At 39.2% G+C, this 288,358-nt stretch overlaps 1 protein-coding gene across 1 annotated transcript; it reads right to left on the bottom strand.

Moving 5' to 3' along the window:
- Positions 1-68,168: 68,168 nt before the first annotated feature.
- On the bottom strand, positions 68,169-74,965 carry LOC127128123 (uncharacterized). The gene is made up of 13 exons (XM_051057371.1): positions 74,429-74,965; positions 71,078-71,362; positions 70,686-70,991; positions 70,478-70,594; positions 70,038-70,342; positions 69,687-69,944; positions 69,526-69,597; positions 69,198-69,445; positions 68,918-69,106; positions 68,717-68,827; positions 68,551-68,632; positions 68,367-68,462; positions 68,169-68,267 (listed from the first exon to the last, which is right to left on the bottom strand). The coding sequence occupies exons 6-13, from the start codon at positions 69,897-69,899 to the stop codon at positions 68,169-68,171; spliced, it is 1,110 nt and encodes a 369-aa protein (XP_050913328.1). The 5' UTR covers positions 69,900-69,944; positions 70,038-70,342; positions 70,478-70,594; positions 70,686-70,991; positions 71,078-71,362; positions 74,429-74,965.
- Positions 74,966-288,358: the final 213,393 nt, after the last annotated feature.

The following is a 288,358-nucleotide window of genomic DNA, read 5'->3' on the forward strand; positions in this document are numbered from 1 at the left end:
AGGTGGAGTGAATCAGGGATCTTGGCCATGCATTTCTGAAGTCGAGGAGGTTGATTCTGGCTTTAGAGGTTAAGTTTTATTAGAGGAAACAATATAGAGTCTCAATGCAAGATTTGTTTGCAAAAGCTTGCTTTATGCAAATGGATGTCAAGCTTTATTCAAAATGTTCCAAAAACGGCATAGTGACATGGATAAAGGCTCAATCCTTTGTGTACTACACCAAAGAGTTGTGTAGACATCTGATTATGGAGAGATTTATACACAAAAGGACCTGAAATCAAGGGATTTGCATAATTAAAATGTTTTTCTTCTAAGAATTCATCATGAACATGACTTGAAATTCATGCTTGGAACCATAACTTCCCATTTTCAAATATCATAGCTCATGCGTGAGAAAAACATGTACTAGTACTTTTTGAAAAGCCCCCGACATACTATACAACTTTCATGTTTTGAGTTTTTCCTGAATTAAAGTGGATCATAATAAAAACAGGCTCCAAAGTTTATTACTTTTTAGGGATCAAAGCTGACATGAAAATTTTCCAAGTGTTCCAACTTGAGACAACCACTTCATGGCCTCACAACTCAAACTCCTTGAACTTTTAGGGAATCAACCCTCTAGGAAAAAGTTGAATTATGGAACAAGATATTTTATTTGTACTTTGGAGAAAAGATAATGGCTGCTTGGATTGGAAGTTATGGCTTTAGGAAGTCTTCCACTTTTGACATGAAATTTGGATACTTAGTGAAATTTTCAATGTCTTCAAAATTGCCCTTTTTAAAAGTAACCTCAATTATCTTGATTTTCATTGATCAAATTCATTAATTAAACATATATTCATGAAATTTAATTTGAGAAGTTCATATTTGATCATAAATCTCAAAAGTCAAAGGTTTGACTTTGTAGTGCATTGGTTGTGTATCAGATGAATTTGAATTTCTTGATCTTCAATGAATTCAAAATCTAGAGCCAATTGAACATCAAGGATGGGCTATAAGGACATACTTGAGTGTGTTGAGTCATATCTCAAGTCTTGAGATCATTTCTTGATCAAAATACTCAGATGAAATCGAATGTTGCTAAGAAACCGTAATTTGTGAGCCAGATGAAAGTGAAGCTTGATGCACTTGTGATTAGGACACAATAAATTTATTTGTTGATGGAGAGAGATATCTTGAGTATATTAGAACTTGATTTATTTATGATCAATCAAAAAATTTGTTCGATCAATCCTTTGAGCTCTTTCAGGGAAACCCTAATTCACATATGAAACAAAACCAAGCAAATCTTAATCTTGAGGTTAGCTATGCATGAATGGTGTCTAGGATGCAAATGATTATGAAATCTAAGGGTAAAATTTTGGGTGAGACAACAAGGAATGTGCCCAAATTTCAGAATGCACGTCTAATGACAAGAATGAAGCATTCTAAAGCGGTTGAAGTCGTTGAAATACGTCGTGATCTTGATGACATGTGTTTGGTGCCAGACCTGGTTATTCCCTCGAAATTCAAAGTACCCAACTTCGAAAAGTACACAAGGGATAGCTGGATAAGGCACTATTCAGTGATGTTCTGTCGAAGAATGACTTCATATACCTACGACGATAAGCTGATGATTCACTATTTTCATTACAGTTTGAGTGGGGCATCATTGAGTTGGTACATAAAACTAGAAAGAAGCCATATTCAGTCATGGGAAAACATAGCCAATGCATTTTTGAAGCATTAAAACTATAAATTAGACATAGCTCCAGATTGGAGGCAGTTGTAGAGCTTATCTCAAAACAGAAATGAATCCTTCAGAGGATATGTGCAACGATGGAGATGATTTGCAACCCAAGTGCAACCATCACTCTTAGAGAAATAATTAGTTGACATGTTTATGGATACCTTACAAAGCTCATACTTCAAAAGAATGGTTGGAATTGTGTCATCAAGCTTATCTGACCTGGTGAAAGTTGGAGAACGCATCGAGAGTAGCCTCAAAAGTGGAAGAATCCAAGACACCTTAAGCAGCCAAGCTAGTGAGACAGAATCCCTCAACAACTCCAAAGAGGAAGAAGATGTAATCAATGAAGTCATGGCAGATGTTGATTATTCTCATGGTTCCCTGTCAAATCCTTATGGTCCTTCATCTTTTCAGCGGTCACCATTTCCAGTACCATGCCATCCTTATAGATAACCAGCAATTCCTAGAGCTTCATACCATCAACCTTGGATCACTCCTTATTCAAATCAGTGAGCCAAAGGCTGAGGAAATTAAAGCCAACATTGACCTTGTAATAACTTGGAAAGAATGAATGTACCTCTTGATCCAATTCCCATGTCATATAGTTATATTCTGCAGCCTCTGATTCAAAGTCGTTGGTGGATCTTAAACCTCTGAAGTCGTTGCCACAACCATACCCACCTGGGTATGGCCCAGATGTGAAATGTGGATATCATGAAGGGTCAATATGGCACTCGACCGAGGACTGCAAAGCCTTCAAAGATAAAATACAATATTTGATTGATAAGAAGTACACAGCCTTTCGAGAAGGAAACCTGGTGGTGAACACCAACCTCTTGCCTTGATAACTGTAAAGACCTCAAGGGGCATCTCCTAAAGTTAGTGGATCATACATGAATTCATCCTCAACATTGGCAGTCATGGGGCATTGTTATCATTTTGCATTTGTATGTTTTTCTTTTGTCCGTTAGATGCCACTTGTTTTTAAATATTGTTATTCTTAATGGTAATATTAATGAAGTATTCATGCATTTTGAACCAATCCATTCGTATTCACTCTTACTATTTCCCCTTCTTTTTATGCAAAAAAAAAACAATATCAAATCTTCTCCCATTCACCTTTTTATCAAACTTATGTTTAAGAAAAGATTGGAAGGAGGAGGATGAAAACCAAACACCCATAATTGTTATAATATGCTTTCGAGTAGAACTTTGCCGATGATGTAAGGCATAATTTCAAATCCCTAAACACTGAAGAGATAAGGAATTAATCCCTAGTCAACCACTTTGAGCCTAGAAGTTGGTGTTTATTTCTAAATCAAAACCCTTGATTTTAACCTGGGGCAGGATAGTTCATTCAGTTAATCTAACTTTGCATTCAAATTACAAGTGAAAACACCTTCCAAAGAGGTTCAACCACATACTCCTCTTCACACACCTCTGAAGTGTTAAATAAGTCGTGGAAAAAACAAGAGAAATTACAATGGTTAATCCTCACCAACCAATAACACGACAGTCACAGTCCTAAAAAAAATTAAAAAAAAAAGAAAAGCCTCATATGTTGAATCGTAAAAAAAAAGCAACTTAGGCAGAAACCAGGGCATCTCGTTGGGCCTAAAGCTTCAAAGAAGCGGTCCAGAAAAATTAAGGATAAAAATCAGTCAAAAGAGGTCACCAAAATACTCAACAAAAACAGAATCAAAATAAGGTGACTGCCATATTCAAGAAAATCTCATCTTGAATCCTCATCTTACACAATCGAGTCCTCTTGGAAGTTGAATGCGTGTGTCAATTAGATGAAACGTAGGAATTAGAGATCATCAAGAAAAATGGGTGGGTTAAAACTAAAATTTGAGCATTATATCCTTTGTTTCAAAAAACTGTGAACCAGAACACGTTATAACCCTTAAAAGACCTAATTGAGGCAGGGTTTGTTCTAAAAGCATACTACATTATGTTAACCTGACTCCAAAAGATCTTTGCTAATCATTTATTTTGATCACATCACCTTGCAAACTTTGAATTACTAGATCAATATTGTATTCTAATCATTGACTCATTCACTGTCTTTCAGATAATTGATTTAATAAATTTTTTATTTTGTGTAAGAACTGTATTAACGTTACCATTCTTGAATGAACTATTTTAATCGCAAGTCAACTTTTAGCATTAAAGGAATCCCAATAATATGCAGCCAGTTGAAGAACTTGATCAAGTGCAAGAAGTCCAGCCAGGGGCAAATCACTTTGAGATTCAGCCAATCTCATGCCAATCACCCCAAGAGTCGGCTAGTCAAGATCAAATCACTTCAAGACTCACACAAGGGTGAGCCACCACAAAGAGTTAAATGAGTCCATCTCTCAAAAGTTGGTCAATCAGAAGCCTCATATTCTAAGATTTGGTTAATTAGGGGCGTACCACTGCTTCATAGATTCAAACATTGGGGCCAGCCACCTCAAGGTAATGGCAAGCTGTTTCCAATCTCCTGTCACGAAAAACCTCTTCAAAGACCCAACATACTAGGGAAAGATAAGCCATAGAGGGGCAACTCATCTCCTTGCCTTCAAGCTGCTCAAGCTTATGCCATACCTCAACAACTGTTAAGTTTAAGACGAGTGTCATGGAATCATACTATCACCCCATAAAATAACCATTTTCCTTTCAAAAGAAGATTTGTTGCAAAAGAGACATTCCATCCATTACCCGCACAAGGGCATTTTGGAAACCTTCGATTCATTGCATAAATAATGTCGCTTTCCTCTAGCGTTAAGCATGCATATCATCTTATTCTTCGAGCAGATGCCTATAGCATGTAAAAATAAACAACAAAGACCAGTTCTCGTCTGGTAGAACATTTGAAAGTCAGTTCTCATCTAATCGTCAATTTTAAAACCAGTTCTCGTCTAGTAGCCTTTTCTTTAAACCAGTTCTCATCTAGTGACTTATTTCTAACTCTAGTTTTGGTCTGGTCGTCAATTTTCTATTCAAAACCAGTTATCGTCTGGTAAACTATTTTAAAGTCAATTCTCGTATGACAGTAAACCATTTTCAAGCCAGCTCTCATTTGACAATAAATCATTAAAAATATCAGTTCTCGCTTGACAATAAATCATAAAAAGTCAGTTCTCGTCTGATAATAAATCATAAAAAAGATCAGTTCTCTTCTGATGATAAATCAGAAAAAGTCAGTTCTCGTCTGAAAAAAACCCAGAAAAAGTCAGTTCTCGTCTGATTTGCTATTTGAAAGTCAATTCTCGTCTGACAAACAAAAACAAAATACAAAACACTAGTTCTCGTATAGTAATCTACCTTTCAAGTCCAGTTCTCGCAGTTCACCTCAAAGTCCGATTTTGTTTGGTGTCCTTAAACCATAGTTCGTTTTTCGCAACCAATCTCTATTATAGTCGGTATTTCTTTTACTAATGCCCTCGGTCAAGTCCAATTGGTATTGGAAAAATCCGTTAAAAGCTGGTTGTAATCCATTGCTTACGGTCAAAGTCCAATTTTTATTGGCAAAATATGTTTAAAGTTGGTTGTAATCCATTGTTTATGGTGAAAGCTCAATTGTTGTTGGCACCTCTCCGTTAAAAGCTGGTTGTAATCCATTGCATACGGTCAAAGTCAAATTGTTATTGGCATGTAAAAAAAGAGTTTAATTACCCTTTCTTTCCTGATGGTTCCGTGAAAGTCATGTATGGCTTATCATCTTAAGGAATTCTGAGAAGCTTGGAGGTTTTTCGTGTTAGAAAACTTCAATGATGTTGGCTTTGTTTTATTTCTTTGTAAAGAATCATCATAGCCTTTTGCATGGACGATATACTTATAAGAAGACTCCCGTTTATCTTTGTTTTGCATAAATTCCCTGTTACGAATTTCCAAAATCTTTGATCGGGTGAATTTCTTGTGAGAAATCTCCAAAATCGTCAGATGTATTCTAAAGTGTCAGGTCATGTATGAACCTGTTGATGAAACTTACTTTGTATGTTTTCCAATATTGTCAGGTCATGTATGAACCTATTGTTCAAGTTTTCTTTGGGTTTTCTAGTTTGTCATGTCACGTTTGAACCTATTAATAAAATTCTTTGGTTTTCTCCAGAATTTTCAGGTCATGCATGAACCTGTGGATATCCTTTCTTTGAATTTTCCAGTGTTTTCAGGTCATGTATGAACCTGTTTATAAAACTCCTTTTGATTTTTCCAAGTACTGTTAGTTTATGTATGAACCTATGGGTGAAACTTTCTTTGAATATACTAATTTTAAGGTCAAATATGAACCTATTGGTGGAACTTTCTTTGATTTTCTAGTATTGTCAAGTCATGTCTGAACATGTTTTTGAAACTCTTTGATTTTTTCGAATGCTATCAGGTCATGTATGAGCCTGTTGGTGGAACTTTCTTTGTATGTTTTCTAGTATTGTCTGGTCATGTTTTAACATGTTGATGGAACCTTTTGATATCCCTCAACATTGTCAGGTCATGTTTGAACCTATTATTGAAACTCTTTGAATATTCCAATGGTCAGGTCATGTATGAACCTATTGATGAAATTCTTTGATTTTTTCCAGTGTTGTCAGGTCATATATGAATCGGTTGACTAAATTTTCCTTGATATTCAAGTTGTCATCAAGTCATGTTTGAACTTGTCGTTCAAATCATCTTTGTATGTTCCCTAATGTTGTCAGGTCATGTTTGAACATGTTAATTGAGCACTCTTTGAATATTCTAGTGTTGTCAGTTCATATTTGAACTAGTTGTTGAAATTTCTTTGAATATTCCGGTGTTGTCAGGTCATGTATGAACTTGTTGTTAATATCTCTTTGCATAGTCCCCGGTTTTCTTTCCTCTGGTAGGATTATCCCTAGTGAATTTCTATCCTTATTTTTTTTTGTTTTCTATGGGCCACCTTTACCATATGTCTCCATCATTCCCCACAAATCTTTGTTTCATTATGCATCCATCATAAAACATTCTACTATGGTTTATCTTATGTTTGATCGTATCTCTACCAGATCAAAATAAAAAAGATAGAGTCTTGCATCCATGCATATCATATCATATCATGTCATAGGCATTCAGGATCAAAATCCAGGTCTTCTTAGTATTTCATATTCTCTAGTCGAAGATGCTTAATTAGGAGCAACTGTCATACCCTAATTGTAACCCCGATTCAATGCATTTATCATGACATTCACATCATCTGCATAGCATAATTTGTATTTCATCTCGCACAATGCCCCAAATGTCAACCAAAATAATTTTCTGGATCTACAGACAGACCGGTCAAACTGATTCTCAATGTACGTCAAATCAACGGGCGAAAAATTTCAAAATCAACCTTGCAGACATCAATTTTATTAATTTATGTTTTGCGTAGTTTAACCTAGTGTGCTCGATTTATTTTTTGACTAATTTTTCGATCACATTTTGATCTATCTAAGCGTTTTAATCGGATATTTTCCATTTCAAAATTTGATCAAAACCTATATGTTTTCGAGAATTAATTGTGGTTTTGTTTCAATTTTATTGTAATTATTTTAAGGTATTTATTTTTTATTTAGATTTAATTATTTTTGTTTCTAAAAATATTAAGGGCATTATTTATATTGTGTAATTTGAAATCCTCTTATATATGTTGTTATGAGAGGAAGAGAAGACACCAATCAGTAGTCAAACGGCGCATGTGCTCTCTCTCAAAAAAATCTCTCTTTTCATTAAAATGAAAAGAAAAGCAACGTTGTTTTCAGTAGCTATTATCTTGCATCAACCTCTTCAAATTCATTCATTTTCTCCCACACAAACCTCCATTTCCATTAAACTTTTCTCTCTGAAGTATATATTTAATTCCCCATTTCTAACACTCATAAAAACAATAACACACAATATTATTTCTCCTCCACTTTTCACACACTAAAACCACCTTCATACACTTTTTTTTTTCTTTCCAAAATCTTACAATCTATATAATTTTAGTTATAATTTTAGTTTTAATTTATATACACTTATTTTTGTTTATGATTATTTTGTTTTGACTTTTTATACATACATACTTTCATAAATTTTATATAGAGATATATACTCTTTTATTTAATTTAGTTTTATTTATATATAAATTTTGTTTACTTTTTTTAAAAGTAAAATATAGTTTTTTCGTCAGTTTTTTATTTAAATTTATATACATATTAACTTTTTTGTTTGAAAAGTTATATATAATTTTTTTCATTAGTTTCTTTTTATAACTTTTCTGTTTTAAGGTTAAATATATACTTTTCGTTGGTTTTTTTATAGTTTAGATATCTATAAACTTTTCAGTTTTATAGTGTGTTAATATTGTTTTCACATTTTATTTTATTTTTAGCTTTATGTCGATTATGTAGTATTGCAGATTTCATTGTAGATATAACGTGCTATTGTGTTTAGCTTTCTCTTTTTCAATTATTTTGAGTTGATATAAAAAAATTGTAACACTACTATAATAATAATACATTTGGTTGCTACTGTTATTTTATTTTGATTTCACTGCGTTGCGATCTCAGAGCTAAAATTCAATTTAACTTTCGAAAATTGTTTGGATGCATAGATTCAGTTGGCTCAACTTCTTATAGAGTGGTTCTTACATGAATCCACTCTAAGTTAACTTAGAACTAAATTCAGTTTGCTCTCGATTTCGGTTGGCATTCAGTCTCGTGGCTTACTCTCGGGCCTTCTTACAATGAGCTAATTTCTTTTTGCATGCCCGCATTTACTTGTCTATATTTCAATTACCCTCAAATCACTTCAAACCATTTTCATAACTAAATTGGAAGGAAAAGACTACTTGGGTGAAAGGTCTAGATGTAATCCCTGATGTTGTGCCCAAGTTGTAAGACCTTGCAAGCCACAGATGTTTGTCTCCCTTCAAAGATGACTTATAATGATTGGGCTTTGAGGTTGCATGGGGAGAATGGAACAGACTTCTCGACATTGAGATCTAGATCTTCTGATGTCCAAGCTGAATCTGGTGCAATTTCTACTAGCTTCTTGCAGGGGATTTCTTGATTGGTCCAAGTCCAAGGGACTGTGTGGCCTTATGGTGTTGGCTCATACCAAGCATGTTAGACTATGATTACCCTTAGATACTTTGAAAGAAAAGTAACTTTTATGTTTTCTTTAGATGATTTGTTTTAGTAAAACTTATTTACCCAAAATTTTCCAATGCAATGTTAATTAAAGAAAATCACACTTCACAAATAAAGTAGGAAAAGTAAAAGTATTTAGCACATTTGGTAAAAGTGATTTTTATTGATAAATGAATGATCCCAAAAGTGGGTAAGTTATACATAATCAATTCCTAAAAGAGGTGATTGCGAAAAGAAATTGAAAAATTATAATGGCAACGAAAAAAGCTCGGATTTCCACCAAGTTTCGATTCTTCAATATTCCTTATGTCTTAGAAGGTCCTCATACCTTTCTTTAGAAGAAGATGATTTGATTGACTCACTAGGTGAGTGTAGAAGATTATTTGCATAATGCAGCCTCTATCTTTTAGGAATCCCTAATTTTTGCATAAGCCTCCCTTTTGGGTTTTCAACTTATCTGGCTCTTTTTTTCTTCATGTGTAGTATTTTTTGACTGCCTCCGCATTCACATGGGATTGAAGATCTTCACTATCCATAGTTGAAAGTATTAAGGCTCCTCCAAAGAAGACCTTTCTTACAAAATATGAGCCTTCATAGATTGGTGTCCATTTGCCCCTCGGGTCAGTGTGAATAAGTAGAATCTTCTTCAACACTAGGTCTTCGGCCTTGAGGCTGCGGGAAAAGACCTTCTTGTCATATGCTCTCTTAATATGCTTTTGGTATAGCTGGCCTTGGAAGATGGCTACCAAGAGCTTCTTATCAATGAGGTTCAATCGGTCAAATCTGGCTTGTACCCACTTAGCTTCGTTAAGCTTGACATCGGTCATAATCCTCAAGGAGGGAATCTCTACTTCAACAGGCAGTACTGCATTCATGCCACACATTAGAGAGAAGGGGGTTTCCTCAGTGGAGGTGCGTACGGAAGTACGGTAGCCATGAAATACAAATGGGAGCATCTCATGCCAATATTTGTAGGTTTCTACCATTTTTTGCATAATTTTCTTGATGTTTATGTTAGCTTCCTCAACAACTCTATTCATCTTCAATCGATATAGAGATGAGTTGTGATGTTCGATCTTGAAGCTCTTACATAGACTTTTCATCCTCTTGTTATTGTGGTTAGATCTGTTATCAGTAATAATCTTATTTGGGACCTGTAACGGGAAATTCATGATCATTAAGCTATTAACAAGCTAAAGATCAATTAACAAGAGTCGCCACCTTGTTTTTATTATTTCCAAGGGAAAAGGGAAAAGTACGAACAAAACCCTATAAGTAAGAAGTTTTCAAATAAAAACTAATAAAAGCCAGAGATCACAGGTAAGGGGGTCGGTTACACAGAGGGAAGGTGTTAGCACCCAAAGTGTCCTAGGTACTCCTAGGGAGCCCTTTTTGTGTGCATATGTATTTTTTTACAAAGTGATGTTTACAAACAAATAGAATGGGGGGATGGGAAAATAATTTATTAATTACATTTTTGTATTTGACAAGACCTTCGGACTTGTGCCTACGAACCAACATAAAAATGAGGGATCAAAACCTCGTAGTTCGTGCTACAAATTTCAAAGTGAGTATGTTGGTTTTAACAAAACTTAAGCTTTAAAGGCACAAAGGCCTAAAATGGTTTGAATGGGTTAGTTCTTTTTGGCTTTTTGAAAGTTTAAGTCAAGTACGATTAAGTTTATTTACAAGTTTGATTTAAGAAAATAAGTTGAAAATGCAATGGCATAACGCCAAAGTTTCTATCTCTCTTGAAAGTGGTCAAAGTTTAGAACAAAAGGAGTTCATACAAAGAAGGTTTTAAAATTGGAGGGATAGATTTTGAATTTAAAGAAATGGGGAAAAGATGAAGAGATTACCTTATGCACAAAATTTAAAAGTTTAAAGTTGAAAAGATCTGACCGAATGGGTAACGATCCAAAAGACACGTATGTTAATAGAAACTCAGAATTCCCTTGGACTTTTATTCAAACAACATACAAATGCACAATTATATCAATCTTGAAGAGAAAAGGCATCAAATAAAGATGGCCTCATCCAAGCTTATCCACTTCATGATCTTCTTCAAAATAACCCTTGCAACAGATGAATTCCACAAGTCACAGGTTCAACATAACAGCTTAACAATGATCAATGTTGTAGATGAACTGGAGAGATCTCAAATGGTGTATAAGATGAATTGAAAATTACAAGCACATGATTCTTCAACAAATTGGCATTGGCCAAGTCCATTAGCAAAGGAATGTTGCCTGAGTTCTAAGTCCAATTGGTCCACAGATCAAGCCAATAGTCCACACAAAAATCTTTTAGGGTTTTTGTTGTTATCATGTACATTAATGGTCAAAGACCAATCTAACAAACAAAGTATATACAAAAAAAACAATATCACACAATATGGTCCAAATGGACAAAATGAAAATTACATTAACATAAACAATTAGAATGATATGTATAATTGAAAATTATATAAAGTACTAAAAGTAAATTGCATTAAAAGTAAAGACTTGAAATTAAAAGTTAATGGTTAATAAGTTAGAAGTTAGTTTTGTTTTGCTTTTGATTTCAAGACATTCTTTGGAGAACACCTAACCCACTTGCCATAAGCATGGATCCTTGAACCAAAACATCTTCCAAAGGAAGGAAAGAAGGCCAAGTTTCCACACAATACCATGGAAGAGGGGAGACTCACAATCTCACTAACTAGAATAATTATGCCTTTTATGTCACAAATTTAGCGCTATGTTAAGCAGTCGTAATTGGACTTATGTAGAAGTCACAACTATTTGAGGTCGGGCAATAGAACTTTGGTGTTAATGCATGTTGGAGACATGGTATTATGAACTATGCTCATTAAACATACCACACAAAAAAAATATGCAAAAGGTGTGGCCTAATCTCATCCATACTCATGTTAATCTTTCAATAAACTAGCATTAGGATTTTGAGATGTCATTGGCCAAATGGAAATGAATGGATGAATAAGGGGAATTAGATGAAGAGGGAAGGGGATGAATAAGATCACAAATTGGTCAAAGGAGGACTTTTACCAAATTAATATCATTCATTAATTTTGGGAGATGGAATGTACATTCCATCAATCCCCTAAATCCAATGATATTAATTTGACAAAGTCAAATCAACCTTTACCAAGGCCCAACAACAAACAATTAAACTCAATTAAATCAATACAAATGGTCAACATAATTAAAATGGCATTTATTCAATTAAAAATATTAAAATAATGCATTAAATTCAAATATGTTTTGTTCAAATCCTAAAATCTCAAAAATACGTGGACCATCAGATCTCCCCATTTAATTGAGGTGGCATATCTGATGATCCAAAATGCACGTTCCACCAATGCCTTAGTCAACCGCGTGGAAAATGAAGTAATCAGCATCAACCCTCCAGATTATAACGTGGGACTAGGATCAAGTGGTTCAAAGGTGAGACACCTCATCGTCGGAGCCAGTGCTCCGGTCATCTTCCCTAGTGAGCTCCGTCGGACTGGTCAAGATGAACCATCACCAAAATAATAAACAGGGACATGATCTTAAAGAAAAAACATCACTGAGCATGAATATGACCTCCAATTCCTCTAATTCCAAATACATTGAGAGATATGTGGAATTTAAAAATGAGGTTCATGATCTGAGTTGCTTCGATTTGGCCTCAAAGCAACTCAATCTTCTTGCCTACATTGGTAGGACTTCAGACAACTCAAGAATCAATGGAATTGAGAAACAATTTAAGAGAATCAAAGAGTTCAAAATTTCTACAAATTACCTTCAATGGAGGTCTGAGCTTGATGGATCTTGATCTGAATTGTGTTTGGCTTCACTTCACTTGCTTGCAGGAGAAGAATGGAAAGGTTTAGAAGCAATGGACTCCTAGAGAATTGAATTCCAAAATTGTGGAGATCCAAGCTCAAACTCAAAAGAATTTTTCAGGGTTATCCTATGAGAGTGAAGGATTTTCAAGGGATATTAAAAGTTGGCGCAATGTGTGTATGATTTCTGAGCAAATGCATCTCTATTTATAGGCAAATCCATATGATATTTGCATACTCTTTTCAACCTTCCAAATTTGGCAAATGATGATAGCATTGTGCATGGGCGCGCGTAGGCCCATGAACTGATAGCTTGAAGTCCAAAGTAAATGTTCAGATGTGTTGAAGTAGGATTGGATTGCAAGGCACATGTACATTGATGCTTGAAGATTGACCCATGCCAAATGATACCAGCCTGTTTAAGCCATGGGCAGCCTATGGATTCCTCATCCAAAATTAATGAATATGAGCTCTTTGGAAAGGTGAGATCAAGAGGAACAACTTTCGTGTTCAACACTTTTTAATTTGGAGCTTGGAACTTGGAGAAATTTGAGGTGGAAGTTTGGAAAATTTTGACATATCAAAACTTTTCTAAGTGTCAAGCCATATGTCTCAATATTCCATCTTGCTTAACTTTTTATGGGAGCTTCAAATGAGAAAAGTGTCTTCATCAAAGTTGTACATCTCTCAAAGGAATTTGAAATGGTCACAAATTTCATCTCATTTGAATTTGAAATGATAGAGTTATGAATTTTTGAAGTTTGGAAAAATCACTTGATCAATGGTATAAGTCAAAAGTGACCTATAATGTAGCCTCATATCACATGCTCAAAAAAGTTGAATTAACTACCACTCGAAACATCAAAATTGAACTAGACATATTGAATTTCATTATGAAACTTGGAAATCTTTCATCTCATCTAAATTGAGCAAGTTATGGCCTTGGGAATTTGACTGTCAAATTAGGGTTTAAACAAAATGACCTATAATGTTTCAACATAGAAAATGATTTTCCAAGCATAACTAGCTCTAGGTCTCAACACGAAAGTTGTTTATAATGGAATTTAGAGTAAGTTTTCTCTTGGAATCATTTTCATATGATGAAAATTATAGGAGATAGGGTTTAGGGAGACCCAGTTTTGATCAGATGAATTCATCTGGCCAACCACCATCAACCAACTTGCTAATTTTCAATTATCTTGACTTTTTTGGCTCATGGTAGATCATATATGCATAATATGATGAATTTTGAACTGTCCCTTGAGAAATTTGATCAATTGGTGAGATAGCTTGTTGGAGAAGTTACTCATGATACCCAGTCAAACTAGAGTTTCCAAGGCAAATCACCATCAAACTCTTAAAGAAAACTTGATCAATATAACATGTAGAGAACATTGGGACTCATATATGATGCTTACAATCGTTCTTGCATAAATTTATGTTGTGTTTTTTGTTCATGAGGGTCTCAAACCCTATATGTGATCAATGAATCCATGAGATCATGCCCAACCTACAAAAGAGTTAGATAGATGCAAAGACATATTTTTGATATTTTGGTTAGTGCAATGGTAAAATATAAGTATGATATAATCACAAATGTGCTTGGTGATCTCTCCCAAAACAAACCCAATGAAAGAGGGGTAAGGAGGATGCCAAGATATGATCCCAATGCTAATGCTTATGATGAAAATGCATGAGGGATCTTAGGGTCAAAATTGGGGTCTTACAGCTGCCCCTTTTTAAGGATATTCTAACTGGGGAGGTGAAGGTTAAAATCTTCGGCTCGAATCAGTAGAATGGGCTTAAATAACAACATAGAAAAAAAAATTTGATCCCTAAGAGACCTCATGATGCATATGATATGAATGCAAAAGGTAATGCTCTGTGGGGAAGTATTGCCACAAAGGAAAAAGAAATCAGAGAGACCGAAAGTCCGCAGAAGCATAATGCATTTCATAAGGAAAACTCGCTGGGGAGACAAAGACTCTGAAGATAAAAAGGTATGCGTAGGCCAGGCTACGACTTAAAACTACTGGGGGACTCGAGGGATTCCACACAAAGTGGAAAGACTTAAGTCGGGGAAATTACAACATCTACAGGGGATAAGAATAAGTCAGGCTAAAAACTGAAGCATTCGACCCATGCAGGGGTGTAGCACCTCAAATTTGCACCCCCCATTTGTACATTCATTTCATTTTTAGGTCGTTAACATTGCATCTTATCAGTCAAAACTGATATCAGGAGAATTCATCTGTGCAAGAAAAGCAAGGTTTTTCCATGAGAAAAAGGCCCTATGGGTGTTCCAATGAGCTTATGTGAACCCAAGGTTCATTTTGAAGCAACTTGACCAAGTGTTAGAGGCTCAAAGTCCACAGTGCAGTTTCAGGTCATCTTGGGCCCATAAAAGTCAACTGCAAGTCAACTGAGGGCTAAGAGGTGGAGAAATGGTTTGAGACACTTCATTCATGTCCCAAAGAGGTTTTTTCAACATATCAAACTCATACCTTGAAGATTTTGAAGCCAGATCAAAAGTTTCCAAAAATGGAAATTGACCTGTAAGTTAAAGTTTCCAAAAATGGCAAGTTTTTGAACCAACTTCAACTCAACTTTCCAACTTCAAAGATGCTTCAAATGAAATATTGTCCAACAAGAAAGTTGGAGATGTTTCTCTCTCATTTCCAAAAAGTCCAAGATCATGAGCATCTGATGAATGGTTGAGAAGATATGATCAAATCATTGCCAAGTGTGCATGGAACTTCCAAAGGCCATAACTTTTGACTCATAACTCCAATATGAGTGCCTCTTTTTGCATATTTCTTCTCATGACATGTAGTTTCCAAAACATTCATCACATTGCATGAAATTTTATCATATAATCATTTGCTTATTCATGTGATGTTTGGAGGGAAAATCATGAATTCAAAATTGGTGCATCATATGGACTTTTTAACCATTCCAACATGTTCATAGGAGGATTTTAAGTGAAATTGCATGGCCATTGTTACTGTTCACGTGGGATTGCATGCATGGGGTGAAAAAACCAAATTTTGCACAACACCTCTTTTCTCATTAAAATTTAATTAGCCAAGCCTAAGCATGATTAGGAAATGGATTAACATGTCATATAAATAGCTAATCATAACAGAATTTTCATTATTCACAATTCTAGATCTAGATTGAAAATTTCCCTCCAAAGTTTCTCTTCTTCCAATGTCAAAAATTCTTCAAAGAACACTTGATTTTTATTGCATATTCTGGATTCTTGATCATCATTTGGTACAGATTAAGCCTTGATTTGCAGAAATTGGTGAAGAATCAAGCAATTCCAATCATGAACATGGACATGGAGTTTTGAAGATCTAGCTAGATCCAAGCCATTCCAAGGGTTGATTTGTGCTTCAGAGGTGTTAACAAGGTTGATAGAAGAGGTTTGGATGCTGCTGGACACTTGAATCTACCACTGCCATTGTTGAAGCTTCAAGAAGGTGCAAATTTCGAATCTCTTAATTATCTTATTTATGCACATAGAGTTGTAGAGTTTTTCATACTGGAAATGCTGATGTAAAAATCTTGAAAAATGGTGCAATATTGATGAAGATACATGAGTTTAAAGTTTGATGTTCATAAATTTTTGGATTCGATTTGCACGATTCTTTGATAGTTAGGATGAAATAATAGTGGATTTGAGTTCCTTAGGTCAAGACGAATCGATTGGTCTACCTACTTGCCAATTCTGCAAAAAAAAATTGCATGCGTGTACTGTTCACCACCGTCTTCATGAGGAAGACGGTGGTTTCCACCGTGCGCCACCATGCTATGCTGCGCTAGGGTTCTTGACTGGTTTCCACTCTGCAGGCGCTGATTGATCCATGTTCCTCCCTTCGATTCCCATGGAATGTGTTTCTGTCTTTTATTTTTAATTTTAATTGCCTGGCCATGAAACGACGTCGTTTCGTCCTAGCGCTGCATACTCACTTCGAATCCTGGCTGGCGCATTTCCACATTTTCCAACTCATTTCATTATTTCTTCATGTTTTGCAATTTTTATTTCATTTTTTCCATGATCTTCAAAAAATCACCAAAAATAGAATAATAATCCAAATAATTCCAGGTTTTTTTCTACATGATCCTTGGAATGTCTAGAATTTTATGGTGTTAATTTTAGGATTTTATCATTTCTGGAAAATAAATTGTGTTGGATTAATTGAACATGTATGCATTTGTACCATGCCTCATTCTTTATATTGTGAAATGCTCAATAATAATCCAATTGCCATGCAATTTTGTGTGCTGATTCTCAACATGTTATGTGATATTTGGGGCTTGGTTGTGCATTTTTAGCCTTTGTCATTTCTGTTTTAGGCACATGCTAATATGGTGTGACAATGTGTGTCAGACAATTTGATATTGATCTTCTCCATTTTCATTGCCTAGCCAATTGAGCTCCTCTGCTTATGATTTTTGACATGATGATTATGTTGGACATGTTGTATGCTCATGAAAATTTCCAGAATTGTTTGAGTCATTTCTGATTTAATATGGAATTTTGGTTCTGGTTGACCAATTGTATGCACCTTTTGTTTACCTTGCCTTCTCGTGAGTGAATCATGGCCTTGCTCAATGCTTTTGACTTGGTCCTATTTAGGACATGTTCTCATTTGGTTGAAGTTGCTTTTTGTGAAATATTGGTTGCTGTTTTGACTTTTTGCCTTACCTTTGACCCTAGCCTTGGTGCTAGTGGTTTGTACTTATATTTTGAGTTGTGCATTTCAGGTTCAAGCTTCTAGCCTTGATGGTTGATGTTGATATCATAAATTGAGATGCAAAATGCCTTTGTCCACTAACCCTTGCTGTTTGTAGGTCATTTGAGATGATGAAAAATTTGAATGCTTGCACATAAAGCTTGCATGTTGTGTATATTGGTTGTCTGATTGTTGTTATCTGTTGGTTGTTTGTCTGAACATAGTACTGATTGTTTAGCTTTTCTTACAGGTACTTTAGCCACTTTAACTCATTATTTGAGTTGCTTTGCTTGTGGTTGGCATACCACTTAGGTAACTTCCTATTCTTCATGTAGTCTGGAAGACCTGTCATGTTATGTTGGCAGGCACCTGTCTGAAGCCCTCCTTAAGAGGCAATGTTTGTGATTGTTTATCTTTGTGCCTTGTACATTCAAAGACCTCCTAAGTGAAGAGGCATTGGCAGATAGAAGGGATGTGCAATCCATCCCCTGCTATTCAGTTGAGTCATTCATCTTGCTCGCACTACGTGCTGATGCATTTGAATAAACACCCAAGATCATTGTATATCGAGTCAGTCATGTGGAGTAGAGTTCCTCATTCTGGACTCCCACACTTTCATTGATTGAAGCTCTCCCAGGCCAGGGATAAGAGCTATGAGGTTTGATCCTCATTTCCCATTTCATCTGCTTCACCCTAACTCTCAATGTTAGGGTTAAGAGCTCAAAACACCCATAACAGTTGGCTTGTTTGTCGAGGTTGATATGACCCCTTAACTAAAGCCCAACCTTGTATGAGCCACTTGTTTGCATATAGTGTGTGTGCTTGCTCTCTTGTGCTTGTGTTTGCATACTTGATTGATGTTTAGGCTAGCTTGCTTCCTGTGCGAGTTAGGTGCTGATTAGAGACCTCAACATAGGGATCGTATGCATGACAACTTCTAGGCTCCAGTCGTAGTCTCCCTAGTAGCCTGTTATCTCCCTAGTCTCTGGTTAGGATAGAAATTCTTTCCCTGTTAAGGGGAACTACGTCGCCCTGATCCTCATACCAGATGAGGTACGTAGGCAGGAGATGAGCTGATCTCTCCGGGCGCCCTTTTTCTTTTTCAACCCTCTTGTGTGTGTGGAGTGTGACGTAAGTCCAGCGATTGGCAGTCGGTTTCCTGTGTGTGTTAGTGTGTGTGGAGTCTGACGTAAGTCCAGCGATTGGCAGTCGGTTTCCTGTGTGTGTTAGTTTGTGCGGAGTCTGACGTAAGTCCAGCGATTGGCAGTCAGTTTCCTGTGTGTGTTTGTTTATTCGGAGTCTGACGTAAGTCCAGCGATTGGCAGTTGGTTTCCTGTTTGTGTTTTGTTTGGCGTGCGTTAGCCGAGCTATGAGTGCTCTGATTCTCTCTCGGGTTAGAGAAGATACGTATGCATAGGATGCGACATCCTAGCGAGCACGTTCCCCCTATCCCCGAACTATGTCGACTCTGATGTTTGTGTCTGACAAACTACGTTGGCCCACGATGCGATATCCTGCCGAGTCATCTTCTTCCGTCTTCTTTCATCTGTGTACTATTCCAGTTTTATGCAGTTTTTGAGTAGTTATTTAGCAACCTTTCTTCTATTCTTTTGAGCGTGGATCCCGTCGAGTACGACGGATGCGTAGGGGTGCTAATACCTTCCCCTCGCATAACCGACTCCCGATCCTTGCATCTCTGGTCGCGAGACCATTCCTTTCCAGGTTTACTTCGAGCGTTTCCTTTCCCTCCCTTGGGATAAATAACGCACGGTGGCGGCTCTGTGTCTTTTCCCGCCGGTTTTTCACGTAATGCGACAGCTGGCGACTCTGCTGGGGACACTAAAGAAGTTGACCTCCTGCTGGTCCATCTTCCTTAAGCGAGTCAATCCTAGCACTCTTTAGGATAGTTTTGGTTGCCTTCGCTACTTTATTTATTGCATTTATGATTGTTGTGCTGTGATTGTGCACATTTGCATATATGTTTGCATGCATCATATTATCATTGTGTTGGACTCTGTACAGGTTGTTTCCTCTGATTTGGGGTGGGTGTTCTGAGTGGGGCCCAATACCCAGGCCCGAGTGTACACCTAGGACTAGCGTGGTCTCATGTCTCTTCACATGTTGTACGACATGATTCGGAGATGTGACATACCGCAGCCGGACGAGGTTCATCTGAGAGAGTCCTTTCGGGTGGAGTTATTCCACTTAGGTTAGGTTATCTCATCTGAGCTATTGACTTCGGTGACCGTTCTTTCCCGGATCTTTGGTTTAGACGATCTTATGAGAGCTACAACGGCACACCCGAAAGGGCAAACCCGTTGAGTATCTTTGCCCGATTGTCGAGACCATTATCCGCCTTAGGATGACCTTATTAGAATTCGCCTGTGAGGGGAGGGTTTGATTCTTGCAAGTACAGGTTCCGTCAGTGATTCTGTGATGGTGATTATGGTTCAGATGGATTTATGGGTCTTTATTTCTGGACGCCGGGGGTTTGACTTGGGTTTATCAAAGGGTTCCGTTTATTTCGGATCCCCGGGTTGAATTTGAGGATACTTGTTCAGAGGATCTTGTGGTCACCCGTTCAGTGGATTTTCCTGTGATGATAGTGATATATCACCCGGTTCCGTTTATTTCGGAACTCCCCAAGTTGGATTTATGGTTACTCGGGCCCTCAGATGATTGTAATCAGTTCAGAGACCGGTCCAGTATAGTTGATCCTCAGATGGCTTGGAGGATGCACAGTGACTTGCCTTCATGCATTTGCATCATTCCCATTTCGCATTCATCTGCATCTAACCTATGTCTATCCGTACTCAGGGTCCATTTTTGGTTGAGATTCTGGTTGAGAGACATCCTGATGTCAGAATGTTATTGTTGAAATATTATCCGTCTTGATGAAGCCAGAATCAAATGACAGAATATTCCTCATACGGATAGCCATTGCATGTGTGAGTCATATTAACCTGTTTGCTGTTTTGTAGGTGTCAGTATCTAACCGGTGCGCATAGCTCTTCCGTTCAGATATCCTGCCAGACTCAACAAACTCAGACTGATGGATCCACCCAACGCCGACATTCTCGAATTGAAAGAGATGATGAGAGAGCTGTTCAAAGTCGTGCAAGGGCTCGCCTTGGGACAGAAAGCAATTGCTGAGAGGGTGGAGAGGATTGAAAAATGGCTGATAACGGAGAAAATTCAGGGAAATGCTCCGTCGTCTGGAGTCAAGAAGCCCTCTGGCAATGGTCGGCTCAAGAAGGAGGTTGAATCAAGTGGTGTGCAGGCCAAAAAGGGGCACGGTAAGGATCGTTACCACCCTTATGTTGCCACTGTAACCACTCCTGTTGGTAATCCACCTGCACAACAGCAACAACCGCCACCTCAACAGAAAGCACAGAAAGCTGGGTGCCAAGTGAAGAAGGGGACGATGGATCGTCAGTTTGATAAGCCACCCGTGACTTATACCCTTCTGTTCAAGAGGTTGAGGGATCTTGGGTTAGTACGGCCGAGGATATTGGTTCCTGTAGAACTACATCGGAGGCCTGCAAACTACGATGAGAACGCCAAGTGCGAGTTCCATTCTGGGGCACCCGGACACAACATTGAGGGTTGTAGAGCTTTTAAGCATGCCGTCCAAGATATGGTGGATTCTAAGGCCATCAGTTTGGCACTGACACTGAATGTTAATGTTAACCCCGTATCGATGCATGGTCCTGTGGGGTGAGCGTGATGTCAAAGGACAAGAGAAAAATGGAGGAAACGAATGGGGATCAGTTAAAAACTCCCATGGCTGCAGTCCAGAGGCATCTGATGAAGAGTGGAGCTTTCCCTGGTGGTGATAATTGTTGTGCGGCGGTCGCTACAAATGGGTGTGTAATGGTGAGGGAAACAACTCAGAGTATGATGAATGTGGAAATGGACGGTGTAATATGTGAAACACCATGTCTGGCGGTTGAAACCGTCAAGGTGGAGAAGGCCATCTGTACTGAGAAAGAGAAGAAGCTGTCCATTTCTTCTTACAAACAGGCCATGGAAGTGGTGAAGAGCGGAGAAGCCCTAGGCTGGGGAAAGATCATAGACATTGTGGTAAAAGCAGATATGTTCGGGGTTGGCTATCAGCCAGACCAAGACTCGTCTGGACAGAACAGAGGACGTCGTCAACCGTTCACATTCGTCAGTGCTGGAATGTTGGATCCAGATCACGCATGTGCGGTGGGTGGAGAGATTGACGATGACTGCGAGCTTGATTCATGGATAAAATCGTGCGTACCAGGGAACTAGAAGGCCTCAAAGATCATCACTGTCACTCATCATGAAGAGTAGTATTTCTGTCTTTCAATTCTGTTTGCATGAAAGCCATAGTTTTGCCCGAAACGTATTGGTCCATTATAAGGGCCACCTCATGTGTTTCATTTTGCAACATTTTGCATCATTAATAAATGGATGTTTTTTGTAATAAAAGCGGTGTTCCTTGTTTTTCATTTATTTTTGCAGTTTAAATAAATAAAAAATGGCAATGTTTGTTTTCATTTTTCTTTCCTTTTGATTTGTCTTGTTCTAACCTCAAAAGTGACTATTCTCCGGATCTCATTGATAACAATTCGGTTACACCTCTGTATGACTTCGACAATCCGATCTATCATGCTGAAGAAGAAGGTGAAGAAGATTGTGATCTGCTGGAATTAGCCAGGTTGTTGAAACAAGAGGAGAAGGTGATTCAACCGCACGAGTTGAGATTGTTAATAAAGTGAAAGTTAGGGCCGCTTCAGAGGTAAATGTTGAGAGCAGAATGGTAGCCCTGTTGAAAGAGTATGACGAGATCTCCGCCCGGTCTTATCAAAATATGCCAGGGTGGAATACCGATGTTGTTGCGTACAAGCTACCATTGAGAGAAGACTGTCCTCCAGCGAAGCAAAAGCCGGTGCTGAAAAAGGATGAGAAGGTGAGAATGTGTGTGGACTACCGAGATTTGAACAAGAGGTAGCCCGAAGGATGATTTCTTATTACTTCACATTGATGTATCGGTTGATAATACAGCTCAGTTCTCGGTGTTTTCATTCATGGATGGTTTGCTGGCTGTGACCAGATTAAACTGTCGCCAGATGATATGGAGAAAACAATGTTCATCACACCATAGGGCACTCTTTGTTATAAGGGATGTCGTTCAGTCTCAAGAATGCCGGTGCCACGTATCAAAGAGTTATGGTGACTATGATTCATCATGAGGTCGAATGCTATGTTGATGACATGATAGCAAATTCCCAAACAAAAGAGGGGCATTTGGTAGACTTGACCAAGTTGTTTGGCCGTTTGAGACAATTCAGACTGAGGTTGAATCCGAATCAGTGCACTTGTGGAGTGCCGTCCGGTAAACCGCTGAGGCTTATTGTGAGCGGATAAGAGGAATCGAGGTCGATCCTGCTAAAAAAAAGAGAGAAGAAAAAAGGAAAAAAGAAAAAAGAAAAAGCAATACAAGAAATGCCTGAACCGAAAACAGAAAAAGAGGTTCGTGGTCTTTTAGGCAGATTGAACTACATTTCATGGTTCACATCTCATCTAACGGCCACGTGTGAACCCATCCAAGCTGTTGAAAAAAAAAAGAAGGGTCAAACGGTCAGGTGGAATGATGATTGCCAAGTGGCATGTAAAAAAGTAAAAGGATATTGGAAGGAATTGGACCTGTGGAGGGACGACCATTAATTCTGTACTTGACGGCCCTCGAGGGGTCTATGGGGTGTGTACTGGGGCAGTATGACGAGTCTGGTCGAAAAGAGCATGCAATTTACCTTAGAAAAAAGTTTACCGACTGTGAAACAAAATATTCACTGCTCGAGAAAACTTGTTGTACTTTGGCATAGGCTGCTCGCCGACCGAGACAGTGTATGCTGGTTCATACCACTTTGTGGATTTCCAAGATGGGTTTGATCAAGTAGATTTTGAGAAGCCAGCATTGACCGGATGGGTTGCGAGATGGAAAATGATTTTAACTGAATACGATATTCAGTATACCTCTCAGAAAGCAATAAAAGGGGAGTGTGTTGTCTGATTACCTCGCCCAGCAGCCCATTGATCATTATCAATCGAGGAAGTCTGAATTCCCTGATGAGGACATCGAGGTTCTCAAATCGAAAGATTGTGAGGAACCGATCCTGGAGGAGGGGCCTGACCCTAAATCCGAACGGATTCTGATGTCTGATGGGGCTGTCGACGTGAATAGAAACGGAGTTCGTGTTGCTTTGGTTACGCCAAAGGGATCCCACATTCCTTTTGTTGACCGGATAACAGTTGAATGCACCAACGATGGTGGCTGAGTACGAAGCCTGTATCCTGGGTATCGACCTTCGATGCATACGTCTACTGGGGCAACTCCTTCCTGGCTCGTGTATGGGATAGAAATGGTGTTACCTGCTGAGGTCTAGATCCCGTTGTGGAGAGTCTTGAGGGACATGAGATTGAAAGAGGCTGAGTGGATAAGGACTCGGTATGAAGGGAGCCCGATTGAGGAAAAAAGGCTGGCAGTTATTTGTCATGGGCAGTTGTACCCAGTGAATGAAACGTGCTTATGGCTGAAAAGTGCAACTTCGTGCGTATCATATTGGAGACGTGGTGTTGAAAAGGATCCTTCCTCCTCAACGAACGCAGGGGCAAGTGGATACACAGTTATGAATGTCCATTCATGGTCAAGAAGGTTTCCTCTAGTAGAGCCTTGTTGTTGAGGACCACGGATGACGAGGATTTTCCATCCCCTATGAATGCGAACACAGTTAAAAGATACTTCGTAAAATTGACCCGCTAGACAAAAAGAATAAAAGAGTCCAGGCAAAAATGGGCATCCCGGCGAACCAAGAAAAAAGAAAAGGTTCGGGCAAAAATTAGGGATAAGAAGAAAAAAGAAAAACTGTACACCCAGCAAGTCGAAAACCCCACAAGGGCGGCTTGGGCAAAAAAGGGTATCCCGGTGGACTGAAGAACCGAAAGGGCGGTCCAGGCAAAAGAGGGATTGAAACGAACAACCGCGTCCAGCATGATCGTTTGTACTTTGGTTAAGACATCATAGATAATCCCCGACAGAGATCGTTCGGAAGCGTCTTGTTCAGAAGACAGAAAGTGCGGAAAGTCTTGAGGACATATGGGGTGTAACCGAGTTGGAACTCGATGAGATCACGGTTTCACATTGCCATTAGGATAGATTTTTCCTTTTGTGCGCAATCACCTCTTTTCAGGGATTGCTTCCTGTGTTGCCTGGTTCTGAGCCACCTTTTGTTCAGTCAATAAAATGCATGTTCAGTCAAACAATTTTTGTTTTTGTTTTCATTACCGCTTTGATTGCAAAAACATCCGTTTGTTTTGATGAAGAATCTTTTCATTTTGAGACATAGAGATCCTTTCCAATGCATGTTTATAAGATTGAAAGCCTGAAATCTTATTCGGAAGGTTGAGTGACCTAGGTGTTGAAATTTTGGCACGCCTGGGGCACGCTTTTATCTAACGATCTTTTTACAGGTGCTGGTAGCTATGTTCACTCACTTGCAGGTTGTGATGTGAAGCACTTTGACAAGAGATCCCCGCAAAGTCCAATCAGGGGCAAGGGATAGAAGAACGGTGAAAAATACGGTGAAAGAATTGCGACGACGATCCTAGAGGGTAATCAAGAAGACTCTTCAAAGTCTGAAGATTAGGGAGTTAGCCCGGATCTGAGGAGATCAATTGTCTCGAAGCAAAGAAAAGATGAGAATACTAGGTGATGAATCAGAAAAGACCGGATGAGTCTGGGGACTCCCAAAAGTGGAAAGTTGACACTGCGGTTAGGCGGGAAATGCCAGGGTTAGACGAATCGATGGGCGTTCCATGTCAAATAGGCCGTATCTCCCCAGCGGGTTTGAGGTTGTTATCTCCCCAGTGGATTCGAGATCAGTGTTCCCTCAGCGGTGAGCCTGAAGGTGGCCTCTTCCCCAACAAGTCTGAGGACTGTTAGTCCCCACTGGGTCTGAAGGTTGCTATTTCCCCAGCGGAGGTGTCTGTGGGTAGCTTGTTTCTTGGCAGCCAGGTTTGAAGTGCTGCAATCCCCCAGCAGGGTTATGAATGCCTTTCCCCAGCAGGGTTGAGAATGTTTTCCCCAACACGTCTGAAGTGGGTAGTCTTCCCAACGGAAGTTTGTGTTGATGGTTTTCCCTAGCGAAATCCCCAAGCGGATCAGGTTCGGTGAAAATTATCCCCGGTAGAGTTAATCCTGCCCGTGGGTTGGTAGTTATCCCCAGTGGAGGTGAGCATTGATTGCTTCTCCCAACGGAGTCCCTAGGTGGATCGAGTTCGGTGGAGATCATCCCCGGTGAGGATTATCCTTTCCCTAGCAGCAGTGCTATTCCCCAGCAGGGAGGAAATTAGAGTGGTACCCAGCTCCTCAGCACCTCGAGCTCCCCAGTGTTGTCCCCAGAGGGGACATGTTTTTATGCATTCATCATTTAGATAAGCATAGCATATTGCATCATAAATGCATAGCATTTCCATGATTATGGAGCATTGCGCTGAAAAAAACTCATGCATCAGCATTGCAAGCATTAACTAGCCATGAGCCGTGGATACCATCCGAGAATGGGTTTATCGGAAGTGTTTAGCATCACGACATTGGGTCAATTTCAGAATTGGGTTCCCCAGCATGGTTGAAAGGTTGGTGTTTTCCCGACAGGTGACTCCCTAGTTGAGTGGGTATCCCCAGCAGTGCTATTCCCCACGGAGTTGAGAGATCGAATCAGAGATGGTGTGCTCAGCAAAATGATCACTTGCTTTCCCAGCAGGAGTTTTCCTCCCTTAGCATCTTGCAAGCTTGGATCAGTTCCCCAGCAGAGGTGGACCATTGTTCAACATCTGTATGGCACATTTGCGGTGGTTGCTCTTGGCAATATTCAAGATTGGTAATCCCCATAGAGATTTATTTCCTCACCAATCAGTGGAAGGAAAGCTTGACCCAGAGTAGTCCCCGGCAAGTGTCTGGCCTTGTCTTGACATATGTAGGTGTCATCCTTGCGATACCAGTGGGTGTCGTGTTGATCCCCGTGTGGGTCCTGTCTTTTGGTGTCTGTAGACATCATATTTTGATGTCTGTAACATCAGCCTCTCTTTCTCCCATTCATCCGTTGATGTCTGGTTGAGCCTTCCTATTCGTCCGTTGGCGTCTAGTCGTGGTTTCCCTTCCCATTCATCATCTTTTGATGACTGGTCGTGGTTTCTTTCTCCCATTCATCCGTTGATGTCTGGTTGAGTTCTTCCTATTCGTCCGTTGGCGTCTAGTCGTGGTTTCTTTCTCCCATTCATCCGTTGATGTCTGGTTAAGTTCTTCCTATTCGTCCGTTGGCGTCTAGTCGTGGTTTCTTTCTCCCATTCATCCGTTGATGTCAGGTTGAGTCCTTCCTATTCGTCCATTGGCGTCTAGTCGTGGTTTCTTTCTCCCATTCATCCGTTGATATCTGGTTGAGTCCTTCTTATTCGTCCGTTAGCGTCTAGTCGTGGTTTCTTTCTCCCATTCATCCGTTGCTGTCTGGTTGAGTCCTTCCTATTCGTCCGTTGGCGTCTAGTCGTGGTTTCTTTCTCCCATTCACCCGTTGATGTCTGGTTGAGTCCTTCCTATTCGTCCGTTGGCGTCTAGTTGTGGTTTCTTTCTCCCATTCATCCGTTGATGTCTGGTTGATTCCTTCCTATTCGTCCGTTGGCGTCTAGTCGTGGTTTCTTTCTCCCATTCATCCGTTGATGTCTGGTTGAGTCCTTCCTATTCGTCCGTTGGCGTCTAGTCGTGGTTTCTTTCTCCCATTCATCCGTTGATGTCTGGTTGAGTGCTTCCTATTCGTCCGTTGGCGTCTAGTCGTGGTTTCTTTCTCCCATTCATCCGTTGATCTCTGGTTGAGTCCTTCCTATTCGTCTGTTAGCGTCTAGTCGTGGTTTCTTTCTCCCATTCATCCGTTGATGTCTGATTGAGTCCTTCCTATTCGTCCGTTGGCGTCTAGTTGTGGTTTCTTTCTCCCATTCATCCGTTGATGTCTGGTTGATTCCTTCCTATTCGTCCGTTGGCGTCAAGTCGTGGTTTCTTTCTCCCATTCATCCGTTGATGTCTGGTTGAGTCCTTTCTATTCGTCCGTTGGCGTCTAGTCGTGGTTTCTTTCTCCCATTCATCCGTTGATGTCTGGTTGAGTGCTTCCTATTCGTCCGTTGGCGTCTAGTCGTGGTTTCTTTCTCCCATTCATCCGTTGATCTCTGGTTGAGTCCTTCCTATTCGTCCGTTAGCGTCTAGTTGTGGTTTCTTTCTCCAATTCATCCGTTGATGTCTGATTGAGTCCTTCCTATTCGTCCGTTGGCGTCTAGTCGTGGTTTCTTTCTCCCATTCATCCGTTGATGTCTGGTTGAGTGCTTCATATTCGTCTGTTGGCGTCTAGTCGTGGTTTCTTTCTCCCATTCATCCGTTGATCTCTGGTTGAGTCCTTCCTATTCGTCCGTTAGCGTCTAGTCGTGGTTTCTTTCTCCCATTCATCCGTTGATGTCTGATTGAGTCCTTCCTATTCGTCCGTTGGCGTCTAGTCGTGGTTTCTTTCTCCCATTCATCCGTTGATGTCTGGTTGAGTCCTTCCTATTCGTCCGTTGGCGTCTAGTCGTGGTTTCTTTTTCCCATTCATCCGTTGATGTCTGGTTGAGTCCTTCCTATTCGTCCGTTGGCGTCTAGTCGTGGTTTCTTTCTCCCATTCATCCGTTGATGTCTTGTTGAGTCCTTCCTATTCGTCCGTTGGCGTCTAGTCGTGGTTTCTTTCTCCCATTCATCAGTTGATGTCTGGTTGAGTCCTTCCTATTCGTCCGTTGGCGTCTAGTCGTGGTTTCTTTCTCCCATTCATCCGTTGATGTCTGGTTGAGTCCTTCATATTCGTCCGTTGGCGTCTAGTCGTGGTTTCTTTCTCCCATTCATCTGTGGATGTCTGGTTGAGTCCTTCATATTCGTCCGTTGGCGTCTAGTCATGGTTTCTCTTCCCATTCATCATCTTTCGATGACTGGTCGTGGTTTCTTTCTCCCATTCATCCGTTGATGTCTGGTTGAGTTTTTTCTTCCCATTCGTCCGTCGATGTTTGGTCGTGGTTCCTTTTTTCGATAAAAAATCAAAATCCCCAGTAGAGTCGTCGGTAAACGTCTTGTCTGGTCTAGTGGTTCATATCAAATCCCCAGTGGTAGTTGCCATTGTTGAACATTCTTTTGTTTGATCATCCCCCGCAGAGTGCAAATTTCTACGGTTCTGTTGGTATTCAATCCCTGTGTACCTTGAAGGTCTCACAGCTATTGCTCTTATCCGTTCAGGTTCCCAGCTGATTGAATAGGGGCAGTTATAGCACCTCGAATTTGCACCCCCCATTTGTACATTCATTTCATTTTTAGGTCATTAACATTGCATTAACATTGCATTAACATTGCATCTTATCAGTCAAAACTGGTATCAGGAGAATTCATCTGTGCAAGAAAAGCAAGGTTTTTCCATGAGAAAAAGGCCCTATGGGTGTTCCAATGAGCTTATGTGAACCCAAGGTTCATTTTGAAGCAACTTGACCAAGTGTTAGAGGCTCAAAGTCCACAGTGCAGTTTCAGGTCATCTAGGGCCCACAAAAGTCAACTGCCAGTCAACTGCAAGTCAACTGAGGGCTAGGAGGTGGAGAAATGGTTTGAGACACTTCATTCATGTCCCAAAGAGGTTTTTTCAACATGTCAAACCCATACCTTGAAGATTTTGAAGCCAGATCAAAAGTTTCCAAAAATGGAAAGTGACTTGTAAGTTAAAGTTTCCAAAAATGGCATGTTTTTGGACCAAATTCAACTCAACTTTCCAACATCAAATAAGCTTCAAATGAAATTTTGTCCAACATGAAAGTTGGATATATTTCTCTCCCATTTCCAAAACGTCCAAGATCATGAGCATCTGATGAATGGTTGAGAAGATATGATCAAATAATTGCCAAGTGTGCATGGAACTTCCAAAGCCCATAACTTTTGACTCATAACTCCAAAATGAGTGCCTCTTTTTGCATATTTCTTCTCATGACATGTAGTTTCCAAAACATTCATCACATTGCATGAAATTTTATCATATAATCATTTGGTTATTCATGTGATTTTTGGAGGGAAAATCATGAATTCAAAATTGGTGCATCATATGCACTTTTTAACCATTCCAACATGTTCATAGGAGGATTTTAAGTGAAATTGCATGGCCATTGTTACTGTTCACGTGGGATTGCATGCATGGGGTGAAAAAACCAAATTTTGCACAACACCTCTTTTCTCATTAAAATTTAATTAGCCAAGCCTAAGCATGATTAGGAAATGGATTAACATGTCATATAAATAGCTAATCATAACAGAATTTTCAATATTCACAATTCTAGATCTAGATTGAAAATTTCCCTCCAAAATTTCCCTTCTTCCAAATTCAAAAATTCTTCAAAGAACACTTGATTTTTATTGCATATTCTGGATTCTTGATCATCATTTGGTACAAATCAAGCCTTGATTTGCAGAAATTGGTGAAGAATCAAGCAATTCCAATCATGAACATGGACATGGAGTTTTGAAGATCTAGCTAGATCCAAGCCATTCCAAGGGTTGATTTGTGCTTCAGAGGTGTTAACAAGGTTGATAGAAGAGGTTTGGATGCTGCTGGACACTTGAATCTACCACTGCCATTGTTGAAGCTTCAAGAAGGTGCAAATTTCGAATCTCTTAATTATCTCTTTTATGCACATAGAGTTGTAGAGTTTTTCATACTGGAAATGCTGATGTAAAAATCTTGAAAAATGGTGCAATATTGATTAAGATACATGAGTTTAAAGTTTGATGTTCATAAATGTTTGGATTCGATTTGCATGATTCTTTGATAGTTAGGATGAAATAATAGTGGATTTGAGTTCCTTAGGTCAAGACGAATCGATTGGTGTACCTACTTGCCAATTCTGCAAAAAAAAATTGCATGCGTGTATTGTTCACCATCGTCTTCATGAGGAAGACAGTGGTTTCCACCGTGCGCCACCATGATGTGCTGCGCTAGGGTTCTTGACTGGTTTCCACTCTGCAGGCGCTGATTGATCCATGTTCCTCCCTTCGATTCCCATGGGATGTGTTTCTGTCTTTTATTTTTCATTTTAATTGCCTGGCCATGAAACGAAGTTGTTTCGTCCTAGCGCTGCATACTCACTTCGAATCCTGGCTGGCGCATTTCCACATTTTCCAATTCATTTCATTATTTCTTCATGTTTTGCAAATTTTTATTTCATTTTTTTCCATGATCTTCAAAATATCACCAAAAATAGAATAATAATCCAAATAATTCCAGGTTTTTTTCTACATGATCCTTGGAATGTCTAGAATTTTATGGTGTTAATTTTAGGATTTTATCATTTCTGGAAAATAAATTGTGTTGGATTGATTGAACATGTATGCATTTGTACCATGCCTCATTCTTTCTATTGTGAAATGCTCAATAATAATCCAATTGCCATGAAATATTGTGTGCTGATTCTCAACATGTTGTGTGATTTTTGGGGCTTGGTTGTGCATTTTTAGCCTTTGTCATTTCTGTTTTAGGCATATGCTAATATGGTGTGACAATGTGTCTCACACAATTTGATATTGATCTTCTCCATTTTCATTGCCTAGCCAATTGAGCTCCTCTGCTTATGATTTTTGACATGATGATTATGTTGGACATGTTGTATGGTCATGAAAATTTCCAGAATTGTTTGAGTCATTTCTGATTTAATATGGAATTTTGGTTCTGGTTGACCAATTGTATGCACCTTTTGTTTGCCTTGCCTTCTCGTGAGTGAATCATGGCCTTGCTCAATGCTTTTGACTTGTTCCTCTTTAGGACATGTTCTCATTTGGTTGAAGTTCCTTTTTGTGAAATATTGGTTGCTGTTTTGACATTTTGCCTTACCTTTGACCCTAGCCTTGGTGCTAGTGGTTTGTACTCATCTTTTGAGTTGTGCATTTCAGGTTCAAGCTTCTAGCCTTGATGGTTGATGTTGATATCATAAATTGAGATGCAAAATGCCTTTGTCCACTAACCCTTGCTGTTTGTAGGTCATTTGAGATGATGAAACAATTTGAATGCTTGCACATAAAGCTTGCATGTTGTGTATATTGGTTGTCTGATTGTTGTTATCTGTTGGTTATTTGTCTGAACATAGTACTGATTGTTTAGCTTTTCTTACAGGTACTTTAGCCGCTTTAACTCATTATTTGAGTTGCTTTGGTTGTGGTTGGCATACCACTTAGGTAACTTCCTATTCTTCATGTAGTCTGGAAGACCTGTCATGTTATGTTGGCATGCACCTGTCTGAAGCCCTCCTTAAGAGGCAATGTTTGTGCTTGTTTATCTTTGTGCCTTGTACATTTAAAGACCTCCTAAGTGAAGAGGCATTGGCAGATAGAAGGGATGTGCAATCCATCCCCTGCTATTCAGTTGAGTCATTCATCTTGCTCGCACTACGTGCTGATGCATTTGAATAAACACCCAAGATCATTGTATATCGAGTCAGTCATGTGGAGTAGAGTTCCTCATTCTGGACTCCCACACTTTCATTTATTGAAGCTCTCCCAGGCCAGGGATAAGAGCTATGAGGTTTGATCCTCATTTCCCATTTCATCTGCTTCACCCTAACTCTCAATGTTGGGGTTAAGAGCTCAAAACACCCATAACAGTTGGCTTGTTTGTCGAGGTTGATATGACCCCTTGACTAAAGCCCAACCTTGTATGAGTCACTTGTTTGCATATAGTGTGTGTGCTTGCTCTATTGTGCTTGTGTTTGCTTACTTGATTGATGTTTAGGCTAGCTTGCTTCCTGTACGAGTTAGGTGCTGATTAGAGACCTCAACATAGGGATCGTATGCATGACAACTTCTAGGCTCGAGTCGTAGTCTCCTTAGTAGCCTGTTATCTCCCTAGTCTTTGGTTAGGATAGAAATTCTTTCCCTGTTAAGGGGAACTACGTCGCCCTGATCCTCATACCATATGAGGTACATAGGCAGGAGATGAGCTGATCTCTCCGGGCGCCCTTTTTCTTTTTCAACCCTCTTGTGTGTGTGGAGTCTGACGTAAGTCCAGCGATTGGCAGTCGGTTTCCTGTGTGTGTTAGTGTGTGTGGAGTCTGACGTAAGTCCAGCGATTGGCAGTCGATTTCCTGTGTGTGTTAGTTTGTGCGGAGTCTGACGTAAGTCCAACGATTGGCAGTCGGTTTCCTGTGTGTGTTTGTTTGTTCGGAGTCTGACGTAAGTCCAGCGATTGGCAGTTGGTTTCCTGTTTGTGTTTTGTTTGGCGTGCGTTAGCCGAGCTACGAGTGCTCTGATTCTCTCTCGGGTTAGAGAAGATACGTATGCATAGGATGCGACATCCTAGTGAGCACGTTCCCCCTATCCCCGAACTACGTCGACTCTGATGTTTGTGTCTGACAAACTACGTAAGCCCAGGATGCGATATCCTGCCGAGTCATCTTCTTCCGTCTTCTTTCATCTGTGTTCTATTCCAGTTTTGTGCAGTTTTTGAGCAGTTATTTAGCAACCTTTCTTCTATTCTTTTGAGCGTGGATCCCGTCGAGTACGACGGATGCGTAGGGGTGCAAATACCTTCCCTTCGCATAACCGACTCCCGATCCTTGCATCTCTGGTCGCGAGACCATTCCTTTCCAAGTTTACTTCAAGCGTTTCCTTTCCCTCCCATGGGATAAATAACGCACGGTGGCGGCTCTGTGTCTTTTCCCGCCGGTTTTTCGCGTAATGCGACAAGGGGGAATCAATTTCACTAAGGAAATGCGCACTCAACTCAACTGGGTAGAAATAAACTTCAACACAGGAGGAGCAGAAATCTATTATTTACTCCCTGTTACTAGGTAAGCAAATAATAAAGATCTGACAGAGAGACCATCCATCATCGGTTAGGATGAACATATCAAGGATGACTCGCTGGGAACCGCTAGGAAAGAAAATTCATTACCGGTTACTGGGTAAGAATAGCCTTTATGGGGAAAACTGCATAAAATAGGATTTACAACTACCAGTTACTGGGCAGAAGACCAAAAGGGGGGGAATATCTGACATCGGTTAGGATGAACATATCAAGGATAAACTCGTTAAGGAAGAAAATCTGTCATCAGTTAAGATGAACATATCAAGGATAAACATGCCTGGGAATGTTCAGGAGGATACCCGTCATTGGTTAGGATGAACATATCAAGGATATATCAACTGAACAAAAGGGGAATTACATCTATTGAAAACTGGATAGAACACCGTCGGAGAGAGAATCCGTCATCGGTTAGGATGAACATATCAAGGATTAAACTCTACGAGGGGACAAAGTAGGATTTACAACTACCGATTATTGGGCAGAAGACCAAATCAAAGAGAAAATCCATCACTGATTAAAGTGAACATATCAAGGATAAACTCTGAAAAGGGGAGGAAATAGGGATTACATCTATCTATTACTGGATAGAATACCAAAGAAGAGAAAATCTGTCACCGGTTAAGATGAACATATCAAGGATAAACTCTAATGAGGAGATAAAAAAGGAATTATATCTATCAGTTACTGGATAGAATACCAAAGAAGAGAAAATATGTCACCGGTTAAGATGAACATATCAAGGATTAACTCCGCTCAAGGGGAACAATAGGGTTTACAACTACCGGTTACTGGGTAGAAAACCAACAAGGAGAAGAAAACACGTCATCGGCTAAGATGAACATATCAAGGATTAACTGTCTGAGGAACAAAATAGGGATTACAATTATCGGTTACTCGGTAGAAGACCAACAAGGAGAAGAAAACCCGCCATCGGCTAAGATGAACATATCAAAATAGGATTAACTTTTATGTTTTCCTTAAATGATTTGTTTTAGTAAAACTTATTTACCCAATACTTTCCAATGCAATATTAATTAAAGAAATTCACACTTCACAAATAAAGTAGGAAAAGTAAAAGTATTTAGCACATTTGGTAAAAGTGATTTTTATTGACAAATGAATGATCCCAAAAGTGGGTAAGTTATACTTAAGCAATTCCTAAAATAGGTGATTGCGAAAAGAAATTGAAAAATTATAATGGCAACGAAAATAGCTCCGATTTCCACCAAGTTTCGATTCTTCTATATTCCTTATGTCTTAGAAGGTCCTCATACCTTTCTTTAGAAGAAGATGATTGGATTGACTCGCTAGGTGAGTGTAGAAGATTATTTACAGGATGCAGCCTCTATCTTTTAGGAATCCCTAATTTTTGCATAAGCCGCCCTTTTGGGTTTTCAACTTATCTGACTTTTTTTTTTCATGTGTAGTATTTTTTGACTGCCTCCGCATTCACATGGGATTGAAGATCTTCACTATCCATAGTTGAAAGTATTAAGGATCCTCCAAAGAAGACCTTTCTTACAACATATGAGCCTTCATAGATTGGCGTCCATTTGCCCCTCGGGTCAATGTGAATCAGTAGAATCTTCTTCAACACTAGGTCTTCGGCCTTACGGCTGCGGGAAAACACCTTCATGTCATATGCTCTCTTGATATGCTTTTGGTATAGCTGGACATGGAGGATGGCTGCCAAGAGCTTCTTACCAATGAGGTTCAATCGGTCAAATCTGGCTTGTACCCACTCAGCTTCGTTAAGCTTGACATCGGTCATAATCCTCAAGGAGGGAATCTCTACTTCAACAGGCAGTACTGCATTCATGCCACACATTAGAGAGAAGGGAGTTTCCTCAGTGGAGGTGCGTACGGAAGTACGGTAGCCATGAAATACAAATGGGAGCATCTGATGCCAATATTTGTAGGTTTCTACCATTTTTTGCACATTTTTCATGATGTTTTTGTTGGCTTCCTCAACAACTCTATTCATCTTCGGTCGATATAGAGATAAGTTGTAATGTTCGATCTTGAAGCTCTTGCATAGATTTTTCATCCTCTTGTTATTGAGGTTAGATCTGTTATCAGTAATAATCTTATTTGGGACCTGTAGCGGGAAATTCATGATCATTAAGCTATTGACAAGCTAAAGATCAATTAAAAAGAGTCGCCACTGTGTTTTTATTATTTCCAAGGGAAAAGGGAAAAGTACGAACAAAACCTAATAAGTAAGAAGTTTTCAAATAAAAACTAATAAAAGTCAGAGATCACAGGTAAGGGGGTTGGTTACACAGAGGGAAGGTGTTAGCACTCAAAGTGTCCTAGGTACTCCTAGGGAGCCCTTTTTGTGTGCATATGTATTTTTTACAAAGTGATGTTTACAAACAAATAGAATGGAGGGATGGGAAAATAATTTATCAATTACATTTTTGTGTTTGACAAGACCTTCGGACTTGTGCCTACGTACCAACATAAAAATGAGGGATCAAAACCTCGTAGTTCGTGCTACAAATTTCAAAGTGAGTATGTTGGTTTTAACAAAAGTTAAGCTTTAAAGGCACAAAGGCCTAAAATGGTTTGAACGGGTTAGTTCTTTTTGGATTTATGAAAGTTTAAGTCAAGTATGATTAAGTTTATTTACAAGTTTGATTTAAGAAAATAAGTTTGAAAATGCAATGGCATAAGGCCAAAGTTTCTATCTCTTTTGAAAGTGGTCAAAGTTTAGAACAAAAGGAGTTCACACAAAGAAGGTTTTAAAATTGGAGGGAGAGATTTTGAATTTAAAGAAATGGGGAGAAGATGAAGAGACTACCCTATGCACAAAATTTAAAAGTTTAAAGATGAAAAGATCTGACCGAATGGGTAGCGATCCAAAAGACACGTATGTCAATAGAAACCCAGAATTCCCTTGGACTTTTATTCAAACAACACACAAATGCACAATTATATCAATCTTGAAGAGCAAAGACATCAAATAAATATGGCTTCATCCAAGCTTATCCACTTCATGATCTTCTTCAAAATAGCCTTTGCAACAAATGAATTCCACAAGTCACAGGTTCAACATAACAGCTTAACAATGATCAATGTTGTAGATGAACTGGAGAGATCTTAAATGGTGTATAAGATGAATTGAAAATTACAAGCACATGATTATTCAACAAATTGGCATTGGCCAAGTCTATTAGCAAAGGAATGTTGCCTAAGTTCTAAGTCCAATTGGGCCACATGTCAAGCCAACAGTCCACTCAAAAAACTTTTAGGGTTTTTGTTGTTATTATGTACATTAATGGTTAAAGACCAATCAAACAAACAAAGTATATAAAAACAAAACAATATCACACAATATGGTCCAAATGGACAAAGTGAAAATTACATTACCATAAACAATTAGAATGATATGTATAATGGAAAATGATATAAAGTACTAAAAGTAAATTTCATTAAAAGTAGAGACTTGAAATTAAAAGTTAATGGTTAATAAGTTAGAAGTTAGTTTTGTTTTGCTTTTGATTTCAAGACATTCTTCGGAGAACACTCAACCCACTTGCCACAAGTATGGATCCTTGAACCAAAACATCTTCCAAAGGAAGGAAAGACGGCCAAATTTCCATTCAAAACCATGGAAGAGGGCAGACTTACAATCTCACTAACTAGAATGCTTATTCCTTTTATGTCACAAATTTAGCGCTATGTTAAGCAATCGTAATTGGACTTATGTAGAAGTCACAACTATTTGAGTTCGGGCAATAGAATTTTGGTGTTAATGCATGTTGGAGACATAGTATTATGAACTATGCTCATTAAACATACCACACACAAAAAATATGCAAAAGGTGTGGCCTAATCTCATCCATACTCATGTTAATCTTTCAATCAACTAGCATTAGGATTTTGAGATGTCATTGGCCAAATGGAAATGAATGGATGAATAAGGGGAATTAGATGAAGAGGGAAGGGGATGAATGAGATCACAAATTGGTCAAAGGAGGACTTTTACCAAATTAATATCATTCATTCATTTTGGGAGATAGAATGTACATTCCATCAATCCCCTAAATCCAATGATATTAATTTGAAAAAGTAAAATCAACCTTGACCAAGGCCCAACAACAAACAATTAAACTCTATTAAGTCAATACAAATGTTCAACATAATTAAAATGGCATTTATTCAATTAAAAATATTAAAATAATGCATTAAATTCAAATATGATTTGTCCAAATCCTAAAATCTCATCAAAACACCAAATAAATGGCCATGAGTTTTATCATAGGTGAAATAAGGTCAAAGGACCTTGGATAAAAAATTTCATAATTTTTGGAAACTTAAAAATATTTTTAAACAATTAAAAACAAATGTAAAATCACTTAATTCATGAAAAATATTAATAATGATCCAAAAAATAATTTTAATTCAAAATATGGAAGAGAAAAATATTTGGAAATTTTTGGTGAAAGTCCCATATTTTTTGGATCAATATTGAATTTAATATGAGTTATTGAATAAAATGCAATCAAAACAAAATATTAAAAATTCAAAAATACGTGGACCATCAGATCTCCCTCATTAATTGAGGTGGCATATCTGATGATCTAAAACGCATGTTCCACCTATGCCTTAGTCAACCGCGTGGCAAATGAAGTAATCAACATCAACGCTCCAGATTATAACGTGGAACTTGGATCAAGTGGTTCTAGAGGTGAGACACCTCATCGCCGGAGCCAGAGCTCCAGTCATCTTCCCCGGTGAGCTCCACCGAACTGGTCAAGATGAACCATCACCAAAATAATAAACAGGGACATGATCTTAAAGGAAAAACATCACTGAGCACGAATATGACCTCCAATTCCTCTAATTCCAAATATATTGAGAGATATGTGGAATTGAAAAATGAGGTTCATGATCTGAGTTGCTTCGATTTTGCCTCAAAGCAACTTAATCTTCTTGCCTACATTGGTAGGACTTCAGACAACTCAAGAATCAATGGAATTGAGCAACAATTTAAGAGAATCGAAGAGTTCAAAATTTCTACAACTTACCTTCAATGGAGGTCTGAGCTTGATGAATCTTTATTTGAATTGTGCTTGGCTTCACTTCACTTGCTTGCAGGAGAGGAATGGAAAGGTTTATAAGCAATGGACTCCTGGAGAATTGAATTCCAAAACTGTGGAGATTCAAGCTCAAATTTAAAATAATTTTTCAGGGTTATCCTATGAGAGTGAAGGATTTTCAAGGGAGATTCAAAGCTAGCGCAGTGTGTGTATGATTTCTAAGCAAATGCATCTCTATTTATAGGCAAATCCATGTGATATTTGCATACTCTTTTCAACCTTCCAAATTTGGCAAATGATGATAGCATGGTGCATGGGCACGCATAGGCCCATGAAATTATAACTTGAAGTCCAAAATGAATGTTCAGATGTGTTGAAGTAGGCTTGGATTGCAAGGCACGTGTACATTGATGCTTGTAGATTAACCCATGCCAAACGATACCATCCTGTTTAAGCCATGCGTAACCTATGCATTTCTCATCCAAAATGAATGAATTTGAGCTCTTTGGAAAGGTGAGATCAAGAGGAACAACTTTGGTGTTCAACAATTTTTAATTTGGAGCTTGGAACTTGGAGAAATTTGAGGTGGAAGTTTGAAAAAATTTGACATATCAAAACTTTTCTATGTGTCAAGCCATATGTCTCAATATTCCACCATGCTTACCTTTTTATGGGAGCTTCAAATTAGAAAAGTGTCTTCATCAAATTTGTAGATATCTCAAAGGAATTCAAAATGGTCACCAATTTCATGTTATTTGAATTTTAAATGATAGAGTTATGAATTTTTGAAGTTTGGAAAAATCACTTAATCAATGGTATAGGTCAAAAGTGACCTATAATGTAGCCTCATATCACATGCTCAAAAAAGTTGAATTAACTCCAACTCCAAACATAAAAGTTGAATTAACATATTGAATTTGATTGTGAAACTTGGAAATCTTTCATCTCATCTAAATTGAGCATGTTATGGCCTTGGGAAGTTGACTTTCAAATTAGGGTTTAGACAAAATGACCTATAATGTTTCAACATAGAAAATGATTTTCCATGCAAAACTAGCTCTAGGTCTCAACACGAAAGTTGTTTAAAATGTCATTTAAAGTAAGTTTTATCTTGGAATCATTTTCATATGGTTAAAATTGTTGGATTAGGGTCTAGGGAGACCTAGTTTTGATCAGATGAATCCATCTGGCCAACCACCATCAATCAACTTGCTAATTTCCAATTCTCTTGACTTTCTTGGCTCATGGTAGATCATATATGCATAAGATGATGAATTTTTAAGTGTCCCTTGAAAAATTTGATCAATTGGTGAGATAGCTTGTTGGAGAAGTTACTAAAGATACCCAGTCATACTAGGGTTTTCAAGGCAAATCACCCTCAAACTCTTGAAGCAAACTTGATCAATATAACATGTAGAGAACATTGGGACTCATATATGATGCTTACTGTAATACCCCAAAATTTACCTTTCATTTTTCTTGGAAGCATGGGATTGTGTTTCACATTGCATTAGCATCATACTAGGTCATACTCATTGCATAGTGCATCAGTGACTTGGGAAATCAGGGTTTTATTGATCACTCCTTAACAGGAGGAGCCTACACAGAGCAAGACTGAAAATTGAATTTCATTCTCCAAATATACATGTCACAAGGCTGTCAAGGGGTTCCATATGTCTTATTATGGTCCTCAGTTCATCAGTGGAAAATTCAGAGCTCTCAGAGTGTGCATATGGATTTAATATAAAAAAATCAGGGTTTCATGGCTACCCGCAACAGGAAAGGTTTAGTTGGAAGTATAAGGGCTCATTCATGTCATGAAAGAGAAGAACCTAGGCCTATGAAGATCCCCAATTATCTCACAAAGATCCATTGGCAATCAGTGTAATCACTTCCTAGTCATTTTGGCCCTAAAACCAGGGTTCGGTATAAAATCGGTTTATTTTTGATTCCTTGAGTGAAACTCATTTCCATGGCCCTCCACATGTCCACAAGGATCTACATGCAAAAAATCAGCTCTTTATTTGAGCTAGAGGTGCCTCAATTGATCAATGGAATCGGGAATCAGACGGTTTGGGAAAAGTCAACTGTGGGGCCAGAAAAGTCAACTCCTGATATTTTGAAGGTGGAATCTCAAAATTCATGCCTAAGGAAGCCTACATGTGAAATTTGATCAAGGTTGGATCATGGATTCATCATTTAATCAGGAGTTGGAAAAGTTACTAAATTTGGAAATAGTTGACTTTCCATTTAAGGCAAGTTTTTATGGTTTTTGCACCCACTTTAAGCCTATATTCCATCAAGATGAAAACTCCATTTGAAAATTTCTCCAACATGAAATTTATTCCCCTTGTTCCAAGCTTTCTATAGATATAAAGTTTGTTTCATTTGGATTAAAATTGAGAAAGTTAGGCTTGGTCAAAGTAAGACATTATTTTAGAACACTTAGAAATTTTTCTAAGTCCAAAATTTGCAAAATTTGTCAAGACTTATGGGCCAGATTTCTTGAACTTCAAGGCATCTTTTGAAAACACTTTCTTCATGACAGTTGTACCTTGATATGTCCTCTTTAACACCTTTTTGGAATCACCCCTTTTGGATCATTGGTTTGGAAGATATACTCATCTAAAGTTGGTATCATAGGCTGAATTGTTTTGACAGCATTTAGGCCAAACTGGCCCAACCATTTTGCAGCCATGAAACCTGAACTTTATGGCCATTTCCCACCTCTTTCCACTCACCATTTCAAGATGTGTTCAACATGAAAAACGTTAAGTTCCATGCCCTCTTTCTACTGTTTGCATTGCTTTGCCATTTGGACATGTATTCATCAAGATACAAGGTCTTAAAGTCACCCTGTTAGGCCATTTTTGTGTTGCACTAGAAAACCAAGTCTAACCAAAAACGACCCACACACCACTCTTTACCTCATTTGGCCATTTGCTTTTGGTTCACTCACTTAAGCTTTGCCACAATTAGATCTTCTAATACACCTCACCTTTTGGCACCACTTTTTGCATCATTTTGTCATAATCCAAACCAACATTCCAAGCCCATTAAGACACATTAGACCTACATATTTAAAGCTTCTAAAACCTTAATCTGAAAAGGGTTGGCTGCTACTTTCAAAGGAGGCAAGGCAAGCAAGAGATCCATTCCTCATTTTCCATTTCACAAGTTCTCAAAGCACAAAGTAGCATCTCTTCTCTTTCCATTTTCTCCACACCAAGGGGCGGTGGACCTTGCATCCACTAGGTAAACGTTTCACTCATTCTCTTCCATGGCCATCATGCTTGCTCATTAATATTTCATGCTCATACCATGCTTTTAACTATGCTTATGCTTGCTACTTTTTTTTTCCATGCCATACCATGCTTGTTCCATGATTATTTTCCATGTAAATAATATGCTATGCATGCTTACAAAGCCCTCAACATGACGCATTGCTTTTAACTTTAATTTTTGTAACATTATTTTTTGTCAAATCCGGGTGCATGAAGCCCCCTTGCTGTTCGCTTTTCTACATGCTAAAGCCATTATTTTTCATGAAACAAAGCACCATTGTGTTCTACATGTTCCATACTTGAACTTTAATTTTTACATCACCTCATTTGGAGCTCTGTAGCATTAGTTATGTTGGTTTGAAAATGGAGGAAATGGGCTGCGTTTTTCATGTGTGCTGAATTTGGGGAGCATGAAGCCCCCTTGTTGTTCACTTTTCTACATGCTAGGGCCACTATTTTTCATGAAACAAAGCATCATTGTATTCTACATGTTCCAAACTCAAACTTTGATTTTCACATCATCCCATTTGGAGCACCATAGAGAGAGATATGTTAGTTGGAAGTTTAAAAAAAAAACTGCATCTCACGTGTATGCGTGCATGGCTTTCTTTTTCATTTGCATGGAAAATAAAATATATCTGTATCAGACAAGGTTCGAACACGCGGGCACCCATAAAATCTCAGTCGTTTGCCCCTTGTTTTATCCGCTAGGACATAAGTGGAAGTTGCCAAATTAATGTTGTTCATTTTTTTTATTTTGGTCATGCTGGTAATTTCGTGGACTTCGACCTGGGCCTGCGCTCCACTGCTACCAGCACCCCCACGTTCAGGCCCACTCACATTATCCATTCATTTTATTTTTTATTTTGTTATTCTTATTTTATTTTGTAGTTTTCGTTTTTAATTAATAAAAATCTTTTATTTATTCATAAAAACACCAAAAAATATTTTTTATATTCTTTAATGTTTTATTTAATTTATTTAATTTTTATTTTCATATTTTATTTAATATTAATATTTTATTTCAATTATTTATTTCAAATGGTTCTTTTGAGCATACTTTGTTTCATTTATTTTATTTTCATGACTTAGAATTATTTTGAATTTCCGATTTTTGGGATGAGGGTTGACCAATGTCTCATGGTCAACCTGACCCTTTATTGGAATTTTATTTCCCATTTTCAATTTATTTTGGATTTATTTTTGACCTAGTTTGCTTGGTTGACTTTTCATTTGACTTCTGTTTTATTTCAATTAATTTATACCCCAATTCAGATTATTTTTTAAATCTTTTTTGGGGATGATGATGTCCTGACCCCACCTAACTTAATTTAATTTTTTCATAATTTTTGTGATTAATTTACTATTTATTTGACATTTTTTTAAGTTGACTTGACTTTTCGGTTGACTTTTCTATGATTGATGTTTGACATAGGGATTGCTTAGGGCAATTGAAGAGATCTTTTGATCCTCCCTTGTTCATCTCATGTGCCACATATTAGAGGCATTCCTTCTTGATTTTATTTGATCCTTGCATCATTTCCCGATTAAATTATTCATTGGTTCTTTGTGTGCATAGTTTCACTTGTCTGGTTTCATCTGATATTTTTTACACTTGTTTCTTTCATCCATGCTTCTATTGATTGATTGTTTAACATGTTTATACTTGTCATACATTGTTTAATGTCTTATTATTTCATTCTTTGATTATTTGACTTGATCATATACTTGTTTATATATCTTATCTGTCTGATTAATAATTGTTGCCTACTTGTATGATGTATGAGGCATATATTATTATTGTTTGTTTGCCATGAACAATCCCCATTCATAACAAATGTATCCCTCTCATATGAAATGTATAATATTTATTCTTTCATTCTTTATTCATCTGTTAATACAAGAATTAAAATGAACATTCGATAACCATTTCAAAACAAGATCAAAACAAGATCAAAACCTCGATCCAACGTCGAGTAATCATTTTTCAAAACCTAACAGAACCAGCACGTATTCATCCACCCTTTTGTAAGTCGATTGCTTTATGCATCGCCATCAACCTTGTAAGTCGATTGCTTTATGCATCGCCATCAACCTTGTAAGTCGATTGCTTCATGCATCGCCATCTACCCTTATCCCTAGCACCTCTCCTTGCTCCACTCGTCAATTCTTGTTCTGATTAGGTAGCACCCATTAGATAGAACCCTTTGTATGATAACATAGGTAGGATTCCCATATCCTTTTGTATGATAACATAGGTAGGATTCCCTTATTCTTTTGTATGATAACATAGGTAGAATTCCCATATTCTTTGCATGCTAACATTAGGTAGATATTCCCATTTGTAAATCCTAACACTTAAGTACATATGGCATGACAACTCTAGGGCAGAGCTTCCCCATTTCTAGTCCTTCCATGCGTCTCCGATCCTGTGGCATGTCAATCCGTCCTATTACAAAGAGGTAATTGCCCAAGACTCGATTCACCAAGCTGCGACACCTGCTGCTAGGACGTGAACATATTGCCCACTCTCCTTTGACACAACTGGTGTCCTCCTTTGTAAGTCCATGTTCAGATGGCAATCCCTATGTAGCCGAACTATGAAAACTCTGATTCTCATGTTCAGATGAGATACGTAGGCACAAGATGCGATGTCTTGCCGAGTTTGACTAACGACTAACAACTAATCCTTGTTTGCTTTCGCCCTTGTTGCGATCCTTTCTCTCGCCCTCGTTGCGACTGAGACATTCCCTTTCTCTTGCCCTAGTTGCAATCGAGACCCTTATTCCTGTAGTTAGCTGAACTACATTATGCTCTGATTCTCATTCCAGATGAGATATGTAGGCATAAGACACAATGTCTTAGCGAGCACGCATCTCTTTAACCCATAGGTACCCGAGCTACGAAGACTCTGATTCTCATATTCAGATGAGATACGTATGCAATGGATGCGACATCCGTGCGAGTCATTTTCTTTTGACCTCTCTTTTAGTAAATAGTACATTAGATAAACCCACACCCTTTAAACAAGAACAACAAGAGTGGATCCCGTAGAGTACTACGGATGCGTAGGGGTGTTAATACCTTCCCTTCGCATAATCGACTCCCGAACCCAAGATTTGGTTGCGACAGCTGGCGACTCTGCTGGGGACCCGGTTTCCCTAAGCGAGTCCCTCCTAGATTTTGTAGGTTTCTGGTTTGTTGGGTGTTTATTCTTTTGTACAGTTATTTATTTACTTGCTTTACCTTATTGCATTCATGTACATATGTCTGCTGTATCTGTGGGTTCGGTGGGTTGGTTGTTTGTTGGGTTGGGATGTTCTATGAGAGATAAGCCCACTACCCAGGCTTGAGCATACACAGGTTTTAGAGTGGATAGTCATGAGGCTTGCGTAGTATGTTGCTTCGTTAAGTCGTTCATGAGACCCACATTCCAGACGAGGTTTCTGTTGGATATATTTAGTCCTATGGGTGTTCCATAATGACATGTACTCCTTTAGAAACCGTCGACTCTGGGGACCATTTCCCGAGAACTCGGTCGAGGCCTCTCATCCGAGACGCGTTTATGTTAGCTCTGGTGGGCGCATTCTCGCTGCTCAATTCGAGGACCCCGAGAATGGGAACTTGCTTTAGGATATCCTGTTGAGGGGAGTCAGTGGAGGTCTTTTATCCCGTAATAATGCCAAACCTTCAGTGGTAAACGTATTATTCTCGACTGAAGGGCTGAAGCTGACAAACTTTTGTTCTTAGAACCTACCAGTGAGGGGCGGGCTAAATTCAGGGAACGTTAACCTCCAACCAACCCGGTTTTCTGGAGCAGAGTTTTGATCTTGAATTATATTCCTCAGTGGGTTTCTCTACAGACAATGCAACCCGACAGATGTTCAAGCAGATACAGCAATCTTGATTTCCATGTCACTGCATTGCATCACATCATTCTGCATTCATATCATTTAACACATGTTTATCCTTTTCTAGGGGGTTTACATCTTCTTCTTGATTCCGATCGGGGTTTTTCTTGTTCTCTTAAGATGGATATTGGCAGAAAGAGACATGTCGCCTACAAGTTTCCGGTGGTCTGTCTGGAGCCTATTCAACAGTTGATGAAGTTAATGGACAGTGGTTCTCTGGAAGGATTCCAGAAGGAGTACGGTTTGATTCTAAGTTTCGTCACGGTTCTTTCCAAGGATCAACATGATGCTCTCTTCACACTGTTGCAGTTCTATGACCCTCCCTTGAGGTGTTTCACATTCCCGGATTATATTTTGGTCCCTACTTTGGAGGAGATTGCCAGTTTTCTCAGAGTTCCTATCAAGCCGTAGTTGATATTCTACAGTTCTGAGTTTCTGCCCGATCTCAGCATGGTTGCTTCGGCCACATATTTGGGGAAATCAGTCTTGAAGGCTAATATGTGTTAGAAGGGAGGAGTCAGTGGCTTTCATTTAAGTTTCTTACTAGGAGAAGTAAAGAAGAAGCTTAAAGATGGTGACCAGAGGGGTTTCAATGCTATGTTGACTCTTTGTGTGTATGGGATTGTCATGTTCCCTAATGTTGCAAAATTTGTGGACATGGACGCAATACGCCTCTTCGTATTGGGAAATCCAGTGCCGACCTTGCTAGGAGATTTCTTTCATTCGGTGCACCACAGGAATGAGAATAGAAAAGGAGGATTGTTGAATTGTTGTGCGCCTTTGTTTTATAAGTGGTTCAGTTCTCACCTACCCAAATCAGGAGCGTTCATTGAGGTCGAGGACTCGTTGAGTTGGTCGAAGACATTGATGGGGTTGAGAGCTGAAGATATTTCTTGGTGGTCTGACCAGAGCTTGCTTCGGGCGGATATTATTCACAGTTGTGGGAACTTCCTGAATGTATCGTTGGTAGGAAGAAGAGGAGGAATTAACTATAATCCTTCTCTAGCAGTTAGACAGTTTGGATATGCTTTAAGAACTCCGCCTTTGGAAAAGGATGTGGAAGAATCTTTGTTTTTCCATTCTTCGCCTGATTTGACTTTATCCCGTAAGGCAGCTGAGGCCTGGCTCAAGGTGATCAAGAGAGGAAGATCTGTGCTTGGAAAAGGAGATTGTAGAACTTACCCTCAGTATGGAGAGTGGCTTCAAGGAAGAGTCAAAGAGTTTGGTCTGCCGTTTCCTATTGAAGAACCTTTGTATCCACCTACTCCTGAGCAGTCAACAATGGTGAGCCGAGAGGAGTATGACAAATTGAAGAATGCCATGGAGGGGCTTCAAACTGAAACTCGGAGTTAAGTGTGAAGTTGCAAGACTGTATGCATCAATTCCATGAGGCAGAATATCAGAAGGGGGAAGCCGTCAGATGGCAAGAGGAAGTAGAGAGGAAATTGGCCGTAGAGGTGGACTTCTTCAGGAAGACAGACAAAGCCTTGGGGTCATCCAGTTCTGAGTTGAGATGAGTCAAGCAGCAGTTAATGGACGCTCATGGCAAGTTAGTTGGGTGGCAAGAGCAATGGGATGCATTTTCAGCTTCTCGGAAAGCAAAAGAGGAGGAGATGGTAGCTCAACTGACTGGTCAGATGGAGAAATTGAAGATTCTGCTGAAGGAGAAGAACAATGAACTTCTGTGCACCCGTTCAAGCAATGGTTACATCATAGATCAACTCAACGAGGCTCAAGAACAGATTGAAGAACTCAAAGTGCTGGCGGGTTTAAAGAAGTCTAAACTTGAAGAGGTATTCGGAGAAGACGATGGGAATTACTACAGAGAGCACATCAACAAGTTGGATGGAGTTATTCATAAAAGGAATTTACTTATCCGGCGTTTGATAGAATCTCCCGATCATCCCGACACGATGGCATTACTAGATGAAGTGAGAAGCAGTCCTTATGGGTTGTATACAGGAAGCTGATTCTTGATTTTTGTTCCTCTCTTTACTTATTGTCTTGTTGCTATGTAGTGATGATCCACAGGCTTGTTGTGGAGATCCTCTTTTGATGTACTGTTGGCTAAGGCCCTTTTCCTTGAACTCATTTGTATGATGGTTTCCCTTTATTGCATCTTGATCTCAGAAGTTTATCCGTGACTCGGTCTTCTTGCACTTTCACCTGATGTGAGACTGGAATCAAGGGGTTAGAATACCCCTTTGGAATCGATAAACATGTCATTACATTAACATATTCATTTGCATATCTTGCATAATAGGTGTCGCTGCGGTGTTCTCATATTATTTGGTGTTCCACTAGCAGGATAGCTGATTCAGGAATTCACCGGTACGGTACCCGCAAAAACCAGCAGAGAGAAATGGAAAGCCTACAAGCAGAGCTCACCGAGATGAGGATCCGCATGACCCAATTCATGGATGTGGTTCAAGGGGTGGCTCAGGGGCAGCAAGAGCTCAGGAAGATGATGCAGAGGAATCCTGCCACTACTCAACCAGAGACGTTGACTGATCCTCCAGCTGGAGAGGTTAACGGACCCAGTGGACCGGGGCCTACCCCGATCCCGCATGTCAACTCCGATCAACAGCCCGTCCATGATGATCAGGACGATCAGTTCACCCAGATGCAGGAAGACTTTGGCATGGGCCATGGCATGAACCCCATGTTCAGGAGATTAGAGGAGAGGCTGAAGGCGGTGGAAGGACAAAACCCTCTGGGGGTAGATGTTTCTGACTTGGGGTTGGTCCCAGGCGTGAGGGTGCCACCAAAATTCAAAGTCCCAGTCTTTGACAAATACAATGGCAGCTCTTGCCCCAAAACTCACGTGCAAGCCTATTTCCGTAAAATGGTTGCATACTCTGATGACGAGAAGCTACTTATGTACTTCTTCCAAGACAACCTAGCTGGGGCATCCTTGGAATGGTACATGAGGCTAGATAGAGCCCACATCTGTTGCTGGAGGGATTTGGCAGAGGCTTTCGTGAAGCCGTACCAGTATAATGCAGACATGGCTCCGGACAGAACTCAACTTTAGAATCTGTCTCTTAAAAGCAATGAGTGCTTTAGGGAATACGCTCAACGCTGGAGGGAGACAGCTTCCCGTGTTCAGCCTCCTATGTTGGAAAAGGAAATGGCCAACATGTTCATGAATACGCTGCCTGGACCTTTCCTGGAGCGTCTGGTGGGGTGCAATGCCTCCAACTTTGCTGATGTGGTCTCTACCAGAGAGAGGGTGGAGAATTACCTGAAGACCTGCAAGATCTAAAATGGAGTTGGATCTTCATCAGGGGTAAAGAAGTCGTTCATTGGAGGGCATAAGCAGAGAGAGGGGGGAGTGAATTCTTTGACTTCATATCAGAGCAGAGGTGTCCGAAGGAACAGTTTTCAGACTTACCATCAACAACCGTATGTTGCGGCTGTGACCATTCCAGCTGCAGCACCACTACAACAACAACAACCACAACATCAACCAGCTCAGTACCAACAACCGCAACAACCGGGTAACAGACCCGCCTATCAACAAAGGCAAAGGATGATGGACCGGCGTTTCGACACTCTTCCAATGTCATACGCTCAGTTGCTTTCTAGTCTTCAACAACTACAACTTGTGCAGTTACGCACTCTGGCTCCTCCTGTTGGTAGGCTTCCGGTGGGTTACGACGCCAACGCTAGGTGTAGCTTCCACTCTGGGGCACCTGGCCACAATATTGAGAACTGCAAAGCTTTTAAGCACGTAGTTCAAGACCTCATAGATTCGAAGGCCATCAACCTTGCACCGGCTCCTAATGTCGTCAAAAATCCCATGCCACTGCATGGTGGTGCAAACATTAATATGCTGGAAGGAGAAGCCAAGTCCATTAAGGATGTGTTGAAGTTGAAGACTCCGCTGTTGGAGATTAAAGAATGCTTGCTGAAGGCCGATGATTTCCCCGGTTGTGGGAAGGATTGTTTGGATTGTTCTACACAGGGCAAGGGTTGCTTGAAGCTGCAGCAGGGTATCCAGGTCTTGCTTGACAATGGTATCCTCCAAGTTGAAGACTTGTCTGTCAAAGAGTTTGCTGAAGGGGTAGCTGAAGAGGTGTTTGAAGATGTTGTTGAAGAATTCACAGATGTTGTTCCTGTTGATTCTGTAACTCGTAATGATGTATTTAGTTTTTCTAATGTTGTTGCTAATATCCCAAACTATGTGGTTGATGCTGATGTAATTGAACTTGATTCCGATGTTTCGGATGTTTATGCTTCAATGAATGAGATTTATGAGTACGACTGTGATGTTGCTACTATCACTATTTTCTACCGAACTAATCAGATCAGTGTGCTAGAAGCGCAACCCGTGCCACCAGTGCGACAATCTACTATGACCATCACAACCCCTGGTCCTTTACCTTTCACCAGTGAAAGGGCCATTTCGTGGCATTATGGGGGGAGTGTATACATGCACGATCATAGGGTGGAACGGCCACTAAAAGTAGAAGAGGGTCAGAGGTCTGAACTTGAAGTTGAAGGTCCCGCAGTGGACAATGTTGGTGGAATCGGGCGATTCACCAGGAGTGGTAGATTGTTCTCACCACCGGTTAGCCAAGCTGATAGTGCTGATGCCGCGGCTAAGGCCAAAGGCAAGCAAGTCTTGAATGAGGGTACCTCTACACCCCAAGCTGGTTTTGAGCCCACTTTTGCGAAGGATGTGGACGAGCTTCTGAGAATCATAAAGAAAAGTGATTACAAGGTAGTCGATCAATTGATTCAGACTCCGTCCAAGATATCCATTCTCTCACTCCTGTTGTGTTCGGAGGCACACAGGAAGGCACTTCTGAAGGTTCTTAATGTTGCATATGTGCCTCAAGAAATATCGGTAAACCAACTAGAAGGGATCGTTGCCAATGTTCATGCAAGCAACGGGTTGGGTTTTATCGATTCTGACTTAACACCAGCCGGACGCAATCATAACAAGGCTCTGCATATCTCGATGGAATGCAAAGACACCGTGTTATCACATGTTCTGGTGGATATAAGTTCCTCTCTCAATGTGCTACCCAAGAGAGCCCTGTCAAGGTTAGAAGTAGAGGGTTTGGTCTTGAAGCCTTCAGATCTTATTGTGAGAGCCTTCGATGGTTCTAAGAGGTCGGTGTTTGGAGAGGTAGAATTGCCAATTCTGATTGGATCACAAACCTTCAACACTATCTTCTATGTGATGGATATCAGTCCCTCGTACAGTTGTCTGCTGGGTCATCCTTGGATCCACAATGCTGGGGCAGTCTCTTCAACTCTGCATCAGAAGATCAAGTTCCCAGTCAATGGAAGAATTATCACCGTCTGTGGTGAGGAGGACATCCTGGTAAGTAACCTGTCTACTTTCAAGTACATAGAGGTAGAAGGTGAAATTCATGAGACTCTCTGTCAGGCCTTTGAGTCAGTTCAGATCAAGGATGCAGCTCCGGTGGAAGAGGTTAAAGCGGGTGCCTCTATATCATCCTTTAAGCAGGCACAAGCCTTGGTGGATTCAGGTGTTGCTCTCGGTTGGGGACGTCTGTTGGAGTTACCAATGAAAGACGACAAGTTCGGGATTGGGTATCAACCATCGCTGACTTCTACAACTTCAGCACTTCAGACTCGTCAGGGGCCGATTACTTTCTCCAGTGCTGGCGTCATCCAATATGGCCAGATCTATGCGAACAACGATGAAAATGGGGATAGTGATTGCGACATCGACAACTAGGTGCGTCCGAGGATCCCGGGTGAAGTCATCAAGAATTGGTCTTCCGAGGAAATTGTCCAAGTCACTCTTCTAGAGGAGTAATTTTTCTTTGTTTATTCATGCATGTCCAAGTCTTACGTTCCGCCCAGGGCGTAATGACTCATTGTAGGGCTCATCTATGTGAATACCTGCATTGTTTATCATAAATGAAGGACGTCTTTTGCATTCAAATATTTTGTTCACTGTCTTTCTATTTTTGCAGTTTTCAAAATTTCAAAAGAATAAAAATATTTGGCAATGTTTAGTTTAGTTTTCACTCACTGTTCACACTCATAAGCACATACCATCACTCATGCAGAAGCACATCACCGGATCCTATTGATAACGGTTCTGCTATGGCTCGCTTCGACTTCGAAAATCCAATCTTCCAAGCTGAAGAAGAGGGTGATGAAGACTGTGAACTCCCTGAAGAACTTGCCAGGCTGTTAAAGCAAGAGGAAAGGGTCATTCAACCGCATCAAGAGTCTACTGAAGTGATTAATCTCGGCACCGAGGACGCCAAGAGAGAAATCAAGATAGGGGCTGCTTTGGAAGATGATGTAAAGAAGGGATTGATTGAATTGCTGCAAGAGTATGTTGACGTCTTCGCTTGGTCTTATCAGGACATGCCAGGGCTTGACACAGACATTGTGGTACACCGTTTTCCTCTCAAAGAGGATTGTCCCCCGGTCAAGCAGAAGCTCAGAAGAACAAGACCAGAGATGGCTGTCAAGATAAAGGAAGAAGTGCAAAAGCAGTTGGATGCGGGGTTTCTAGCAGTTACCAATTATCCGCCATGGGTTGCAAATATCATCCCAGTACCTAAGAAGGATGGGAAGGTACGAATGTGTGTTGACTACCGGGATCTGAACAAAGCCAGTCCTAAAGATGATTTCCCATTACCTCACATCGACGTTTTGGTGGATAACATGGCTCAGTTCTCGGTATTCTCCTTCATGGATGGCTTTTCTGGCTATAATCAAATTAAGATGGCACCAGAGGACATGGAGAAGACAATGTTCATAACCCCATGGGGCACCTTCTGCTACAAGGTGATGCCGTTTGGTCTGAAGAATGCTGGAGCAACATATCAACGAGCTATGGTAACTCTTTTACATGATATGATTAATCATGAAATCGAGGTTTATGTTGATGATATGATTGCTAAATCTCAGACAGAAGAAGAACATTTGGTGAATCTGCAGAAATTGTTCGAGCGATTGAGGAAATTCAAGTTGAGGCTTAATCCGAACAAGTGTACTTTCGGAGTGAGATCTGGAAAACTACTGGGTTTCATTGTTAGCGAAAAAGGGATTGAGGTGGATCCTGACAAAGTGAAGGCGATACAGGAAATGCCTGAGCCAAGAACAGAGAAGCAAGTCCGTGGTTTCTTAGGGAGGTTGAACTACATTGCAAGGTTCATCTTTCACCTAACAGCCACGTGTGAGCCAATTTTCAAATTGCTGAGGAAAGATCAAGCTATCAGGTGGAATGACGATTGTCAAAGGGCTTTTGAAAAGATAAAAGAGTATTTACAGAATCCCCCTATCCTCATGCCTCCAGTCCCAGGGAGACCGCTGATTATGTACTTGACAGTCCTAGACAATTCCATGGGTTGTGCTCTCGGTCAACACGACGAGACAGGTAGGAAAGAGCATGCCATCTACTACCTAAGTAAGAAATTCACAGACTGCGAGTCAAGATACTTAATGCTTGAGAAGACATGTTGTGCACTTGCATGGGCCGCTAAGCGATTGAGACAATACATGCTGACTCACACAACCTTACTGATCTCCAAGATGGATCCAGTCAAGTACATATTTGAGAAGCCAGCTCTCACCGGAAGGGTTGCTCGTTGGCAAATGGTACTGACAGAGTATGACATCCAGTATACATCCCAGAAAGCCATCAATGGGAGTATTCTGTCAGACTATCTTGCTCAACAACCGATTGAAGACTATGAGCCGATGAAGTTTGATTTTCCAGATGAAGACATCATGTTCCTCAAGATGAAAGATTGCGAAGAGCCAGTTGTTGAGGAGGGACCTGATCTAGACGAAAAGTGGACTTTGTTGTTTGATGGGGCCGTCAATGCCAGAGGAAGTGGAATTGGTGTTGTCATTACCACTCCGAAAGGTGCCCACATGCCTTTCACCGCTCGTCTGACCTTCGAGTGCACCAATAATGAAGCTGAGTATGAGTCCTGTATCTTGGGTATTGAGCAAGCCATTGATTTGAGAATCAAGACTTTGGACATCTTCGGAGATTCAGCTTTGGTGATCAATCAAGTGAATGGTGATTGGAATACTCTCCAGCCTACTCTGGTCCCCTACAGAGATTACACGAGAAGACTGTTGACCTTCTTCACAACAGTAAAGCTACATCATATACCTCGTGACGAAAACTAGATGGCAGATGCTCTTGTTACTCTATCCTCCATGATCAAGGTGATTCGGTGGAACCATGCTCCCATGATCGATGTTATGCGCCTTGATAGGGCCGCGTATGTATTTGCTGCTGAACTAGTAGTGGATGACAAGCCCTTGTATCACGACATCAAGTGCTTTCTGAAGAATCAAGAGTACCCTGCAGGGGCATCCAACAATGACAGAAAGACTTTGAGAAGATTGGCAGGCAGTTTCTTCTTGAACAAAGACGATGTGCTATATAAGAGGAACTTCGACATGGTTTTGCTCAGATGCGTGGATAGACGCGAAGCAGACATGTTAATGCAAGAAGTTCATGAAGGCTCCTTCGGTACTCACGCCGGCGGACATGCAATGGCTAAGAAATTGTTAAGAGCGGGTTATTACTGGATGACCATGGAATCTGATTGTTTCAAATATGCTCGGAAGTGTCATAAATGCCAGATTTATGATGATAAGGTGCATGTGCCACCGAATCCTCTGAATGTGATGTCTTCGCCGTGGCCATTTTCTATGTGGGGCATTGATATGATTGGAAAGATTGAGCCGACGGCTTCCAATGGGCATCGCTTCATCCTTGTTGCCATCGACTATTTCACCAAGTGGGTCGAAGCAGCGTCATTTGCAAATGTCACCAGACATGTGGTTTCCCGATTCATCAAGAAAGAAATCATTTGTCGTTATGGGGTTCCCGAAAGGATCATTACTGATAATGGTTCTAACCTCAATAACAAAATGATGAAGGAGTTGTGCCAGAACTTCAACATTCAGCATCACAATTCTTCCCCTTATCGCCCTAAGATGAACGGTGTTGTTGAGGCAGCAAATAAGAACATAAAGAAGATTGTGCAGAAGATGGTCGTTACGTACAGGGATTGGCATGAGATGCTACCCTTCGCCTTACATGGGTACCGTACTTCAGTACGTACATCGACCGGGGAAACCCCTTACTCCCTTGTGTATGGTATGGAAGCAGTCCTACCTATTGAAGTGGAGATTCCTTCTCTAAGAGTCCTGCTGGATGTCAAGTTAGATGAAGCTGAATGGATTCGGACAAGGTTCAACGAGTTAAGTCTTATCAAAGAGAAGCGAATGGCAGCTATTTGTCATGGGCAGTTGTATCAGAGTCGGATGAAGAGGGCCTTTGATCGGAAAGTGCGTCCTCGGTGTTTCCAAGTTGGAGATTTGGTGTTGAAAATGATCCTTCCTCCTCAGACAGATCACAGGGGCAAGTGAACTCCTAACTATGATGGACCGTATATTGTCACCAAGGTTTTTGATGGTGGAGCCTTAATGCTTGCAACTATGGATGGTGAAGACTTCACTTCCCCTGTGAACTCAGACGCAGTTAAAAAATACTTCGCATAAAATAGGCCCGCTGGACAATAAAAAGAACAGTCCAGGCAAAAAATGGGCATCCCGACGAACCAAGAAAATGAAAAGGTTCGGGCAAAAATTAGGGATTAAAGATGAAAAGGTTGTACACCCGGTAAGTTGAAAACCTGAAAAGGCAACTTAGGCAAAAATGGGTATCCCGGTGGATTGAAAACCCGAAAAGGGCGATCCAGGCAAAAGTTAGGGATTAAGTGAATGACTGCGTTCTGAGTAGTTCTGAATCTCACCTCGTTTCAATAACTGGAAACTTTCAAAGGATAAGAAACAGTCCAATCACCCTTTCTCAGAAGGTTGATCATCTGGAGGATCTTGAAGACGAGCGAGTCATAGCAGAATTGGAACCCGATAGAAATCCATTTCACATTGCCATTAAATTAATTTCTGTTTTTTATCTTTTGTGCAATTACCTCTTTCCAGGGATTGCTTCCTGATGTAAATGCCTATTCAGAGGCCATCCAATCAATAAAATCATGTTATTCAGTACATCTCTGTGTTCATTTTCATTTTATCGTTTTGTTTGCAAAAATGACGTCTGAATTTTTGATAAACATTGCATCATGAAACATAAGAGCTTTACAGGTACATGCTCAATAAAAATTTATAATTGCTGTAAATTTTAAGTACTTTGAATCGTCTATTCAGAACAGGTACACTCGGGGCAGCTCCTTAAGGTTCCCAGCAGACGATTGCGGATGTTTTGCTTCAACAGTTGGAGTTTGGTATCTTATCCCTGCAGAGTTGGTCCAAGCATCAGATTCTTCAATCCCCAGTAGGTTCTCACTGATGTACTTCCCCAAGCAGGTGTTTTAGACTATACACTCCCTAGTAGAGTTGACAGTGTCAGACTGTACATCCCCAGCGGAGTTGACAGTGCCAGACCGTATCTTCCCAGCAGAAGTAGCTGCTCCTCAGAGCTCGATGCCAGATCGATGATCCCGACACCAGATCCATGGTCTCTTTCCTTGAAGCAGAATCTCGATACCGTATCGGTGTTTGCTTCCCCTGCTGAGCCATTTCTCTCGCATATTTTGGTTGCCAGAACCGTTGTCATTTTCCTCAGCAACAAGCTTTCAGTGCCGGTCTCTCCCCTGTCAGAGTCTCGGTATTTTGTTACTATCAGAACACCGCGTGGCCGGTCATTTCCCCATAGAGTTCATTGTGTTGTGTATCACCAACAGCATTGCCAGGGTCCAGAAGATTGTGATCATTTCCCCAACAGACTTCCTTGTCTCGACTTGGCATTCTGCCCAGCATTTTACATCCTTGCATGTAGAATCATATTACATTGCATCCTCCCAAATCGCGTAGCATTTTCATTTTCATGGAGCATTACGCCATTGAAAAATTCAAACATATGCATGTAAAGCATAAGACATTCTCGGTATCCCAAGTGATAAACCAGAAGTTGTTTCCAGTGCTCAAACTGAAGGTTGTTCATGACTCATTATCCCCAACTCAGGTCGTTGGCCCACGTGCCACCTCAATTATCACTTTCCTTATTTCTGCCGACACTGACAGGCATGAAAGTTTCCGGTATTCAGACTGAAGTGGCATTCAGGCCAATTTTCCAATGTTTAGATCGAAGAAGTTTCCGACATTCAGGTCGATGCAACTTGCGGCGTTCAGGCCAATTTTCTGATGTTCAGATCGAAGAAGTTTCCGACATTCAGGTCGATGCAACTTGTGGAATTCAGGCCAGTTTCCGGTATTCAGACCGAAGTGGCATTCAGGCCAGTTTCCGGTATTCAGACCGATGTGGCGTTCAGGCCAGTTTTCCGATGTTCAGATCCAAGAGGTTTTCGACATTCAGGTCGATGCAACTTGTGGCATTCAGGCCAGTTTTCCGGTATTCAGACCAAAGTGGCATTCAGGCCAGTTTCCCGGTGTTCAGACCGATTGTTGATAATCTTGTATCTCCCGATGCTCAAATCGAAGTCATTTCCAGTATTCAGACTGACGAGCGGCATTCAGGCCATGGTTATTCATGTGTTACCATTTATTTTGGTATTCAGGCTAACATTCTCTTTTTTCGGTGTTCAGACCGACTCTTTCTGTACCAGACGGATTTCTTTGTTGATGCTCAGATCAAGATTCCTGTGTTACCATTTGTTTTGGTACACAGACTACCATTCTTTTTCGGTGTTCAGACCGATTCTCACCGTACCAGACGGATTCTTGTTCAAAACCACCTCTTTGCCGATTCTGACAGGCATTGTTGCTTCACTTCACTTCAGTGTAAATTTCCGGGTTTTTATTGTAGTCAATCCCTTGATACCTCGAAAGTGCGAAAGTCGCTGCTATCTTCCTTTCGGGTCTCCAGTTGATTGAATAGGGGCAGCTGTAATACCCCAAAATTTACCTTTCATTTTTCTTGGAAGCATGGGATTGTGTTTCACATTGCATTAGCATCATACTAGGTCATACTCATTGCATACTGCATTAGTGACTTGGGAAATCGGGGTTTTATTGATCACTCCTTAACAGAAGGAGCCTACACAGAGCAAGACTGAAAATTGAATTTCATTCTCCAAATATACAAGTCACAAGGGTCTCAAGGGGTTCCATATATCTTATTATGGTCCTCAGTTCATCAGTGGAAGATTCAGAGCTCTCAGAGTGTGCATATGGATTTAATAAAAAAAATCAGGGTTTCATGGCTACCCGCAACAGGCAAGGTTTAGTTGGAAGTATAAGGGCTCATTCATGTCATGAAAGATAAGAACCTAGGCCTATGAATATCCCCAATTATCTCACAAAGATCCATTGGCAATCAGTGTAATCACTTCCTAGTCATTTTGGCCCTAAAACCAGGGTTCGGTATAAAATCGGTTTATTTATGATTCCTTGAGTGAAACTCATTTCCATGGCCCTCCACATGTCCACAAGGATCTACATGCAAAAAATCAGCTCTTTATTTGAGCCAGAGGTGCCTCAATTGATCAATGGAATCGGGAATCAGACGGTTTGGGAAAAGTCAACTGTGGGGCCAGAAAAGTCAACTCCTGATATTTTGAAGGTGGAATCTCAAAATTCATGCCTAAGGAAGCCTACATGTGAAATTTGATCAAGGTTGGATCATGGATTCATCATTTAATCAGGAGTTGGAAAAGTTACTAAATTTGGAAATAGTTGACTTTCCATTTAAGGCAAGTTTTTATGGTTTTTGCACCCACTTTAAGCCTATATTCCATCAAGATGAAAGCTCCATTTGAAAATTTCTCCAACATGAAAGTTATTCCCCTTGTTCCAAGCTTTCTATAGATATAAAGTTTGTTTCATTTGGATTAAAATTGAGAAAGTTAGGCTTGATCAAAGTAGGACATTATTTTAGAACACTTAGAAATTTTTCTAAGTCCAAAATTTGCAAAATTTGTCAAGACTTATGGGCCAAATTTCTTGAACTTCAAGGAAACTTTTGAAAACACTTTCTTCATGACAGTTGTACCTTGATATGTCCTCTTTCACACCTTTTTGGAATCACCCCTTTTGGATCATTGGTTTGGAAGATACACTCATCTAAAGTTGGTATCATAGGCTGAATTTTTTTGACAGCATTTAGGCCAAACTGGCCCAACCATTTTGCAGCCATGAAACCTGAACTTTATGGCTATTTTCCACCCCTTTCCACTCACCATTTCAAGATGTGTTCAACATGAAAAATGTTAAGTTCCATGCCCTCTTTCTACTGTTTCCATTGCTTTGCCATTTGGACATGTATTCATCAAGATACAAGGTCTTAAAGTCACCCTGTTGTGCCATTTTTATGCTGCACTAGAAAATCAATTCTAACCAAAAACGACCCACACACCACTCTTTACCTCATTTGGCCATTTGCTTTTGGTTCACTCACTTAAGCTTTGCCACAATTAGATCTTCTAATACACCTCACCTTTTGGCACCACTTTTTGCATCATTTTGTCATAATCCAAACCAACATTCCAAGCCCATTAAGACACATTAGACCTACATATTTAAAGCTTCTAAAACCCTAATCTGAAAAGGGTTGGCTGCTACTTTCAAAGGAGACAAGACAAGCAAGAGATTCATTCCTCATTTTCCATTTCACAAGTTCCCAAAGCACAAAGTAGCATCTCTTCTCTTTCCATTTTCTCCACACCAAGGGGCGGTGGACCTTGCATCCACTAGGTAAACGTTTCACTCATTCTCTTCCATGGCCATCATGCTTGCTCATTAATATTTCATGCTCATACCATGCTTTTAACTATGCTTATGCTTGCTACTTTTTTCTTTTTCCATGCGTTACCATGTTTGTTCCATGATTATTTTCCATGTAAATAATATGCTATGCATGCTTACAAAGCCCTCAACATGAGGCATTGCTTTTAACTTTAATTTTTGTAACATTATTTTTTGTCAAATCCGGGTGCATGAAGCCCCCTTGCTGTTCGCTTTTCTACATGCTAAAGCCATTATTTTTCATGAAACAAAGCACCATTGTGTTCTACATGTTCCATACTTGAACTTTAATTTTTACATCACCTCATTTGGAGCTCTGTAGCATTAGTTATGTTGGTTTGAAAATGGAGGAAATGGGCTGCGTTTTTCATGTGTGCTGAATTTGGGGAGCATGAAGCCCCCTTGTTGTTCACTTTTCTACATGCTAGGGCCACTATTTTTCATAAAACAAAGCATCATTGTATTCTACATGTTCCAAACTCAAACTTTGATTTTTACATCATCTCATTTGGAGCACCATAGAGAGAGATATGTTAGTTGGAAGTTTTAAAAAAAAATTGCATTTCACGTGTATGCATGCATGGTTTTCTTTTTCATTTGCGTGGAAAATAAAATATATCTGCATCAGACAAGGTTCGAACCCGCACGCACCCACAAAATCTCAGTCATCCGCCCCTTGTTTAATCCGCTAGGACATAAGTGGAAGTTGCCAAATTAATGCTGTTCATTTTTTTTATTTTGGTCATGCTGGTAATTTCGTGGACTTGGACCTGGGCCTGCGCTCCACTGCTACCAGCACCCCCACGTTCAGGCCCACTCACATTATCCATTCATTTTCTTTTTTATTTTGTTGTTCTTATTTTATTTTGCAGTTTTCGTTTTTAATATATAATTTTTTTTTTAATTTATTCATAAAAACACCAAAAAATATTTTTTTATATTCTTTAATGTTTTATTTAATTTATTTAATTTTTATTTTCATATTTTATTTAATGTTAATATTTTATTTCAATTATTTATTTCAAATGGTTCTTTTGAGCATACTTTGTTTCATTTATTTTATTTTCATGACTTAGAATTATTTTTAATTTCCAATTTTTGGGATGAGGGTTGACCAATGTCTCATGGTCAACCTGACCTTTTATTGGAATTTTATTTCCTATTTTCAATTTATTTTGGATTTATTTTTGACCTAGTTTGCTTGGTTGACTTTTCATTTGACTTCTGTTTTATTTCAATTAATTTATACACCAATTCGCATTATTTTTTAAATCTTTTTGGGGGATGACGATGTCCTGACCCCATCTAACTTAATTTAATTTTTTCATAATTTTTGTGATTAATTTACTATTTATTTGACATTTTTTTAAGTTGACTTGACTTTTCGGTTGACTTTTCTATGATTGATGTTTGACATAGGGATTGCTTAGGGCAATTGAAGAGATCTTTTGATCCTCCCTTGTTCATCTCATGTGCCACATATTAGAGGCATTCCATCTTGATTTTATTTGATCCTTGCATCATTTCCCGATTAAATTATTCATTGGTTCTTTGTGTGCATAGTTTCACTTGTCTGGTTTCATCTGATATTTTTTACACTTGTTTCTTTCATCCATGCTTCTATTGATTGATTGTTTAACATGTTTATACTTGTCATACATTGTTTAATGTCTTATTATTTCATTCTTTGATTATTTGACTTGATCATATACTTGTTTATATATCTTATCTGTCTGATTAATAACTGATGCCTACTTGTATGATGTATGAGGCATATATTATTATTGTTTGTTTGCCATGAACAATCTCCATTCATAACAAATGTATCCCTCTCCTATGAAATGTATAATATTTATTCTTTCATTCTTTATTCATCTGTTAATACAAGAATTAAAATGAACATTCGATAACCATTTCAAAACAAGATCAAAACCTCGATCCAACGTCGAGTAATCATTTTTCAAAACCTAACAGAACCAGCACGTATTCATCCACCCTTTTGTATGTCGATTACTTTATGCATCGCCATCAACCTTGTAAGTCGATTGCTTTATGCATCGCCATCAACCTTGTAAGTCGATTGCTTCATGCATCGCCATCTACCCTTATCCCTAGCACCTCTCCTTGCTCCACTCGTCAATTCTTGTTCCGATTAGGTAGCACCCATTAGATAGAACCCTTTGTATGATAACATAGGTAGGATTCCTATATCCTTTTGTATGATAACATAGGTAGGATTCCCTTATTCTTTTGTATGATAACATAGGTAGAATTCCCATATTCTTTGCATGCTAACATTAGGTAGATATTCCCATTTGTAAATCCTAACACTTAAGTACATATCGCATGACAACTCTAGGGCAAAGTTTCCCCATTTTTAGACCTTCTGTGCATCTCCGATCCTGTGGCATGTCAATCCGTCCTATTGCAAAGAGGTAATTTCCTAAGACTCGATTCAGCGAGCTGCGACACCTGCTGCTAGGACGTGAACATATTGCCCATTCTCCTTTGACACAACTAGTGTCCTCCTTTGTAAGTCCATGTTCAGATGGCAATCCCTATGTAGCCGAACTACGACAACTCTGATTCTCATGTTCACATGAGATACGTAGGCACAAGAGGCGATGTCTTGCCGAGTTTGACTAACGACTAACAACTAATCCTTGTTTGCTTTCGCCCTTGTTGCGATCCTTTCTCTCGCCCTCGTTGTGATCGAGACATTCCCTTTCTCTTGCCCTAGTTGCAATCGAGACCCTTATTCCCGTAGTTAGTTGAACTACATTATGCTCTGATTCTCATTCCAGATGAGATATGTAGGCATAAGACGCGATGTCTTAGCGAGCACGCATCTCTTTAACCCATAGGTACCCGAGCTACGATGACTCTGATTCTCATATTCAGATGAGATACGTATGCAATGGATGCGACATCCGTGCGAGTCATTTTCTTTTGACCCCTCTTTTAGTAAATAGTACATTAGATAAACCCACATCCTTTAAACAAGAACAACAAGAGTGGATCCCGTAGAGTACTACGGATGCGTAGGGGTGCTAATACCTTCCCTTCGTATAATCGACTCCCGAACCCAAGATTTGGTTGCGAGACCTTGTCTTTTCCTTTGCTTTTTCCAGGTTTACTTCGAGCGTTTCCTTTCCTTCCTTTAGGATAAATAACGCACGGTGGCGACTCTTCTGTCATTTTCTTTCGCCGGTTGTTTTTTCGCACACTATATTTTTTAGGCTGCGACACTTACAACCGTTCTTTCATCAATTCTTGGTTGTGTTTTTTGTTCATGAGGGTCTCAAACCCTAGATGTGATCAATGAATCCATGGGATCATGCCCTACCTACAAAAGAGTTAGACAGATGCAAAGACATATTTTTGATATTTTGGTTAGTGAAATGATAAAATATAAGTATGATATAATCACAAAAGTGCTTGGTGATCTCTCCCAAAACAAACCCAATGAAAGAGGGGTAAGGAGGATGCCAAGATATGATCCCAATGCTAATGCTTATGATGAAAATGCATGAGGGATCTTAGGGTCAAAATTGGGGTCTTACAGCTGCCCCTATTTAAGTACATTCTAACTGAGGAGGTGAAGGTTAAAATCTTCGGCTCGACTCAGTAGAATGGGCTTAAATAACAACATAGAGAAACAAATTTTGGTCCCTAAGATACCTCATGATGCATATGATATGAATTCAAAAGGTAATGCTCTGTGGGGAAATATTGCCACAAAGGAAAAAGAAATCAGAGAGACCGAAAGTCTGCAGGAGCGTAATGTGTAACACCCTTCTAAAATACCCCAATAATTAATTAAAACAACAAAATATAAATCAGAGTAGATATGCAATTTCAGGGTGTCACACTTGACACTTCACACCAATCACCAAATAACTTGTCATGCTCATTTATTAATCAAAATAAAACATTGCACAATTCGCAGCGGATAGAAATCTAACAACATTCGAACCATGTAACACCTTACATGTAAAATTGTTCAACAACCAACAATGAAAACAAAGTAAAACATCCCGTCCCGATGTTACATATACCAGAGCATGACTCACTAAGGAACTACACTAGACTCCAAGCACTAGCTTCTACTCAATCACTGCTCTTTACCTGAAACATAGTTGTAAGGGTGAGTTCCTCAATCGATATAATAAGCATTATAAGATATCATGTAATGTTAAGTAAATTAACACATTCATCACCCCAATCATATCACACATTCAGCAATGGCAACATCAACTCATAATCATACTCAACACAACCACAAACACAAAACACACGTATAATATTGGAATACATCCATTCATATTATACGCCATACATACATTATGAAATGAGACTCCATGCATGCGGTACCGACTATTCGTGAACACATAGTTCAACCTCACCGATCAAACCCAGATACGGCTACCAAGCTCACTAGTCCCACTCATTTGAGACCTAGTGACTCACTCACTAATTCCTCACCATGGGAATTAGCTACCACCATAAAGGCTATGCTATGCACGCTAAATCACCTAGCATGCAAACATCAACAACAATCCACAATGGACATATGCTCACACTCTAAGCCATAAACAACTCACTAATTCTTCACCATGGGAATTAGCTACCACCATAAAGGCCATGTTATACACGCTAAATCACCTAGCATGCACACATCAACAACAATTCACAATGGACATACATAATAGATATATTCACAGCATATGCATACCCTCATACATCATCAGCATATTTATCACAGAATCATATCATGTCATGCCAAATAATAAATCACAGTATTAGCACACTCTACTAATACTTATACTGCTCAAAACCACGGGAAATGATCCCTACTATATCATACATCAGCTAAATTACATCACTCAGCTGAAACGACCACAACTGCACACAACATCTCAGAAAAATCAAACTTCTGCCCATACAATATGGACACAATATTTAAATATCAATTTTTCACTTTTCGAACAGCGTTAACCCGTTAACGCATTTGGTTAACCTGTTAACGCAAGACAGAATACAATTTTTCAGTTTTTCAACACTGTTAACCGGTTAACGCCCTGGGTTAACCTGTTAACGCAAGACAAAATGCATTTCTAACAGTATTTCAACAGTGTTAACCGGTTAACGCCCTGGGTTAACCTGTTAACGCAAGACAGAATGCATTTCTAACAGTATTTCAACAGCGTTAACCTGTTAACGCCCTTGGTTAACCCGTTAACGAAAAACATAAATTAATTTTTTTAATTATCATAACAGTGTTAACCGGTTAACACCCTGGGTTAACCGGTTAACGCAAGACAGAAAGCTATCCCTGCGTTAACAACGAATAGAATGCAGAATCACCCGCATTTTTCGCCGTTGGAGGACTTCCGGACCTCCGATTTCGATTCCGTAAAAAGCTACAACACCAGAAAATTACAACTCATCCAAATACAGATCCATTCACGGTTTTTAACATAATCTTATTCATCACAATTTGCAGCATTCATCATCCTGATTAGGGTCAATACAATGGCTTATCACTACCCATTACATGTTAACCCATAATACCCATTAAACGACGATAAACCCCCCTTACCTGAGTTAATACGGCAATTGATTCTTCGACCTTCAACAATCGTGAATTCTCCTCTTGAGCCCTAGCCTCTTCTTCTCCCTTTCTCCACTTTCCAGTCGCTTCTCTGTTTTCACGTGAAAAACCCTTTTCTAAATGGGACTCTTTTCTGATTTCCAACAATGTTCCAATTCCAACTTTATAATTCCAATAATAATAATCCAATAATATCCCAATTATTTAATTAAATTAATAAATATACTAATAATAATATATATGAATGGTTTATCTCCTCTCATTCATATTATCATCATAATATACTATTAAACTTAAATTAAATAATTATTATATTTTATCGGGGTGTTACAACTCTCCCCCACTAAAAGAGTTTTCGTCCTCGAAAACATACCTCAAACGAATAACTCTGGATAAGACTCCTTCATCTGACTCTCAAGTTCCCAAGTCACATTGCCACCTGCTGGTCCTCCCCAAGCTACCTTTACCAAAGCAATCTCTTTATCCCGCAACTGCTTCAACTCTCGATCCTCGATCCTCATAGGTGATGTTTCAACAGTCAGGTTATCTCTCACCTGTACATCATCTACTTGGACCACATGCGACGGATCAGGAATGTACCTCCTCAACTGAGACACATGAAAAACCTCATGCAAATTCGCAAGTGACGGCGGTAAAGCGACACGATAGGCTACCTCCCCTATCCTCTCCGAAATCTGATAAGGACCAATAAATCGAGGTGTCAACTTCTTCGACTTCAAAGCTCGACCAACCCCAGTTATCGGAGTAACACGAAGAAACACATGATCTCCCTCTTGAAACTCAAGTGACTTCCTCCTCTTGTCGTGATAACTCTTCTGACGACTCTGAGCAATCCTCATCTTCTCCTGAATCATCTTAATCTTTTCCGTAGTTTGTTGAACAATCTCCGGTCCAACCACATCACTCTCACCGGACTCATACCAACATAAAGGTGTCCGACATCTCCTACCATACAAAGCTTCAAACGGTGCCATACCAATGCTCGAATGAAAACTATTGTTGTAGGTAAACTCAATCAAAGGTAAATAACAATCCCAAGCACCTCCCTTTTCCAAAACACAAGCCCTCAAAAGATCCTCCAGTGACTGAATCGTCCTCTCAGTCTGACCATCAGTCTGAGGATGATATGCAGAACCCACTCTCAATTTAGTTCCCAAAGCCCTCTGCAAACCTTCCCAGAACTTCGATGTAAATCTAGGATCTCTGTCCGAAACAATACTCGACGGAATACCATGCAAACTTACAATTTTCTCAATATACAACTCAGCTAATCTCTCTAACGGATAATCCATTCTGATCGGAATGAAATGAGCCGATTTTGTGAATCTGTCAACAATCACCCAAATAGCTTCAAAATTCTTAATTGTCCTCGGTAAACCAGAAACAAAATCCATACTGATACTATCCCACTTCCACTCTGGAATAGCCAACGGTTGCATTAGCCCAGACGGCTTCTGATGCTCAATCTTTGACTTCTGACAAGTCAAACAAGAATAAACAAAACTCGCAATTTCTCTTTTCATTCCCGGCTACCAAAATAACTTTTTCAAATCATGATACATCTTCGTAGCCCCAGGATGAATACTCAGGCCACTACGATGTCCTTCCTCAAGAATACTGTTCTTAAGTTCGGTAACATAAGGAATACACACCCGATTACCAAATTTCAAAACACCATTCTCATCAACTCTGAATTCACCACCTTGACCTTGATTCACTAGAGTCAACTTATCAACCAAAAGCACATCGGATTTCTGACCCTCTCTAATCTCATCCAGAATACCACTCGTTAACTTCAACATTCCCAATTTAACACTATTGTGAGTACTCTCACACACCAAACTCAAGTCTCTAAACTGCTCAATTAAATCCAATTCCTTAACCATTAACATAGACATATGCAATGATTTCCGACTCAATGCATCAGCCACTACGTTTGCTTTACCCGGATGGTAATTCAAACCAAAGTCATAATCCTTCAGAAACTCTAACCATCTCCTCTGTCTCATATTCAGCTCTTTCTGATCAAACAAATACTTTAAACTTTTATGGTCACTGAAAACCTCAAATCTTGACCCGTACAAGTAATGCCTCCATAACTTCAGAACAAATACCACAGCTGCCAACTCTAAATCGTGTGTCGGATAGTTCCTCTCATGAACCTTCAGTTGTCTCGAAGCATAAGCTACAACCTGCTTAAACTATGCCAAACAAGGGATTAGACAGCGCTTTTTTTGACATTAGACAGCGCTTAAAAGCGCTGGCTATACTGGCGCTGGTATAGGTCTTAGACAGCGCTTAATTTACTAAAAAAGCGCTGGCATAGGGGGGGTTTAGACAGCGCTTTTTCAATAAAAGCGCTGTCTAAAACCCCCCTATGCCAGCGCTTTTTTAGTTAATTTCATGTTGAAATTAACTAAAAAAGCGCTGGCATAGGGGGGGTTTAGATTGCGCTTTTACTGAAAAAGCGCTGTCTAAACCCCCCCTATGCCAGCGCTTTTATTAAAAAAGCGCTGGCATAGGTGGTTAATTCAACAAAATATAGTGTAAAAAAGCGCTGGCATAGGGTGGGCTATACCAGCGCTTTTACAGAAAAAGCGCTGGTATAGCCACCCTATGCCAGCGCTTTTTTACACTATATTTTGTTGAATTAACCACCTATGCCAGCGCTTTTTTAATAAAAGCGCTGTCTAAGGTCAAAATTAAAATGCCTTTACCAGCGCTTTTTGCCTAGAAGCGCTGTCTAAGACTCCAAATTTTGGAGGATCTTTTTATACGTTTTCACCACATTATTTAGCACCTGTAAATTGCAAATTTCAGCAGATTTTCATAAATTGGAGCTTGAATCCAATCTATATGCACCTTATAGTTCAACACATTGTAGTTCTATCTTCTGAATATGCACATATACTTGAAAATCTATATGCATTATAAACACATTATAGTTCAACACAATATACTTCTAATTTCAGCAGTTTTTTGAGTATTTATATATATACTTGAAAATGTTTGCCTTTACAAAAAATCTACACATTTCTAATAACCTGCAAAAATGCTAATCAAAATGTATTTCAACACATTCTAGTTCTATCTTCTAAATATGCTATATAACCTGAAACAACACCAAATAAAGATTGTAGTAAGCAAATGGAATTCACTCAAAGTTATTCAGATCACATTCAAAATTAAAGTAAGAGTTCAATACCTCACAAAACCTGTAGCTCGATAATGAATTGACACAATTCCTCTTTAATTTCATCCAACTGATCTTTTGAGTAATAAGCACATCTATATTCATCAAAGTACTACATAATAATATAACATAGTATGATTTAGTTAAATCTATTTAATTATGAGAAATATGTGTTAAATATGAAAATAACTCATAAGTTAGAAATCCATACATCAGATGGAATATCTGTTCGATCCATAAGAAGAGTTTCTTTCATAAACCTCAACGTGTAATATCCACAATCTATATTATTACGCTGTCGAGGACACTACACATGGAAAAACAATATGGATAAATATCCTAAGTTTTATCATGTGTCATCACTAATATAATCAAAATTGTGATAATTAATATACCTCCACTCTATTCCATGTAATGTTATTGGCTTTTCTCTTTGGTACTTGAATTTTTCTTTGTGCTCGAACAGTTTGTATAATGCTATAATGAAATATAAACGAATATTTAGAACAATTCACATAAATAAATAAGTATACACACGAATATTGGGTTATTTGCACTTACGTGTCAACTATCGTCTTCATAGCAGGGTATGTTGTCCAATCCTTGTGTAAAGAATCCAAATAATACACAATTTCTTTAAAAGGATTTATCGCGACCAACAACCAATGTCCACTGTAATAAAACAAATGTTAGATGGAAACTTTCTACACGACGTCAAAATATGAAAAATTATAACAGATGAATTTAGATTGAAGAACTAACCCGTCGCCGGTATTAAACGGTAAAAAGAACAACTTTTCTCTATCTGTGTCGGCCATAAAGCGCTCGACTACATACGTCCTGACTTCATCTGGTTTTCTTATCATTTCGGTTAAGTTCGTTTTCATGGGATTTAAGAATGAGAATCTTTGCTCCAACCCACGCGGACCCATCAATTTGTCATATAAATACCTTATATAAAAACATCATTAACATTTAGACTATTCATATGAAACGAGTAAATAACTTGTTCAAGAATTTAAACAAAGTAGATCGGATATACCTCATGTATGTGTTGATAACACCAACGCTTAATTGCGTATGATACAAAATTTGATCAAAATCCTCTTTACCCAATGGCTCGGCATACTCAAAACCAAAAATAGCTCCATCCATAGGTATTAAACGAACACATCCATCCGAAATATCTGTCGTTTCTAAATATGTATGGAGGCACGCTCTATACTTGGAAGGATTTTTCTTTTTAGCCCCGGTCCTCTTGGAAATTTCAGTCTTCTTAGCAACAGGAATCTAAATATCATATAATTAGTAAGGTGAAGTGTAAGATGACGAATTAACAGGAATCTAAATAGCATATAATTGTGATGTACCTCTTTTTGCGATGCAACTGACTCGATTTCCCGCGCAATCCCCTTATCTTTTGCTTTGGATTTTGTGGGAGTCTAATTAACATTAACATGTAAAAAATGTGTACGTAAAATGCGCGTAAAAAATTTGAATACCTAAAGGTTCATAATGGTTTTAAGCATACCTCATATCCTACGATAATGAGGTCTGTCGGCCATGCAACAAATGAACCTATGGCATCTCCCAATAAAGTTGCATCCGAAACATCGTCAGGATGTGGTAATAACGCATCCTTCTCCAAAGCAATATCAACCGAGACTTTCAAAGATCCAGTAGGGAGCGGTTTAGTGTGAAGTAATTCACCCAAATTGTTATGAACTTTCCCCTTGCCAACCATCCGATAAGTCGGTCTCGCTAAGTAGAGGTGACAAGGTGAAATGCCCTAAAACCAATAATAAATATGACATTTTAATGTGTATATATGACAATTAAATAAATTAAGCTAATTTAATTTCATAATAAGATATATAATTACCTCTGGAATAGTCGGTTGAAAATTACAATTGATACTATCTTTGTCACTAGTATCTTTAAAACCCGCTGCTCGATCTCTTTCTCTTTCCTTTCTTAATTCAAGAACTTCAGCTTTTAATGCTTCCAAAGTTTGCTGCAGTTCTTTATTGCTAGGAGTCTTTGTTTTTTAATATTCAAGGATTTTTGAGTGATCCCAAATCCCTTGCCCCTCACCCGACCAGAATACTCGGGAACATCTAATGCTCGACTCAGTATGCTCCTGCAATCAGTGTCTTCATATGGAACTATAGATTGAGATAGAGTCTCCTGAAAATCATATGAACATACACACAATAGTAATGTTATTGTCTTAAGTAAGTGTCAAAGTCAAAGTGTTCGAAATTGGACGATTCAAAAGTGTCAAAGTCAAAGTGTTATTGTCTTAAATAATGCTATACTTACACATTTCTCAAATATTTGTTGAACGTCTTCTTTAATCTTTCCATCCTTACCGACACGGGCTTCCTTCCACAAAACATGTGCCGGAAGAGATGTTTCAGAACTATTCTCCTTTGTTAACTACACATTAAGCATAATATGATCAAATATAACTCATGACAAAATATGATCAAATATAACAAGTATATCAATGCAATTTATAGATACTTACTATAGACTGCTCTAAGCGTCCATATCCAACACGCCCTTTTCTATAGGGATACGCCGGACTTGATGCTCTTTGCCGGTTTGTTTCACTTACACTCTTAAATTCTTGGGTTTTTCGTTTGGATTTAAACGTTTCCCATTCTTTAGGTGAAATCAAACTTGCATATTTAGATGGAAGCTCTGCATCAACAAAAGTACCTTCCGTATCCCTAAGAAAGGTGGTTGATAAAAAGGTTCTAAACCCTCTTAGTAACTTTCCGGCCAATTTGAGACAATGATCTCTTCTGTTTTCTTCGATGTCGAAACACCTCTACGAAAAACATACACACATTGCGTTAGTACAATTAATTTAAAGACATAATCGTCATTAAAAACAAATAACATCACATATGGTACCTTTATCTCACTCCATATTTTGTCTTTAGCTTCGTTCAATTGTTTATTTCTCCAATTATCACAAGTAATTGGAACTTCATTCCTTACCAATGCACCAATAAAACTTGTCAATGTTGAACCGTTAGGCTCAATTAGTTGTCCACCTTCGTTCCAATGCACTTTTATTAAAACGCCTCGATCTCTATCTCGAATAACTTTCTTCATAACCGTTATTCCACGTTTAATTTCCCTTTCCGCACCACCAACGGTCTCATCACCATGTGGGTGATCCTCGTTACTAGCCATCTGTAATAAAGAAAAACATAAACACAATATTAAGCAAATATGAATACAAATCAAGTAAGTGTCAAAGTCAAAGTGTATTGAATTGGACGAAAATTACATGGTAGCCTACAAACGGGCCAAAGGACTCAAAAATGAACTCGATTCGTCCAAATTCCGAGTGGAAGCATGTTTACCTAAGTCACTAACATCTCTTTCTTTTCTTTGTTGGAATATTAATCACTTGTTTCTTAGCAATGCGTACGGATGAATTGATCCAAATTCCCTCATTATGATCGTTTCTTATATATGACTCATCCGGTATAAGATCATCAACTTCATCATTTCTATTCAACTCATTCCGTCTAATGCATGACTCATTCTCAACATCAATATCACATTGATCGACACCGCTATCATCAGTGACTTTGTTAGAGAAAAGCACTATAGACCATTTTGTACTCTTCGGGTCATTCACATAGAACACTTATTTTCATATACCGTTCAGCAGGGTACATCCATCTCATATAAGCTGGTCCACACAACTGTGTCTCTTTCACAAGATGAACAACTAAATGAACCATTATGTCAAAAAAAGACGGAGGAAAATACATTTCAAGCTCACACAAGGTAATTACAATCTCTTTTTGTAGTGTTGGTAAGATCTCGGGATCGATCACCTTACTACAAATTGACCTAAAGAAAAAACACAATTTAGTTATGGCACTTCTTACTTTTTCTGGCAAAATAGAACGTATACCTATCGGTAGAAAATGTTCCATTATAACATGGCAATCATGTGTCTTCAAATTCTTCAACTTGAGGTCTTTCATAGAAACAAGTCTTCTGATATCAGATGAGTAACCTTCTGGAACCTTAACTTCACTCAGAGACTTACACAAATTTTTTTTCTCCTTTCTAGATAAAGTAAAAGCGGCAGGTGGTAGATATGTTCGTCTTCCTTTCTTTACGGGTGCTAATTCAGTTCTCATTCCCATTTTTAACATGTCCTGCCTTGCTTTAAGGCCATCCTTAGACTTGCCTTTTATATTGAGTAATGTACCGATAACACTTTCAAATACGTTTTTTTCAATATGCATAACATCGAGAAAATGTCTCACGTACAAAGACTTCCAATATGGCAATTCAAAAAATATCGACCTTTTCTTCCACCCACCTTTCACAATCTTATGTGCAAAAGGCTTGCCAAACTCAGTACGCACATCTTTCACCTTTTCAAAAACTTGTTCACCTGACAATGCGGGTGGAGCTCTACGATGTTCGGTGTCTCCATTGAATGCTTTTCTCCACCCACGGTAGTGATGTTTAGAATGTAAGAATCTACGATGACCGAGAAACACATTCTTCTGGCAAAGTTCCAATCGAATCGTATCGGTTCCGTCTTCACAAACAGGACACGCACGTTGACCTTTAATGCTATACCCAGATAGATTCCCGTATGCTGGAAAATCATTAATTGTGCCAAACAACATCGCCCTCAAATTGAAACTTTCTTTCCTATATCCATCATAAACCTCCACACCGTTCTCCCACAAAATCTTTAAATCTTCGATCAGAGGTGTCAAGTATACGTCTATGTCATTCCCTGGTTGTTTAGGCCCAGAGATTAACATAGATAACATCATGTACTTACGCTTCATACATAGCCACGGAGGTAGGTTATAAATCATAAGAATCACAGGCCATGTGGTATGTGAGATACTTTGAAGACCATGTGGGTTCATTCCATCAGTAGATAATGCCAATCGAAGGTTTCTTGCTTCTGATCCAAACTCAGGATAATCATTATCAATCTTCGACCACTGTGGTGAATCAGCCGGATGCCGATACTTTCCATCAATAATTCTTTCATCTGCATGCCAAGTAAGATGTCTTGCATCGGTTTCACTACGAAACATGCGCCTAAATCTCGGAATTATCGGAAAATACCATAAGACTTTTGCGGGAGATAATCTTTTCTTATATCGAGACAAACCGCATTTAGGGCACTCAGTTAACATTGCATATTCGTTACGAAACAAAATGCAATCGTTAGGACAAGCATGTATCTTATCATAGCTCATGCCAATAGAGCACAACATTTTTTTTGCCTCATAGGTTCGATTAGGAAGAACATTATCATCCGGTAGCATTTCTCTCATAAGGGCCAACAACTCTGTGAAACTTTTATCCGACCATCCATTGCCCGCCTTTAAGTTGTACAACTTTAATACCGCAGAAAGTCTTGAGAATTTAGTGCAACCTTTGTACAACGGTTTCTCTGCATCGCTTACCATCCTCTCAAACATTTCAGGACAATCATGAAGATCTTCATCCAGTGCTTCTACAATCTCTTCAACTCGATCACAATCGTATGTTTCCGTGTCTTTGTCGTATGAAGCATAGGTCGTATTACTTTTCTCCCTCTGTTCAACATTCTCGTTAATTTTCTCACCATGAAATATCCAACACGTATAACTTCGATCAATTCCACGCATCAGTAAATGCGATTTCAATCCATCTGCGTCAACCCGACCCATATAACAACAACCCAAGCAAGGACATTTCATTCGACTGGGGTCTTTGACATGTTCAACAGCAAACTTAACGAATTCCAATACCCCATTCTCGTACTCTTTCGACAATCGATCGGCAGACATCCATTTTTTATCCATGGTTTTCCTAAATTATTCACGCAACTATTTCAAAACAACATAAAAGAAGAATTTCCTAAGATAAACACTTTCGCGTCACAAAAAGAAGATTATTACAAACTAATAAATATATATATATATATATATATATATATATATATATATATATATATATATATATATATATATATATATATATATATATATCTATTCTTCTACTAACTATGAAGTGAAGTAACTATAACTATGTTGTAGTTATGCTATTAAAATCATGACAATTTGGATATTTATTATGATTGAATGTCAAATGATTGGAAATAATTTAGAGGACTAACACCCTATATGAATAAACAACTTATTTCCGCGTTTATCATATAATTGCTTATATTATAAGTCATTTCTATGAAAAAAAGAAGAAGAGGCAATAAGTTACTACCTTTTAATTGTGGATGTCAACAAAGCTTGTTAGCAATAGTCCTCAATTGAGTCCTAAGGAAATGAACACCCTATAAAATAAACAACAGCTTATTAGACATTAAACAGATCAAGCAATGTATCAATCAGTCAGTAAAGTAATCAACTAAAGTACAAGCAATTCAAGTAGGGTAATATGTCAATCCAAAACTAGTTCAGCATTGTCAAAAACCAATTTAATACCAATCCAACTTAGCAAAATATTTTCCAAACCAGTCCAACACATTCAAGCAAATAACAAGTGTAGTTCAAATGTGCAATATAGTTCAGCAGTCCAACATAATTCAAGTTTAATCAGTTCAGTTTCATGGCATCAGAAAAAAAACAATTCAACAAGGTAAAATCACAAGCCAAGTCAATGCAGTTCCATTCAATTAACTTTGACTCACATCATTCCCATTCTAACAAGCTAGCCTTTCTTTAACTGTCTAACAGCTGACCTGCATTTTCTAAACTTGCATTTCAGTTTTTCATTCTAACACTAACCACACTAATTAACTATTTCATTAACACTAACACCATCTCCCTTTAACAGTTCTATCTAATCCTATCCAACTTACACGCCAATGCTAACAATCACATTTAACACTTGCTACAATTCATCATCAGTATAATAGAAACCTAATGGAAGCTAACACAAACCATCTCCCTTTGACATGGTGATTAATATCAAAAATATATACATTTGTTAACATACCACAAAAGAATCAACTGCCCTAACACACAAAAGAATCAACTGCCCTAACACAAGAGAATCAACTGCCCTAACACATGAACCACAAAAGAATCAACCCAGAAGCAAACCTTTATCACTAATAAACTGCCCTAAATAAAGAAAGATGAAACGAACAGAAAATGCACTTACAAAAATGTAAACGGTGATGAACGAAGTGAGTGATGAACGCAGGAATCAAGAATGGAGGTTTTGGGAGAAGCAGTGATGATGAACGCAACGAGTATGAACGCAGTGAGAAGAAGGTTGTGGGAGCGAGGGAAACAAAATGGGTCTTAACGTACTGAATGAATTCATATATTATAATTTACTAAAAAAAAAATTTGGTAAATAAGGCCTTAGACAGCGCTTTTATGAAAAGCGCTGGCTAAGCTCACAAATTAAAATGGCCTTAGACAGCGCTTTGAAGGAAAGCGCTGGCACAGGAGGGGTCAATAGCAGCGCTTCTAAAAGCGCTGTATAAGGTAGGCCTTATACAGCGCTTTTTTTAAAAATTTAAAAGGCCTTAGACAGCGCTTTTGGGAGAAGCGTTGTATAAGGTGACCTTGTCAAAAGCGCTGTATAAGGTAGGCCTTATACAGCGCTTTTGTTGTGATTAATTTAAATAATTTTAAGGCCTTAGACAACGCTTTTGGGAGAAGCGCTGTATAAGGTGGACCTTCTCAAAAGCGCTGTCTAAGGTAGGCCATTTAGCAGCGCTTTTAAAAAGCGCTGTCTAAGACCATCCATTTAGCAGCGCTTTAAGCCATCTACGTATTCAGTTTCCTTATTTTTATTTTTTTTTACCGTGTAGCAGCGCTTTTGGAGAAAAGCGCTGTCTAAGGGGCGCTGCCAAAAACCTGTTTTGGCGTAGTGTTATTCTGCATCAAAACACCACCCAAACCCAACAATGAAGCATCACAGTAAACCTCAAATGGTTCCGACGGACTTGGTAATATCAGAATAGGAGCAGTAGTTAACCTTCTCTCTAACTCTTGGAAACCTTCTTCACATTTTGAGTCCCAAACAAACGCTTGCCCCTTTCTAGTCAACATCGTCAACGGTAACGCCAACTTAGAAAATCCCTCAATGAATTTCCTATAATAACCTGCAAGTCCAAGAAAACTCCTTATCTTAGAAACTGACTTCGGAGCTTCCCACTTAGCTACCGCTTCTATCTTAGAAGGATCAACAGCAACACCACCTCTTGAAACCACATGACCAAGAAAACTAACCTCTTCTAACCAAAATTCACACTTGGACAGTTTAGCAATTAACTTCTTTTCTCGTAGAACTCCTAAAACCACTCTCAAATGTTCAGCATGCTCTTCTTCAGATTTCGAATACACCAAAATATCATCAATAAACACCACAACAAACTTGTCTAGGTACGAATGGAAAATCCTATTCATATACTCCATAAATACCCCAGGCGCATTAGTCACACCAAAAGGCATTACAGAATACTCATAATGTCCATACCTTGTTCTGAAAGCAGTCTTCTGAATATCCTCAGTTTTCACACGTATCTGATGATACCCCGATCTCAAATCTATTTTGCTGAACACACTCGCACCAACCAACTGATCCATCAAATCATCAATCCTCGGCAAAGGATACCGATTCTTGATCGTCACTTTATTCAGTTGCCTGTAGTCCACACACAACCTCATAGTACCTTCTTTCTTCTTAACCAATAACACTGGTGCGCCCCACGGTGACACACTCGGACGAATAAATTTCTTATCCAACAGATCTTCCAACTGACTCTTCAATTTAGTTAACTCAACAGCAGACATACGGTACGGAGCCATCGATATCGGCCTAGTACCAGGTACCAAATCAATCGAGAACTCAACTTCACGCTCTGGCGGTAATTCATTCACTTCTTCAGGAAACACATCAGGAAAATCACACACCACGGCTAGATCGCAAATCACCAGTTTATCTTTAGCCTCCAAGGTCGCTAACAGCATAAACAACTCTGCCTCATCTGCTACTGCCTCATCATAGGGAGTGTAATACTTCGACAGCTCTGTGAACTTAGCAGCATACTCAGTAATAGACCGGTTGCCCTGCTTCAATTCTAAGAACTCTATCTCTTTCTTTCCTCTGACATCCTCTGGAAAGTACTTCCTCAGGAATCTCTCTCTGAACACCGCCCAAGTGATCTCAACACTCCCAGCAGCTTCCAACTCAGTGCGGGCAGCAACCCACCAATCATCTGCTTCCTCTGACAGCATATGCGTACCGAACCTGACCTTCTGGTTATCGGCACACTCAGTCACTCGTAAGATCCTCTCGATCTCCTTCAACCACTTCTGAGCACCATCTGGATCGTATGCTCCCTTGAACATTGGAGGATTGTTCTTCTGGAACTCACTCAATTGACGAGCAGCTCCCAATCCCACAACATTCGGATTCCCTCCAAGTACTCCAGCTAGCATACCCAGAGCCTCAGCAATCGCAGCATCGTCTCTACCTCTTCCAGCCATCTCTATTCTGAGTTAATCCAACAAGCTAAAACAATAAGTACTGATAGGGTTACACAACACCTATCACATACAGGGAAACAGAATAATTACGACTCGACTCGACCGACTATGCTCTGATACCACTAATGTAACACCCTTCTAAATTACCCCAATAATTAATTAAAACAACAAAATATAAATCAGAGTAGATATGCAATTTCAGGGTGTCACACTTGACACTTCACACCAATCACCAAATAACTTGTCATGCTAATTTATTAATCAAAATAAAACATTGCACAATTCGCAGCGGATAGAAATCTAACAACATTCGAACCATGTAACACATTACATGTAAAATTGTTCAACAACCAACAATGAAAACAAAGTAAAACATCCCGTCCCGATGTTACATATACCAGAGCATGACTCACTAAGGAACTACACTAGACTCCAAGCACTAGCTTCTACTCAATCACTGCTCTTTACCTGAAACATAATCATACTCAACACAACCACAAACACAAAACACACGTATAATATTGGAATACATCCATTCATATTATACGCCATACATACATTATGAAATGAGACTCCATGCATGCGGTACCGACTATTCGTGAACACATAGTTCAACCTCACCGATCAAACCCAGATACGGCTACCATGCTCACTAGTCCCACTCATTTGAGACCTAGTGACTCACTCACTAATTCCTCACCATGGGAATTAGCTACCACCATAAAGGCTATGCTATGCACGCTAAATCACCTAGCATGCAAACATCAACAACAATCCACAATGGACATATGCTCACACTCTAAGCCATAAACAACTCACTAATTCCTCACCATGGGAATTAGCTACCACCATAAAGGCCATGTTATACACGCTAAATCACCTAGCACGCACACATCAACAACAATTCACAATGGACATACATAATAGATATATTCACAGCATTATGCATACCCTCATACATCATCAGCATATTTATCACAGAATCATATCATGTCATGCCAAATAATAAATCACAGTATTAGCACACTCTACTAATACTTATACTGCTCAAAACCACGGGAAATGATCCCTACTATATCATACATCAGCTAAATTACATCACTCAGCTGAAACGACCACAACTGCACACAACATCTCAGAAAAATCAAACTTCTGCCCATACAATATGGACACAATATTTAAATATCAATTTTTCACTTTTCGAACAGCGTTAACCCGTTAACGCATTTGGTTAACCTGTTAACGCAAGACAGAATACAATTTTTCAGTTTTTCAACACTGTTAACCGGTTAACGCCCTGGGTTAACCTATTAACGCAAGACAGAATGCATTTCTAACAGTATTTCAACAGTGTTAACCGGTTAACGCCCTGGGTTAACCTGTTAACGCAAGACAGAATGCATTTCTAACAGTATTTCAACAGCGTTAACCTGTTAACGCCCTTGGTTAACCCGTTAACGAAAAACATAAATTAATTTTTTTAATTATCATAACAGTGTTAACCGGTTAACACCCTGGGTTAACCGGTTAACGCAAGACAGAAAGCTGTCCCATGCGTTAACAACAAACAGAATGCAGAATCACCCGCATTTTTCGCCGTTGGAGGACTTCCAGACCTCCGATTTCGATTCCGTAAAAAGCTACAACACCAAAAAATTACAACTCATCCAAATACAGATCCATTCACGGTTTTTAACGTAATCTTATTCATCACAATTTGCTGCATTCATCATCCTGATTAGGGTCAATACAATGGCTTATCACTACCCATTACATGTTAACCCATAATACCCATTAAACGACGATAAACCCCCCTTACCTGAGTTAATACGGCAATTGATTCTTCGACCTTCAACAATCGTGAATTCTCCTCTTGAGCCCTAGCCTCTTCTTCTCCCTTTCTCCACTTTCCAGTCGCTTCTCTGTTTTCACGTGAAAAACCCTTTTCTAAATGGGACTCTTTTCTGATTTCCAACAATGTTCCAATTCCAACTTTATAATTCCAATAATAATAATCCAATAATATCCCAATTATTTAATTAAATTAATAAATATACTAATAATAATATATATGAATGGTTTATCTCCTCTCATTCATATTATCATCATAATATACTATTAAACTTAAATTAAATAATTATTATATTTTATCGGGGTGTTACATAATGCATTTCATAAGAAAAACTCGCTGGGGAGACAGAGATTCTAGGGGATAAAAAGGTATACGTAGGCCAGTCTACGACTTAAAACTACTGGGGGACTCGAGGTATTCCACACAAAGTGTAAAGATTCAGTCGGGGAAATAACAACATCTACAGGGGACACGAGTAAGTCAGGATAAAAACTGAAGCATTCGACTCATGCAGGGGGAAGCAATTTCACTAAGGAAATGCGCACTCAACTCAACTGGGGAGAAATAAACTTCAACATAGGAGGAGAAGAAATCTATTATCTACTCCCTGTTATTGGGTAAGGATATAATAAAGATCTGACAGAGAGACCATCCATCATTGGTTAGGATGAAGATATCAAGGATGACTTGCTAGGAACCGCCAGGAAAGAAAATTCATTACCGGTTACTGGGTAAGAATAGCCTGGCTGGGGAAAAGTGTAGAAAATTGGATTTACAACTACCGGATACTGGGCAGAAGACCAAAGGGTGAGAATATCTGTCATCGCTTAGGATGAACATATCAAGGATAAACTCGTCAAGGAAGAAAATTTGTTATCGGTTAAGATGAAAATATCAAGGATAAACTTGCCTGGGAATGTTCAGGAGGATACCCGTCATTGGTTAGGATGAACATATCAAGGATATACCAACTGAACAAAAGGGGAATTACATCTATCGAAAACTGGATAGAACACCGTGGGAGAGAGAATCTGTCACCGGTTAGGATGAACATATCAAGGATTAAACTCTACGAGGGGACAAAGTAGGATTTACAACTACAGGTTACTGCGCAGAAGACCAAATCAAAGAGAAAATCTGTCACTTGTTAAAGTGAACATATCAAGGATAGACTCTAAAAAGGGGAGGAAATAGGGATTACATCTATCTATTACTGGATAGAATACCAAAGAAGAGAAAATCCGTCACCGGTTAAGATGAACATATCAAGGATAAACTCTGATGAGCAGATAAAACAGGAATTACATCTATCAGTTACTGGATATAATACCAAAGAAGAGAAAATCCGTCACCGGTTAAGATGAACATATCAAGGATAAACTCTGATGAGGAGATAAAATAGGAATTATATCTATCAGTTACTGGATAGAATACCAATAAAGAGAAAATCTGTCACCGGTTAAGATGAACATATCAAGGATTAACTCCACTCAAGGGGAACAATAGGGTTTACAACTACCAGTTACTGGGTAGAAAACCAACAAGGAGAAGAAAACCCGTCATCGACTAAGATGAACATATCAAGGATTAACTCTCTGAGGAACAAAATAGGGATTACAATTACCGGTTACTCGGTAGAAGACCAACAAGGAGAAGAAAACCCACCATCGGCTAAGATGAAAATATCAAGGATTAACTCTCTGATGAACAAAATAGGGATTACAACTATCGGTTACTGGGTAGAAGACCAAAGATGAGAATATTCGTAACTGGTTAAAGTGAACATATCAAGGATAGACTCCACGGGGGAAGAAAAGATATCCGTCACCGGTGAGGATGAACATATCAAGGATATACTTTTTGAGGAATAGATCCAATGGGGATTCTGCTGAGGAGAAAAAGGGTACTTTTGTCGGGTATTGGGCAAGAAGTAACAAACTGCAAACTAAGAAGAATATTACCGGTTACTGGGTAATAGGCTCTTAGGGGACCAAGATATCTATCTAGGTAAGAGCTAGAAAGAAAACAGTCAATCAAGACTCAACCCATTGAGGACATAACTCAAGGGGAGTAATTCCATCCACAAAATCTACTAGAGAGGAAATTGAAATAACAACCATCCACGAGGAAATAAACTCAGTGGGGAAACGGAGAAAGGTTAAAGTCTTTCTTCTTAAAGGGCTGACACTCTACAATTGAAGGAGGACAGACACCATGTTTGGTATAGGGATTAAGTACTGCCATAATAGAGAATGAAAATCTCAAACAAATCAAATATGAAGATGCAGGGTATGCAAATCATGAATTTATATGAGTGTATATGTATATGTATATGTATATATGATGATTATGCTGACAAAACGATCACGAAGGATACAGAGGTGTCGCAAAGAAATTGAACCACCGGTACAATCCTCGGTCAATCCACCAATCATGGAGACAAACTACAGGAGAACAGAGAGATCATCATCCCAAAACTCAATCCTGGCTGGGGAAAGACGTGGGAGATCTGCTGAGTATAGAATCATCCAAATCTGAAGGGAATTTTAGGTCAACACCATAAAAATAGGAGACAACCCTACTGGGGAAGAAATCAAAAGCTGCTCAGACACCAGGAGGAAACTCTGACTGGGGAGTAAAGATAAACGATTGGTGGGGACACCAAAGTGATCTACTCGGGAAGATCAAAACATCTCCTGATGATAATCCACTTGTTGAGGAAATACAAACTCCACTGAGGAAGGCCGAAACTCTGTTGGAGACAAGGACACGCCGCAACCAACTCATCCGGGAAAAAGAATGAAGCTCCACTGGGGATCGAACACTCAGCCGAGGAACTGAATCAACACAAACTTCTAGGGATACCCAAAGAATTATCTGCTTGGGGAAACTCAGATGCTTCGCACTTAAGGACTTTCTTTTTACCGAAATGTTGTAGATATCACTGTTACTTGCTTTGGAAAAGTTCTTAATTTTATATATTAAAGAAAATTGATTTTGATTTTAAAAATTCAATTTTAAAATGATCATAATAAAATTTAAAACTATTGGTTGAAGTAAAATAAGAGTACAAAACAATTTGGATAAAGGCTCAACTTTATTTAATAGGATGGTAGTCTGTAAATGACAAGACTCCATAGATTTTACAAAGTTGAAAATGGTAATTTGCATGGAAAAGGGTTATATTGAATACAAATGATCCTTAATCCTTCTACCAACTCTTGATATCCACCGTGCTCTTGACCGCTGCTGGAGATGAACTGATGTCAACTCTTGTGCTCAAACAAGTGTTCAAAATCACTGAAGATCGGCAAAATGAAGTTACTTGCCATAATCCCTAATTTTTGCACAAGTTTCCCCAAGGTGAGGTACTCAACTTATCGGGAAATTCTTTATGTTTTTAGTCTCTAACTTTTGTCTAGATCTCCCTTTCAGGTTTTCAATCCACCGAGACGCTCATTTTTTCCTAAGGCGCCCTTTCGGGTTTTCAACTTAGTGAGCTGTTCTTTTTCTTTTTAGGCGAAGTATTTCTTGACTGCATCTGCGTTCACTAGACGAGTGAACTCTTCACCATCCATAGTTGTAAGAATTAAGGCACCGCCTGAAAAATCTCTCTCAACAACATATGGGCCTTCATAATTGGGAGTCCATTTTCCTCTAGAATCTGGCATGAACGTCAAAATCTTCTTGAGCACAAGGTCTCCTTCTCTGAACACTCGAGGTTTGACCTTCTTATCAAAAGCTTTCTTCATTCTCTGCTGATATAACTGACCATGACACATGACAGTCAATCACTTCCCTTCTATCAAATTCAACTGATCAAACCTAGTCTGACACCATTCAACTTCAGTCAACTTGGCTTCCATGAGCACACGCAATGAAGGAATCTCAACCTCTACGGGGAGCACTACTTCCATACCATAAACAAGAGAGAAAGGGGTTGCCCATGTTGAAGTGCGGACAGATGTACGATACCCATGTAAAGCAACTGGGATCATCCCATGCCAATCCTTGTATGTGACAACCATCTTTTGGATAATCTTCTTGACGTTCTTATTCGTAGCTTCAATAGCCCTGTTCATCTTGGGTCTGTAGGGAGAAGAATTATGATGTGCAATCTTGAAGTCTTTACAAAGAGCTTCCACCATGTTGTTATTCAAGTTCGATCCGTTATCAGTAATGATCTTGCTTGGCACACCATAACGGCATATAATCTGATTCTTGATAAACCTCACAATAACTTGCTTGGTTACATTTGCATACGATGCCGCTTCAACCCATTTTGTGAAGTTGTCAATTGCCACCAAAATGAAATGATGTTCGTTCGAAGCTTTGGGCTCAATCATCCCAATCATATCAATTCCCCACATAGAGAAGGGCCATGGAGAAGAGATAACATTCAATAGTGTTGGAGGAACATGAATCTTATCAGCATAAATTTGAAACTTGTGGCATTTCTTCATAAATTTGCAACAGTCAGACTCCATTGTCAGCCAATAGTAACCTGCTCGCAACATCTTCTTCGCCATTGCATGTCCATTGGAATGAGTACCAAAGGAACCTTCATGCACTTCGGTCATCAACAAGTTTGCTTCGTGTCTATCCATGCATCTGAGCAAAACCATGTTGAAGTTTCTCTTGTACAGTATATCACCATTCAAGTAGAAATTACCGGCTAATCTTCTCAAAGTCTTCTTATCTTTCAAAGATGCCCCAGGCGGGTAAATCTGACTTTGGAGGAAACATTTGATGTCGTAATACCATGGTTTCTCATCTTTGATTTCTTCAACAGCAAAGACATGAGTTGTCCTATCAAGACGCATCACAGACAAATTGGGAACTTCATTCCAATACTTCACTATAATCATTGATGCCAACGTTGCAAGAGTATCTGCCATCCGGTTTTCGTCTTGAGGGATATGATGAAACTCAACCTTTGTAAAGAAAGTTGAAATCTTCCTCGCATAATCTCTATATGGTATCAAACCGGGTCGATTCGTCTCCCATTATCCTTTTATCTGATTCACAACCAAAGTCGAATCACCGAAGACATCCAAATACTTGATTATGAGATTCATGGCCTCTTCCAGCCCCATAATGCAGGCTTCATATTCTGCCATGTTGTTTGTACACTTGAAAGTCAATCTAGCTGTAAATGGTAAATGCGTGCCTTGAGGAGTAATGATCACTGTCCCCAATGCCATTTCCATATTGATTAACAGCTCCATCAAATACCATGCCCCAACGGGAACCAGGTTCTGGACCTTCTTCTAGCAATGGTTCATCACAATCTTTCATTTTCAAGTACAAAATCTCTTCATCAGGAAATTCATATTGTACTGACTGATAATCTTCAATTGGTTGGTGAGCCAAATGGTCAGCCAAGATACTACCTTTGATCGCTTTCTGAGATCGGTATTCAATATCATACTCTGATAACAATATCTGCCAACGGGAAATCCTCTCAGTTAAAGCAGGATTCTCAAATATATACTTGATTGGATCCATTTTGGATATCAACCAAGTGGTATGATTCAACATATACTGACAGAGACGCTTAGCAACCCAAGCCAATGCGCAACAAGTCTTCTCAAGCATTGAATACCGAGTCTCGCAATCGGTGAACTTCTTACTGAGGTAGTAAATTGAAAATTCTTTCTTCCCAGTCTCATCTTGCTGACCAAGAGCACAACCCATACTATCTTCGAGTACAGTCAAATACATGATCAACGGTCTTCCTTCAACAGGTGGAGACAAAATTGGAGGTTCAAGCAGATACTCCTTGATACTATCAAATGCTGTTTGGCAATCTTCAGTCCAATCGCAAGAGTGATCTTTCCGAAGAAGCTTGAATATAGGAGAACATGTGGCAGTCATGTGGGAAATAAATCTAAAAATATAATTCAAGTGGCCGAGAAAACCTCTGACTTGCTTCTCAGTTTTGGGCCCAGGCATCTCTTGTATTGCTTTGACCTTGGCAGGATTAACTTCAGTACCCTTCTCGCTGACAATAAAGCCCAACAACTTACCAGAACGAACACCAAAAGTACACTTATTGGGATTCAAGCGGAGTTTATACTTCCTCAAACGCTGGAATAGTTTCAACAAATGCTCACAATGTTCCTCTTCATCAATTGATTTAGCAATCATGTCATCGCCATAAACTTCAATCTCTTTATGCATCATATCATGAAAAAGAGTAGTCACTGCTCTCTGGTAAGTTGCACCAGCATTCTTTAGACCGAAAGGCAGCACTCTATAACAAAATATTCCCCAAGGTGTAATGAATATGGTCTTCTCCATATCCTCAGGTGCCATCTTGATTTGATTATATCTTGAAAATCCATCCATAAACGAAAAGACTTTAAATTTAGCAGTATTGTCTACCAACATATCAATGTGTGGTAGAGGGAAATCATCTTTCAATTTGGCTTTATTCAAATATCTATAATCAACACACATCCGGACTTTTCCATCTTTCTTCGGGACATGCACGATATTGGTAACCCATTGCGGATACTCAGCAGTCACAAGGAAACTGGCATCAATCTGCTTCTGAACTTTCTCCTTGATCTTCACAACCATATCAGGATGCGTTCTTCTCAATTTCTGCTTAACTGGCGAGCATTCTGGCTTCAACGACAATCTATGCTCCACAATATCAGAATCCAACCCAGGCATGTCTTGATAGGACCAAGCAAACACATCTGAATACTCTCAAAGAAGATCAATCAAACCCTTCTTAGCATCTGGACACAATCGAGACCCAATCTTGACTTCCTTCACATCATCTTTGGAACCCAAGTTGACTAGCTCAATTTGTTCTTCAAATGGCTGAATAATCTTTTCATCTTGCTCAAGAAGACGAGACAATTCATCACTCACCTCTACATCACTTTCCTCCTCGGCCTCAAACACAGGGAATTCAAAATTCGGAGAAGGAGAAGGATCATTGTATTCAATGGGGTTAGGAACCAACCTGCATAATGATTTGATATTTTGATTTTAGAGAAGTGAATTTTGACCAAATATTATGCAGATGGGCAATTATATTGTTTATTTATGTTTTTTGTGATTACCATTTTCAGAATAAAAGCAAAAAGTAAAAATAAACATCAAAGATGTGGATGAATAGAATTAATTTTATTAATGATCAATTTAAAATGCCCAAACAATGTTCACTTCTCCCTTAGGCGTAGGAGAAGGATTTTAAAATATAAAAGCAATTACTTAGATCGATGCAAAATAACAGGAATATCAACAGCAGTCCAATTGTTGCATGTCCCTCCATGCGTTACAAAGTTGGTGCAGTCTTCCTCTTCACTATCCTCTAGCACGACAGCTAAGTGTTGTTCATTCCCATGAATGAAACCTCCGCAACGGAAGCTGAGTTGCATCTCTTCAGATCTAACGGTTGACGAGCCCTTCTAGAACCCCAAACCAGTTCATCCCTTGTTCTCGGAGACCTCAACCACACGCCCCAACTGATCAACAGGACCTTCTTCAACAATCTTCTGAGCATCTTTCAGAGAGGACATAGGTGCCCCAACTCTCTTCTCAGTAGTAATAGATAAGGCTTGGAAAGGAGTTCCAACCTCATCCTCAACTTCTACATACGAGAAAGATGACAGATGGCTAACCAACAATGCTTTCTCTCCTCCCACAATCATCAGCTTTCCATTCTTGACAAATTTAAGCTTCTGTTGCTGAGTGGAAGTAACAGCCCCTGCCTTATAAATCCATGGCCTTCCCAATAAACAGTTGTAGGCCGGGTGGATACCCATTACTTGGAAAGTAATCTGAAAATCACTCGGACCTATCTTGACTGGAAGGTTCACTTCTCCAATGACTGTCTTGCGCAAGCCATCAAAGGCCTTGACAATCACCCCACTATATCTCATGGGAGCTCCTTGGTACGATAACTTTGACTATGTTGACTTCGGAAGCACATTGAGTGACGAACCAGTGTTAACTAGCACATTTGACAAAGCATCTTCTTTGCAATTCATTGAAATATGCAAAGCCAGATTGTGATTTCTTCCCTCCTCAAGGAGTTCTTCATCGCAAAGCTCAAATTATTGGATGAAGTGATGTTAGCCACGATGTGATCAAATTGATCCACAGTAACATCCTGCTCCATGTAGGCCTGTTCAAGAACTCTTTGGAGTGCTTCTCTATGAGCTTCTGAATTCAAAAGCAGAGACAACACGGAAATCTTCGAGGGAGTCTGGAGCAACTGCTCAACCACATTAAACTCACTCCTCTTGATCAGTCGGAGCACCTCATCATCATCAATTACTTTCAAATTTTTGGATTCACCAGAATTATCCTTTGAACAACCAACAGGATCTATATTAGGCAACTCCACCTTCTTACCAATAACTGTTTCTTCTTTATTCTTCGGGAACACCGGTCCAAAAACTCGACCATTGCGGGTCACCTTCGTAACATCTGCAATGCTTACTACTGAACTGGTCGTAGGCAACAGGACCTCTTGACCATTCTCCATCATCATAGCATTATATTGATAAGGTACAACCTTATCAGATGCATACGGCACTGGGCCCGCTAACCGTATTACCAACAGAGAAATTGATCTATTGCCGACGCTCTTGTTACTGCTGCTATCATATTGAATCACCAACCGCTCTGGTTACTTGAAAATGGGCACTATGACATTGACATCGTCATCTACATGACGGGATTGAACAATCTGGATCATGCATTCGTCCATCAAACACTGGATGTCCCTTTTCACTATAACACACCCTCTTGGGTTCACGCTACAAATATCACAACCTTTCTGATCATGTTCACAATCACTCACCAAACAAATTACTTTGTGCATCTACACCAAAGATCTTCAGATAAACCGGACATCAAAAACTTTGAATTCACCGGGACAGCCGTCCACCATGTTCATTGAAGAATTCCCATGAGCGGGCAAAGGATTAGCTTTCACATTAGGCGCGCGGTCTTCAAAAGACACCATGCCACTCTTCATAAGCTTTTTCACCTCATACTTCAACAGATAACAGTTTTCAATATCGTGCCTAGGTGCACCCTAGTGAAAAGCACATCGAAGCTCGGGTTTATACTACCAAGGAAGTGGTTCTGGGATCAGCGGTGGATTCCTCGGTTGAATCATATTTTTTAGGACTAGGGATGGGTACAATTCTGCATATGACATAGGAATCGGGTCAAAAGAGACCTTCTTCCTCTCAAAATTCTGTTGTGGGTGATGATTGTTGGTGGAATTGTTGTTGTTGTAGGTGTTTGTTCTTTGTTGCGGTTGTTGTTGTTGACGTTGATTTGGATATTGATGTTGTTGTTGTTGAATTGATGTTGTTTGCTGATTTGAAAACACTGGAATAATTGATGATACTTGATGATGATAATGTTTACGGGGTGGTGGATTTCTTCTTGCTTGAGGCCTCCTCTGCCTCCCACTGGAAATTGAATTTGTCTCATTATCTTTCCTCGACTCCTCATCTTTTGAAAAACATCCTTCACGGACCCCTTCTTCAAGTCTCATCCCCATGTTTACCATTTCGGTAAAATCACTGGGGGCACTAGCGATCATGCGTTCATAGTAAAATGAACTCAGGGTTTTCAGAAAGATTTTTGTCCTCTCTTTCTCCTCCAAAGGAGGAGTGATCTGGGCAGCCAAATCCCTCCAACGCTGGGTATACTCCTTGAATGTCTCCTTATCTTTCTGAGACATGGACCTCAACTGGTCCCTATCCGGCGCCATATCCACGTTATACTTATACTGCTTCACAAAAGCCTCTCCTAGATCATTGAAAGTGCGGATGCTTGCACTATCTAACCCCATATACCAACGGAGTGCAGCACCTGTCAGGCTATCCTGGAAATAGTGAATCAGCAGTTGATCATTATCTGTTTGAGTTGACATCTTGCGGGCATACATCACAAGATGACTGAGCGGACACGAGTTCCCTTTATACTTCTCAAAGTCAGGCACTTTGGATTTTATTGGGATTTTCACATTGGGCACTAAGCACAATTCAACAACACTCTTCCCAAACAGATCTTTGCCTTTCAGCATCTTCAATTCTTGCGCAGCTCAAGAAATTGATCCTTCATTTCGTCCATCTTCTCATAGACATTTGGGCCCTCATATGGCTTATATATGGTAGATGGTATCCTCTACGCGAGGCAAAATATGCACAACTAGAGGTGGCACAGACATGACCGGGCTAGATGCCTGCATGGAAGAAAAAGTAGGAGCGAAACCATCTGGCACAAAATTCGGAGGCATTCCCCATGGGAATCCAGCAGGCAAGTTCGGAGCGAAGTGGGCGGTGGCATCAGGCACAGTAGAGGGAACCACTTCAGAAATGACAGTCCTCGCGGGAGGAGTTACATGCGTTGGAGAAGCTTGGCTCTAGGCAGCAAGAACTGACTCCATCATGGTAGTCAGCCGGGCAATCTCCTCTTTCAAATATCAGTTCTCTTGCTCAAGGTATTCCATGATTCTCTGCTGATTGGCTCTGGTGTTGTACCGGTGAGTCAGCTTGGCTAAAGCACAGAAGAACATCAATGAGACACCTGTAAAAAACCTGCTTATGCAAATGATGCATGAAATGCAATGCTTGATTATTTTTATTTTCAAGGAACTTACTATATCATTTGCAAATATATATATTAAATGGCAATTGTAACAATTTGATATGACAAAAAAATCTTTTTATTTATATAAATTAGAAGGATTACACTAAGTACAATTTCAGAAACCAAAATAAAATACAAGAGAAAAGGAGACTAGTCATCCTAAGGATCCCTAACAACGGTGTCAGAAGATCTGGCTGAAGGCGCGTACTTCCTTCGAATGCGACGAATCTCGGTCTCAAAAGAAGCCTTCATTTGGGTCTTCTCGAGGACAAGCTGGTCAACAATCTTCTTCCAAGCAACAGAAGGCTGAGGCATGCGAGAAGATGAAACCTCTGGCTCTCTCTGTGTCTTCGTCACTCGGTCTTTAAGTAGCTCAATCAGTACATCTTTGTCTTTAGACTCCAATTGCAACTCTTCGTGCTTCTTCCTCAAAGCACGGAAACTCTCTTCCTACATATCCTTCTCTTGCTTCATCTTGATGAGCGCATCTTCCAACTCCTCTACATCTTGGTTAGGGAGATTTAATGGCTCAACCATAACCATAGACATAGGTCTTTCACAAGGATAAGGCATCTCCAACTCCAAATCTCTCTTCGTCATCCAAAGAGTGTAGGCTTCCAAAGCTACACAATTGCACGGACCAAGCTCGGATCTTCCTTTCCTATGTACATTATGCCAAGCATGCACAATCTTCTACTTCAAATGTTGGGGATCTTTACCCTCTTGATAGAAAAAACCTTCTAACGACATGTTATTAGGTTTGTCTCTCAAGGGGAATCCAAGTTGACGATGAGCCAATGCAGGGTTGTAGTTAATTCCTTCTTGTGTACCAATGAGAGGCACATTAGAGACTTCACCACAACTATCAATAATCTCCAAACTGCTTAAAGATGGGTCATACCAAACTATATCATCACTAGTGAGAGACATAAGTCTCTGAGACCACCTTAGACATTGTTTGTTTTCCACAAAAGTAGGTGTCTGAGGCAAGTGCGAAATAAACCACTTGTACAAAAGAGGAATGCAACAGACAATAGTTCCACCACCTTTAGAATTCCTTAAATGCAAAGAGAAATACATATCACCCAACAAAGTAAGCACAAGATTCCCAATCAAGAAAAGTCTAATGGCGTTAACATCAACAAAACTGTCAATGTTAGGGAACAAAGCTAATCCATAGATGAGCAACACAAAGATAGCTTCAAAAGCGTTCATCCTACTAGCTTGAGCAAAAGTGGTAGCTTCCTTGATGAGGAAAACAGATGGCAACCCAAATAACCCTCCTTTCTTCACCCAATGAGCCTCTATCTCAGTCTTCTTCAAGTGAAGAGCTTCAGCAATAATACTAGACCTGGGAATCTCCTCCAATCCACTAAAAGGTACTCTACTAGAAACAAGTATCCCCAAAAGATGAGAATACTCCACCAAGGTAGGGACAAGCTGAAAATCTGGGAAAGTGAAACAATGGTAGAGATGATCATAGAACTGCACCAATACACTCAACAATCCTTCAACTACATTAGCAGACAAGATGGATAGAAGCTTCCCATGATGTTTTTTGAAGTCCAAGGGATCTAATACAAAAGATGCTAGCTTCCTTAGCTCTTTCAAGTCGGGACATCTGAAACTGTACTTCTTAGTGTTCCTTCGTCCCTAATCCATGGTCTGAAAATATTTGCAAATGATACCTTAGTTCCTTGAAATTTTGTGTGATGAATGTTATCATGCGCATGAATGCATGAATGCAACAAGCACAAGTAAGGGATCATACACAAAGCAAACAAAGGTCAAGGGATGAACCAAGTCATTGTCAAGATCAATCATCCATTTTGGTGGATTATGGTTTACACCTTATCAACACCCAAGTTCCATTGATATTGATAAGACTTGATTGGATCAACCAAGAATCAAGGGTTTATTGTAAATCACGAGCATGGATTATGGGTAAGAACCACCCCAAAGGAGTGAACTAAGAATAAATACCTGTAGATCATGTTCTAAAAAGTTTCCATAGTCTTAATTCCATCTATCGGATATTACAGGTTAAGATGATTGACTCATCGACCCATAATATTCTCAAGAGAAGCTCGTCTAAGTGTAGTATCGCGTAACAACTGTTATCAAGTCTACACCTGAACAGTTTCCGCACTACGTCCTAAATAGGCCAAGATGGGTTAGGTGTTCTAAGGTCCTCAGCTTCTCAGACCCAATTAGAAAGAGTAATGCCTAACCATAAATACTTGTGTGACATTCCCAAATCCAAAGGAGTCTCCACTAAGCAGATGGATCTCAAGCCAACTTGTTAAGGACTACTCCACACAAGTCGAACATGACTATACCATCCTCCTATCTTAATTGCACTCAAGTTCGGGTTAGAACTTATCTCACCACTCAGAGATCACCAAGCACAACAAGTAGATTATATCACACATACATATATATAAACATCACATATATACAAATATATTCACACAAAAAGTAGGCTAAACCCACTGGAGATTACTCCCCCGAAGAGTCGCCACTTAATTTCTGTAGCAGGAAATTCATGATCATTATGCTATTGACAAGCAAAAGATCAATTAACAAGAGTCGCCACCGCGCTTTTATTATTTCCAAGGGAAAAGGGAAAAGTACGAACAAAAGCCAATAAGTAAGAAGTTTTCAAATAAAAACTAATAAAAGTCAGAGATCACAAGTAAGGGGGTTGGTTACACAGAGGGAAGGTGTTAGCACCCAAAGTGTCCTAGGTACTCCTAGGGAGCCCTTTTTGTGTGCATATGTATTTTTTACAAAGTGATGTTTACAAACAAATAGAATGGGGGGATGGGAAAAGAATTTATTAATTACATTTTTGTGTTTGACAAGACCTTCGGACTTGTGCCTACGGCACAAAGGCCTAAAATGGTTTGAATGGGTTAGTTCTTTTTGGATTTATGAAAGTTTAAGTCAAGTATGATTAAGTTTATTTACAAGTTTGATTTAAGAAAATAAGTTTGAAAATGCAATGGCATAAGGCCAAAGTTTCTATCTCTTTTGAAAGTGGTCAAAGTTTAGAACAAAAGGAGTTCACACAAAGAAGGTTTTAAAATTGGAGGGAGAGATTTTGAGTTTAAAGAAATGGGGAGAAGATGAAGAGACTATCCTATGCATAAAATTTAAAATTTTAAAGTTGAAAAGATCTGACCGAATGGGCAGCGATCTAATAGACAAGTATGTCAATAGAAACCCAGAATTCCCTTGGACTTTTATTCAAACAACACACAAATGCACAATTATATCAATCTTGAAGAGCAAAGGCATCAAATAAAGATGGCCTTATCCAAGCTTATCTACTTCATGATCTTCTTCAAAATAGCCCTTGCAACAGATGAATTTAATAAGTCACAGGTTCAACATAACAGCTTAACAATGATTAATGTTGTAGATGAAATGGAGAGATCTCAAATGGTGTATCAGATGAATTGCAAATTACAAGCACTTGATTCTTTAACAAATTGGCATTGGCCAAGTCCATTAGCAAAGGAATGTTGCCTAAGTTCTAAGTCCAATTGGGCCATAAATCAAGCCAACAGTCCACTCAAAAATCTTTTAGGGTTTTTGTTGTTATTATGTACATTAATGGTCAAAGACCAATGAAACAAACAAAGTATATACAAACAAAACAATATCACACAATATGGTCCAAACGGACAAAGTGAAAATTACATTAACATAAACAATTAGAATGATATGTATAATGGCAAATGATATAAATTACTAAAAGTAAATTGCATTAAAAGTAAAGACTTTAAATTAAAAGTTAATGGTTAATAAGTTAGAAGTTAGTTTTGTTTTGCTTTTGATTTCAAGACATTCTTTGGAGAACACTCAACCCACTTGCCACAAGCATGGATCCTTGAAGCAAAACATCTTCCAAAGGAAGGAAAGAAGGCCAAGTTTCCACACAATACCATGGAAGAGGGGAGACTTACAATCTCACTAACTAGAATGCTTATGCCTTTTATGTCACAAATTTAGTTCTATGTTAAGCAATCGTAATTGGACTTATGTAGAAGTCACAACTATTTGAGGTCGGGCAATAGAATTTTGGTGTTAATGCATGTTGGAGACATAGTATTATGAACTATGCTCATTAAACATACCACACACAAAAAATATGCAAAAGGTGTGGCCTAATCTCATCCATACTCATGTTAATCTTTCAATCAACTAGCATTAGGATTTTGAGATGTCATAGGCCAAATGGAAATGAATGGATGAAGAAGGGGAATTAGTTGAAGAGGGAAGGGGATGAATGAGATCACAAATTGGTCAAAGAAGGACTTTTACCAAATTAATAACATTCATTCATTTTGGGAGATGGAATATACATTCCATCAATCCCCTAAATCCAATGATATTAATTTGACAAACTCAAATCAACCTTGACCAAGGCCTAACAACAAACAATTAAACTCAATTAAGTCAATACAAATGGTCAACATATTAAAATGGCATTTATTCAATTATAAATATTAAAATAATGCATTAAATTCAAATATGTTTTGTCCAAATCCTAAAATCTCATCAAAACACCAAATAAATTACCATGAGATTTATCATAGGTCAAACAAGGTCAAAGGACCTTGGATAAAAAAATTCATAATTTTTGGACACTTAAAAATATTTTTAAACAATTAAAAAAATGCAAAATCAATTAATTCATGAAAAATATTAATAATGATCCAAAAAATAATTTTAATTCGGAATATGGAAGAGAAAAATATTTGGAAATTTTTGGTGAAAGTCCCATATTTTTTGGATCAATATTGAATTTAATATGAATTATTGAATAAAATGCAATTAAAACAAAATATTAAAAATTCAAAAATACGTGGACCATCAGGTATCCCTCATTAATTGAGGTGGCAGATTTGATGATCCAAAACGCGCGTTCCACCAATGCCTTGGTCAACCGCGTGGCAAATGAAGTAATCAACATCAACGCTCCAGATTATAACGTGGGACTTGGATCAAGTGGTTCAGAGGTGAGACACCTCATCGCCGGAGCCAAAGCTCCGGTCATCTTCCCCGGTGAGCTCCACCTGATTGGTCAAGATGAACCATCACCAAAATAATAAACAGGGACATGATCTTAAAGTAAAATCATCACTGAGCACGAATATGACCTCCAATTCCTCCTATTCTAAATATATTGAGAGATATGTGAAATTGAAAAATGAGGTTCATGATCTGAGTTGCTTCGGTTTTTCCTCAAAGCAACTCAATCTACTTGCCTACAATGGGTAGGACTTTACACAACTCAAGAATCAATGGAATTGAGCAACAATTTAAGAGAATCGAAGAGTTCAAAATTTCTGCAAATTACCTTCAATGGAGGTCTGAGCTTGATGGATCTTGATCTGAATTGTGCTTGGCTTCACTTCACTTGCTTGCAGGAGAGAAATGGAAAGGTTTAGAAGCAATGGACTCCTGGAGAATTGAATTCCAAAACAGTGGAGATTCAAGCTCAAATTTAAAAGAACTTTTCAGGGTTATCCTATGAGAGTGAAGGATTTTCAAGGGAGATTCAAAGCTGGCGCAATGTGTGTACGATTTCTGGGCAAATGCAGCTCTATTTATAGCCAAATCCATGTGATATTTGCCCACTCTTTTCAACCTTCCAAATTTGGAAAATGATGATAGCATGGTGCATGGGAGCGCATAGGCCCTTGAAATGATAGCTTGAAGTCCAAAATGAATGTTCAGATATGTTGAAGTAGGCTTGGATCGCAAGGCACATATACATTGATGCTTGAAGATTGATCCATGCCAAATGATACCAACCTGTTTAAGCCATGCGTAACCTATGCATTTCTCATCCAAAATGAATGAATTTGAGATCTTTGGAAAGGTGAGATCAAGAGGAAAAACTTTGGTGTTCAATACTTTTTAACTTGGAGCTTGGAACTTGGATAAATTTGAGGTGGAAGTTTGGAAAAATTTGACATATCAAAATTTTTCTAAGTGTCAAGCCAAATGTCTCAATATTCCCCCTTGCTTAACTTTTTATGGGAGCTTCAAATGAGAAAAAGTGTCTTCATTAAAGTTGTATCTCTCTCAAAGACCTTAAAAATGGTCACCAATTTCATGTCATTTGAATTTTAAATGATACAGTTATGCATTTTTGAAGTTTGGAAAAATCACTTGATCAATGGTATAGGTCAAAAGTGACCTATAATGTAGCCTCATATCACATGCTCAAAAAAGTTGAATTAGATCCCAATCCAAACATCAAAGTTTAAGTAGACACATTGAGTTCAATTGTGCAACTTGGAAACCTTTCATCTCATAAAAATATAGCAAGTTATGGCCTTGGGAAGTTGACTTTCAAATTAGGTTTTAGACAAAATGACCTATAATGTTTCAACATAGAAAATGATTTTCCAAGCAAAACTAGCTCTATGTCTCAACATGGAAGTTGTTTATAATGTCATTCAGAGTAAGTTTTCTCTTGGAATCATTTTCATATGGTGAAAATTATAGGAGATAGGGTCTAGGGAGAACCAGTTTTGATTAGATGAATCCATCTGGCCAACCACCATCAACCAACTTTCTAATTTCCAATTCTCTTGACTTTCTTGGATCATGGTAGATCATATATGCATAAAATGATGAATTTTGAAGTGTCCCTTGAGAAATTTGATCAATTGGTGAGATAGCTTGTTGGAGAAGTTACTCAAGATACCTAGTCAAACTAGGGTTTCCAAGGCAAGTCACCCTCAAACTCTTGAGGCAAACTTGATCAACATAACATGTAGAGAACATTAGGACTCATATATGATGCTTATAACCGTTCTTGCGTCAGTTCTTGGTTGTGTTTTTTGTTCATGAGGGTCTCAAACCCTAGATGTGATCAATGAATCCATGAGATCATGCCCTACCTACAAAAGAGTTAGATAGATGAAAAGACATATTTTTGATATTTTGGTTAGTGAAATGATAAAATACAAGTATGATATAATCACAAAAGTGCTTGGTGATCTCTCCCAAAACAAACCCAATGAAAGAGGGGTAAGGAGGATGGCAAGGTATGATCCCAATGCTAATGCGTATGATGAAAATGCATGAGGGATCTTAGGGTCAAAATTGGGGTCTTACAGGACCCCATAACGACATATGATTTCTATCTTTAAGAAAAGAGCCACTACTTGTCTTGTGACATTTGCATACGAGACTGCTTCCACCCATTTAGTGAAATAGTCTATAGCTACTAATATAAAGTGATGTTCATTCGAGGCAGTGGGCTCGATGCACCCAATCACGTCAATGAACCACAAGGAGAAAGGCTAAGTTGATGTTAAGACATTGAGTGGAACTGGTGGCACATGTATCTTATCGGCATAAATCAGGCATTTATGGCATGTTTACACATGATGGTAGAAGTCAACCTCCATGGTCATCAAATAGCAGTCCGCCCTTAGGATTTTCTTAACCATCGTGTGTCGATTGTCATATGTCCCAAAGGATCCTTCATGTATTTCCATTATAAATTGGTTTCCTTATTGCTTGTTCACACATCTAAGAAAGACTGAATCATAATTTCTTTTGTATAATACCCCTCCACTCAAGAAGAACTAGGCTTATAGTTTCTGAAGGTACTTATTATTCGTGATGATGCGTTCTTGATATATTCTTGGCTTTCTAAGTATCCCATGATGTCATAGAACTAGGGATGGCCATCAGACTCGTCTTCAGCTGCCAGGAAGTAAGTTGGTTTTTCCAAGTAGTCAATGTGGATAGATGGTGCTTCATTTTTCCATTTGACATTAAACATGGATGAAAGAGTTGTTAAGGCATCGGCCAACTGATTTTCCTCTCGAGGAATATGATGGAAATTGATCTTATAAAAGTATGCAATTAGATTCAAGACATGCTCCTTGTACATGATCAGCTTGTAATCACGGGCTTCCCATTCTCCTTTCACTTGGCCAATGAATAAGGCTGAATCTCCATATACTTCAAGAACTTTTGATCCTTAGGTCAATGGAAACTTCAATGCCAAAGATACACGCCTTGTACTCTGCCATAGTGTTTGTACAAGTAAAGCACAACCTTATGGTGAAGGTTTTTACACAGTGGTATCAGAGAAGGTTCGTTCGTCCGGCTAGGTTGTTTAGTTATGGTTGTTCCCTAGTATGCGACATGTGTGTAAAAATACTATCGATGCTTGTTTTGTTTTCTATTTGCAGGTTGGGAATGAAACATGTGGGGGAGAAGCGTATGTTTCTCTTGGATGTTCCAACTGTAGAGAGCTTGGACATCATGTTGCTGAATGCGAGGGTGCAATGTTGGCTAGTTTAACTATTTTGTGAATATTTTGTTTTTCCGTAACTCGAAGAGAGGTCGGATTTGAGGATGAAGTCGATTAGAAAAATGGTTTGATCCTTGAAGGAAGACAGTTAGGTGCTCTCGTAGTTCTCTTCCTTATGAAAGGGAAGGCAATGTTTTGGCTAGAGATGAGCCAATCGTGTGTTGAATATTCTGACGTGTTTCTTAAGGATATGTATAATTTGTAGTTAGTTGGAACAAGTTGATGTTATTCTTAGAATGAATTGGTTGGAGCTAAACCAAGTGTTTACCAATTGTTTTGATAAGTCGGTGAAATTTCTTGAATCAAAAGAGGATGTGGATTCTAGATTTCTGGCTGCTGGTCAGTCAGGATGTCTTTGAGGGAGAACGCTCAGGTATTGTTGAGATTTTCTTCTCGGAGAGTGAGAAGAATGTGACGGTTAGTGATATGCAAGTGGTGTGTGATTCCTGATGTTTTACTGAAGATATTTGTGACTTGTCTCTAAAGCGTGAATATGAGTTTAATGTAGGTAAAGAGTTGATGTTTATATATGCTAAGAAAGTGAGAAAGACCATGAAGGATGGGGCGCAATTGTTTGTGATGTTAGCTTTGTTGGAAGCCAAAAGGCAAGGAACTAGTTTGTGATCTTCCTACAGTGTGTGAATTTCTAGAAGTGTTTCCTAAAGACATCATTGATTTACCACCAGAGCGAGAGACTGAGTTTACTATGGACTTGGTACCCGATACTAGTCTTGTTTTTATGGCTCTATACAAAATGTTTGCTTCTGAGTTAAGAGAGTAGAAGAAACAAATGGAAGAGTAACTTGAGAAGAGATTTGTTCGACCAAGTGTTTCTCCTTGGAGTGCGCTGGTATTGTTAGTAAAGAAGAAGGATGGTAGCATGAGGTTGTGTGTTGACTATCAACAGCTGAACAAGGTGACGATTAATAATAAATATCCTCTTCCGAGAATTGATGGTTTAATAGATCTGTTAGCCGATGCTCGTGTTTTCAGTAAAATTGATTTGTGATCGGGTTACCATCAAATTCGAGTGAAACTAGAAGATATTTTGAAGATTGTGTTTAGAATGAGATATGATCACTATGAGTATTTTGTGATGTCATTTGGTGTGACCAATACGCCAGGTGTGCTTATGGAATATATGAATATGACTTTTCATCAGTATTTGGATAAGTTCATGGTGGTATTTATTGACGACATTGTAATTTATTCAAAGACTGATGAAGAGCTATTGAGCATCTGAGAATTGTGTTGGAGTTATTGAAAGACAAGAAATTATATGCAAGTTATCTAAGTGTGAGTTTTGGTTAAGAGAAGTGAGTTTTCTTGGCCACGTAATCTTTAGTGGTGGTATTATGGTCGATCCTTTGAAGGTTGATAATGTGTTGTAGTGGGAGACTCTAGAGTCTGTTATGGAGATTAGAAGTTTCCTTGGGTTAACTGGTTATTAACACAGATTCATAGAAGGTTTTTTGAACTTGGAAGTGCCTTTGACTCAGTTGACTCGAAAGGGTCAAGCATATGTGTGGGATGTGGCTTGTGAAAGGAGACGACTGCTCCAGTTTTGATCCTTTTGAGTACAAGTAAACCTTTCGTTGTGTATTATGATGCTTCCAAGATGGGTCAAGGTGGTGTACTGATACAGAATGGGCAAGTTGTGGTTGCCCTTGTGTTCGCACTTAAAATTTGGAGACATTATCTATTTGGCTCTAGATTTGAAGTGTTAAGTGATCATAAGAGCTTGAAGTACCTATTTGATCATAATGAGTTAAATATAAGGCAGAGGAGGTGGATTGAATTGTTGAATTACCATCCTTGTAAAGAAAATGTAGTGGCTGACGCACTAAGCCGGAAGACGTTGCATATGTCGACATTGATGGCTAGGGAGTTAGAGTTAATAGAATAATTTAGAGATTGGAGTTTGGTTTGTGAAGTCACGTCGTAGATTATGAAGTTAGGTATGTTAAAGCTTACTAGTGGTGTTTTAGAAGGGATTAGAGAAAGTCAAAGGATTGATTTAGAATTGGTGGATCGTTTAGCTTTAACCAATCAAGGTCGAGGTGGTGATTTCAAGATTGATGATAATGGTGTTATAAAACTTCGTGACAAAATATGTGTTCCTGATGTGCCTGAAGTTAAGATGAGCATTCTTGAAGAAGGTCACCGAAGTGGTATGAGTATTCATATGGGTGCTACATATATGTATTAGGATTTGAGAAAGATGTTTTAGTGGCGTGGGATGAAGAAAGAGATTGAAAAGTTTGTGTATGCGTGTCTGGCTTGCTAAGAGTCAAAGATTAAGTATCAAAAGTAATTGGGTTTGATGCAACTGCTATCTATTCCTGAATGGTAATGGGACATCATTTCGATGGATTTTGTGTCTAGATTACTGAGCACTATGAAGAATTGTGATACTACCTAGGTAATTGTGGATAGGTTGACGAAGTCCGCTCATTTTATTCTAATGAGACTATATTATCCATTGGAGAGATTGGCGAAGCTGTATATCGAGAGGATTGTCAATTTGCACGGTATTCCATCCAGTATTGTATCTGATAGAGATCTGAAGTTTATGTCGAGGTTCTAGGAGAATTTGCAGATGGTTTTGGGTACGCAGTTGCATTTGAGTTCTGCTTATCATTCGTATACAAACGGTCAGACTGAGAGGACTATTGAGTCACTAGAGGACTTGTTGAGGTCTTGTGTACTTGAACAAGGAGGTGCTTAGGATAGCTTTTTACCGTTTATTGAGTTTACAGACAACAACAGTTTCCATTCGAGTATTAGAATGAAACTTCTTGTGGCATTGTATCGTAGAAGGTGTATGACACATTTGTGTTGGTATGATTTAGGAGAGGGTGTTGTGCTTGGACCTGAGATTGTCCAATAGACCACAGAAAAGATCAAAGTGATTCAGGAGAAGATGATAGTTTCTTAGAGTCTCCAAAATAGTTATCATGATAGACGAAGGAAAGAACTTAATTTCCAAGAGGGAGATCATGTGTTTCTGAGGGTTACTCCGGTAACTGGTGTTGGTTAAGATTTGAAGTCACGAAAGCTCACTCCGCATTTTACCGGTCCTTACTATATTTTGAAAAGAATAGGAGAAGTGACCTATCAGATTGATTTGACAATGTCGCTTGCTAATCTTCATGATGTGTTTTATGTATGTCAGTTGAGGAGGTACATTCCATATCTATCTCATGTGATCCAAGTGGATGATGTGTAGGTGAGAGATAACCTGATTATTGAGGTATATATCACCCATATAGAAGATAGAGGATCGAGAAGTGAAACAATTTTGTGGTAAAGAGATTACCTTGGTGAAGGTAGCTTGGGGAGGACCAACTGGTCGAAACGTAACTTCGGAGCTTGAGAGCCAGATGAGGGATTTGTATCTAAGTCTGTTCACTTGAGGTGATTTTCAAGGGAGAAAATTCTTTATGTGGGGAGACTTTTAACACCCTATTTTTCTAGAAATTATTTATATTAATTAATTATAATTTTATGTGTGTATCTACTTATTATTTGTGTGATAATTGAGATGTGTTAGGGTAACATGGGTGGATTCCCCTTAGGTAGAGAGTGTGAAGAGTAATTAGAGGTTGATAGATTTATTTAGAATTATTTAATCAATTAAACTAATATTTTAGTGTTAGTATTTAAATGAAATAATAAAAGGAAATGAAATAATGAGTTTGGGGTGGCAAGTGCAAATTGTGGAGAATTAAAATAAATAATATAACTTAGTAATAAGTTGGGCCTAAGTGGAATATTAGAAAGATAGAAATTAGGTTTTTAATTTATGAGGATAAAAGTGAGGTGAAACGTTTGGAATTGGAGAAAAAAAGGCAAGAGTACAAAAAAGCAAGGAAAACCTAAGGAGAGCTCTATGGAAGGGAATCCATAGCCAAAAGCTTAGATTTTTCTAGAATTACAAGGTAATGGTGGAAATTTGGTTCAATAATAGGGATATGAATGGAATAGTAGAGGAAGGTTTTATTATATTTGGATTGATGATGAATGTTGATATTTGTTGAATGAAACTTATATTCTAAAGTGTTCATGTATGTTCAGCGTTGATGATGTTTAAAGTTTTTAGGGATTGATATCGTATATAGATTCATTATTATATGAATATAACTAGTGTTTGATATATGTTTATTTATGACTGAATTTAAAATAATAAAATAGTTTTGGTGATGATTTCATGGATGTTTTTGGGGTAAGAGAAGATGAAAGTCGTGCTGGAAATTTCAGAAAAATATTAACTTTTTAGTAACGCATCTTGCACGGTTTTTATCATAATTTTCAACTCATAAATCATTTTGGGATGGGATTTGAAGCGTTGGGTAGCTTAAACATAGGACTGTAACTTTGTTAAAAGGGTAAAATAGTTTTTGTGATGATTTCGTGGATGTTTTTGGGTAAGAGAAGATGAAAATCGTAATGGAAATTTCAGAAAAACATCAACTTTTTAGTAACGCATTCGTGCATGATTTTGCTCATAATTTTCAACTCTTAAATCATTTTGGGAGAGAATTAGAAGTGTTAGGTATCTGAAGCAGAGGACAGTAACTTTGTTTCAGGGGTAAAATATTTTTGGTGATGATTTCATGGTTGTTTTGGGGGTTGGAGAAGATGAAATTCTTGCTGGAAATTTCAAAAAATTGACATTGTTTTGGTAATGACTTTGTGCACGGTTTTGATCATAACTTTCAACTCGTAAATCATTTTTGGATGGAGTTTGAAGCGTTGGGTAGCGTAAACGGAGTGCTATAACTTTGTTTCAGAAATAAAATATTTTTAACGATTTTATCATAGGTTGTTAGTAGGTGAAAAAGAAGTGTATGATGTGATGAATATGGACAAGGTCTGTATTAACAAATTATTTGATATGTTATGAATGATTGGGGTGGTGTGTTTGATTGTATTGGTGGTAGTTCAAAAGGGTGGATTACGTTACACATGGTTGGAATTGTGTGATCGATTGTGGTTCACTAAATATTATTATAATTGTTGTGTTAATTGCATTATTACAATGCCATACATTCATTGTTATTATGTTGATGGAGATAAGTCATAGGTCTAAAGGGGGATGAAAGACTTATTCGGAACTCAGAAGGGGGAGTTCAGGATTCTCAAGGGGGAATTAGGTTCGTAAGAAGAACCAAATGTTGAATTGCTATCATATGCATATAAGTCGTTGTCGTTGTCGTGAGTCGCATAACATGAATTAAATATATGTGTGAAATATGACTATGAGTGATGATGGTGTTGTTACATGGGATGCTGATAATAATTTGGGCGTGAGAATTTGACATGTTGTTATGCATGACTATGTAGATGTTGTACTCTATTTTTCATTTTATGTTATTATTATTAAAATGAATTATCACCCCTTCTTTTTGAATGTTGTCTTTACATGGGCATCATGCAGATACTCAAGAGTAGAGACGTTGTTGTGAGTGGAAGTGAGCTCCTGGAGCTATTTATTTTAGTTTATCCATGTTAGCTTTGGTTATGCTCTGATATGTAACACTAGGGAGCGAATTATTTATTTTGTGTTGAAATTTCCTTAGAGACAATGCATGCTCTCGTATTTGTTTTATGTTCTGGTGTGATAGCACTTGGAGAACACTCACGAGTCGGTGCTTTGGATTTTGTTTTGAAACTATTATGAGATTTTAAATTGGTATGTTTTTTTATTATGATTCCGCTGCGAAGATATTCATATGAGTTGTATGTTGTGTAAACATCCTAAGTGCAAATGTCTGCAGTAAAATGTTTTTTTGTAACTCGTGTTACAGAGCAGGCTATGATTGTTGTGAGTGACACCCTAAGTGATTTTCTCTTATCAATTAAATTCTTTGATAATTACATGCGGGTTTTTAGGGTGTTACATGCGTATTCATCCCAGAACTACTAAAATGTATCAAGATCTTAAGAAGAAGTTGTGGTGGCCATGCATGAAGAAAGAAGTTGTTAAGTTTATGTAGTCTTGTTTGACTTGTCAAAAGTTAAAGATCGAACATCTGAAGCTGTCGGGATTGATGCAACCGTTGAGTATTCTTGAGTGGATGTGGGATAATATTTCTATGGATTTTGTGATGAGTTTTTCTAAGACTAATAGAGAAAGTGATTAGATTTGGGTTGTGGTGGACAAACTGACTAAGTCGGCTCATTTTATTGCGATAAAGATAACATATCCTTTGTAGAAGCCAATTGAGGATTACATTAAGAAGATTGTCACTTTGCATGGTATTCCTTCGATAATTGTTCAGATAGAAAACTGAGGTTCACATCATGGTTCTGGGAGAGTTTTCACGAAGCCTTGGGAACCAAGTTGAGGTTGGGTTCTACTTATCATTGGTAGACAGGCGGTAAGACAAAGAGGATTATCCAATCTTTAGAGGATTTTTTGAGAGCTTGTGTTTTGGAACAAGGAGGTAATTAGGACATTTACTTGTCATTTATCGAATTTACTTATAACAACAATTTCCATTCTAGTATTGGAATGACTCCTTTTGAATCTTTTTATGGTAGAAGGTGTAGAACACCTTCGTGTTGGTGTGAATTTGGTGAAAGTGGTGTGCTCGAGCCAAAGATAGTTCAGCAAACTATTGAGAAAACTAAGATGATTCAAGAGAAGATGAAAGCGGAGGAAAACACTTGAATTTTGAGAGGGGGATCATGTGTTCTTGCAAGTCACTCATGTGTCTAAAGTTGGTCGTGCATTGAAATCTCGAAATCTCATGCCTCATTTTATTGCTCCTTATCAGATTTTGAAGAGGGTAAGAGAAGTGGCATATAGAGTTGTGTTACCACCATCTCTTTCGAATCTTCATAGTTTATTTTACGTGTCTCAACTTCGGAAGTATGTTCCTGATCTGTCTCATGTGATTCAAATGGATGATGAGCAAGTGAGGGATAAGTTGACTATGAAGGCATCACCATTGAGAATTGATGATTGAGAAGTGAAATACTTGAGAGGTAAATAGACCGTCCTGGTGAAGGTAGTGTGGGGAGAACGTGCTGGAGGAAGCATGACGTGCGAGTTGGAGAGTCAAATGAGAAAATCTTATCAGAAGTTGTTTTGTTCAAGTAATTTTCGAAGATGAAAATTCTATAAGAGGGGGTGATTTGTAACGCCAAAGATTTTTAATTAATTATTTGATTGAATTTTAATTTCTTTTATCTATTTATTTTTTAGTGTTGGTGAAATTATATGATTTATTTGATAATTATGGAATTTATTTGGATTTATTATATTTTATTTAATAAAATAATAGAAAATAAAGAATTAGGAGTTTGGGGATGAAAATTGAATTAATAAAAAAATTAGATTGTAAGGGTGGAATAAGGAAAAGTTAAGGGGAAGGTGTAGAATTATTATAATTAAAATAAGGTTAAATAAACAGAAATGTGAAGAGAGTGTGGAGTTTTGGGTCTGATACGTGAAAAGTTGGACAAAGGAGAAAGATGCAAGGAACCCTAAAGAGAGCTCTATGAAGGAGGGGTCATAACCAAAACTTGGATTCTTTGCTAAAAAGTTAAGGTAGGGATATTACTCTAATATTTGTATCTAATGCATGAAGGATGGAGAGAGATCCTCACCCTCCTCTAGATTTTTCTCCTACTTTCACCGTTATTGATATTTATGTGTTCTTTTAGAAAGATTTATGTAAACCATATTGTAATTGATGTGAATAACATGAAATTCGTGCATTATTTTATTAACTAAGTTTCATATGCCTCTGTATGTGATAATTGATTGAGTTGTTCTTCCTGTGTATGTTTTTGGCATTATGAAGATAACCTTATATTCATGATAAGATATGGATTAGTTGTTTAATCAGTGAATATATGATGTATTAATCATGGTATAATATACACATGTTGTCTTCTATTCAAATTGGGCAATTGGGGGTCAAAATCGGAGCTTTGATAGGGCTCTAATGGTGGAATCGTATTTCTGTTTTTTTATTGTTTTGGGCATCCATGCTCGGTGAGGATGAATCCTTGCTTAGCAAGCCTTCGCTTAGTGAAGGAGAGTCTCTCTTAGCGAGAAGCAACATTGCAGAGTGTTGTTTTTTATTTGAATCGTCGGGCTATCTCTGATTCTAGTGGTTGTTTGTTGTTGTTTTGTGGTGTTTGGTGAGATGGTGACTAGAATTGATAGGACTTAAGTGTTATGCGGATACTTTATTTGATGTTTGAGGATATGTTGTTGAAATGTAGGTATAATTAAAATATGAGTTGTAATTATAGGTTGTAGATGTTGAGATGTGTAGTTCAGAGTGAGAACTATTATGATTATCTTATATGTTGTTGTATATGGTTCGAAGTGGAACTAGTGGTGTCGTTGCACCTGTATGTTGGTGTTATATGTCATGCATCATGTGTGTTGAGTTGAGAAGTGACGAGTTATTGGTTCATAAGAAGGTATTAGTGATGATTTTCGGTTTAAAGAGGAACTGATTTCAAAGAAGAACTGTAGAGAGTGGATGAAAATCAGTAACATAACTATGATGTCCACAAAAATGTTACCACATGCATTAAGTCGAGGCGTTAGCCGTATTGCATACATAAAGGAATTATGAATCATTTGGTTGATGTGAATGAACTGTGTGTTTATTGATTGTGTAAATATACACTTGCTATGTTTTGCATCGCTAATATATTTAAGCGTATTCCCACCCATCTTTTGTTTTCTTTATGGTGTTCTAGACATTGTGATACATATACTCAGGTGGAGAAATAAATGATGTAAGTTGAAAGATGGAATTGGTGTTTTTCTTTATTTATTTATCATTTTCTGTTATTTAGTTACCGACAACTCGAACCGGTAACACTAAGAATTAGTCGTTATCGTTGTTTGTTTTGGAGTTTTTTCAATTAAATCAAAGTACTTAATTTGCATAGATAATTTAAAGTATATGTTTATGTTGAGTTTCGCTGCACGTTTTTAATTAACTTGAAAAAGTGTGCATGTTGTGAATGTGTAACACCTTTTTGAGAATAATATTGTTTATCTTTTTAAACTAAAGAGTCGAGGTTTTTAGGGTGTTTCACCCAATATCGAGACAGGTGAGGTATATTCAATGGAATTCGTCCCCAATTCAAACTAAATGTCGCCTATACTACAATACATGCAGTTTAGCAAACTCCCACCTGACGCGGGAGAAGTGAGAAATATCATAACAAAAGCTTCCAAATACACCCTACTCTCAGGAAAAATTTACAGAATGGGGAAGGTCGCTCACATGTTAAGGTGCCTTGAGGAAAGCAACATCGTCTTAGTTCTCACGAGAGTCCATAAAGGGGCCTGCAGCAGCCATATCGGAGGTAAAGATCTCTCCCATAAGCTATTAAGAGCAAGTTATTATTGGCCCACATTAATGAAAGATAACATTTCCTACCTTAAGAAACGTGATCAATGCCAAAGACATGGTGACCTTCACCATACCCCGTCAGAATTCCTCCTATCGATGACCTCACCCTGGACATTCTACCAGTAGGGTGTGGATATCCTAGGCATGTTCCCTCTAGCGCCAGGACAATTGAAATTGTTGATATTATGAGTGGACTACTTTACTAAATGGATATAGGCGGAGGCGGTGGAAAAAATCACAATAGAAAGAGTCAAGCACTTCTACTGGAAAATAATCATTTTCCAATATGGTCTCCCTGATGCCATTGTTTTGGATAATGGAACCCAATTCGCCAATATCGTGGTTACTAACTTCTGCAAAAATCTGGGGATGCATAAAAAGTTTTTATTCGTGGTACATCGTCAAGCCAATGGACAAGCCTAATCTATGAACAAGGTTATCCTCAAAGGATTCGAGAAGAAGTTGGATGACGCCAATGGTCTGTGGGAGGAGTTGCTACACGAGCTATTATGGTCGTACCACACCATACCATAATTCACTACTAAGGAAACCTCGTTTTCCATGGTTTATAGGGAAGACGCAATGCATCTCACAGAAGTCGAGTTATCGTCATGGCGACGAGCCCAATTTTATGAAGAAGTAAACTAGATAGGATTGAATTGTGCGACATATTTGGCCAACAACTACGAAAGGCCATCGACGTCCTAGAGTTTGCTTCCAAACATAGAGCTTATAGGAGATATAACTCCAAGGTAAAACCGAGGGAGACACAAGAGGGTGTTCTCGTATTAAAGGAAGTGTTCATAGCAGCACAACGAGGGAAGCTACAACCTAATTGGGAAGGGTCATATTTCATATACCAAAAGTTGCCTAACGGAGCATACAAAATTGCAAGAACTTAAAGGACCACTCATACCCCATACTTGGAACACACTCCATCTCCGATATTACTATATTTAAAATTATTTCTAACATTCTAGTAAACATTATGCCCATGTAATTTTGACAATAATTTCAATGCTTTGTTTCGCTAGGGACCTCCTTCTTTAAAGTATGTTACATGTTGGACCTTCATGGAAAGATCCTTGTCGCCCCTCGAGGAAATTGTATGTTGGACCTTCATGGAAGGATCCTTGTCGCCCCTCGAGGAAATTGTATGTTAGACCTTCATGGAAGGACCCTTTCCAACCCTCAAGGCAATTGTATGTTAACTCTTCATGGAAGGATCCTTTCCGCCTCTCAAGGAAACCATACGTTGGACTTCTACGTGAAGATCCTTTCAGTTTCTAGACGAAATCACGCGACTAAGCTCCGCTAGGGAGATTCTACCCTCCCTCACGGGTCGTACTTGATTGGATAAAAAAACAGGCTTTCGCCTGAGGGACTCAATATCTCCTTGGGAAAGATAGCTTCCGAACTCATGCCTAAAGGAAGCTACTTGTATCAAGCCCCAAGGACTTAGTGTCAAGTCTTACTAGAAGGCTCGATATAAGTCATGCTTGAAAGGTTAAGATGACTCGCATGAGGGACCCAACATTCCACCAATCGGGCTACGTGATATAATATGTGAGGTACTTAGAATTTCCATAGCAAACAATTTTTTTCCCAAAGGACTCATTATCTCCTAGGGCAAGATAGCTTCTAAAGTCATGCCTAGGGGGATTGACCATTATGAAGCCCCAAAGAGTTAGTATCAAGTATTGGTAGAGGGTTTAATATAAGTCTCGCATGAAAGGTTAAAACAACCCACCTGAGGGACTCAATGTTCCCCTAAATGGGCTACATGATATAATATATAAGGGACTCAGAATTTCCAGAGCAAGGAAAAGCTTTTGCCTAAGGGGCCCAGTATCTCCTCTGGTAAGATAGCTTTCAAACTCATGTCTAAGGGGCGCAACCTGTATGAAGCCTTGGAGACTTAGTGTCAACTCTTCCTAGAGGGATTGATAGAAGTCCCTCCTGAAAGGTTAAAACAACTCTCTTGGGGGACTTGGCGCCCCCCAACCAGGCTACACAATATAATATCTAAGGAGCTCAATGCCTCATTAGCTAAGCGGTATGGATATAGGTCAATAGAAACCTAAATTCCTAAGGGTAGCCAAAGACCTCACAAAGGAAAATGTCAATCCTCGAAATACTCTCATTATCCGAGAGTGAAAAACACTTCGCCCTATGCCTAAGGACTCATGTCTAAGGGATTATGTAGTGTTATATATGCAAATATCCATGCCTATGGAGACAACTTAGGGCCATCCTAGGAAAGGGGCGACGAAGCAAGGTCGCCCAAAGGAAGGTACCGCACTGCCCCTACGTTTTACTTGCCTCTAGGAAGAAGAAACGTGGGATAAGACAAGTCTTGCATAATAGGAAATTCAAGTTAGTTATTGACCCACATATTCCTTGGAAATAGGAATTCAATAGTCCACCCTTTGACTGGGCAGGCGTTAACCTTTCACAATAAGGCCCTGAGGATCAGGAATCCCTATAAATAGCCCATCCCTTAAAGAGAGAGAGAGATTAAGTTATATTAATTCAGTACCACCAAATACATCTCATAGGATATTTTTGTCCCATCAATCCTAACACTCGTAGCTTAAACGTCAGTCGGCAACCCAACAGCGCCATCCGCTGACAGGGCCTCCACCTCACATGAGTTGGTCCCGTAAACAACCTTAAAAACTATGACACATGGCTACTCTCCGTCGTGAGCTAGTCCTCAACCATTCGTGTAATATACTACTAGAGTCTCCCTACCCTTGTAGGGGAAACACACACATAGGTTGTATTTTTTTGGATAGTGATATATATATATATATATATATATATATTAGTCGCTCTAAGGCTAGCACCTGATAGTCTAACGAGGGAAAAAGTGTAACACCTTAAATCTTCTCTCAGACATAATTTAAATCATGCGGAATAAAATAATATTAAGGGTGCCAAATTTTTCAGCATAACATCTTCAAATCTTAATACTAGCGAAAAATAAACTTCAACGCAACTCCAATTGTCTCATAATTAGAAAATCAACTTCAATTAATCATAAAATAGTTCATTTACATCTCGCAAAAAACAAAATAAAGTATTCTCAACCCAGTGTTACACTATCAGAGAAACATGCGGAAAAATAAACAACTCAAAAAGAAAAATGACGAAGAAAACCAACTATGACATTCTCTATTACAACTCCTTAGTTTCTACCTAAGCATTTGGATCACATGCGTAAAGAACAACACTGAAACAGACAAAAAAGGGTGAGAAATGCATTTCATATATTAGTGGTGTATAAATAGTAAGGGTAATATATTATATAGTTAAACTAATCATACAATCCATCCACAACAATAATAATTCACAAATGCAATTATGTATGCAATTTATTCATCTCCTCTAATCCAATGCATTTGGTATCGAAACTCATATATTCAGAGGTGTGTTACTGAATCATCCAACTTGTCACTAGACCGGATTCCTAACTCGTCACTGGATTGAAGTCGTACTCATTGTTGGATCGAAGTCCTAACTCGTTTCTGGACCAAAGTCCTACCTATATCTGATATACATGATGCATGAGTGCAACAAACAATACAAATCATTTTCCACAATCCTACAACTCTAATCCTCGTCACTGGACATAAGTCCTACACGTCACTTTTTCCTCTTGAACCTAAAACTCAGCATAATCATTGTCAATACAAGCCACATCAATGGTTCCACTTAAACGAAACATCTCAACATAAACTCAACATTTTTCCTCTTCATGAGACATTCATCAGAACCTTAACATGATAGTTATAAATATTTAATTCTTCATTAATGCTCATCAAACAACACCAAACAACCATCAGAAACGAAACTTGTGTAAGACCCTAATTTTGACCCTAAGATCCCTCATGGCATCATATCATTGCTCATTGCATTGCCTTAAGGATCATAGCACGTGTGGCTCCTTAACCCTAGGGGTGGGATTTGTGTGAGTGGTTTGAGACCACCAAGCATGATTGTATTATATATTATTGATTTTCTTATTTTTTTACTAACCAAAAGCACAAAAATATGTCACTAACTCTTTTTGTTTTGAAGCTTGAGTGATCATGTGCTCCCATACTCCTAGGAGGCTCCTAAGCTCAATGAAGTGGCTAGATGAAGAGGAAAGCAAGCATGAAAATGGTTCACAAAGCTCCTAATCATCATATATGTCTCCCAAGTATCTCAATTTACCAATTTGATCAAGATAAACCAAAGGGCTTGAGGATTGTTTCCCAAGGAAACCCTAATTCAACTGTGCTTTGACTGTGCCTTACTCATGAAGCAACCTCAACCTATGATCAAATTTAATCAAGGGAAGTTATTTAATTCATTATTTTATGAATATATGAGCCTATGCGAGGATCCTCAATCATTCATTCATCAAATTTGAAATTTGGCCTTGAGAAGTTGACGAGTCAAGTCATCTGACTAAACTGAAGATCACTGAGATACAATTTCTAATGTGTTTGTCAAATGAATACTACCCCAAGAGAAAAAGTGTTCTTAAGAACCATATAAACAACTTTCATGTTCATCAAAAATCTATTTGAAACTTTTAAGGTCATCATTCATTTCAAAACATTATAGGTCATTTTGACTGAAACCCTAATTTTGGGTCAACTTCCCAAAGACCCAACTTCCTTAATTTTTATTATTTTGAGGTGATACAAATTTAATTGGAAATATTAATATGTCTACTTAAAATGTTATGTTTGAAAAAATTTCATAATCCTAAAAGAAATACATGTGATAATACAAAACATTATAGGTCACTTTGGACCTAAGTCATTGAACTTGAAACATTCCCAACTTCAAGTACCCATAACTTTCTCATGAAAAATACAAATGATGCAACATTTAAGTCTAAATTGATCATCTTGAAAATATTTACAACTTTGATGTTGGAGATATTTCCATTTGAAGCTTACATTATTGAAATAGATGGGCTTAAAGATGCTTGATTTTGGTGAAAAAATTCAAAGGGGAACTAGACATGTTTTCTACCCAAATCTCCACAGCCAGTTTTCATAAATTTCAAATTTCCAAATGAATTTTTTCCCAACATGACTTTTGTTCCTTATTTCAAGGGCTTTCCATCCATTACTCACGTTAATTATTTGGACTTTCCATGAGGGAGTTTCGAAGAGCTTTATGTTTATGTTCATTTTTGCATTTCACTTTGTAACTTCCTGTGCAAGCAAATGCCAAGCCAATTGCACGTCCAGTTCACTTCTATTTGATATCAACATGGATTTCCATTCATTCTTGGGCCTCACATGCGCCTGTACAGGCCCATGCAAGGAGATTTCAAACTTCATGCACACGAGCCAAGCATTGCCTTGCATCACATTTCAGCTATAAATAGAAGTGAATTCTCATTCAAATGGCAACCAAGTGGAGATCTGAAGTGCTGCTGAATTTCAACATCATTAGTTGATCTTCAAAGCTCAATTCCTTAACCTAGCATCATCATTACACTTCCAGAGCAAAATTGGATCAAGAGCTTGGAGAATTCGTGATGTTCAGATCTTCATTCAGAGGTAGAACCTCAATTCTCTTTCATTCAGATCTTGCAATATAATGTGAATTGCTTTGGTTTGTGCTATTTTCTGAAGTCATCATGCATGAGGCAGGCCAGTGGTGGTCTTAATTTTGCAAATCGTGCCATTTTAGTTCATGTACCATGATCTTCAAGCTCATGTTTCTCTCTAAATAGGAACTGTAAGGATGATCCATGGTTACAGGGGTGATGTACATCACCTCAGCTTCATTTTGATACCTTCATTTTTCATTTTCATTAAAATTTGATTTCCTGCGCGTGGTGGCTGGATCTGGTTAGATCGCCGGAGAAGATGGTGGTTTCCACCACCATCCCCATGTTGGAGCTTCAGGGCCCTTGGATCACACTGAAACGTTTTAATCTTGGCCATTGCATGTATTGACTTATTTTAAATCCATGTGTTGCGCGTTTGACCAAGGCATACCATGTGACCGCGCCTCTGAGCCCTATTGTAACACCTCAAAATTTGCCCCCCTCTTCTTGGGACTAGTTTAGCATATTGCATTTCATGTTTTAGGACATTAGGCATTTGCATATTGCATATCTTATGGAAATCAGAAGTCATCCTCCAATGTCTTTTTCAGAAGATGGAGGTGGTATATGGTTCAAGCCTGAGGGTTTCCATGGATTGATCATCGACCATTTGAGGGTTTGTGCTTCAATTAGGGTTTTCTTGGTTCTTCAATGGTTTTGAGCATTATCTTATTGGCAAGGATATATCACCATCATCATGGTTATGTCATCCTCAAGGGCTTCATGATTCATGCTCAGGTTCCTCTAGATTAGGGTTTTGACCTCTGGTCAACCCTAATCAGTTGCATTCTTCCAACTAGGGTTTATCCAGGAGGTGAGGTATTCTATTTAGATGGAGGCCACATGATTACTCTAAAGATCTTATTTGAGCTAGGGTTTCATTTTGAGCCAATTCCTCAAGTGGTTGAGGTGCAAGCTGATCAGAGCATGTCAAGGTCATCTGAGGGCCTATACAGTCGACTGTGCAAGAGCTAAGGTATTTGAGGTGGAGAAATGGTTTGAGACACTTCATTCATGTCCAAAAGAGGCCTACTCATCATGTCAAACATCTATCTTGAAGATTTTGAAGCCAGATCAAAAGTGTCCAAAAATGGAAAGTGACCTGTAATTGAAGGTTTCCAAAAATGGCAAGTTTTTGGACCACATTCAACTTGACTTTCCAACATCAAAGAAGCTTCAAATGAAATTTTATCCAACATAAAAGTTGAATATCTTTCTCTCCCATTTCCAAAAAGTCCAAGATCACGAGCATCTGATGAATGGTTGAGGAGTTATGGCCAAATGATTGCCAAGTGTACATGAAACTTCGAAGTGCCATAACTTTTGATCCAAAACTCCAAATGAAGTCACTCTTTTTGAAAATTGCATATCATGACCAATATTTTCCAAATCTATCATTGCATTGCATGAAAAAATCTCACATGACCATTGGTGCATACATGAGCTTTTTGGAGGGAAAATGAAGAATTTAAATTTGGTGCATCATACATGCTTAATTCCAATCCAATTGTGTTCATGAGATGATTTTAAGTGTATTTGAACCATGCATGTGTACTGTTCACGTCCATAGGGCCATGAATAAGGTGAATTTTGAAATTTGGTCATACACCTCATTTCTCATTAACTTTTCATTAGCCAAGCCCAATTATCATTAGCAAAGTAATTAACATGTCATATATAAGCTTAATTGTAACAGAATTGCTCAGTTTTCACATTCTAGATCTAGAAATTGGTTTTCCCTCCAAAAATTCACTCAATAGAAACTTGAATTTTCTTCACATAACTCATCAATATTATTGCATATTCTGGTTTATCTTGTGTGATTGATGAAGAATCAAGGCTTGGATTGAAGAAATTGATCAAGATTCGTGCACCTTCAACACATGAACATGAACATGGAAGTTTGAATTTCAGCTAGATCCAGATCAATTCAAGTGTCAATTCATATCCAAAGCTTCATAACAAGAGTGGAGAATGAGATATGGAGCTGGAGAAGGCTTAACCACAAGGATTTGGTCACTGCAAGTTCAGGTTGGTGAAAATTCGAATCTCATAATTTGCCATTCTATTGCCATGATCTTATAGATCTTTCATCACTGAGAATTCTGATATAAATATTGTTGAATTTGGATGAAAATTGAGTGAAATATAGTGATTTAAAGTTTAGATCTAGAAACTTCTTTGCTTCTATCCAGAAAATATAGGAGGAATTAGGCTTAGATAATATGATATTTTAATTCTACACTGAAAGACCTTTCCAACGGTATATAGTTTGTAAAATTCTGGAAAAAAAAGTTACAGCTCCGCCGTGTACACGGTCGGAGAAGACGACCGGAACTACTGTTCCGGCGTCTGGTGTGGCGGCTAGGGTTATGCAGCAAAACGCTGCGTTTCGTGTTGTGTCAAGACATTTAGGCCGAGCGGGTTCGAGTCCTGGCGCGTGCATTTGGGATTTTATTTTTCAAGCGTTATTTGGGACCTTAGGCGTGCAGGTTCGAATCCTGGTGAAGACACTTTCCTGATTTTCCATCAATTTTCAGTGAGCGCGCCTTGTGACCTTCCTTACCCCTGTTCGAATCCTTCGCGTGACATTTGTTTTTGTAATTTCATTTTGAGCGCCCATAACCTCATGAACCTGGGTTCAACACTTTTTGATGTTGTTTCCATTTCATTTCCATTAACATTTTCCAATTGATTTTCATTATTCAATTATTATTTTCATCAACTTGCAAAAATTATAAAAAATAGCACATAAATCCAAATTGAATGCAATTTTTTCCCACATGATTGTATGGATGTCTACTATTTTGTGAGGTTAATTTTCTGATTTTAGAATTTTTGTATTTTTAATTGTGAACTGTTATTTAAACATGATGCAAATGTGACATGTTGTGCTAATTGACTTGTGAAATACTCATACTTTCTCCAATTGCCTTGAAATTTAACATGCTTGATCCTAACATGTTGCTTGATTTTTGAGAATTGGTTTGGCATTTTTAGCATATTTCATCTCTGTTTTAGACACATGAATGGATGGTGTGACAACGTGTGTCACACATGTGGATGTTGATCTTGTTCATTTTTATTGAACATGCCATTTGATATCTTCTGATTCCAATTTTTGGCATGATGCTTGTGTTTAACATGTTGTGTGCACATAAAAAATTTCATGGTCATTTGATTCATTTCTGTTTTAATATGGAATTTCTACTCTTGATGTCCAATTGTGTGCTTTGTAATTGCCTTTGCCTTATCTTGTTCATTAGATGGCTTTGCGTATTGATTTGGGTTTGATCCTTTTTAGGACATGTTCTTATTTGATTAAAGGTGCTTCATGTTGAATATTGGCTTCTGTTTTGACCTTTTGCTTTGCCTTTGACCCTAGTCTTTGCACTATTGGTTTGTACTCACTTTTTGAGCTTTGTATTTCAGGTTCAAGCAATTAGCTCTAGTGGTTGATCAGATCTCACTACTTGAGATGCAAATTACTTTGTACACTAACCTTTGTTGTGTTGTAGGATATTTGGTGGTGAACTCACTTGATTGATTTCCTTTTAGGATTTGCTTTGTGTACATATGGGAATGTCTTACTGTTATTGAATGTTGGTTTGTCTGAATACAATACTGACTGGTTAGCTTTTGTAAAGGTACATTAGCCGCTTCTAGCTTGCTTTTGCTTTGCTTTGGAGTGTGGTTATGACACCACTGAGGTAGTTTAGCCTTCTAACTCCATATAGTCTAGAAGCCCTGTCGTTTCTGTTTGGCTGAAGTCCTCCTTAAGAGGCAATGATTGTGATTGTTTATATTTGTGTTGTTGCTTGTTAAGTCCTCCTAAGTGAAGAGGCAATTGACAGATAGAAGGGACTAGCAGTCAGTCCCCTGTTAATTGTTGAGTCGTCCATTAAGCTCGCACTACGTGCTGAAGCTCTTGGACACGTCCCCCAGATCTTGTATAGAGTCGGTCAAGTGGAATAGGGTCCCTCATTCTGGACCCCCACGTTTTCATTGTTTCAAGCTCACCCAGGCCCGGGTTAAGAGCTATGAGGTCCAACCCGCATTACCTTTCATCTGCTCACCCTGACGGTCAATGTTAGTGGTTAAGAGCTTTATCATACCCTTCCAGTGTTGGCTTGTTTGTCAAGGTTGATATGACCCCTTGACTAAAGCCCAACCTTGTATGAGTCGCTTATTTGCATATAGAGTGTGATGATTGCTTGTGTGTTTGCTTTTCATACCTGTTGACTTGCTGTTTAGGCTAGCTTGCTTCCTGTACGAGTTAGGTTTTGTTTAGATACCTCAACCTAGGGCCATTGTGAATTGCATGACAACTATTAGGCTCGAGTCAGTCTCCCTTTTAGTTAGTCTCCCTAGTCTCTGGTTAGGAGAGAGTTTCTCCCCTGTTCAGGGGAACTACGTCGCCCTGATCCTCATACCAGATGAGGTACGTAGGCAGGAGATCGTGCGAGACCTCTCCGGACACCCTTTTCTTTTTCTGTGTGTGTTTGCTTGACAGCTATTAGGTCCGAGTTCCAGACTCCCTTTTAGTCTGTGTGTTCAACCTCTTTGTTTCTTTTGACGTCTCAGCGTCTGCTTGGTGTTTTGCTTGACAACTTCTAGGCTCGAGTTCCAGACTCCCTTTTATTTTGTCAATTTGCTTTCTACCTTTGGTGTTCGCTGGTTAGCGATTGCTTGTGTGTATGGAGTCGGATGTAAGACCAGCTATTGGCATTCTGTTTCCTTGTTTGCCTTTGTTTGGAGTCGGATGTAAGCCCAGCTATTGGCATTCCATTTCCTTGTTGAGTTTCTTTTGACGTCTCAGCGTCTCTGTGTTGTGTTTTGTTTCGGCGTGCGTTAGCCGAACTACGATAGCTCTAATTCTCATTCCAGATGAGATACGTAGGCATAGGATACGATATCCTAGCGAGCCTGTTCCCCATTCCCCCGAACTACGTTGACTCTGATGTTTGTTTCTGAAAAACTACGTAGGCCCAGGATGCGACATCCTGCCGAGTCCCCTTCCTCCATCTTCTTTCACCTGTGTTTTATTCCAGTGTGTGCATTCTTTGAGCAGTTAACCTTATTATATTCTTTTGAGCGTGGATCCCGTCGATTACGACGGACGTGAGGGGTGCTAATACCTTCTCCTTGCGTAACTGACTCCCGTACCTTGCAATCTCTGGTTGTAAGACCATTCCTTTCCCTTTTTCAGGTTTACTTCGAGCGTTTCCTTTCCCTACTTTGGGATAAATAACGCACGGTGGCGGCTCTGTGTGTTTTTCCCGCCGGTTGTTTTTCGCGTTGCGACACCTATGATCATTGCCACGTCAATTAATGAGATGATCCAGTGGGTGCACATTTTTTGTTATTTTCTTATTTTCTGTTAATTTTATTTAATTCCTTTTATTTTCAAAAATTCATAAATATTTTATTTGAAGTCACAAAAATATGAGACCAATGCCAAAGTTTTTCTTGAAAAATTTAGTTTCATATTTTGATTTTTAATTATTTTTGTGATTGCATTTAATATTTTTGGTGAATTATTTGGTTTTTCATAGTTTTAATTCATTTTAAAATACTTTTTGATATTTGAAAAATCCAAAAATATTTTCCTAACACCTATGGATGATGATAAGTCAATGAAAAATAGTCTCATCAATTTCTTTTTTGATTTGAGATTTATTTGAAATTTTAATTCATATTGTGTTATTTTTCATTGTTTTTAATTGTTTTTAAATAGTTTCTAATTTCAAAAATTGTTGAAAAAATTTGTCAAAGCTTGTTTGACCATGTTAGACCTATGAGAATTTAATTGGACTTGTTGAAGTTAATTTGAATTGAATTTGAGGTTTGACCATATTTTATTTATTTTATTTTATATTTTATTTTAATTCAAAAAATACCAAAAAAATATGTTTGACTTGTTGACTTGTAATCTTCATTTGTCTTCTGTTTAGCATTGGTTGATGATGACTTGGTTCACATTTGATCAATTTAGTTTGATACTTTGTTTCTCTTTCCATTCATTTCATCTTCATCCCATTTCTTTTTATTTTTGGCCAATGAGTTAATGTCTTATGGTTGGTCTTGACAAATGAGAGGTTTAACCTTCTTTGATCCAAACCAAACTCAACTTTATCCAAGATCAAGTGAGTTGTTTTGTGTCCAAGATAGGTTGCTTCTTGGTCAAGCAAAAAACCTAAAGTCCATACAAGGCCTCTCCTCTTTTCTTTTGGCATGGTAAGTTTGTGGAGCTTGACTAACTAGTCATGATCTCTAACTTGTGTTTATTTGCCTATAGTTTTATTGACCGGCCTCAGATAGGTGTGACTACTATATTAGTCCACTTATGATTGCTTAACATAGCGCTATATTGTCTTATGACAAACTAACATAACCATACTAATTACTAACTTTAATTTGAGCATTTAATTTCTTGCAATTTACTTTAATGCACTTTATTTCTTGCTCATTTATTCATATTGCTTTTTTATTTTGCTCACTTGAGCCCATATTATATGTTTATGTCATTTTCCTTTTTGCTCATTTGAGCTCATTATTGTATATAAATATATTGTTGTCTTGTGTTTGTTTTGTCTTTGTTTTGTGTGAACCTAATGCAAAAAGGAGAAAGGACTTAGAATTAGGACATACCTATGCTTAAAGGAGTTCAAGAGCAAGTAGGCCTCATGCCTTTAGAATGCTAAATTTGTTGAAGAGCAACTAGGCCTCATGCCTTTAGAATGCTAAATCTCAAAGTTGACTTAAAGGACTTTTAATCTAAACTTTTTCTTTGTCCATTCCCCTTATTGTGTTGTGAACTTTTTGATGTTTGCTCTTGTGTGATAGGGATTCCATCTTGAGATAGTAAGAAAGACCATTGTCATGAGTAGACAAGTTAAGAGAGACAAGCCAAATGGAGATCCTAGGAGCTTAAATATTTGTTTGATTGCTTGTTTGTTTGCTAAGTCCAAAGGAAATGAACATCTTGAATCATCTCTATAATTTCAAGAAAAGGAACTCCAAGGGTTTTATCTTTCTCTCTTATTCTTGTATGCTTTAGGGTTAGCCCTTCTCTTCTTCTCCTCACTCTAACCCAAGCCAAAAGTATTTTCTTTCAAACTTTGACTTTGTTTCAAATTAGAAACCTAGGCCTTATGCCTTTGACTTTTCAAACTCTTTTCATTAATACTCATTGTGAATAAATCTTAATCCAACTTTGACTTCATTTTGTAAATAAATCTAACTTATAAATATAACTCACTTCAAGTGGTTTTGTGGTTCCAATGGTGACCTTTATTAAAACCTTTTCATAAACATTAGTCATAGGTTTGAGTTATCATAGTGGTTGATGTAAATCTCAGCTCATCCTTAGTGATTGAACTATAAGTCTTCCATACTTATTATAGGGTTAACCCCTCACTAGAATGTTTGAAGCTCTCCTCACATGGTGGATTGTTAGTTTAGGTTGAGTTTTCTCCCTTTGATAACAAAAGACCTTAAGGCTTTTGATCAAATCAATTCACCAATCTTTTGAGATTTTTACCCCGAACTACAAGGTTTTGATCCTACCTTTGTGATGGTACGTAGGCAATGGGTTCATCCACTCAAACAACAAAACTTGTAAGTATAACTTATTCTCTTCTCATCCCTCCAATATTTTGCACAAATATTTTCACAAATACCGACCTACAACATGTGTTTTCAAAAAGAGGTTCCCTTAGAGTACTAAGGATGTTTTGGGTGCGTAAAACCTTCCCATTTCATAACCAACCCCCTTACCCAGATCTCTGACATTTTTATTAGTTTTTGATTTGATAAAACTTCTTACTTGGCTTTTGTTCGCTTTTTAGCCTTTCCTTTGGACAAATAAAAGTGCGGTGGCGACTCGAATTGTTTGTTTACTTTTGGTTTAGTCAATAAACCTGAAGGTAACGAAAACCCCGCTACAACTTGTATTTAACTCTAACAACTTTTATTCGTGATATAAGGGTTACAAGCATTTCCTTTAAGATCTCATGAATAACCCCGATTAAACTCAATTACTTACCAAACTCAACTCTAAAATTATATATAACTTAAATCCCAATTATTTATAAATATATTTAAAATCCTTAAATTACTCTATAGGCTCCAAAATCATGCTTCCTGCTAGTCATACATCAGATTCAAATAATTATTTAAAATATCAAACGGAGTCGGAATCAAGCAAAAGAATATGTTTCGGAAAGCTTAGAGAGTCTATTTACTACTTTGATTTTTTATTTTAGGACTTAAGATTCTAACCGGTATAGTTTAATTAAACAATACGAACTAGTACAGACACCATGCATAATATTTTTTCGGACTTGTAACTAGTATTTATCCTACTAAACTTAGAGGAATGAGATTATTATTAAGCATAACATCTACGAAATTTTGTCTATTTTCTTATGATATAAGTTTTAATATTAAATTACTTGTGTCGAGTGAGTTGTGTTCAAATAACTAATAGCATGTCAAAAAGTTTTGTCGTAGAGTTTTCAAAATATTAACTGAACTTGAAATTTAGTTTTCTAGCCTTTGCCACGATGGAATTGATCCAGATTGAAGTATATTGTGTGTTGAATCTTGTCTAGTTTCTAACGGTCTCAGCTTCATTCTTAAAAGATCTAGGTAACTAACTTTATAGGTAAAAGACTAACCGGGTATACTAACTGCAAGTTGTAGACATTAATCGACATATGGCAACAACATTACTTAAACATCTCTTATCACGGTCAATCATCCTATACCTTTGGTTAAACATTTAATTTCTAAAATCAAGTACACTTGAAATTCTAGTTATCAGACTTTGGATGTCACACTGGTTGTTATGACATCCAATTCTGCATAGACAGGGATTATGCAGAACTTAACAGTAAGTGCAGTAAATAACACAAGTAATTGTTCACCCAGTTCAGTCCAACATGACCTATGTCTGGGGGCTACCAAGCCAGGGAGGAAATCCACTATTAGTAGTATCAATTCAAAGCTAAACTCACCCATTTACAACTTATCACTTAATCCCTACCCAATGCAATTTCAATCTTAACCTAAGATCAGAGTTCCTACTCACTCCCCCCTCAATCACCTCAGTGATTACTATCTTTGACAATATTAAAGACAAGTTGAAGTCACACTTCAAACAACTCTTGATTGTGCTTCACAGCTTTAATCAAGATACACAGCACTCACGCTTAAAAGCTTTGAGTGACACAACACTTACAACTCAATGAACACCCTATGCCAAAGCTATCATCTACTTGATAATGACTTGGCTTACAAGATACGTCTAATACAAGACTCACAAAAATACAGCAGTGAAGTATGATGGACACACAAAATCTTCATGCCTCAAAATCCCTGAAACTGAATGAAGGAACGCCTTCCTTTTATATTGCAGTATCCTGGGCTTTTGCACCTGTATTCTCCTGAATTTAAGGTCACACAAGTTCCCATAAATTCAACATTTAGGTTACTAACAAATAGGCTATTTGTTAGGTTCATTGAATGTAGATTGGTTGTTGATTTCCTGGTTTTTCTCTAAGCTGTTGACTTCCTGAAGAATAGCCTGAGAAAAAGCTGAAACAGAAAACTGAACAACCTACAATATAGCATATGCTGTCAGGCATGAATGTCACGACATTCAGCTTGACATCAAGGTCCATATGCTGAGTCTGTTTTTCCAGAAAACAGACTGTACAATTTTGCTGACCTGTACATGATCAAAATGACCATACTACAGTGAAAGCTTACATTAATAAATGTCAAAGTGTCCAACTTAACATTTACACAATTGGCCTTAAGTTAGTTATGTTATTCTCTTGAAGAACAAACTAAGTTACATGCTGAAGTATAGCAGATCACCACTCTGTCTAATGTTCAGTAGCTGCTGTCAATGATGAATGTCATAACATCCAGTTTGACATTCAGTCAGTAGGCCTTATGCCAGGTCTGGTCTTTCCTTGATAACCAGACTGGAAATAAATACTAAGTTCTAACAGAACTCATGCTGTTCTATTCCTTAGTATCTGTTGACAGGTATGAATGTCACATCATCCAGTTTGACATTCAATAAAACCTGTGTTAGCTAGTCCTGCAGTAACTACAATGTAGTCACACATACATGTCATGACATCAGTCAAGACATTAGTACCCATCTAGTGTTTTACCATATAATGCAGCCAATTAAACACCTACAAACTCCCCCTTTGGCAAATTTTTGGCTAAAACACTTTGATCCCCATAACAGAGTTCATGGCAGCGGAAACACACATCTAGCAGGAAATAATACTAGCTAATACACACAGAGTGGCAGCACACTCACACACATACAGAAGTTAAATAAACTTCACACATAATTGCTGCAGGGGAGGAATCTGTCGTCCTGAGAGTCTGTTGTAGAGACCCATGAGTGTCTGTTGTAGAGACACCCACTCTGTTTGTTCAGGGGTTACTCCCCCTTTTTGTCAAAAATGTTGCCAAAGCCAACAACATAACCAGAGAATAACGACAGAGTTACAGACTTGGTTTTACTTCACAGTTTCAACCAAGTTACCATCCACTTGATCTTGCTTCACAACTTTGATCAAGTAATCACCCACTTTTGCTTTACAGTAGGTACCACCATATCAGATGCCATGATGTTGTTTCTGACATCCAGAACCACTCCTGCATGAACAACATCCTTGAACTCCTGCAGATACATTGGCCTTCTCACAGTAGGGTGTCTCCTTACCCTCCTGTAACCACCCTTGTTGCAGGTAGCATAGCTATGATCTGGTGACCAATCATAGCCTAGTACAAATTGTTTAATAGGCAGAGATATTAAACAATCTATCCCAAACATCAGTGGTTGCTATAAGGTCTCAGAGAGACATATTCCCAATTTGCTCCTTAAGTTTTCAAACTGAGTAGCATCCAGAGCCTTTGTAAATATGTCAGCCAGTTGAAGATCCGTGGCTACATGTTCCAAAGTGATCACCTTGTCTTCCACCAGATCTCTGATGAAGTGGTGCCTAATGTCAATATGTTTGGTCCTGCTGTGTTGGATGGGATTCTTGGAGATATTGATGGCACTGAGATTATCACAGAACAATGTCATGACATTTTGAGTGACATTGTACTCAGTGAGCATCTGTTTCATCCAAACCAGTTGGGAACAACTGCTTCCAGCCGCTATGTATTCAGCCTCTGCAGTGGACAAAGAGACACAGTTCTGCTTCTTGTTGAACCAAGATATGAGGTTGTCTCCTAAGAAGAAGCATCCACCTGATGTGCTTTTTCTGTCATCAGCACTCCCAGCCCAGTCTCCATCACAATACCCAGATAGGACAGGCTCAGACCCATGTGAGTACAGCATCCCATAGTCACATGTCCCATTGATGTACTTGAGAATCCGTTTGACTTGATTCAAGTGGCTCACCTTAGGCTTTGCTTGATATCTGGCACAAACTCCAACTGCATAAGAAATGTCAGGTCTACTTGTAGTTAGGTACAACAGGCTACCTATCATGCTTCTATACAGGCATTGATCAACACTAGGCCCTCCATCATCTTTGGTTAACTTCAGATGAGTGGGAGCAGGAGTCCTCTTGTGCCTAGCATTATCCATACCAAACTTCTTAACTATGTTCTTGGCATACTTGCTTTGGGAGAGAAACATAGAGTCCTCCATTTGGTTTACTTGCATTCCAAGGAAATAGGTCAGTTCTCCCACTAGACTCATTTCAAACTCAGACTGCATCTGGTGAACAAATTTTTTAACCATTTGTTCTGACATTCCACCAAAGACTATATCATCAACATAGATTTGAGCTATCATGATTTTGCCTTCTTCATCCTTCACAAACAAGGTTTTATCTATGCCACCCTTTCTGTATCCATTTGAGGTCAGAAATTCGGTTAACCTTTCATACCAAGCTCTAGGTGCTTGTTTCAACCCATACAAGGCTTTCCTCAACTTGTATACATGCTCAGGTTGGTTAGGATCACAGAACCCTTTAGGTTGTTCCACATAGACTTCTTCATTCAGGTAGCCATTCAAGAATGCACTCTTCACATCCATTTGTAATAGCTTAAACTTCAGGATGCATGCTACCCCCAACAGCAATCTGATGGACTTAAGCCTAGCCACAGGAGCAAATGTCTCATCAAAATCTACCCCTTCAACTTGAGTGTATCCTTGAGCTACTAGTCTTGCTTTATTCCTAGTAATTACTCCTTTCTCATCAGATTTGTTTTTGTAGATCCATTTGGTACCAATGATGTTGGTCCCTTCAGGTCTTGGAACTAGCTCCCAGACTTCATTCCTTTTGAACTGCTCAAGTTCCTCTTGCATGGCAGTGATCCAGTATTCATCAGTCAGGGCTTCCTTCACATTCTTTGGTTCAACCTTGGATACAAAGCAGGAATTTGAGTTTATTCCTCTTGACCTGGTAGTTACACCACTGGTGGGATCCCCTATGATAAGATCCTTAGGGTGGTCTTTCTGAATTCTGATAGATGGCACTTTGGTAGTTGCATCTACTTCACATTCAGGAGGAGGTTCCTGTACTTCTTCAGACTTGACTGGACTGTCAGTTGAACTGTCAAGGAATGTTTCAACATCTTCCATGACATCGGTTCCTTCCTCTTTATCGTCCACAATGACATTTATGGATTCCATCAGGACATTGGTCCTGTAGTTGAACACTCTGTAGGCTTTGCTGTTTGTGGAGTATCCCAAAAATATACCTTCATCACTTTTGGGATCTAGCTTCCTTCTCTGTTCACGATCTGTGAGAATGTAGCATTTACTTCCAAAGATATGAAAGTACTTCACAGTGGGTTTTCTGCCTTTCCATATTTCATATAGAGTGGAGGAGGTTCCTTTTCTCAAGGTGACTCTATTGTGAACATAGCATGCGATGTTCATTGCTTCAGCCCAGAAGTGCATGGGGAGCTTCTTTGCATGAATCATTGCTCTGGCAGATTCTTGAATAGTTCTATTTTTTCTTTCAACTATTCCATTCTGCTGAGGAGTTATAGGTGAGGAGAACTCATGACTTATTCCTTCAGACGAGCAAAACTCATCAAACTTGGAATTCTTGAACTCCGTACCATGATCACTTCTAATTCGGACCACACAACTGTCCTTTTCCCTTTGAAGTCTTATGCACAGGTCTTTGAAGACATCAAATGTATCTGACTTCTCTCTGATGAAGCTTATCCACGTGTATCTGGAATGGTCATCCACCACCACGTATGCATATTTCTTCCCACCAAGACTTTCAACCTGCATAGGTCCCATTAGGTCCATGTGCAACAGTTCCAGAACTCTGGAGGTTGTGGGACGTCCCAGCTTTGGATGTGACATCTTGGTTTGCTTTCCCACCTGGCATTCTCCACAGACTCTTCCTTCATCAATCAGGAGCTTTGGAATTCCTCTGACAGCTTCCTTGGATATTATCTTCTTCATTCCCTGTAAGTGGAGATGTCCAAGACGTCTATGCCACAACTTCACATCCTGTTCTTCCTTCGCTGAGGAGCATGTTGTGGAAAAGTTTGAGACTTCAGGTTCCCACAGGTAGCAGTTATCTTTGGACCTGGTTCCTCTCATAACTTCATGATTGTCACCATTTGTCACAATGCATAGCTCCTTAGTAAACTGAACATGAAACCCTTGATCACACAGCTGACTTATGCTGATGAGGTTTGCAGTTAGTCCTCTTACTAACAGCACATTATTCAGTTTTGGCACTCCAGAACAGTCCAGTTTGCCCACACCTTTTATTTTTCCTTTGGCACCATCACCAAAGGTCACATAGCTGGTAGTGTGAGGTTGAATATCTACCAGTAGATTTTCCATACCAGTCATGTGTCTTGAGCATCCACTGTCAAAGTACCAGTCTTCTCTGGAAGAAGCCCTTAGAGCAGTGTGTGTTATCCTAGCATACCATTGTTGCTTCTTAATGGAAACATAGCGCTTATGTGTTTTATGCTTAGGCTTAACATGCAAGGCTTGGTTAGGGAAACCATGAATCCAGTAGCAGAAGGCTTTTATATGACCAAGCCTACCACAGTGGTGACACCTCCACTCCTGGTATTTCCTCTTCTGATGATCATTCATCCTAGTTCCTCGATGTTGAGACATTGGCTTTGACTTCCGCTTGAACTTCTGAACTTTAGCCTTTGGGCGTTTGTGTTCAGTTGAGGATCTTTTCCCAAATCCAAGACCAGATTTGGTTCCAGACTGCTGTCCCACCTTTAGAATCTCCTCCAAGGTGTCAGTTCCCTTATTCATCATTCTGATGGATTTAGTCATCTGATTCAGCTTGGAGGTCAGCAGGGTTATCTCACCATTTAGTCCCTCTATGACAGACAGTTGCATCTGTCTCTCATCTTCCAGTTCCTTGATGAGTTTCTTTTGCTTTTCTCCTTGTGCACACACTTCTGCACTGGTGGAACACAACTTCTTATAGGCTGCAGCAAGTTCATCAAAGGTCAGTTCATCTGCACTTGAGTCATCTTCAGAGGCACAAACACTGGTTAGTGCAGTGACATGTTTGGCAGATTCTCCTTCAGATTCACTTTCAGAGTCTCCTTCAGACAATGTGATAGCTAACCCCTTATTTTGCAATTTGAGGTAAGTAGGGCATTCAGCTCTGACGTGTCCATACCCTTCACAACCATGACGCTGGATTCCCTTGCCGTGATTGAACTTCTCATCAGAAGTTGATCTTTTCTTAATGTCAGACGGGATGTTCTTGACATTGGGTCTACCTCTTTGATCAATCTTCTTCACGAACTTGTTGAACTGTCTCCCAAGCATGGCTAAGGCTTCTGATATACTTTCATCACCTCCAGTATATCCTGCTTCTGACTCCTCTTCAGCATTAGATACAAAAGCTATGCTTTTGTTCTTCTTCTCAGCATACTCACCCAAGCCCATTTCAAAGGTTTGGAGGGAACCAATGAGTTCATCCACCTTCATGTTGCAGATGTCCTGCGCCTCCTCTATGGCTGTGACCTTCATAGCAAATCTCTTAGGCAAGGACCTGAGAATCTTTCTTACAAGTTTCTCTTCAGCCATTTTCTCACCTAGTCCACCAGAGGTGTTTGCAATTTCAAGAATATTCATGTGAAAGTCATGAATAGTCTCATCCTCTTTCATCCTCAGATTTTCAAACTTGGTGGTCAGCATCTGAAGTTTGGACATCTTCACCTTGGAAGTACCTTCATGAGTTACCTTGAGGGTATCCCAAACTTCCTTAGCTAGTTCACAGTGGTGTACCAGCCTGAAGATGTTCTTGCTGATTCCATTGAACAATGCATTCAAGGCCTTGGAATTTCCAAGAGCTAATGCCTCTTGCTCCTTGTCCCACTCTTCTTCAGGAATCTGCACACTGACTCCATCTTCACCTGTCCTCATTGGATGTTCCCATCCTTTGTTGACAGCTCTCCAGACTTTGCTGTCTAGAGACCTTAAGAAGGCTATCATACGAGGCTTCCAGTCATCATAATTAGAGCCATCCAACATGGGTGGTCTGTTTGAGTGTCCTAAATCCTTGTCCATGGTACTAGAAAGTAACTTCCCTAGATCTCACCCAGAAATTCACAGGCAGGGTGCCTGCTCTGATGCCAATTGAAATTCTAGTTATCAGACTTTGGATGTCACACTGGTTGTTATGACATCCAATTCTGCACAGACAGGGATTATGCAGAACTTAACAGTAAGTGCAGTAAATAACACAAGTAATTGTTCACCCAGTTCAGTCCAACATGACATACGTCTGGGGGCTACCAAGCCAGGGAGGAAATCCACTATTAGTAGTATCAATTCAAAGCTAAACTCACCCGTTTACAACTTATCACTTAATCCCTACCCAATGCAATTTCAATCTTAACCTAAGATCAGAGTTCCTACTCACTCCCCCTCAATCACCTCAGTGATTACTATCTTTAAACAATATTAAAGACAAGTTGAAGTCACACTTCAAACAACTCTTGATTGTGCTTCACAGCTTTAATCAAGATACACAGCACTCACGCTTAAAAGCTTTGAGTGACACAACACTTACAACTCAATGAACACCCTATGCCAAAGTTATCATCTACTTGATAATGACTTGGCTTACAAGATACGTCTAATACAAGACTCACAAAAATACAGCAGTGTGTCGCATCTCGAAAAATACGATCCCTCGCGATGGTCGCGGAAAAATGTTGTTCGAACAGAGTCGCCACCGAACTTTATTTATCCCAACAAAGGGATAGGAAAATACCGATAAAACCTTTAGGAAATAGAATAATGGTCGTCGCAACCATATTCGGGTTCGGGAGTGGATTACGCAAGAGGAAGGTATTAGCACCTCTTGCGTCCGTTGTACTCAACGGGAACCTTTTAGTTCTAATGTGCATTTCGAGTGTTAATTTATGTTTGTTTGTTATCTTTGGATTATAAAACATTGAAAAATAGAAATGGATGAGAACCTCAGAAAGGGAAAGGGGAGGTTTTTTATTAGTGTGCTCGCGAAGATACAGTAATCTCATGCCTACGTATCCTTATAGTGTAATAAGGAAATCAGAGCATTCGTAGTTCGGGGAACTACGGTTTGTCGGTGTCTTTTAATGAACAACTGTTTAGATCGCATCCTAAAGGCTAAACGTTGGCTTGTCTACTCTCGGCGGAGGCTTAAGCATTAATTTGTTGTGCGCATTAGAAAGGATTAAATAGTGTTCTTTTTGAAAAGAGTTTTGATCACACGAGGGTGACAAGTTGAATTAATATGTTGGATGTTTTGATTGGTCGAGATGTTTTTGGTCGGATGATGATTACTCGGATAGTCGAGTAAGACAACTCGTATCCTAATAGTCGGGAAAGGGAATAGAAGACTCTAGACCACTTTCTTTTTCATCTTTAATTATAGAAAGGATTTGATAATAATTAAGGTGTTTTAAATGGATGACGAATACTCGGATAATCGAGTAAGACAACTCGTATCCTAATAATCGGGAAAAGGAATAGAAAACTCTAGACCACTTTCTTTTTCATCTGAGTGATTATGAAAATAGGTTTATGTATGATCGATGTATTTTAGAATGAACGGCAAGTACTTGAATGGCTGAGTAAGACTACTCATATCCAAGCATTTGAGAAGAGGAGTTGAAAGCTCAAAACCATCTCCTTTTCGTATAGTTTGTTAAAAATGATTTGATTAAATTGTATGTTTGTGGAAAAAAATGACAATTGTTCGACTGACCGAGTAAGAGAACTCGTATTCAAGCAATTGAGGAGAGAAATTGAAAACTCAAAGTCATATCCCTTTTCATTTAGCTTATTATGAAAATAATTTGATTTAATCGGGTTTAGAAGTTTGTGGAGGAACGACAATTATTTGACTAACCAAGTAAGAGAACTTGTATTCAAATAGTCGAGGAGAAAAATTGAAAACTCAAAGTCATCTCCCTTTTCGTTTTGTTATTATGAAATAGTTTGATTTGTTTGTGCTTAGGTGGATGGAAATAACGACTATTTGACTAACCGAGTAAGAGAACTCGTATTCAAATAATCGAGGAGAGGAATTGAAAACTCAAAGCCACTCCCCTTTTCATTTCCAAATGAAATGGTGTTTGATTGTGATTGGGTATTTTAATTTGATTTGGATAGAAATACTCGACATTGGATCGAGGTTTTAAATTTGTGTTTTGAATGAAGTGGATTTTATTTTAGTGTGTTGTTCTTCTACTCGATAAAAATCGAATAGGTCTCATTGTAAGAAAGCCCAAGAGTAAGCTATGTGAGGTTGATGGCGATGCTTTAAAAACAAAGACTTATAAGGGTGTTTGAAAATGGACTCGATATTAAATCAAGAATTGTGTGATTTTAGTTTTCAATTTGGGTTTGTATCATGAAGTGGTAGCGGAAAATGATCGTGAAATTCAGTTAAAATTTCAATTTAAAAATAATCAATTAAAATTCAATTAAGTCGTCTAATTAAGGTAATTAAAATTAATTATCAAATTTATTCGATTAAAAATTAATATAATCAAATAATTAAGTTAATTAAAATTAGTTAGCAAAATTATCTAATTAATCGACATTTTAATTAATTAGTTGACTTAAAAAGAAATAAATGACAATATCGAATATTAACTAATCGAATTGAATCGACCGCCATGTACTAATAAACCGGTTTATACATAACGACAGTCGAAACGCGGTGAAAATGCATGATCAATATATTGAAAATTTAGTAGCCTAACGGTATAACGTTGCCAATTCCGTGAATTTCAACTTCAACAAAACAACAAAAAAATGCAATAAGCTTACACCAACACCACTCAATGTACTATCTACATGATATTTAAGTCTAAAAAAATCCAATTATTTTCAATATGTACATCATGCTACCATGTTAAAAGGAAATCCAAACTACCACGGTTTACATCATGCATGCTACCATTTTAAAGGCAAATCCAAGCTACCACGGTTTACATCATGCATTTGAATAATTACCGTAAATGACGATAATAATCCAACAATCATACCTTAATAAAATCCTAGAGCAGCCATACCATTAACATATGCAGCAAAAACAAAAGTGCAGAATTTTAATGAAAGAAAACTTAAGTTTCAAAGCAAAAACAGCAAAAACAAAGGTGCAGAATTTTAATGAAAGAAAACTTAAGTTTCAAAGCAAAAACAGCAAAAATAAAGGTGCAGAATTTTGATGAAAGAAAACTTAAGTTTCAAAGCAAAAACAGCAAAAACAAAGGTGCAGAATAAAACTTAAATTTCAAAGCAAAAATAGCAAAAACAAAGATGAAGAATTTTAATGAAAGAAAACTTAAGTTTCAAAGCAAAAACAAGGGTGTAGAATTTAAATGAAATGAACTTAAGTTTCAAACCAAGTGTGCTGTCAAATTTCAACATTTGTCAAAATTATGGATAACATTACAAGCATAAAAGAATATTTTGTAAATTATACACTGAGTTCAGCATATAAGTTAAACAATTGGCAAAGCAAAAATAGAACATGTTATGATTATTTACAGGATTACTAAAATCCCAACATAAATCCAACATGCAACCCAAAACAAAACTTCGACATACAAGCGGACATAATCGAAACGCACAATGTAGCTAACACCCAAAACGATCGACTTGGAACCAGAAAAGTAACAATATCGGGACAGCAAACATAACACGAATCAAAACTTTAAACAAATTCATATTAGTTTGAAATGTTGTCGAATGCGGAACTGTAAATGTTATGGCCTTGTTGTTATCGAATAATATTTACCTGTGGAAATAGAGGTGGACCGACCAATCTTTGTATCAATAGCGTGACCTGAAGCGAAATGTGATATTGACCAACCGCTAGCTCCTAAAAGACCGTCCCAAGTAGCGGATCTTCATGCTTTTTGATTCAGGATGGAAAACCATTTCTCCTTCAATATGAATGCAGCCAAGAGCATTGAGTATGCCGTCTTTCGAAACGAAGTATTGAGTCGACGAATCTCCGGTGCTATTGGAGCAAACCCGACGATGATTTGAACTTTGTGGTGGGGCGATTTTAAGGTCGGATCTTGCATGACGCGTCCATGAAACAGAGATTTGAATCGAGTGTTATGGTTGACATTTTTACGAACACTTGGCATGCTTCATTCCTCTCTTGCATCAAGAATGCGACACTAAAACCATCTTATCAATTCAATAATTTGTAACAAACTGTAGAAGATGATGTACGCGAAAAAAATGATGTGCGGTGTTCACACGGTTACGGAGGTTAGTAAGTGGTTATTGGTGGTTTGGAGTTGTTGCTCAACCGGCAGTGAGGGTGGTTCGCTCTTATACGGTTGTTGTAGAGAGAAACATTTGTGTTGTTGTTAACGGCGCTAACGTAGGTTGCAGGTCTGAAATACGGTGTTGAATACGATGAAACTTGAAGGTTGGAAGGAAGGCGATGGCTATGGATTTGTTGTGGTGGTTGGCCGGAAGACGAAAATGGGAGGTAATCCGGTGATGGAAGCAAGGTTGTTTTGGTGAGACGGTGAAGATGACGGTGTTGTCGGAAGTTGTGATTTTGAGAGTCTGTGAGGGAAGAAAGGCGGATTTCTTCAATTTATTTTCTTTTTCTTTTACTGAGAGAGACTGATGGAGTGGATAGGTGGTGATGGAAATGAGGGTAACGTGTGAGAGAGAGGATGCGTGAGGGAGAAAGGAAACGTGAGGTGAATATTAATTTTATTTTCCTTTTCCTTTTTTATTAACAATTCTTATTATCTATTATTTAAAGAAAGAATATTTATTAAAAATTCCTAAACAATAATTTTATTTAATTAATAATAATAATAAAACAGTCTCTAATTTGGATACTAGATCAAAGAAATAAAAGGACCGATTATAAATAGAAGTCGGACGAAAATTTGTTTGAAAAATTAAATCAGACACACTAAAATGATCAGCACAAAATATACTTATTGAAAAAATACAGCGTTTCTTCAAATTCTGAAATAAGTTTGCACCGGTTAAAAGGCTCAGGCGGGTCAAAACGCAACTGAAACAACTTCTGAAAATTACAACGAGGACACCAGGTTAAACTACATGAACGGTAGATTAATAATACTAGTGTCGGTAATTTTAATTTTGAAACTTTTTACCCGCTGATTTGTGCATGTTCTTGAGAAACGATTTAACCAATTTGTCTGTATTTTTAATAAATTTATTCTGAACGATATTTTTGGTTTTATTCATGATGAAATGCATGTCATGCTATGCATATGATGAAAATTAAAAATGAAATCAGATTTACGAAAATTTAAATATGGTCGGACAAAATTGGGGTATGACAGTTGCCCCTATTTAATTAACTTGAACTAGAAGGTAAGAATGACAGCAGTCTTCATACATTCATAGTGGAAGGTAATTAAATACGAAAAGACCCAAATTTTGTCCTTTGAAATGCAAGGAAGAAATGAAAAAAATAGAAAATGCAGTGAGACATACAGTAAGAAAAATTACAAAAAAGATAAAATGAAACAGTCGAGACTCTCTGGGAATCGTCAGAATAGTATCTTGGATGTCATAATCGAGATATTCCGGTAATGGAATGATAACTCAACTAAATCTCAAGACTTTTCCAGGATGCTAGAGCAGTATCTATAAAAGGTCTGGCATGAGACTCTTCATATTGATGAAGCAGCATCTCAACAGTAAAAGTGAGATTCTCTGTATCGGGTCGAAATAACATCTTATATGATAGAATTAAGATATTCCAGCAAGGGAAAAATACCTTAATTGAATCTAAGATTCTCCAATGATATTATAGTAGTATCTCTAAAAGAAATTTGAAATGAGACTCTTCATATTGATGAAGCAGTATCTCAAACAGTAAAAATGAGATTCTCTGTATCAAGTCGAAGCAGCATCTTATATGATAGAATTAAGATATTCCGAACAAGGGAATGATACCTTAATTGAATCTAAGACTCTCCGATGATACTTAGAGCAGTACCTCTAAGAAATCTGAAATGAGACTCTTCATATTGATGAAGCAGCATCTCAAACAGTAAAAGTGAGATTCTCTGTATCGAGTCGAAGCAGCATCTTATATGATAGAATTAAGATATTCCAGCAAGGGAAAAATACCTTAATTGAATCTAAGATTCTCCGATGATATTAGAGCAGTATCTCTAAAAGAAATTTGAAATGAGACTCTTCATATTGATGAAGCAGTATCTCAAACAGTAAAAATGAGATTCTCTGTATCAAGTCGAAGCAGCATCTTATATGATAGAATTAAGATATTCCGAACAAGGGAATGATACCTTAATTGAATCTAAGACTCTCCGAGGATACTTAGAGCAATACCTCTAAAAAATTTGAAATGAGACTCTTCATATTGATGAAGCAGCATCTCAAACAGTAAAAGTGAGATTCTCTGTATCGAGTCGAAGCAGCATTTTATATGATAGAATTAAGATATTCCAGCAGGGAAAGATACCTTAATTGAATCTAAGACTCTCCGAGGATATTAGAGCAGTATCTCTAAAAAAATCTGAAATGAGACTCTTCATATTCATGAAGCAGTATCTCAAACAGTAAAGATGAGATTCTCTGTATCGAGTCGAAGCAGCATCTTATCTGATAGAATTAAGATGTTCCAGCAAGGAAAAAATACCTTAATTGAATCTAAGACTCTCCGAGGATATTAGAGCAGTATCTCTAAAAACAAAAATGAGATTCTTCAAATGAATGAAGCAGTATCTCAAACAGAGAAATGAGATTCTTCAGATAAATGAAGCAGTATCTCGAATATTCGTCTGTTGGGGGAATTTTTAAGAAAAGACTCCTTTTGAGGGAGATTTACTAGAAATGTTTTGCAGGGGAAAAAGCTCATAAGAGACTTTTTAGGGTAACCTCTGCTTAGGGAGCAATGACTGTAAAGAAAAATGCTGGGAACATCATTATTAATCATAAAGTTGAAAAATGAGTTGCTGAGAAACAATCGCACGAGCATATGCAGGGTAATAACTACATGTGGAAATGAGGAATGTCCAAGATATGTAGGAATGACCTTGGATCCTGATACTTTATGTTTGATTTTTGTATGATGTCCCACTTTAGGTGGGAATACCATGCATGGGATGGTGCATGAGATGCATGCAAGTATGCAATTGCTGGGGATATTTGGCTGTAGGAATGCGAACGATTTTATTTTGTTGAAATTCCCATTTTGTGGGAGTGTTATGCATGAGTATGCTGATGATTGATATGACTGTGTTTTTTTTTGAATTTTCTGTTTGGTAGGAAAACCATGTATGGATGATTCGTGTGATGAATGTGGGAATGCAACATGGTAATTGGATATTTTTGTAGGGTTTAATTCTTGATTGCCAACGAGGTTGGACTTTAAATGGGAACTGCCAGATGAGAACTGGTGAAGGAGATTGAACTTCCAGATGAGGACATCACTTGAAGAATATGTTACGAGACGCGAACTGGTGAAAATAATTGAAATGTCAGACGGGACTGAATTTGTTTTTGTTTGTCAGACAGGAACTGATTTTTAAAGTAGGCTACCAGACAAGAACTAGTGAAAATAATTGACTACCAGATGAGAACTGGTATCGAAATAAGTGACCTACCAGACGAGAACTGGTATTAAGATATAATTTACCAGACGAGAACTAGTATTTGGCAAATGATTTGTCATGCAAGAACTGATTTTTGATATAGTTCGCCATACGAGAACTGGACTTTGGAAATAAATCGCCAGACGGGAACTGGGCTTTGAAATGAATTGCCAGACGGGAACTGGGTTTTGAAACAAATTGCCAGACGGGAACTGGGCTTTGAAATAAATTGCCAGACGGGAACTGGGTTTTGAAATAATTTGCCAGACGGGAACTGGGCTTTTGAAAAAGGTTTTGGGTTTCAAGGCTTTTTGATGTCAGGTTCATGTTATGGGTTATGCCTGATAAATGATATGATATGCATGGCTTTATGCTAGAGCAAAGCGACATGACTAATGCATGATGATGATTTATGTAATGATTGGAAGGTTTCCAAAATGCCCCTGCGCGGGTATTGGAAGAGAAGTTTTTTTTTGCAGAAAGGCTTTTGTCTGTCAAAAGGTTATTTTATGGGGTGATAGCGTGATTCCCCGACACTCATCTTGAACTCTTCATTTGCTGACTTGTCAAAAAGCTTTTTCTTGACCAGCTTGAAGTCAGGGAGATGACTTGCTCATGTATGGCTCATCTTGCCCCAATGTGATGGGTCTATTTAAAATGTTTACCTCGAAAGGATTTTGAAAACAATTGTACCATAATTTGGAGATGGATTACCCCAGAATTTTGATCCATGAAAGGATTTATCCTTAGTTAACTGACTCTTGGAGTGGTTGACTTTTCTGTGCTCTTGAGGTAGCTTGCCCCGGTATGAGCATTGAAGCGACTTAACTCACCCTAACTGAACATTGAAGGGGTCTGCCCCTGGCCAACAGAACCTCTAGGTGATCTTCCCCTAGTTAATAGAGTCCTAAGATGATTTTCTCTGGATCAATTGATTCTTGAAATGATTTGCACATTTATTAACAGATGTTGAAGACTGTTTAAGATTGACTAATTCTTGGAGTAATTTTCCTATGATCAACTGCTGTTTTTGGGTGTCATGCCCCTGATTCCTGGATTATGAGGTAGTGTTGATTCGGGTCAACACCAATGAATGTCCAAGTTCCTCTGATTGTTCCTTATTGTTGGAATTTCCCTGACGTCAAGTACTGACTTGCAGTTAAAATTGTTTGTTCAGAAATGGTAATTTTAATGCGATACTCATGCAAGTTTTGAAAAGAATTTATTTGAATGATGTGATAATGTGAAACGAGTGGACCATGAGTCCAAATGTAATGCTGATTTAGCAATTTAAAGTGTGAAAGACACAGTGAGAATAATGACATTGATGTTGAATATTAGCAAATCTTTAGGAGTCAGTTTACGCAACTTTGCTGTAATATGCTTTCGAAATAAACCCTACCTCAATTAGGTCTTTTGAGGGTTGTAACGTGGCTTGGTTCATGGTTATTGAAACAAAAGGATATAAGGCTCAAACTTTATTTTAACCCACCCCTTCTTCATGATGATCTCCAATCCTACGCTCAATTAATTCACACACATTTACTCTTACGAGATTTCAGCAGTGTAAGATCTTTTTGAAATGACAGTCACTTATTTCGCTCTTTATGGATGTTGGTGACCTTTTGATTTGGATATGGTGGTCATTGAATCTCGTTTTGTTTTGCTGAGGGTTTTTCGTGACCTCTTTTGATTTTTTTTTGTCTTAATCCCTAACTTTTGCATGGACCGCTTTTTGAAGCTTTAGTCCATCGGGATTGCCCCGGTTTTTGCCTAAGTCTCCTTTTGGGGTATCGACTTAGCGGGCTTTTTATTGTTTCCCTTTTTTAGAATGTGACTGCCAAGTCATTGGTTATTGAAGAACAACCGGCATAACTTTTTGATTTTTCAAGGTTCCTTCGACACTTTAGGATGTGTGCGAAGAATGTCATGTAGTTGATCCACATACTGGATATTTCATCTTGTGATTTGAATGCATAGTCAGATTAACTGAACACTACCCTGTCCCAGGTTTAATGTAAGGTTTTTTTAAATCCGAAAGAAACTCCTACTTCTAGGCTCGAAGTGGTTGACTAGGGATTAACTCCTTATCTCTCCAGTGTTTGGGGATTTAAAACAATGCCTGTACATCATCAGTAGGATTTTATCCGAAAGCATACAGTCAACAATTATGGGTATTTTATTTTCGTCATCCTCCCTTAAATCTTTGCTAAAACAAAAGTTATGATAAAGAAAAGTGAATGGGAGAAACACTGATGTATTTTTTGTTTTTGATATAAGAGAAGAAAAATGAGCGAATGCGAGATGATTAATTCAAAACATGCATCATTACTTCATCAATATTACCATTAAAAACAATTAATGTTTAAACACAAGCAGCTTTTAACAACAAAGAAACTACAAATGCAAAAATAGAAACAAATTAGTCCAATGATTGCCAGTGTTGAGGATGTCTTCCTGTATGAACTATTGGCATTAGGAGATACTCTATGAAATCTTTGAACTCATTCTGACGAGAGGTTTACGTGCACCAACAGGCTTCCTTCTGAAAAGGATATGTACCTTTTGTCGATCAAATGTTGCACTTTAGCCTTGAAAGCATTGCAGTCTTCAGTTGAATGCCCTATTGTTTTGGCATGATATCCACATTGCACATCAGGATCATATCCAAGTGGGTAGAGGTTGGGTAGGACCATTTACTGGAGCTGGAATATCATTCTCTACGACTGCAGTCTGTTGAATGTTGTCCTCCCTCTTTTCTAAAGCTATCATAGCCTCCACAAGTTGGTCTATCTGATTTTTCATCAAGTCAACATCTCCTCTTAATGCAATGTGATTTCGCTCCAATGGATCCATGGTTTTTCAAGAACTACTTTAAGTCTGATATAAGTGTCGGGAAATCAACTACAAGTGGATGAGTTTTTTTGTACATATTTTGTGTGAAAGGTGATATGCAATGCTTGATGAATGCAGATGCCATAATATGTGTATGAGTGTAGTGACATGTTCAGGATCACAGGTTCAAAGTGTTTTTAGATAGATCAGAATAACGGGTGAACGACGGGTATCTCTGAATAATGGAAACCCATGGGTAGGCTCTACAGTTGGTAGGTTCCTAGAGTCACAGATATTTCTTGAGAACGTCACTGCCGTGACGAAGACTCGTTGGACAATAATATCCTTAAGAAGATCTTGTCTAGGTGAGGTCTTCGTATTATCCAAACAAGGAAAACTCCATGAGGATTCTACTACACGACTCTCGAGTCCAGGGTTCTAACAAGGTTCTCAGAGTCATAGATCGAGGTTGGAAATATTACTGTAAGGTAATAGTACGTCCAAGGGATCTCATCTGATTGGGGCTTTCGTATTAACCCAATAAGTCTGGGAATTTTCAGGTAAATACTACATAACCACCGGATATAGTGGGTTAAAAGGTCCCTAGAGTCATTGATCCAACTTGAGAATACTATCGTCGTGACGAAAACTCGTCGGGCAACAATATCTCAAGAGAATCTCCTCTAGGCGGGGTCTTCGTATCTTCCCAACAAGGAAGACTCCTTGTGGGCGTCCACTACGCAACCACCAACTTAATCTTATGGTTTTTCTCAGACTCGGGTAGAGAGCCTATCTCACAAAGCATCCCTAACAGAGAGCCCCAAATAAGACACAATCAATAAATCACAATACAATAATTATGATAGCATAATAATAGTAGAATAAAAAATAACAGATAAACAAACAAGATTAACACACAATACAGAAACTTAACTAAATTAGGCTTCACTATCTTTTGCTTGGAGCTAATTCCCCAGCAGAGTCGCCATCTGTCGCATCTCGAAAAATACGATCCCTCGCGATGGTCGCGGAAAAATGTTGTTCGAACAGAGTCGCCACCGAACTTTATTTATCCCAACAAAGGGATAGGAAAATACCGATAAAACCTTTAGGAAATAGAATAATGGTCGTCGCAACCATATTCGGGTTCGGGAGTGGATTACGCAAGAGGAAGGTATTAGCACCTCTTGCGTCCGTTGTACTCAACGGGAACCTTTTAGTTCTAATGTGCATTTCGAGTGTTAATTTATGTTTGTTTGTTATCTTTGGATTATAAAACATTGAAAAATAGAAATGGATGAGAACCTCAGAAAGGGAAAGGGGAGGTTTTTTATTAGTGTGCTCGCGAAGATACAGTAATCTCATGCCTACGTATCCTTATAGTGTAATAAGGAAATCAGAGCATTCGTAGTTCGGGGAACTACGGTTTGTCGGTGTCTTTTAATGAACAACTGTTTAGATCGCATCCTAAAGGCTAAACGTTGGCTTGTCTACTCTCGGCGGAGGCTTAAGCATTAATTTGTTGTGCGCATTAGAAAGGATTAAATAGTGTTCTTTTTGAAAAGAGTTTTGATCACACGAGGGTGACAAGTTGAATTAATATGTTGGATGTTTTGATTGGTCGAGATGTTTTTGGTCGGATGATGATTACTCGGATAGTCGAGTAAGACAACTCGTATCCTAATAGTCGGGAAAGGGAATAGAAGACTCTAGACCACTTTCTTTTTCATCTTTAATTATAGAAAGGATTTGATAATAATTAAGGTGTTTTAAATGGATGACGAATACTCGGATAATCGAGTAAGACAACTCGTATCCTAATAATCGGGAAAAGGAATAGAAAACTCTAGACCACTTTCTTTTTCATCTGAGTGATTATGAAAATAGGTTTATGTATGATCGATGTATTTTAGAATGAACGGCAAGTACTTGAATGGCTGAGTAAGACTACTCATATCCAAGCATTTGAGAAGAGGAGTTGAAAGCTCAAAACCATCTCCTTTTCGTATAGTTTGTTAAAAATGATTTGATTAAATTGTATGTTTGTGGAAAAAAATGACAATTGTTCGACTGACCGAGTAAGAGAACTCGTATTCAAGCAATTGAGGAGAGAAATTGAAAACTCAAAGTCATATCCCTTTTCATTTAGCTTATTATGAAAATAATTTGATTTAATCGGGTTTAGAAGTTTGTGGAGGAACGACAATTATTTGACTAACCAAGTAAGAGAACTTGTATTCAAATAGTCGAGGAGAAAAATTGAAAACTCAAAGTCATCTCCCTTTTCGTTTTGTTATTATGAAATAGTTTGATTTGTTTGTGCTTAGGTGGATGGAAATAACGACTATTTGACTAACCGAGTAAGAGAACTCGTATTCAAATAATCGAGGAGAGGAATTGAAAACTCAAAGCCACTCCCCTTTTCATTTCCAAATGAAATGGTGTTTGATTGTGATTGGGTATTTTAATTTGATTTGGATAGAAATACTCGACATTGGATCGAGGTTTTAAATTTGTGTTTTGAATGAAGTGGATTTTATTTTAGTGTGTTGTTCTTCTACTCGATAAAAATCGAATAGGTCTCATTGTAAGAAAGCCCAAGAGTAAGCTATGTGAGGTTGATGGCGATGCTTTAAAAACAAAGACTTATAAGGGTGTTTGAAAATGGACTCGATATTAAATCAAGAATTGTGTGATTTTAGTTTTCAATTTGGGTTTGTATCATGAAGTGGTAGCGGAAAATGATCGTGAAATTCAGTTAAAATTTCAATTTAAAAATAATCAATTAAAATTCAATTAAGTCGTCTAATTAAGGTAATTAAAATTAATTATCAAATTTATTCGATTAAAAATTAATATAATCAAATAATTAAGTTAATTAAAATTAGTTAGCAAAATTATCTAATTAATCGACATTTTAATTAATTAGTTGACTTAAAAAGAAATAAATGACAATATCGAATGTTAACTAATCGAATTGAATCGGCCGCCATGTACTAATAAACCTGTTTATACATAACGACAGTCGAAACGCGGTGAAAATGCACGATCAATATATTGAAAATTTAGTAGCCTAACGGTATAACGTTGCCAATTCCGTGAATTTCAACTTCAACAAAACAACAAAAAAATGCAATAAGCTTACACCAACACCACTCAATGTACTATCTACATGATATTTAAATCTAAAAAAATCCAATTATTTTCAATATGTACATCATGCTACCATGTTAAAAGGAAATCCAAACTACCACGGTTTACATCATGCATGCTACCATTTTAAAGGCAAATCCAAGCTACCACGGTTTACATCATGCATTTGAATAATTACCGTAAATGACGATAATAATCCAACAATCATACCTTAATAAAATCCTAGAGCAGCCATACCATTAACATATGCAGCAAAAACAAAAGTGCAGAATTTTAATGAAAGAAAACTTAAGTTTCAAAGCAAAAACAGCAAAAACAAAGGTGCAGAATTTTAATGAAAGAAAACTTAAGTTTCAAAGCAAAAACAACAAAAATAAAGGTGCAGAATTTTGATGAAAGAAAACTTAAGTTTCAAAGCAAAAACAGCAAAAACAAAGGTGCAGAATAAAACTTAAATTTCAAAGCAAAAACAGCAAAAACAAAGGTGAAGAATTTTAATGAAAGAAAACTTAAGTTTCAAAGCAAAAACAAGGGTGTGGAATTTAAATGAAATGAACTTAAGTTTCAAACCAAGTGTGCTGTCAAATTTCAACATTTGTCAAAATTATGGATAACATTACAAGCATAAAAGAATATTTTGTAAATTATACACTTAGTTCAGCATATAAGTTAAACAATTGGCAAAGCAAAAATAGAACAAGTTAAGATTATTTACAGGATTACTAAAATCCCAACATAAATCCAACATACAACCCAAAACAAAACTTCGACATACAAGCGGACATAATCGAAACGCACAATGTAGCTAACACCCAAAACGATCGACTTGGAACCAGAAAAGTAACAATATCGGGACAGCAAGCATAACACGAATCAAAACTTTAAACAAATTCATATCAGTTTGAAATGTTGTCGAATGCGGAACTGTAAATGTTATGGCCTTGTTGTTATCGAATAATATTTACCTGTGGAAATAGAGGTGGACCGACCAATCTTTGTATCAATAGCGTGACCTGATGCGAAATGTGATATTGACCAACCGCTAGCTCCTAAAAGACCGTCCCAAGTAGCGGATCTTCATGCTTTTTGATTCAGGATGGAAAACCATTTCTCCTTCAATATGAATGCAGCCAAGAGCATTGAGTATGCCGTCTTTCGAAACGAAGTATTGAGTCGACGAATCTCCGGTGCTATTGGAGCAAACCCGACGATGATTTGAACTTTGTGGTGGGGCGATTTTAAGGTCGGATCTTGCATGACGCGTCCATGAAACAGAGATTTGAATCGAGTGTTATGGTTGACATTTTTACGAACACTTGGCATGCTTCATTCCTCTCTTGCATCAAGAATGCGACACTAAAACCATCTTATCAATTCAATAATTTGTAACAAACTGCAGAAGATGATGTACGCGAAAAAAATGATGTGCGGTGTTCACACGGTTACGGAGGTTAGTAAGTGGTTATTGGTGGTTTGGAGTTGTTTCTCAACCGGCAGTGAGGGTGGTTCGCTCTTATACGGTTGTTGCAGAGAGAAACATTTGTGTTGTTGTTAACGGCGCTAACGTAGGTTGCAGGTCTGAAATACGGTGTTGAATACGATGAAACTTGAAGGTTGGAAGGAAGGCGATGGCTATGGATTTGTTGTGGTGGTTGGCCGGAAGACGAAAATGGGAGGTAATCCGGTGATGGAAGCAAGGTTGTTTTGGTGAGACGGTGAAGATGACGGTGTTGTCGGAAGTTGTGATTTTGAGAGTCTGTGAGGGAAGAGAGACGGATTTCTTTAATTTATTTTCTTTTTCTTTTACTGAGAGAGACTGATGGAGTGGATAGGTGGTGATGGAAATGAGGGTAACGTGTGAGAGAGAGGATGCGTGAGGGAGAAAGGAAACGTGAGGTGAATATTAATTTTATTTTCCTTTTCCTTTTTTATTAACAATTCTTATTATCTATTATTTAAAGAAAGAATATTTATTAAAAATTCCTAAACAATAATTTTATTTAATTAATAATAATAATAAAACAGTCTCTAATTTGGATACTAGATCAAAGAAATAAAAGGACTGATTATAAATAGAAGTCGGACGAAAATTTGTTTGAAAAATTAAATCAGACACACTAAAATGATCAGCACAAAATATACTTATTGAAAAAATACAGCGTTTCTTCAAATTCTGAAATAAGTTTGCACCGGTTAAAAGGCTCAGGCGGGTCAAAACGCAACTGAAACAACTTCTGAAAATTACAACGAGGACACCAGGTTAAACTACATGAACGGTAGATTAATAATACTAGTGTCGGTAATTTTAATTTTGAAACTTTTTACCCGCTGATTTGTGCATGTTCTTGAGAAACGATTTAACCAATTTGTCTGTATTTTTAATAAATTTATTCTGAACGATATTTTTGGTTTTATTCATGATGAAATGCATTTCATGCTATGCATATGATGAAAATTAAAAATGAAATCAGATTTACGAAAATTTAAATATGGTCGGACAAAATTGGGGTATGACACAGTGAAGTATGATGGACACACAAAATCTTCACGCCTCAAAATCCCTGAAACTGAATGAAGGAACGCCTTCCTTTTATATTGCAGTATCCTGGGCTTTTGCACCTGTATTCTCCTGAATTTAAGGTCACACAAGTTCCCATAAATTCAACATTTAGGTTACTAACAAATAGGCTATTTGTTAGGTTCATTGAATGTAGATTGGTTGTTGATTTCCTGGTTTTTCTCTAAGCTGTTGACTTCCTGAAGAATAGCCTGAGAAAAAGCTGAAACAGAAAACTGAACAACCTACAATATAGCATATGCTGTCAGGCATGAATGTCACGACATTCAGCTTGACATCAAGGTCCATATGCTGAGTCTGTTTTTCCAGAAAACAGACTGTACAATTTTGCTGACCTGTACATGATCAAAATGACCATACTACAGTGAAAGCTTACATTAATAAATGTCAAAGTGTCCAACTTAACATTTACACAATTGGCCTTAAGTTAGTTCTGTTATTCTCTTGAAGAACAAACTAAGTTACATGCTGAAGTATAGCAGATCACCACTCTGTCTAATGTTCAGTAGCTGCTGTCAATGATGAATGTCATAACATCCAGTTTGACATTCAGTCAGTAGGCCTTATGTAACACCCCGATAATAATATGGTAATTATTTAAATTAAGTTAATAATATATTTATTAATTTAATTAGATAATTGGATTATTATTATTATTATTTTGGAATTATTGAATTATTATTATTATTGGAATAATAATTATTTGAATATATATATATATAAGCTGGAATAAGTAAAAAGAGTTCATTTTGGAAAATAAGGTTTTCACGTGAAACTCAGAGAAGCGGCTGAAAAAGGCAGAGCAAGAGGAAGAACCAGAGAGCAAAGGTTGGAGAAGAGAAGAGCTTGGAGCTCAAAGATTTGCCGGATTAACCAGGTAAGGGGGGTTTATCGTCGTTTAATGGGGATTATGGGTTAGCATGTAATGGGTAGTGATAAACCGTTGAATTGACCCTAATTGGGATTTGTTGAATGCTGAATAATTGTGTTGGATAAGTTGTGTTGAAAACTGAAATTAAACCCGTAATTGTGTGAGTCGTGTTTTCCCGAACGTATAGTTTCCTACGGAATTGGAATCGGAGGTCCGGAAGTCCTCTAACGGCGGAAAATGCGGAGAATTCTGCATTCTGCTTTGTGTTAGCGCAGGAACTGCTGTTTTGTCTGCGTTAACCGGTTAACCCAGGGTGTTAACCGGTTAACACTGTTACGAATTGAGAATTAGTGATGTTTTGCCTGCGTTAACCGGTTAACCCAGGGCGTTAACCGGTTAACGCTGATAAGTTTTGGGCAGTAAGCGTGTTTTGCCTGCGTTAACCGGTTAACCCAGGGCGTTAACCGGTTAACACTGTTGCAGTATGGAAAAATTGTTAATTTAAATGTTGTGTGCCTAATTGGTGGTTGCCTATATCAGTGTGTGAGATGGTAGGGATTATTTCCCGCTGTTTTGAGCAGTATAGGTATTAGTAGAGTGTGCTAATACTGTGTTCAATTATTTGAGATGATATGATGTTTTGACAAATGTGTTGATGATGTATGATGATATGCATAATGTTGTGAATGTATATATTATGCATGTATTTGTGAATGGGCTGTTGTATGGCTTAGAGTGTGAGCATGTGTCCATTATGGATTGTTGTTGACGTTGCATTGCTAGATGATTAGCGTGCATAGCATAGCCTTGGGGCTGTAGCTAATTCCCATGGTGAGGAATTAGTGAGTGAATCATTGTGGATTTGTTGTTGATGTTTGCATGCTAGATGATTAGTGTGCATAGCATAGCCTTTGGGGCTGTAGCTAATTCCCATGGTGAGGAATTAGTGAGTGAGTCACTAGGTCTCAAATGAGTGGGACTAGTGAGCTTAGTAGCCGTATCTGGATTTGATCGGTGAGCTTGAACTATATGTTCAAGAATAGTCGGTACCGCATGTGTGGAGTCTCATTGCATAATGTATGTATGGCATATAATATGAATGGATGTATTCCAATATTATACGTGTGGTTGTGTTGACATTGAGTATGAGTATGATTGAGTTGATATTGCCGTTGCTGAATGTGTAATCTGATTTGGGTGATGAAATGTGTTATTTACTTAACATGACATGATAATTTATAATGCTTATTATATCGATTGAGGAACTCACCCTTACAACTATTTTTCAGGTAACGAGCAATGAGTTGAGTAGAAGCTAATGCTTGGAGTCTAGTGTAGTCTCCTTAGTGGGTCGTGCTCTGATAGATGTAACATCGGGATGGGATGTTTTAACTTGTTTTAAATGTTTTATTGTTGGTTATGAACTATGTTACATGTAATGTTTTACATGATTGATGAGATTTCTATCCGCTGCGTTTTATGCAAATGCTTATGTTTTGAATTAATAAAAGAGCATGACCGTTATATTGGTGAATGGTGTGAAGTAACTGTGTGACACCCTTGATTGCATATTACTCTGATTGACACATTGTTATTTTAATTAAATAATTGGGGTATTTAGAAGGGTGTTACATTAGTGGTATCAGAGCATAGTCGGTCGAGTCGAGTCGTAATTATTCTGTTTCCCCTGTACGGGATAGGTGTTGTGTAACCCTATCAGTACTTATTGTTTTAGCTTGTTGGGTTTTCAGAATAGAGATGGCTGGAAGAGGTAGAGATGATGCTGCGATTGCTGAGGCTCTGGGTATGCTAGCTGGAGTACTTGGAGGGAATCCGAATGTGGTGGGAATGGGAGCTGCTCGTCAACTGAGTGAGTTCCAGAAGAACAATCCTCCAATGTTCAAGGGAGCATACGATCCAGATGGCGCTCAGAAGTGGTGGAAGGAGATAGAGAGAATCTTCCGAGTGACTGAGTGTGCCGATAACCAGAAGGTCAGGTTCGGTACGCATATGCTGTCAGAAGAAGCTGATGATTGGTGGGTTGCTACCCGCACAGAGTTGGAAACTGCTGGGAATGCTGAAATCACTTGGGCTGTGTTCAGAGAGAGATTCCTGAGGAAGTACTTTCCAGAAGATGTCAGAGGAAAGAAAGAGATAGAGTTCTTAGAGTTGAAGCAGGGTAACAAGTCTGTTACGGAGTATGCTGCTAAGTTCACAGAGCTGTCGAAGTATTACACTCCCTATAATGAGGCTGCTGGAGAATTTTCGAAATGTGTGAAGTTTGAGAACGGGTTACGTCCCGAGATCAAGCAGGCTATTGGATACCAACGGATCAGAGTGTTTTCTGACTTGGTTGACTGTTGCAGGATTTTTGAACAGGATTCCAAAGCCAGAGCAGAGAGCTATCAGCAAAGGGTTGATAGGAAAGGCAAGAATCAGAATGATCGTGGAAAACCGTATGCAGCTGGCAAAGGTTTTCAGAGACAGAGTGGGATGAAGAGGCCTAGTGGGGGAGACTCTAGTGCCCCTGCTAAGTGTTATAGATGTGGTCGGGCTGGACATCGTGTCCATGAGTGTACCAGTGCTGAGATGAAGTGTTTCAAGTGTGGAAAAGGTGGTCATTTGGCTGCAGAGTGCCGGTTGAAGACTGTAACTTGTTTCAACTGTGGAGAGGTGGGTCATATCAGTCCACAGTGTCCTAAGCCGAAGAAAGAGAATCAGTCAGGAGGCAAGGTCTTTGCCTTATCGGGTTCTGAGACTTCTGCAGATGATCGTTTGATCAGAGGTACGTGTTATATAAATGGTTTTCCTCTTGTAGCTATTATTGACACCGGTGCTACTCATTCCTTTATATCTTTGGATTGTGTTGTGAAACTTAAGTTAGAGATATCTGAGATGTATGGTAGTATGGTGATTGATACTCCTGCAAAGGGTTCAGTGACTACTACTTCAGTTTGCTTGAGTTGTCCTTTGAGTATTTTTGGTAGAGATTTTGGGATAGACCTTGTGTGTCTTCCACTAGTGCAGATTGACGTTATCTTGGGTATGAACTGGTTGGTGTTTAACCGGGTTTCCATCAACTGTTTTGATAAGACTGTAATATTTCCTGAGGTTGAGGTAGGAGAGAGTGTGGTTCTATCAGCGAGGCAGGTGAATGAGGCAGTAGCGGATGGGGCAGAGTTGTTTATGCTGTTAGCGACTTTAGAGGCTAAAGATAAACTGGCAATTTGTGATCTAGCCGTGGTGTGTGATTTTCCTGATGTGTTTCCAGAAGAAGTGAATGAATTACCGCCAGAGCGTGAAGTTGAGTTCTCGATTGATTTGGTACCTGGTACTAGACCGATATCGATGGCTCCGTATCGTATGTCTGCTGTTGAGTTAGCTGAATTGAAGAGTCAGCTGGAAGATCTGTTGGATAAGAAGTTTATTCGTCCGAGTGTGTCACCGTGGGGTGCACCAGTGTTATTGGTTAAGAAGAAAGAAGGTACTATGAGGTTGTGTGTGGACTACAGGCAACTGAATAAAGTGACGATCAAGAATTGGTATCCTTTGCCGAGGATCGATGATTTGATGGACCAGTTGGTTGGTGCGAGTGTGTTCAGCAAAATAGATTTGAGATCGGGATATCATCAGATACGTGTGAAAGCTGAGGATATTCAGAAGACTGCTTTCAGAACGAGGTATGGACATTATGAGTATTCTGTAATGCCTTTTGGTGTGACTAATGCGCCTGGAGTATTTATGGAGTACATGAATAGGATTTTCCATCCGTTCCTAGATAAGTTTGTTGTTGTGTTTATTGATGACATTTTGGTGTATTCGAAATCTGAAGAAGAGCATGCTGAGCATTTGAGAGTGGTTTTAGAAGTTCTACGAGAAAAGAAGTTATTTGCTAAACTATCCAAGTGTGAATTTTGGTTAGAAGAGGTTAGTTTTCTTGGTCATGTGATTTCAAGAGGTGGTGTTGCTGTTGATCCTTCTAAGATAGAAGCGGTGTCTAAGTGGGAAGCTCCGAAGTCTGTTGCTGAGATTCGCAGTTTCCTGGGATTGGCTGGTTACTATAGGAAATTCATTGAGGGATTTTCTAAGTTGGCGTTACCGTTGACGATGTTGACTAGAAAGGGGCAAGCATTTGTTTGGGACTCAAAATGTGAAGAAGGTTTCCAAGAGTTAAAGAGAAGGTTGACTACTGCTCCTATTCTGATATTACCGAGTCCGTCGGAACCATTTAAGGTTTACTGTGATGCTTCATTGTTGGGTTTGGGTGGTGTGTTGATGCAGAATAAGCAGGTTATAGCTTATGCTTCGAGACAACTGAGGGTTCATGAGAGGAACTATCCGACACATGATTTAGAGTTGGCAGCTGTGGTATTTGTTCTGAAATTATGGAGGCATTACTTGTATGGGTCAAGATTTGAGGTTTTCAGCGACCATAAAAGTTTAAAGTATTTGTTTGATCAGAAAGAGCTGAATATGAGACAGAGGAGATGGTTAGAATTTCTGAAGGATTATGACTTTGGTTTGAATTACCATCCGGGTAAAGCAAACGTAGTGGCTGATGCATTGAGTCGGAAATCATTGCATATGTCTATGTTAATGGTTAGAGAATGGGATTTAATTGAGCAGTTTAGAGACTTGAGTTTGGTGTGTGAGAGTACTCACAATAGTGTTAAATTGGGAATGTTGAAGTTAACGAGTGGTATTATGGATGAGATTAGAGAGGGTCAGAAATCCGATGTGCTTTTGGTTGATAAGTTGACTCTAGTGAATCAAGGTCAAGGTGGTGAATTCAGAGTTGATGAGAATGATGTTTTGAAATTTGGTAATCGGGTGTGTATTCCGGATGTTATCGAACTTAAGAAGAGTATTCTTGAAGAAGGACATCGTAGTGGCCTGAGTATTCATCCTGGAGCTACGAAGATGTATCATGATTTGAAAAAGTTATTTTGGTGGCCGGGAATGAAGAAAGAAATTGCGAGTTTTGTTTATTCCTGTTTGACTTGTCAGAAGTCAAAGATTGAGCATCAGAAGCCGTCTGGGCTAATGCAACCGTTGGCTATTCCAGAGTGGAAGTGGGATAGTATCAGTATGGATTTTGTTTCTGGTTTACCGAGGACAAGTAAGAATTGTGAAGCTATTTGGGTGATTGTTGACAGATTGACAAAGTCGGCTCATTTCATTCCGATCAGAATGGATTATCCGTTAGAGAGATTAGCCGAGTTGTATATTGAGAAGATTGTAAGTTTGCATGGTATTCCGTCGAGTATTGTTTCAGACAGAGATCCTAGATTTACATCGAAGTTCTGGGAAGGTTTGCAGAGGGCTTTGGGAACTAAGCTGAGATTGAGTTCTGCATATCATCCGCAGACTGATGGTCAGACTGAGAGGACGATTCAGTCACTGGAGGATCTTTTGAGGGCTTGTGTTTTGGAAAAGGGAGGTGCTTGGGATTGTTATTTGCCTTTGATTGAGTTTACCTACAACAATAGTTTTCATTCGAGCATTGGTATGGCACCGTTTGAAGCTTTGTATGGTAGGAGATGTCGGACACGTTTATGTTGGTATGAGTCCGGTGAGAGTGTTGTGGTTGGACCGGAGATTGTTCAACAAACTACGGAAAAGATTAAGATGATTCAGGAGAAGATGAGAATTGCTCAGAGTCGTCAGAAGAGTTATCATGAAAAGAGGAGGAAGTCACTTGAGTTTCAAGAGGGAGATCATGTGTTTCTTCGTGTTACTCCGATAACTGGTGTTGGGCGAGCTTTGAAGTCGAAAAAGTTGACACCTCGATTTATTGGTCCTTATCAGATTTTGGAGAGGATAGGGGAGGTAGCCTATCGTATCGCTTTACCGCCGTCGCTTGCGAATTTGCATGAGGTTTTTCATGTGTCTCAGCTGAGGAGGTACATTCATGATCCGTCGCATGTAGTCCAAATAGATGATGTACAGGTGAGAGATAACCTGACTGTTGAAACATCACCTATGAGGATTGAGGATCGAGAGTTGAAGCAATTGCGGGGTAAAGAGATTGCCTTGGTGAAGGTAGCTTGGGGAGGACCAGCAGGTGGCAATGTGACTTGGGAACTGGAGAGTAAGATGAAGGAGTCTTACCCAGAGTTGTTCGCTTGAGGTATGTTTTCGAGGACGAAAACTCTTTTAGTGGGGGAGAGTTGTAACACCCCGATAATAATATGGTAATTATTTAAATTAAGTTAATAATATATTTATTAATTTAATTAGATAATTGGATTATTATTATTATTATTTTGGAATTATTGAATTATTATTATTATTGGAATAATAATTATTTGAATATATATATAACCTGGAATAAGTAAAAAGAGTTCATTTTGGAAAATAAGGTTTTCACGTGAAACTCAGAGAAGCGGCTGAAAGAGGCAGAGCAAGAGGAAGAACCAGAGAGAAAAGGTTGGAGAAGAGAAGAGCTTGGAGCTCAAAGATTTTCCGGATTAACCAGGTAAGGGGGGTTTATCGTCGTTTAATGGGGATTATGGGTTAGCATGTAATGGGTAGTGATAAACCGTTGAATTGACCCTAATTGGGATTTGTTGAATGCTGAATAATTGTGTTGGATAAGTTGTGTTGAAAACTGAAATTAAACCCGTAATTGTGTGAGTCGTGTTTTCCCGAACGTATAGTTTCCTACGGAATTGGAATCGGAGGTCCGGAAGTCCTCTAACGGCGGAAAATGCGGAGAATTCTGCATTCTGCTTTGTGTTAGCGCAGGAACTGCTGTTTTGTCTGCGTTAACCGGTTAACCCAGGGTGTTAACCGGTTAACACTGTTACGAATTGAGAATTAGTGATGTTTTGCCTGCGTTAACCGGTTAACCCAGGGCGTTAACCGGTTAACGCTGATAAGTTTTGGGCAGTAAGCGTGTTTTGCCTGCGTTAACCGGTTAACCCAGGGCGTTAACCGGTTAACACTGTTGCAGTATGGAAAAATTGTTAATTTAAATGTTGTGTGCCTAATTGGTGGTTGCCTATATCAGTGTGTGAGATGGTAGGGATTATTTCCCGCTGTTTTGAGCAGTATAGGTATTAGTAGAGTGTGCTAATACTGTGTTCAATTATTTGAGATGATATGATGTTTTGACAAATGTGTTGATGATGTATGATGATATGCATAATGTTGTGAATGTATATATTATGCATGTATTTGTGAATGGGCTGTTGTATGGCTTAGAGTGTGAGCATGTGTCCATTATGGATTGTTGTTGACGTTGCATTGCTAGATGATTAGCGTGCATAGCATAGCCTTGGGGCTGTAGCTAATTCCCATGGTGAGGAATTAGTGAGTGAATCATTGTGGATTTGTTGTTGATGTTTGCATGCTAGATGATTAGTGTGCATAGCATAGCCTTTGGGGCTGTAGCTAATTCCCATGGTGAGGAATTAGTGAGTGAGTCACTAGGTCTCAAATGAGTGGGACTAGTGAGCTTAGTAGCCGTATCTGGATTTGATCGGTGAGCTTGAACTATATGTTCAAGAATAGTCGGTACCGCATGTGTGGAGTCTCATTGCATAATGTATGTATGGCGTATAATATGAATGGATGTATTCCAATATTATACGTGTGGTTGTGTTGACATTGAGTATGAGTATGATTGAGTTGATATTGCCGTTGCTGAATGTGTAATCTGATTTGGGTGATGAAATGTGTTATTTACTTAACATGACATGATAATTTATAATGCTTATTATATCGATTGAGGAACTCACCCTTACAACTATTTTTCAGGTAACGAGCAATGAGTTGAGTAGAAGCTAATGCTTGGAGTCTAGTGTAGTCTCCTTAGTGGGTCGTGCTCTGATAGATGTAACATCGGGATGGGATGTTTTAACTTGTTTTAAATGTTTTATTGTTGGTTATGAACTATGTTACATGTAATGTTTTACATGATTGATGAGATTTCTATCCGCTGCGTTTTATGCAAATGCTTATGTTTTGAATTAATAAAAGAGCATGACCGTTATATTGGTGAATGGTGTGAAGTAACTGTGTGACACCCTTGATTGCATATTACTCTAATTGACACATTGTTATTTTAATTAAATAATTGGGGTATTTAGAAGGGTGTTACACCTTATGCCAGGTCTGGTCTTTCCTTGATAACCAGACTGGAAATAAATACTAAGTTCTAACAGAACTCCTGCTGTTCTATTCCTTAGTATCTGTTGACAGGTATGAATGTCACAGCATCCAGTTTGACATTCAATAAAACCTGTGTTAGCTAGTCCTGCAGTAACTACAATGTAGTCACACATACATGTCATGACATCAGTCAAGACATTAGTACCCATCTAGTGTTTTACCATATAATGCAGCCAATTAAACACCTACAACACTTATGTTTAATTTCAACATTAACTCGCGTCATGTACATAATTACTACTTTCCAAGATGTTATTCATATAAACCCCGTAAGAATATATCATATTCACAACATCATTCACACGTATAAAAATCACGAGAAAATACCATAATCATGACATTGTCCACACACTTAAACCTCATGAATTCATTATCCTAAGATCCATGTCTTAACTTTCCAACATAATTGACTGCACCTCAAATGAACTTACGAAACTCAAGTTATACGTGAAACAAGATGAGCAATACTCATGTGTTTTCTGCGATTTATTCGGCTTATTTCGACTTATTGCGACTTATTTAGACTTATTCCACTTATTTCTCAATGTAAGAGTTCTGAACTTTTATACTTTCATTCTCATAGTGGTTCAAACTGAGAAATCAACATTTTCTCATCAACAACAACATTTTCTCATCAAAACTCATAACTCTCTTCTTAATCCTTATTTCGCAAAACCTCTACATACTCTTTTATTTTTTCTATTCTCCCTTCTACTTAAATAGAAAATCCTATATATTTTTATTTCATTAATCACACTAATTTTATTAATTCCTCATAATTCTACCCACTTACTTATTTTATTTAAAATTCTATTTCACTACTCACTCACAAGTTCTCTCAATTTCTACCAATTAACTTATTAAATTAATTAAATAAATCATAACAATTCTCCTTAATTTTTATTTAATTTCTAATTTAATACTAAAACCAATATTCCCTACTTCGACATTAATTTAATTATTAAAAATATAAATAAATTATTCCCAACAACTCCTTAACCCATATAATCTTTATTAATCACTCAAAGACATTCTAAAATTAAATAAAAATTATTATAATAATTAATAAAATATTATAATAAAAATTGGGGTGTTACAAAAAGCCCAAAGAAGCGGCAGGAGTCGTCACCCGAGGCTAGCATTTGCTAGCGCTAAGAACAAGTCGAAGTTGCTGTTAGGGCTAGTATCCAATAGCCCAAAGAAGGGGGATCCACCCCAAAAGCTAGCACCTGGTAGCCCAACGACGGGATAAGCCCCCTTGTTTGACTTTGATTAAGATACCTACTTCAAAGTGACAGTTAAAGGGGCTACCACTTCCTCCTTGATCCTGGAAAGAATAGCTCTTTCCTTACCACTTTATTGGTCATAGAGATAGGGCATAACCACCCGTTAACTTTGCAGTCCAGACCCAAAAGAGTCTTTATAAATACGCCACCCCTAACAGATGAGAAGACATATCACAAGTTACCACGCATAACACATAAAAACATAGCTTTTCATTTCACATTAACTGGTCCTCTTACTGCCATAAACATCACCAAACATTTTCAGTCACCACCGTAAATAAACCATAATCACCCTTAATTATAAAGCCATCTAGTTATCCCCTAGTTGCGTAAGGATACCATACACATGTACTTATTGACAAGTACATTGGGGTTAGGTAAAACAAACCTAGTTATCCACATACATTTTTTTATAATATCCGATTCAAGGTTATTAACCATGGTGGTTACGGTTCTAGGTTTCCATGACCCTCTACACACAACTTCCATTTCACCCTCATAGTTTGAAAGATGCACTATTGTCGCAACCTGCGAAAAAAGAAAATGACAGAAGAGTCGCCACCGTGCGTTATTTATCCCAAAGGAGGGAAAGGAAACGTTCGAAGTAAACCTGGAGAAAGGAAAGGAAAATACAAGGTCTCACAACCAAATCTTGGGTTCGGGAGTCGATTATGCGAAGGGAAGGTATTAGCACCCCTACGCATCCGTAGTACTCTACGGGATCCACTCTTGTTGTTCTTGTCTAAAGGGTGTGTGTTTATCTAATGTACTATTTACTAAAAGAGAAAGGTCAAAAGAAAACGACTCGCACGGATGTCGCATCCACTGCATACGTATCTCATCTGAACATGAGAATCAGAGTCTTCGTAGCTCGGCTACCTATGGGTTAAGGAGAAGTGTGCTCGGTAAGACATCGCGTCTTATGCCTACGTATCTCATCTGGAATGAGAATCAGAGCAAAATGTAGTTCAGCTAACTAGGGGAATAAGGGTCTCGATTGCAACTAGGGCAAGAGAAAGGGAAGGTCTCGATCGCAACGAGGGCGAGATAAAAGAATCGCAACTAGGGCGAAAGCAAACAAGGATTATTTGTTAGTTGTCAGTCAAACTCGGCAAGACATCTTGTCTCGTGCCTACGTATCTCATCTGAACATGAGAATCAGAGTTGTCGTAGTTCGGCTAACTAGGGGTTAAGGATTGCCATCTCAACATGGACTTACAAAGCAGGACACCAATTGTGTCAAAGCAGAGTGGGAAATGTGTTCACGTCCTAGCAGCAGGTTTTGCAACTCGCTGAATCGAGTCTTAGGCAGTTACCTCTTTGCAATAGGACGGAGTGACATGCCACAGGATCGAAGACGCACGGAAGGTCTAAAAGGTGGGGAAGCTCTGCCCTAGAGTTGTCATGCAATGTGGACCTAAGTGTTAGGATTTACAAATGGGAACATGTACCTAATGTTAGCATGGAAAGAATAAGGGAATTCTACCTATGTTATCATACAAAGGAATAAGGGAATTCTACCTATGTTATCATACAAAAGAATATGAGAATTCTACCTATGTTATCATACAAAAGAATAAGGGAATCCTACCTATGTTATCATACAAAGGGATATGGGAATTCTACCTATGTTATTATACAAAAGAATAAGGGAATCCTACCTATGTTATCATACAAAGGGTTCTACCTAATGGGTGCTACCTAAACGGAACAAGAATCGACGGATGGAACAAGAAGAGGAGTGGGGTAAAGGGTAGATGGCGATGCATGAAGCAATTGACTTACAGGTAGATGGCGATGCATGAAGCAATCGACTTACAAGAGAAATGGCGATGCATGAAGCAATCGACTTACAAAGGGATAGATGAATACGTGCTGGTTCTGTTAAGTTTTGAAAATGATTACTCGACGTTGGATCGAGGTTTTGATCTTGTTTTGAAATGATTATCGAATGTTCGTTTTCATTCTTGTATTAACAAATGAATAAATAATGAAAGAATAAATATATACACTTCATGGGAGAGGGGTACAATTTTTATGAATGGGGATTGCTCATGGCAATCAAACAATAGTAATATGTGCCTCATACAACATACAAGTAGGCAACAGTTATCAATCAATAAGATAAATAAACAGGTATATGATCAAACCAAATAATCAAAGAATGAAATGAATAAGCATTAGACAATGCATGAGAAGTATAAACATGTTAAACAATCAAAGAATAGAAGCATGGATGAAAGAAACAAGTATAAAAAATATCAGATGAATCACACAGATGAAACTATGCACACAAAGGATCACTGAATAATTTAATCGGGAAATGATGCAAGGATCAAATAAAATCAAGATGAGAGGCCTCTAAAACATGTCATATGATATGAACAAGGTAGGTTCAAAAGATCTCTTCAATTTCCCTAAGCAATCCCTTAAGTCAAACATCAATCATAGGAAAGTCACTGTAAAATCAAGTCAACTTAAAAAGTATCAAATAAATAGTAAATTAATCAAGAAAACTATGAAAAATGAAACTAACTAAGGCGGGGTCAGGACATCATCATCCCCTAAAAAGATTTTAAAATAATATGAATTAGTGTATAAATTAATTGAAATAAAACAGAAGTCAAATGAAAAGTCAACCAAGCAAGCTAGGTCAAAAATAAATCCAAAATAAATTAAAAAAGGGAAATAAAATTCCAATAAAAGGTCAAGTTGACCATGAGACAATGGTCAACCCTCATCCCAAAAATCAGAAGTTAAAAACAAATTTAAGCTATGAAAATAAAATTAGTAAAAACAAGTGTGTCAAAATGAACCATTTAGAATAAACAATTAAAATGAAATATTAACATTAAATAGATATGAAAAGAAAAATTAAAATAAATTAAATAAAACATTAAGAAATGTGAAAAATATTTTTTGGTATTTTTATAAATGAATAAAATATTTCTATTAATTAAAATGAAAACAAAAATTAAATGTGGAATTAAAAAAGAAATGAAAATAAAAGTGTACAATAGTTGATGGGCTTTGAGTGTGAGGGGCGGATAGCAGTAGCGCATAGGCCCATTGATCCAAACGGTAACTGCCAGGTGTGTGATATTTAAATGAATGAAATAATTAAATAAACTATGTGACACTCATCAATCGGTCCAGCTAACTTAAAACCACAAAAGGACAAAACCAGAACGGATGGGTGGGATTAGAAACCATGCGCGCGATCGGATGGTTGTGAGAGAGACACGTCGCGTCTTCTTCATGCAAACCCTAAACTCATGCAAATGCAGAAAAAAAACGCAAAAACGCAGCACATTCTTTCAATCTTCCAACCAACATTTCTCATGCTATGGTGCTCCAAATGAGATGAATTAAAAAACAAAATTCTAGTATGGAACGAGTAGAACACAATTGTGCTTTATTTTGAAGGAAATGGTAACTTAAATATGGGGAAAAATGAACAACAAGGGACCCTCATGAACACGGATACAACAAAAATCAATGTCACAAAACTCCAACTTAAAGATAATGCCTCATGGTGAGGGCTTCATAAACAAGCATGGTATATTGTTAAACATCATAAAGTAAGCATGGCATGGCATGGTAATAACATGAAGAAAAAACAGTAGCAAGCATAAGCATAGTAAGTATTGATGGTGAGCTTGAATATATGGCCATGGAAATGGAGAAGTAAAGGTTTACCTAGTGGATGCAAGGTCCACTGCCTCTTGGTGTTGGAGGAATGGAAGAAAGAAAGTGCTCTTTTGATGCTTGTGCTTGAGAAACTTGTGAAAATGGAAATGGATCTTTTGCTTGCCTTGCCTCCTTTGAAAATAGAAGCCACCACCACTTCAGATTAGGGTTTAGAAGCTTTAAATATGTAGGGTTAAAGTGTTTTAAATGGGCTTGAAGTGTTTGGTTTTGATTCATGAACAAAGTGTGCAAAAGTGAGGTGGTATTAGGAAATATAATTGTGGAAAAACTTAAGTTAGTGGACATAAATCAAATGGCCAAATGAGGAAAAGAAAGGGCTGGTCGATCTTGTGGTCTGACTGGTTTGACTTGTGCAGCACAAAAACAGTCCAACAGAGTGACTTTGAGGCTATATATCTTGATGATTATGTAATCAAATGGCAAGGCAATGCAAAGAGTAGGAAGAGTGCATGGAGCTTAACATCTTTCATGTTGAACACAAGTTGAAATGATGAGTGGAAATAGGTGAAAAATGTCCATAAAGTTCAGGTTCCATAACAGCAAAATGGTTGGGCCAGTTTGGCCTAAATGCTGCCTAAAAATTCAGTTCATGATGCCAACTTTAGATGAGTGCATCTTTCAAACCAATGATCCAAATGAGATGATTCCAAAAGGATGTGAAAGGGGACATGGCAAGGTGAAATTGTTATGAAGAAAGTGTTTTCAAAAGATGCCTTGAATTGCAAGAAATCTGGCCCATAAGTCTTGACAAATCTTGAAGATTTTGGACTTAGAAATTTTTTAAGTGTCCTAAAATAATGTCTCAGTTTCACCAAGCATAACTTTCTCAATTTTAATCCAAATGAAACAAACTTTATATCTCTAGAAAGCTTGCAACAAGAGGAAAAACTTTCATGTTGGAGAAAGTTTCAAATGGTGCTTGCATATGGATGAAAAATGGGCTTAAAGTGGGTGAAACAACCATAAAAACTTGCCTTAAATGGAAAGTTAACTATTTCTAAATTTAGTAACTTTTCCAACTTCTGATTAAATGATGAATCCATGATCCAACCTTGATCAAATTTCACATGTAGGCTCCCTTAGGAATGAATTTTGAGATTCCACTTTCAAAATGTCAGGAGTTGACTTTTTTGGCCCCACAGTTGACTTTTCCCAAACTGTCTGATTCCCGATTCCATTGATCAATTGAAGCACCTCCGACTCAAATAAAGAGCTTATTTTTTGTATGTAAACCCTTGTGGACATATAGAGGGCCATGGAAAAGAGTTTCACCCAAGGAATCAGAAATAAACTGATTTTGTACCAAACCCTAGTTTTAGGGCAACCATGATCAGGAACTGATTGCACTGATTGCCAATGGATCTTTCAGAGATAATTGTGAATATTCCTAGACCAAGATGCCTCTCCAATCATGACATGGATAAGCTCCTTCACTTCCAACCAAACCTTGCCTGTTGCAGATAGCTATGAAACCCTGATTTCTGATTAAATCCAAATGCACATTCTAGAGAGCTCTGAATCTTCCACTGATGAACTGAGGACCATAATAAGACATATGGAACCCCTTGAGAACCTTGAGACTTGTATACATAGGAAATGAAGTCCAATTCTCAGTCTTGCTTTGTGTGGGCTCCTTCTGTTAAGGAGTGAGCAATCAAACCCTGATTTCCAAGTCACTAATGCAATATGCAATGAGTATGACCTAGTATGATGCTAATGCAATGTGAAACAATCCCATGCTTCCCAGAAAAAATGAAGGGTAAATTTTGGGGTATTACAGCTGCCCCTATTCAATCAACTAGAGACCGAGAGGAAGACAACAACGGCTTTCGCACTTTCGAGGTATCAAGTGATTGAATACAATAAAAACCCGGAAATTTACACTGAAGTAGGAAAGTGAAAAATGATGCCTATCAGAATCGGCAAAGAGGTAGTCTTGATCTGAATATCAACAAAGAATTTGTCTGGTACGGTGAGAGTCGGTCTGAGCACCGAAAAAGAATGGTAGTCTGAATACCAAAATAAATGGTCACAGAGAAATAACCCATGGCCTGAATGACGCTCATCAGTTTGAATACTGGAGATGACTCCGATCTGAACATCGGAAGATACTGGATTATCAAACATCGGTCTGAACACCGGGAAACTGGATTGAATGCCACTTTGGTCTAAATATCGGAAAACTGGCCTGAATGCCACTTCGGTCTGAATACCGGAAACTGGCCTGAATGCCACTTCGGTCTGAATACCGGAAACTGGCCTGAATGCCACTTTCTAGATCTAGTTTCTCTCTCCCTCCAAAATTTTCTTCAAACCAAATTTCAAAATCCTTCAACATAACACCTTGTTTTTGTTGAAGATTCATGATCAATGAGTTGATTAGAGTGTGAATCAAGTATTGGTTTGTTGAATTCGTGCAAGAACCAAGCAGTTGAAGTTCAAGAACTCAAATATGGAAGTTCAAAATTAAGCTAGATCTACAAGTTTCCAAGCTTCCAATTCATCATCAAACATCATATCAAGTATTCTGGAGTGGATTAGAAGCATCTGGAGCTTTGAATCGCGCAAAACAAGGAACTGTTCTTCAAGAGGTGAGTTTTTCGAGCTTCATAATTTCACAATCCATGTAGATATTCTTGTAGATCTTGCTTTGCTGATCGTTTTGATATAAATTTTGTGCGATTTGGATAAAAATTGAGAGAGATATGCTTGATTGAAGTTTCACATGTCAAACTTTATTTGATTCGTTTTACATAATTAATGATGAATTAGCATGAAATGATAATGGATCTACAACATACATTGCATGAGAATTTGATTGATATAATTTTTTTTGGATTCTGAGCATTTCTGGAAATCTGGAAAAAATCTGGAAAAACTCCATTGAAGTTCATGCGTGTTCATCATTTTCTGCATGAAGAAGATGAAGATTCATCATTGTGTCGGTTTTTGTGACGGTTTTGACCGTCGCTATTTTCCCTAGGGCTTTTCAGCCAAAACGTCGCCGTTTCCTTAAGAGGCGCGCGTTTCATTTCAAATCTCAACCTGGTTCAATTCCCAGCGCTGCACAATATTCAAATTGCTTCATATGTTTATGCTTTCCCTCCATTTGCCATGCCATGCTTCATATGATTTTTTTCATTTTTTCACCAACTTAGAAAATGCATAACAAATTGAAAATTGATCCAAAAAATACCTGGTTTTTTGCTAATTGGTCCTTGAGATGTCTAGTTTTTAATGATGATTTTTTCTGAAGTTGCGCATGGCTGGAATTTTATTTGCTCTAGACTCTTTGATCATATGTGTGTTTATGACATTGCCTTGCTTTTTCTATCATGAAATGCTTGATTTTAATCCAATGGATATGAAATTTTACATGCTGATTTTAGACACATTGATGGATGTTTTAGGCTTGGTTTGGTATTTTTCTCATGTACCAATTCTGCTTTATGCTTGTGTTTGCATGGTGTGACAATTTGTGTCACACATTTGATTGTCTTGATTGTGCAATTTGATTTCCACGCCAAATAACCTTTAATGCTTCTGATTTTCTGCATGATGGATTTTTTGGATGTGTTGAATGTTCATGATTTTTTCCAGAATTATTTGAATCATTTCTGTTTTGATTGGGAATTTTCATTCTTATTATTCATTTGGATGCCTTGAATTGGTCTTTGATTTCTCTTGCACATAAAATGAACTTGCTTGATGATTATGATTTGGTCCTTTTTAGGACTTATTCTTGATTGGTTAAATATGATCTATGTTGAATATCAAGTTCTGTTTTGGATTTTTGATTCACTTTTGACCCTAGGCTTTGACCTAGTGGTTTGTTACTTACATTTGAGTTGTGAATTTCAGGTTCAAGTGTGCATCTCCTTGGTTGATGTTGCTCCTTCATTTGAGCTTGATCATTTGTTGTTGTTGGCTAACACTTGCTTGTTTTGTAGGCTTTGAGAATAACTCACTTGTGTTTGCTCATTGTGCACATTGGATTTGTCTGTCTGTTTGAATATTGACTGTTGATTGTTTGTCTGGATTTTGTACTGATTGGTTTAGCTGTTTCCACAGGTACCTAAGTTGCTTTAAGTTCATTTGAACTTTGCTTTGCTTGCTTGTGGTTGGAATACCAATGAGGTATAATCCCTTGATCTTCATGTAGTCTGGAAGACCTGCCATGTTACTTTGGCAGGCACCTGTCTGAAGCCCTCCTTAAGAGGCAATGTTTGTGGATGTTTAATTTTGTGCCAACCAGGTAAAGTCCTCTTAAGAGGAAATTGGCAGATAAAAGGGATGTGTAATCCATCCCCTGCTATTCAGTTGTGTCATTCACTTTGCTCACACACCATGTGTTGATGCATCTTGAATAAGAACCCAAGATCTTGTTGTGTCAGTCATGTGGAGAAGAGTTCCTACATTCTGAACTCCCACACTTTCTATTTGAGTCAAGCTCTCCCAGGCCAGGGATAAGAGCTATGAGGCATAACCCTCATCTCCATTTCATCTGCTTCACCCTAACTCTCAATGTTAGGGTTAAGAGCTAAAAACACCCCATTCCAGTTGGCTTGTTTCTACAGCCTAGCCTTGTATGAGCCAATTGTTTGCATATAGTGTGTGTGCTTGCTTTATTGTGCTTGTATTTGTTTGATTGTGCTGTTTAGGCTAGCTTGCTTCCTGTGCAAGTTAGGATAGAGACCTCAACATAGGGATCATATGCATGACAACTTCTAGGCTCGAGTCCTAGTCTCCCTAGTAGCTTGTTATCTCCCTGGTCTCTTGTTAGGTTAGAAGTTCTTTCCCTGTTAAGGGGAACTACGTTGCCCTGATCCTCATACCAGATGAGGTACGTAGGTAGGAGATGAGTTGATCTCTCCGGGCGCCCTTTTTCTTTTTCAATCCTCTTGTGTGTGTTTGGAGTCTGACGTAAGTCCAACGATTGGCAGTTGGTTTCCTGTGTCTTGTTTCTTTGTTTGGAGTTTGACGTAAGTCCAGCGATTGGCAGTTGGTTTCCTGCGTGGGCGTGTGTCTGTTGGTTCTGAGTCTGATGTAAGTCCAGCGATTGGCATTCGGTTTCCAGGTTTGCCCGTTTGTGTGGAGTCTAACGTAAGTCCAGCGATTGGCAGTCGGTTTCCTGTTTGTGTTTTGTTTGGCGTGCGTTAGCCGAGCTACGGGTGCTCTGATTCTTCTCTGGTCCGAGAAGATACGTATGCATAGGATGCGACATCCTAGCGAGCATGTTTCCCCTTTCCCCGAACTACGTCGACTCTGATGTCTGTGTCTGACAGACTACGTAGGCCCAGGATGCGATATCCTGCCGAGTCCCGTTTCTTCCGTCTTTCATCTGTGTTTGATTCCAGCGTGTGTGCAGTTTGTGAGCAGTGTTTAGCAACCTTTCTTCTATTCTATCTGAGCGTGGATCCTGTCGAGTACGACGGATGCGTAGGGGTGCTAATACCTTCCCTTCGCATAACCGACTCCCGTACCCATCCATCTCTGGTCGCGAGACCATGTCTTTTCCAGGTTTACTTCGAGCTTTTCCTTTCCCGCCTTGGGGATAAATAACGCACGGTGGCGGCTCTGTTGTTTCTTTTTCCTGCCGGTTTTTCGCGTAATGCGACAGAAATCAAGCAAAGCTAGAAGAGCATACATTGCATGGGAGAGCGATAGTGAGTCCTCAAGCGATGAAAACTCAAGTGATGAAGAATAAAATGTCAATCTTTGTCTTACGGCTCATCAAAAGAAGAAAAAGAATGTAAGTCATTCTAAATATGATCATGTTGATAAAATTTCCTATTTTAATTTATAAAATGCCTTTAGTACTCTACAGAATGAGGCCAAGGAAGCTTTTAAACGCTTAGCCTCAAATAAGAAAATTTTCTATTATTTAGAAAAGAAGATTTCTGATTCCGAAAAGGAATTAGAAACTCTTAAGAAATCTATGATAGAGGCTACTAAAGGAAAAACTGAAAATGATAAGGGATTTTGGTTTAGATGGTCTGGATATGAAACTTGTCATATTTGCCCAAGAGAGGCTAGAACTCTTCAACCTAAGTTAGACAAGGCTTTACAACCTAAAGTTACCTTTGCTATTGATCAATCACATTTTAGAAGTAACATGAATAATCCTTATCAAAAGCACATTTATATGGTAAAGGATCAAGTTAGCAAAATCAACTCTCATCAGAACATAAATTGTCTATATTGTTGCAAAAGGGAAAATACTATTGTTAAATGCTGATTTAGGATATTTTTGGTTTCTAAAGGCATTTTTCAATGGTTGCCCAAATGCAACCAAAGTTTCACTCACCCAATGAAAATTGGGTACCTCATTCCCTTGTTTAAATTTGTAGGTGGAATGTCTTGAGGATACGGAGAGAACACGGGTTCTTGATAGTGGATGCTCAAGACACATGACGGGTGACATTTACTTGTTCTTTGACTTTGTGGCTAAAAAGAAAGGGTTTGTAACATACGGTGATAATAACAAGGGAGTTATACTCGGAAAAGGTAGTGTAGGTGTTCCATCCTCTACTACTATCTCAGACGTCCTTTTAGTTAAAGGTGTTAAGCAAAATCTCATTAGTATTAACCAATTATGTGACAAAGGATATAAAGTATCGTTTTCAAAAGATTATTGCATGATTGAACATAATGATAAAAAGAATGATGTGCTTAAGGGCTGGAGGGTAAATAATGTATACATTCTTGACTTGAATGAAGTATCTTTGACTAGCGCTAAATGTATCATCTCCATGAGTGAAGACTATTGGCTTTGGCATAGGAGATTAGCGCATGTCAACTTTGACTTGCTAAATAAAGTTATAGCAAAAGATCTAGTAGTTGGTCTTCCCAAAATCAGTTTTTCAAAAGATCACTTATGTGGTGCATGCCGGGAAAGCAAACAAGGATCTTTTTTAAATCTAAAAATATTGTTTCCACAACGAGACCCCTTGAACTTCTCTAAATGGACCTTTTTGGGCCATCTAGAATTAAAAGTCTAGGTGGAAACTACTATGGTTTTGTTATAGTAGATGACTACACTAGATTTTGTTAAACCATCTTCTTAGCAAGTAAAAGTGACACTTTTTCTGCTTTTGAAAATTTTGCCAAGAATTCTCAAAACAAATTGAACACTAGCATATTTACTATTCAAAGTGATCACGAAGATGAATTTAAAAACCACCTCTTTGAAGAATTTTGTGAAACAAACGACATTGATCATAATTTTTCTGCTCCATGAACTCCATAACAAAATGGAGTAGTGGAACATAAAAACTAAATTTTAGAAGAGCTTGGAAGGACTATGATCAATGAAAACAACCTTCATAAATATTTTTGGGCCGATGCTATAAATACGGCTTGTTATGTATTAAATAGGATACTCATTCGTCCTATTCTAAACAAAACTCCTTATGAATTTCTAAAAGGAAGGAAGCCAAATGTTTCACATCTTCATGTCTTCGGATGCAAATTCTTTGTATTAAATAATGGTAAAGAAAACCTTGGTAAATTTGACTCAAAAGCCGATGAAGGTATCTTTCTCGGATACTCACAATCTAGTAAAGCATATAGAGTATACAATAAAAGGTTACTTATTGTTGAAGAATCCGTGCATGTTTCCTTTGATGAATTTTATCTGAAAATTGTCGGAGAAGGTATTATTGTTGATGGTGCAGGTGTTCCTTCAGACGACATAATAAAAGATCAAGAAGAAAAGCGTGTTGAACCCTATTCGGAAAAAGCTGAGGAAGAGTCAGATCAAATATTTGAAAATAAAGAGGAGGATCATTCGATTAATAACAATGATCTTCCTTTGGAATGAAAATCTTCTAAGGATCATCCCATCGATAATATTCTAGGAGATATCTTAAAGGGAGTTACCACACGGTCAAAGATAAGTAACTTTTGTTATCATTTCATTTTCGTCTCTCAAATTGAGCAGAAAAACTCCAAAGGGGCATTACTCGATGAACATTGGTTTTAGTAATGCAAGAGGAACTTAATTAGTTCAAAAGAAATGAGGTATGGAATCTTGTTCCCCCTCTGCGAGACCATCGAGTAATCGGTACTAAATGGGTGTTTAGGAACAAGTTAGATGAAAACAGAGTTACAACTCACAACAAAGATCGCCTTGTTGCTCAAAGGTATAACCAAGAGGAAGGCATCGACTATAAGGAAGCTTATGCTTCGGTTGCCCGACTCGAGGCTATACACCTTTTGCCTGCCTATGCTTATTCTCAAGATTTCAAATTATTTCAAATGGATGTTAAGAGCGCTTTCCTAAACGGTTACATTAATGAAGAGGTCTATGTATCTCACCCTCCCGACTTTGAAAACTATGAGCATCCTAACTATGTTTATAAGCTTAAGCGTGCTTTGTACGGTCTCAAACAAGCCCCTAGGGCATGGTATGAGCGTCTTAGCAAATTTCTACTAGAACAAGGATTCTCAAGAGGGAAGGTTGATACAACCCTTTTTATTAGGCGTCAAGGAAAACACTCTATTTTAGTTCAAATATATGTAGATGACATTATTTTTGGATCTACTAACATAAATTTGGTCAAGGAATTCTCTAAGTTGATGCAAGAAGAATTTGAAATGAGCATGATGGGGGAGCTAAATTACTTCCTCGGACTTCAAATCAATGAACTTGAAGAAGGAACTTTTGTGAGCCAAACGAAGTATTGTAATGAGCTACTCAAGCGCTTCGATATGACAAATTCCAAAGTAATCGACACTCCAATGCCTACTGTGGTTAATATGGATCGTGATGAAAATGGTAAGGCCGTAGATATAAAAAGGTATAGAGGTATGATCGGATCTTTCCTCTATCTTATTGCATCTCAACCAGACATTATGTTTAGTGTATGTATTTGTGCTAGGTATCAATCATGTCCCAAAGAGTCACACTTAAAGGTCGTCAAGCGCATACTTAGATACCTCTATGGTACTTCAAAGTATGGGCTTTGGTTTTCTAAGGGAAGTGATTTCTCTTTGGTTGGCTATTTCAATTCCGACTTTGTCGGTTGCAAATAGGATAGGAAAAGCACTAGTGGAACTTGTCCTTTTTATTCAAATTCCTTAGTGAGTTGGCACAGCAAAAATCAAGTTTCAGTTGCTTTGTCAACGGCCGAGGCAGAATACGTTGTTGCCGGTAATTGTTGTGCTCAAATTTTGTGGCTCAAAGAATAATTACTCGACTTCAATGTTCAACTTAAATGTATTTCCATTTTTTATGACAACGCAAACGCCATCAATTTAACCAAAAATCCTATACTATATTCGCGCACTAAACGTATTGAAATTCGGCATCACTTCCTTAGGGATCATGTTGAGAAAGGTGATGTTGTCTTCGAGCATGTTGATAGCAAAAATCAACTTGCCGATATTTTCACAAAACCACTTGCGAGAGAGCCTTTCTTCCACATCCGAAGGGAACTTGGTGTTCTCTATATCTCAGATCGCGTTTAAATCTATATATGATGCTTGCTCTATATCTATGCATGTCTATTCCTTGATTTATAAGTCTGGGCTATGTGAGGGCACTCATCGTCTATCATCATTAGAGGTAATATTGTTCCTATCTATTTGAACTATCCCGATCAATTATGTATGTATATACGTGTTCTATGTAATGCAATTCTTGATGTTCATTTTTTTATCTAAGCTTGATCAATTTCTATGTTTGAATTATGCTTGAACTTGCTTAGGTATCATATTTAACATGCATGTTACTGTATTTAGTTATTTGTCTTAAAGTTTATGCTAAACAAATGTGGCAATATTATTTTCGTATTTTCTTTTGCTTCGTGTAATATTTATGCCTATAATTCTTACATTGACTTCATTTTATGTGCATGGTTATTAATGTCTATCTATTGCAAAGTAGTTGACTAAGTGCTTATGAATATCTTTGTTTTCCGTTGACCGTATCATTGTTTCTTTTTGATGTTGTAAAAGGGGGAGAAGTAATGGAAACACAATAGCAGATTTATAATAGCAGAATTTCTGAAAGCATGCATAAAATCAGCGGGAGGATGTCCGTCATGTACACGATTGTGCCAAGATTTGCCATCATAAAAAAGGGGGAGTATGTGAGGGCAAAGATCCCTTGTCCTTATTTTAATGATGTCAAACCTTTTTAGTTGCTCATAATGTGTGCTTTGGACGGTGTAATCATATCATAGAATGCATTCATCCTCAAACATGCTCAAAGTATAAGTGAAATGAGTCCATGCATATAGGAGAATTTCATACATGTGAATAATGCACTTGATCATCATTGGTACCTTAGGTTCATAAGAGAATGGTTTGAAAATATCAAAATCTCATTTTTGACAATTTAATAATTTTGAGTTGAATCATGACTTGGAGCATAACTCTCGGGTCTGAACAAGTCGAGTCATGAGTCGACTCATGACTTGGAGCAGTAGAACCGTGAGTCAACCCATGACCTGGAGCGTAAATCTCGAGTCTGAACAGGTCGAGTCATGAGTCGACTCAACTCTGGAAAAACCTATCTATGTTGACTTATCTCCTGTTTGAGTCGAATCATTGGCTGTTTCATTTGAACCATGTTGCCATGGGTAGGAACAGGTCGAGTCATGAGTCGACTCAACTCTGGAAAAACCCTGTTTCAGTCGACTCATCGCCTACTTCATTTGAGTAGTTTTTGCCTCGGGTATGAACAGGTCAAGAGACCTATGTGAATAGGTCAATTGGTCGTTGTTGGCACTAAATTTTTTGTTGTGTATTTTTGAAAAATTATTATGTTATGCCTATTACTTTGTCCATGCATCATATAAATATTCTAGAGTCTCTTCTTCAACAAATAACAAGAAAAGTGAAAGATATATCAAGGATTATAGTAATTAATCGATTGATTTAGATAATGGTTGATTATCTCTATCTTAGTTATTCCATTCGGTTTGACGCATATCCGATCTTTCCATTAACAGACCGTTTAGACGATTCTGGTCTAGGGAGATTTCACAATCTTTGAAAACATTTTGAAAAAGCGCTAAATTTAAATACTGATCTATTCAACCCCCCTTCTAGATCGGTACTATCGTCTAATAGCATACTTGTTGAATTATCCAAGTTAGAGCCCTTCTCATGGAAGATGTCTTGGTTTAAGGATTCATAGTTGTGAATGAATGGTTGAGTGTTCTCCAAAGAATGACTTAATCAATTAAAAATCACCATTAACACATGACTAACTTTTGACTAACATTTGATTAACTCTTGTTAATATTGCTTTGCTTTCAAGTCATTTACTATTATGCAATTTAAATTTCAGTCATTTATCATTCATTGCCATTTACATTTTCATATAACTTGTTTATGATTATGTCATTTTCACTTTGCTCATTTGAGTCATATCTTGTGATTGTATATATTTGTTTGTGTGCTTTGATTTTGTTTGTGGTCTTAAGACCTTAAAATACCTAATAACAATAAAAAAACCCTAAAAAACATATGATGGACTATTGAACTTGATCTGAACTTTTAGGACTTAGGATTAGACAACATCCCTTGTGCAAAAGGACTTGGCAAATGCCAACATTTTGAGACTGAGCTATTTTGAACTGTGCCTTCATCTGATGCAAGCCTTGAGAATTTTTTGGGTTCATCTGCTACTTTGTCTCTATGCTTAATTGTTATTTTGATCTTATGCCTGGTGCTTTGTGTAACACCTCAAAATTTGCCCTCCTCTTCTTGGGACTAGTTTAACATATTGCATTTCATTTTTTAGGACATTAGGTATTGGCATATTTCATATCATGTGAAAATAAACAAGTCATCCTCCTAAGTCTTTCTCAGAAGATAGAGAGCTTAAGAGATTCAAGTCTGAGGGTCTCATGGATTGATTACCAACCATCTGAGGGTTTGTGCTTCAATTAGGGTTTTCTTGATTCTTCAAAAGGTGGAGCATTATCTTGTTTGCAAGAGTACATCATCATCATCATGGTTATGTAATCCTCTAGGGGGCTCATTGTTCATGCTCAGGTTCCTTGGGATTAGGGTTTTGACCTCTGGTCAACCCTAATCAGTTGCATTCTTCCAATCAGTGATTTTCAAGGAGCTGAGGTATTCTATGGAGATGGGGATCAAATGATCATAGTAATGAGCTTATTTGAGCTAGGGATTCATTTTGGAGCCAATTCCTCAAGTGGTTGAGGCTCAAGCTGATCAGAGCATGTTCAAGTCATTTGAGGACCTAGAAAGTCAACAGAAAGTCAACTATGGGTTTTGAACTGGGAAATTGATTTTTTTTTATCCCATTCATGTTCCAACAATGTTTATTCATCATGTCAAATACATATCTTGAAGAACTTGAGGTCATATCAAAAGTTTCCAAAAATGGAAAGTGACATGTAATTGAAAGTTTCCAAAAATGGAAAGTTTTGGTTCAAATTCAACTTGATCTTACATCATCAAAGAAGCCTCAAATGAATTTTTGTCCAACATAAAATTTGAATATCTTTCTCTCCCATTTCCAAAAAGTCCAAGATCATGAATTTATGATGAATGGTTGAAGAGATATGATCAAATCATTGCCAAGTGTGCTTGAAACTTCAAAAGGCCATAACTTTTGATTCATAACTCCAATATTAGTGCCTCTTCTTGAATTTTGCTTGTCATGACATGAACTTTCCAAATCATTCATTACATTGCTTTAAATTGAATCATATGATCATTTTTTCTTTCATGCTTATTTTGGAGGGAAAATGCTAAATTCAAAATTGGTGTATTACATGAATTAATTTCCATTGCCATTGTGTTGATAAAATGATTTTGAGTGAATTTAACCATGCACATGGTACTGTTCACATTTGGATTTGCCATGCACCACACAAATTGTCATTTTGCTCATGCACCTTATTTTTGCTAATTTCAAATTAACCAAGCTTAATTAACATTTTCAGTAGGATTAACATGTCATATAAATACATAATCCTAACAGAATTTGTGAGGTTTTTCACCATTTCTAGATCTAAACTTTTTTCCCTCCAAATTCTTCTCTCCATTGAAATTCAAAATTCTTCCACATAGCACTGAGTTTTTATTCCATATTCTTGTTTTGTGACCTTGATTTAGTGTAGATCAAGCATTGGATCATTGAAGTCGGGCAGAAATCAAGCATACCAAGCTCATGAAGGTGAAGATGGAAGTTCAAATTTGAGCAAGATCTAAGCAGTTCCAAGCCTCAATTCATTCATCAAGCTTCATAATAAGTGCTCAGGAGTGGATTTGCACACGTGCCAAGCTTTGAATCACCAGATTTCATTGTTTTTCTCTTCAAGAGGTAAGAACTCGAGTCTCTTAATTCTTCGAATAAGTGCCATAAAGTTGTAGATCTATGCTTGCTGATTATGCTGATGAAAATTTCGTGTGAAATGGATGAGAAATGGCTGAGATATGCTTGATTAAAGTTTTGAATGCCAAACTTATTTTGCTTGATTCTCATGATTCGTGATGAATTAGAATTAGTTAATGGTTGATCTGTGATCTACATGTTATGAGCGTTTGAATGATGTAAATTTTATGAAAATCTGGAAAAAAAATATGTTGACGTTGCTGTTGCTCCGCCGTCTTCCCGAAGAAGACGGTTGTTTCCGCCTTGGCCGCCGCCGTCTGGTTCAGGCTGAGATGTCTAGGGTTTTTGCCATGTGTGCGTGCCTGTTGGCCAATTGATTGGCCCAGGCTTCGTTGACTTGTCCACGCGTATGCTTGACCGGTGACGTAGCGCCACATCATTTTAATGAAACTCAGCGTTTCATCCTTGCATCCCTTTGATCCTTGGCGCTAGCAATTTCTGGATTATTTCTTCATGCGCTTCATTTTAAAATGTGACACGCTTCGATTCCGGCCTGAGCCACTTTTTTCAAATTAACCACCATTTCCACTTTTCCCTCCATTTATCATGTTTGGTTCAATATTTTTGCCAACTTCAAAAGTTCATATAAAATAGTAAACATATCCAATTAATTCCAGGTTTTTTGCTACATGATCTTTGATGTGTCTACTATTTTTTGGTTGTGACTTTGTGATTTTACCATTTCTGGATTTTGAATTGTGGCTGATTATGTGAACATGTATGCTTTTGTGACATTGCTCCATTCTTTCTATTGTGAAATGCTCAATAATGATCCAATTGCCATGAAATCTTGTGTGTTGATTCTTAACATGATGATTGATTTGTGAGATTTTATTTGGCATGTTTTGCTATTTCCTTCCCTGTTTGGGATACATGATTGTATGGTGTGACAATTTGTGTCACACAATTTGATGACATACTTGTGCATTTTTATATCCATGTCAATTGAGCTCCTCTGTTTCTAATTTTTGGCATGATGATTATATTTGACATGTTGTATACTCATGAAAATTTCCATAATTATTTGAGTCATTTCTGATTTAATATGGAATTTTGATTCTTCATGTCCAAGTGTGATCACCTTGTGTACCTTTTGCCTTATCTTGTGCAATTGATGAGTTTGCTTGATGATTTTGACTTGGTCTTTTTTAGGACATGTTCTTGATTGAATGTAGTTACTTCATGTTGAATATCAAGTTCTGTTTTGACTTTTTGATCCTCCTTTGACCCTAGGCTTTGCCCTAGGGGTTTGTACTCACATTTGAGCTTTGAATTTCAGGTTCAAGCATTCATCTCCATGATTGATGTTGCCTCATCATTTGAGCTTGGCTATTTGCTATGTTTGCTAACCTTTGGTTCTTTTGTAGGTCCTTTGGTGAATCACTTGAGTGTTTGCCTTATGGCTTACCTGTTGTGTCTATTGGAACCACTGTCTGTTTGTCTGTTAATAGTTTGTCTGAATACCATACTGATTGATTGGTTGTTTACACAGGTACTTTAGTAGCTTTAACTCATTGCTTGAGTTGCTTTGCTTTGCTTGTGGTTGGCATACCACTTAGGTAACTTCCTTAACTCCATGTAGTCTGGAAGACCTGTCATGTTATTTTGGCGGGCACCTGTCTGAAGCCCTCCTTAAGAGGCAATGTTTGTGCTTGTTTATCTTTGTGCCTTGTACATGTAAAGACCTCCTAAGTGAAGAGGCATTGGCAGATAGAAGGGATGTGCAATCCATCCCCTGCTATTCAGTTGAGTCTTTCATCTTGCTTGCACTACGTGCTGATGCATTTTGAATAAACACCCAAGATCATTGTATATCGAGTCGGTCAAGTGGAGTAGAGTCCCACATTCTGGACTCCCACGTTTTCATTGATTGAAGCTCACCCAGGCCCGGGTTAAGAGCTATGAGGTCTTACCCTCATTACCTTTTCATCTGCTTCACCCTAACTCTCAATGTTAGGGTTAAGAGCTCAAAACACCCATAACAGAACCAGCTTGTTTGTCGAGGTTGATTTGACCCCTTGACTAAAGCCCAGCCTTGTATGAGCCACTTGTTTGCATATAGTGTGCGTGCTTGCTCTCCTGTGCTTGTGTTTGCTTACTTGATGTTTAGGCTAGCTTGCTTCCTGTGCGAGTTAGGTTATGTTAGAAACCTCAACCTAGGACTATTGTGGATTGCATGACAGCTTTTAGGCTCGAGTCAGTCTCCCTATTAGTTTGTTTTTTGCCGGTCTCTGGTTAGGAGAAAGTTTCTCCCCTGTTAAGGCGAACTACGTTGCCCTGATCCTCATACCAGATGAGGTACGTAGGCAGGAGATCGAGCGAGATCTCTCCGGGCACCCTTTTCTTTTTTGCGTGTGTTTTGCTTGATAGCTACTAGGTTCGAGTTCCCGACTCCCTATTAGTCTGTGTGTTCACCCTTCTTCTCTTTCAACCCTTCTGCTTTGTGTGTGTGTTTGGAGTCTGATGTAAGCCCAACGATTGGCATTCGGTTTCCCGGTGTTGTGTGTGTTTGGAGTCTTATGTAAGCCCAGCGATTGGCATTCGGTTTCCTGTTTGTGTTTGTGTGTTCGGAGTTGGACGTAAGACCAGCCATTGGCAGTCTGTTTCCATTTGCGAGTTTCTTTAGACGTCTCAGCGTCTTTACCTGTGTTTGTTTCGGCGTGCGTTAGCCGAACTACGGTAGCTCTGATTCTCATTCCAGATGAGATACGTAGGCATGGGATGCGATATCCTAGCGAGCCCGTTTCCCATTTCCCCGAACTACGTCGACTCTGATGTTTGTTTCTGACAAACTACGTAGGCTCAGGATGCGACATCCTGCCGAGTCCGCTTCCGTCTTCTTCCATCTGTGTTTTATTCCAGTGTGTGTGAATTCTTTGAGCAGTTATTCAGCAACCTTCTTCTATTCTTTTGAGCGTGGATCCCGTCGAGTACGACGGATGTGAGGGGTGCTAATACCTTCCCCTTGCATAACCGACTCCCGATCCTTGCAATCTTCGGTCGCAAGACTATTTCCTTTCCAGGTTTACTTCGAGCGTTTCCTTTCTCTTCTTGGGGATAAATAACGCACGGTGGCGGCTCTGTTTGTTTGTTTTTTCCCGCCGGTTGTTTTTCGCGTTGCGACAGTTGGCGACTCTGCTGGGGACATAGAGAAGTTGACCTCTTACTGGTCCATCTTCCCTAAGCAAGTCAATCCTAGCGCTCTTTAGGATAGTGTTGGTTGCTTTTACTGCTTTATTTATTGCATTTATGATTATTATATTGTGATTGTATATATTTGCATATGTGTTTGCAGACATCATATTATCATTGTGCTGGATTCTGTACAGGTTGGTTCCTCTGATTTGGGGTGTGTGTTCTGAGTGGGGCTAAAACCCAGGCCCGAGTATACACCTAGGATTAGCGTGGTCTCATGTTGCCTCTCATGTTAGGTCAACATGTTTTGGGTGACATGACATACCACAAGCCGGACGAGGTTCTTTTGAGGGAGCTCTTCCTTTGTGGAGTATCCACTTTGGTTAAGTCACTTCATCTGAGCTGGTGACTTCGGTGACCGTTCTTTCCCGGATCTTTGGTTTAGACGATCTTATGAGAGCTGCAGCGGCACTTCCGAAAGGGCAAACCCGTTGAGTATCTTTGCCTTGTCGAGACCATTATCCGCCTTAGGATGATCTGATTAGAATTCACCTGTGAGGGGAGGTTTGATTTCTACAGATGCATGTTCTGATGGTGACTCTTTGTTGGTGGCTATTGGGTCCTATTTATGAGTCGGATTTATGGATTTATTTCTGAGACGCCGGAGTTCTGTCCGTGATATTTATCAGTGGGGATCCGTTTATTTCAGGATTCCCTGGGTTGATTCAAATGATTTTGTGGTTGTCAGATCAGTGATTTTCTGATGATGATGGTGATGTATTCTTCAGTTCCGTTTATTTCGGAACCCTAAGTCGGAATTATGGTTACTCAGTACCTCAGATGGTTGTGATCAGTTCAGAGACCGGAATCCAGTGCAATGGGTGATCAGATGACTTGGAGGATGGCACAGTGCATTGCATTCATGCATCAGCATCATTCTCATTTTGCATTTATTCGCGTCTAACACATGTTTATCCATATGCAGGGGACATTCTTGATTGAATTCCTGGTTGAGAGACTTCTTTGTTCCAGACATGAGGACCGTCCTGAAAGACGATGTTGTCTACAGTTTCTTCGACCCAGAGATTGGTGTGCTGAGAGATATGATAGCATTGATTACACCTGACCGTGTGGGGATGTTCCGTGAGACTTATGGGGGTATTCTGAAGTTGGTTTTCAGGCTCACAGATACAGATAGGAGTGTCATCCATACTCTTCTCCAGTTCTATGACCCGGGTTTGAGGTGCTTTATTTTCCCGGATTACTTGTTGGGACCTTTGATGGAGGACTATGCCAGCATCCTGGGTATTCAGATCAGAGACCAGATTCCATTCTATGTCGCTAAGGGGGAACCTGATGTTGTTGAGATCTCTCGTGCTCTTTATTTGAGCCTAGAGGTGACTAAGGGGGGTTTGAAGGAGAAGGGAAAGTTGCCCAGTTTTCATCTGAGTTTCTTGGAGGCTAAAGCTAAGGAGCATGCTGTTGTGGGTAATTGGAGGACCGTTTTTGCTTTGCTTCCTGTAAGCATTTATGGAATCATCCTGTTTCCTAATCAGAAGAACTTTGTGGACATTAATGCCATCAGGTTGTTTATGCAGAGGAATCCCATTCCTACCCTGGTTGGAGATGTCTATTACTCGGTCCATAATCGGAACGAGAAGCGGCGAGGGGGGATTGATCAGGTGTTGTGCTCAACTGTTGTACAAATGGTTCATGGGATATTTGCCTTCCAGAGGTACTTTTGTCTTTCTTGATCCTACTGTCAAATGGTCAATCAGGTTGATGGGTTTGCGAGCCAAGGACATAGCTTGGACTCACAATGGTATGGCTGGACGAGATTTCATTTACAGTTGTGGGAGTCTTCCCAATGTGCCTCTTATAGGAGTTCAAGGTTGCATTAATTACAACGTGGTGCTTCTTAGGAGACAAATGGGATTTGTTGTGGAGGGTCCACCCCTTGGGCGCGAGATTCAGGAGTCTTTCTATTTCCCAATTGAGGGTAATCAGCCAAAGTTGAGGCAAGTGTCTGATGAGTGGCGTGACATTCAAAGGAAGGGCAAGGTTCCTTTTGGCAAGGTTAATAACAAGTCTTTTCCTCTGTTTGATGATTGGCTTAGGAAGAGGATTAAGCTCACACATCTACCATTTCCTGGGGGTGATCCTTGGTGCCCATTGATTGAGGGGCCATGTTCTTCTGTCAGCATGGAAGAGTTCCTTGCGATGAAGAAGGCCAGAGATCAGCTGCAGGCAGAGAAGACTGAGTTGGAAATGAGTGTTGCTAGAATCCAGATGGCTAATCAAGAAATCAAAGGGAAAATAGAAGACCAGGATAAGAGACATGATATGGAGGTGAAGCGCTTTGAGATAGACACCGCTTATTACCGCAAGGTCAGCCAAGTTTTGGAGTCATCTACAAAGGAGCACGACATTACCAAGGAGAAGTTGGCTAGAGCTTTAAAGGTCATTGAGGATGAGAAGAGGAGGCAGATCCTTGTGAAGAATCAGAGGGAAGCCAGAGTCAAAGTCCTTATCGCAGAATGGGAAGCAAAGCTGAAGATTAAGGAAGCAGAGAACGTGAAGATCATTACTGAGAGAGATCATTATATTGCCGAGAGAGATCATTATCTTGCTGAGAGGGATCATTACTTCCGACAGATGAAGATTCACCAGAAGGAGGTGGGGAGACTGCAGCAGGAGAACACTGAGCTCAGGTTTGCCGTGAAGTTTACCAAGATGGTTGATGATGCAGAGCCGTCTGTGGGACCTTCTTCAGTGTAGACTTTTGTTGTTATTGTGTTGGATTACCGTCAGGCCTGTTGACGGAATTCACTTGCTTGTATTTTTTTTCTAATTCTGGAGAATTGTATTTGATTTGTATCAGCCTGATGTATGACTTTTGCACGTGGGGTGCACTTTTGATATACAATGGTTATTTTCATTCAGTGATCGATCTTCAAGCTTTATTTGCTTTCCTATATGCACTCACATAGCACACACGTGGTCGGGTGATATCTTTGCTAAATCATAATTCTCTGCTCTGTATGGCAAAACCAGATGATCGATGTCAGAATGTTGTTGTCAAATTATTATCTGTCTCGATGAAACCAGGATCGAAAGACAGAGTGTTCCTCATATGGATAGACATTGCATTCATGCATTAATCATAATAACTTGTCTTCTATTTTGCAGGTGTCAGTTTCTAACATGCTTGATTGTTTCAGGAATCATTGCTCGCGCACGTAGAATCATTCCCTTGCACGTAGCACGTCCACACAGATACCCTACCAGGCGCAACAAATCCAAGCTGATGGATCTACCCAACGCATATATTCTCGAGTTGAAGGAGAAAATGGGTGAGCTGATAAACGTCATGCAAGGGTTGGCCTTGGGGCAGAAAGCACTTGTTGATAAGGTGGAAAAGCTTGAGCGGGCTTCGGCTGCCAATAGTGGTAACAATCAGGAAGGTGTTTCCAACAATGGTCTGGGTGGTTCTAGAGATGGAGGAGATCTCAGAAAGAAGACTATTGTTGGGGTGGTGATCAATAACGGTGGTGGTTTTGGTGCTGCTACAGTCGGTGGACCAGGTTCGGTGGGCAACAACCTGAAGGATAGTCTGTTTCCTCCTTTCTTTGGAGTCGAGGAGGATAGAGAGGAAGACCAGTTCTCCGTGCTGAATGAGCAGTTTGGCCAATACGGTGTCCAACCACCAAACAAAGAGATTCAGGTGCTGGCTGAGAAGATAAGGGCTTTGGAAAGCTATGCTACTCCGGGGGTTGTCAACATGTCAAACATGGGGCTAGTTGAGGGGATTGTGATCCCGCAAAAGTTCAAAGCGCCTGCGTTTGACAAGTATAATGGGAGTTCTTGCCCGGAAACTCATCTCCAGGCTTTTGTCCGAAAGATTTCTGCTTCTACAATGGACCATAAGCTTTGGATGTACTTCTTCCAAGACAGTCTGTCTGGTGGGTGTTTGGAGTGGTACACCAAATTGAGGTCATCTGATGTCAAAAGCTGGCAAGATCTCGGAGATGCGTTCTTTAAACAATACCAATTCAATGCTGACATGGCTCCTAACCGTACCCAATTGCAGGGTATGTCTCAGAAGCCTAATGAGGGGTTTAAAGAATACGCGCAGAGATGGAGGGAGTTGGCTGCCCGAGTCCAACCTCCGTTGGTAGATAGAGAGATGTCTGATCTGTTTATGGGTACCCTTCAGAGGACGTTTGCTGAAAGAATGGTAGGATGCCCGGTTACCAACTTTGTTGATATTGTAGTGGCTGGGGAAAGAATTGAGAGTTGGTCGAAGTTGGGGAAGATACAGGGTAACGCTTCGTCGTCTGGATCGAAGAAACCCTTTGGTAATGGCCAGAGAAAGAAGGAGGGTGATACAAGTGCTGTGTATACCCAGAGGGGACAAGGTAGGGATCGTTACTACCAACACACTGCTGCAGTAACAATTCCTGCTGATAATGCTCAACAACCGCAACAACAACAACCGCAACAGCAACGACAACCATTTCAACAGAGACCGCAAAGAGTCGGGTATCAGGTGAGAGGGCGAATGAATGATCGTCAGTTTGATAGGCCACCTGTGACCTACTCATTCTTGCTGAAGAAGTTGAAAGATTTGGGGTTGGTCCAACTGAGGACGTTGGCTCCGTTGAGACCGGATCAGAGGCCGGCCAGTTTTGATGAGAACGCCAAATGTGAATTCCACTCTGGTGCCCCTGGACACAATGTGGAGAATTGTAATGCTTTTAAGCATGTTGTCAAGGACCTGGTGGATTCTAAGGCTATCAATTTTGCTCCATCTCCAAATGTTAACGCTAATCCCATGCCGGCGCATGGTCAGATGGGGGTGAATGCAATTTCTGAGGATAGGAGAATAATTGGGTTGACGAATATAGATCAGTTGAAGACTCCATTGGCTGAGGTCAAGAGACAACTGTTGAAGAATGGGGTTTTTCCGGGTGGTGATGATTGTTGTGTTGCGTGCACCGTTGCTACCGATGGGTGTGTTTTATTGAGGGAGGCTGTCCAGAAGATGATGGATGAGGGAAGCCTCAGATTTGAGAAGGTTGGTTTGGAAAGGGAGGATGTCTCCACCATAACCATCTACTTTGATCCGGTCGATTTGTCAATGCTGGCAGATGCGGCTCCAGTTACCATCACGGTACCTGGGCCAATTCCTTATGACAACGATGATGCTGTACCATGGGATTATGGTGGAGAGGTATACTGTAATGGGGAGAAGCAGGAAGATCAGGCTGCAGGTGAAACCCCCGTTCCAAAGGTGGATAATGCCGGACCCAGTGGTTTCACTCGCAGTGGAAGGTTGTTCGCACCTGACGCTTTCAGGAGTGGGGAAGGAGTAAAAGAAAAGAAAGATAAGGTCGAGGCTTTAGCCAGGGCAAGCGGGAAGCAGGTGGTAAGCGAGGGTACTCCTGTGGTGACATCGGCGCCCGTAGGGTCGGAAAGATAACTTGATGATGAAGCTGAGGAATTTATGAGGATCATCAAGAAGTCTGAGTATAAGCTTGTTGACCATCTGCAGCAAACTCCGTCTAAGATCTCAATCTTATTTTTGCTATTGAGCTCAGAGGGGCATAGAGAGGCTTTGTTGAAAATACTGAAGAGAGCCTATGTTCCTCAAGAGATCACGATCAATCAGCTAGAGACAGTGGTGTCCAACGTCAATGCCAGCCATGGGCTGGGTTTCACTGATCTGGATTTGAGTGTGGATGGGCGTAATCATAATAGGGTATTACACATTGCGATGGAGTGCAAAGGAGCAGTGCTTTCGCACGTGTTGGTGGATACTGGCTCGTCGCTCAATGTGTTGCCGAAAAAGGCCCTGGCGAAGCTGGACCGTGAAGGGTTGATCTTGAGGCCCACGGACCTAATAGTTAGAGCCTTTGATGGTTCTAAAAGGGTTGTGTTTGGGGAAGTGGAGCTCCCTGTAAAGATCGGGCCCGAGGTGTTTAAGTATGTATTTCTTGTCATGGATATCCAACCGGCATACAATTGCTTGTTGGGTCGGCCATGGATACACGCTGCTGGGGCAGTGACTTCGACTTTGCACCAGAAACTGAAGTACATCTGGGACGGGCAGGTCGTCACCGTTTGTGGGGAGGAAGATATCTTCGTCAGCCACCTGTCATCGTTCAAGTACATGGATATGGACGGTGAAATATGGGAAACACCAAGTCAAGCATTTGAAACTGTCAAGGTGGAGAATGCCACTTTTGTCAAAGAAGAGAAGAAGTCGTCCATTTCTTCGTATAAGCAGGCCGCTGAGGTGGTGAAGAGTGGAGAAGCCCCAGGTTGGGGAAAGATGATTGACATTGCCGCAAAAGAAGACAGATTTGAAGTTGGTTATCAGTCGGGCTGAGGCTCGTCTGGGCAAGGCAGAGGTCGTCGTCAGCCTTTCACGTTCACCAGTGCTGGAATGCTGGATCCAGATCGCATCTGTGCGGTGGGTGAAGAGGTCGACAGTGATTGTGAGCTAGATCAATGGATAAAACTGTGCATACCAAAGATGGAGATCCAAAACTGGAAGGCCGAAAAGATCATCACTGTCACTCTACGTGAAGAGTAATATTTCCTGTTTTTCAATTCTGTCTGGATGAAAGCCATACGTTTTGCCCGAAACGTAATGGTTCATTGTAAGGGCCACCTCATATGCTTCATTTTGCAAAATTTGCATCATAAATAAAAGGATGTTTTTTTCATTAAAAGCGGCGTTCCCTGTTTTTCATTTATTTTTGCAGTTTAAAAAAATAAATAAAAATGGCAATGTTTGTTTTCATTTTCCTTTTAATTTGCTTTGCTCCAGTTCTAAAGCAATGCATGAATCAACATTCATGCAGATGCGATCTTTCTCCGGATCTCATTGATAACAATCCTGTTACACCCCCATATGACTTCGACAATCCGATCTATCATGCCGAAGAAGAAGGCGAAGAGGATTGTGAACTGTCGGAGGAATTAGCCAGGTTGTTGAAACAAGAGGAGAAGGTGATTCAACCGCACGAGGAGCAGGTTGAGCTTGTGAATCTGGGTACCGAGGAGGTCAGAAAGGAAATGAAAGTCGGGGCCGCTTTGGAGGCGAGTGTTAAGAGCAGAATGGTAGCGCTGTTGAAAGAGTATGTTGATATCTTCGCCTGGTCTTATCAGGATATGCCAGGGTTGGATACTGATATTGTTGTGCACAAGTTACCATTAAGAGCAGATTGTCCTCCAGTGAAGCAGAAGTTGCGCAGAACTCGATCTGAGATGGCCATGAAAATTAAAGAGAAAGTGCAGAAGCAGTTGGATGCTGGCTTCCTAGCTGTCACTAATTATCCGCCTTGGGTCGCGAATATTGTGCCGGTGCCGAAGAAGGATGGAAAAGTGAGAATGTGTGTGGACTACCGGGATTTGAACAGAGCTAGCCCGAAGGATGATTTCCCATTACCTCACATCGATGTGTTGGTAGATAATACAACTCAATTCTCGGTGTTTTCCTTCATGGATGGCTTTTCTAGCTATAATCAAATTAAAATGACGCCAGATGATATGGAGAAAACAACGTTCATCACACCGTGGGGCACTTTCTGCTATAAGGTGATGCCATTCGGTCTCAAGAATGCGGGTGCTACTTATCAGAGGGCCATGGTGATTTTGTTTCATGATATGATTCATCATGAAATTGAATGCTATGTTGATGACATGATAGCAAAGTCCCAAACAGAAGAGGGGCATCTGGTAGATCTGGCCAAGCTGTTTGACCGGCTGAGACAATTCAGACTGAGGTTGAATCCGAACAAGTGTACTTTCGGAGTGTGGTCCGGTAAATTGCTGGGGTTTATTGTGAGTGAAAGAGGAATCGAGGTTGATCCTGCTAAAGTAAAAGCAATACGAGAAATGCCTGAACCGAGAACAGAAAAAGAGGTTCGTGGTTTCTTAGGTAGATTGAACTACATTTCACGGTTCATATCTCATCTAACTGCCACGTGTGAACCTATATTCAAGTTGTTAAGAAAAGATCAAACGGTCAGGTGGAATAATGGTTGCCAAGCGGCATTTGAAAAGATAAAAGAATATTTGCATGAGCCTCCGATTCTGATGCCTCCTGGAGGGACGACCGTTAATTCTGTACTTGATAGTCCTCGAGGGGTCTATGGGGTGTGTACTGGGGCAGCATGACGAGTCTGGTCGAAAAGAGCATGCGATTTACTACGTTAGCAAAAAGTTTACCGACTGTGAAACAAGATATTCACTGCTCGAGAAAACTTGTTGTGCTTTGGTATGGGCTGCTCGCCGACTGAGACAGTATATGCTGGTTCATACCACTTTATTGATTTCCAAGATGGATCCAATCAAGTATATTTTTGAAAAGCCAGCATTGACCGGAAGGGCTGCGAGGTGGCAAATGATTTTAACTGAATACGATATCCAGTATACCTCTCAGAAAGCAATCAAGGGGAGCATATTGTCTGATTACCTCGCCCAGCAACCCATTGAGGATTATCAATCGATGAAGTTTGAGTTCCCTGATGAGGACATCATGTTTCTCATATCGAAAGATTGTGAGGAACCAATCCCGGAGGAGGGGCCTGACCCTGAATCCGAATGGATTTTGATGTTTGATGGGGCCGTTAACGTGAATGGTAGCGGAGTTGGTGTTATTTTGGTTACGCCGAAAGGATCCCACATTCCTTTTACTGCCCGGCTAACATTTGAATGCACCAACAACGTGGCTGAATACGAAGCTTGTATCTTGGGTATTGAAGAAGCGATTGATTTGCGGATCAAAAACGTCGTTATCTATGGAGATTCAGCTTTGGTTGTGAATCAGGTTAACAGAAAATGGTATACGCATCAATCTCATTTAATTCCATACCGGGATTATACGAGGAGATTGTTGACGTTCTTCACCAAGGTGAAATTGCACCATGTGCCAAGAGAAGAGAATCCTTTGGCAGATGCTTTGGCTACTCTGGCCGCCTTGAATAAGGTGTAGTGGTGGAATCAGTTCCCAAGTGTTGAGGTGGGACGTATGGATAGACCGGCTTATGTGTTTGCTGTTGACACGGCGCCTGATGATGAGAAACCGTGGTATTTTAATATTAAACGCTATCTGGAGACCCAAGAGTATCCTGAGGGAGCATCCAAGAAGGACCGAAAGACTCTGAGGAGGTTGGCCATGGTGTTCTATCTGAACAAGGATGGGGTTTTGTACAAACGGAATTTCGATTGGGTTTTGCTCAGATGTGTTGATGATAAAGAAGCAAGCCAGTTGATGAAAGAAGTACACGAGGGGTCGTTTGGTACCCATGCCAGTGGGAATGCAATGGTGAAAAAGTTGTTACGGGCTGGTTATTATTGGATGACAATGGAGGCCCAGTGTTTCAATTTTGTGCGGAAATGTCATAAATGCCAGATTTATGCTGACAAGGTGCACGTTCCTCCAAATCCGTTGAGCTTAATGTCGTCTCCATGGCCGTTTGCTATGTGGGGCATTGATATGATCGGAAAGATCGAGCCTACGGCTTCAAATAGGCACCGGTTCATATTAGTGGCTATTGATTACTTCACTAAGTGGGTCGAAGCAGCCTCTTATGCGAACGTGACGAAGCAGGTCGTTTCCAGATTCCCCAAGAGGGACATCATTTGCAGATATGGGGTTCCCGAAAGAATCATTACTCATAATGATTCTAATCTCAACAACAAAATGATGGCAGAACTGTGCTGGGAATTCAAGATCGAGCATCACAACTCTTCTCCTTATCGTCCGAAGATGAATGGGGCGGTTGAGGCGGCTAATAAGAATATCAAGAAGATTGTGCAGAAGATGGTTGTGACCTATAAGGATTGGCACGAGATGTTGCCGTTTGCATTGCATGGGTATCGAACCTCGGTGCGTACTTCTATTGGGGCAACGCCATTCTCGCTTGTGTATGGAATGGAAGTCGTGTTACCGGTTGAGGTCCAGATTCCGTCGTTGAGAGTCCTGATGGACGTGAAATTGCAAGAGGCTAAATGGGTAAGGACTCGGTACGAAGAGTTGAGCCTAATTGAGGAAAAGAGGTTGGCGGCCATTTGTCATGGGCAGTTATACCAACAGCACATGAAGCGTGCTTTTGACCGAAAGGTACGACCTCGGGTATATCATGTGGGAGATTTGGTGTTGAAAAGGATCCTTCCTCCTCAGAACGATCGTAGGGGCAAGTGGACACCCAATTATGAAGGTTCGTTCGTGGTCAAGAAGGTTTTCTCTGGCGGAGCCTTGTTGTTGACGACCATGGATGGCGAGGATTTCCCATCCCTTGTGAATGCGGACGCAGTTAAAAATTACTTCGTATAAGAGACCTGCTGGACGAAAAGAATAAAATAGTCCAGGCAAAAATGGGCATCCCGGCGAACCAGAAAAAAATGAAAAAAGGTTCGGGCGAAAATTAGGGATAAGAAGAGAAAAAACTGTACACCCGGCAAGTCGAAAACCCCACAAGGGCGGCTTAGGCAAAAAAAGGGTATCCCGGTGGACTGAAAACCCGAAAGGGCGGTCCAGGCAAAAGAGGGATTGAAACGAACAACTGCTTCTAGCATGATCGTTTGTGCTTTGGTTAAGACACATGGATAATCCCCAGCAGGGATCAGTCGGAATCGTCTTGTTCAGAAGGCTGAAAGCACGGAGAGTCTTGAGGACATATGGGGTGTAACCGAGTTGGAACTCGATGAGATCACGGATTCCCATTGCCATTAGGATAGATTTTCATTTTGTGTGCAATTACCTCTTTTCAGGAATTGCTTCCTTTGTATTGCTCAGTTTGAGCCACCTTTTTCAATCAATAAAATGCATATTCAGTCAAATAATTGTGTTTTTTGTTTTCATTACCGTTTTGATTGCAAAAACATCAGTTTATTTTGATAAAGAATCTTTGCATTATAAGATATGGAGATCCCTTCCAATGCATGTTTATAAGATTGAAAACTTGAAATCTTATTCGGAAGTTTGAGTGACCTAGGTGTTGAAATCTTGGCACGCCTGGGGCACGTTTTTATCTAACAATCTCTTTTGCAGGTGCTGTTTGATGTTTTCACTCACTTGCAGGTTGTGATGTGAAGTTTTGACAAAAGATCCCCGTGGAGTCCAGTCAGGGACAAGGGAAATAGAAGAATGGTGAAAATACAGCGAGAAACGTGCGACGATCCTGGAGGATTAATCAAGAAGACTCTTCAAAGTCTGAGGACTGGAAAGTTTGTACATATCCAAGGAGTTTGATCTCCGTTGAGTACGAAGAAGTCGAGAATACAAGGTGATGAATCAGAAAAGTCAAGGCGAGTCTGGGAGCTCTCAAAAGTGGAAAGCTGACACTGGAGTTGGATTGTGAATACCAGGGTTCGACGAGTCGACGGGTGTGCCGTGCCGGATATTCCTTAATTCCCCTAGCAGGGTCGAAATTGTTATCTCCCCAGCGGGTTCAAGATCGGTGTTTCCTTGATAGCCAGGAGTGAAGGTGGCAGTTTCCCCAAGCAGTTTCGGGATTGTTATATCCCCAGCTAGTCTGAAAGATTGTTGTTTTCCACGCAGAGTGCGTTGGTGGTTTCTTCCCCAGCGAGGTTCCCAAGCGGATCGGGTTCAGTGGAGGTCATCCCTAGCGAGGGTTGTCTTTTTTCCAGCAGTAGTGCTATTCCCCAGCAGGGTGGAGATTGGAGTGGTATCGAGTTCCTCAGCAGAGTGCCTCGAGCTCCCCAGAAGAGTCCCTTGAGGGGATACTTTTTATGCATTCATCATTTAGATGAGCATAGCATATTGCATAGCCAATTGCGTAGCATTTCCATGATTATGGAGCATTGCGCTAAAAAAAATCATGCATCATCATTGCAAGCATAAACTAGTCTTGAGCCGTGGTTACCGTTTGAGAGTTGGTTTCGCCGGATGGTGAAGATGTTACTCTGAGGAGATTGGCATCATGATTCTAAATCAACAGTATTCCCAAGTAGTGCGATATTGGAGGAAGAATTTCTGTCGGGCGGAGATGGAAATGATAATCAAAGTTTTGGGGTTCAAGAAAAAAAAAAGAGGAGAAAGAGAATAATCCCCAGCTGAGCGCAATTTGTTCGTTCACAATGGATTAGGCAGGGATGGTATGCTCATAACTTGTTATCCCCAGCATAGGTCGTTGGCCCGTGTGCCGCCTCATTCATCACTTTACCTTATTTCTGCCGACGCTGCCAGGCATGAAGTTGTTTCGGTATTCAAACCGATGTGGCATTCAGGCCAGTTTCCGATGTTCAGATCGAAGAAGTTTCCGACGATCAGGTCGAAGTACTTGTGGCACTCAGGCCAGTTTCCGATATTCAGATCGAAGAAGTTTTCGACGATCAGGTCGAAGTACTTGTGGCACTCAGGCCAGTTTCCGATATTCAGATTGAAGAAGTTTCCGACGATCAGGTCGAAGTGCTTGTGGCACTCAGGCTAGTTTCCGATGTTCAGATCGAAGAAGTTTCCGACAATCAGGTCGAAGCACTTGTGGCATTCAGGCCAGTTTCCGATGTTCAGATCGAAGAAGTTTCCGACGATCAGGTCGAAGTACTTGTGGCACTCAGGCCAGTTTCCGATATTCAGATCGAAGAAGTTTCCGACGATCAGGTCAAAGTGCTTGTGGCACTCAGGCTAGTTTCCGATGTTCAGATCGAAGAAGTTTCCGACGATCAGGTCGAAGCACTTGTGGCACTCAGGCCAGTTTCCGATATTCAAATCGAAGAAGTTTCCGACTATCAGGTCGAAGTACTTGTGGCATTCAGGCCAGTTTCCGATGTTCAAATCGAAGAAGTTTCCGATGTTCAGGTCGACACACTTGTGGCATTCAGGCCAGTTTTCCGGTATTCAGACCGAAGTGGTATCCATACCAGTTTTCCGGTATTCAGATCGAAGTGGTATTCAGACCGATGTGGTATTCAGACCTTGGCCGCCGCCGTCTGGTTCAGGCTGAGATGTCTAGGGTTTTTTCCATGTGTGCGTGCCTGTTGGCCAATTGATTGGCCCAGGCTTCGTTGACTTGTCCACGCGTATGCTTGACCGGTGACGTAGCGCCACATCATTTTAATGAAACTCAGCGTTTCATCCTTGCATCCCTTTGATCCTTGGCGCTAGCAATTTCTGGATTATTTCTTCATGCGCTTCATTTTAAAATGTGACACGCTTCGATTCCGGCCTGAGCCACTTTTTTCAAATTAACCACCATTTCCACTTTTCCCTCCATTTATCATGTTTGGTTCAATATTAATTCAATATTTTTGCCAACTTCAAAAGTTCATATAAAATAGTAAACATATCCAATTAATTCCAGGTTTTTTGCTACATGATCTTTGATGTGTCTACTATTTTTTGGTTGTGACTTTGTGATTTTACCATTTCTGGATTTTGAATTGTGGCTGATTATGTGAACATGTATGCTTTTGTGACATTGCTCCATTCTTTCTATTGTGAAATGCTCAATAATGATCCAATTGCCATGAAATTTTGTGTGCTGATTCTTAACATGATGATTGATTTGTGAGATTTTATTTGGCATGTTTTGCTATTTCCTTCCCTGTTTGGGATACATGATTGTATGGTGTGACAATTTGTGTCACACAATTTGATGACATACTTGTGCATTTTTATATCCATGTCAATTGAGCTCCTCTGTTTCTAATTTTTGGCATGATAATTATATTTGACATGTTATATACTCATGAAAATTTCCAGAATTGTTTGAGTCATTTCTGATTTAATATGGAATTTTGATTCTTCATGTCCAAGTGTGATCACCTTGTGTACCTTTTGCCTTATCTTGTGCAATTGATGACTTTGCTTGATGATTTTGACTTGGTCCTTTTTAGGACATGTTCTTGATTGAATGTAGTTGCTTCATGTTGAATATCAAGTTCTGTTTTGACTTTTTGATCCTCCTTTGACCCTAGGCTTTGCCCTAGGGGTTTGTACTCACATTTGAGCTTTGAATTTCAGGTTCAAGCATTCATCTCCATGATTGATGTTGCCTCATCATTTGAGCTTGGCTATTTGCTATGTTTGCTAACCTTTGGTTCTTTTGTAGGTCTTTTGGTGAATCACTTGAGTGTTTGCCTTATGGCTTGCATGTTGTGTCTATTGGAACCACTGTCTGTTTGTCTGTTAATAGTTTGTCTGAATACCATACTGATTGATTGGTTGTTTACACAGGTAATTTAGTAGCTTTAACTTATTGCTTGAGTTGCTTTGCTTTGCTTGTGGTTGGCATACCACTTAGGTAACTTCCTTAACTCCATGTAGTCTGGAAGACCTGTCATGTTATTTTGGCGGGCACCTGTCTGAAGCCCTCCTTAAGAGGCAATGTTTGTGCTTGTTTATCTTTGTGCCTTGTACATGTAAAGACCTCCTAAGTGAAGAGTCATTGGCAGATAGAAGGGATGTGCAATCCATCCCCTGCTATTCAGTTGAGTCTTTCATCTTGCTCGCACTACGTGCTGATGCATTTTGAATAAACACCTAAGATCATTGTATATATAGTCGGTCAAGTGGAGTAGAGTCCCACATTCTAGACTCCCACGTTTTCATTGATTGAAGCTCACCCAGGCCCGGGCTAAGAGCTATGAGGTCTTACCCTCATTACCTTTTCATCTGCTTCACCCTAACTCTCAATGTTAGGGTTAAGAGCTCAAAACACCCATAACAGAACCAACTTGTTTGTCGAGGTTGATTTGACCCCTTGACTAAAGTCCAGCCTTGTATGAGACACTTGTTTGCATATAGTGTGTGTGCTTGCTCTCCTGTGCTTGTGTTTGCTTACTTGATGTTTAGGCTAGCTTGCTTCCTGTGCGAGTTAGGTTATGTTAGAAACCTCAACCTAGGACTATTGTGGATTGCATGACAGCTTTTAGGCTCGAGTCAGTCTCCCTATTAGTTTGTTTTTTGCCGGTCTCTGGTTAGGAGAAAGTTTCTCCCCTGTTAAGGCGAACTACGTCGCCCTGATCCTCATACCAGATGAGGTACGTAGGTAGGAGATCGAGCGAGATCTCTCCGGGCACCCTTTTCTTTTTTGCGTGTGTTTTGCTTGACACCTACTAGGTTCGAGTTCCCGACTCCCTGTTAGTCTGTGTGTTCACCCTTCTTCTCTTTCAACCCTTCTGCTTTGTGTGTGTGTTTGGAGTCTGATGTAAGCCCAGCGATTGGCATTCGGTTTCCCGGTGTTGTGTGTGTGTTTGGAGTCTGATGTAAGCCCAGCGATTGGCATTCGGTTTCCTGTTTGTGTTTGTGTGTTCGGAGTTGGACGTAAGACCAGCCATTGGCAATCTGTTTCCATTTGCGAGTTTCTTTTGACGTCTCAGCGTCTTTGCGTGTGTTTGTTCCGGCGTGCGTTAGTGTAGCGGTGTATTCATCACTTTATGATTTATTGACTAAACCAATAGCAAAGAATACAAAGATAAAGTCGCCACCGCACTTTTATTTATCCAAAGGAATGGCTAAAAAGCGTACAAAAGCCTAAGAAGTTTTACACATAGAAAACTAATGAAAAGATCAGAGATCTGGGTAAGGGGTTAATTACGCAATGGGAAGGTGTTAGGCACCCAAAACGTCCTAGGTACTCCTAGGGAGCCCTTTTCACAACTTGTTGTACGAAATGTTATTTGTTTATGAAATAATTATTGTGCAAACATGGATTGTAGGGATGAGAGAAGAATATACAGGTTATTATTTTTGTGTTTGAACGGATGAACCCGTTGCCTACGTACCTTTCCATGGAAGGTAAGGATCAAAACGCCGTAGTTCGGCTAAAAGATTTCCAAAAGTAAGTGAATTGATTTTAAAACAAAAGCCCTAAGGTCTTTTGGTATCCACGGGAGAAAACTCAACCTATACAAACACAAGTCCACCATGTGAGAAAAGCTTCAACTTGCTAGTGAGGTTAACCCTATAATAAGCAAGGAAGTCTTACAATTCAATCACTAAGGACAAAGGTGAGATTAACATCAACCAACTAGGATAAATCAAACCTATGGCTAATGTATGAAAACTTATCAAGAATGGACAAAGCCATAAAACAATTGAATGAGTGAAATTAACCAATTAGGATTATTCACAAAAGTGGTCAAGATATGATTAAAATTCAATTCATAAGAAGTATTATGAAAATGAAGTTTGAAAAATCAGAGGCTTAAGGCCTAGGTTTCTAATTCGAAAACAAATGAAGATGTTTGCACAATATTTTTCAGGTTTTGGGTTAACATGCAAATGGAGGTTTAAAGAAACAAAAGGTTGGAATGTGAGGAAGTAAAACTTCTTAGATGTTCACCTCTTGAGATCATATGTAGATGATTCAAGTGATTCCTTTGGAATAAGGCAACAATGCAATAAGCAAATAACAAGATGGATAAAGTAAATGGATACCGGATGCCAATCAATAGACTCATTCGAATCTCACAAAACAAAATGGATACCGGATTCCAATCAATGGACTTATACCAATCTCCTAAAACAAAATGGAACATGGATACCAGATGCCAAACAATGGACTTATACTAGTCTCCTAAAACAAAGAAATAATGATACCAGATGCCAATCAATGGACTTACACTAGTCTCACAAAGCAATGATCATAGGAAACAAATGCCAATGGCTGGACTTACAATTGACTCCTCACAAGAAACAAATAACAAATGCAATAAGCAATAGGAAACAAGTTGCCAATAAATGGTCTTACACTCGACTCCAAGGAAAGGAATGCCAATGAATCATCTTAGTTCCAAATCCCACCAAATCATAGGAAACAACTGCCAATAAATGGGCTTACAATTGACTCCTCAATGGACAAACAAAGTATCACAAAGATATGAACTATGATTATGAAATGATATACAAGTAATGATGATAAATGCACAAAGGCACACTCAAGAAAATATGCACAGATGAATCAAGTAAGCAATCAAACAAGTCAATTAGCACAGACTATATACAATCAATTAGGCTCAAGCAAGGTTAGGCTTTACAGCCAACTGGAATGGGGTATTTTGTGCTCTTAACCCTAACATTGAGAGTTAGGGTGAAGCAGATGAAATGGAGATGAGGGGTGTGCCTCATAGCTCTTATCCCTGGTCAGGGAGAGCTTTGATCAATGGAAAGTGTGGGAGTACAAAAAGTTGGAACTCTTCTCCACAAATGGACTCTAGAAGATCTTGGGTTATTATCCACAATGCATCGACACATTGTGTGAGCAAAGTGAATGACACACTGAGTAGCAGGAGATGGATTACACATCTCTTTTATCTGCCAATTGCCTCATAAAAGGGCTTTTCCTGCTTGGCACAAATTTAAACAATCACAAGCATTGCCTCTTAAGGAGGACTTCAGGCAGGTGCCTACCAATAACAATAGGTCTTCCAGACTACATGAGGATTAGAGATTATACCTAAGTGGTTAAGCAACCAAGCAAAGCAAAGTTCACAATGAACTTAAAGCAACTTAAGTACCTGTGGAAACACTAAACAAATCAGTACAATACTGAGACGATCAGACAACAGTCAATAAGCAACAGACAATCCCAATGTACAAAATATGTAAGCCAAAAGCAAAACTCAAATGAGTGAGCATCAACCTACAAAACACACAATGTTAGTAATTAAAAGCAAACAACAATACTCAAATGATGGAGCATCATCAATTATGCAACTTGGATGTTCAACCTGAAATCAAAGCTCAAATGTAAGCCACAAACCACTAGGTCAAAGCCTAGGGTCAAAGATGGAGTAAAAACTAAAAACAGGAGCTGAAATTTAACATGAATCAAAATCAATCACCAAAAGCATTTCATGATCAAAAGAAGTTCAAGGCAATTTTAAAGCTCAAATGTGATCAACATGAATGAAAAATCTCAATTAAAACAGAAATGATTCAAATAATTCCAACAAAATTCATGAGCAATCAAGACATTCACGTCATGCATCACACAAAAAATCAGAAGCATTGGACATCATTTGGCATGGCAAACTCATCATACAAGTTCAACATCAAAAGGTGTGACACAAATTATCACACCAAGTTAGCACAATCATAAAACAGCAATGGATCATAGGAAAAATACCAAACCAACACCAAAATGTCAAGCAATGTGTCTAGTTTCATCATGCAAAATTTCAGAGCCATTGGATAAGAAACAAGCATTTCACAAAGGTATAAGCAAGGCAAGGTCAAACAAGCATATGTACTCAAACATCCTAGCACAAATCAATTTTTCAGCCAGGCACAACTTTGGAAATTATGATGATAAAAACGTAGATAGAACAAGGATCACAATGCAAAAAATTGGAGTTAATTTGGATGAGTTTTCAATTTTATATGATTTTTCTAAGTTGATGGAAAAATTGAAAATGAAAAATGAGCATAGCATAAAAAAATGGGAGGGAAAATGTAAAATGGCATGGCATTTGAAAATATTCACTCGGCCAGGATCGAACCATTGCCAAATTCAAATGTGCGCGCCTCAAACAAAACGACGTCGTATAGCACCTAAACCCTAGCGCGCCAAAAGTTCGTAACTGATTTTGAATTTTCGTAGCTAAATGGCAGCAGTTTCATGGCTGGTTCTGGAAATGAAGAACATTCAAGGTTGAAGATGAAGATCATCATGATCTTCATCTGGATTTTCCAGATTTTTCAAAACACGTCCAAAAATTTAAATCAAGCACAACATCATGCAGTATTTTCCACGTACATCAAAGATCCACAAGCAATCCATGCAAAAACATCAAGATAAGCTCGGATCGAAGAAAAGAAAATTCATCATCAAAACTTTAATCAAGCAGAACTTCATGTACAATGCATTATTTCACACGATTCAAAGCTCAAATTCATCAGCATACTTAGATCTACAATAATATGGCCATGGATTTCAAAGATAAGAGGTTCGAATTGTAACCTCTTGAAGTGCAGAACCTCTAATTTCACACGATCTGCAGCTTGCAATGGTTCAAATCTACTCCACAGTGCTGGAAATGAAGATTGGTGAAGTAATCGAGGCTTGAATTGATCTAGATCTTGCTCAAAACAGAAATTCCATTTGCACCTTCATGAACATGAGTTGTACTTTTCTTTCACGAATTCAGCACAACAAACCTTGATCTCTACCAAATCCAAGCTCAGGAACAAGAATATGAAGTTAAAATGCCATGATATTTGGAAGAAAATTGAGTTATGGGTGAGAGAAAAATTTCAAGTGAGAGAGAATTGTAGATCTAAAATGTGAAAAAATGATTAATTCCCCCCAATTCTGTTAGGGTTTAAGTATTTATATGCTATGCTAATCACTTGGTTAATCCTTAATTAGCTTGGTTAAGTGAAAGAAGGCAATTTACAAAATTTCGAAATTTGCATGTGCATGCATTATTGGCACGTGAACAGTGTTCTCTTCCTCATCAAAGTCTCTTAAAATCTTCTTTTAAATCCAATGGCAATGATAAAAATCTCATACAATGCACAAATTTTGAATTTTGTAATTTGCCTCCAAAAAAACCATGGATTAACAAATGATTATGTGATGATAATTCATGTAATGTGATGCATGATTTGGAAATTAGAGGTCAAGAGGAGAACATTGCAAAAAGAACCACTTGTTTTGGAGCTTTGGTTGAAAAGTTATGGCCATTTGAAGTCCCATGCACACTTTGCCATGATTTGATCATATCTCCTTAACCACACATGAAAATTCATGATCTTGGACATTTTGGAAATGGGAGAGAATGATCTACAACTTTCATGTTCCATAAAATTTCATTTGAAGCTTTCTTGATGATGTAATCTTGAGTTGAAGTTGGTTCAAAATCTTTCCATTTTTGGAAAGTTCAAATTATAGGTCACTTGCTATTTTTGGAAATTTTGTACTGGACTTCAAATCCTTCAATGTGAGTGTTTGAAATGTCAAATGAGACTTGTTTGAACATGAATGAAGTATTTCTAGTCACTTCCCACTTCCAAATCCACAGTTGACTTTGTAGTTGACTTTCTAGGCCTTCAGATGACTTGGGAATGTTCTAATAAAGTTCAAGCCTCTACCACTTGGGATTTTGCTTCAACATGACATCATAGCTCATATGAACTCTTGTGAATGATTGTGGGGTCCAAATCTCAAGAAATACCACCATCTATTTCTCAATGAATGCCTTTGATTGTCTTGACCTGTTATTGCTTCATCTGCAAGACAAATGTTAGATAACATATTTTTGTACTTTTGGTTAGTGATTAAAAGAAAAGCAATGACATACAAATGCAAGGAATGCTTTGTGACCAAGAACCACTCTCAAAAATATGACCCACCCACAGGGAAGGAAACAAGGTGTCCAATGATCCTTGAGGCAATTCAATGTTATGATATGATACCATGAGGGATCTTGGGGACAAAATTGGGGTCTTACAGATGCCCCTATTTAAGGTCATTCTAGCCGGAGAAGTGAAGGTTAAATTCTTCATCTCAACGCGGTAGAATGGGCTTAAATAACAGCAATGAGACAAATTTTGGTCCCTAAGAGACATCATGATGCAAATGTATGCATGTAAAAGAAACAACCTCTGTGGGGAATACTGGTCCACAAAGAAAAGATGATCCATCGGAGTAATACACTCACCAGGAACAGAGACTCTAACAGGACTCTCATGGGGGTAGTAAAAAGAAAAGAATGCGTGAGCAGGACACGACTCTGAATTAGGGGAAACTGACACGGCGTGAGCAGGACACGACTAGACGGGAGACCTCACTGGGGAGTAAAGGACTCAAACTGGGGGGAAAAAAGAATTCCAAAGGAAGACACATCCATTGGAAAGACTCAAGCTGACTCAAACTATCCACGAAGGATACTTCGGATGAAAATCTGGACTCGGACTGGGGAAAAAGATTCAAACAGAACCTCCCGGCCGGGGAAAACTGCATATATTGGGGAACACCAATATAGCACAAGGGTAAAATCACAACGGAAACTCCACTAGGGAATGTCTAACAAAGAGACTCTCCTGGAGAAAAAACTGCAAGATGAGGTGTTACCGGCTACTGGGTAACAAACTCAAAGAGACATGTGATCTAAACACCGGCTACTGGGTGAAAGAACAACAAGCTCAGGAAGAAAGAATATCTGAGACTGGTATAAGGGTGAGAGATATCAATCAACCAAACATCTGAGAAAGACCTGAAAAAGGTACATCAACTCAGGAAAATCTGACTCCACAGGGGACCAAGGTCATAATAGGGAGCAGAAAGGAAGGAAACACCAAGGATACCGGTTACTGGGTATATAATAGGTGACCGACCAAAGCGTGAATTGGTATATATGCCAAAACACTCATCATCCGAAAGGAGGGCTTGAAAAAGCAAATCGACTTACAGGATGGACATTCAACTCCGCAAAGGGAAAACGAATCTTACTCAGCTGGGAAGAAACCAAAAGAGCGCATGAGATAAAATATCCATTACCGTCAGAACGTGGATAGTATACTCGCATGAGATATATTATCTATTACCGTCAGAACGTAGACAATATACTCGCATGGAAGGAACACCAGGGATACCGGTTACTGGGTATATAATAGGTGGCCAACCGAAAAGAGAGACAATCGATACCAACACCAACAGGGTAAACGAAAGATAACTCACAGGGGATAGATTGCAAGCATCCGGCAATCATCCAGGAGACATATCAAATATTTGATTCCACAAAGGAATATGAATCTTACTCGACTGGGGAAACACAACAGGCTTCGACTGAAGAGTGCATGAGATATATTATCCATTACCGTCAGAACGTGGATAACATACTCGCATGGAAGATTATCCACAACTGGTTACTGGGTTAATAAAGGATAAATCAACCGAAAAGAAAGGCATCGGGATACCAAAACTAGGTATATAAAGATGATCGATCAAAGGGAGCAACAATCATTACCAACAAAAGGGTAAATGAAAGAGACTCACTAGGGATACATTGATAAACATCAATGACCCGAGGGACAAATCACTGGCAAATGGTGAAAGGACCCACTAAGGATAAAATTGCTAGCATCCGGCAATTATCCACAAGGAAAAATCTACTAGGGATACAATTGCTAGCATACGGCAATTACCCAGAAGAAAGAGGAAGTATCAACATCGAATACTGGATGAAGATAACCACAAAGAGTAACCATCATCGGTTAGGATGAACAAAAAGGTTAATTCTGCAAAGGAGAGAAATTAGGATTTACAACTACCGAATACGGGGTAGAAGACCAAAAACCCTGGCTGAGGATAAAATTGCTAGCATACGGCAATTATCCACAAGCAAGCACAGACTCCGACAGGGAGACAACAACAACATAGGATTTACAACTACCGAATACTGGGTAGAAGACCGCAAAATCCACCATCAACCAGAATGAACCACAACGGTTACCTCTGCTAGGGGATAAAAGTAGGGTTTATAACTATCGAATACGTGGTAAGAAAACCAACAACTCTCTGCGTGGGGAATGAAAGAATCACAACTCTACACGGGAAACAAAATAGGGTTTATAACAAACCACCAACTGCTGAGGAGCAAGAAAAATAATAGGGTTTACAACTACCGAATACTGGGTAGAAAACCAACGACTCTTGCTGAGGAACAACGAATGTTCACAAACACCTATTCCACAAAAGGGAAAAAAGGTATACGTGATTTACAACTACCGGATACTAGGTAGAAAACAAACAACTCTCCTGAGGAAATAAAAGGTATATAACCACAAAATCTGCCAGGAAAAGGGGACATAGGACTTACAACTACCGGTTACTAGGTAGAGGCCCAAAAGATTCCGCTGGGGATAAGATGAACTATTGCCGATTACTGGGCAATTCATTCATTTATTCCACAGGGAAGTACAAGAGACAGTTGAAAAATGCCAATTCAGGATCAAACCAAAAAGGTAAACTGAATCAAGACTCGTCCTAATGAGGATATAACTCAATAGGAAGATCCATCCCAATATATGTGTTGGGAGGAAACGGAAAAAACCCGTCATCCACGAGGACATATCTCAGTGGGGAATTGCAGAAGGAATGACAGACACTTTCTGCTTACGGGGCTGACTCTATATTGAGAGATTAGACACCCGACATCTGCTTGGGAAGATCTACTGGAGAGATCTACATCACCATTAGCAGGAGACAACAAACAAAAGATATATGGCAAAAATGCAATCATGAACATCTAAATGTTGAAAGTATGCATGAATATGCGTAATTTATGTTTGATGAATGCTGAAAAAACAGACATATCTAACACAAACAGGCCCAGGAATCAAACGCCCGGTACTACACTTCCAGAGCAAAATCCAACTGGAAAGCCAATCTGTTGGAGATCTGAATGCTAAAAAGCAAAGATCTGCGGGGAAGCAAGTGTTCAGAGATATCAAAGAAATCACAAAATTTCTGAGTGATGGATCATCAATCAACCCAACTAGGGAACAGAAGTTCACAACAAGCAGAAACTGCCACAAAGACAAATCTGTTGGGGAAATGGAGAAATCCCGAGATTTCTGTAGGGGGATCCTCAGTATCAACTGGGAAACAAGAGTTTACTGCACAGGCAAGAACTGCTGAAGAGAACAGAACACACAAGTAGAATATGGCCACACAAGCAACTCTACTGGGGAATACTGTCAGCCACTCCATTGGGGATAAACCCACTGAGGGAAAATAGATCACACAAGTAGATTCTGCCACAAGCCACTCTACTGGGGATCAAAAACATCAGGAAATCAACCAAATCTATGGATGATAGATCTCAAACCAACCTAACTAGGGAACCGAAGTCCACAATAGGCAGAAACTGCCACCAAAGCAACTCTGTTGAGGATACCAACTCTGTTGGGGATACTGCAGGGAAATCACACAACTTCTGCAGGGAAACATCACAGATACAATCCACTATACCACAAATCTAATGGGGAATCATCTGAGGAAGAGAAGGAGAACTGGTGATCAACCACCCAATACTGAACCTTCTAAGAGGAAACCAACAACTGCTGAGGAGGAAATAATCACTGCTCTGCTGAAGGGATAAGAGGTGAAAACCTCAACAAGCACTCTGATGGGGAGATATAGCATAAATGAAGTACATCATACCAACAACTCCGCTGGCGACTATACTGAGGAAACAACTGAAGTACCGGGATCTCAACCCAACTGTCGAATCTTCCAAAAGGAACGCACCCATGCTGGGGGAGAAAATTGTTGGAGATGACTGTGGAGTTCTCAACAAACACTCTGGTTGGGGAACAAAGTCTCAACAGAAGCTCTGCTTAGGGAACAACCCTAACAACAATCTGGAGAAAGAGGATACAACCAATGCCAGGAATATGAACAAATGTCTTACCCTATTGGAGATCATGCCACCCTTGGGAGAGCACTAAGAAATTCTTAAGTATCCTTTCATCATTGTGAATGTTCACTTTGTTTAAAACAACAATTTGAAAAAAAATTATTTGTTTAAACAATGACATTTTATCAATTAAAACATGCAAAACATTTGTTGAATTGAAACAAATAAAAGTGCAAACAATTGGATAAAAGCTCAAATTGATTTGATAGAATGGTAGCCTGCAAATGGCAAGACTCCATAGATCTGTACAAATTTGAAATCAGTGATATATGTTGGAAGAGGGCTACATTGAACATAATGATCCTTCCTCTACCAATTGAATCCGATGTATTCGAAGCTTCAGTCGGCGACGAATCGAGAATCTCCGATGAAAAGACAACTGTGGAACAGAAAGTCTTGTCAGGATGCAGTTACTTGCCAAATCCCTAATTTTTGCCTAGATTGCCCCAGGGTGAGGTACTCAATCTAGCAGGATGCAAATATTCTTTTTTTTCAAGTCTCTAATTTTTGCCTGGATCGCCCCTTCGGGTTCTCCGCCGAGACGCTCATCTTTGCCTAAGCCGCCCTTTCGGGTTTTCAACTTAGCGAGCTATTCTATTTTTCTTATACCTTTTTTTTTAGGCAAAGTATTTCTTGACTGCATCTGAATTCACAGGACGAGTGAAATCCTCCCCATCCATTGTTGTAAGCATCAAAGCACCGCCTGAAAAGGCTCTGTTAACAACATATGGACCCTCATAGTTTGGAGTCCACTTGCCCCTGGAATCGGGCGCGAAAGACAAGACTTTCTTGAGCACGAGGTCACCTTCTCGGAACACACGGGGCTTGACCTTCTTATCGAATGCTTTCTTCATTCTCTGCTGATACAACTGACCATGGCACATGGCAGTCAATCGCTTCTCTTCAATCAAATTCAACTGGTCATAACGACTCTGAATCCATTCAGCATCAGTCAACTTGGCTTCCATCAAGACTCTCATTGATGGGATCTCCACCTCTACTGGAAGAACAGCCTCCATGCCGTAAACAAGAGAAAAAGGGGTTGCCCCTGTTGAAGTGCGGACAGATGTAAGATATCCATGCAAAGCAAATGGCAGCATCTCATGCCAATCTTTGTACGTGACTGTCATCTTCTGGATAATCTTCTTGATATTCTTATTAGCAGCTTCAACAACCCCATTCATCTTTGGTCTATAAGGAGAGGAGTTATGGTGTGCAATCTTGAATTCAGCGCACAACTCTTCCATCATCTTATTATTCAGATTAGATCCATTATCAGTAATGATCTTATCTGGCACACGATAACGGCAAATAAGCTGATTCTTGATAAACCTCACGACCACTTGCCTGGTCACATTCGCATCCGAAGCGGCTTCAACCCATTTGGTGAAGTAGTCAATTGCTACGAGAATAAACCTGTGTCCGTTAGACGCTTTCGGTTCAATCATGCCGATCATGTCAATTCCCCACATAGAGAAAGGCCATGGTGATGAAATCACATTTAGAAGTGTCGGAGGAATATGAATCTTATCCGCGTAAATCTGACACTTGTGGCATTCCTTCACATATTTGCAGCAGTCAGACTCCATTGTCAGCCAATAGTAGCCTGCTCTCAACATCTTTCTTGCCATGGCATGTCCATTGGAATGAGTACCAAATGAACCCTCATGGACCTCAGTCATCAACAGGTTTGCTTCGTGTCTATCCACACATCTGAGCAAAACCATGTCAAAATTTCTCTTATACAGCACTTCACCACTGAGGTAGAAACTGCCTGACAACCTTCTTAAAGTTTTCCTGTCTTTCACATATGCCCCAGGCGGGTAGACCTGGTTCTGAAGGAAATTCTTGATATCAAAATACCAAGGCTTGTCATCATTCACTTCTTCAACTACAAACACGTGAGCTGGTCTATCCAAACGCATCACGGTAATATTGGGAACTTCATTCCAATACTTCATTACAATCATCAAAGCAAGCGTAGCAAGCGCATCTGCCATCCGATTATCCTCTCGAGGAATATGATGAAAGTCAACTTCAGTAAAGAACGTTGAAATCCTTCTCGCATAATCTTTGTACGGAATGAGACCAGGCTGATTCGTCTCCCATTCTCCCTTGATCTGATTGACAACCAGGGCCGAATCACCATACACATCAAGATGCTTGATTCTTAGATCAATGCATTCTTCCAATCCCATAATACAGGCTTCGTACTCAGCCATATTATTCGTGCATTTGAAAGTTAGCCTTGCTATAAACGGAATATGCGTGCCCTGAGGAGTAATGAAAACTGCCCCAATTCCATTTCCATACTGATTCACAGCGCCATCAAACACCATCGTCCATCTAGAACCAGGTTCTGGACCTTCATCAAGTGTAGGCTCATCACAATCTTTCATTTTCAAATACAGAATCTCCTCATCTGGGAAGTCGTACTGAACAGACTGATGATCTTCAATCGGCTGATGCGCTAAATGGTCAGCCAAGATACTACCTTTGATAGCCTTCTGAGCTCGATACTCGATATCATGCTCAGACAACAACATCTGCCAACGGGAAATCCTCCCAGTTAAAGCAGGCTTCTCGAAAATAAACTTAATTGGCTCCATTCTGGATATCAACCAAGTTGTATGATTTATCATGTACTGGCGCAAACGCTTAGCAGCCCAAGCCAAAGCACAGCACGTCTTCTCAAGCATAGAGTATCGAGACTCATAATCAGTAAACTTCTTACTGAGGTAGTATATAAAAGATTCTTTCTTTCCTGATTCATCTTGTTGACCGAGTACACAACCCATCGAGTCTTCAAGAACAGTCAAATACATGATCAGAGGTCTTCCTTCCATAGGCGGAGACAAGATCGGAGGTTCAGACAGATACTCTTTGATACTGTCAAAAGCTTTTTGGAAATCCTCGGTCCAATCATGAGATTGATCTTTCCGGAGGAGCTTGAATATCGGCGCACATGTGGCAGTCATGTGGGATATAAATCTGGAAATGTAATTCAAGTGGCCAAGAAAACCTCGGACTTGCTTCTCAGTTTTGGGCGCAGGCATCTCTTATATTGCTTTGACCTTTACAGGATCAACCTCAATACCTCTCTCGCTGACAACAAAACCCAACAACTTTCCAGAACGAACTCCAAATGTACATTTGTTCGGATTCAGACGAAGCTTGTACTTCCTCAAACGCTGAAAAAGCTTCAACAAATGTTCACCATGTTCAACTTCCGTTCGGGATTTAGCAATCATATCATCGACATAGACCTCTATCTCCTTGTGCATCATATCATGAAACAAGGTAGTCATAGCTCGTTGATACGTGGCTCCGGCGTTCTTCAAACCGAAGGGCATCACTCGATAACAAAATGTTCCCCAAGGTGTGATGAATGTTGTCTTTTCCATATATTCGGGTGCCATCTTGATTTGATTATAACCGGAAAATCCGTCCATAAACGAAAAGACTTTGAATTTAGCTGTATTGTCTACCAACATGTCAATGTGTGGTAGAGGAAAATCATCTTTCGGACTAGCTTTATTCAAATCTCTGTAATCAACACACATACGGACTTTTCCGTCTTTCTTAGGCACAGGCACAATATTGGCCCCCCATATAGGATATGTAGAAGTCACCAGAAACCCCGCATCAATTTGCTTCTGAACTTCCTCTTTGATCTTCACTGCCATATCTGGATGAGTTCTTCTGAGCTTCTGCTTCACAGGCACGCACTCAGGCTTCAAAGGCAGGAAATGTTGCACAATATCTGTATCTAGACCTGGCATGTCTTCATATGACCAAGCAAAGATATCAGAATATTCTCGTAGCAAACTGATCAACCCCTTCTTGACAGACTCTTCAAGAAGTGCCCGAATCTTCACCATACGAACACAATCTTCAGACCCCAAGTTGACTGTTTCCAGATCTTCGAGATGCGGCTGAATGATCTTCTTCTCGTGCTCAAGGAGACGGGTAATCTCATCAGGAATCTCTTCAACATCATCTTCCTCTGCCTCGAATACAGGGAATTCAAAATTGGGAGATGGTGTTGGATCATTATGTTCAATGGGTTTTAGAATCAACCTGCATAATGATTTTGGATAATAAAAACTTTAGAAATTAAACAAGCAAACCATTATGCAGATGAAAAGATTGCTTTTATTCTTGTTTTTAGGGTTTTTTGTGATCACCGATTTCATGCAAAAAGCAAAAAGTGAAAACAAATGGAAAAACAAATGTTTAACAATGCATTAATTGAATGAAATATCATTGTATAAATGCTGCCAACAATGTCATCACTTCTCCTTTTGGCGTGGGAGAAGGGTTTTTGAACAAAGTGAACAAATTACGCTGACTTATGAATGACCGTAGGAACATCCACAGCGACCCAATTGTGGCAGATCCCGCCAGGGATAACAAAGTTGCTCAAATCCTCTGCATCCTCTTCCAGAATAGCAGCAACTTCCTCAGCTTGATCAGCATGGATGAAACCTCCACTCTTGAACAGTCCTTGCTTATTGAATGCCCCAGAAGAATAGCCACTGCCAGCCCGGGACTTATTGTCTTCAAGCTCAATCATTTTCCCTAAACCAGCAACTGCACCACATTCAATGGCCAGTTTCGCGTCACGATAGGAAGCAAATGAAAGAGACTTCTTCTCAATCGATTCAGCAATAGACAAAGCATGGAAAGGAGTTCCAACTTCATCCTCAGCATCAATATATGAGAAAGAAGACAAGTGGCTAACAAGGAGAGCCTTTTCTCCCCCTACCACAACCAGTTTCTTATTCTTGACGAATTTCAGCTTTTGGTGTAGGGTGGATGTCACAGCGCCAGCCTCGTGAATCCATGGTCTACCAAGGAGACAGCTATAAGATGGGTGGATATCCATAACCTGAAAGGTAACTTGGAAATCACTTGGTCCAATCTTGATTGGGAGATCAACTTCCCCAATCACGGTCTTACGCGACCCATCAAAAGCTTTCACAACAACACCACTCTGCCTCATGGGAGGCCCCTGATATGACAATCTCGAAAGAGTGGTCTTCGGCAATACATTTAAAGATGACCCAGTGTCCACCAGCACGTTGGACATGGCATCGGTCTTGCAGTTCATAGAAATATGTAAAGCCATGTTGTGGTCTCTTCCCTCCTCAGGGAGATCAGCGTCACAGAAACTCAAAGTGTTGCAAGCAGTGATGTTTGCAACAATACTGTCAAACTATTCAATCGTGACGTTATGATCAACATAAGCCACGTCCAATACTTTCTGCAGAGCCTCCCTATGGGGTTCTGAATTCAAAAGCAAAGATAGCACGGAGATCTTGGACGGCGTTTGTAGAAGTTGGTCTACAACATTGTACTCACTCTTCTTGATGAGCCTCAGCATCTCATCACAATCTTCATTCACAATGCCACTCGGGCCAACAGAAGAAACAAGAGTCTTTTGTACAGAGGAGGGTTTGGCAACAGGTGCCGGATTTGGAACATTCACCGCAGTCCCAACCGGACGCTCAGCAGAATCAGAACCAATATGAGGCTTCGGGGGTGCAGAAAACACTCGACCACTACATGTAACCCGCTCACATCAGCAATATTAACAATAGAGGATGAAGGCAACGACACTTCTTTCCCATCTTCAACAGCAACAACACTGTAACGAAAGGGAATCGCTTTATCAGAAGAATAAGGCACAGGGCCTGCAGGCTTAATCACCAAAGAAGGAGAGACCTTCGGCTTGCTACCATCATAACGGATGACAACAGGTTCAGGAATCTTTAACACAGGAGAAATCACATTCACTTCTGGTTCGTCTTCATCAACATTTCTATTTTGAAGAATCTCAATGGTACCCTCATCCAACAACTCTTGAAGCTCTCTGCGCACTTGGCGACAACCCAATCTGTTGACAGAGCAGATGCGGCATTTGTCATGGTCGTGCTCCATATGACTGTAATCACACAGCAGACGATGCAACTCGACCAATGACTGTTGAATATGGCTTACATATTTGACCTTATATTTGCCAGGGCAACCCTGGACCATGTTAACCGACTTCCCATGCTCGGGCAATGGGTTCTTCGTAACATTGGGGCCTGAGTCCTCAAAGCTCAGAATGCCGCATCTCATAAGGTCTTGAACCTTAGTCTTCAATGGATAGCAGTTCTCTATATTATGACCGGGAGCACCGGAATGATAAACACAATGCTGGTCGGGCTTGTACCACCACTGCGGGTTAGCAGGTACAGCCGGAGGATCCCTCGGGGTAATCAGTTTCCGCTCTAGTAAAGAGGGATATAGCTCAGCGTATGACATAGGAATGGGATCGAAAGTGATCTTTTTCCTATCATAATTCAAATTAGCCTGATTACTGTTGCCACGAGGCTGGTAAGCCTGTTGCTGTGGGCGATGTTGCTGTTGATACTGAGGTTGCTGCTGATTATGCTGATTATTGTCTCTGAAGACAGGTGCTATATGAGACACCTGATGCTGGCTACTGGCATGACGCACAGGCTTCCTCTTGGCAGAGGGTATTCTGGGTTTAGCATGGGATTGTACAGCATGCGCCTCCCCATCTTTCTTCTTAAACGCCCCATATCGTTTAGAAGAGCCTTCATCTTTAGTCAAACGTCCTTCCCGGACTCCTTCCTCCAATCGCATCCCCATGTTCACCATCTCGGTGAAATCAGAGGGAGCACTCGCAACCATCCGCTCATAATAAAATGAACTAAGAGTTTTCAAAAAGATCTTAGTCATCTCCTTCTCTTCCAGCGGAGGAGTAATCTGAGTTGCCAGCTCTCGCCACCTCTGGGCGTACTCTTTGAATGTCTCTTTGTCCTTCTGGGACATGGCTCTGAGTTGATCACGGTCAGGAGCCATATCAACATTGTACTTGTATTGCTTGACGAAGGCTTCGCCAAGATCGTTGAAGGAACAGATGTTTGCACTATCAAGGCTCATATACCAACGAAGAGCTGCACCAGACAAACTATCCTGAAAATAATTAATCAGCAACTGATCATTATCTGTTTGAGTAGATATTTTCCTGGCATACATAACCAGGTGACTGAGAGGGCAGGTGTTCCCCTTATACTTCTCAAAGTCAGGGACTTTGAATTTGACAGGAATCTTCACACCGGGAACTAACCACAATTCAGCAGCAGACTTGCCGAACAAATCTTTCCCTCTAAGGGTCTTCAATTCCTTGCGGAGCTCAAGGAATTGGTCATTCATAGCATCCATCTTTTCATTAACATCTGGGCCCTCAGACGGCTCAGAATGATAGATGGTGTCGTCTACCCTGGGAATGGTATGCACGACAGGAGGAGGCATTGCAAGGACCGGGCTAGATGCCGGCATGGAAGCAAATGTAGGAGCTGGAATATCTTGCATAAAACCTGGAGGAATACCCCACGGAAACCCGGCTGGCATGAAGTGGGCACTGGAAGCTGGCACAGTTGGCACAACTACTTCAGATATAACAGTCCTCTGGGGAGGAGTTGCAGGAGGTGGAGATGGTTGATTCTGAGCAGCTAGAAACTGCTCCATCAGAGCGCTCAATCTGGCGACCTCTTCCTTCAGCTCACGGTTCTCTTGTTCAAGTTGATCCATCACTCTTGCAGAATTGGCTCGGGTGTAGTACCGATGAGTCAGCTTGTCTTCAAAATAAATGAAGAGTACAGAGTTAGGCCACAAACAAGAACACCAGGACAGTACCTGCTTATGCAAATGATGCATGCAATGCTCGTGCATATGCTTTGTTTTTATTTCAAGGAACTTTTAGGGTTCTAATTGCAAATTTTTAGAGTTAAAGCATTTAATCGCATATGGGAAAATATCTTATCGAATTTATTCAAGACAAAGAAATAAAGCATTGTTGATTATTACAAGAGAGAAGGAAAATAAACATCCTATGGATCCCTAGAAGCTCGAGATGCTGGAAGACGAGATACACAAAGCTTCTTGATCTCTCTCTCATATGCTGCTTCCATATTCGCCTTCTCTTTAGCAAGTCTATCATATTTCCTCTCCCAAAACTTGGAAGACTGAGGAAGCAGAGAAGTCCAGGTATCATTCGGATCATCTATCACCTGATGCTCGAGGAATTCAATCAGAGCGTCCTTCTCCTTAATTTGCTGAAGCAACTCTTCTCTTTCACGGATCCAGGCACGTGAAAGGTCTTCGTCTCTCAACTCCTCTACGCCTTAGTTAGGGAGGGTTGAAGGCCCAGCCACAACCAACGGTGTAGGTCTCGGATAATCATATGGCATAAGATACTCAGAAGCTCTCTGTCTGACCCAAGAAGTATACGGCTCCAAAGCAATGCAGTTCTTCGGACTTAACTCATTTCTACCCTTCTTGTGAATCTTGCGCCAAGCGCGAACTATCCTGGCTTTCAGGCCTTGGGGATCTTTACCCTCCTGAAAGAACACACCTTCTAACAGAACGTTATGAGGTTTATCCTTTAGGGGGAACCCAAGCTGACGACGTGCTAAGATAGGGTTGTAGCTGATCCCACCACATGTACCAAGAAGAGGCACATTAGGGAATTCACCATAATAATCAATGATCTGAACTGTATCATACATGCGATCATACCAAGAGATATCGTCATTAGTGAGAGACATAAGTCTCGTAGACCACCGTAGACATCCCTTGTTCTCCTTGAAAGCGACCGTCTGCGGTAAGTGAGAAATAAACCACTTATACAACAGAGGCAAACAGCACACAAGAGCTCCTCCACCTTTTGCATTCCTCAGATGCAAAGAGAAATAGGTATCACCCAACAGAGTAGGAACGGGATTAAGAACAGAAAAGATCCTAATGGCGTTCACATCCACAAATTTGTCGATGTTGGGGAACAATACCAAACCATAGATGAGCAGTACGAATATGGCCTCAAAGGCATCCTCACTCATGTTCTTTCCATAAACGGTAGCTTGAGCGATGAGGAAATCAGAAGGAAGACCTTGAATTCCACCTTTGGTGGTCATATGCGCTTCAATCAAGGACTCATCTATGTGCAACAAATCTGCAATCTCTCGAGAAGTCGGAATACTCTCTAAGCCACTGAACGGCACCTGATCCAGAATAGGAATACCCACAAGATGAGCATACTCCTCGAGCGTAGGCAACAACTAAAAGTCCGGAAAAGAGAAACAGTGATATAGAGGATCATAGAACTGCGCCAAAGTACTCATCAGCCCTTCATCAACCTGAGTAGTCAACAGAGGCAGAAGCTTCCCATAACGAGCTTTGAAACCCAAGGGATCTAATACATAGGATGTCAGATTCCTTAACTCTTTCACATCGGGCTGTCTAAAGTTGTACTTCTTTGTATGCCTTTTTGGTCTTTCCATGTCTGAAAATTTTGCAAATAAACCCTTTAAGTTCCTTGAAATTTTTTCTGATTTTTCTGATGACATGAATGCAGATGAATGCATGAATGCATGAATGCAGCAATCACACTTAAGGATCAAGCAAAACACACCAGACAAAGGTCATGGGAAAGCTCATAGTATCCTTAATATCAATCATCCATTTTGGTGGATTATGGTTTTCACCTTATCGACACCCAAGTTCCATTGATATTAACAATATATGAACCGGCTCATTCATCCTTAATATCAATCATCCATTTTGGTGGATTATGGTTTTCACCTTATCGACACCCAAGTTCCATTGATATTAAGGATGTCTGAACGACTCAACCATGAATCACGGGTTTGTTGTGAGTCACGAGCATGGAGTCTCGGTTAAGAACCACCCAAAGGGAGTGTACTAGGGTTTAAACCTGCCGAACGTGTTCTACTAGAGGTTCCCATAGTCATCATCCCATCTTTCGAATATTATCGGAGGAACGAATACTCGTATTCCAAAAATATTCTCAAGAGAGACTCTTATGAGTGTAGTATCGCGTAACAATCGCATCAGATCTTACATCTGAACGACTTCCGCACTACGTCCTAAAAATAGGCCAAGATGGGCTTGGTAAACTAAGGTCCTTGGCTTCTAAGGCACATGATTGAAAGAATAATGCCTAACCACAAATGACTTGTGTGACATTATTAATCCAACATGACCTCCACCAAGTGAATGGACTCACAAGTCAACTTGCTAAGGGATACTCCACACAAGTCGACAAGACTATGCCATTCTCCTATCCTAAGGTGCACTCGAGTTCGGGTATAGAACTCATCTCACAGAGATCACCAAGAAAACAAGCAATTGTATATCAAGCAATTCAATCCTTACAATCAATATAGTAATCCCAAATTGTACAAAAATATGTCATATAACAAATAATCAATATCATACAACAAGGGTGAAAAGTAGGCAAAACCACCAAGGAGAGTTCCCCAGTGGAGTCGCCACTTTTCTGTAGCGGTGTATTCATCACTTTATGATTTATTGACTAAACCAAAAGCAAAGCATACAAAGATAGAGTCGCCACCGCACTTTTATTATCCAAAGGAATGGCTAAAAAGCGAACAAAAGCCTAAGAAGTTTTACACATAGAAAACTAATGAAAAGATCAGAGATCTGGGTAAGGGGTTAATTACGCAATGGGAAGGTGTTAGGCACCCAAAACGTCCTAGGTACTCCTAGGGAGCCCTTTTCGCAACTTGTTATACGAAATGTTATTTGTTTATGAAATATTTATTGTGCAAACATGGATTGTAGGGATGAGAGAAGAATATACAGGTTATTATTTTTGTGTTTGAACGGATGAACCCGTTGCCTACGTACCTTTCAATGGAAGGTAAGGATCAAAACACCGTAGTTTGGCTAAAAGATTTCCAAAAGTAAGTGAATTGATTTTAAAACAAAAGCCCTAAGGTCTTTCGTTATCCACGGGAGAAAACTCAACCTATACAAACACAAGTCCACCATGTGAGAAAAGCTTCAACTTGCTAGTGAGGGGTTAACCCTATAATAAGCAAGGAAGTCTTACAATTCAATCACTAAGGACAAAGGTGAGATTAACATCAACCAACTAGGATAAATCAAACCTATGGCTAATGTATGAAAACTTATCAAGAATGGACAAAGCCATAAAACAATTGAATGAGTGAAATTAACCAATTAGGATTATTCACAAAAGTGGTCAAGATATGATTAGAATTCAATTCAAAAGAAGTATTATGAAAATGAAGTTTGAAAAATCAGAGGCTTAAGGCCTAGGTTTCTAATTTGAAAACAAATGAAGATGTTTGCACAATAGTTTTCAGGTTTTGGGTTAACATGCAAATGGAGGTTTAAAGAAACAAAAGGTGGGAATGTGAGGAAGTAAAACTTCTTAGATGTTCACCTCTTGAGATCATATGTAGATGATTCAAGTGATTCCTTTGGAATAAGGCAACAATGCAATAAGCAAATAACAAGATGGATAAAGTAAATGGATACCGGATGCCAATCAATAGACTTATTCCAATCTCACAAAACAAAATGGATACCGGATGCCAATCAATGGACTTATACCAATCTCCTAAAACAAAATGGAACATGGATACCAGATGCCAATCAATGGACTTATACTAGTCTCCTAAAACAAAGAAACAATGATACCAGATGCCAATCAATGGACTTACACTAGTCTCACAAAGCAATGATCATAGGAAACAAATGCCAATGGCTGGACTTACAATTGACTCCTCACAAGAAACAAATAACAAAAGCAATAAGAAATAGGAAACAAGTTGCCAATAAATGGTCTTACACTCGACTCCAAGGAAAGGAATGCCAATGAATGGTCTTAGTTCCAAATCCCACCAAATCATAGGAAATAACTGCCAATAAATGGGCTTACAATTGACTACTCAATGGACAAACAAAGTATCACAAAGATTTGTACTATGATTATGAAATGATATACAAGTAATGATGATAAATGCACAAAGGCACACTCAAGCAAATATGCACAGATGAATCAAGTAAGCAATCAAACAAGTCAATTAGCACACACTATATACAATCAATTAAGCTCAAGCAAGGTTAGGCTTTACAGCCAACTGGAATGGGGTATTTTGTGCTCTTAACCCTAACATTGAGAGTTAGGGTGAAGCAGATGAAATGGAGATGAGGGGTGTGCCTCATGGCTCTTATCCCTGGTCAGGGAGAGCTTTGATCAATGGAAAGTGTGGGAGTTCAGAAAGTTGGAACTCTTCTCCACAAATGGACTCTAGAAGATCTTGGGTTATTATCCACAATGCATCAACACATTGTGTGAGCAAAGTGAATGACACACTGAGTAGCAGGAGATGGATTACACATCTCTTTTATCTGCCAATTGCCTCATAAGAGGGCTTTTTCTGCTTGGCACAAATTTAAACAATCACAAGCATTGCCTCTTAAGGATGACTTCAGGCAGGTGCCTACCAATAACAGTAGGTCTTCCAGACTACATGAGGATTAGAGATTATACCTAAGTGGTTAAGCAACCAAGCAAAGAAAAGTTCACAATGAACTTAAATCAACTTAAGTACCTGTGGAAACACTAAACAAATCAGTACAATACTCAGACGATCAGACAACACTCAATAAGCAACAGACAATCCCAATGTACAAAATATGTAAGCCAAAAGCAAAACTCAAATGAGTGAGCATCCACCTACAAAACACACAATGTTAGTAATCAAAAGCAAACAACAATACTCAAATGATGGAGCATCATCAATTATGCAACTTGAATGTTCAACCTGAAATCAAAGCTCAAATGTAAGCCACAAACCACTAGGTCAAAGCCTAGGGTCAAAGATGGAGAAAAAATTTAAAACAGGAGCTGAAATTTAACATGAATCAACTTCAATCACATCTTGACACATTCCAAACGGTCTCATATCAAAATCAATAACCAAAAGCATTTCATGATCAAAAGAAGTTCAAGGCAACTTTAAAGCTCAAATGTGATCAACATGAATGAAAAATCTCAATTAAAACAGAAATGATTCAAATAATTCCAACAAAATTCATGAGCAATCAAGACATTCACATCATGTATCACACAAAAAATCAGAAGCATTGGACATCATTTGGCATGGCAAACTCATCATACAAGTTGAACATCAAAAGGTGTGACACAAATTGTCACACCAAGTTAGCACAATCATAAAACAGCAATGGATCATTGGAAAAATACCAAACCAACACCAAAATGTCAAGCAATGTGTCTAGTTTCACCATGCAAAAGTTCAAAGCCATTGGATAAGAAACAAGCATTTCACAAAGGTATAAGCAAGGCAAGGTCAAACAAGCATATGTATTCAAACATCCTAGCACAAATCAATTTTTCAGCCAGGCACAACTTTGGAAATTATGATGATAAAAAAGTAGACAAAACAAGGATCACAATGCAAAAAATTGGAGTTAATTTGGATGAGTTTTCAATTTTATATGATTTTTCTAAGTTGATGGAAAAATTGAAAATGAAAAATGAGCATAGCATAAAAAAATGGGAGGGAAAATGTAAAATGGCATGGCATTTGAAAATATTCACTCGGCCAGGATCGAACCATTGCCGGATTCAAATGTGCGCGCCTCAAACAAAACGACGTCGTATAACACCTAAACCCTAGCGCGCCAAAAGTTCGTAGTTGATTTTGAATTTTCGTAGCTAAATGGCAGCAGTTTCGTGGCTGGTTCTGGAAATGAAGAACATTCAAGGTTGAAGATGAAGATCATCATGATCTTAATCTGGATTTTCCAGATTTTTCAAAACACGTCCAAAAATTTAAATCAAGCACAGCATCATGCAGTATTTTCCACGTACATTAAAGATCCACAAGCAATCCATGCAAAAACATCAAGATAAGCTCGGATCGAAGAAAAGAAAATTCATCATCAAAACTTTAATCAAGCAGAACTTCATGTACAATGCATTATTTCACACGATTCAAAGCTCAAATTCATCAGCATACTTAGATCTACAATAATATGGCCATGGATTTCAAAGATAAGAGGTTCGAATTGTAACCTCTTGAAGTGCAGAACCTCTAATTTCACACGATCTGCAGCTTGCAATGGTTCAAATCTACTCCACAATGCTGGAAATGAAGATTGGTGAAGTAATCGAGGCTTGAATGGATCTAGATCTTACTCAAAACAGAAATTCCATTTGCGCCTTCATGAACATGAGCTGTACTTTTCTTCCACGAATTCAGCACAACAAACCTTGATCTCTACCAAATCCAAGCTCAGGAACAAGAATATGAAGTTAAAATGCCATGATATTTGGAAGAAAATTGAGTTATGAGTGAGAGAAAAATTTCATGTGAGAGAGAATTCTAGATCTAAAATGTGAAAAAATGATTAATTCCCCCCAACTCTGTTAGGGTTTAAGTATTTATATGCTATGCTAATCACTTGGTTAATCCCTAATTAGCTTGGTTAAGTGAAATAAGGCAATTTATAAAATTTCAACATTTGCATGTGCATGCATTACTGGCACGTGAACAGTGCTCTCTTCCTCATCAAAGTCTCTTAAAATCTTCTTTTAAATCCAATGGCAATGATAAAAATCTCATACAATGCACAAATTTTGAATTTTGTAATTTCCCTCCAAAAAAAACCATGGATTAACAAATGATTATGTGATAATAATTCATGTAATGTGATGCATGATTTGGAAATTAGAGGTCAAGAGGAGAACATTGCAAAAAGAACCACTTATTTTGGAGCTTTGGTTGAAAAGTTATGGCCATTTGAAGTCCCATGCACACTTTGCCATGATTTGATCATATCTCCTTAACCACACATGAGAAATTCATGATCTTGGACATTTTGGAAATGGGAGAGAAAGATATACAACTTTCATGTTCAACAAAATTTCATTTAAATCTTGCTTGATGACGTAATCTTGAGTTGAAGTTGGTCCAAAATCTTTTCATTTTTGGAATGTTCAAATTATAGATCACTTGCTATTTTTGGAATTTTTTTACTAGACTTCAAATCCTTCAATGTGAGTGTTTGAAATGTTAAATGAGACTTGTTTGAACATGAATGAAGTGTTTCTAGTCACTTCCCACTTCCAAATCCACAGTTGACTTTGCAGTTGACTTTCTAGGCCTTCAGATGACTTGGGAATGTTCTGATGAAGTTCAAGCCTCTACCACTTGGGATTTTGCTTCAACATGACATCATAGCTCATATGAACTCTTGTGAATGATTTTGGGGTCCAAATCTCAAGAAATACCACCATCTATTGCTCAATGAATGCCTTTGATTGTCTTGACCTGTTATTGCTTCATCTGCAAGACAAAGGTTAGATAACATATTTTTGTACTTTTGGTTAGTGATTAAAAGAAAAGCAATGACATACAAATGCAAGGAATGCTTGGTGACCAAGAACCACTCTCAAAAAGATGACCCACCCACAGGGAAGGAAACAAGGTGTCCAATGATCCTTGAGGCAATGCAATGTTATGATATGATGCCATGAGGGATATTAGGGACAAAATTGGGGTCTTACAGTTAGCCGAACTACGGTAGCTCTGATTCTCATTCCAGATGAGATACGCAGGCATGGGATGCGATATCCTAGCGAGCCCGTTTCCCATTTCCCTGAACTACGTCGACTCAGATGTTTGTTTCTGACAAACTACGTAGGCCCAGGATGCGACATCCTGCCGAGTCCGCTTCCGTCTTCTTCCATCTGTGTTTTATTCCAGTGTGTGTGCATTCTTTGAGAAGTTATTCAGCAACCTTCTTCTATTCTTTTGAGCGTGGATCCCGTTGAGTACGACGGACGTGAGGGGTGCTAATACCTTCCCCTTGCGTAACCGACTCCCGATCCTTGCAATCTCCGGTCGCAAGACCATTTCCTTTCAAGGTTTATGTCGAGCGTTTCCTTTCCCTTCTTTGGGATAAATAACGCACGGTGGCGGCTCTGTTTGTTTGTTTTTTCCCGCCGGTTGTTTTTCGCGTTGCGACACTTTGTCTTGAGTTGATCACGGAATATTTCATCTAATACATGGGAAGACAATGAAGATTGCTAGCTATTGGAGTTGCTTGCTTGGATATGGCTATCTTTATTTGATTCCTTGATCTTCATGATGTTTGTATATTGCTCATTGCTTATTGATTATTGCTTGATTAAAAGTCCAAAGGAAAGTGGGTTTCTATATGACATTCTTGTCTGTTGGATTGCATCCCATTGGTCAGATCTTTTCAACTCTTAACTTTTAATTTTTGCTTAGGATAGCCTCTTCATCTCCTCCCACTTCTTAAATTTCAAAATCTCTCCCTCTTTTCAAAAACCTTCTTTGCTTGTAATTTCAAACTTAGACTTTGTCTTAATAATTAGAAACTTTGGCCTTATTCCATTGAATTTTCAAACTCTTTTCTTAAATCAAATCTGTAAATAAACTTAATCATATTGACTTAAAATTTCAAAAAACAAAAATAACTAATAGCTTAATTCAAACTTTTGGCACGTTGTGCCTTTTCTTATTAATCTTTTGTTAAAAGAAATTCACTAACTTATTTGAAATTTTTACCACGAACTACGAGGTTTTAATCCCTCATTTTTATGTTGGTACGTAGGCACAAGACCGAAGGTCTTGTCAAACACAAATATATACTCAATGAATTCTTTCTCTCATCCTCATACTCTATATTTTATCAAACATCTTTTATACCAAAAACATATGCACACATAAAAAAGGGCTCCCTAGGAGTACCAAGGACACTTTGGGGGCTAACACCTTCCCTCTATGTAACCAACCCCCTTACCTGTAATCTCTGGCATTTTATTAGTTTTGATTTGAAAACTTCTTATCTTTAGGTTTTGTTCCTACTTTTCCCCTTTCCCTTGGAAACAATAAAAGCACGACGGCGACCCTAGTTTTATTGACGTTAAGCTTATCCATAACTTGATGGTCATGAATTTACCGCTACAGGAATTAAGTGGCGACTATGCTGGGAGTAGTCCTAAGTGGGTTTAGCCTACTTATATATATATATATATATATATATATATATATATATATATATATATATATATATATATATATATATATGTATATATGTATATATGTATATATATATATATGTATACATATATATATATATATGTATACATATATATATATATATATATGTATACATATATATATGTATACATATATACATATATATATGTATATATATATATATATATGTATACATATATATATGTATATATATATACATATATATATGTATATATGTATACATATATATATATATATATATGTACATATATATATATATATATATATATATATATATATATATATATATATATATCTATATATATATATATATATATATATATATATATATATATATATATATATATATATATATATATATATATATATATATATATATATATATATATATATATATATATATATATATATATATATATATATATAATATATATATATATATATATATATATATATATATATATATATATATATATATATATATATATATATATATATATATATATATATATATATATATATATATATATATATATATATATATATATATATATATATATATATATATATATATATATATATATATATATATATATATATATATATATATATATATATATATATATATATATATATATATATATATATATATATTATATATTTGATGTTTGTATATATTGTTTGTGTGATATAATTTGTTTGCTGTGCTTGGTGATCTCTGCATGGTGAGATAAGTTCTAACCCTAACTTGAATGCAATTAAGATAGGAGGATGGTATATTCATGTTCAACTTGTGTGGAGTAGTCCTTAACAAGTTGGCTTGAGACCCATCTACTCAGTGGAGACCTCTTTGGACTTACTGATGTCACACAAGTTATATGTGGATAGGCATTACTTTATCTGATTTGGGGTCTAAAAAGCAAAGGACCGTAGAACATTTAACCCAACATGGCCTATTTAGGACGTATTGTGGAGATTGTTCAGGTGTAGACTTGATAACAGTTGTTACATGATAATACACTCAGACGAGTTTCTCTTGAGAATATTATGGGTTGATGAGTTAGTCATCCTAACATATAATATCTGATAGATGGAATCAAGACTCTGGGAACTTTTTAGAACATGATCTACAAGTTTTTATCCTTATTACACTCCTTTGGGATGGTTCATAACCTGACTCCTAGCTCGTGACTCACAACAAACCCTTTGATTCTCGGTTGATCCTATCAAGTCTCATTAATATCAATGGAACTTGGGTGTTTATAAGGTGAAAACCATAATCCAGAAAAATGGATGATTTATCTTGATGATGATTTGATCCATCCCTTGACCATTGTTTGTGTTTGCCTTGTGTGTGATCCCTTGTGTGTGATTGTTGCATTCATGCACACATATGCATCATAACATTCATCACATAAAAATAAATTTCAAGGAAATTAAGGTCTCATTTGCAAATATTTTCAGACCATGGATTATGGAAGAAGGAACACTAAGAAGTATAGTTTCAGATGTCCTGATTTGAAAGAGCTAAGGAAGTTGTCATCCTTTGTATTAGATCCCTTAGACTTCAAGCAACATCATGGGAAGCTTTTGTCTGTATTGTCTGTTGATGTCGTTGAAGGACTTCTGAGTGTTTTGGTTCAATTCTATGATCTTCTCTACCAATATTTCACTTTTCTCGATTATCAGGTTGTACCTACGTTAGAGGAGTATGCCCATCTCTTGGGAATACCTGTATCTGACCAAATACCTTTTAGTGGATTGGAGGAGATTCCCATATCTAATGTTATAACTGAAGCTCTTCATCTAAAGAAATCTAAGATTGAGGCTCATTTGGTGAAGAAGGGAGGTATTCCTGGGTTAACTTTTGAGTTCCTCATGGGAAAAGCTATTGTCTTTGCTCAAGCCGGTAGTATGGACGCTTTTGAAGCCATATTTGTATTGCTCATCTATGGTTTAACTTTGTTCCCTAAACATTGAAAGTTTTGTTGATGTTAACGCCATTAGAATCGTATTGATTGGGAATCTTGTTCCTACTCTGTTGGGTGACATGTATTTCTTTTTGCATTTGAGGAATTCTAAAGGTGGTGGAACTATTGTGTGTTGCATTCCTCTTATGTACAAGTGGTTTATTTCGCACTTGCCTCAGACGCTTGCTTTTTTGGAGAACAAGTAATGTCTACGGTGGTCTCAGAGACTTATGTCTCTCACTAATGATGGTATTGTTTGGTATGATTTTGCATTGAGTAGCTTGGACATTATTGACAGTTGTGGTGAATTCTCTAATGTTCCTCTCATTGGTACACAAGGAGGAATCAACTACAACCCTGCTATAGCTCGTCGTTAACATGGGTTCCCCTTGAGAGATAAACCTAATAACACTCAGTTAGAAGGTCTTTTTTATCAAGAGGGTGAAGATCCTCAACATTTGAAGAAAAGGATGATACATGCTTGGTATAATATGCATAGGAAAGGAAGATCCGAGCTTGGTCCGTGCAACTGTGTAACTTTGGAAGCTTACACTATTTGGGTGAAAAGAGAGAGCTTTGGAGCTCAAGATGCCATACGCTTGTGAAAGCCTATGTATGTGGTTGTGGTTGAGCCATCAACTCTCCTTAACCAAGAGGTAGAGGAGTTGGAAGATGCACTCACCAAGATGAAGCAAGCGAAAGATATGTGAGAAGAACAGTTCCATGCTTTAAGCCGAAAGCATGAAAAGTTGCAACTTGAGTCAAAAGACAAGGATGCGCTTATTGAGATTCTTGAAGACCGAGCAGTGAAGAGACAGAGAGAGCCAGAAGGTTTATCTTCCTCTAGCATCCCTCAACCTTTCGGAGCTTGGAAGAAGATTGTTGATCAACTAGCTCTTAAGAAGGCTCGGATGAAGACGTCATTTTAGTCCGAGACTCGACGCATCCGATGGAAGTATGCACCCATAGCCAGATCATCTGATGTAGTTGCTAGGGATCCTTAGGATGACAGTTTCCTTTTCTCTTTTATTTGTATTTTCCTTTTCTCTGCCGACATCTAGCCCGGTCATGTTAGTACCACCTCCAATTGTTCATTCTCTTCCTCGTGTTGAGGATATTATCTATCATTCTGAACCGTCTGAAGGTCTAGATGTATATGAGAAGATGGATGAGATGAAAGATCAATTCCTCGAGCTGCGCAAAGAGTTGAAAACTCTGAGAGGGAAATACTTGTTTGGGAAGAGTTTAGTTGAACTCTGCTTGGTCCCCAATGTTAAGATCCATGTGAAATTCAATGTCCCAGACTTGAAAAGTACAAAGGGAATACCTGTCCGTTGAGCCATCTTGCTATGTATGCCAGAAAAATGTCTACTCAAACTGATAATGATCAGTTGTTGATTCACTATTTCCAACACAGTTTAACTGGAGCTACCTTAAGGTGGTACATGGGTCTGGACAATGCAAGCATCCGTACTTTCAATGACTTAGGTGAGGCATTTGTCAAGCAGTATAAGTACAATGTGGATATGGTGCCTGATAGAGACCAATTAAGGTCTATGTCTCAGAAGGATTAGGAGACATTCAAAGAATATGTCCAAAGATGGAGAGAACTGGCTGCCTAGATAATTCAACCTCTTGAAGAGAAAGAAATGATGAAGATCTTCTTGAAGACGCTGAGTTCATTTTATTACGAACGTGTGATTACAAGTGCCTCTAATGACTTTACCGAAATGGTAAACATGGGGATGAGTCTAGAAGAAGGAGTCCGTGAAGGACGTTTGTCTAAAGAAGAAGCATCAACCAGTAAGAAGTATGGTGGGAATTTCTCCAAGAGGAAGGAAGGAGAAGCTAATTTAGTGTCAGTGGGAAGGCAGAGGAGGCCTCATGTCAGAAAGAGTTATCAACCCTGTCAACATCAACATCAAGTTTCTTCAGTAATTCCACTTTTTTCCAACAGTTCCAACAATCAATCAGTTCCAGTTCAATAATAACAACATCGACAACCGCAACAAAGAACCAACTATAACAACAAAAATAATCACCAACAAAATTTTGAGAGGAATAAGGTCTCCTTTGAACCTATTCATGTGACTTATGCATAGTTATACCCTTCATTGGTCCTCAAAAATCTGATCCAGCCTAGAAATTCTCCGTAAATTCATGAGCCACTTCCATGGTGGTTCAAGCCTGATCTTCATTGTGCTTTTCACCAAGGAGCCCCTGGTCATGATACAGAGAACTGCTATCCACTAAAATATGAAGTTCAGAATCTTGTGAAAAGTGGTATGGTGTCCTTTGAGGACAGAGCGCCTAATGTCAAAGCGAATTTGTTTCCTCCTTATGGTAACGCATCTGTGAACATGGTGGACGATTATCCTGGTGAGTTAAAGGTTTATGATCTCCGCCATATAATACAATCTTTAGTGGTAATTTATAAGGAAATTTGTTTGGTTAGTGAATATGAGCATTGTAGCACCTCAAATTTGCACCCCCCATTTGTACATTCATTTCATTTTTTAGGTCATTAACATTGCATTAACAATGCATAGTACCTTGCATTTCATCAGTCAAGACTGGTATTAGGAGAATTCATCTGTGCAAAGGAGCCAAGAATTTCCATGAGATAAAGGCCCTATGGTTATTCTGGATAGATTATGTGAACTCAAGGTTCATTTTGAAGCAATTTGACCAAATGCTAGAGGCTCAAAGTCCACAGTGCAGTTTCAGGTCATCTGGGGCCCATAAAAGTCAACTGCAAGTCAACTGAGGGCTAGGAGGTGGAGAAATGGCTTGAGACACTTCATTCATGGCCCAAAGAGGTTTATTCAACATGACAAGTGTCTACCTTGAAGATTTTGAAGCCAGATCAAAAGTTTCCCAAAATGGAAAGTGACCTGTAATTTCAAGTTTCCAAAAATGGCAAGTTTTTAGACCAACTTCAACTTGACTTTCCAACATCAAATAAGCTTCAAATGAAATTTTGTCCAACATGAAAGTTGAATATCTTTCTCTACCATTTCAAAAAAGTCCAAGATCATGAGAATCTGATGAATGGTTGAGAAGATATGACCCAATCATTGCCAAGTGTGCATGGAACTTCCAAAGGCCATAACTTTTGACTCATAACTCCAAATTGAGTGCTCCTTTTTGCATAATTCTTCTCATGACATGAACTTTCCAAATCATTCATCACATTGCATGAAATTTTATCATATGGTCATTGGTGCATACATGTGATTTTTGGAGGGAAAATCATGAGTTCAAAATTGGTGCATCACATGAGCTTTTTAACCATTCCAACATGTTCATAACATGGTTTTAAGTGAAAATGCATGGCCATTGGTTACTGTTCACGTGGGATTGCATGCATGGGGTGAAAAAACCAGTTTTTGCATAACACCTTATTTCTCACTAATCTCCAATTAACCAAAGCTTAATTAATTTTTCAGCATGATTAGGCAAGCATATAAATAGCTAATCCTAACAGAATTTTCAAATGACACAATTCTAGATCCAGATCCAAAATTTCCCTCCAAAATTTCTCTTCTCCCAAATTCAAAAATTCTTCAAAGAACACTTGATTTTTATTGCATATTCTGTTTCCTTGATCCTCAATTGGTAGAATTCAAGCCATTGATTGTAGAATTTGGTGAGGAATTGAGCACATGAAGATCATGAACATGATAATGGAGATTCAAATCTAAGCTAGATCCAAGCCATCTCAAGCTTCAATTTCAACTTCAGAAGTCATAACAAGGTTGATAGAAGGGATTTGGATGCTTGCCAAGCCTTGAATCCATCACTGCCATTGTTGGAGCTTCAAGAGGTCATAATTTCGATCCTCTTAATTCTTGTTTCTATTGCCCTAGTCTTGTAGTGCTTGCTCTCCTGATTACACTGATATAAAAGTCTTGAAAAACGGATAAGATTTGAGTGAGTTATGAGAGATTAAAGTTTGGATGTTAGATTTTCTCTTCTTCGATCTGCCTTCGTTATTGAGAATCAAGATTAGTGGATGTTAGATTTGTGTTCCTCTCGACGAGAGCTTTCCAACCATATATAGTACGTAAAATTCTGCAAAAAAATGGAGGATGTTCATGTGTAGCATTGCCGGAGTTCATGAGGAAGACGGTGGTTTCCACCGTCTCCCACCGTGTGTGAACAGTGCTGGCGCCTTCTGCAAAACCCTAGGGGCGGCACCTTAAACGCTTCCGTTTTGGTCCAGCGAGCGTCCCCCCTTCGATTCCATGCTCCAACGCTTCTGCATTTTTTTTTGTTTTATTTTCCATTAACCTGAAACGACGTCGATTCATCCGCGCGTTGGCCATCACTTCGAATCCTGGCTGTAGCATTTCCAATTTTCCAATTCATTTCATTATTTCTTCATGTTTTGCAATGTTTATTTCATTTTATTTCATGTAGTTCAAAAAATCATAACTAATTGAATAATGATCCAATTAATTCCAGGTTTTTTCCTACATGATCACATTGATGTCTAGTATTTTTGTATGTTGATTTTATGATTTTACCATGTCTGGATTTTTAGTCGTGCTGAATTCTTTGAACATGTATGCATTTGTACCATGCCTCATTCTTTCTATTGTGAAATGCTCAATAATAATCCAATTGCCATGAAATGTTGTGTGCTGATTCTCAACATGTTGTGTGATTTTTGGGGCTTGGTTGTGCATTTTTAGCCTTTGTCATTTCTGTTTTAGGCACATGCTAATATGGTGTGACAATGTGTGTCACACAATTTGATATTGATCTTCTCCATTTTCATTGCCTAGCCAATTAAGCTCCTCTGTTTATGATTTTTTACATGATGATCATGTTGGACATGTTGTATGCTCATGAAAATTTCCAGAATTGTTTGAGTCATTTCTGATTTAATATGGAATTTTGGTTCTGGTTGACCAATTATATGCACCTTTTGCTTGCCTTGCCTTCTCTTGAGTGAATCATGGCCTTGCTCAATGCTTTTGACTTGGTCCTTTTTAGGACATGTTCATGATTGATAAAAGATGCTTTTGGTTGAATTTTAGTTTCTGTTTTGACTTTTTGCCCCACCTTTGACCCTAGCCTTTGAGCTAGTGGTTTGTTCTCATCCTTTGGACTTTGTGTTTCAGGTTTCAAGCAATTAGCCACATTGGGTGAAATAATCTCATTACTTGAGATACAAGTTATTTTGGTTGACTAACCTTGCTGTTTTGTAGGTCTTGTGGATGATGAATTAATTTAGTTTGCTTGCATCTTATGCCTTGCATTGATGTTGTCTGATGATTGGTTGTCTCACTGTTGGACTTTCTGATTGTTTGTCTAAACACTATACTGATTGTTTGGTTGTTTACACAGGTACTTTAGCCGCTTTAACTCATTGTTTGAGTTGCTTTTCTTTGCTTGTGGTTGGCATACCACCTAGGTAACTTCCTATTCTTCATGTAGTCTGGAAGACCTGTCATGTTATTTTGGTAGGCACCTGTCTAAAGCCCTCCTTAAGAGGCAATGTTTGTGCTTGTTTATCTTTGTGCCTTGTACATGTAAAGACCTCCTAAGTGAATAGGCATTGGCAAAGAGAAGGGATGTGCAATCCATCCCCTGCTATTCAGTTGAGTCATTCATCTTGCTCGCACTACGTGCTGATGCATTTTGAATAAACACCCAAGATCATTGTCTATCGAGTCGGTCATGTGGAGAAGAGTTCCTCATTCTGGACTCCCACGCTTTCATTGATTGAAGCTCACCCAGGCCCGGGTTAAGAGCTATGAGGTCTGACCCTCATTACTTTTTCATCTGCTTCACCCTAACTCTCAATGTTAGGGTTAAGAGCTCAAAACACCCCTAACAGAACCGACTTGTTTGTCGAGGTTGACATGACCCCTTGACTAAAGCCCAGCCTTGTATGAGCCACGTGTTTGCATATAGTGTGTGTGCTTGCTCTCCGGTGCTTGTGTTTGCTTACTTGACGTTTAGGCTAGCTTGCTTCCTGTGCGAGTTAGGATTAGAGACTTCAACATAGGGATCGTATGCATGACAACTTCTAGGCTCGACTCGTAGTCTCCCTAGTAGCTTGTTATCTCCCTAGTCTCTGGTTTGGATAGTTTCTTCCCTGTTAAGGGGAACTACGTTGCCCTGATCCTCATACCAGATGAGGTACGTAGGCAAGAGATGAGCTGATCTCTCCGGGGCAACCTTTTTGTTTTGTTTGCTTGTTTGGAGTCTGACGTAAGTCCAGCGATTGGCAGCCGGTTTCATGTGTGTGTTTGTTTGTGCGGAGTCTGACGTAAGTCCAGCGATTGGCAGTCGGTTTCCTGTGTGTGTTTGTTTGTGCGGAGTCTGACGTAAGTCCAGCGATTGGCAGTCGGTTTCCTGTGTGTGTTTGTTTGTGCGGAGTCTGACGTAAGTCCAGCTATTGGCAGTCGGTTTCCTTTGTTGTGTGTGTGCTTGGAGTCTGATGTAAGTCCAGCGATTGGCTTTCGGTTTCCCGTTAGTTTGTTTTGGGTGGAGTTGGATGTAAGACCAACGATTGATATTCCATTTCTAGTTTGCTTTGACATCTCAGCGTCTCCGTTTAGCGTTTTGTTTGGCGTGCGTTAGCCGAGCTACGAGTGCTCTGATTCTTCCTCTGGTTAGAGAAGATACGTATGCATAGGATGCGATATCCTAGCGAGCACGTTTCCCATATCTCCTTAACTATGTCGACTCTGATGTTTGTGTCTGACAAACTACGTAGGCCCAGGATGCGATATCCTGCCGAGTCCTCTTCTTCTGTCTTTCATCTGTGTTTCATTCCAGTGTGTGTGCAGTTTTGAGCAGTTCTTTTAGCAACCTTTATTCTATCCTTTCTGAGCGTGGATCCCGTCGAGTACGATGGATGCGTAGGGGTGCTAATACCTTCCCTTCGCATAACCGACTCCAGATCCTATCAATCTCTGGTCGCGAGACCATTTCCTTTCCAGGTTTACTTCGAGCGTTTCCTTTCCCTCCTTTGGGATAAATAATGCACGGTGGCGGCTCTGTTTCTTTTTCCCGCCGGTTTTTCGCATAATGCAACAAGCATGATCACAATGGTTGTGTGATTTGCAGTATGAACCCTCGTGGATGTGTTATTGTCAAGAGGGATATCCAAAGGCTGATGGATGAAGGACTTATTCAGATTTTCCAGTCCCGTCATTTGGGGGATGATGTAAATGTGATTGTGCCAGTGTTCAAAACCCCTGAGCAGGTAGTCATTCAGTTCGTTAGTAGCAGCAGAAATAATGTCAATAGATCGGTATCCCCGTTGGTAATACGGTTAGCGGACCCTATCCCTTATGCATCCGATAAAGCTGTGCCATATCAATACAATGCCACTATGATTGAAAATGGTCAAGAGGTTCCTCTACCAGTTGCAGTCTTAGTGGTAAATATTACAGATATTACGAAGGTGACCCGTAGTGGTCATGTGTTCAGTCCAGTGTTTCCGAAGATTGTAGAAGATGCTTCCGCAAGTAAGAAGGCCGAGATTCCAGTAGTGAATCTGGTTAGTGCTCTAATGTATCAGTTTGGTGAATCCAGAAAATTGAAGATAAACGATGATGATGAGGTGTTAAAATTGATTAAGAGAAGTGAATTCAATGTTGTAGAGAAGCTGCTCCAGACTCCACCAAAGATCTTCGTGTTGTCACTACTGACGAGTTCTGAAGCGCACAGAGAAGCATTGCAGAAAGTGTTGGAACATGCCTATGTTGAGCATGATGTTATCGTGGATCAGTTTGACCACATAGTTGCCAACATTACTTCTTGTAACAATTTGAGTTTTTGTGATGAAGAGCTTCCCGAGGAAGGCAGGATTCACAATTTGGCGCTGCACATTTATATGAATTGCAAGAAGGACGCTTTATCCAATGTGTTGTTTGATACATGGTCATCTTTTAATGTGCTGCCAAAGTCAACTTTGTCAAGACTCTCTTATAAAGGCGCCCCAATGAGGTATAACAGCGTAATTGTCAAAGTATTCGACGATTCTCATAAAATTGTCATTGGAGAAGTGGACCTTCTAGTAAAGATAGGTCCGAGTGATTTCCAAATTACTTTCCAAGTAATGGATATCCATCCAGCCTATAGCTGCTTGTTAGGAAGGCCATGGATTCACGAAGTTGGAGTTGTGACATCTACTCTACACCAAAATCTGAAATTTGTGAAGAACGGTAAGATTGTCGTTGTTGGTGGAGAGAAGGCATTGTTAGTGAGTCATTTGTCATCTTTCACTTATGTTGATGTTGAGGAGGAGGTTGGAATGCCGTTCCAAGCCTTAGCTATTGTTGATGAATTAAATAAAATAGGGGCACCCATGTCTTCTTTGAAAGATGCACAAGAGGATATTCAGGCTGGTAGCATTGACAAGTGGGGTCATGTTGTGGAGATCGCTGAGAACAAGAACAAAGCAGGGTTGGGATTTCAACAAGGGCCGTTCAACGCTAAAACCAAAGTTATATAACCAATTTTCCATAGCGGAGGTGAAGACAGTGATAATGAGAATGATCAACACTCAGCTGCCATTATTGAAGACAGTGATGATGAAGGCGAAGCTTGCACCAACTTTGTGACACATGGCCAGATTTGCAACAATTAGATTGTTGTTGATGTTCCCGTTGTCATTCACCGTTCTAAGTAATTTGTTTTTTATTGCTTTAAGAAAAATCCTTCTCCTATGCCTAAGGGAGAAGTGAACATTGTTTAGCATTTTTATTATTATCATCAATAAAATACAATTTTATTCATCCACATCTATGATGTTTCATTTTACCTTTTTGCTTTTTTCTGAAAATGGTAATCACAAAAAAAACATAACTGAATAATAATCTTTCCATCTGCATAATATTTGTTTGCACTCCACTTCTCTAAAATCAAAATATTAAATCATTATGCAGGTTGGTTCTCAAACCCATTGAATACAATGATCTTACTCCCTCTCCAAACTTTGATTTCCCTGTGTTTGAAGCTGAGGAGGAGACTGATGATGAAGAAGTATCTGATGAATTATCTTGTTTGCTTGAGCACGAGGAAAAACCCATTCAGCCGTTTGAAGAGCAGTTTGAATTAGTCAACTTGGGTTCTGATGATGATGTGAAGGAAGTCAAGATTGGGTCTCAATTGTGTCCAGAAGCTAAGAAGGGGTTGGTTGATCTTCTTCGAGAGTATTCTGATGTGTTTGCTTGGTCCTATCAAGACATGTCTGGGTTGGATTCTGAGATTGTGGAGCATAGGTTGACATTAAAGCCAGAATGCCCGTCGGTCAAGCAAAAGTTAAGGAGAACTCATCTTGATATGGCAGTAAAGATCAAAGAGGAAGTGCAGAAGAAAATTGATGTTGGTTTTCTTGTAACCTTCGAGTATCCGCAGTGGGTGGACAATATTGTGCTTGTTCCTAAGAAGGATGGAAAAGTATGCATGTGTGTTGATTATAGAGATTTGAACAAAGCTAGTCTGAAAGATGATTTTTCTCTACCACACATTGATATGTTGGTGGACAATACAACTAAATTCAAAGTCTTTTCGTTTGTGGACGGATTTTCCTGTTACAATCAAATCAAGATGGCACCTGAAGATATGGAGAAGACCACATTCATTACACCCTGGGGAACATTCTATTATAGAGTGATGCCTTTTGGTTTAAAGAGTGTTGCTGCAACCTATCAGAGAGCTATGGCCACTCTTTTTCATGATATGATACATAAAGAGATCGAAGTTTATGTTGATCATATGATTTCCAAATCAAGTGATGAAGAAGAACATGTTAAGCATTTGTTGAAGTTATTCCAGCATTTGAGAAAATACAAATTTCTCTTGAATCCTAATAAGTGTATTTTTGGTGTTCGTTCTGGTAAGTTGTTGGGCTTTATTGTCAGTGAAAAGGGTATTGAAGTTGATCCTACCAAGGTCAAAGCAATACAAGAAATACCTGCACCCAAAACTAAGAAGCATGTTAGAGGTTTTCTCGGTCGCTTGAATTATATCTCAAGATTTATATCGCATATGACTGCCACATGTGCGCCTATATTCAAGCTTCTTGGGAAAGATCAGTCTTGTGATTGGACCAAAGATTTCTAGAAAGCTTTTGATAGTATCAAAGAGTATCTGCTTGAGCCTCCGATTTGTCTCCTCCCGTTGAAGGAAGACCGTTGATTATGTATTTGACTGTGCTTGATGAGAGTATGGGTTGTGTTCTTGGTCAGGAAGATGAATCTGGAAAGAAAGAATATGATATCTACTACCTCAGTAAGAAATTCACCGATTGTGAGACTCAGTATTCTATGCTTGAAAAGACATGTTGCGTATTGGCTTGGGCTGCTAAGCGTCTGTGCCAGTATATGTTGAATCATACTACTTGGTTGATATCCAAAATGGATCTAATCAAATACATTTTTAAGAAGCCTGCTTTAACTGGGAGGATTGCCCGTTGGCAGATGTTGTTATCTGAGTATGATATTGAATACCGATCTCAAAAAGCTATCAAAGGTAGTGTCTTGGCTGACCATTTGGCTCACCAATCGATTGAAGATTATCAGTCAATGCAGTATGATTTTCCCGATGAAGAGATTTTATACTTGAAAATGAAAGATTGTGATGAACCATTGATTGAAGAAGGGCCAGAACCTGGTCCCTGTTGGGGCATGGTATTTGATGGAGCTGTTAATTCGTATGGTAATGGCATTGGGGCATTAATTATTACTCCTCAAGGCACTCACTTTCCTTTTACATCTAGATTGACTTTCAAATGTACAAATAATATGGCTGAGTATGAATTATGGGGCTTGAAGAGGCCATTAATCTTAGAATAAAATATCTTAACGTCTATGGAGATTCAACTTTGGTTGTGAATCAAATCAAAGGTGAATGGGAGACGAATCAGTCCCGTTTAATACCATATAGAGACAATACGAGGAGGATTTCAAATTTATTTACAAAGGTTGAGTTTCATCATATCCCTCGAGATGAGAACCGAATGTCATATGCTCTTGCAACATTGGCTTCAATGATTATGGTGAAATTTTGGATTGAAGTTCCCAATTTTTCTGTGATGCATCTTGATAGGCCAACTCATATGTTTGTTGTTGAAGAAGTCAAAGATGAAAAACCATGGTATTTTGATATCAAGTGCTTTCTCCAAAGTCAAAATTACCCGTCTGAGGCATCTTTGAAGGATAAGAAGACTTTGAGGAGATTAGCTAGAAACTTCTACCTGAATGGTAATGTGCTTTACAAGAGAAACTTCGATATGGTCCTGCTCAGATGCGTGGATAGACACGAAGCAGTCATGTTGATGACTGAAGTCCATGAAGGTTCCTTTGGTACTAGTTTCAATGGACATGCTATGGAAAAGATGTTACGAGCAGGTTACTATTGGCTGACAATGGAATCTGATTGTTGCAAGTTTGTGAAGAAATGCCACAAGTGTCAAATTTATGCAGATAAGATTCATGTTCCTCCGACGCTGTTGAATATCATTTCCTCTCCATGACCCTTCTCCATGTGGGGAATTGATATGATTAGTGTGATTGAGCCCAAAGCTTCGAACATACATCGTTTCATTCTGGTGGCTATTGACTATTTCACATATTTCACAAAGTGGGTTGAAGAAGCATCGTATGCGAATGTAACCAAGCAAGTTATTGTAAGGTATATCAAGAATCAGATTATATGCTGTTATGATGTGCCAAGCAAGATCATTACTGATAATGGATTGAACTTGATAATAAATATGGTGGAAGTTCTTTGCAAAGACTTCAAGATTGCACATCATAATTCTTCTCCCTACAGACCAAAGATGAACGGGGTTGTTGAATCTGCAAATAAGAATATCAAGAAGATCATTTAGAAGATGGTTGTGACGTACAAAGACTGACATGAGATGCTCCCATTTGCTTTGCATGGGTACCTGAAGCTAGCAGAAATACACCCGAACGTATCGTACGCTCGAACATACAACAGAGTCTCCATCGAACTTTATTTATTCCCGAAGGAAAGGGAAAACATCGATAAAACCCGGGGGAAAGAGATATGCTGGGTAAGGAAGTTGGTTATGCAAGGGTAAGGTATTAGCACCCCAGACATCAATGGTACTCCATGGGAACCGTTTTGATTGTTCTCGCTCGAATAGGTGTTATATCTAAAGATTACTCACAAAAGAATGGGGAAAAATGAAAGGAAATAGATAAAGTGCTCGATGAGGATTGGGTCCCTCATGCCTATGTATCCTCATAGTGCAATGAGGAATTCAGAGCTCCGTAGTTTAAAGAACTAGTGGTGAGAGATGAAAAGAATGGTGATCAAAGTATGGTCTGAACCAAAGGAGAGTGTTTTAAGCTCTAACAAGGGTTAAAAGATGAACCCAAGAGTAAGGTGGATATTACCAGTACGTGGGATAGCATGGCTTCCGCTATAGGGTAACGCCACAAATAAGAAGAAATAAGTGTTTAAGGGTATGACCCAAACATCTCTTGGTTCACAAGGTGACACAAGAATGAGCACAAAAAGGTAGTTTATTTGGCTCAAAGATAACCGGTATATCACATGGAGTGAATGAAGGTAGAAAATGAATGCATCATGGAGATGAACGGAATGAAGTGACCAAAGTCACAGAACTGAAGTATTTGGTGACAAGTGACTGGAGGAAGTGTTGTTTGAAACCAAAAGGTGAAAGTGTATTGGAATCCATAAGAGAAATGTGATTTGTACCATAAAGGGAAATAGCTTTAACCGATACATGGACTAGCATGGCTGCCACTATAGGGTGATTAGCCAAAAACAAAGACTGAATTAAGTGTTTGGGCACAGCCCCAAACAACTCTAGGTAGAAATGCTGACTTTTCATTAGGCATCCTAAAAGGGTGTATATGGATATCCTAATAAAGTGTGTTTCGATGTCAAATAAATAATATGTCACTAGATGAGCAATTTATGATCGAAGGTAGATAATGGATTGTGAAAGATATGAGTGATGCCCTAAGGCGGAAGGAGGAATAATTAGAAGTATGCTCACCAAGGATTCACATCCTCGTGCCTACGTATTATCATTGTGCAATGAGAAAATCAGAGCAATCGTAGTTCATGAAACCACTAGAAAAGAGAGAGATATACAATGATGAAAAGTATAACTTGTACCAACTGAATGGTATCAAGGGCACCTACAAATGGATGGAACTTGGAATCAAAGAGTAAACAGGCATTTACCAGTACGTGGGCTAGCATGGCTTCTGCTATAAGTAAAGCAAAAAATAAAGATTGAATTAAGTGTTTGGTCATAGTCCCAAAAAACTCTTGATTCACAAGATGAACTGTCACTATATCGTCCTAAAAGGGTATAGGCGGGGCACAAGAGAAAGTATTATTGTGTACAAGGAACAATATATCACTAGATGGGGAACAAACAGTTCGAGGTCAAAGAAGAATAGTATCTTGGATCTATGAAAGAGATAGACTCTGAATCAAAGAGCAAGGTAGGCATTTACCAATACGTGGGCTAGCAAGGCTGCCGTTATAGGGTAAAGCCAAAAATAAAGACTGAATTAAGTGTTTGGGTGTAGTCCCAAAGAACTCTCGATTGATGAGGTGGACTGTTGCAAAGTCATTCTAAAAGGATAGACAAGGAGTCCAAGGCGAAGTATGATTGATCTCAAAAAGATGGTATTGATTGAATGAATGGAGAATGATTGATTGATAAATAGGGTGGCTCGCAAAGAAACTGGGTTCTCCTGCCTACGTTTCCTTATAGAGTGCAATAAGGAAATCAGAGCTTTCGTAGTTCAGCCCACTGGGGCTGAAAATAAGGTGATTAAGGAGGCAAGAAGAGATGACAGGATGATTGAATGAAAGAACAGAATAGACTTGATAGTTGTTGGATAAGAATCACACTAAATTCTATGAGTAAAGGTGGATATGGTAAGCAACGAGTTAAACGTCTCGCACCCAAAGATATCCAGAATGAGTGTAGGAAAGCTCTAGTCTCATTCTTTCTTTACCACTCAACGCTCGTGGCATGTGATTCTCGTCTTAACTTTCAAGTTGCTAGAGAAGGATCTTTGTTGTTTCTTGTGTTGATGAAGACCTTACCAATCATTATATTCGAATCGCACTAAAGTCTATGAATGGAGGTGAATACAATGAGCGTTGGGTCATTCGTCCCATACCCAAAGATATTCAGAACGGGGGTAGGAATTTTCCAGTATAATTCCTTCTCCAAGGGCCTTTCAGTCACTCAATTTATACTGTGGGATTATACAAGTTCCAAGGACTTAATTGATCAAAGTTGCTTTTGATCAATTTGAATCAGAGGTTTGATTTAATTTTAAGAACTAGATTAGAACCTAATCTAATGGTTAGATTTAATTGGAAACTTAGGCTAAACCTAATCTAAAGGTAAGAAATGTTAAAGTCTATCCTAAGGGATCATGCATTGGTTAATCATAACTTGATTAACATAAACCTACGAGATCACGGCTTAAAAATACGATTGAGAATCTAAGTCAAAAATCCTAAGGGAGCTTGCAATTGTAAGGTTAAAATGACAAAATAATCCCCAAAGGGTAAAATGGGCATTTCACTGAATATGGTATTGACTACAAATTAAATTCTAGTTGAAATCTAAACATAACCTAAAAATTTATTATGTCCTAAAGTTTGATTTTATCCTAATAATTAGAAATTATTAAGTTCTAAAATCGACTAAAATCTCATTATCCCTAATTTTTTTTATCTAATTAAGACTATTATAATATTCGAGACAAACCATGCAAGATTTCAATTGATACCTAAATTATAATTAATCTAATTGAATCTAAATTCTAGTATTTCTAACCAAAACTAAATTTAATTCTACTTATTATTAAAATCTAATAGCTAATTGAACCTAATTAAACTCTAATTCTAAATTTTTAAATGAAACCAAAAATTTAAATTAAAACAATTCTATAATTCTAAGTGGTCCTAATCGATATCTAATCCTAATTAAAACCTAATTTTAATTGCACTAATCAAGATGATTAACATGAGCTAATCTTAGTCCTAAAACCTAATTAAATTAATTAACAATAATTAAATAAAATGTGTAGAACTTGGCAATGGTGGTATGGACAGCAAGACAAAGACTTGGCCTATGGCTTAAGGCCCAAGCGCTAACCCAGAACTAGAGGGGGTGCTAATTAGAGAATGTGACTATTGTTATGGTTGGCGCTAAGGCCCATCGTGCGAAGGCCCAAACCGAAGAAAAAAAACCATGGCAGTTGGGGTGTGAAACGAGTAGGACGAGGCCCAACATCCAAGACCCAACGGGAATCTCCTTGGTATGGGAAAGAATCTCCCCCTAGGTACAAGATGGCGTTCCCATGCTGGTTTTGCATACCCCAAGTGGTGTAGGGAATATGATGAGATGCCTGGACGAAGGCCCCAACCAATAAGTGTCCTAGCCAACGTCATTTGCTCTTCCTCCAATTAACTCTCTCTTTCTCGTCACTGTCTACACCACGCTAGAGGTTTCCTTGGCGGCGGAGTTAACTCAAAAAACCGATTGAAACCAAAATCTCCATATACTCCACGTCCTGAACCCAACTATAACCATGAAAAAACTCTAATCTTAACTCTAAGAAGTCTAATCGGAGGTTTCCATCAAGAACCCTAACTCCTCTAAAGTGCAATTAAGTGACGTGAAAACCTGGATTCTCTTGTAGACCATGGGGTTAACACTGTCAAAGGAGATCATACTACACGGTGATCATTTTAAGGCAAGCAGAGAAGAATTATTTACCTATGTAACGGAGAAATGTTCCAGCGAATGTTGATCAGAGAAGATGAAGTGCGACGAAAAATCACTTGAATACGCAGGTAAGATTCACGATTTGCTTCTTCTTTTGATATTCACCATTTCTTCTATTTTCTGTTTCTTCTTCCAACAATCGAGTCGTGAGCGGTGAAAGGCTTAGCTCACTCTTCTTGAAGCTTTAAGGTGAAGCTTCAATGGAGTTCTCAATAGAGCTCCGTGAAGGGTTTGTTCAAGGGGAGTAATTCCATCCATGTAATCAATTGGGGAGGAAACTAGAACAATGATCATTCACGGGGAAATAACTCAGTGGGGAAAAGAGAAAAGTTAAAAATCTTTCTGCTTAAGGGGCCGACACTTCTACCGTTGAGAGGACAGACACCAAACTTGTATGGGGATGAAGTACCGCCATAGCAAAGAATAAGAATCTCAAACAATGAATCAACAAATATGATTATGCAAAAATATGTAATCATGAAATTATATGAGTGTATATGTATATGTATATGTATATGTATATGTATATGTATATGTATATGTATATGTATATGTATGATGATTATGCTGACAAAACGATCGCAAAGGATACAAAGGTGTCGCAGAAATTTGAATCATCGGTACAATCCTCGGTCAATCCACAACAAAGGGATACAACTGCCAGAGAACAGGAAGATCAACATCCCAAGGGCTCAACATTATCCGGGGAAGGAGGAGATTTATTGAGGAAAGGAAATATTATCGAATCTGCAGGGAATTTTAGGTCAACACCATATCAAATGGGAGACAACCATACATAGGATAAACACAAATGGCTGCTCAAAAACCAGAGGGAAACTCTAACTAGGAGTGAGTCAGATGGCTACTGATGGAGAAACCAACGGGATCTACTAGGGAAATCGACCTTACTCTGCTGAAGATCAAACAGAACATCAACCCTGCTAAGGAACACACAAACTCTGCCTGGGACTGAATTAACCAACTCAGCTGGGAAAAGTACAAAAACTTTGTTGGGGATCAAACACTCCGCAGGGGAACTGGACCAACAAACTCGGCTAGGGATACCCGAAGAGGTAACTGCTTGGGGAACCCATAGAGCTCCACACTTAAGACTTGTTGTTTTTCGAAATGCTGTTGATATTGCTTTAAAACTGCCTCTGAAAAATTCTTACTTTTATATGTCTAAGAAAATGATTTTGATTAAAAATCTTAATTTCAAAAATGATTGTAATAAAATTTAAAACTATTAGGCTTAAATAAATAAGAGTAGAAACATTTGGATAAAGGCTCAACTTTATTTAATAGAATGGTAGTCTGTAAATGACAAGACTCCATAGATCTTTACAAAGTTGAAAATGGTAATTTACATGATAAAGGGTTACATTGAATACAAATGACCACTAATCCTTCTTCCAACTTTTGATTTCCGCTGTGCTTTTGATCTCCAATAGGGACAATGAATCGCCGTCAACCCTTGTGCTCAACAAAGTTTCTCCAATACTGGACAATCGGTAGCCTGCAGTTACTTGCCATAATCCCTAATTTTTGCATAAATTTCCCCAAGGTGGGGTAATCAATTTATCAGGATAAATTTTCTATTTTACGTCTCTAATTTTTGCCTAGATTTCCCTTTCAGGTTTTCAATCCACCGAGACGCTCCTTTTTTGCCTAAGCCGCCCTTTCGTGTTTTCAACTTAGCGAGTTGTTCTTTTCCTTTTTTAGGCAAAGTATTTCTTGACTGCATCTGCATTCACGGGACGAGTGAACTCTTCACCATCCATAGTTGTAAGAATCAAAGCACCGCCCGAAAAGGCTCTCTTAACGACATATGGGCCTTCATAATTAGGAGTCCATTTGCCCCTAGAATCTGGTTTGAAAGATAAAATCTTCTTGAGCATAAGGTCACCTTCTCTGGATACACGAGGTCTGACCTTCTTATCAAAAGGTTTCTTCATCCTCTGCTTATATAACTAACCATGACACATGGCAGTTAATCTCTTCTCTTCTATCAAATTCAACTGATCAAACCTGGTCTGACACCATTCAGCCGCAGTCAACTTGCCTTCCATGAGCACACGCAATGAAGGAATCTCAACCTCTACGGGGAGCACTGCTTCCATACCGTAAACAAGAAAGAAAGGGGTTGCCCCTGTTGAAGTGTGGATGGATGTACGATACTCGTGCAAAGCAAATGGGAGCATCTCATGCCAATCTTTATACGTGACAACCATCTTCTGGATAATCTTTTTGATGTTCTTATTGGCAGCTTCAACAACCCCATTCATCTTGGGTCTGTAGGGAGAAGAATTATGATGTGTAATATTGAAGTCTTTGCAAAGAGCTTCCATCATATTGTTGTTCAATTTAGATCCATTATCAGTAATGATCTTACTTGGCACACCATACCGACATATAATCTGATTCTTGATAAACCTCACAAAAACTTGCTTAGTTACATTTGCATACGATGCCGCTTCAACCCATTTTGTGAAGTAGTCAATTGCCACTAAAATGAAATGATGTTCGTTCGAATCTTTAGGCTCAATCATGCCAATCCTATCAATTCTCCACATGGAGAAGGGCCATGGGGAAAAGTAACATTCAACAGTTTCGGAGGAACATGAATCTTATCCGCATAAATTTGACACTTGTGGCATTTCTTCACAAACTTGCAACAATCAGATTCCATTGTCAGCCAATAGTAACCTGCTCGCAACATCTTCTTTGCCATTGCATGTCCATTGGAATGAGTACCAAAGGAACCTTCATGCACTTCAGTCATCAACAAATCTGCTTCGTGTCTATCCATGGATCTAAGCAGAACCATGTCGAAGTTTCTCTTGTACAGTACATCACCATTCAAATAGAAATTGCCTGCCAATCTTCTCAAAGTCTTCTTATCTTTCAAAGATGCCTCAGGCGGGTAAATCTGATTTTGAAGGAAACATTTGATGTTGTAATACCACGGCTTCTCGTCTTTGCCCTCTTCAACAGCAAACACATGAGCTGGTCTATCAAGACGCATCACTGTTAAATTGGGAACCTCATTCCAATACTTCACTAAAATCATTGATGCCAACGTTGTAAGAGCATCTGCCATCCGGTTTTCATCTCGAGGGATATGATGAAACTCAACTTTTGTAAAGAAAGTTGAAATCCTCCTCACATAATCTCTATATGGTATTAAATCGGGCTGATTCGTCTCCCAATCACCTTTGATCTGATTTACAACCAAAGCGGAATCTCCGAAGACATCTAAATACTTGATTCTGAGATCAATGGCCTCTTCAAGCCCCATAATGCATGCTTCATATTCTGCCATGAGGAGTAATAATCACTGCCCCAATGCCATTTCCATATTGATTAACAGCTCCATAAAATACCATGCCCCAACGGGAACCAGGTTCTGGCCCTTCTTCAAGCAATGGTTCATCACAATCTTTCATTTTCAAGTACAAGATCTCTTCATCATGAAAATCATACTGTACTAACTGGTAATCTTCAATCGGTTGGTGAGCCAAATGGTCAGCCAAGATACTACCTTTGATCGCTTTCTGAGGTCGGTATTCAATATCATACTCTGATAGCAACATCTGCCAATGGACAATCCTCCTAGTAAAAGTAGGCTTCTCAAATATATACTTGATTGGATCCATTTTGGATATCAACCAAGTGGTATGATTCAACATATACTGACGCAAATGCTTAGCAGCCCAAGCCAATGCACAACAAGTCTTCTCTAGCATAGAAAATCGAGTCTCATAGTCGATGAACTTCTTACTGAGGTAGTAAATTGCAAATTTTTTATTTCCAGTCTCATCTTGTTGACCTAGAACACAACCCATACTACCTTCAAGCACAGTCAAATACATGATCAACGGTCTTCCTTCAACAGGGAGAGACAAAATCGGAGGCTCAAGCAGATATTCCTTGATACTGTCAAAAGATTTTTGGCAATCTTCGGTCCAATCACAAGACTGATCTTTCCGAAGAAGCTTGAATATAGGCACACATATGGCAGTCATGTGTGAAATGAATATTGAGATATAATTTAAGCGGCCGAGAAAACCTCTGACTTGCTTCTGAGTTTTGGGCGCAAGCATATCTTGTATTGCTTCGACCTTGGCAGGATCAACCTCAATACCCTTCTCGCTGACAATAAAGCCCAACAACTTACCAGAACAAACACCAAAAGTACACCTATTGGGATTCAAGCGGAGTTTATACTTCCTCAAACGCTGGAATAACTTCAACAAATGCTCAACATGTTTCTCTTCATCAATTGATTTAGCAATCATGTCATCTACATAAACTTCAATCTCTTTATGCATCATATCATGAAAAAGAGTAGTCATTGCTCTTTGGTAAGTTGCACCAACATTCTTTAAACCGAAAGGCATCACTCTATAACAGAATGTTCCCCAAGGTGTAATGAATATGGTCTTCTCCATATCTTCAGGTGCCATCTTGATCTGATTATACCCGGAAATCCATCCATAAACGAAAAGATTTTGAACTTAGCAGTATTGTCTACAAACATATCAATGTGTGGCAGAGGGAAATCATTTTTGAGACTGGCTTTATTCAACTCTCTATAGTCAACACACATGCATACTTTTCCATCTTTCTTCGGCACAGGCACTATATTGGCCACCCATTACGGATACTCGGCGGTCACAAGGAAACCAGCATCAATCGGCTTCTGCACTTCCTCTTTAATCTTCACTGCCATATCAGGATACGTTCTCCTCAACTTTTGCTTGACTGGCGAGCATTCTGGTTTCAACAGAAATCAGTGCTCCACAATCTCAGAATCCAAACCAGGTGTAACACCTCAAAATTTGCCCTCCTCTCTTGGGACTAGCATAATATATTTGCATATCATTTTAGGTCATTAGGCATTGCATATTGCATATCATGTGGTTACATTGTGCAAGTCATCCTCATAAGTCTTGATCAGAAGATAAGAGGTGGAGATGCAAGCCTAGGGTTTCATTGGACTGATCATTAGCCATCTGAGGATTGGGCTATGAATTAGGGTTTCATGATTTCTCAAGGAGATTGGTCTTGATCTTGGGTGGAATGATACATAATCATCATCATGGTCTTGATATCATCCAGAGATTCAGAAGTTTGATCAGGTACCTTGAGATTAGGGTTTTGACCTCTGGTCAACCCTAATCATCTGCATTGGGCCAATCAGGGCTTGTGAAGGAGATGGGGTCTACAATGGATATGGGGATCATCATATGATTATATTGAGCTTATGGAAGTTAGGGTTTCATCCTTGAGCCATTTCATCAGAGAATTGGGGCTCAGCTTGATCAGTGCATTGCCAAATTCATCTATCAGTTAGAAAAGTCAACTGTGGTCAACTGTGCTTGATTTTATGGATTTGGAGGTGGGAGAGAGTTGGATACACTTCATTCATGTTGAAACAAGTTTCTTTTGGCATTTCAAACATCAAGAATGAAGAAAATAAAGTCAGGAGAAAAGTTTCCAAAAATGGAAAGTGACTTGTAATGAAAGTTTCCAAAAATGGAAAGTTTTCACCACAAAATTACATGTCCAAAAAAGCTTCAAATGAAATTTTGTTCAACATGAAAGTTGTAGATCTTGCTCTCACCTTTCCAAAAAGTCCAAGAACTTGAAATTCTCATGTATGGTTGACAAGTTATGGCCCAATCATTTTCCAAAAATGCCTAAAATCAAAGTGGCATAACTTTCACATGGAATGTCCAATTTGGGTGATCTTTCTTTGAGCAAACCCCATTTCACATGTACTTTCATGTTGCATGGTCAAAATTCATCAAAAATACTCATGGCAAAAGGTCACTTTTCAAGTGGATTACTTTGTATTTTTGGCATGACATGGTGATTTTGAGAAATACTTGGATTTTTCACACAAGACCAATTCCAACACTCTCCAAATGGCCAATGTGACTTGTTCCAACTGTTATTTTACTGTTGCATTGAATATTTGGAGAAGGTCATTTTGGACTTTCACTAAAAATGCAATTATGCTAATCAAGCCAATTTGCTAATTTGGATTAAGGAAATGGATTAAGCAAGAGTATAAGTGGTTAAGCATAACAGAAAATGCTAATGACATTTCATTCTCCAAGAATCATAACAGAATTTCCCTCCAAAACCTCCAAATTCTCTCAAACTTCAACATACATTTTTGATCATTTCTCATCCAAATCTTCATCAATTTGCATCATTCTTCTTGGATCTGCATTCTACAAGTGGAGTTGAGGAACTGTTTCACAAGATCCATGCCATAACCTTGCCAAATCGTGACTGTCCAAAGCTTGCATGTCCATGGCATTTTGATGATTTTCGAAGCTGAAGCTGTGTTGAGCTAAACTACTGGTTGTAATCACTTTCCTAAGCATTGATCTTCATCTGTTTTGGAGTTTTACACGAGGAAACACAAGAATTCATCTCTGCCATCTCCAAGAGGTAAATGCTCGAACTCTTCGATTGTTTGAATCATTATATGGCTTTTGTAGGTCTTTGAATGTAGATTATCATGATGTTTATAGTTTTTGATTTGGTTAAGTATCGGATGAGAAATCGTGATTTGAATGTTTGGATATGAATCTTCTTTCGCTCGATCCCGTTGCTATGCTTAGAGTTAGGACAAATGCTTTCCATATCCTTAATCTAGGTTGAAAGACGAACACGTGGATATATGATTTGTGCGTTTTGGTTACGGTTTGTTGTTCATCATTTTCTGGAAATTCTGAACTTGTTTTGATGAAGAACGCGATGAATAGTGCGTTTGATCTTCATTTTCCTTTGCCTGCGTTTGAAAAGTGTTTACCTTCCCTCTATGTAACCAACCCCCTTACCTGTAATCTCTGGCATTTTATTAGTTTTGATTTGAAAACTTCTTATCTTTAGGTTTTGTTCCTACTTTTCCCCTTTCCCTTGGAAACAATAAAAGCACGACGGCGACCCTAGTTTTATTGACGTTAAGCTTATCCATAACTTGATGGTCATGAATTTACCGCTACAGGAATTAAGTGGCGACTATGCTGGGAGTAGTCCTAAGTGGGTTTAGCCTACTTATATATATATATATATATATATATATATATATATATATATATATATATATATATATATATATATATATATATATATATATATATATATATATATATATATATATATATATATATATATATATATATATATATATATATAGATATATATATATATATATATATATATATATATATATATATATATATATATATATATATATATATATATATATATATATATATATACTATACATATACATATATATATATATATACATATATACATATACATATATATATATATATTATATATATATATATATATATATATATATATATATTTGATGTTTGTATATATTGTTTGTGTGATATAATTTGTTTGCTGTGCTTGGTGATCTCTGCATGGTGAGATAAGTTCTAACCCTAACTTGAATGCAATTAAGATAGGAGGATGGTATATTCATGTTCAACTTGTGTGGAGTAGTCCTTAACAAGTTGGCTTGAGACCCATCTACTCAGTGGAGACCTCTTTGGACTTACTGATGTCACACAAGTTATATGTGGATAGGCATTACTTTATCTGATTTGGGGTCTAAAAAGCAAAGGACCGTAGAACATTTAACCCAACATGGCCTATTTAGGACGTATTGTGGAGATTGTTCAGGTGTAGACTTGATAACAGTTGTTACATGATAATACACTCAGACGAGTTTCTCTTGAGAATATTATGGGTTGATGAGTTAGTCATCCTAACATATAATATCTGATAGATGGAATCAAGACTCTGGGAACTTTTTAGAACATGATCTACAAGTTTTTATCCTTATTACACTCCTTTGGGATGGTTCATAACCTGACTCCTAGCTCGTGACTCACAACAAACCCTTTGATTCTCGGTTGATCCTATCAAGTCTCATTAATATCAATGGAACTTGGGTGTTTATAAGGTGAAAACCATAATCCAGAAAAATGGATGATTTATCTTGATGATGATTTGATCCATCCCTTGACCATTGTTTGTGTTTGCCTTGTGTGTGATCCCTTGTGTGTGATTGTTGCATTCATGCACACATATGCATCATAACATTCATCACATAAAAATAAATTTCAAGGAAATTAAGGTCTCATTTGCAAATATTTTCAGACCATGGATTATGGAAGAAGGAACACTAAGAAGTATAGTTTCAGATGTCCTGATTTGAAAGAGCTAAGGAAGTTGTCATCCTTTGTATTAGATCCCTTAGACTTCAAGCAACATCATGGGAAGCTTTTGTCTGTATTGTCTGTTGATGTCGTTGAAGGACTTCTGAGTGATTTGGTTCAATTCTATGATCTTCTCTACCAATGTTTCACTTTTCTCGATTATCAGGTTGTACCTACGTTAGAGGAGTATGCCCATCTCTTGGGAATACCTGTATCTGACCAAATACCTTTTAGTGGATTGGAGGAGATTCCCATATCTAATGTTATAACTGAAGCTCTTCATCTAAAGAAATCTAAGATTGAGGCTCATTTGGTGAAGAAGGGAGGTATTCCTGGGTTAACTTTTGAGTTCCTCATGGGAAAAGCTATTGTCTTTGCTCAAGCCGGTAGTATGGACGCTTTTGAAGCCATATTTGTATTGCTCATCTATGGTTTAACTTTGTTCCCTAAACATTGATAGTTTTGTTGATGTTAACGCCATTAGAATCGTATTGATTGGGAATCTTGTTCCTACTCTGTTGGGTGACATGTATTTCTTTTTGCATTTGAGGAATTCTAAAGGTGGTGGAACTATTGTGTGTTGCATTCCTCTTATGTACAAGTGGTTTATTTCGCACTTGCCTCAGACGCTTGCTTTTTTGGAGAACAAGTAATGTCTACGGTGGTCTCAGAGACTTATGTCTCTCACTAATGATGGTATTGTTTGGTATGATTTTGCATTGAGTAGCTTGGACATTATTGACAGTTGTGGTGAATTCTCTAATGTTCCTCTCATTGGTACACAAGGAGGAATCAACTACAACCCTGCTATAGCTCGTCGTTAACATGGGTTCCCCTTGAGAGATAAACCTAATAACACTCAGTTAGAAGGTCTTTTTTATCAAGAGGGTGAAGATCCTCAACATTTGAAGAAAAGGATGATACATGCTTGGTATAATATGCATAGGAAAGGAAGATCCGAGCTTGGTCCGTGCAACTGTGTAACTTTGGAAGCTTACACTATTTGGGTGAAAAGAGAGAGCTTTGGAGCTCAAGATGCCATACGCTTGTGAAAGCCTATGTATGTGGTTGTGGTTGAGCCATCAACTCTCCTTAACCAAGAGGTAGAGGAGTTGGAAGATGGACTCACCAAGATGAAGCAAGCGAAAGATATGTGAGAAGAACAGTTCCATGCTTTAAGCCGAAAGCATGAAAAGTTGCAACTTGAGTCAAAAGACAAGGATGCGCTTATTGAGATTCTTGAAGACCGAGCAGTGAAGAGACAGAGAGAGCCAGAAGGTTTATCTTCCTCTAGCATCCCTCAACCTTTCGGAGCTTGGAAGAAGATTGTTGATCAACTAGCTCTTAAGAAGGCTCGGATGAAGACGTCATTTGAGTCCGAGACTCGACGCATCCGATGGAAGTATGCACCCATAGCCAGATCATCTGATGTAGTTGCTAGGGATCCTTAGGATGACAGTTTCCTTTTCTCTTTTATTTGTATTTTGGCTTCTGAAGTACAATTTCCTTTTCTCTTTTATTTGTATTTTGGCTTCTGAAATTGTACTTCTCCCAAGGATATGCACCCATAACCAATGTGGGTGCATACCCTTCTGAAACCAATGTGTAATTCTTCCAAATTTTATGAATAAAAAAGATTTTATGCTCAATCAAATTATTATTATTGGTATATATATTAGCAAATAGGACTTCATATGTTCCTTGAAGTTAAAAACAATCAAAAACGTTGCATTTCATGCATCATTTGCGTAACAGGTTTTTGTCTCCAGATGTCTTATCAGTTCTTCTTTTGTGCATCAGCCAAGCTAACTCGCCGCTATAATACTCGCGCTAATCAACCAAAGATCATGGAACATCTAGAACAAGAAAACCGAGATTTGAAGAACGAGATCGCCAGATTAATAGCGTTTGTAGAATCTGTGATTGCTTCCCATAACCAATCATCACCAACTACTGCAACTCCTACTCCTCAGAGGACTGTCATTTCTGAGGTTGCTACCTTAACTGTTCCTGTTGCTGCCGCCAGTTAATTCATTCCTTCGATGCCTGTTGGATTCCCTTAGGGAATGCCATCAAATTTTATGCCAGAAGGGTATGCACCCACATTGGTTTCTCTGCCGACATCTAGCCCGGTCATGTTAGTACCACCTCCAATTGTTCATTCTCTTCCTCGTGTTGAGGATATTATCTATCATTCTGAACCGTCTGAAGGTCTAGATGTATATGAGAAGATGGATGAGATGAAAGATCAATTCCTCGAGCTGCGCAAAGAGTTGAAAACTCTGAGAGGGAAATACTTGTTTGGGAAGAGTTTAGTTGAACTCTGCTTGGTCCCCAATGTTAAGATCCATGTGAAATTCAATGTCCCAGACTTGAAAAGTACAAAGGGAATATGGACGCTTTTGAAGCCATCTTGTATTGCTCATCTATGGTTTAACTTTGTTCCCTAAACATTGATAGTTTTGTTGATGTTAACGCCATTAGAATCGTATTGATTGGGAATCTTGTTCCTACTCTGTTGGGTGACATGTATTTCTTTTTGCATTTGAGGAATTCTAAAGGTGGTGGAACTATTGTGTGTTGCATTCCTCTTATGTACAAGTGGTTTATTTCGCACTTGCCTCAGACGCTTGCTTTTTTGGAGAACAAGTAATGTCTACGGTGGTCTCAGAGACTTATGTCTCTCACTAATGATGGTATTGTTTGGTATGATTTTGCATTGAGTAGCTTGGACATTATTGACAGTTGTGGTGAATTCTCTAATGTTCCTCTCATTGGTACACAAGGAGGAATCAACTACAACCCTGCTATAGCTCGTCGTTAACATGGGTTCCCCTTGAGAGATAAACCTAATAACACTCAGTTAGAAGGTCTTTTTTATCAAGAGGGTGAAGATCCTCAACATTTGAAGAAAAGGATGATACATGCTTGGTATAATATGCATAGGAAAGGAAGATCCGAGCTTGGTCCGTGCAACTGTGTAACTTTGGAAGCTTACACTATTTGGGTGAAAAGAGAGAGCTTTGGAGCTCAAGATGCCATACGCTTGTGAAAGCCTATGTATGTGGTTGTGGTTGAGCCATCAACTCTCCTTAACCAAGAGGTAGAGGAGTTGGAAGATGGACTCACCAAGATGAAGCAAGCGAAAGATATGTGAGAAGAACAGTTCCATGCTTTAAGCCGAAAGCATGAAAAGTTGCAACTTGAGTCAAAAGACAAGGATGCGCTTATTGAGATTCTTGAAGACCGAGCAGTGAAGAGACAGAGAGAGCCAGAAGGTTTATCTTCCTCTAGCATCCCTCAACCTTTCGGAGCTTGGAAGAAGATTGTTGATCAACTAGCTCTTAAGAAGGCTCGGATGAAGACGTCATTTGAGTCCGAGACTCGACGCATCCGATGGAAGTATGCACCCATAGCCAGATCATCTGATGTAGTTGCTAGGGATCCTTAGGATGACAGTTTCCTTTTCTCTTTTATTTGTATTTTGGCTTCTGAAGTACAATTTCCTTTTCTCTTTTATTTGTATTTTGGCTTCTGAAATTGTACTTCTCCCAAGGATATGCACCCATAACCAATGTGGGTGCATACCCTTCTGAAACCAATGTGTAATTCTTCCAAATTTTATGAATAAAAAAGATTTTATGCTCAATCAAATTATTATTATTGGTATATATATTAGCAAATAGGACTTCATATGTTCCTTGAAGTTAAAAACAATCAAAAACGTTGCATTTCATGCATCATTTGCGTAACAGGTTTTTGTCTCCAGATGTCTTATCAGTTCTTCTTTTGTGCATCAGCCAAGCTAACTCGCCGCTATAATACTCGCGCTAATCAACCAAAGATCATGGAACATCTAGAACAAGAAAACCGAGATTTGAAGAACGAGATCGCCAGATTAATAGCGTTTGTAGAATCTGTGATTGCTTCCCATAACCAATCATCACCAACTACTGCAACTCCTACTCCTCAGAGGACTGTCATTTCTGAGGTTGCTACCTTAACTGTTCCTGTTGCTGCCGCCAGTTAATTCATTCCTTCGATGCCTGTTGGATTCCCTTAGGGAATGCCATCAAATTTTATGCCAGAAGGGTATGCACCCACATTGGTTTCTCTGCCGACATCTAGCCCGGTCATGTTAGTACCACCTCCAATTGTTCATTCTCTTCCTCGTGTTGAGGATATTATCTATCATTCTGAACCGTCTGAAGGTCTAGATGTATATGAGAAGATGGATGAGATGAAAGATCAATTCCTCGAGCTGCGCAAAGAGTTGAAAACTCTGAGAGGGAAATACTTGTTTGGGAAGAGTTTAGTTGAACTCTGCTTGGTCCCCAATGTTAAGATCCATGTGAAATTCAATGTCCCAGACTTGAAAAGTACAAAGGGAATACCTGTCCGTTGAGCCATCTTGCTATGTATGCCAGAAAAATGTCTACTCAAACTGATAATGATCAGTTGTTGATTCACTATTTCCAACACAGTTTAACTGGAGCTACCTTAAGGTGGTACATGGGTCCGGACAATGCAAGCATCCGTACTTTCAATGACTTAGGTGAGGCATTTGTCAAGCAGTATAAGTACAATGTGGATATGGTGCCTGATAGAGACCAATTAAGGTCTATGTCTCAGAAGGATTAGGAGACATTCAAAGAATATGTCCAAAGATGGAGAGAACTGGCTGCCTAGATAATTCAACCTCTTGAAGAGAAAGAAATGATGAAGATCTTCTTGAAGACGCTGAGTTCATTTTATTACGAACGTGTGATTACAAGTGCCTCTAATGACTTTACCGAAATGGTAAACATGGGGATGAGTCTAGAAGAAGGAGTCCGTGAAGGACGTTTGTCTAAAGAAGAAGCATCAACCAGTAAGAAGTATGGTGGGAATTTCTCCAAGAGGAAGGAAGGAGAAGCTAATTTAGTGTCAGTGGGAAGGCAGAGGAGGCCTCATGTCAGAAAGAGTTATCAACCCTGTCAACATCAACATCAAGTTTCTTCAGTAATTCCACTTTTTTCCAACAGTTCCAACAATCAATCAGTTCCAGTTCAATAATAACAACATCGACAACCGCAACAAAGAACCAACTATAACAACAAAAATAATCACCAACAAAATTTTGAGAGGAATAAGGTCTCCTTTGAACCTATTCATGTGACTTATGCATAGTTATACCCTTCATTGGTCCTCAAAAATCTGATCCAGCCTAGAAATTCTCCGTAAATTCATGAGCCACTTCCATGGTGGTTCAAGCCTGATCTTCATTGTGCTTTTCACCAAGGAGCCCCTGGTCATGATACAGAGAACTGCTATCCACTAAAATATGAAGTTCAGAATCTTGTGAAAAGTGGTATGGTGTCCTTTGAGGACAGAGCGCCTAATGTCAAAGCGAATTTGTTTCCTCCTTATGGTAACGCATCTGTGAACATGGTGGACGATTATCCTGGTGAGTTAAAGGTTTATGATCTCCGCCATATAATACAATCTTTAGTGGTAATTTATAAGGAAATTTGTTTGGTTAGTGAATATGAGCATTGTAGCACCTCAAATTTGCACCCCCCATTTGTACATTCATTTCATTTTTTAGGTCATTAACATTGCATTAACAATGCATAGTACCTTGCATTTCATCAGTCAAGACTGGTATTAGGAGAATTCATCTGTGCAAAGGAGCCAAGAATTTCCATGAGATAAAGGCCCTATGGTTATTCTGGATAGATTATGTGAACTCAAGGTTCATTTTGAAGCAATTTGACCAAATGCTAGAGGCTCAAAGTCCACAGTGCAGTGTCAGGTCATCTGGGGCCCATAAAAGTCAACTGCAAGTCAACTGAGGGCTAGGAGGTGGAGAAATGGCTTGAGACACTTCATTCATGGCCCAAAGAGGTTTATTCAACATGACAAGTGTCTACCTTGAAGATTTTGAAGCCAGATCAAAAGTTTCCCAAAATGGAAAGTGACCTGTAATTTCAAGTTTCCAAAAATGGCAAGTTTTTAGACCAACTTCAACTTGACTTTCCAACATCAAATAAGCTTCAAATGAAATTTTGTCCAACATGAAAGTTGAATATCTTTCTCTACCATTTCAAAAAAGTCCAAGATCATGAGAATCTGATGAATGGTTGAGAAGATATGACCCAATCATTGCCAAGTGTGCATGGAACTTCCAAAGGCCATAACTTTTGACTCATAACTCCAAATTGAGTGCTCCTTTTTGCATAATTCTTCTCATGACATGAACTTTCCAAATCATTCATCACATTGCATGAAATTTTATCATATGGTCATTGGTGCATACATGTGATTTTTGGAGGGAAAATCATGAGTTCAAAATTGGTGCATCACATGAGCTTTTTAACCATTCCAACATGTTCATAACATGGTTTTAAGTGAAAATGCATGGCCATTGGTTACTGTTCACGTGGGATTGCATGCATGGGGTGAAAAAACCAGTTTTTGCATAACACCTTATTTCTCACTAATCTCCAATTAACCAAAGCTTAATTAATTTTTCAGCATGATTAGGCAAGCATATAAATAGCTAATCCTAACAGAATTTTCAAATGACACAATTCTAGATCCAGATCCAAAATTTCCCTCCAAAATTTCTCTTCTCCCAAATTCAAAAATTCTTCAAAGAACACTTGATTTTTATTGCATATTCTGTTTCCTTGATCCTCAATTGGTAGAATTCAAGCCATTGATTGTAGAATTTGGTGAGGAATTGAGCACATGAAGATCATGAACATGATAATGGAGATTCAAATCTAAGCTAGATCCAAGCCATCTCAAGCTTCAATTTCAACTTCAGAAGTCATAACAAGGTTGATAGAAGGGATTTGGATGCTTGCCAAGCCTTGAATCCATCACTGCCATTGTTGGAGCTTCAAGAGGTCATAATTTCGATCCTCTTAATTCTTGTTTCTATTGCCCTAGTCTTGTAGTGCTTGCTCTCCTGATTACACTGATATAAAAGTCTTGAAAAACGGATAAGATTTGAGTGAGTTATGAGAGATTAAAGTTTGGATGTTAGATTTTCTCTTCTTCGATCTGCCTTCGTTATTGAGAATCAAGATTAGTGGATGTTAGATTTGTGTTCCTCTCGACGAGAGCTTTCCAACCATATATAGTACGTAAAATTCTGCAAAAAAATGGAGGATGTTCATGTGTAGCATTGCCGGAGTTCATGAGGAAGACGGTGGTTTCCACCGTCTCCCACCGTGTGTGAACAGTGCTGGCGCCTTCTGCAAAACCCTAGGGGCGGCACCTTAAACGCTGCCGTTTTGGTCCAGCGAGCGTCCCCCCTTCGATTCCATGCTCCAACGCTTCTGCATTTTTTTTTGTTTTATTTTCCATTAACCTGAAACGACGTCGATTCATCCGCGCGTTGGCCATCACTTCGAATCCTGGCTGTAGCATTTCCAATTTTCCAATTCATTTCATTATTTCTTCATGTTTTGCAATGTTTATTTCATTTTATTTCATGTAGTTCAAAAAATCATAACTAATTGAATAATGATCCAATTAATTCCAGGTTTTTTCCTACATGATCACATTGATGTCTAGTATTTTTGTATGTTGATTTTATGATTTTACCATGTCTGGATTTTTAGTCGTGCTGAATTCTTTGAACATGTATGCATTTGTACCATGCCTCATTCTTTCTATTGTGAAATGCTCAATAATAATCCAATTGCCATGAAATGTTGTGTGCTGATTCTCAACATGTTGTGTGATTTTTGGGGCTTGGTTGTGCATTTTTAGCCTTTGTCATTTCTGTTTTAGGCACATGCTAATATGGTGTGACAATGTGTGTCACACAATTTGATATTGATCTTCTCCATTTTCATTGCCTAGCCAATTAAGCTCCTCAGTTTATGATTTTTTACATGATGATCATGTTGGACATGTTGTATGCTCATGAAAATTTCCAGAATTGTTTGAGTCATTTCTGATTTAATATGGAATTTTGGTTCTGGTTGACCAATTATATGCACCTTTTGCTTGCCTTGCCTTCTCTTGAGTGAATCATGGCCTTGCTCAATGCTTTTGACTTGGTCCTTTTTAGGACATGTTCATGATTGATAAAAGATGCTTTTGGTTGAATTTTAGTTTCTGTTTTGACTTTTTGCCCCACCTTTGACCCTAGCCTTTGAGCTAGTGGTTTGTTCTCATCCTTTGGACTTTGTGTTTCAGGTTTCAAGCAATTAGCCACATTGGGTGAAATAATCTCATTACTTGAGATACAAGTTATTTTGGTTGACTAACCTTGCTGTTTTGTAGGTCTTGTGGATGATGAATTAATTTAGTTTGCTTGCATCTTATGCCTTGCATTGATGTTGTCTGATGATTGGTTGTCTCACTGTTGGACTTTCTGATTGTTTGTCTAAACACTATACTGATTGTTTGGTTGTTTACACAGGTACTTTAGCCGCTTTAACTCATTGTTTGAGTTGCTTTTCTTTGCTTGTGGTTGGCATACCACCTAGGTAACTTCCTATTCTTCATGTAGTCTGGAAGACCTGTCATGTTATTTTGGTAGGCACCTGTCTAAAGCCCTCCTTAAGAGGCAATGTTTGTGCTTGTTTATCTTTGTGCCTTGTACATGTAAAGACCTCCTAAGTGAATAGGCATTGGCAAAGAGAAGGGATGTGCAATCCATCCCCTGCTATTCAGTTGAGTCATTCATCTTGCTCGCACTACGTGCTGATGCATTTTGAATAAACACCCAAGATCATTGTCTATCGAGTCGGTCATGTGGAGAAGAGTTCCTCATTCTGGACTCCCACGCTTTCATTGATTGAAGCTCACCCAGGCCCGGGTTAAGAGCTATGAGGTCTGACCCTCATTACTTTTTCATCTGCTTCACCCTAACTCTCAATGTTAGGGTTAAGAGCTCAAAACACCCCTAACAGAACCGACTTGTTTGTCGAGGTTGACATGACCCCTTGACTAAAGCCCAGCCTTGTATGAGCCACGTGTTTGCATATAGTGTGTGTGCTTGCTCTCCGGTGCTTGTGTTTGCTTACTTGACGTTTAGGCTAGCTTGCTTCCTGTGCGAGTTAGGATTAGAGACTTCAACATAGGGATCGTATGCATGACAACTTCTAGGCTCGACTCGTAGTCTCCCTAGTAGCTTGTTATCTCCCTAGTCTCTGGTTTGGATAGTTTCTTCCCTGTTAAGGGGAACTACGTTGCCCTGATCCTCATACCAGATGAGGTACGTAGGCAAGAGATGAGCTGATCTCTCCGGGGCAACCTTTTTGTTTTGTTTGCTTGTTTGGAGTCTGACGTAAGTCCAGCGATTGGCAGCCGGTTTCATGTGTGTGTTTGTTTGTGCGGAGTCTGACGTAAGTCCAGCGATTGGCAGTCGGTTTCCTGTGTGTGTTTGTTTGTGCGGAGTCTGACGTAAGTCCAGCGATTGGCAGTCGGTTTCCTGTGTGTGTTTGTTTGTGCGGAGTCTGACGTAAGTCCAGCTATTGGCAGTCGGTTTCCTTTGTTGTGTGTGTGCTTGGAGTCTGATGTAAGTCCAGCGATTGGCTTTCGGTTTCCCGTTAGTTTGTTTTGGGTGGAGTTGGATGTAAGACCAACGATTGATATTCCATTTCTAGTTTGCTTTGACATCTCAGCGTCTCCGTTTAGCGTTTTGTTTGGCGTGCGTTAGCCGAGCTACGAGTGCTCTGATTCTTCCTCTGGTTAGAGAAGATACGTATGCATAGGATGCGATATCCTAGCGAGCACGTTTCCCATATCTCCTTAACTATGTCGACTCTGATGTTTGTGTCTGACAAACTACGTAGGCCCAGGATGCGATATCCTGCCGAGTCCTCTTCTTCTGTCTTTCATCTGTGTTTCATTCCAGTGTGTGTGCAGTTTTGAGCAGTTCTTTTAGCAACCTTTATTCTATCCTTTCTGAGCGTGGATCCCGTCGAGTACGATGGATGCGTAGGGGTGCTAATACCTTCCCTTCGCATAACCGACTCCAGATCCTATCAATCTCTGGTCGCGAGACCATTTCCTTTCCAGGTTTACTTCGAGCGTTTCCTTTCCCTCCTTTGGGATAAATAATGCACGGTGGCGGCTCTGTTTCTTTTTCCCGCCGGTTTTTCGCATAATGCAACAAGCATGATCACAATGGTTGTGTGATTTGCAGTATGAACCCTCGTGGATGTGTTATTGTCAAGAGGGATATCCAAAGGCTGATGGATGAAGGACTTATTCAGATTTTCCAGTCCCGTCATTTGGGGGATGATGTAAATGTGATTGTGCCAGTGTTCAAAACCCCTGAGCAGGTAGTCATTCAGTTCGTTAGTAGCAGCAGAAATAATGTCAATAGATCGGTATCCCCGTTGGTAATACGGTTAGCGGACCCTATCCCTTATGCATCCGATAAAGCTGTGCCATATCAATACAATGCCACTATGATTGAAAATGGTCAAGAGGTTCCTCTACCAGTTGCAGTCTTAGTGGTAAATATTACAGATATTACGAAGGTGACCCGTAGTGGTCATGTGTTCAGTCCAGTGTTTCCGAAGATTGTAGAAGATGCTTCCGCAAGTAAGAAGGCCGAGATTCCAGTAGTGAATCTGGTTAGTGCTCTAATGTATCAGTTTGGTGAATCCAGAAAATTGAAGATAAACGATGATGATGAGGTGTTAAAATTGATTAAGAGAAGTGAATTCAATGTTGTAGAGAAGCTGCTCCAGACTCCACCAAAGATCTTCGTGTTGTCACTACTGACGAGTTCTGAAGCGCACAGAGAAGCATTGCAGAAAGTGTTGGAACATGCCTATGTTGAGCATGATGTTATCGTGGATCAGTTTGACCACATAGTTGCCAACATTACTTCTTGTAACAATTTGAGTTTTTGTGATGAAGAGCTTCCCGAGGAAGGCAGGATTCACAATTTGGCGCTGCACATTTATATGAATTGCAAGAAGGACGCTTTATCCAATGTGTTGTTTGATACATGGTCATCTTTTAATGTGCTGCCAAAGTCAACTTTGTCAAGACTCTCTTATAAAGGCGCCCCAATGAGGTATAACAGCGTAATTGTCAAAGTATTCGACGATTCTCATAAAATTGTCATTGGAGAAGTGGACCTTCTAGTAAAGATAGGTCCGAGTGATTTCCAAATTACTTTCCAAGTAATGGATATCCATCCAGCCTATAGCTGCTTGTTAGGAAGGCCATGGATTCACGAAGTTGGAGTTGTGACATCTACTCTACACCAAAATCTGAAATTTGTGAAGAACGGTAAGATTGTCGTTGTTGGTGGAGAGAAGGCATTGTTAGTGAGTCATTTGTCATCTTTCACTTATGTTGATGTTGAGGAGGAGGTTGGAATGCCGTTCCAAGCCTTAGCTATTGTTGATGAATTAAATAAAATAGGGGCACCCATGTCTTCTTTGAAAGATGCACAAGAGGATATTCAGGCTGGTAGCATTGACAAGTGGGGTCATGTTGTGGAGATCGCTGAGAACAAGAACAAAGCAGGGTTGGGATTTCAACAAGGGCCGTTCAACGCTAAAACCAAAGTTATATAACCAATTTTCCATAGCGGAGGTGAAGACAGTGATAATGAGAATGATCAACACTCAGCTGCCATTATTGAAGACAGTGATGATGAAGGCGAAGCTTGCACCAACTTTGTGACACATGGCCAGATTTGCAACAATTAGATTGTTGTTGATGTTCCCGTTGTCATTCACCGTTCTAAGTAATTTGTTTTTTATTGCTTTAAGAAAAATCCTTCTCCTATGCCTAAGGGAGAAGTGAACATTGTTTAGCATTTTTATTATTATCATCAATAAAATACAATTTTATTCATCCACATCTATGATGTTTCATTTTACCTTTTTGCTTTTTTCTGAAAATGGTAATCACAAAAAAAACATAACTGAATAATAATCTTTCCATCTGCATAATATTTGTTTGCACTCCACTTCTCTAAAATCAAAATATTAAATCATTATGCAGGTTGGTTCTCAAACCCATTGAATACAATGATCTTACTCCCTCTCCAAACTTTGATTTCCCTGTGTTTGAAGCTGAGGAGGAGACTGATGATGAAGAAGTATCTGATGAATTATCTTGTTTGCTTGAGCACGAGGAAAAACCCATTCAGCCGTTTGAAGAGCAGTTTGAATTAGTCAACTTGGGTTCTGATGATGATGTGAAGGAAGTCAAGATTGGGTCTCAATTGTGTCCAGAAGCTAAGAAGGGGTTGGTTGATCTTCTTCGAGAGTATTCTGATGTGTTTGCTTGGTCCTATCAAGACATGTCTGGGTTGGATTCTGAGATTGTGGAGCATAGGTTGACATTAAAGCCAGAATGCCCGTCGGTCAAGCAAAAGTTAAGGAGAACTCATCTTGATATGGCAGTAAAGATCAAAGAGGAAGTGCAGAAGAAAATTGATGTTGGTTTTCTTGTAACCTTCGAGTATCCGCAGTGGGTGGACAATATTGTGCTTGTTCCTAAGAAGGATGGAAAAGTATGCATGTGTGTTGATTATAGAGATTTGAACAAAGCTAGTCTGAAAGATGATTTTTCTCTACCACACATTGATATGTTGGTGGACAATACAACTAAATTCAAAGTCTTTTCGTTTGTGGACGGATTTTCCTGTTACAATCAAATCAAGATGGCACCTGAAGATATGGAGAAGACCACATTCATTACACCCTGGGGAACATTCTATTATAGAGTGATGCCTTTTGGTTTAAAGAGTGTTGCTGCAACCTATCAGAGAGCTATGGCCACTCTTTTTCATGATATGATACATAAAGAGATCGAAGTTTATGTTGATCATATGATTTCCAAATCAAGTGATGAAGAAGAACATGTTAAGCATTTGTTGAAGTTATTCCAGCATTTGAGAAAATACAAATTTCTCTTGAATCCTAATAAGTGTATTTTTGGTGTTCGTTCTGGTAAGTTGTTGGGCTTTATTGTCAGTGAAAAGGGTATTGAAGTTGATCCTACCAAGGTCAAAGCAATACAAGAAATACCTGCACCCAAAACTAAGAAGCATGTTAGAGGTTTTCTCGGTCGCTTGAATTATATCTCAAGATTTATATCGCATATGACTGCCACATGTGCGCCTATATTCAAGCTTCTTGGGAAAGATCAGTCTTGTGATTGGACCAAAGATTTCTAGAAAGCTTTTGATAGTATCAAAGAGTATCTGCTTGAGCCTCCGATTTGTCTCCTCCCGTTGAAGGAAGACCGTTGATTATGTATTTGACTGTGCTTGATGAGAGTATGGGTTGTGTTCTTGGTCAGGAAGATGAATCTGGAAAGAAAGAATATGATATCTACTACCTCAGTAAGAAATTCACCGATTGTGAGACTCAGTATTCTATGCTTGAAAAGACATGTTGCGTATTGGCTTGGGCTGCTAAGCGTCTGTGCCAGTATATGTTGAATCATACTACTTGGTTGATATCCAAAATGGATCTAATCAAATACATTTTTAAGAAGCCTGCTTTAACTGGGAGGATTGCCCGTTGGCAGATGTTGTTATCTGAGTATGATATTGAATACCGATCTCAAAAAGCTATCAAAGGTAGTGTCTTGGCTGACCATTTGGCTCACCAATCGATTGAAGATTATCAGTCAATGCAGTATGATTTTCCCGATGAAGAGATTTTATACTTGAAAATGAAAGATTGTGATGAACCATTGATTGAAGAAGGGCCAGAACCTGGTCCCTGTTGGGGCATGGTATTTGATGGAGCTGTTAATTCGTATGGTAATGGCATTGGGGCATTAATTATTACTCCTCAAGGCACTCACTTTCCTTTTACATCTAGATTGACTTTCAAATGTACAAATAATATGGCTGAGTATGAATTATGGGGCTTGAAGAGGCCATTAATCTTAGAATAAAATATCTTAACGTCTATGGAGATTCAACTTTGGTTGTGAATCAAATCAAAGGTGAATGGGAGACGAATCAGTCCCGTTTAATACCATATAGAGACAATACGAGGAGGATTTCAAATTTATTTACAAAGGTTGAGTTTCATCATATCCCTCGAGATGAGAACCGAATGTCATATGCTCTTGCAACATTGGCTTCAATGATTATGGTGAAATTTTGGATTGAAGTTCCCAATTTTTCTGTGATGCATCTTGATAGGCCAACTCATATGTTTGTTGTTGAAGAAGTCAAAGATGAAAAACCATGGTATTTTGATATCAAGTGCTTTCTCCAAAGTCAAAATTACCCGTCTGAGGCATCTTTGAAGGATAAGAAGACTTTGAGGAGATTAGCTAGAAACTTCTACCTGAATGGTAATGTGCTTTACAAGAGAAACTTCGATATGGTCCTGCTCAGATGCGTGGATAGACACGAAGCAGTCATGTTGATGACTGAAGTCCATGAAGGTTCCTTTGGTACTAGTTTCAATGGACATGCTATGGAAAAGATGTTACGAGCAGGTTACTATTGGCTGACAATGGAATCTGATTGTTGCAAGTTTGTGAAGAAATGCCACAAGTGTCAAATTTATGCAGATAAGATTCATGTTCCTCCGACGCTGTTGAATATCATTTCCTCTCCATGACCCTTCTCCATGTGGGGAATTGATATGATTAGTGTGATTGAGCCCAAAGCTTCGAACATACATCGTTTCATTCTGGTGGCTATTGACTATTTCACATATTTCACAAAGTGGGTTGAAGAAGCATCGTATGCGAATGTAACCAAGCAAGTTATTGTAAGGTATATCAAGAATCAGATTATATGCTGTTATGATGTGCCAAGCAAGATCATTACTGATAATGGATTGAACTTGATAATAAATATGGTGGAAGTTCTTTGCAAAGACTTCAAGATTGCACATCATAATTCTTCTCCCTACAGACCAAAGATGAACGGGGTTGTTGAATCTGCAAATAAGAATATTAAGAAGATCATTTAGAAGATGGTTGTGACGTACAAAGACTGACATGAGATGCTCCCATTTGCTTTGCATGGGTACCTGAAGCTAGCAGAAATACACCCGAACGTATCGTACGCTCGAACATACAACAGAGTCTCCATCGAACTTTATTTATTCCCGAAGGGAAGGGAAAACATCGATAAAACCCGGGGGAAAGAGATATGCTGGGTAAGGAAGTTGGTTATGCAAGGGTAAGGTATTAGCACCCCAGACATCAATGGTACTCCATGGGAACCGTTTTGATTGTTCTCGCTCGAATAGGTGTTATATCTAAAGATTACTCACAAAAGAATGGGGAAAAATGAAAGGAAATAGATAAAGTGCTCGATGAGGATTGGGTCCCTCATGCCTATGTATCCTCATAGTGCAATGAGGAATTCAGAGCTCCGTAGTTTAAAGAACTAGTGGTGAGAGATGAAAAGAATGGTGATCAAAGTATGGTCTGAACCAAAGGAGAGTGTTTTAAGCTCTAACAAGGGTTAAAAGATGAACCCAAGAGTAAGGTGGATATTACCAGTACGTGGGATAGCATGGCTTCCGCTATAGGGTAACGCCACAAATAAGAAGAAATAAGTGTTTAAGGGTATGACCCAAACATCTCTTGGTTCACAAGGTGACACAAGAATGAGCACAAAAAGGTAGTTTATTTGGCTCAAAGATAACCGGTATATCACATGGAGTGAATGAAGGTAGAAAATGAATGCATCATGGAGATGAACGGAATGAAGTGACCAAAGTCACAGAACTGAAGTATTTGGTGACAAGTGACTGGAGGAAGTGTTGTTTGAAACCAAAAGGTGAAAGTGTATTGGAATCCATAAGAGAAATGTGATTTGTACCATAAAGGGAAATAGCTTTAACCGATACATGGACTAGCATGGCTGCCACTATAGGGTGATTAGCCAAAAACAAAGACTGAATTAAGTGTTTGGGCACAGCCCCAAACAACTCTAGGTAGAAATGCTGACTTTTCATTAGGCATCCTAAAAGGGTGTATATGGATATCCTAATAAAGTGTGTTTCGATGTCAAATAAATAATATGTCACTAGATGAGCAATTTATGATCGAAGGTAGATAATGGATTGTGAAAGATATGAGTGATGCCCTAAGGCGGAAGGAGGAATAATTAGAAGTATGCTCACCAAGGATTCACATCCTCGTGCCTACGTATTATCATTGTGCAATGAGAAAATCAGAGCAATCGTAGTTCATGAAACCACTAGAAAAGAGAGAGATATACAATGATGAAAAGTATAACTTGTACCAACTGAATGGTATCAAGGGCACCTACAAATGGATGGAACTTGGAATCAAAGAGTAAACAGGCATTTACCAGTACGTGGGCTAGCATGGCTTCTGCTATAAGTAAAGCAAAAAATAAAGATTGAATTAAGTGTTTGGTCATAGTCCCAAAAAACTCTTGATTCACAAGATGAACTGTCACTATATCGTCCTAAAAGGGTATAGGCGGGGCACAAGAGAAAGTATTATTGTGTACAAGGAACAATATATCACTAGATGGGGAACAAACAGTTCGAGGTCAAAGAAGAATAGTATCTTGGATCTATGAAAGAGATAGACTCTGAATCAAAGAGCAAGGTAGGCATTTACCAATACGTGGGCTAGCAAGGCTGCCGTTATAGGGTAAAGCCAAAAATAAAGACTGAATTAAGTGTTTGGGTGTAGTCCCAAAGAACTCTCGATTGATGAGGTGGACTGTTGCAAAGTCATTCTAAAAGGATAGACAAGGAGTCCAAGGCGAAGTATGATTGATCTCAAAAAGATGGTATTGATTGAATGAATGGAGAATGATTGATTGATAAATAGGGTGGCTCGCAAAGAAACTGGGTTCTCCTGCCTACGTTTCCTTATAGAGTGCAATAAGGAAATCAGAGCTTTCGTAGTTCAGCCCACTGGGGCTGAAAATAAGGTGATTAAGGAGGCAAGAAGAGATGACAGGATGATTGAATGAAAGAACAGAATAGACTTGATAGTTGTTGGATAAGAATCACACTAAATTCTATGAGTAAAGGTGGATATGGTAAGCAACGAGTTAAACGTCTCGCACCCAAAGATATCCAGAATGAGTGTAGGAAAGCTCTAGTCTCATTCTTTCTTTACCACTCAACGCTCGTGGCATGTGATTCTCGTCTTAACTTTCAAGTTGCTAGAGAAGGATCTTTGTTGTTTCTTGTGTTGATGAAGACCTTACCAATCATTATATTCGAATCGCACTAAAGTCTATGAATGGAGGTGAATACAATGAGCGTTGGGTCATTCGTTCCATACCCAAAGATATTCAGAACGGGGGTAGGAATTTTCTAGTATAATTCCTTCTCCAAGGGCCTTTCAGTCACTCAATTTATACTGTGGGATTATACAAGTTCCAAGGACTTAATTGATCAAAGTTGCTTTTGATCAATTTGAATCAGAGGTTTGATTTAATTTTAAGAACTAGATTAGAACCTAATCTAATGGTTAGATTTAATTGGAAACTTAGGCTAAACCTAATCTAAAGGTAAGAAATGTTAAAGTCTATCCTAAGGGATCATGCATTGGTTAATCATAACTTGATTAACATAAACCTACGAGATCACGGCTTAAAAATACGATTGAGAATCTAAGTCAAAAATCCTAAGGGAGCTTGCAATTGTAAGGTTAAAATGACAAAATAATCCCCAAAGGGTAAAATGGGCATTTCACTGAATATGGTATTGACTACAAATTAAATTCTAGTTGAAATCTAAACATACCCTAAAAATTTATTATGTCCTAAAGTTTGATTTTATCCTAATAATTAGAAATTATTAAGTTCTAAAATCGACTAAAATCTCATTATCCCTAATTTTTTTTATCTAATTAAGACTATTATAATATTCGAGACAAACCATGCAAGATTTCAATTGATACCTAAATTATAATTAATCTAATTGAACCTAAATTCTAGTATTTCTAACCAAAACTAAATTTAATTCTACTTATTATTAAAATCTAATAGCTAATTGAACCTAATTAAACTCTAATTCTAAATTTTTAAATGAAACCAAAAATTTAAATTAAAACAATTCTATAATTCTAAGTGGTCCTAATCGATATCTAATCCTAATTAAAACCTAATTTTAATTGCACTAATCAAGATGATTAACATGAGCTAATCTTAGTCCTAAAACCTAATTAAATTAATTAACAATAATTAAATAAAATGTGTAGAACTTGGCAATGGTGGTATGGACAGCAAGACAAAGACTTGGCCTATGGCTTAAGGCCCAGGCGCTAACCCAGAACTAGAGGGGGTGCTAATTAGAGAATGTGACTATTGTTATGGTTGGCGCTAAGGCCCATCGTGCGAAGGCCCAAACCGAAGAAAAAAAACCATGGCAGTTGGGGTGTGAAACGAGTAGGACGAGGCCCAACATCCAAGACCCAACGAGAATCTCCTTGGTATGGGAAAGAATCTTCCCCTAGGTACAAGATGGCGTTCCCATGCTGGTTTTGCATACCCCAAGTGGTGTAGGGAATATGATGAGATGCCTGGACGAAGGCCCCAACCAATAAGTGTCCTAGCCAACGTCATTTGCTCTTCCTCCAATTAACTCTCTCTTTCTCGTCACTGTCTACACCACGCTAGAGGTTTCCTTGGCGGCGGAGTTAACTCAAAAAACCGATTGAAACCAAAATCTCCATATACTCCACGTCCTGAACCCAACTATAACCATGAAAAAACTCTAATCTTAACTCTAAGAAGTCTAATCGGAGGTTTCCATCAAGAACCCTAACTCCTCTAAAGTGCAATTAAGTGACGTGAAAACCTGGATTCTCTTGTAGACCATGGGGTTAACACTGTCAAAGGAGATCATACTACACGGTGATCATTTTAAGGCAAGCAGAGAAGAATTATTTACCTATGTAACGGAGAAATGTTCCAGCGAATGTTGATCAGAGAAGATGAAGTGCGACGAAAAATCACTTGAATACGCAGGTAAGATTCACGATTTGCTTCTTCTTTTGATATTCACCATTTCTTCTATTTTCTGTTTCTTCTTCCAACAATCGAGTCGTGAGCGGTGAAAGGCTTAGCTCACTCTTCTTGAAGCTTTAAGGTGAAGCTTCAATGGAGTTCTCAATAGAGCTCCGTGAAGGGTTTGTTCAAGGGGAGTAATTCCATCCATGTAATCAATTGGGGAGGAAACTAGAACAATGATCATTCACGGGGAAATAACTCAGTGGGGAAAAGAGAAAAGTTAAAAATCTTTCTGCTTAAGGGGCCGACACTTCTACCGTTGAGAGGACAGACACCAAACTTGTATGGGGATGAAGTACCGCCATGGCAAAGAATAAGAATCTCAAACAATGAATCAACAAATATGATTATGCAAAAATATGTAATCATGAAATTATATGAGTGTATATGTATATGTATATGTATATGTATATGTATATGTATATGTATATGTATATGTATATGTATGATGATTATGCTGACAAAACGATCGCAAAGGATACAAAGGTGTCGCAGAAATTTGAATCATCGGTACAATCCTCGGTCAATCCACAACAAAGGGATACAACTGCCAGAGAACAGGAAGATCAACATCCCAAGGGCTCAACATTATCCGGGGAAGGAGGAGATTTATTGAGGAAAGGAAATATTATCGAATCTGCAGGGAATTTTAGGTCAACACCATATCAAATGGGAGACAACCATACATAGGATAAACACAAATGGCTGCTCAAAAACCAGAGGGAAACTCTAACTAGGAGTGAGTCAGATGGCTACTGATGGAGAAACCAACGGGATCTACTAGGGAAATCGACCTTACTCTGCTGAAGATCAAACAGAACATCAACCCTGCTAAGGAACACACAAACTCTGCCTGGGACTGAATTAACCAACTCAACTGGGAAAAGTACAAAAACTTTGTTGGGGATCAAACACTCCGCAGGGGAACTAGACCAACAAACTCGGCTAGGGATACCCGAAGAGGTAACTGCTTGGGGAACCCATAGAGCTCCACACTTAAGACTTGTTGTTTTTCGAAATGCTGTTGATATTGCTTTAAAACTGCCTCTGAAAAATTCTTACTTTTATATGTCTAAGAAAATGATTTTGATTAAAAATCTTAATTTCAAAAATGATTGTAATAAAATTTAAAACTATTAGGCTTAAATAAATAAGAGTAGAAACATTTGGATAAAGGCTCAACTTTATTTAATAGAATGGTAGTCTGTAAATGACAAGACTCCATAGATCTTTACAAAGTTGAAAATGGTAATTTACATGATAAAGGGTTACATTGAATACAAATGACCACTAATCCTTCTTCCAACTTTTGATTTCCGCTGTGCTTTTGATCTCCAATAGGGACAATGAATCGCCGTCAACCCTTGTGCTCAACAAAGTTTCTCCAATACTGGACAATCGGTAGCCTGCAGTTACTTGCCATAATCCCTAATTTTTGCATAAATTTCCCCAAGGTGGGGTAATCAATTTATCAGGATAAATTTTCTATTTTACGTCTCTAATTTTTGCCTAGATTTCCCTTTCAGGTTTTCAATCCACCGAGACGCTCCTTTTTTGCCTAAGCCGCCCTTTCGTGTTTTCAACTTAGCGAGTTGTTCTTTTCCTTTTTTAGGCAAAGTATTTCTTGACTGCATCTGCATTCACGGGACGAGTGAACTCTTCACCATCCATAGTTGTAAGAATCAAAGCACCGCCCGAAAAGGCTCTCTTAACGACATATGGGCCTTCATAATTAGGAGTCCATTTGCCCCTAGAATCTGGTTTGAAAGATAAAATCTTCTTGAGCATAAGGTCACCTTCTCCGGATACACGAGGTCTGACCTTCTTATCAAAAGTTTTCTTCATCCTCTGCTTATATAACTAACCATGACACATGGCAGTTAATCTCTTCTCTTCTATCAAATTCAACTGATCAAACCTGGTCTGACACCATTCAGCCGCAGTCAACTTGCCTTCCATGAGCACACGCAATGAAGGAATCTCAACCTCTACGGGGAGCACTGCTTCCATACCGTAAACAAGAAAGAAAGGGGTTGCCCCTGTTGAAGTGTGGATGGATGTACGATACTCGTGCAAAGCAAATGGGAGCATCTCATGCCAATCTTTATACGTGACAACCATCTTCTGGATAATCTTTTTGATGTTCTTATTGGCAGCTTCAACAACCCCATTCATCTTGGGTCTGTAGGGAGAAGAATTATGATGTGTAATATTGAAGTCTTTGCAAAGAGCTTCCATCATATTGTTGTTCAATTTAGATCCATTATCAGTAATGATCTTACTTGGCACACCATACCGACATATAATCTGATTCTTGATAAACCTCACAAAAACTTGCTTAGTTACATTTGCATACGATGCCGCTTCAACCCATTTTGTGAAGTAGTCAATTGCCACTAAAATGAAATGATGTTCGTTCGAATCTTTAGGCTCAATCATGCCAATCCTATCAATTCTCCACATGGAGAAGGGCCATGGGGAAAAGTAACATTCAACAGTTTCGGAGGAACATGAATCTTATCCGCATAAATTTGACACTTGTGGCATTTCTTCACAAACTTGCAACAATCAGATTCCATTGTCAGCCAATAGTAACCTGCTCGCAACATCTTCTTTGCCATTGCATGTCCATTGGAATGAGTACCAAAGGAACCTTCATGCACTTCAGTCATCAACAAATCTGCTTCGTGTCTATCCATGGATCTAAGCAGAACCATGTCGAAGTTTCTCTTGTACAGTACATCACCATTCAAATAGAAATTGCCTGCCAATCTTCTCAAAGTCTTCTTATCTTTCAAAGATGCCTCAGGCGGGTAAATCTGATTTTGAAGGAAACATTTGATGTTGTAATACCACGGCTTCTCGTCTTTGCCCTCTTCAACAGCAAACACATGAGCTGGTCTATCAAGACGCATCACTGTTAAATTGGGAACCTCATTCCAATACTTCACTAAAATCATTGATGCCAACGTTGTAAGAGCATCTGCCATCCGGTTTTCATCTCGAGGGATATGATGAAACTCAACTTTTGTAAAGAAAGTTGAAATCCTCCTCACATAATCTCTATATGGTATTAAATCGGGCTGATTCGTCTCCCAATCACCTTTGATCTGATTTACAACCAAAGCGGAATCTCCGAAGACATCTAAATACTTGATTCTGAGATCAATGGCCTCTTCAAGCCCCATAATGCATGCTTCATATTCTGCCATGAGGAGTAATAATCACTGCCCCAATGCCATTTCCATATTGATTAACAGCTCCATAAAATACCATGCCCCAACGGGAACCAGGTTCTGGCCCTTCTTCAAGCAATGGTTCATCACAATCTTTCATTTTCAAGTACAAGATCTCTTCATCATGAAAATCATACTGTACTAACTGGTAATCTTCAATCGGTTGGTGAGCCAAATGGTCAGCCAAGATACTACCTTTGATCGCTTTCTGAGGTCGGTATTCAATATCATACTCTGATAGCAACATCTGCCAATGGACAATCCTCCTAGTAAAAGTAGGCTTCTCAAATATATACTTGATTGGATCCATTTTGGATATCAACCAAGTGGTATGATTCAACATATACTGACGCAAATGCTTAGCAGCCCAAGCCAATGCACAACAAGTCTTCTCTAGCATAGAAAATCGAGTCTCATAGTCGATGAACTTCTTACTGAGGTAGTAAATTGCAAATTTTTTATTTCCAGTCTCATCTTGTTGACCTAGAACACAACCCATACTACCTTCAAGCACAGTCAAATACATGATCAACGGTCTTCCTTCAACAGGGAGAGACAAAATCGGAGGCTCAAGCAGATATTCCTTGATATTGTCAAAAGATTTTTGGCAATCTTCGGTCCAATCACAAGACTGATCTTTCCGAAGAAGCTTGAATATAGGCACACATATGGCAGTCATGTGTGAAATGAATATTGAGATATAATTTAAGCGGCCGAGAAAACCTCTGACTTGCTTCTGAGTTTTGGGCACAAGCATATCTTGTATTGCTTCGACCTTGGCATGATCAACCTCAATACCCTTCTCGCTGACAATAAAGCCCAACAACTTACCAGAACAAACACCAAAAGTACACCTATTGGGATTCAAGCGGAGTTTATACTTCCTCAAACGCTGGAATAACTTCAACAAATGCTCAACATGTTTCTCTTCATCAATTGATTTAGCAATCATGTCATCTACATAAACTTCAATCTCTTTATGCATCATATCATGAAAAAGAGTAGTCATTGCTCTTTGGTAAGTTGCACCAACATTCTTTAAACCGAAAGGCATCACTCTATAACAGAATGTTCCCCAAGGTGTAATGAATATGGTCTTCTCCATATCTTCAGGTGCCATCTTGATCTGATTATACCCGGAAATCCATCCATAAACGAAAAGATTTTGAACTTAGCAGTATTGTCTACAAACATATCAATGTGTGGCAGAGGGAAATCATTTTTGAGACTGGCTTTATTCAACTCTCTATAGTCAACACACATGCATACTTTTCCATCTTTCTTCGGCACAGGCACTATATTGGCCACCCATTACGGATACTCGGCGGTCACAAGGAAACCAGCATCAATCGGCTTCTGCACTTCCTCTTTAATCTTCACTGCCATATCAGGATACGTTCTCCTCAACTTTTGCTTGACTGGCGAGCATTCTGGTTTCAACAGAAATCAATGCTCCACAATCTCAGAATCCAAACCAGGTGTAACACCTCAAAATTTGCCCTCCTCTCTTGGGACTAGCATAATATATTTGCATATCATTTTAGGTCATTAGGCATTGCATATTGCATATCATGTGGTTACATTGTGCAAGTCATCCTCATAAGTCTTGATCAGAAGATAAGAGGTGGAGATGCAAGCCTAGGGTTTCATTGGACTGATCATTAGCCATCTGATGATTGGGCTATGAATTAGGGTTTCATGATTTCTCAAGGAGATTGGTCTTGATCTTGGGTGGAATGATACATAATCATCATCATGGTCTTGATATCATCCAGAGATTCAGAAGTTTGATCAGGTACCTTGAGATTAGGGTTTTGACCTCTGGTCAACCCTAATCATCTGCATTGGGCCAATCAGGGCTTGTGAAGGAGATGGGGTCTACAATGGATATGGGGATCATCATATGATTATATTGAGCTTATGGAAGTTAGGGTTTCATCCTTGAGCCATTTCATCAGAGAATTGGGGCTCAGCTTGATCAGTGCATTGCCAAATTCATCTATCAGTTAGAAAAGTCAACTGTGGTCAACTGTGCTTGATTTTATGGATTTGGAGGTGGGAGAGAGTTGGATACACTTCATTCATGTTGAAACAAGTTTCTTTTGGCATTTCAAACATCAAGAATGAAGAAAATAAAGTCAGGAGAAAAGTTTCCAAAAATGGAAAGTGACTTGTAATGAAAGTTTCCAAAAATGGAAAGTTTTCACCACAAAATTACATGTCTAAAAAAGCTTCAAATGAAATTTTGTTCAACATGAAAGTTGTAGATCTTGCTCTCACCTTTCCAAAAAGTCCAAGAACTTGAAATTCTCATGTATGGTTGACAAGTTATGGCCCAATCATTTTCCAAAAATGCCTAAAATCAAAGTGGCATAACTTTCACATGGAATGTCCAATTTGGGTGATCTTTCTTTGAGCAAACCCCATTTCACATGTACTTTCATGTTGCATGGTCAAAATTCATCAAAAATACTCATGGCAAAAGGTCACTTTTCAAGTGGATTACTTTGTATTTTTGGCATGACATGGTGATTTTGAGAAATACTTGGATTTTTCACACAAGACCAATTCCAACACTCTCCAAATGGCCAATGTGACTTGTTCCAACTGTTATTTTACCGTTGCATTGAATATTTGGAGAAGGTCATTTTGGACTTTCACTAAAAATGCAATTATGCTAATCAAGCCAATTTGCTAATTTGGATTAAGGAAATGGATTAAGCAAGAGTATAAGTGGTTAAGCATAACAGAAAATGCTAATGACATTTCATTCTCCAAGAATCATAACAGAATTTCCCTCCAAAACCTCCAAATTCTCTCAAACTTCAACATACATTTTTGATCATTTCTCATCCAAATCTTCATCAATTTGCATCATTCTTCTTGGATCTGCATTCTACAAGTGGAGTTGAGGAACTGTTTCACAAGATCCATGCCATAACCTTGCCAAATCGTGACTGTCCAAAGCTTGCATGTCCATGGCATTTTGATGATTTTCGAAGCTGAAGCTGTGTTGAGCTAAACTACTGGTTGTAATCACTTTCCTAAGCATTGATCTTCATCTGTTTTGGAGTTTTACACGAGGAAACACAAGAATTCATCTCTGCCATCTCCAAGAGGTAAATGCTCGAACTCTTCGATTGTTTGAATCATTATATGGATTTTGTAGGTCTTTGAATGTAGATTATCATGATGTTTATAGTTTTTGATTTGGTTAAGTATCGGATGAGAAATCGTGATTTGAATGTTTGGATATGAATCTTCTTTCGCTCGATCCCGTTGCTATGCTTAGAGTTAGGACAAATGCTTTCCATATCCTTAATCTAGGTTGAAAGACGAACACGTGGATATATGATTTGTGCGTTTTGGTTACGGTTTGTTGTTCATCATTTTCTGGAAATTCTGAACTTGTTTTGATGAAGAACGCGATGAATAGTGCGTTTGATCTTCATTTTCCTTTGCCTGCGTTTGAAAAGTGTTTACCGCCAAGCCTTGTCCAATGAAAACGCGCCACTGCATTAATGTGGACGACGTCGTTTTGATCCGTGGCTCAAATATTACAAAAATGCCATTTCCATTTAAATTCGTTTTATTATTTCATTTCTTTTTCCTTTGTTATTTCATTTTGATGCTTGATCTTCAAAAATTCACAAATCACTCATTTCTTGTCCAAATTTTGTGAGGTTTTTTTCACCATGCTCCTTCTAATGTGTAGAATTTAATCACGATTTTTGTGATTTTTGTACACGTGTAAAAAATGAAAATGCTTAGGGTTTGCTTGGTAGTGTCACATTGGTACATGCTTTGCCATATCTTTCATAAAATGATGATGCTTTCAAAGAAATGGATGAAATTTTTTGTGCATATTTTGGACACTTTGATGGTGATATTGATGTAGAGTTTGTGGTTTTTGGATACTTGGATGTTGAGATATGAATTTTTGAATAGAGGTGTGACAATTTGTGTCACACCAAGCTTGATGAATTTCATGATTTTATTTGCCTTGCTTAGGGATGTTGAATTGAGCCAATTTTTTGCATGATTGAGCGTATGTATGTTGGGATGACATGTGAATTTTTCTGGATTTATTGATGGCATTTCCTATTTGATTGGAATTTTTCCCTCTGTTTGGTCATTTTGTTGATTGTTTGTGACACATGTTGGTATTTGCTTTGTGAAATTCTGGTCATTGATTGTATGAGTGTGAAATTTGGTATGAGCATTGTAGACACATTATAGGTCATTGTGGTTTTGATCCCATTCATTTATCTTGTTGTGTCACTGTTTTATGATTTTTGGAAGTTAATGATTGTTTTGATGCCTTGTGTTGGCTTGCTTGAACTTGTCTGAACTTTATGATTTTCATTGACCTACTTCCTTTAGTCCAATTGAGCTGAAATTTGATATGCTATTCATTGGATATGTTATGTTTAGACTTGAATTTTTGTGGAATTAATTGAATTGTTTTGATATGGATTTGATTGAGATCTTTCTGTTTGGTCTTTTGAAGTTGCAAATTGCATGTTTGATGCTATTTTGTGCATAAAATGATAATGGTGAATGATATGAGCATGGGTCCAATTGCATTTGTTTCTAAATTGTTTGATTGTGATTTTGGATAATTTTCACTTGCTGTTTTGGATTTTTCATCTCTTTTGGACCCTAGGCTTGGCCTAGTGGTCTTGTTGCTCACCTTTGGAATTGGATTTTCAGGTTGAAATGCAAAAGGCTTAAGGAGAAAATTGCAGGCTAATTAAATTGACTTTTGTGAATTGTTTATGACTAACATTGGCTTTGTGTTGTAGGGTTCGATGCTTGAGTTTGAGCTCATGGCTTGCACTTGTGTGCATTAACTTGTGTTTGACTGTACAGATTAACATTTGTTGTTTACTGTTGGTTTGTCTGAGTACTGATGATACTTGATTGATTTCAGGTACATTAAGTTGCTTACAGTTCCTTGAGAACTTGCTTGCTGTTGCTTGGTTTTTAAACCAATTGAGGTAGAATTTCTATTCTCCATGTAGTCTGGAAGACCTGGCCTGTTACTTGGCCAGGCAACTGTCTGAAGTCCTCCTTAAGAGGCGATGTTTGTGATTGTTTACTTTTGTCCCCAAGCAGGTAAAGACCTCTATGAGGCAATTGGCGGAACCCAAGGGATATGCAATCTATCCCCCGCTATTCTGTTGAGTCGTCCCTCTGCTCACACCACTGTGTTGATGCATTGGGACATTAACCCAAGATCTTGTGTTGTTGCACAGTCGAGTCAGAGTCTTGAGCGTAGAAGGGTTCCTCCTTTCTGGACCCACGCTCCTTTGTCTGAAGCTCTCCCTGGCCAGGGATAAGAGCTGTAAAGTCTAATATTCACTCACCTTTCATCTGCTTCACCCTGACTCTCAATATCAGGGTTAAGAGCGAACACTACCTTGTACAGATGACTTGCCTCGGCAGTCCACCCTTGTTTGAGCCTCACTTGACTGGATATAGTGTGTGCTATGTGTTTGTTTATTTTGATTGATGCTTGCATGCTTGTTTTTCCTGGTTAGGATTAGCTTGCTGTTGTGCAAGTAGGATAGAAACCATAACATAGGGCAATGATGCATGATAACACTAGGCTCGAGTACAGCTCCCTAGTAGTGTGTCTCCCCTTGGTTTCTGGCTAGAATTTCTTTCCCTTTCAGGGGAACTACGTCGCCCTGATCCTCATACCAGATGAGGTACGTAGGCAGGAGACCGTGCAAGGTCTCTCCGGGCACTTTTCTTTCTTTTTGTGTGTGTGCTTGACGGTTATAGGCTCGAGTTCCCGACTCCCTATTAACTCGTTTGGTTGTTGTGTGCTTGGAAGCTGATGTAAGTCCATCGAGTGGCATTCGGGTTCCAGTGTGCGTGTGTTTGGTTCGGATGCCGATGTAAGTCCAGTGATTGGCGTTCGGGCTCCACGTTTGCCTTTTTGTGTGTGTTTTGGTTCGGAAGCCGATGTAAGTCCAGCGATTGGCGTTCGGGTTCCATGTTTGCCTGTGTTTGTGTGTGTCTTGTTTGGCGTGCGTGAGCCGAACTACGGCAGCTCTGATTCTCGTTCCAAACGAGATACGTAGGCATAGGATGCGATATCCTAGCGAGCCCCCTCCTCTTTTACCCCACCTGTGTAGTCTTCGGTGTGTGTGTGTGATGTTTGTTTTAGCAACCTATTCTTTCTTTAGAGCGTGGATCCCGTCGAGTACGACGGACGTGAGGGGTGCTAATACCTTCCCCTTGCGTAACCGACTCCCGATCCCATCTCTTTGGTCGCGAGACCTTGCTTTTCCCAGGTTTACTCTGAGCGTTTCCTTTCCCTTTTTAGGATAAATAACGCACGGTGGCGGCTCTGTGTTGTTTTTGTTTTAGCCCGCCGGTTGTTTTTCGCGGATGCGACAGCTGGCGACTCTGCTGGGGACAACAAAGATGTTGACCTGTGTTGGTCCATCTTCCCTAAGCGAGTCTCTCCTAGCGTTTTAGGATAGTTTAGGTTGCTTGTGCCGCTTTATTTATTGCATTTATTATTCTGACTGTGTATATATCTGCATAAATATTTGCATGCATCATACTATCATGTTGCCGTCCTCTGTGCAGGTGGTTCCTCTGTGGGGGTGGGTGTTCTGAGCGGGGCTAAAACCCAGGCCCGAGTATACACCTAGGATTAGTGTGGTCTCATGTTGCCTCCTTCATGTTAGGTCAACATGTGCCTGGCAACGTGATGTACCACAAGCCGGACGAGGTTCATTTGATAGTGCTTTCCTCTGTGGGGTATTCCACTTTGGTTGAGTTACTTCATTTGAGCTGTTGACTCTGGTGACCGATCATTTCCCGGATCTTTGGTTTAGACGATCTTAAGAGAGCTACAATGGCACACCCGAAAGGGCAAACCCATTGAGTATCTTTGCCCGATTGTCGAGACTATTATCCGCCTTAGGGTGACCTGATTAGAATTTACCTGTGAGGGGAGGGTGATTCTTTCAGATGTTCTGTTGGTGACTCAGATGGTGACTTTTGGTTCCGTTGATCAGGGTCCTATTTATGAGTCGGATTTATGGTCATTTATTGCCGAGACGCCGGAGTGCTGTCCGTGTTATTTATTAGTGGGGATCCGTTTATTTCAGGATTCCCCGGGTCGATTCAAAGATTATTGGGTATCTGCTCAGAGATTGTTTGGTGATGATGATGGTGTATCAGTCAGTTCCGTTTATTTCGGAACCTTTGAGTTGGATTTGTGGTTACATGTTCCCTCAGATGGTTGTGATCGGTTCAGAAATCAGGGCTGTAACTCAGAGTGCAGATGATCAGATGGCTTGGAGGATGGCAATGCATTGCATTCATTCATCAGCATCATTACATCTTGCATTTACCTGCATCTAACACATGTTTATCCATATGCAGGGACATTTTTGATCAAGATCCTGGTTGAGAGACTTTCTGTTCAGATATGAGGACCGGTTTGAAGCATGATGTTGCCTACAGTTTCTTCGACCCAGAGATTGGTGTGCTGAAGGAAATGATAGCATTGATTACACCCGACCATGTGGGGATGTTCAGGGAGGCATACGGTAGTATTTTGAAGATGGTTTTCAGACTCACTGATAGTGACAGGAGCGTCATTCATACACTTCTCCAGTTCTATGACCCGGGGCTAAGATGTTTCGTGTTTCCAGATTATTTGTTGGGGCCTCTGATGGAGGATTATGCCAGCATCCTGGGTATGCAGATTCGTGATCAGATTCCTTTCCATGTTACTAGGGTGGAGCCCGATGTCCTTGGGATTTCCCGTGCTCTTTATTTGAGTCCGGAAATGATCAAGGAGGGTTTGAAGGAAAAGGGGAAATTACCTGGATTTCATTTGAGTTTCTTGGAAGCTAATGCCAAGGAACATGCTGCAGTGGGTAATTGGAAGACGGTTTGTGCTTTGGTTGCTGTGAGCATTTATGGGATTATTTTGTTTCCTAATCAGAAGAGCTTTGTGGACCATAATGCTATCAGATTGTTCATGCAGAGAAACCCTATTCCTACTCTGATCGGAGATGTTTACTACTCGGTTCATAACAGGAACGAGAAGAGACGTGGTGGTTTGATCAGATGTTGTGCTCAGTTGCTATTCAGGTGGTTTATGGGGTATTTGCCGTCCCGAGGTGCTTTTGCTCATCTTGATCCTACTGTCAGGTGGTCATTCAGGTTGATGGGTTTGCGGGCTGCGGACATCGCTTGGACTCATAATGGTATGGCTGGACGGGATTTTATATACAGTTGTGGGAGTCTTCCCAATGTGCCTCTTGTGGGAGTTCAGGGTTGCATCAATTACAACCCGGTGCTTCTCAGGAGACAGATGTGGTTTGCTGTAGAGGGTCCTCCTCTCGGGCGGGAGATCCAGGAGTCTTTTTACTTCCCGATTGATGGCAATCAGGCCAAGCTAAGGCAAGTATTGGATGAGTGGCGTGTTATCCAGAGAAAGGGTAAAGTCCCTTATGGCAAGGTCAACGGTCGGTATTTTCCTCAATTTGATGATTGGTTGCGGAAGAGAATTGAGATTACACATCTACCATTTCCGGGAGGTGATCCTTGGTGTCCTATGATTGAGGGTCCGACTTCCACTGTTAGTATGGAAGAATTCCTTGAGATGAAGAGAGCCAGAGATCAGTTGCTTACAGAGAAAGCGGAATTGGAGATGAGTGTTGCTCGGATTCAGATGGCTAACCAGGAGATCAGAGCAAAGATGGAAGATCAAGACAAGCGATATTCCCTGGAAGCAAAGCGCTTTGAGATGGATACTGCCTACTATGGGAAGGTCAGTCAGGCTTTGGCATCTTCAACAAAGGAGCACGACATTACCAAAGAGAGATTGGCTAGAGCTTCAAAAGTCATCGAAGATCAGAAGAGGAGGCAGATTCTCGTGAAGGATCAGAGAGACGACAGAGTCCGAGTCCTCATTGCTGAGTGGGAGGCAAAGCTGAAGATCAAGGAAACAGATAATGTGAAGATCATCGCTGAGAGAGATCATTGTATCGCCGAGAGAGATCATTACATGGCTGAGAGAGATCATTACTTCAGGCAGATGAAGATTCATCAGAAGGAGGTGGGAGATTACAGCAGGAGAACACCGAGCTCAGGTTCGCCGCAGAATTCGCGAAGATGGAAGCTGAGATAGGGCCATCTGTGGGACCCTCATCAGGCTAGATCTTTCATTTGTGTTGGATTACCGTCAGGCTTGTTGACGGAATTCATTTTGCTTGTATTTTCTTTCCCGATTCTGGAGATTTATATCTGTTTTGATGTATGACTATGGCACTTATTGTGCATTTTGTTATGTGATGGTTATTTTCATTCAATGATTGATCTTCAAGCTTTATTTGCTTTCCCGTATGCACTCACACAGCACACACACATGGTTGGGGGTATTTTGCTAAATCATATATCTCTGATCTGTATGATGAAATCAAATGCTGAATATCAGAATATTGCTGCTGGATTATTATTTGTCTCGATGAAGCCAGGATCGAGAGGCAAAATGTTCCTCATATGGATAAACACTGCATTCATGCATGATCATATTAACTTGTGCTTTATTTTGCAGGTATCTGTTGCTAATGTGCTTGATTGTTTCAGGAATCATTGCTCGTGCTCGCAGAGCTGTACCTTTGCACTCAACACGTCCGCACAGATACTTCACAAGACGCAATACCCCCAGACTGATGAATCTCCCAAATACAAATATCCTTGAGCTGAAGGACAAGATGACTGAGATGATCAACATTATGCAAGGTTTTGCAGTTGGTCAGAAGGCTCTAGCTGATAAAGTTGAGAAGCTCGAGCGGGCTTCAGCAGCAAACAGCGGTTTTAACCTGGATGGTGTCTCCAACCAGGGGTTGGGTGGTTCTCGAGACGGCGGTAAGAGGACAACAGTCGGAATAGTGAACAATGCCGCCGGTTTTGGTGTTGCGGGTGGTCAACCGGGTCAGAATCTGAAAGACAGTCTGTTCCCGCCTTTCTTCGGGGTCGATGACGACAGAGAGGAGGACAGAGAGGCTGATCAGTTTTCCATGCATAATGAACCGTTTGGTCAGTATGGTGCCCCACCGCAGAATAAAGAGATTCAGCTGCTGGCTGAGAAGATCAGAGCTTTAGAGAGTTATGCCACTCCTGGGGTGGTCAACATGTCAAACATGGGGCTAGTGGAGGGGATTGTGATCCCGCAGAAATTTAAAGCGCCCGCGTTTGATCGGTACAATGGGAGTTCCTGCCCCGAGACTCATCTTCAGGCGTTCGTCCGTAAGATCTCTGCATATACCATGGACCAAAAGCTGTGGATGTATTTCTTCCAGGACAGCCTGTCCGGAGGCTCACTTGAATGGTACACCAAGCTCAAGTCCTCAGATATCAAGAATTGGCAAGATCTTGGGGACGCATTCTTTAAACAATATCAGTTCAACGCTGATATGGCTCCGAGTCGTACCCAGCTGCAGGGTATGTCTCAAAAGAATAATGAGGGGTTTAAAGAATATGCCCAAAGATGGAGGGAATTGGCTGCCAAAGTGCAACCTCCACTTGTGGACAGAGAGATGTCTGATCTCTTTATGGGTACCCTGCAGGGGGCATATGCTGAAAGGATGGTTGGTTGTCCGGTGACCAACTTTCCTGATATAGTCGTGGCCGGGGATAGAATTGAGAGCTGGTTGAAGCTCGGGAAGATTCAGGGTAACGCTTCTTCTTCAGGGTCGAAAAAGCCTTTTGGGAATGGTCAGAGGAAGAAAGAGGGTGATACTAGCGCGGTCTACGCACAGAGAGGACCCAGTAGGGATCGTTACTTCCAGCACACTGCTGCGGTAACTATTCCTGCTGATAATCAGCAACAGCAGCAACAGCAGCAACCTCAACAGCAAAGACAACCATTTCAACAGAGGCCTCAGAGGGCCGGATATCAAGTCAAGGGGAGAATGAATGATAGGCAGTTCGACAGGCCGCCTGTGACTTATTCTTTTCTGTTCAAAAAGTTGATGGATCTGGGGCTGGTACAACTCAGAACTCTGGCACCTTTGAGACCTGATCAAAGGCCAGCCAATTATGACGAGAATGCAAAATGCGAATTCCATTCGGGTGCTCCCGGACATAATATAGAGAACTGTAAAGCTTTTAAGCACACAGTTCAAGACCTGGTGGATTCGAAAGCCATCAACTTTGCACCATCTCCCAACGTCAATGCTAATCCCATGCCTGCGCATGGTCAAAGGGGGGTGAATGATATTTCTGAAGAGAGTAGAGTTGGGCTGTCTGCTGTTGATCAGTTGAAGACTCCTCTGGCTGAGGTTAAGAGGCAGTTGTTGTTGAATAGGGTCAATCCGGGTTGTGGTGTCGATTGTGCTGAGTGCACTGTTTCTGTCAATGGGTGTTCATTGTTGAGGAAGACTATTCAGAGTCTGATGGATGAGGGGAGTATTTTGATCAAGAAGGTCGATTTGGGGAAAGATGAGGTCTCCACCATAACAATTTATTTTGACCCGGTAGATTTGTCTAATCTGGCGGAAGCGGCTCCAGTTACCATCACGGTACCTGGACCAATTCCATACGACAAAGATGATGCCGTGCCATGGCATTATGGGGGAGAGGTCTACTGTAATGGTGAGAAGGTAGAAGACCAGACTGCAAGTGAAACCACCGTGTCAAAGGTGGATAATGCCGGTCCCAGCGGTTTCACTCGCAGTGGCATATTGTTTGCTCCTGATGCCTTGAGGGGAGGAGAAGGAGAAAAAGAGAAAAAAGAAAAGGCTGAGGCTTTAGCCAGGGCGAAAGGGAAAGCAGTGGCGAATAATGGTACTCCTGAGGTGACACCGGCGCTTGTGGGGTCGGAAGAGAAACTTGATGATGATGCAGAGGAATTCTTAAGGATCATCAAGAAATCCGAGTACAAGCTTGTGGACCATCTGCAGCAAACTCCCTCCAAAATTTCGATTCTATCTTTGTTGTTGAGCTCTGAGGGGCACAGGAAGGCTTTATTGAAAATCTTGAAGAAAGCCTATGTTCCTCAAGAGATAACGATAAACCAGTTGGAGACGGTCGTGTCTAATGTGTATGCCAGCCACGGGCTGGGTTTTACCGACATGGACCTGACTGTGGATGGGAGGAATCACAACCGGTCTTTACACATAGCAATGGAATGCAAAGGGGCCGTGCTTTCGCATGTGCTGGTTGATACCGGCTCCTCATTGAATGTGTTGCCGAAGAAGGCTCTGGCAAAGTTGAATTGTGACGGGCTGATTTTGACTCCGACTGATTTAATAGTGTGGGCATTTGACGGGTTAAAGCGGGCTGTATTTGGAGAGGTTGAGCTTCCTGTGAAGATAGGCCCGGAGGTGTTTAAGTCAACTTTCTATGTCATGGATATTCAACCGGCATACAGTTGCTTGTTGGGTAGGCCATGGATCCATGCTGCTGGGGCAGTGACTTCGACTTTACACCAAAAGCTGAAATATATCTGGGAGGGCCAAGTCGTCACTGTGTGTGGAGAAGAGGACATCTTTGTCAGCCACCTATCCTCATTCAAGTACGTTGAGATGGACGGCGAAATATGGGAGACGCCGAGTCAAGCTTTCGAAACCGTTAAGGTGGAGAATGCTCTGTTTGTCAAGGAAGAAGAGAAACCGTCCATTGCTTCATACAAACAGGCCACCGAGGTGGTAAAGAATGGAGAGGCTCCTGGTTGTGGCAGAATGATGGACATCTCTGCGAAGAAAGATCGCTTCGGAGTGGGGTACCAGCCGAACAGAGGCTCGGGACAAGGCAGAGGACACCGTACGTCGGTCACATTCACTAGTGCCGGAATGCTGGATCCGGATCACATCTGCATGATGAGTGATGAAGCTGATAGTGACTGCGACATGGACCGGTGGATAAAGCCGCGCACACCAGGGATGGGAATCCAGAACTGGAAGGCTGAAAAGATCATCCGGGTCACTATGCTAGAAGAGTAATATTTTTCCTGTTTCAGTTTTATATGCATGAAAGCCATACGTGTTGCCCGACACGTAATGGTTCATTGTAAGGGCCACCTCATGTTTAAATTTGCAAATTCACATCATTAATAAAAGGATGTTTTTCAGTTAAAAGCGGTGTTCCTTGTTTTTCATTTATTTTTGCAGTTTAAAAATAAAAAACAAAATAAAAATGGCAATGTTTTCATTTTTCTTTTTCAATTTGTCTCACACCGGTTCTAAAGCAATGCATGAATCAACATTCATGCATATGCGATCATTCTCCGGATCTCATTGATAACAATCCTGTTACACCCTCGTATGACTTCGACAATCCAATCTATCTTGCTGAAGAAGAAGACGAAGAAGATTGTGAACTGCTAGGGGAATTAGCCAAGTTGTTGAAACAAGAGGAGAAGGTGATTCAGCCGCATGAAGAGCAGATTGAGGTTGTGAATTTGGGTACCGACGAGGTCAAGAAAGAGGTGAAAATCGGGGCTGCTTTGGAGGAAAGTGTCAAGAGCAGATTGGTAGTATTGTTGAAAGAGTATGTCGATATCTTTGCCTGGTCTTATCAAGATATGCCAGGGTTGGATACCGATATTGTTGTGCACAAGCTACCGTTGAGAGCAGATTGTCCTCCAGTGAAGCAGAAGTTGCGCAGAACACGACCTGACATGGCGATGAAAATCAAAGAGGAAGTGCAGAAGCAGTGGGATGCTGGTTTCCTTGCTGTCACTAATTATCCGCCATGGGTTGCGAACATCGTGCCAGTCCCGAAGAAGGATGGGAAAGTAAGAATGTGTGTGGACTACCGAGATCTGAACAGAGCTAGTCCGAAGGATGATTTTCCATTACCTCACATTGATGTGTTGGTAGACAATACAGCTCAATTCTCGGTGTTTTCCTTCATGGATGGTTTTTCTGGCTATAATCAAATCAAAATGTCGCCAGATGATATGGAGAAAACAACGTTCATTACACCGTGGGGCACCTTTTGTTACAAGGTGATGCCATTCGGTCTCAAGAACGCCGGTGCTACTTATCAGAGGGCCACGGTGACTTTGTTTCATGATATGATTCATCATGAAATTGAATGCTATGTTGATGACATGATAGCAAAGTCCCAAACAGAAGAGGGGCATTTGGTAGATCTGGCCAAGTTGTTCGACCGGCTGAGACAGTTCAGACTGAGGTTGAATCCGAATAAGTGCACTTTCGGGGTGCGGCCCGGTAAATTGTTGGGGTTCATTGTAAGTGAAAAAGGAATAGAGGTTAATCCTGCAAAAGTAAAAGCAATAAGAGAAATGCCTGAACCGAGAACAGAGAAGGAGGTTCGTGGTTTCTTAGGTAGATTGAACTACATTTCACGGTTCATATCTCACCTAACAGCCACGTGTGAACTAATATTCAAATTGTTGAGAAAAGATCAAACGGTCAGGTGGAATAATGATTGCCAAACGGCATTTGAAAAAATAAAAGAATATTTGCAGGAGCCTCCGATTCTGATGCCTCCTGTGGAGGGAAGACCGTTAATTCTGTACCTAACGGTCCTCGAGGGGTCTATGGGGTGTGTATTGGGGCAGCATGACGAGTCTGGTCGAAAAGAGCATGCCATATACTACCTTAGCAAAAAGTTTACCGACTGTGAAACAAGATATTCACTGCTCGAGAAAACTTGCTGTGCTTTGGTCTGGGCTGCTCGCCGACTAAGGCAGTATATGTTGGTTCATACCACTTTGTTGATTTCCAAGATGGATCCAATCAAGTACATTTTCGAGAAGCCAGCATTGACCGGACGGGTTGCGAGGTGGCAAATGATTTTGACAGAATATGATATACAATATACATCTCAGAAGGCGATCAAGGGGAGTGTATTGTCTGATTACCTCGCCCAGCAACCCATTGATGATTATCAACTGATGAAGTTTGAGTTCCCTGATGAGGACATCATGTTCCTCAAATCGAAAGATTGTGAGGAACCAATCCCGGAGGAGGGGCCTGACCCTGAATCCGAATGGATTCTGATGTTTGATGGGGCCGTTAACGTGAATGGAAGCGGTGTTGGTGCTGTTTTGGTTACGCCGAAAGGATCTCACATTCCTTTTGCTGCCTGACTAACATTCGAGTGCACCAACAACGTGGCTGAATACGAAGCGTGCATATTGGGAATTGAAGAGGCGATTGATTTGAGGATCAAGAACCTTGTCATATATGGAGATTCAGCTCTGGTTGTAAATCAGGTTAACGGAAAATGGTATACGCATCAGTCTCATTTAGTGCCATACCGGGATTATACGAGGAGATTGTTGACGTTTTTCACCAAGGTAAAGTTGCATCATGTGCCTAGAGAGGAGAATCCTTTGGCAGATGCTTTGGCTACTCTGGCCGCCTTGATTAAGGTGCAGTGGTGGAATCAGTTCCCCAGTGTTGAGGTAGGTCGTCTGGATAGACCGGCTTATGTGTTTGCTGTTGATACATCGCCCGATGATGAGAAGCCGTGGTATTACGATATCAAGCGCTATCTAGAGACTCAAGAATATCCTGAGGGAGCATCTAAGAAGGACCGAAAGACTCTGCGAAGGTTGGCCATGGTGTTTTACCTGAATAAGGATGGGGTTTTGTACAAGAGGAATTTTGATTGGGTCTTGCTCAGATGTGTTGATGATAGAGAAGCAAGCCAATTGATGAAAGAGGTTCACGAGGGATCGTTCGGTACCCATGCCAGTGGGAATGCGATGGTGAAGAAGCTGCTGAGGGAAGGTTATTACTGGATGACAATGGAGGCCCAATGTTTCAATTTCGTGCGGAAGTGTCATAAATGCCAGATTTATGCTGACAAGGTGCACATGCCTCCAAATCCGTTGAGTTTAATGTCGTCTCCATGGCCGTTTGCTATGTGGGGCATTAATATGATCGGAAAGATTGAGCCTACAACTTCGAATGGGTATCGGTTCATATTGGTGGCTATTGATTACTTCACTAAGTGGGTGGAAGCAGCCTCTTATACGAACGTGACGAAGCAGGTCGTTGCCAGGTTTCTCAAGAGAGACATCATTTGCAGATATGGGGTTCCCGAGAGAATCATTACTGATAATGGTTCTAATTTGAACAATAAGATGATGGCAGAGTTGTGCCGGGAATTCAAGATTGAACATCACAATTCTTCTCCCTATCGTCCGAAGATGAATGGGGCAGTTGAGGCAGCCAATAAGAATATCAAGAAGATTGTGCAAAAGATGGTGGTGACCTATAAAGACTGGCATGAGATGTTGTCGTTTGCATTGCATGGGTATCGAACGTCGGTGCGCACATCTACTGGGGCAACTCCTTTCTCATTGGTATATGGGATGGAGGCTGTGCTACCGGTTGAGGTTCAGATTCCCTCTTTGAGAGTCCTGATGGACGTGAAATTGCAAGAGGCGGAATGGGTAAAGACTCGGTATGAGGAGTTGAGCCTGTTAGAAGAGAAGAGGCTGGCAGCCATTTGTCATGGGCAGTTATACCAGCAGCGGATGAAGCGTGCTTTTGACAAAAAGGTACGACCTCGGGTATACCACGTGGGTGATATGGTGCTGAAAAGGATCCTTCCTCCTCAAAACGATCGTAGGGGCAAATGGACACCCAATTATGAAGGTCCATTCGTGGTCAAGAAGGTCTTCTCTGGAGGAGCCTTGTTGCTAACGACCATGGATGGCGAGGATTTTCCATCCCCTGTGAATGCGGACGCAGTTAAAAAATACTTCGTATAAAGAGACCCGCTGGATGAAAAGAATAAAACAGTCCAGGCAAAAAAGGGCATCCCGGCGAACCAAAAACAGAAAGAAAAAGGTTCGGGCAAAAATTAGGGATATAAAATGAAAAATTGTACACCCGGCAAGTCGAAAACCTGAAAAGGCGACTTGGGCAAAAAAGGGTATCCCGGTGGACTGAAAACCCGAAAGGGCGGTCCAGGCAAAAGAGGTATTGAAACGAACAACTGCGTCTAGCATGATCGTTTGCGCTTTGGTTAAAGCAACATGGATAATACTCGGTAGGGATCAGTTGGAATCGTCTTGTTCAGAAGGCAGAAAGCAGGGACAATCTGAGGACATATGGGGTGTAACCGAGTTGGAACTCGATGAGATCACGAGTTTCACATTGCCATTAGGATAGATTTTTCCTTTTGTGCGCAATTACCTCTTTTCAGGAATTGCTTCCTTTGTATTGCTCGATTTGAGCCGCACTTTTTCAATCAATAAAATGCATATTCAGTCAAATAATTTTGTTTTTTGTTTTTCATTACCGCTTTGATTGCAAAAACATCCGATTATTTTGATAAAGATTCTTGCATTTTAAGACATACAGGTCCCTTCCAATGCATGTTTATAAGATTGAAAATTGGAAATCTTATTCGGAAGGTTGAGTGACCCAAGTGTTGAAATCTTGACACGTCTGGGGAACGATTTTATCTAACGATCTCTTTTGCAGGTACTGTTAGGCATTTTCACTCCCTTGCAGGTTGTGGTGTGGAAGCTGTTGACAAGATAAATCCCCATGGAATCCGATCAGGGACGAATGAATGAAGGAATGACGAGGAGACGACGAGACGTACGACGATCCTTGAGAATTAATCAAGAAGACTCTTCAAAGTCGAAAGATTGAAAAGTTTGTATAGTCCCAGGAGTTCGCTCTCCGTCGAGTACGGAGCAGTTGGGAATACAAGATGATGGAGCAGAAAAGGTCCAGACGAGTCGGGATGCATATCCCCAAGCCGAGTCAGAAGGACCAACCCCCCAGCAGATCCAAGGTCTGTGGTTACCCTAGCAGGGTCAGGATCGTTATCCCCAGCAGGTGTCAGATCGATGCTTCCCCAGTCGCCAGGCCTGGAGGTTGCTGTTTCCCCAGCAGAGCTATCTGTGAGCATTTCCCCAGTGAAGTCGCCAGGTATTTGTGAGGGTTTCCCAAAGCGGAGTCGGGATTGATATCCCTAGCGAGTCAAAGACAGTTGTATTCCCACAGAGTGCAGTGGTGGGTCTTCCCCAGCAATTTCCCAGGCGGATTGGGTGAAAAGGAAGTTTATCCCCAGCAAGGGATGCTTATTCCCAGCAGCAGTGCTATTCCCCATCACGGCGGAATCGGAGCGATGGCGAGTTCCTCAGCAGAGTGTCTCGAGCTCCTCAGAAGAGTCCCTTGAGGGGGATGCTTTTTATACATGCATCATGAAAAAATAGCATGGCCTATGGCATAATAAATCGCGTAGCATTTCCATAGTTATGGAGCATTACGCAGAAAAATCAATCATGCATCATATTGCAAGCATAAGCTAGTCTCAGACCGTGGTTACTATTTGAGAGGTGTTTGCCAGCAAGTGAAGGTGTTACTCTGAGGAGTTCAGCATCATGATTTTTTTATCAACAGTACTTCCCCAATAGTGCGATACTGGAGGAAACTCTTCCGTCGGACAGAGATGGGAATCTTCCGCGATCAGCGCGACTCAAGCCGTGGTTACCACTTGAGGTTTAGTGTCACCGGATGATGAAGATGTTACTCGGATGAGTTTAGCATCACGATGTCAGATCCGCAATGTTCCCCAGTAGTGCGATACTGGAGAAGTATTTTTCTGTCGAGCGGAGATGGAAATGAAATTGAAGGATATTACGCGATCAGCGCGACGTTCGGGGTTCAAACGGAGAAAGGGAAATGTTGAGACATTTTCTGGAGATCGGGGTTCAATCGGAGAAAGGGAAATGTTGTGACATTTTCTGGAAATCGGGGTCCAAATGGAGATTGGAGTTGAAGATTATATCCAGGATGAGGTCCGCAGGATTATCTTCTGTTCATCTGTCACCTTAGACTTTGGCAGAGGCCAATGGAAGTCGTTATAGGTGTCTTCTGAAGAAGAGATGCACATGTTACCTTCCTTTTGTGAAGGTTTACCCTCTGATATGTCGCCCTCAGAGTGGTTTGGTGTTATTTCCGGTATTGCCAGCGGAATTAGCACAAGAGATGGGAGATTGGGGTTCAACTGGAGAAGAGGAAATGTTGCGACATTTTCTGGAGATCGGGGTTCACACGGAGAAAGGGAAGTGTTGAGGCATTTTCTGAAGATTGGGGTTCAAATGGAGAAAAGGAGACACGAGGTGTTTTTTGGAGAACGGGGTTCACAATGACGATCGCGAGTTATCTTCAGGCGACTGGGGTTCAAACTGGAGAATGGGGTTCATTATTTTCGCAAACAAAGTATCGGGGTTCAAATGCAATGATCCGGGATCATTTGCGCAAAAGAAAAGTTCGGGGTTCAAGAAATGAAAAAGAGAAGAAAATTTTGGGGTTCAAGAAAAGCATAAAAAAAAAAACAAGAGTAATAATAATCCTCAGCGGATGTGGTGTTCAGGCCATGGTTATCCCTGCGTTACCATTTATTTTGGTATCCGGGTCGACGTTGCTGTTTCGGTGGTCAGGCCAACTTTCTCCGTTCCGGACGGATTCTTTCAAAAGATTGTGTTTCTTTACCGATTCTGATTGGCATCGTTAATTATTTTCCCATCAGAGTGCAAATTGTTCGTCTATTCTTGGTATTCAATCACTCTTCATCCTGATCATCTGAAAGCCGAGGCTATTCATATCGACAGGTTCACAGTGGATTGAATAGGGGCAGCTGTAACACCTCAAAATTTGCCCTCCTCTCTTGGGACTAGCATAATATATTTGCATATCATTTTAGGTCATTAGGCATTGCATATTGCATATCATGTGGTTACATTGTGCAAGTCATCCTCATAAGTCTTGATCAGAAGATAAGAGGTGGAGATGCAAGCCTAGGGTTTCATTGGACTGATCATTAGCCATCTGAGGATTGGGCTATGAATTAGGGTTTCATGATTTCTCAAGGAGATTGGTCTTGATCTTGGGTGGAATGATACATCATCATCATCATGGTCTTGATATCATCCAGAGATTCAGAAGTTTGATAAGGTACCTTGAGATTAGGGTTTTGACCTCTGGTCAACCCTAATCATCTGCATTGGGCCAATCAGGGCTTGTGAAGGAGATGGGGTCTATAATGGATATGGGGATCATCATATGATTATATTGAGCTTATGGAAGTTAGGGTTTCATCCTTGAGCCATTTCATCAGAGAATTGGGGCTCAGCTTGATCAGTGCATTGCCAAATTCATCTATCAGTCAAAAAAGTCAACTGTGGTCAATTGTGCTTGATTTTATGGATTTGGAGGTGGGAGAGAGTTGGATACACTTCATTCATGTTGAAACAAGTTTCATTTGGCATTTCAAACATCAAGAATGAAGAAAATAAAGTCAGGAGAAAAGTTTCCAAAAATGGAAAGTGACTTGTAATGAAAGTTTCCAAAAATGGAAAGTTTTTCACCACAAAATTACATGTCCATAAAAGCTTCAAATGAAATTTTGTTCGATATGAAAGTTGTAGATCTTGCTCTCACCTTTCCAAAAAGTCCAAGAACTTGAAATTCTCATGTATGGTTGACAAGTTATGGCCCAATCATTTTCCAAAAATGCCTAAAATCAAAGTGGCATAACTTTCACATGGAATGTCCAATTTGGGTGATCTTTCTTTGAGCAAACCCCATTTCACATGTACTTTCATGTTGCATGGTCAAAATTCATCAAAAATACTCATGGAAAAAGGTCATTTTTCAAGTGGATTACTTTGTATTTTTGGCATGACATGGTGATTTTGAGAAATACTTGGATTTTTCACACAAGACCAATTCCAACACTCTCCAAATGGCCAATGTGACTTGTTCCAACTGTTATTTTACTGTTGCATTGAATATTTGGAGAAGGTCATTTTGGACTTTCACTAAAAATGCAATTATGCTAATCAAGCCAATTTGCTAATTTGGATTAAGGAAATGGATTAAGCAAGAGTATAAGTGGTTAAGCATAACAGAAAATGCTAATGACATTTCATTCTTCAAGAATCATAACAGAATTTCCCTCCAAAACCTCCAAATTCTCTCAAACTTCAACACACATTTTTGATCATTTCTCATCCAAATCTTCATCAATTTGCATCATTCTTCTTGGATCTGCATTCTACAAGTGGAGTTGAGGAACTGTTTCACAAGATCCATGCCATAACCTTCCCAAATCGTGACTGTCCAAAGCTTGCATGTCCATGGCATTTTGATGATTTTCGAAGCTGAAGCTGTGTTGAGCTAAACTACTGGTTGTAATCACTTTCCTAAGCATTGATCTTCATCTGTTTTGGAGTTTTACACGAGGAAACACAAGAATTCATCTCTGCCATCTCCAAGAGGTAAATGCTCGAACTCTTCGATTGTTTGAATCATTATATGGCTTTTGTAGGTCTTTGAATGTAGATTATCATGATGTTTATAGTTTTTGATTTGGTTAAGTATCGGATGAGAAATCGTGATTTGAATGTTTGGATATGAATCTTCTTTCGCTCGATCCCATTGCTATGCTTAGAGTTAGGACAAATGCTTTCCATATCCTTAATCTAGGTTGAAAGACGAACACGTGGATATATGATTTGTGCGTTTTGGTTACGGTTTGTTGTTCATCATTTTCTGGAAATTCTGAACTTGTTTTGATGAAGAACGCGATGAATAGTGCGTTTGATCTTCATTTTCCTTTGCCTGCGTTTGAAAAGTGTTTACCGCCAAGCCTTGTCCAATGAAAACGCGCCACTGCATTAATGTGGACGACGTCGTTTTGGTCTGTGGCTCAAATATTACAAAAATGCCATTTCCATTTAAATTCGTTTTATTATTTCATTTCTTTTTCCTTTGTTATTTCATTTTGATGCTTGATCTTCAAAAATTAACAAATCACTCATTTCTTGTCCAAATTTTGTGAGGTTTTTTTCACCATGCTCCTTGTAATGTGTAGAATTTAATCATGATTTTTGTGATTTTTGTTCACATGTAAAAAGTTAAAATGCTTAGGGTTTGCTTGGTAGTGTCACATTGGTACATGCTTTTCCATATCTTTCATAAAATGATGATGCTTTCAAAGAAATGGATGAAGTTTTTTGTGCATATTCTGGACACTTTGATGGTGATTATGATGTAGAGTTTGTGGTTTTTGGATACCTGGATGTGGAGATATGAATTTTTGAATAGAGGTGTGACAATTTGTGTCACACCAAGCTTGATGAATTTCATGATTTTATTTGCCTTGCTTAGGGATGTTGAATTGAGCCAATTTTTTGCATGATTGAGCGTATGTATGTTGAGATGACATGTGAATTTGTCTGGATTTATTGATGGCATTTCCTATTTGATTGGAATTTTTCCCTCTGTTTGGTCATTTTGTTGATTGTTTGTGACACATGTTGGTATTTGCTTTGTGAAATTCTGGTCACTGATTGTATGAGTGTAAAATTTGGTATGAGAATTGTAGACACATTATAGGTCATTTTGGTTTTGATCCCATTCATTTATCTTGTTGTGTCACTGTTTTATGATTTTTGGAAGTTAATGATTGTTTTGATGCCTTGTGTTGGCTTGCTTGAACTTGTCTGAACTTTATGATTTTCATTGACCTACTTCCTTTAGTCCAATTGAGCTGAAACTTTATATGCTATTCATTGGATATGTTCTGTTTAGACTTGAATTTTTGTGGAATTAATTGAATTGTTTTGATATGGATTTGATTGAGATCTTTCTGTTTGGTCTTTTGAAGTTGCAAATTGCATGTTTGATGCTATTTTGTGCATAAAATGATAATGGTGAATGATATGAGCATGGGGCCAATTGCGTTTGTTTCTAAATTGTTTGATTGTGATTTTGGATAATTTTCACTTGCTGTTTTGGATTTTTCATCTCTTTTGGACCCTAGGCTTGGCCTAGTGGTCTTGTTGCTCACCTTTGGAATTGGATTTTCAGGTTGAAATGCAAAAGGCTTAAGGAGAAAATTGCAGGCTGATTAAATTGAGTTTTGTGAATTGTTTATGACTAACATTGGCTTTG

This window comes from Lathyrus oleraceus, chromosome 3 (genome assembly GCF_024323335.1).
Source record: "Lathyrus oleraceus cultivar Zhongwan6 chromosome 3, CAAS_Psat_ZW6_1.0, whole genome shotgun sequence".
Taxonomy (NCBI): Eukaryota; Viridiplantae; Streptophyta; class Magnoliopsida; order Fabales; family Fabaceae; genus Lathyrus; species Lathyrus oleraceus.

What these genes read in the sequence shown, in the direction of transcription:
- LOC127128123 (XM_051057371.1), bottom strand. Translation starts at nt 69,899, where the DNA reads ATGGTTGGCAAGGGGAAAGTTCATAACAATTTGGGTGAATTACTTCAC. An exon ending in TCATTATCGTAGGATATGAG is followed by an intron (nt 69,598 to 69,686) that starts GTATGCTTAAAA and finishes AATGTTAATTAG; the next exon opens with ACTCCCACAAAATCCAAAGC. An exon ending in CAGTTGCATCGCAAAAAGAG is followed by an intron (nt 69,446 to 69,525) that starts GTACATCACAAT and finishes TATGATATTTAG; the next exon opens with ATTCCTGTTGCTAAGAAGAC.